General features: G+C 43.9%; 6 protein-coding genes, 1 long non-coding RNA gene and 2 other non-coding genes across 16 annotated transcripts; 6 read left to right on the plus strand and 3 right to left on the minus strand.

Annotated features, from left to right (window-relative positions):
* The first annotated feature begins 2,516 nt into the window (after positions 1 to 2,516).
* ELOVL2 (ELOVL fatty acid elongase 2) lies at positions 2,517 to 49,085 on the plus strand. The gene is made up of 8 exons (NM_001083517.1): positions 2,517 to 2,561; positions 31,260 to 31,323; positions 37,113 to 37,300; positions 41,289 to 41,366; positions 43,803 to 43,974; positions 46,370 to 46,494; positions 46,911 to 47,045; positions 48,832 to 49,085. The coding sequence occupies exons 1-8, from the start codon at positions 2,559 to 2,561 to the stop codon at positions 48,949 to 48,951; spliced, it is 885 nt and encodes a 294-aa protein (NP_001076986.1). The 5' UTR covers positions 2,517 to 2,558; the 3' UTR covers positions 48,952 to 49,085.
* Positions 49,086 to 54,937: 5,852 nt separating this feature from the next.
* Positions 54,938 to 120,605, minus strand: SYCP2L (synaptonemal complex protein 2 like). Its single transcript, XM_059880483.1, has 33 exons — positions 120,536 to 120,605; positions 117,978 to 118,126; positions 117,848 to 117,916; positions 117,345 to 117,424; positions 114,238 to 114,400; positions 114,034 to 114,153; positions 109,214 to 109,318; positions 108,791 to 108,815; positions 107,107 to 107,192; positions 106,918 to 107,006; positions 104,803 to 104,837; positions 103,284 to 103,426; positions 101,591 to 101,643; positions 100,618 to 100,663; positions 97,657 to 97,749; positions 97,497 to 97,557; positions 90,401 to 90,543; positions 88,519 to 88,609; positions 87,932 to 88,029; positions 86,797 to 86,854; positions 86,616 to 86,697; positions 81,162 to 81,210; positions 79,995 to 80,145; positions 79,160 to 79,209; positions 76,363 to 76,492; positions 75,218 to 75,291; positions 74,995 to 75,064; positions 67,088 to 67,189; positions 64,738 to 64,844; positions 63,610 to 63,701; positions 63,307 to 63,406; positions 63,143 to 63,201; positions 54,938 to 57,144 (listed from the first exon to the last, which is right to left on the minus strand). The coding sequence occupies exons 1-33, from the start codon at positions 120,603 to 120,605 to the stop codon at positions 57,090 to 57,092; spliced, it is 2,898 nt and encodes a 965-aa protein (XP_059736466.1). The 3' UTR covers positions 54,938 to 57,089.
* TRNAR-GCG (transfer RNA arginine (anticodon GCG)) lies at positions 86,390 to 86,462 on the plus strand. The gene has a single exon. It is a non-coding gene; the product is annotated as a tRNA-Arg (tRNA).
* On the plus strand, positions 120,083 to 129,816 carry GCM2 (glial cells missing transcription factor 2). Its single transcript, XM_024984032.2, has 5 exons — positions 120,083 to 122,788; positions 125,627 to 125,879; positions 126,071 to 126,183; positions 126,812 to 126,937; positions 127,850 to 129,816. The coding sequence occupies exons 1-5, from the start codon at positions 122,699 to 122,701 to the stop codon at positions 128,789 to 128,791; spliced, it is 1,524 nt and encodes a 507-aa protein (XP_024839800.1). The 5' UTR covers positions 120,083 to 122,698; the 3' UTR covers positions 128,792 to 129,816.
* A 15,458-nt stretch (positions 129,817 to 145,274) lies between these two features.
* MAK (male germ cell associated kinase) lies at positions 145,275 to 199,582 on the plus strand. 5 transcript variants are annotated; one of them, XR_009492477.1, is made up of 15 exons: positions 145,335 to 145,483; positions 152,668 to 153,000; positions 157,526 to 157,580; positions 158,849 to 158,970; positions 161,066 to 161,145; positions 165,390 to 165,522; positions 171,013 to 171,184; positions 172,163 to 172,330; positions 176,264 to 176,575; positions 179,936 to 180,108; positions 181,559 to 181,707; positions 187,327 to 187,458; positions 190,528 to 190,647; positions 191,983 to 192,145; positions 194,463 to 194,548. XR_009492477.1 is itself a non-coding variant. In XM_059880397.1 (15 exons), exons 2-15 carry the CDS (start codon positions 152,900 to 152,902, stop codon positions 194,615 to 194,617), a joined length of 1,947 nt encoding a protein of 648 aa, XP_059736380.1. In that variant the 5' UTR covers positions 145,335 to 145,483; positions 152,668 to 152,899; the 3' UTR covers positions 194,618 to 199,582. The 5 variants fall into 5 exon arrangements, 4 of the variants coding, with proteins under 4 accessions (XP_024839429.1, NP_001039880.2, XP_059736380.1 ...); XM_059880397.1 differs by lacking the exon at positions 191,983 to 192,145 and adding an exon at positions 189,662 to 189,736 and having other exon boundaries at positions 194,463 to 199,582; XM_024983661.2 differs by lacking the exons at positions 145,335 to 145,483; positions 191,983 to 192,145 and adding an exon at positions 145,275 to 145,328 and having other exon boundaries at positions 194,463 to 199,582.
* Positions 149,738 to 149,810, plus strand: TRNAE-UUC (transfer RNA glutamic acid (anticodon UUC)). Its single transcript has one exon. It is a non-coding gene; the product is annotated as a tRNA-Glu (tRNA).
* A 2,534-nt stretch (positions 199,583 to 202,116) lies between the features above and the next one.
* Positions 202,117 to 208,815, minus strand: TMEM14C (transmembrane protein 14C). The gene is given in 6 exon segments (NM_001035437.1): positions 202,117 to 202,647; positions 203,565 to 203,652; positions 206,378 to 206,479; positions 207,317 to 207,393; positions 207,703 to 207,758; positions 208,771 to 208,815. Coding segments are annotated over 5 exon segments (345 nt in total). The 5' UTR covers positions 207,726 to 207,758; positions 208,771 to 208,815; the 3' UTR covers positions 202,117 to 202,592.
* Positions 208,816 to 212,635: 3,820 nt separating this feature from the next.
* On the minus strand, positions 212,636 to 223,862 carry PAK1IP1 (PAK1 interacting protein 1). Of its 2 annotated transcripts, none has more exons than XM_005223850.5 (10): positions 223,724 to 223,862; positions 220,855 to 221,020; positions 218,191 to 218,311; positions 218,044 to 218,118; positions 217,391 to 217,443; positions 216,557 to 216,702; positions 216,353 to 216,450; positions 214,324 to 214,423; positions 213,471 to 213,594; positions 212,636 to 213,332 (listed from the first exon to the last, which is right to left on the minus strand). In XM_005223850.5, the coding sequence occupies exons 1-10, from the start codon at positions 223,805 to 223,807 to the stop codon at positions 213,118 to 213,120; spliced, it is 1,182 nt and encodes a 393-aa protein (XP_005223907.1). In that variant the 5' UTR covers positions 223,808 to 223,862; the 3' UTR covers positions 212,636 to 213,117.
* Positions 223,863 to 224,217: 355 nt separating this feature from the next.
* On the plus strand, positions 224,218 to 238,856 carry C23H6orf52 (chromosome 23 open reading frame, human C6orf52). 3 transcript variants are annotated; one of them, NR_026724.1, is given in 6 exon segments: positions 224,218 to 224,589; positions 225,844 to 225,972; positions 229,747 to 229,851; positions 236,770 to 236,947; positions 237,906 to 237,951; positions 238,565 to 238,856. It is a non-coding gene; the product is annotated as a chromosome 23 open reading frame, human C6orf52 (long non-coding RNA).
* Positions 238,857 to 243,690: the final 4,834 nt, after the last annotated feature.

A 243,690-nucleotide genomic window follows, 5' to 3' on the forward strand; every position in this document is an offset into this window, starting at 1 on the left:
ATCCTGAGTAAAAGATGCACTAAATTGTTGGAGGTAATCAAGCAGCACCAGTGTGGCTTCATCTGGTTTTACTCTTATTTTTCAGACTGATAGTCTTGGGCTACACCCAGCACGCTCCAAAGAAGGAACCCAGAAACAGCAAAAGAGACATCCAAGTCTTAAAGGACGGGGGACCTCACAAGTCTAAAACAAAAGGTCCTGGAGCAATACCCCCACCATGGACAGCAAAGGGCAGGCAGAAAGCAACAACAACCTTCACGCCTCAGGCAAGAAAGAAGCTACCATTTCTTGGCGAAACTGATGGCAGGGTGGCTCATCAGTTACCAGGGAAACAGGCAGCTGGGACGGGGGCAAACACAGAGGCACTTAATGATTAAGCCCTATAATTAAGAGGGTTGGTTAACCAGATGAGTGAAGTGGTACTGGTCAAGAAGGGGATGCTGCTGCTGCTGCTAAGTCGCTTCAGTCGTGTCCGACTCTGTGCGACCCCATAGATGGCAGCACACCAGGCTCCCCCGTCCCTGAGATTCTCCAGGCAAGAACACTGGAGTGGGTTGCCATTTCCTTCTCCACAAGAAGGGGATACAGAGTGAGCAAAGAAACAGCCACCTTGAATGGCCTGACCATATACACCAGGACAGAGCTTTCTTTACACAAAGGCAGAGCATATGGCCATGGAAAGAATGTGATTTCTAGGGTCGGTTTCTATCGTTCGCCAAAAAACACAAACACTCTGAAGAAAAGCAGACTGATTTAAAGTCACAATAAATTATAAGTTGAGTGATCCATACAAGAGAACAAGTAATAAAATAAAAATCTTATAAAAGCATATTTATTGCATATTAATTATGGACAAATGAATGGGAATTCATGTTATCTCTGGTCAGAACGTGAAGATATGATCCCAGTTCCGTGTTAACAGGGGTAGAACCATTTCCTTTTTCTATTTAATGAAATAATTAGTGGGAAAAAGAATACCTTCTGGCATTTGCCATCTCCTATGTTCCTTTATTGTAGCGACAAGAAAAGCCGTAATTTATTTTAAGTGATGGATAATAATATATCCGTGACATTTTAGACCTCCTTCTGGACCTGTGGGCTGATAAATATTTTAAAGTAATAAACAAGAATTATCAGACCAAATGGGAAGTATAATTCAAAATTTAAGGGTTTACACATGTGAACCTGGTGTTCTTTGCAAGGTATAGATGACATCAATGGTATAATTTCTACAAGCAAAGAGCAGAACGCTTAGCGGCTAGCTGTCACACTCTCCCCCTCTTCCCCCACCTCCGCCGTCTTGTTAGAAAAATAAGACTAAATCCTTCCAGAGATGACGGACTTGTGTTCTCAAAATGTGGTCCATGGCCTACGTGCCTGCATCAGCCTCACTTGTTATGCTTGTTAAAAATTTGCATTCCTGATCTGCAGCTGAGAGCAGCTTGATGCATCCAGGTCTCTGTAGTTGATTAAATCCTCAGGTGCAATTTATACACAATAATGTCTGAGAATACGTTGAGAATTCACACTGCGTTACAGTAGATTAATTATACAGTGACACTGAGCCAGTCTTTTCCTAGTTGAAGGTCCAAAGAATGTGAGAACCATTTTTGTGGATTTAAAATTATAAAATAATACGTGTTTAAAAAAACCCTGAAAAATGAAAAATTAAGACAAATCATTTCATAATATGGCTATTGGGGGGAAAAACAATTTGGGGTGAGTACTGGGGTGAATTTCCTTCCCACACACATTTTTAATTCAAGGAACAAGACCATCCTCTTGAGCCAGAGCCTCACGCGAGACAAGGGATCTCCTGCGGAGACTGACCAGCTCCCGACCTCATCCCCGAAAGGAACCGGACTGACCCCTCCATCTGACCGCTGCATCCTGCAAAATTCAGGGTCATCCTGCATCCCATGTGGGAGCCTTCATCTGCCTTTAACGTGTGCTTGAAAGCCCTGGAGCCGAGTCAGCGAAGGACGAACGACGACGTCCTGGCCCCCTGCAGCCCCCTCTTCCCCCAGATCGGCTGCGCTGGCAGCCTCCGGGGCTGGGGGTGGGTGAGACCGGGGTACAGCCGGCGGGGTACAGCCGGCGGGCGATGCCTCGGGTCCTGGCTGAGCCTCCGCGAACGCTGAGCTTCCGAGCGCAGCGGGCGCCCGCGGGGCCTGCACCTCGCCGCCCGGTCGGTAGGGGGCGCCGGTGTGTATGTGTGTGTTTGTGGCGGGAGCCGGGCCTGCACATCGCCGCCCGGCCGGCAGGGGGCGCCGGTGGCGGGGGGTAGCCGCCGCCGCCTGGCCCGCGCGCCCCTCCCCCGCCGGCCCGCACGCGCGGCGTTCCGCGAAGCCCGGGCGAGGGGCTGGGCGGGGCGCGGCGGGCGCCCGAAACGGCCCTGCGGCGGGGGGCGCGCGCGCGAGCCCGAGGGGGCGGGGCGGCGGGGGCGCGCGGCGCGCGGGGGCGGGGCGGCGGGCGCGCGCGGCGGGAGCGCGGGCAGAGGGACGCCGGCTACCCTGGACAGCGCACCGCCGGCCGCCGGGGTCGCCGCGCCTCCGGCCATGGTGAGTGGGCGCCGCGCGCCTCTCGCCGCCGCCGCCGCCCCTTCCTCCTTTCCGCCACCGACGCGCGGGGCGGGAAGGGGGCCGAGCGGCCGGCGGCGGCGGCGGCGGCGGCGCGGGGGGCTGCGGGTTCGGCCGCTGGAACCCGTCGCTGTCGGCGGGCCGCGCCGCGCGGGCCTGGGGAGGGGGCGGCGGACGTTTGGGGGCGGGGGGCGCGCGGGCCGCGCCCGGGCTCGCCGTGTCGCCGGCTCCGCGGTCCCGCCCGGCCCCTCCGGCGCCCGCCGCCGCGTCCAGTCCCCTGTTGCATGCACGTGCCCTCCGCGCCGCCCCCCTCGTCCCGCGGCGGCCGCTCCACGCTCCGGGTCCGGGGGACGGCGCCCCGCTTCGCGCGGGACCGGCCCCGCCGCGGGACTCACGCCGGCTCCGGGGCGCTAACGGTTGAATTCCCGCCTGCACGGAGCCTGCAAGCGCCGGGGGTGTGTCTGCGCGCGGCCCCCCCAGGTTTGCACGGCGGGGTTGGGGCGGGGTGTCCCCGTGTGAACCGGGGTGAGCGGGCCTCTCTGCTCCGTTCTTCTCCCCCCGCAACCGCTGTCTCCGCAGGCTCCGGCTCATTTCCCAGTTTACGAGGCTTTCTGCTGGATCTTAGGCTTAGTTCCCGGAGAGAAAGGGGCCGTGTGTGTGTGTCCCCGCGTGTCCCTGACCCAGGCATCGCTCGAGACTGTTGGTGGCAGAGCCCTATTCTGTGACTCCAAAAAAAAAAAAGGAAAGTGTGCGCGGAACTCAGATGTGAAGTCTCGTACGTCCTCGGTGGCCCCTGTTTATCTTTGCTTCTCTCCTCCCTCCCAGATGGCCCCCTCTCCCCCACTTCAGGGCTCGTTAAAAGAACGCGCATCTCCTTTCACCCCGCTCCAGCTGACACCAGTCAGTCCTAGATTTTTGTCCACCCTCTCCCCTTTCGGGCACACGCAATCTCCCTGTGGACGGAGGAGCATTCTTTTTTGGCCACTCACCGCAGTTCGTAGGACCCTAGTCGGCTTCATTTTCTCCCCGCCTGAAGCATCTCTATTGTTTAACACACTCTCTATTTAGTTTATGGACTTTCTTGAATGCGTTCCCCACCGGACTGTCAGTTTCGGTAGGGCAGAGTTGGGGTTTTTATTTTTATTTTTTGTCATTTTGTTGACTGCTCCATTCCTGGTGCCTGCACAGATGCCTGGCCAATCGCCAGTGCTCCGTAATCTGAAAAAAGTAGCCCAGTAAAGGAGCATACTGATGCTAATGTACAAATAAGAAACAGCAGCACGACTATAGGTTTATCTATTCAATTAACAGTTGTAATGATGAGAATCACGGGTGATGTTGAGAGGAGACATGCTTTTGGATGAGAGGGACTCAGTGTGGTGGCCCTTGATGGTAAGAGTAGAGTTGGCCGAGCTTTTGGTAGCTTGGCACCTGGGTGGACAAAGGGTTTTTAGGGCTAACTGGCTGTGTCCTTCCGGTCCTGAACCTTTGCTCCAAATTATTATGAATTACAACGAGTAAGGGAAATGTCCAAGAAAGTCTCCTTAACTGAATGGAAGAATCATGGGAACCTAAAAAAGCCAGAATAAAGGGCAAGCTGATACTGCCTGAAGACAAGCATTTTTCAGAAACTTTGGGTCTTCAGAGAATTATTTCACTTGTAAATGTCCAAATCCGAGTCTTCCCACTTGGGGAAAAAAAAACCGATGCTGAGTGTGTGAAACTTCAGGGTTTATAAGGTAGTGGTTTGGTTCAGAGACACCCCTCTGGATCCAAGTCCAACATGAACAGTCTCTCAAGGTGTGTCTGCTAATTCATCTTACTCCAAAACCCGTTTTTCTTTCAAGTTCCGTTTTTTTCCACTTCCAGAGTATAAATTTATGGTAATCCTTTGTTTAAAGCCTGGGAAAGTGTGCTTTTATAGTCTGAGCCAAACTGCTTAATCTACCTGGTTAATGCTTAATCATTTCTGTAAATGATGTGATTTTAACCATCATTGTGCAAGTCTGTGGTTCTGACTACTGTCTTGCCCAGATAGGTAGTAAAAAATTAAAGATAAACAGGAAAGAAAATTTTCTTTCTAATTAAAAACTAGCAACCGACTAAACCAAATATAAGATATCTCATTTTTATGCAAGTTTATATTTTTAGGAGATTTTGCTATGTATGACTCCAGTCAAAATATCAAGCCATTTTTTTCTTTTCTTCAAAAGCATATCAAATCCATTTTAAACGCATCCAGTTGGGTAAGCTTACTTTTTGGTTCTCCAACAAAAGGCTGAAATTTTAGCTCCCTCCAAGACATGTTTTTTTTTTTTTTTTAGTTAAGATATAATCGATCCCTTCAAAACATGTTAATCACAGTTTTGGAGTCTTGTCTATCTAGTCATCTTCAGGAGGCAGGGCCCTTCTGGTTAGAGTTAGTTGCATCCAGGATCACCTGCCTTGGACATGCGCTGTGTACAACCTAATTCAGCAGGTTTGGGTGTTAGGTGTAGACGTTGACTGAAGGCACGGAGCCGCACTGGAAGCTCTTCTTTAGGCTCAACATAGACAAAGGAGGTCAAATTGCTGCTGCTAAGTCGCTTCAGTCGTGTCCGACTCTGTGCGACCCCATGAACTGCAGCCTACCAGGTTCCTCCGTGCGTGGGATTTTCCAGGCAAGAGTACTGGAGTGGGTTGCCATTAGTTCCCATAATTCTGAAGTTACAAATTTGCTCACTTGTGTTTTTTCTTAACCTTGGAATTAGGACATTGCTGGTATTTCACCAGCTCTTAACAATGAACTATTATAATAAATTGCTAGTTTAAATACAGCCATTTAAAATTTAACAATTTAATAGCAGAATATCAATTGTTCTGGGATTGATGTAGCAATTTGGAACCTGAGGCGTGGACTCAACTTTGGGTTTGAATTCCAGCACAGCATTTAACTGTGACCTTGGGCAGATTAACTTCTCTTGGCCCCAGCTTTTTATTCTGTGAAAAAAAGATGCTAATGTTATTCCATAAGGTTGTTTTCGGAGAAGGCAATGGCACCCCACTCCAGTACTCTTGCCTGGAAAGTCCCATGGATGGAGGAGCCTAGTGGGCTGTAGTCCATGGGGTCGCTAAGAGTCAGACACGACTGAGCAACTTCCCTTTCACTTTTCACTTTCCTGCATTGAAGAAGGAAATGGCAACCCACTCCAGTGTTCTTGCCTGGAGAATTCCAGGGACGGGGGAGCCTGATGGGCTGCCATTTATGGGGTCGCACAGAGTCGGACACGACTGAGGCAACTTAGCAGCAGCAGCAAGGTTGTTTGAGGAACAAATAGGATAATGCACTTGATGTGGCTCATTTAGTGCTGCGCATGTTCAGTAAATGTTAACTGTTATAATGACGTGTTTTTTTTTCTTTCTCGCATATGTGTTTGCAGTTCAGACCCTCCTAAATGATGTATGTGATTCTTCTCAGAATTCTCTTCCCCTTATGTGGTCCTAAAACATTCCTAGTATTGTTCTGTATGCATGCCTTCCAGGAGAAATAAAATGCAGGCCATATGTGTGATTTAAAATTTCTACTAGTCACTTTAAAAAGTAAAAAGAGACAGGTGAAATTAATTTTTAACATATTTTTAACCTAATTCACAAAAATGGTATTTCAACATGTAGTAAGTGTAGAAAACAGCGGGTGCTTTTTTTTTTCCATGTGTAATCTTTAAAATCTGGTATGTGTTTTATGCTTGGAACTTGTTCCATTCAGCCTCACCACGATTTCTCAATAGCCACACATGACATGGTTCGAGGTCGAGGTTACTGTGTTAGACAGAACAGCTCTGGGGTGATCCACACCTTCCAGATGTACCTCCTGTCTGCTGGGCCCTTTGCGCTCGCGAGAACCTCCCTGCCACCTTAAACCCAGCATTACTGAAAGAGAGCTCCTCGCCTTTCAGACTTGCCTCTGGCCCCTCTTACTGTTAGTAATTCCACCAGCTCCGGCATCTACGGTGTCAGAAATCTGATTCTTACTCTTTCTCTCTTCTTTGTGTTGTTTATCGTCTAATCTCATATTTTAACTTGAAAATGTCTTTCACTGTCTCCAGCCCCTTTTCCACTATTGCTTTTTCTCCAGGTTTCCTCTTCTGTTGTCTGATTGTTTCTTTACTTGAAGCTTGTTCTTTCATCATCGTTTTCACGTAGCTCAATGCTGGGGGCTCTCTCCTAATATTTTCACTCCCTCCCACCTCCCCAGCCCCCTGCTTCCCTTCCCCAAGCCTGCCTCTCTCTCCAAACCACCAGCCTCCACACCCTGTCCATTCCTTCACTGGCTGTTTTTCGTGAGTCACAAATGGTTTCCATTTGATCGCTTCTTTCCGTGTTGAACATCTTTTCCTTTATCAAATATCCAAAGAAATAGACTTACTTTAACTGATGATGGACTTTAACTGATGATGTGATATTAAAATGAACCATCCAAGAAAAGCAGCACAGGTAGAGGGAGGAGAAATATCAACCACAGGCCGCGAAAAGGATGTTATTGTTGAGCTTCATCTACTTTCTAAGAACTGTCAATGGACCCGGTTAATAGCAGCAACCAGCACATCAGTGATGACACCCTGCCTTTCTCAGTGCCCTAGCGGGACAGGGCACCACCCTCTGTGCCTGGAGAGCAAGGGCACAGAGCAGAAGAAAGGCCTGAATGGGGAGCCAGGAGCCCTAGCCTCTCGTCCTGGGTCTGTCGTGGACCAGCTCTGTGCCCTTGACCAGGTTACTCTGGGGCACTGGTTATTCATCAGCAAAATGGGCTCCTCTCGTTTTCACAAGATGATTTTGTCAGAAGCAAATGGGGCCTTTACACTGGCTGTTCTCTCTGGCTGGGTGTTTCCCTATGCGAGCTGTGTGGTTGTCTTCCTAATACCTTCTTAGTTGGGCTTACCCTAACATCACTATTTAAAACTGGAGCCTGCTCTCGGCCGAGTTACATGCATCTCCTTACGGCTCTCTGCTTTTTCCATAACACTCCAACTTTATAATTTACTCATTTACATAGCCGTGGGAATCTTCTGATCATTTATTACGTTGTGTGCTTTCTTGTCCTTCCTACATGAAGGCAGGCTTCGCAAGGCCAGGTGTCTGTCTGCGTTGCTCAGTGACGTAGCTCAGGCACCGAGCCTAACCCCTGACGGTCGGTGAACGCTGAGCCACTGTTGACCAAGTGCTGGCAGGTTCTGCTGGCTCCCCGAGCAGTGCTCCTGTCTCCTTACGTCCCATTTCCCACCTGCCGAGGACGAATTGGGAAACGAACTTTTGCTTTGCAGACATATCCACAGTAACTTACTTCAAAGGACAGTCTCTTAATGCGTTTAAAATCACCACCATTCAGTTTAGGCCTGTTTGAGCAATATAGATACTTCACCAAGGCACAGACGCCCGAGTGACCTGCTAGTAAATGATCATGTGTGTGTTCCCACATCTGTATTATACTTCATAACCGTTATATTTATGGAAGGTTAGGTTGTTATTTCTAAATAGGGAAACCTGTAATTTCATAAGTTCTTATTGAAATCGAAATGTGTGTGCATTTCTGTAATTCTGCTTGCATTTCGTAATTTGTAGACCAGGCCAGATTATATTGTTTTTACATAATGAAATCTATAATTATAGATTTAAGTTCTATAATTATACAATTAAGTTCTTTAAAAACGAATAGTTTAATAATATAAACAAAGTTATCATGCATAAATTTACTGAATAATTACATATGTTGCCTTTTTTTGGCTTTGAGTTATCACTTCAATGCACTACAAGTATAGTAATATTCTATAGTTATTAATCAGTAAGATTTTTTTAATGCATTTTTACACACATTATCTGGTTTGAAGCCTCACAAAAGACTTTTGAGAGAGACAAGTCCTGTAGACTCTACCAATTTACAGGTGAGAAAATTGAGTTTCAAACAAGATAAATGATTTACTCAGGATCACATACTACAGGTAACAAAACCAGGCACAAGCCTTCTGACTCCAAAAATGTCATCTCTTTTGCTAATCCTTATATTCTTATCCTAGAACCAACGCAAATGTACTCTTCTCATACAAATATGATGAAAGAAGAGCTGTTTCTTGTTACTGTAGATGAGAAGGGAAAAATCAGAATGACTTCCCCATGTAATTTTTTTCTCATAAATTAAAAGAATAGGTAGGTAGATGGATAGAGATATACATACACACATACATTCAAAAGTAATGAGTATACATAAAACCTAAAAGTCTGTTTCATTTGTATGGAAATGGAGCACATAAGAGAAAGCCATTTTAAATGGAGGTGATCATGAACAATATATGTGTGTATCAAACCTAATCTACTTACCAGTATAATAAATATGGAAACACCTGAATAGTAGATAATTAATTTACAAAGGAAGTAAAGTCTGTTTTTGAGTAGAATGACTGCAGTGTTGAGACATCACTCAGACCAACAGCAACTCTGCACAAGAATTTTTGGTTCATAATGAGAGTTCACCATTTGGGTTTATTTCCAATACTTGAACAATGTACTGATTTTTCTATAAGGCTCAGTAGAATTTGGTTACTAGAATTTTTGAGTTTAATAACAGATGCTATGGCAACTTGGGAGACCGTAATTTTTTTTTTTTTTTGACCAGGTTCAAAAAGTTTATTGACCATTATGCTGAAGAGTTAGGTTAAAAATTAACTCGCGCCTTCCAAGAAGAAATCAGAAGGTGTGTATAAGGCAAAAATCAGTGAGGCCACTTGAGTTTTCCGGAGGGCTCAGCCTGAGAGCGACTCTCCTCTCTGCCTCTGGGGGGTCCATGCGGGGCTCACCAGGCACCGTGGGAAGGAGGGCCGCTGCGCTTCGACTTTCTCAAAGGCTTTCGTCCCAGGAAGACACCCTCTCTTGGAGCCAGCAGCTTCCTTGATTTTTGGAAAGTACAGATTTCATGGCTGTTTAATGTCGGTGAAGTTATGCCCGAGAGAGGGTGTCTTGGGTTGTCGGCAAAATACTCTGCTGTCAGAATTGTACCTGGAAGCTGTTTCACATCCCTTCTCTCCACGGGCTGAAGAGTTGTTAGTTCTTTGTATATTCAAGGAAAGCATTGCTGTCCTTTGGCCTCTTATCTATTCCGATTCCTAAAAAGGAATGGCATGTGTCACAAGTCATCTTGGGATTTACTGGCTAAAATCTGTTTCAGACTCAAAGCACACTGCCTTCCCTACTGTGTTTCTTCAGCAACGGTGTCATGCTTACCTTGACCCCTTCAAGATCCTGCCTCTCCTACTAAAATGTTTCTGTGGTTTTTTGGTTTCTTTGTAAATTAGATTTCAGTTCAGTTCAGTCGCTCAGTTGTGTCCGACTCTTTGCGACCCCATGAATCGCAGCACGCCAGGCCTCCCTGTCCATCACCAACTCCCGGAGTTCACTCAGACTCACGTCCATCGAGTCAGTGATGCCATCCAGCCATCTCATCCTCTGTCGTCCCCTTCTCCTCCTGCCCCCAATCCCTCCCAGCATCAGAGTCTTTTCCAATGAGTCAGCTCTTCCCATGAGGTGGCCAAAGTACTGGAGTTTCAGCTTTAGCATCATTCCCTCCAAAGAAATCCCAGGGCCAATCTCCTTCAGAATGGACTGGTTGGATCTCCTTGCAGTCCAAGGGACTCTCAAGAGTCTTCTCCAACACCACAGTTCAAAAGCATCAATTCTTCGGAGCACAGCCTTCTTCACAGTCCAACTCTCACATCCATACGTGACCACTGGAAAAACCATAGCCTTGACTAGACGGACCTTTGTTGGCAAAGTAATGTCTCTGCTTTTGAATATGCTGTCTAGGTTGGTCATAACTTTCCTTCCAAGGAGTAAGCGTCTTTTAATTTCATGGCTGCAGTCACCATCTGCAGTGATTTTGGAGCCCAGAAAAATAAAGTCTGACACTGTTTCCACTGTTTCCCCATCTATTTCCCATGAAGTGGTGGGACCGGATGCCATGATCTTCGTTTTCTGAATGTTGAGCTTTAAGCCAACTTTTTTACTCTCTTTCACTTTCATCAAGAGGCTTTTTAGTTCCTCTTCACTTTCTGCCATAAGGGTGGTGTCATCTGCATATCTGATGTTATTGATATTTCTCCTGGCAATCTTGATTCCAGCTTGTGCTTCATCCAGCCCAGCATTTCTCATGATGTACTCTGCATGTAAGTTAAATAAGCAGGGTGACAATATACAGCCTTGACATACTCCTTTTCCTATTTGAAACCTGTTCCATAAATCTTTTTCTCTTTACAATTTAAAAGTAAGTGGATTTGTCCCTGTTGTAACAGATTTCTGAAAAGAACACTGATCTTAGTGGTGCTTGCTTTGTGTAAGATAGAACAGGTGTCTGTCATAGTCGTAAGTCTTTGGTGCACACTTTGCGAATTGATAGAATTGCATTGATTTTTGGAATTGCATTAAGTTTTCTTTTGATGAAAAGAGAACTGTTCTCTACATCGAGTGCCATGTTCTTTAAAATTGACATCAAGGAGACATGGCCGTACATGCCTCAGTGAGCCTTTGAGCAGGTGTGCCCACTGGTCATTCATCTGGCACGTGGTCGTAACAGGCAGTGTGCTCGGCACTGTCAGTCAGCCGCACAGCGGGAGACTCCTGAGTCCTCCAGCAGGAGCGTATGCCCAGGTCAGCAGCCGAGACAACCAGTCACTCAGGCCAGTAAATGTGCTTTATGTAACATTTTATCCAGTAAGAAGACTTACATGATAAGGTGAATAGTTGTGTTAGTAAAAAAAAAAAAATCTAAATCCTGCAATACAAGGCACGTTTGCTTCAATATCAGGCCAAGAATGTGATCAGGACCAGGAGGTGGCTGGTAACTGAAGAGCTGGAAATCATCAGGGTTGATAAAACTGAGGTCAGGATTTGAGTCTGTGACACCAGTGTACTCAGAAGAGGAGGCAATTCAGTGAGAGGGAAAAACATCAAACCTATCATCGGAGAGCTAGCGTGGGTCGAAGGAGCAGGAATTTTAAATGTACATCTCCAGACTTGGTGAAGCCACACGTGCGGACTCAATCTGAATGCTGGCTGTGGAATCTGTTCGCTTGGAATCTCGTGTACATGAATGTGGAAGCTAGTGTTCTAGATGGAGTTCTCAAGGAACGAGGGACACTTCGTAGCAAAGGTTAGTGTATGATCATAAAGGTGTTGGGGGTCAACACTGGATCTTGAGTAGGTTGGATTTTAGTAGGTAGGAAGAAGGAAGGTAGAATTGAACATTCCATCTAGGGATATAACTTGGTAGGGAAGCAGAAAGCAATAACAAGTGCATTTGAGTAAAAGCTGTGTGCTATGAGCAGCTTGTGGACAAGGACACATCTTTGCCGAGCCTAGCACAGAACGGGTGCTCAAAAAGAGTTGAGTTGGAAGGTTAGAGACCAAGGGGATTACGGGATGAATCGAGCCAGATTTTGAAGAGTCTTGAATCTGAGGCTGGGAAGTGTCTTCTAGATTTTGTAAACTGGATTTTGGAATGGAGAGCCAAATGATGAAAGCATTGTTTAGGAAGATTAAGCTGGTTTCCATAACAGCTGGGGCTGGAAGAGCCTAGATAAGGAGGTTATAAGGGGGCTAGTTCAGTGCGTTAGTTCTCTTATTTTCATGTTGTCAACTTTTGAAAACAACTCTTTCACCACACACTCCTAGGTTCAATTCTCTACTCCATTTATCTCATCTATAAAATATATGTAGTAACATAAGGTGAATATTAGATCAAATAAGATAATATATAAGGCCCCTCTTAACATATAAGCTAGCCAAGAGTAAATACTCAAAACTGGTGGCTGTTGCCCACAGAAACTTCATCATATTCATATTTACAAACCTAACTTTTCTCTGTGCTTGGGATAGAGATCTTTTAAAATCTAACTTGATTGATATATTTACATTAAAAAGTTTTTCATATTCCTGAGATTTTAGTTTTGACATTCAGGACTTTTTCTGGAGAGAATTAAAAAGTGATAAAGACTTTATTCTTTGTCCTTTTCTTTAGGCTGCATGAATTCTGTTAAATAGTGAAAAATGAAAGGTAAACTGTGTTCTCATCTTAGAGCAGTTTTTCTCAATGATTCTCACCCACAGCTGCAGTCACATAACTGAATGTATTTTGAAAACTGTTTAATGGATTTGAAGTACCATTTTGGAACCTGCTAAGAGTGCCATGTAATCAGATTAAACTTCAGCTATTTTCCCAACTGCCCACATCAAATTGCCTGTGTCTTGAGCCTCTTAATTGTGCTTAATCTAATGCCTTAACCCTTACAAATGTACAAGAAAACAGATCTTCCGTGCTCTGCCTTTGCCACCAGATTGCCATTACTTCACATACTAAAACCCTAAATATAGCTGATTCTTGGATTGGTATGTTGTATTGCAAATCATGAGGAAAGAATATATCATATATATATGATATACATGATTTTATATATTTACTGCTGCTTTTCCTAATTTTCCCCTATCAGTTTAGTAGTGGAAATTGATTAGAAATTTTAGTGTATTTGTAAAACCAAACAAAATAGGTGGACGATATGGGGCTTATTACTTTTCATGATCTAGGAGAGGACAGTGTTAGAAGAGGCTAAGATTAGGTGAGAAAAGTCGAAGACTCGTGGGGTGTGTTGCGGGCAGGGAACAGACCCATCTGCCTGGCATGAAGTTGTTGCTTAGAGGACTGGTTCAGGCGAGGCTGGAGGAGGACTTTGAACCAAGGGAGGGAAGTCTCCAGGTTGCTGGTCCATGATGCCCTCGCACATGAAACCCTTTCCTACCTAACAGTTACTTTGCCTTGTATGGTTCATTCTTTTTTAAAAAGAAAAAATAGGATAATTCTACCTTCAGTGTGTGAGCAACCTTAGAAGAACTTTCCACAATGTCCCTCACAGTGATAATCATAACACGACATATTTGTATGCTTTTCAATTTACAGAACACGTTCACAGCATCTCAGTTGTAGGTTAATTGCTTAGTTCATGATCTGCCTTCCCCTCTGCAGTATAAGGTCTGTAAGGGCAAGAACTTTGTACATCCTGCTTACCGCTGCAGTTGCCACACTAGGATGGTGCCAGTATGCAACAGATACCCAAAGAATACTCGCTGGATAAACGGTCAGATGTGTCCAGCAAGAGGAAACAGACTTGGGTTGTTTTATTCAGAGTCCTATGACTAGTACATGGTGGTTTGAGGACTGAAGCCCACTCTATACCTGCGTCTCATCCACCATCGCTTGTTTCATTATAGTAATTGACTTTCCTGCTACCCATGGTAATTTCAGCAAGACTGAAAAATCACAAATCATAGAAAGTGACAGGTTTGATCACATCAAAATGTTAAATTTTGACATGACAGAAGACACTATTAGGCAGAGATTTAAAAAACAAGCAACAGACCAGGAGAAGGTATTTGCCATCTGTGTAAGAGTATAGATTGTTATATAGATGACTTACATAAACTCAGTAGATGAAGGCTTCCCAGGTGGCTCAGTGGTAGAGAATCCGCCTACCAGTGCAAAAGACACAGGAGGTACGGGTTCAATCCCTGAGGCGGGAAGAACCCCTGGAGGAGGAAATGGCAACCCATTCCAGTATTCTTGCCTGGAAAATCTTATGGACAGAGGAGTGTGGTGGGTCCATGCGATTGCGAATAATCGGACATGACTGGCCATGTACACATAAATGCAAACAACAGATAAGCAACCTGTTAGAAGCATAGATGGGCAGCCGTTATTAATGGCAGCTCACTGCAGAGGAAACCACAAGTCAATAAACATTGAAAGGCATGCACAACCGCAGTAGTAATAAGGAAATGCAAATTAAAGCCACGCAACACACATGAACTTGACAGAAACTTAAAAATGCTGACAGCAAATCCTGTAGCCTTTCGCAGAGCACTATGGTAGTTTTTACCAAAATCAGAAATTTTAATAAACAACATGGCAATTCCCAGAGAAATTCTCGCTTATAAACACAAGGAGACTTGTATAAAGCATCATCATTTGTAATAGCACCCAAACTGGAAATAACCTATAAAGCCTAAAAAACCTATAATGCATAACATTATAGAATATTCATATGATGAGATACATACAGCAGTTACAGTGAGTGAACTGGAATAGATGAAGCTGCAGAAATCAAGTATAATTTATATGCACCCTTAAAATGTACAAAAGCAATGTGATTTTTGTTTGAATATCTATAAATATATAAAAAATGGACAAGAAGGCCTTATATCAAAACAATTGCAGTGGTTATATCTGAGGAGGGAACAAGGGACTCAGGGTCAGGGAGGCATACAAAGGGAAGGGCGACTTTATCAATTATGTTTTATTTCTCTATTCCCAGCACCTGCTAGGTGTATTCGGTAAATACTGAATTAGTTTTAAAAGATTTGAAACAAATGTGATAGTTTTAACACGTGATACTTATTTTACTCTTCTTTACCTTTTTATGCCTTTCCGTTTTTTTCTTAAGTTGAAAATGGATGTGGGATCTGCATTAGAGATCGGATATGAATAGCACATGTAGGACAGATGAGCTGCAAGACAGGATGGTCTTCTGTTTTCTGAGACCCTAGTCCATCCTTTTTGGCTGGCGGAACCAACTCTGAAAGAAAGACCTTACAGGGTCAGACTCAGTCGCCATGTGGTTTTAGAGGACTAAAGGATAAGCTGCACATGGGCCTGTTTGTTGTTCTCAACATTCATCAGAGGAAGAAGGGTGTTTTCCCAGGAGCCATAAATAGCCAAACACCAACAATAGCACCTGATCACACTTAGTAAGCCAGAGCTCCAGGAACTCTCAGGGGAACCTTTCCTGTATTTACTCATCCTCAGGGCAGGCCTGTGAGGTGGTACCAACACCTCCTTTTAGCAGACAGGGAAATCGAGGCAGGCTGGGGAGAGACGCTCGTGTGTCCTCTCAGGAGGCCGTGGCAAGGGACTCTGAACGCCTGCACGCAGCAGCTGCTCGCTCTCTCTAACTGCTAACTTAGGCAGTGCTGTCTCTGCGAATATTCACGTTGAATATCCCTTGGGTCCTTTTCCTGTGTTATAACTCAAACTAGAATTTCGTTCCTCTCCTTTTACACTACTGCACTTCCTCTTCTAATTTTTTGAAAAAGGACCATTAAAAAAATTTTTTTTAAAAGACATCACTGTTGAGATAAGCCTAAATTCAAGAAGGGCCATTTCTCCTATGACATCACTCCCTCTAGATGATCCAAGGGTGATGGTGGAGAAGAGACACAGACGTGACAGTGTGCTGCTCGGTGGGGGCCTGAAAATGCAGGGAATGAATGAACACCTGTTAAGCGTCTGCTTCAGGCGCAGGCCCATCACAGATGCTTTCACAGATATGACATCCACTAAGCTTCACATAAGTTAGGATACTTATTTTATAGATAGCAAAGATGTTACTCTCAGATGATTATCTTGCCCAAGGTTATACAACTACTTAGTGTCAGAACCAAGACTAGAACCCTTGTAAAACTCCCATTCTTTCCAAGGAACCACCCTGAATGCCATGCTGTCTCCTTTAACATAACCCCCACACACACAAGACCCAGGATTGGCTAAAAATAATCACCAGCTGAGTGGGTGGCAAGAAGGCACAACATTCCTCTAAGCAGAGGGTAGTGGTTCATCATTTATTAGCTCATGGAAGTTAGACAAGTCGCTTTACTTCTCAAAGCTTCACTTTCCTGCTCTGTTGAAGGAGGTGAAAATACCTATTTTATAGAGTAGCTGAAAGAATTAAGTGAGATAATAGTATCTAATATCCCCAATAAATACAACAGCTTATTCCTGATAAACACATTCCATTTTCATTTATTACTGCAATTATTATTATCTGTGTGTGTGCTGTGTGCTCAGTCGTGTCCGACTCTCTGCAACCCCATGGACTGTAGCCTACCAGGCTCCTCTGTTCATGGGATTTCCCAGGCAAGAATACCGGAGTGGGTTGCCATTTCCTCCTCCAGAGATCAAACCGATCCTAGGAGATCAAGCCCATGTCTTACCGACCCAGGGATCAAACCCACGCCTTAAGTCGGCAGGCAGATTCTTTACCACTAGCACCACCTGGGAAGACTATTATCATCTAGTTTCTATAATGAAGAAATCAGTGATATTGGAGGTAATTCTGAAATTAGGAATTCCTCATTATTTTAAAATTCAAAAAACTTTTTTTTTTTTTTTTTAAATCTTGCTTCCTGACAGCTGTAGGTAACTAATGAAGGAGAATGTAGTGCTTTCTTTATGAACCAGTCAGTAAGTAAAAAGAAGGAAAGGAGAACCTACACCCATTTTTACAACTCGTAGGCAGTTCTCTGCTGATGGAAGTAGTTACTCTGGGCTGAAGCCATTCAATCACAGATCAGCCTGTTCGTTGCCACCAGCTTCTTGCCAAGAGTAAAATCTATAAAAAGTGGCCAAACTGAAGAGTCAGATAAATGTAAAGTTAAATGAAGCTGGAGCTTATCAGAGCAGCCACCGCAAGGGAGGTGTATAGCCTTCTAGGGCAAGAAGCTATTCTATTCCAGAGTTAAAGCGCTACATCCAAATCTAAGGCAAAACCAAATCCCCAAAGAGATTAAGCAACTCATACACTACATTAAGAAGCTCCAGAGTCATCATTTAGTTGATGGAAGAGAAGAGAAATCTGTGTCGGTAGATTCTCCCCAACAAAAGTCCAAATTCAGCCCATTTGGAGGTATGGTATTGGAGGAAGTTTTTAGGCACAGGCAAAAGGAATTGGTTATATCAATGGAAATTGGTTACTCCTATTCACAGTAAGGTAATAGTTCTACCACATTCTGAAAATGTTCACTTCTGAAGGCTCTGTATTCTACAAAGATATTGACAGACTAACTGGAATAAATCCAGAAGAGAAAGCTGAAGAAAGCGAGGGTCGAGAGTGCCTGTCACGTTTGTGGATGGGTGTCTGATAGTTTATGAATTAATGGGAGGAGGAAGAAGGGAGCAGGAAAGGCCAGACAACAAAGTTGGGAGTGAGAGCAGGGAAGGGGAGTTTACTGAGGCTTTTGGAAGAAGTGATGGCTTGGTGTGAAATGTCAGGTATGTTCAGGGCTCTCAGGTGAAAGGAAAACGGTCCTGGTCGTGTGTGATTTTAGAGAGAACTAGGACTGGTGGGTAACCGTTGGATGGAGAAAGATTTTTAACCCAAAATAAGGAATGGTTTCCTAAAAATGAGAAACACTCTAAAAATAGACTGTGCTACCTTGCCAAGCAGTGAGAAGTGTTTCTCTAGAGGTTTTCCAGTTGGGTGGGTGGGTTTCTATCAGAATTATTGTGGAAATCAAGCATTTCCGACTTCGGCTGCAAAGTTGAATTAGATGCCTTGATTTTTCCCCCCATATTTTGTAAATGAGGTTCACGGCCACAATACTTGTTGGTGCCGGTTTCCAGGCAAGAACTGGGTCCCTTAACTCGTGTTCCAGTGCTTTCTGCCACATGAAGATGGTTGCTGACTTTATAGGGAAGCAGTCATCTTTACTAAGTGGGTAAATAAATGTGTGGGCATCTCCTTTAAGAGATCTCACGGAACTGGGAAAGCCCCTTCTGGGAGCTTTAATTAATACATGTGTAACATTGAGTCAGTCCTACATTCTGACACTCTGCCAAGTGCATGCAAGTTACCCTTATGAGACTGACATGAATATATTTTATTCTAAAAGATTTTATCCTAAGCTAAAATAACTATTGGAAGGACTGATGTTGAAGCTGAAATTCCAATACTTTGGCCACTTGATGTAAAGCACTGACTCATTTGAAAAGACCCTGATGCTGGGAAAGATTGAGGGCAGGAGGGGAAGGGGACAACAGAGGATGAGATGGTTGGATGGCTTCACCGACTCAACAGACATGGGTTTGGGTGGACTCTGGCAATCGGTGATGGACAGGGAGGCCTGATGTGTTGCGGTTCATGGGGTCGCAGAGAGTCGGACACGACTGAACTGAACTGAAAATAACCATTGCTGTCATGGAGTTACATAGCTTTGTCTGTGAACATATTTAAGTGACTCTATTAGGAAATTCTTGAGATTGAAGGAATAGCAAGCTAGAATAAGTCCCTGGTAGCTCAGTCTGTGAAGAATGTGCCTGCAGCACAGGAGACCCAGATTCAATCCCTGGGTCGGGAAGATCCCCTGAAGAAGGAAATGAAAATCCACTCCAGTATCCTTGCCTGGAAAATCCCATAGACAGAAGAACCTGGTGGGCTGCAGTCCACTGGGTCACAGAGAGTCGGGCACGACTGAGTGACTAACATTTAGGCTTATAAACAGTTAGGTGAAAATCGGGCTCCTCCTCACTCAGAAGGAAGAGAGAACCCGGGGAAAGCGTGTGTGTGTTGTAAGGTTTTCCCTTTGATGTTAGCAGCTGCTGCCTCATGCTGCGTGTCCTGGTGGGCTTAAGAGCTCTATTTTAGTGAGACAATGGACACGAAAAAAATAAAATGCTTCCATTTCCCCACAATTTCTAGCTTGTCTGGTGAAGAAACCAAGGAGACTTGCTATTTAAGAATCAGCTGCTTGGTGGCTGTCCCAGAGATCTGTAATATAACACCTAACCCGAGTCCAGGATTAACGTGGAAGAGTTGGCTGGTCCTTGGTGTTACAGCCGAGAAGGATTGCTAAGGATTTCCCACCACGTGCTGCGCAGCTGAAGCTCGCAGCCCAGCCGGCGTCTTCTGACCTTTTCGCCCAGCCTGCTGCTGGCTGCGGTGGTCTTTCCATTTTCAGCCTCCGGGCTGTTTAAAAGCCATGCAAATTAGTTGGTCAGACTTTCTTTAAAACAACAACAACAAAGAAAACCAAACAAAAAAAACCCTGTCTAACATCTCCTCCTTTGACTTTCCACGTTTATCTAAGTCCAACACCCATTTTCACACACTCAGACTGGGGAGCTTTTTCTGTCTCTTAAGTCTCTAGAGTCCAAGTTGGGCTACAACTTGAGAAATAACTAGAAACAACTAGAATCAAGAGAGGTCACCAGTGAAGTTCACATGCTCAGCATCCTGTGCCTTCCTAAATAGAACTCTGGAATGTTGCTCACCCCAGTTCTACTGCCCAGAGGTGGTACCCGTTAGCATTACTGAATTTATCTTTTCTCTTTTAAAGACTGGGAGGGAAAACACTGTGAGCCTTTTATAGCTGCTTTAGCTGGGTTGGGAAGATCCCCTGGAGAAGGGAATGGCTACTCACTCCAGTATTCCGGCCTGGAGAATTCCATGGGGTCACAAAGAGTCAGACACGACTGAGAGACTTTCACTTCTTCAGGCATGTATTCACTTTAAAATATTTCTTCTACTCTATTAGAAGTTACATGGCAGATAAGCATTCAAAAGGCCTTGCTTGCATAAAGTTAAACTAAAAAATTACTGAATGAAAATGAGTGAAGTAACCCAGCTTGCCAAAGAAACGAGTCAGTGTTCCTCTGAAAGGCTGTGGATTCAGTTTCACCGACTTCAGTCCTGTATGCCCAGTTCATTTCCAAATTACCTGTTGGGCCAACATACTTCAGACACTGGCACCATACATGAAGTTAAACATATTTTTATTTAGTTATAAAGTAAATCACTGTGTTTTATGTTGATCTCCAGTAGTAGCTTCAAAATTCTTATATAGGCAAAGAAGGGGACGGCTGTCTTAATTGGAAGAATAGATAGAGGGTGGGGACCACAGAGGAGGGCTTGAAGCATCTGTTGCTTAGCACTTTAAAGAAAATTGAGAAAACACACTACAAAATACTTTCTATTCTCCACTGAATAGAAATGACTTGTCAATAAGATTAAGGATAATGAGCCTTCTCTGGTGGTCCAGTGGTTAAGGCCTTTCCACTGCAGGGGACTGAGGTGGTCTGGGAACTAAGATGCCACATGCCATGAGGCTAAAAAAAAAAAAAAAAAGATTAAGAATGGTAATACTTCATAAAAGTGCTCATCTAACAGGATTCAAAACAATAGCTTGGGAAGAACTAGGAGAGATTTGTGATGCAATGCTGTTTTAAATGGAGAAGGAAATGGCAGCCCACTCCAGTGGTCTTGCCTGGAAAATCCCAGGGACGGGGGAGCCTGGTGGGCTGCTGTCTATGGGGTCACACAGAGTCGGACACGACTGAAATGACTTAGCAGCAGCAGCTGTTTTAAAAAATATGGGTGTCAGAGACTTATATTTATGTAATTTTCTTTATTTTGACGTGGTATCTTGGCAGAAATAATCGGCTTAGCCATGCATGATGTATAGTTATAATCATTGTATCATCTGCCTTATCTCATCTGTCAAATAGATAATACTTCTCACTGCTCTCTTCTCTCCACACCCCCCATAGAGTTGTCTTATTTTTATCCTCAGTGCAGTGTTTTGGGAGACAGTGTTGGCCTGATGGTTGAATGTTGATTGATGACATTAATTAAGGTGACATCCAGAAGGTGCTCAGAATAACATGAGGTACCTAAAATCAGTGTGTAAAATTCTGACGTCATCATAAATGTCAGTTCAGTTCAGTTCAGTTCAGTCGCTCAGTTGTGTCCGACTCTTTGCAACCCCATGAATCACAGCATGCCAGGTCTCCCTGTCCATCACCAACTCCCGGAGTTCACTCACAGTCATGTCCATCGAGTCGGTAATGCCACCCAGCCATCTCATCCTCTGTCGTCCCCTACTCCTCCTTCCCCCAATCCCTCCCAGCATCAGGGTCTTTTCCAATGAGTCAGCTCTTCGCATGAGGTGGCCAAAGTATTGGAATTTCAACTTCAGCATCAGTCCTTCCAATGAACACCCAGGACTGATCTCCTTTAGGATGGACTGGTTGGATCTCCTTGCAGTCCAAGGGACTCTCCAGAGTCTTCTCCAACACCACAGTTCAAAAGCATCAATTCTTCGGCACTCAGCTTTCTTCACAGTCCAACTCTCACATCCATACATGACCACTGGAAAAACCATAGCCTTGACTAGACGGACCTTTGTTGGCAAAGTAATGTCTCTGCTTTTCAATATGCTATCTAGGTTGGTCATAACTTTCCTTCCAAGGAGTAAGCGTCTTTTAATTTCATGGCTGCAGTCACCATCTGCACTGATTTTGGAGCCCAAAAAATTAAGTCTGACACTGTTTCCACTATTTCCCCATCTATTTCCCATGAAGTGATGGGACCAGATGCCATGATCTTCGTTTTCTGAATGTTGAGCTTTAAGCCAACTTTTTTACTCTCCTCTTTCACTTTCATCAAGAGACTTTTTAGCTCCTCTTCACTTTCTGCCATAAGGGTGGTGTTAATCTGCATATCTGAGGTTATTGAGATTTCTCCCGGCAATCTTGATTCCAGCTTGTGCTTCTTCCAGCCCAGCGTTTCTCATGATGTACTCTGCATAGAAGTTAAATAAGCAGGGTGACAATATACAGCCTTGACGTGCTCCTTTTCCTATTTGGAACCAGTCTGTTGTTTCATGTCCAGTTCTAATGGTTGCTTCCTGACCTGCAAATAGGTTTCTCAAGAGGCAGGTCAGGTGGTCTGGTGTTCCCATCTTTTTCAGAATTTTCCACAGTTTATTGTGATCCACACAGTCAAAGGCTTTGGCATAGTCAATAAAGCAGAAATAGATGTTTTTCTGGAACTCTCTTGCTTTTTCGATGATCCAGCAGATGTTGGCAATTTGATCTCTGGTTCCTCTGCCTTTTCTAAAACCAGCTTGAACATCTGGAACTTCATGGTTCACATACTGCTGAAGCCTTGCTTGGAGAATTTTGAGCATTACTTTCCTAGCCTGTGAGATGAATACAATTGTGCAGTAGTTTGAACATTCTTTGGTATTGCCTTTCTTTGGGATTGGAATGAAAACTGACCTTTTCCAGTCCTGTGGCCACTGCTGAGTTTTCCAAATTTGCTGGCATATTGAGTGCAACACTTTCACAGCATCATCTTTCAGGATTTGAAATAGCTCAAGTGGAATTCCATCACCTCCACAAGCTTTGTTCCTAGTGATGCTTTCTAAGGCCCACTTGACTTCACATTCCAGGATGTCTGGCTGTAGGTGAGTGATTACACCATCATGATTATCTTGGTCATCAAGATCTTATTTGTACAGTTCTTCTGTGTATTCTTGCCACCTCTTCCTAATAGCTTCTGCTTCTGTTAGGTCCATATCATTTCTGTCCTGTATCAAGCCCATCTTTGCATGAAGTGTTCCCTTGGTATCTCTAATTTTCTTGAAGAGATCCCTAGTCTTTCCCATTCTGTTGTTTTCCTCTATATCTTTGCATTGATCACTGAGGAAGGCTTTCTTATCTCTCCTTGCTATTCTTTGGAACTCTGCATTCAGATGCTTATATCTTTCCTTTTCTCCTTTGCTTTTCACTTCTCTTCTTTTCACAGCTATTTGTAAGGCCTTCTCAGACAGGCATTTTGCTTTTTTGCATTTCTTTTCCATGGGGATGGTCTTGATCCCTGTCTCCTGTACAATGTCACGAACCTCATTCCATAGTTCATCAGGCACTCTATCTATCAGATCTAGTCCCTTAAATCTATTTCTCACTTCCACTGTATAATCATAAGGGATTTGATTTAGCTCATACCTGAATGGTCTAGTGGTTTTCCCCACTTTCTTCAATTTAAGTCTGAATTTGGCAATAAGGAGTTCATGATCTGAGCCAGAGTCAGCTTCCGGTCTTGTTTTTGCTGACTGTATAGAGCTTCTCCATCTTTGGCTGCAAAGAATATAATCAGTCTGATTTCGGTGTTGACCATCTGGTGATGTCCATGTGTAGAGTCTTCTCTTGTGTTGTTGGAAGAGGGTGTTTGCTATGACCAATGGTGTGACCATCAAAAAAAGCCTCTTTTTTTTCTTCTTCACATACAGCTCAGACTGCATTTTGCCTTTCTATGACTTCTTTTCGTCTTAGAGCCTGCTAACGGTGCTCAGTTTGATTTGACATCTGGATTAAAATGTTAAGGAAAAGGTAGATTTTCCCTTATCTTTTAGAAAAGGCCGTACATGGTGAAGTGCGACGCAACTGTCACTATCACTAATACTTGAAACAGAGCGGATGTGATGAGGCTCTCCCTCAGCAGGGAGAGATGCTGGGATTGCTCAGTAACCCCCACTTATCGGTTGATTTTTATAGCTTGAAAGGAGGAGAATATAATATAATGTATCCATGTGACTCATAGATGTCTCTTAGGATTAGCAGTACACATCTTTTGATGTTACCATGAATTTACTGAAATGCTGTGGGTATTGTTTTTGAGGTTGTTTTTTTTTTTTTTAATGTGGACCATTTTTAAAGTCTTTATTAAACTTGCTACAATATTGTTTCTGTTTTAAGTTTTGATTTTGGGGGCCTGAGGCATGTGGGATCCTAGCCCCCCGACCAGGGATCAAACCCACACCCCCTGCATTGAAAGGCAAAGTCCTAACCACTGGGCTGCCAGGGAAGTCCCTGTAGATATTTTTAGACCATATAGAAATAGAATATAGATGTATAAATAGGTAGAAGACAAAGGTGTGATTATCGCTAAAAATTAGAAATAAAGTCTGGCCCATGTCTTTCACAAGAAACCATTAAAAACATTGCTTTGTTTTCATTTTTGGAAGGATAGCACTTGTACATGCAGAACAGCCAACCTGCCTCCCCTCTGGTCAGCACTTGATAACCAGAGCACATACAAACAGAATCTCCTTTCATCACTGCTGTTAATTGTGAAAGAGCTTCATTCTTCCCCATGTGCCCAAACACAGAAGCTGGTACTGTTCCAAGGTGTCCTGAATACAACTATCTGGCCTTGGGTTAAATCTCCAAGGAGTTTGGTATTCACTCACAACTTCCTGGGGAAATAGAAGTTGTGGTAATCATTGCAAATATCTTGCATCGCAGCCTTAGCAGCTTTCCTGGCTCCTCACATACCCCGTATAGAATCCCTGAATGGCTGTATTTTCTAACTGTGAGATTGACTCTTTTTCTGTATAGCAGATTTCACTTTATACACTTGAAATTAAGGCAAGTTATTTAATAATATCTTTTAATGAAACCAGAATATTATAAAAGAAATAATGTTGGTTCAGTTTTCTTTCCTTATTCTTGAAGAGAAGGTAATAACTTGCAAAACGACTGGCAGGGGAATCTAATATAATTAGGGCACTAATCCCATCATGAAGACCCACCCTCATCAGGTCATCAAAATCTAATTATCTCCCAAAGGCCCTGTCATTGGGGGAGAGGCTTCAACATACCAATATGAGAGAAACAAACATTCAGTTTGTAACACGCAGACTATGCCACTTGTTTTAATTAGTAATTTGAATAAAGGTGCCGAGACTTTAAAAGTGACTAAGCCCAAAGGGAAAATAAATATTTGGAGTTTGCATAATCTTCAGAGTACAAGGTGGGGCTAGAAATGAAGATAAATTCAAAAGGGATAAAGGTCTAAATTCCATTCAAGTAAAAAAAAATCAGTTGTGTAAGTATAGAATGGGTAAAGCTTGAATTTAATAGCAATTAACATGAAACATAATGGCAACCTCGGAGATGGCAATGGCACCCCACTCCAGTACTCTTGCCTGGAAAATCCCATGGACGGAGGAGCCTGGTGGGCTGCAGTCCATGGGGTGGCTAAGAGTCAGACACGACTGAAGGAACTTAGCAGCAGCAGCAGCAGCATAATGGCAATCTGCTCTAGTACTCTTGCCTTTAAAATCCCATGGACAGAGGAGCCTGGCTGACCACAGTCCATGGAGTCGCAAAGAATCGGACACGACTGAGCATGCACACACGCAACATGAGACGTACCTGGAAATGCTTGTTGACAGTGACTAACTGGTGTGAGTGTGAATGCAGGCTTCTGATACTTTAATAGAAATACAGCATCCTGATCAAAAGGGGCCACCAGTTTCTCTGCACTCTTCCTCAGTAGGCCACTTTCAGCATATTGTATTCAGATACAACACATAAAAGGAAAAGTGATTTTATTTCTGTTTCCACAGTGCAGACGCTGTCCAATGGGTTTGTAGAGACAGGTAATTACTAAACTGCCTGTGAAATGTGTGGCCACATAACCAGTGTACAGTTGCAGACTCACAGTGTACAGTGAGTGTGAGTTTCACAGAGTAGAATATGCAGTGAAGTGCTCGGTGCTGTGCTCAGTCACCTCAGTCATGTCTGACTCTGTGACCCCATGCCTGCCCAGTTCCCGGTCCATGGAGATTCTCCAGGCAAGAGCACTGGAGTGGGTTGCCATGCCCTCCTGCAGGGGATTTTCCCAACCCAGGGATCGAACGTGCGTCTCTTACATCTCCTGCATTGACAGGCAGGTCCTTTACCACTTGGGCCACCTGGGAAGCCTTGATTATAATCAAAGCACATTTCAAGAGCATGAAATTAGAGCATGGAAAACTTTTAGTTGTGTTCAGTGAAAGCTTTAAAAAAGAAATCTATGGTGATGTCCCCAAACTTTCTTGTATGAGTGACGCAGTACTTCAGGTAGAGTGAAAGTGAAGGATGATGTGATATCGATGGGTGGTCTCTGAAGGCGGGCTCAGGCGTCACCTGGGTGACCCCCAGCACTGCTCCGGGGGTGGGATGCTGGGGGTGTGGGAGGGAATGCTGGCGTGGCAGTGAATGTGGTCAGGTGGGCGGAGGTTAGCTGGCTCTGGGTTGAGGCTCTGTGATCAGGTAGAGACATTTCGGATGCTCTTTATTCTTCTCTGTAAATGCTACTTTCCATATGGAATCATTTCCCACTAGATTTTTTTCCCTAAAGAACAACACCCTTCGCACACCTTGGGGTGTCGTTCTGCTGCTAGAAATTCTCTCACACGTGTGTATGAAAATGTTCCCTGTTTCCCTCTCATTTTTGAAGGCTATTCTGCTCCTCTCTCCTGCTGCCCTGGGCAACCACTGATTTTGTGTCACACAGATAATTTTTTATTTTCTGGAATTTCATGTAAATGGAAGCTGTGTATTTTTTTGGGGGGGGTCTAGCTTCTTTAATGCAACATCATAATTTTGAGATTCATCAACACGTGTTTGCATCAATAGTTCATTCCTTTATGTTGCAGACTAGTATTTCATTGTAGGCTATATCACAGTCTGTTTATCTATTGATCCGCCTGTGTTTCCACACGCCGGACCCAGAGTGCAGCTGCGAACTCGGTACCCAGGCTCCGCTCTCACCCTTTGCTCAGAGTTCGTCCTGGGTGACTAACGCTGCCCCAACTCTGTACTTCAGCTTACCTTTTCCTGACCCGGTGGGAACTCTGATTTGTTCTTCCGAAGCCATCTCATCCTTGTCTTTTTAAACTGCATCCTCAATAACTGTTTTAAAGAACTCAGAACCAAAGAGGTAATTGTCCTCAGGTTTCTGACCTTCCCCGGTTCGCTTTGCTTCTGTCTGTCAGAAAGGTCACCAGGGGCCCTGGCCACGAGCGTCTCCCAGCTGAGCCTCGTCTCCGTGTGTTTGCTGCTGCTTCCTCTTCGTCTAGACGATGTCCTGGAATCCTTCAAAACTCAACAAAGCGGCAGCTCCTCCTTGGAAGGCTAAATTTATAAGAGATTTAAATGAAATCTAGTATTTTTCCTTTTGTTTCGGGTGTACAGTATAGTGATCTGGTATTTATAGATATTGCAAAATGAACACCACAGTAAGTCTAGTTAACATGAACAGTTACCATTTTTTTCTTGTGATGAGAACTTTTAAGATCTACTCTCTTAGCAACTTTCAAATACTCAATACAGTATTGCTATTATTTTGTAAATTGGAGTATAATCGCTTTACAGTGTTGCGTTAGCTTCTGTTGAACGACAGCGGGAATCAGCCACAGTGGCCTGCTGTTAGTTGCTCAGTCATGTCTGACTCTGCGACCCAATGGACTGTAGCCTGTCAGGTTCCTCTGTCCACGGGATTCTCCAGCAAGAATACTGGAGTGGGTTTTGCCATTTCCTTCTCCAAGGATCTTCCCAACCCAGGGCTCAAACCCATGTCTCCTGCATTGCAGGGGATTCTTTATCATCTGAGCCACCAGGGAAGCCCAGCCAGCAGCCATAAGTATACACATCTCCCCTGCCCCACTCCCCCCAGCCACTCATCTAGGTCGTCACCGAGCACTGAGCGGAGCCTCCTGTGCTGTGTAGCGGCTTCCCACGAGCTGTCTATTTTACGCACGGTGGTGCCAACACAGTGTTGCTGACTGTGGTCACCATGCTGCACGTTGCATCGCTGGGGCTCAATCTCGTTTAATAACTGAAAGTTTGTACCTTTTGACCCCTTCAGCGCTTCTCCCACCTCCCAGCCCCCACCTCTGGCAACCAGCGATCTGTTCTCTGTATCTCGGTTTGGTTTTGTTTCTTTCAGATTCCGTACGTAAGTGAGATCATATGGTATTTGTTTCTCTCTCTGACTTATCTGTTCACCTAGCATCACGCCCTCAAGGTCCACCCACGTTGTCACAGATGGCAGGATTTTTCTTTTTTTTTTTAAAGTATGTTTATTTTTTTTAAACTATTTATTTATTTGGCTGTGCTGGGTTTTCGTTGCTGTGCAGGCTTTTCTCTAGTCGGGGCAAGCAGGGCCGACTCTAGTTTCGGTGCTTGGGCTTCTCATCGCAGCAGCTTCTCTCGTCGCAGAGAGTAGGCTTCAGTAGTTGTGGCTCCCTGGGCTCTCGAGCACAGGCTCAGTGGTTGTGGCCCATGGGTTTATTAGTTGCTCTGCAGCATGTGGGATCTTCCTGGACCAAAGATCAAACCCGTGTCTCCTGTCTTGGCAGGTGGATTCTTTACCACCTTCTTTGCCACCAGGAAAACCCAGGACTCCCCCCGCCCCCCACCTTGGGAACAACCTTCTTTCCCTTTTTATTCATGTAATTATGAACAATATACTCAAGGACGCTTTTTTATGGCTGGAGTGACTTCGCTTTCACTTTTCACTTTCATGCATTGGAGAAGGAAATGGCAACCCACTCCAGTGTTCTTGCCTGGAGAATCCCAGGGATGGAGGTGCCTGGTGGGCTGCCGTCTATGGGGTCGCACAGAGTCGGACACGACTGAAGCGACTTAGCAGCAGCAGCAGCGGCAACATTTCCTTTCTCGTGGTTCTTACAGCACACCGCTGTTAACCCTTCCTATCATACTTAAGAAACTGACCCCCAATTACTGATGACTTGTCTGTTAGCCTATGTGACGATAAGGGCCATGCCTCATTTGACTTCATATGTCAGCATCTAACATGGTGCTGATACATGGTAATGTCCAGAAAATTGGTTAATAAATCATGAAGTTAATGACAAAGAATTCATTCATAGTTATCTTTCATTCTGTTTACTCTTCCTGTCTTCTCTTCTTAGCTTTTCTTTTGTTTCTGTTTTCCTCCATTGTGACTGAATTTCTGAAAGATAATAGAAGTAATACAAGCCTTGTGACTTTCAGCATTGTATTAGATCTGCTGACACTGGAAGATGGATTTTGAATGCTAGCAAACAAACTGGGAAAGTTTAAGCATTGTGGGTAGATGTGGCAATGGAAAAGATTTCGTTGGTGTTTGTTGTGAGGGTGGGTACATCAGTGAGGTTAACCTTCTTTGCTTGGGAATGAGAGGCCTCTAGACAGGTCTGCCCTATTTGGACAGCAGTGCAAATAAAACCGTTTCACCTTGAGATGTTAGGTAACTGACCTTTCCCCAATCTGGAGGTCTCCCAGGATGTCCCTCATGGAAACCAAAGATAAAAACCCTATTTAAAATCTTCCAAAGTGGGTTTAGTTCAGATAGTTGGTTTTTTTTTTTTTTTTTCTAATTTATCTATTTATATATTTTTGGCTGTGCTGGGTCTTCATTGCTGTGTGGGCTTGTCTCTAGCTGGGGCAAGAGGGACTCCTCTGTAGCTGTGGTGCGCGGGCTTCTCATTGAGGCCTCTTTTTGTTGCAGAGCACGGGCTCCAGGCACACAGCCCAGGCTCAGTAGCTGAGGCGTGCGGGCTTAGTTGCTCCGCCGCATGTGGGGTCTTCCCAGACCAGGGATCAAACCCGTGTCTCCGGCACTGGCAGGTGGACTCTTTCCCACTGAGCCACCAAGGAAACCCAGTTGAGTCTATATACTTTCCATAGAGATACAGTGAAGTAATAAAGGTCCTAATTCACTGGTCAGCAAGTCGTGGGTGCTCATAAATGCTCGTCTTTCATCCTCATCCTCCTCCCCAAGCTGCCTGAGGTTCCCAGAGACCTATGTTTCCTTGAAATTCCCTCCAGATCAATTTCATGAATGTGGGACAGGTGCAGACAGTAAGTGCTGATCACCAACACACACATCTTCTTCTCTGAGTCTCCTCTGTGGCACTTAGATTTTCTTTGAGAATAAACTGCGTTTGACTGCACACCAGCTGTTGATTAGGGAGAATGTTCTGCGTGAACTTCCTGACAACCATCCAGGAAACTCACTTGCTGTCAGAGACCAGTCCACTCACCTGAAATCCTTGTCAGAGTTCCCTTTCCTAGGAACACTGTGCATTGTTCATCTCTTCCTGCCTTTCCTGGAGGAGGTGCTCCAGACCTTAGCAGCAGGGGAAGGGAACACCTGAGCAGGTATTCTGAGTGGTATGATGGCACTCCAGCGTGAAGAGGGGCCAGCAGCCAGTTTATCAGCTACCTGATGCTTAGCAGAAACTCTCCAGTCCCACCCTGAACCCACTAAAGTGGCAGTAATTAATTTGGGGTACCCTAGTGACACTATCTATTGTAATAGTAAATGGATGCTAATGTACTGAAAATGTTTTGAAAAACAAAACATAAAGACAATGGGAAAAATAGCCATAGTACCTAATTTCCTTCCTTGAAAAACGAGTTGTCTTTGTGGTTTTATGTTTAGCTTTGTGAAATACAGTTCAGCTGAATTTTTCTTTAATATTAGGTTGTGTCCTGTGGGTGTAGACTCTACCTGTGGCTTGCACACAGATATTTCACACATCCTGCGAGTGTAGACTCTCTGTGGCTTGCCCACAGACGTTACGTGCATCCTATGGGTGTAGACTCTCCCTGCGGCTTGCCCACAGACGTTAGATGCGTCCTGCAGGTGTAGACTCTCCCTGCAGCTTTCCCACAGACGTTAGATGCGTCCTGCAGGTGTAGACTCTCCCTGCGGCTTGCACACAGATGTTATGTGCATCCTGCGGGTGTAGACTCTCCCTCTGGCTTGCACACAGATGTTATGTGCATCCTGCAGGTGTAGACTCTCCCTGTGGCTTGCACACAGATGTTGTGTGTGTCCTGCGGGTGTAGACTTCCATGTGGTTTGCGCATAGCCCAGGAACTGCAACGGTAGGAGTTGTTTGTGGAGAAGCTTCTACCTCTCTAAGCATCCTCAAAGGACATGGGACAGTCAGTCACCCTTCAGCGTTTGAAGGTTCCAAACTGTCCTCCAGGACTCCTTTTACCTAAGAAATGGAAAGAGAAACTGTTTCCTTCCCAGTCCTTACAGGCTGGTGATGGTGAGGCCGCATCCCTGGTCCACCTCCCGTAAATCTCCGCAGTCAAAAGTCCCCGAGGCCAGGACCCTTGGATTCTGTCAACCGTGTGTTGTTGGCAGTGGTTCATTTTGAGAGATTCCAGAAGCATCTGCTTAAATCATTTTTTCTTTGTCTTTTCAGGAGCATCTAAAGGCCTTTGATGATGAAGTCAATGCTTTTTTGGACAATATGTTTGGACCTCGGGGTGAGTGAGAACTTGAGAACTCAATGTGGAAGGAGCACCGTCTAGTTAGAGAAGAGGATGGTGCCCTTGCAGGTGTCTGGGGAACAGTCTGGCGCCTCCCCTGAGAGACCTGCCGCCCCTCCCCCCGGGGCCCCTCCTCCCCTGAGAGACCTGCTGCCCCTCCCCCCGGGACCCCTCCTCCCCTGAGAGACCTGCCGCCCCTCCCTCGTCCCTGCAGGGCCCCCGCCTCCTGCCCTCCAGCCTCTCCTGGGGGCAGGAACACAGCGCAGTGCCATCCGCGTCTCTGGTCCCTCCGCAGCTGCCATGGTGGCAGTCCTTTCCTTCCAAGCCTGCTTCTTCCTCTCTTCCCCTCCTCCACCCGCCTCCCACATCCTCACACAGGTCTCTCTGCCCCTCCCTGTCCGATAGACTCCCTCTAGACACTCTGGGCTTTCCCTGCCCAGAGCCACGGTTCAGACTCCTCAGCTCCCAGCCATCCGGAGGGTCCTGGTGGTTCATCCATCACCACCCACTCAGACCACAGGGGGCCTCCTGACGCGGCTGCCCTTCCTCATCGTCTGCTCAGTGGCAGCTGCAGTAAGACTTCAAAAGCCTAAGTCATATTGTGCAGCACTCTAGCTTAAAACCCATCAGGTCTTCCCTGCGTCCTCAGGATAAAACCCAGCTCCTCGTGGGCTACGCAGCCCTGTACTGTCCGGCCCCAGCTGTCCACTCTCCCCATGCTCTAGACATCTTTTCCTTCCTCTGAGTGTAAAATTCATTCCTATGCTGCTGCTCCCCAGCACGGTCAGCTCCTTCTTACACTGTCAGATGTCCGCTTAACCGTCCCCTCCTCAGATAGCCTTTCCCTCACCAGGACGGCGGAGATCTGCCCTCAAAAGCAGCGACTCTTAAACCTCTCATTATGCTCTGTTTCAGCTTCTGTTTATTTCCTTCATGCACTTGATTAATAGCTCTTTCTTCCATGAGGACAGGACCCATGACTGGTATCTCCACGGTGTCTTAACGGTCCTAGGAACCTATTAGACACTATATATTTTGCAAATAAATGAGGAAAGTCTCAAGAGCATGCTTTTGTTTCCCTTGAGCCTTGCTGGTTCACAAAGCTGGAGAATTTACAAGTTGTCTGCTCAGCATTAGGGGGCGGGAGGAGAGGGAAATGAGGTTTTCCAGTTTCTCAGAATCTTTAAATAGAATCATGCTGGGACACAGGCTGCGTAAACTGTCCTGAGCGTGACCACTTGCATAGTGTTAGTGAGATGCTACTCTGATTGTAGAGAGCTTTCAAATATACTCATCTGTGTATTCACATTGTCTTTGGTCTTCGTTTTGTTTTCCATTTCCTCCTTGTGATGACGCCGTGGGGCGGGCAGAGTGGGATGTCGGTCGCTCGTAGCCCGCTTTGTGTGACGTGCCCTCTGCGGCACTGCTGTAGCAGGCAGTGTCGAGGGCATGGCACTCCAGCAGGCACACGGGGCTTCCGGGTGACGGGCCAGCACGTGACGTCTCCACCAGAGACTTAACAGGCAGTGTCTGAGCCAAGGTCACACTGAGCTTTGGCATCAGTGAGGCCACTGTCACCTGGAATTACGTGGACAGGAGCAGTTAAGGACGGGATTGCAGTTGTTTGCTCAGTTTGGGTCATTTTTATGGAAATTTCCTTTGCTGCGAGGAGACTGTGAGGTTGACAGTTGACCGCTGATCAGGTGACGTCCGTGGTGACAGGAGGCTGAGCCTCCCGGCCGGCAGGCACCCTCCTCTCCCTTGAGAAGTGGGTGGGCTGAAATCGTGTGGCAAATCCCCTGGGGAACCGACAGGCGTCCCCAAGCCTTTTCCGGCTGTACCCGTGCCATGTTGGCACCATCCAGAGAGATTGTTCTGGGCAAATACCTGACCCCGCTGCAGAGTTAACGTCTCAGGTCCCAAAGACGATGATTTATAAGTGCTCGGTCCTGAGTTTTGGTTAGGGCAATTGTGAGCCTCCCTAACAACCATGGCCATTGTTTACAGGACTGTGACACAAGACAGTCACAGCCTTGAGCACTGCATCACGTACTTGACCTGTCGGCGGGCATGCGTTTGATGACTGTCCCCTTCACCGCCACACTAAGCAGCTGTAAGTTATGAGTGAGACTGAGTAGAAATACAAGGTAGTCTCACCTCTCAGAGTACACTGGCTGGGGCCTGAAACCACAACCTCTGAGACAGAAAGCGCGGAAGTCAACCGCATGTGTTCGTTTCCGGGGCTGTCGTAGCAAAACTCCCACAGACTGTGCGGCTTAAGACAACAGCAGTTCATTCTCTCCCTGTTCTGGAAACACGGTGTCAGCAGAGCCTTGCCCGCCCTGCGCTTCCGGGAGCGCTCTGTCCACACCTCCCGCTCAGGGCTTTCCGGCCGCTGCCCTGGAGCTCCATCGCTCCATCACCCCTGTCTCTGCCTCCGTCTCCACGTGGCCTTCTCCTCCTGCACCTCCCCTTCTTATCAGGACACAGTTCCCTGAGCAGGGCCCACCTCACCTGGTACAGCCTCACGTTAGCCGGTTTGTGTCTGCAGAGGCCCTATTTCTCAGTAGGACCGCATCTACAGAGACCAGGAGTTTGGACCTGAACACACCTTTCTGGGGGACACTGTTTAACTCAATACCATAAGCAGAGCAGGGTAGGGTTTAGTGCAAGTTACTTAACTGTTTTACTCAGTTTTTCTCTATTGTAAACCAGAGATAATTCCACCTATAGGATGGAGTTATCCATCACCTTGACTGTGGTGTTGGCAGCACAGGGGTTTGCATATGAATGGCACCCCACTCCAGTACTCTTGCCTGGAAAATCCCATGGACGGAGGAGCCTGGTAGGCTGTAGTCCATGGGGTCGATAAGAGTCGGACACAACTGAGCGACTTCACTTTCACTTTCCACTTTCCTGCATTGGAGAAGGAAATGGCAACCCACTCCAGTGTTCTTGCCTGGAGAATCCCAGGGACGGGGGAGCCTGGTGGGCTTCTGTCTATGGGGTCGCACAGAGTCGGACACGACTGAAGTGACTTAGCAGTAGCAAACTCATCAGATTGTACACAGGAAAAGTGTGCAGGGTTTTTTGTATATGGCAATGACACCTCTATATAGCTGTTCAAAATAAGATCACCTATATAATTAGATTGTTTTGAGAATTTTAAGTTAACACATATAAAAGGCTTTAGGTCTGTGTGTGGCACAGAATCAGTGCTCAGCAAATGTTCATTATAAAAACAATGCTATAACCACACGGGCTTCCCTGGTGGCTCAGATGGTTAAGAATCTGCCTGCAATGCAGGAGACCTGGGTTCAATCCCTGGGTCAAGAAGATCCCCTGGAGAAGGAACCCACTCGAGTATTCTTGCCTGGGAAATCCCATGAACAAAGGACCCTGGCAAGCTACAGCCCATGGGGTCGTGAAGAGTTGGACACGACTGAGCGACCAGCACACACACTATCGCCATGATAACATGCAAACTGTAAATTGATCACTGTTTTGTTACACTGAAGAGTTGTAGTTATGGAAGAGCAGTGGGAAGTGGCTTCCTTCAGAGGCCAGGCCCTTGACGTGGGCCTTGAAGGACACGCAGGCTTTAGATGTGGAGGTGGACATTAGGAAGTGGCACGGTGTGCAGACCTCAGGACAGATGGTTATGAGCCCCTTGTGCAAAAGATAACTTGTTACCTGCAGGAACGCTCCCCTTACCTTTCAGCTCCGTCACAGATGCGGGAAGTTAACAGCATCAGTGATGCCACAGAGCTCGAGAAGGCACTTGGCTCATAGAAACTGTGCTCTGCAGGACGGGATGTGGAGGGCCTGGGGCTGGGTGGGGTGGCAGGGAGCAGAAGGGGAACTGGGGCTCTGGGGACCAGAGGGATCCCAGAAAGGGAGAACCCAGCTCCAACAGCTCTGTTTACAGAGATCGGAGTCAGTGTGAAGTTCTCATAATTCTGGGCCAAACCATTTTCTCTCTCTAGACTACAACAAAAAGGAGCAGAACAGAGAACAAAAATCACTTTGTGCCTCCAGTTATTTTCTAATTACTGACTGTATTATAGTTCTATTGTGTATGTTTTCTTTAGGTTGTTTTTTTTAATAGTGAAAACTTTTATATTTGGAATTATCTAGCTGGACTCCGTTTCAGTTCAGTTCAGTCGCTCAACTGTGTCTTGATTCTTTGTGACCCCATGGACTGCAGCACGCCAGGCTTCCCTGTCCCTGACCAACTCCCAGAGCTTGCTCTAATTCATGTCCATTGAATCAGTGATACCGTCCAACCATCTCATCCTCTGCCGCCCCCTCCTCCTGCCTTCAGTCTTTCCCAGCATCAGGTCTTTTCAAATGAGTCAGTTGTTTGCATCAGGTGGCCAAAGTATTCGAGTTTCAGCTTCAGCGTCAGTCCTTCCAATGAATATTCAGGACTGATTTCCTTTAGGATGGATTGGTTGGATCTCCTTGCAGTCCAAGGGACTCTCAAGAGTGTTCTGCCACACCACAGTTCAAAAGCATCAATTCTTTGGTGCTCAGCTTTCTTTAGAGCCCAACTCTCAGTTTACATGATCCCAATTTTGTTGGCAACATCCAAGCATCATAGTCCGGAGCCAGTCAAACATATGCCTTCTCCTCTCCATCAGGCCTGATCAGGGTGTTGACCTCGGCCACGTCAGCATTAGAGGGCTTCTCCACAGCCTGTTGGATTGGGCGCTTGTTGGCCTTGACACCCACAGTGGACACCCGTGTGGTGTGGTCTTCTGTCTTCTTCACGGCTGACTTGGTGGTGAGGGGGAACTTGACGATGGCACAGTGGTCCAGTTTGTTTCTCTTGGGGGCGCTCTTCGAGAATGTTTGAGCTGCCTCCTGAGCCACAGTGTTCTGGGCCACTGGAAGGTGGGTGACGTCCGGTCTTTGTTTGTGGCTGTGGATGCCTTTCAGCACAGCTTTCTTGGCCTCAAAGCCTTTGCTTTGGCTTTGGCTTTAGGAGGGGTAGGGGCTTCCTTCTTCGCCTTTGGTGCCATCTTCATGAAAAGCTTCTTTAGGTTTGTACGTGTTCACTCTCCAGAGTGAGGGACACTTGCCTCCTGGCTGTGCGTACTCTTGGTCCACGATCAGATTTGGATCCTTGGTTTGTTTCCTGTTCTCCATTCCAAACCCTCAGCTCCAAGGCTCGTTCCAGCCTCTCGCCCTCGCCCTCCTGTAATCCCGCTGCCCTGTTTGGACCAGCTGGACTCTAACCACTCCTGGTTTCTATAGTGATGCTAAGCTGATTCCAGGGGGTGCGGGTGCTAGGAGCTAGGGCGCAGTATGGACGTGTGCTCTGTCCCGCCTCCCAGAGCTGCTCCGTGGAGGCAGCAGCAAGGTGCAGTGACCCAGGAGCTGGGTGTGGATTCACGTCCTGACAGCTGCTGACTGCCCGATGGCCTCCTGCAGGTGCTGACGCTTGCTTAGCCGTTTGTGTGGGACAGCGTAATACACATGCCTGCTGCTTACTGAGCGTAAACACAGGACTCTGCCACTTAGACATCGAGAACCGTCACTTCCCACCTCTCTGATTTGTCACTGCGTGTTCGGCCTAAGCCCTGTTGGCGCCGTGGAACCTTCCTTAACTATTTCAGCCCCACTGGTTTCTTCTTCCGAATGGAACCCGAATCCAGCTTGCTCACGCTGCGGCCCACGGTTCCCTGCTGGGCCTGGTGCGACACACGCAGCGCACGAGACGGCATCTCCTTACTAAGCACGCAGGGTGCTCTGTGGGATTCTCACTGTGTGTTTCTTTTCAGATTCTCGAGTCAGAGGGTGGTTCATGCTGGACTCCTACCTCCCTACCTTTTCTCTCACTGTTTTATACCTGCTGTTGATATGGCTGGGCAACAGATGCATGAGGAACAGACCTGCTCTTTCCCTCAGGGGCATCCTCACCTTGTACAATCTTGGAATCACACTTCTCTCCGCATACATGCTGGCAGAGGTAAGTGTCCACAAAACAGTTACGTCTGGCATTCCAGAACTTTCCACGGTTTCTATCAATACTGATCTTTAATATCTCAAGAAGCTGTTCCAGCATCTGATATTATTCCTTCCACATGGGTGGAAGTCTTTGTTTCTAACTTGAATTTTTCTTATTGTAATTTAGACCTATTTCTTTAGTCCTTAGTCTTTAGTTGTAATTTAAAGTCACAATTTAGATCTGAATGGGCTTAAAGATCATGTATTATTGTTTTCTCCTTTTATAGATTACCATACTGAGGCTTAGAAAAGTTAAACTGGTTTGCCTGAGCTATTGAGTAACAGTATTTTTTTCAATTAAACATTAAATACAGTTAGTCTGACTGAAATGCAAACATATCCCTTAAAGGATGCTCCTTGAATCTCCGGGCCACTGTGTGTCCTGAGGACCACCTCCCGGAGGCCTGGGGTGACATCCCAGCTTGGCTATAGTAGCCTGCATTGCATCATGTCTTCCCTATTCCTTTATAATCTGCCAAACCTGAGTGATTTCACAAGAAAAAGAACAAGTAATGATGGCCCTGCCTACACAGCCAAAGGGTATTTACTGTAATACAAGAGGAAATCTTAAAGTGTTAAATAAACCTCGAGAGAGAGAAAACTAAAACAGAATCTTTTTGGAGAAAAATTAGGATAAAATCATTCATATATATTATAAATGGCTAACAGTGGCACACACATAGCTGCCTTCCTGGGCTCCTTGGATTCTGAATGGAAATAAATTCTTGTCTAAAACAGGCCCTCTCACCCCTTGTTTTTAATCTGTGTTTAATTAGCCTAATAGGCACCATCCTAATGATGGTTAATAACCATCATCTAAAATGTTTTGAAACGCTAATTATGGGACTGGAGGCATCAGAGTGCAGGTGGCAGAGCTTGAGGTCAGGAAGGCCACCCTGACAGCTCTAAAATCACACCACCTGAGTCTAAACGGGGAACTTGCATTTTAGTTTCCCTCCTGGCTCAATTTTAGTTTTCTCTTGCGAGAGAGTAATTTACGGGCTTATTCCTCCCTGTGCAGCAGGGAGAGGCACTCTTCCCAGGGCGGGTCTCAGCGGCCACGCGTCTGCAGGGCCCGCCTGGCGGGCTCACTCGGTCAGAGGTGCGAGCCCCGCGGGAGGCGTCGGCGCAGCGGAGGCAGGAGGCCCGAGCGCAGTGGCGGCTCTCCACGTCCTCTGCGGCCCTGGGGGACTCACTCAGCCAGCTTAGCTGTAAGATGGAGACGCTACGTCTGTCCTGCCTCACTCCCTCCTGGGCGTCAGGACGTCAGTTCTGTTCAGCCGGCACTCAGCGAGCCCACACTCGTTGCGGCCCAGGGGCCACAGCGAGGTCAGAGGTGGTTCCTGTTCTCGAAGAGCTCACAGACTCGTGCAAGTGCAGGAGACAGTCAGTCCTATGAGGCAGGACGAAGTCCGCAACAGGCACTGACGGCAGGAACGAGAACGACAGTTCAGTGCCTGAGCCGCCACATACATGTACGGGGTTTGTCTCTTTTAGGGAGAAACCCCCGCACAGAGCGCATTCTCCACTGTGAGCTTTAGCTCCCACTGGTCTGCTGTTTCTCTTCTCAGACTTTTCCATCTCTCAGTTCAAAATCACTGCTGGTGGTTGAGTGCCTCCTAGTCTCCTGACCTAACCTCTTTCGGGGTTTAAGGTCTTCCCCCTTACACTACAGGCTGTGTTCGTAGACTAGTCAAGGGGTAGCTTACCTTAACCTTGCTAACCTGTTACACTCAGGCCAGACGTGTGCTTAGGCCAGGAAGCTGCCCTGAAACCACTAACACTGTTCCAGCAAGCGCACCCTGCAGGCCCTGCACGGTGTCGGGTCGAGTCCCAGGCTCTGGAGCACAGCCTCGGCCCAAGTGCAAGAGGGAGCACTGGCCCAGGCGGGGTTGGGGAGGCCTCTCTGAGGAGGCGATGGCTGAGCTGCGCACAGTGATGAGAGCAGGCCAGGCAGGTCAAGATCTGGGGAGGCCTCGAGGCCACAGCAAGCTCAGGGTGGTGGTCGAGGACCACGAGAAGCAGCGGTGTGCCAAGGAGAGTGGACAGAGACGGGTGATGCGAGACGAGCTGGACGGGAGCAGGTTACCCAGGGCCTCGCCAGGAATTTGGCTGTTCTTAGGAGGAGCCATCGAAGGATGTTAATGGATGAGCGATGGGATCTTCTACATGGAGAATGGACTCAGCGAGTTGGGGCAAGCATGGAAGCAGAGGCTCTGCTGGGGGGACTTGATGGTGCTACAGTCACAGACACCAGTGGTGTGGACTGGGAGTGGATTCTAGTCATATTCTGGAGCGAGTTGGCCCACACCTCCTTAAGGCTGACAGCCCTGTTTGAAAGCCTGGTTTCCTCCTCTTCAACACTCAGGTTGGGTGCTTCCTGCAAACCAGCACGCCCAGGGCAGCAGGAGGGGTCTGGGGTGAGGCCCTCTGAGCCTTCCCCAGCCTGGCTGCTTGCTCTGCCACTCAGTCTGTCAGATGGTTCTGCAGGGGTGCGGTGGGGAGGGGACAGCTGGGGGACAGCTGACTAAGCAGAGCATGGCCTGTTCTTTCCTACTGTGGTGTTGCTATTACATAAACACGGTAGATGGTAGAGCCCCGAGCTGCAGAACTACAGCCTGACCATGGAGGTTTTTAATTAATCTTTCTAAACAAAGTTAAGTAACTTTATTTTGAAAAAGGCAGAAAAAATTTACATACACTTCTAGATATTCCTGGATCCACTGGGGCCTCCCACCAGCTCCCATTTGAGAACCAACATGGACAGCTCTGGGACCTGGGGGTGACTTGATCTGTAATAGACCCACCAGGAAGGTTCAGTCTCTCTCACTTTCCCTGGATTCATTTATCCTGATAACCTATACTTATCACAATGTTAACTGGGGTGATTTTGTTAGAAGAGAAGCAGTGGAGGATATGGAAGACTCATGAAGGTTCTGAAACATTCTGTGTTCTTTGAGTTTATCTCTTTTTCTTGGTGTTCAGTTCATTAACATCCCTCCCTCCCTGCTCTGTCTAACAGTCGGTCCCTTTACACCTTTTTGATAAGCTACAGAAAATTATAGGCTTTCACATATATCATATGTAAATCAAAGCCAAAGACCTTATAGTCTAGAATTTTAAGTTTCTTAGTAACAGTGAGCAAGAAGGCAGAAAACTTTTATAGAATTTCCCACAAAGAAAGTTCATTTCCTTAAGTTGTAGAAGCAAAACTAGACAAGGAATTAGAAGACCTGAATCCAGTTGTCATTCTACTACTTACAGTCGTGTGATCACAAGCAAATAGTCATTGAGGACTTTCTCTGTGCCAGGCATTGGACAAGGAATTGTAGTTGCAAAAAATGAGCAAAGAAGGAGGCATGGACTTTATGGAGCTTTGTTTTTTGAGCATAATGGGGAAAACAGATGTGTATCAGTTATAATCGCAAAAATGACTGATTACAACATAGCATAAACACAATGAAGAAAATGACTTCAGAATGTCTGTGAGCCCTGGTTTTCTCATGGAAAATGGTAATAAGTACATAATTCATAACTTTGGGATGATCAAATAACAAATACTTACATGTAAGCCAATAAAGTACTTAAATTTTAGTGTAGTTTCTTCACATCTGTTTACATTTAATTCTATATTGTATTTGTAGAGCATATGATTAGATAATTGCTTACGGAAAATATTTTGTTACTCAAATGATAGCTAAATTCTGTTTCTGGTCCGTGAAGGTTAGAAGTAAATCCTATATTAACCAAGGATTTTAACCACTGATACCAGTTCAGCAGCAAGAAATTAGGTCCTTTGATACTGTGTATTTGGGAACAGGATTGAGTAAAGCTCATACTGGGAAGAACTCAAACCTTGAATAGATGCCAATCAGAAACATGAATAGGAAGTTGAGTTTTCGTCCAAATTTTTGCACTGATTTTTTTCCTCTCCTTTGTTTCTTTGGCAGCTTATTCTCTCCAGTTGGGAAGGAGGGTACAACTTACAGTGTCAGGATCTGACCAGTGCAGGGGAGGCCGACATCCGGGTGAGTCAGCTGTTTGTAACCATTTCTCACTGAAAAGGAGAGAAAGCTTTCTCCTCCCAGAGATGAGGATGGAGGCTGGGCTTAGATAAGCAGGGGTCTCCGTCGTAGTAGAAGTGCTCATTTGGGGGACAGATGGAACAAACCTTGAATAGATCCCTTTGCAAAGTGGAATGGGGATGACCTCTGTCCTGATACAGAATCATCTCCAGGATGGAGCTCAGTGAAAACAGCAACCCACAGACCATGCCTATAGTACAGGGCCTCATGTGCAGAAAATGATAGGAATATGCATGTCTTAGCTTTTAGTTTATTCTGCCATTGTTTCTTTTTAAAACCATAAGCAAACATGCTTGTTTCCTTTTAGGGGAGGGACCAGGGCAGAGTAGATAGAGGTGGAAATTGGACTTCTCTGAATGTCCCTTGTCTAATTTTCAGAAACAGTAGGTGTTTTCACATAATTATAAAGCAAATTTTAAAAGAATGCAAGGCAGCCTCTTATTCCACATCTTGGAAATAAAATAATTACCCATATATTAAGTTGCTGACATAACCACCCAAGGAATTCTTTCATGTGCCTTTAAACAGTGTTTGAGTGCACACCCTGAGCGAGATGACCTCAACGGCATTCAGTAATTTGGAAGGGGGGGCTGCTCTTATTAATAAAAATATTGGTATTGCTTTTTGTGGGACTATTACAGGTATGCTTAAGATAAAGTACATAATAATGTTAATATCATTACAACTAATATTTGAAACATAGAAAAGAGAAACCAAGACTCAGTAATCATAGATTTAAATCAGAAATATCAAAATGAACATTCTTTCTAAAACGTGCTTTTCAGCTCTGTTCACAGGAGAGGTCTAGTTAGTCTCTGAGAAACCAGCAGTGATACCCACATCATGCTCTCTAAATATAATCCACCAGGAGGGTTTAGTGCTCTTAGAGAGTTGACCGATTCCTGTTTGGTTGGGGGGAAGTACATATATGAGAAGAATCCAGGACATCATGTGACAGAGCCAGGAAGCTGGGGTCACGACAAGAAGATGTAAGGGCCAGCTTAAAGGGACTCCCACAGCTAAAGTGGGACAGTTTGAGTATCAAAAGGAATACTGACAAATTTATGAAAACTAAACGAGTTTAAAATGACACTAAAAAAAAATCGTTGTTACTTTTTGAAGGTTACTAGGACACCAAGTAATTCTAGAAAAAAAAAAATTGAATCAAACATCTATCCTGCCATTCATATGTAAGTTTCCAAATAGCTAAAGAGGAAGAGCTTCCCTGGTGGCTCAAACAATAAAGAAACTCCCTGTAATGGGGGAGACCCAGGTTCGATCCCCTGGGTCAGGAAGATCCCCTGGAGGGCATGGCAACCCACTCCAGTATTCTTGCCTGGGAAATCCCTCAGACAGAGGAGCCTGGAGGGCTGTGGTCCACGGGGTCACAGAGTTGGACACGACTGAGTGACTAACATCATCTCACCTGCTATGTAAAGTTTCCAAATAGCTAAAGAGGAAGAACTATTTCTATAAAGACAAAAACATGCACGTAAGTATGAAGAGAATTTGAAAAGCACCATTTTGCAGCTTCTAGTGAAGGGTAATGGGCCCAGACGGCAGTCATCTGTAAACGATGAAGCTACCGGGTGAAAGCTGAGTGGAAGCTTCGCGATGATTAGGTGAGGCTGTTAACACCTGGACTCTGCTGCTGTTAGTGTCAGCGGGCCACCCAGAAGCTGGGTGCCTCTTGACGTGATTCCACAGGAAGTACACAGACCCACGCCTGAAGTACAGATGACCCTAAACCACGTGGGTTTGAATTACACGGGTCCACTTAATACACAGACTCTTTTCAGTACTAAATACTAAGTGCTGTACAACCCGACACGGAGGAACCATGCTATGGAGGGCTGGCTGTAAGTTATACACAAACTCTGGCCTGTGCAGGGGGTCAGTGCCATGACCATCCCTGCCCCGTTGTTCAAGGGTCAACTGTAATCTTACCCCCAACCTTAAACCTGAATCCAGCTAAGCCTCTGTCATTGCTCTTTACAGAAAACGTGGAGGATAGAGAAATAAGTTTAAACAACACTAGGAAAAATAAGTCACCTAAATCCATACTATTAGGAATTCTATACAACTGATCAAGTTTAAGAAATAAAAGATCAGAAAGAAAACAGTGGAGCACAGAAAGGGAACAGACTTTTTGGTCCCCCCCAATATTTTGGAAAGGTACAATAATTCCTTTCACTAGATGGGGGCTGGATTGCTGGGAATAAGGAATAGATGGCAGCAGAGGCCGGGTGAGATGGTTCTCGCTGGTCTGGGAGCAGGGCGGGTGAGCCGGTGGAGCATGGCCCGGTGCCCGCAGGGGCAGGTGGCCCCGGGCGGCATCACAGCTCACCCTGTCTTCCTCCCGCTTGACTTCTCGTACAGGTAGCCAGGGTGTTGTGGTGGTACTACTTCTCCAAATTAATAGAGTTCCTGGACACAATTTTCTTTGTGTTGCGGAAAAAAACCAGCCAGGTCACCTTTCTCCACGTCTACCACCACGCCTCCATGTTTAACATCTGGTGGTGCGTCTTGAACTGGATTCCTTGTGGGCAAAGTAAGTATACATCTGTCGGTTTTGTGTAATGGGCCTCCTGCCCGTCACACGGGGAAGCACACGTTTGCTGGTGGCCGTTTCGTTTCTCATCTTTGATCCTGGCAAAACCTTTGAGTATTAGGATAAATTTTAAAAGTGTCTTCTCTTCCATGCACCATACATCTGATGGCAGGAGCGCGTGCCCCAGCTGGAGCAGGTTACCCCACACCCTGGGCTGGTAGAAACAGCGCCTTCCAGTCACGACCCCTCGGCTGTGGTACAGATGCAGTCATTTCAACTTCAGGGGCTTGTTTATCCATTCTGAAAAAATAAAATCACATCCCTCTGACCCACCAGAGCAGTGGCTTTCAATTTTTTTTTTTTTTACTAAGACATCAATAAATATTACATTATATCACAACCCAGGGCACTCATACTGAATGAAACAAATTCCATGAAACAGTATTTAGCCTGGCTCTGTGTGATTCACTTAAAAAAAAAATTGACCTCACTTTTTCAAAAAGCTAATAACTTTCACTGCACTGACTTTTACAGTTGACATGTCAGTTCTGACCTGACATATCAACACAGCGCTCAAGAGAGAACAGTACTTTTTATTGGATATTTATTGGTTTATACCCAAGAATTCAAAAGTATTCTATGAAAAATCAGGTACAACTCAGGTCAGAATGATTTTCTCCTAGGATATAGGAACTTGTAGAGATGATACTTAAAAAAAAAAAAAAACTGGGGTATCTGCAGCACATTGACTATGAAGATGTAAATTTAAACTCCAGTAAGCTTGCTGGAGGCGCAGTGGACAGAAGAGACCCTTTTCCACCTCTCCTAGACTGACATACTCTGGTTTCAGTTTAGTTATTAAGAATATAGTAGACTGATGATATAATCAGTATGTAGACTAAAATCAATACCCAAGGACAGTTGTCAAGGCTAAGTATTTTTTTGATTATCAAGTTTCATTTCTAAATCACTAAAGCATCTAAAAGTCGATCTTAACCATTGTGTAAAGACATTGTATTTCATTCACAGGAATTCTATGTGTGTGATGGTTTCTTTTCAGTCTAGAATACTATGAAAATTATAAGCAGCAACTACTTTTTTAAAATTAATTGATGGAAATGAAAACTCAGGTTGGTAAAAAAAAAAAAAATCACTAATATTGTGCTGCCTGGTACTCTGAAACTATATTTGTGCTTTCATATAAATCCAGTGTCCTGACAAGTCATTCCAGCCAGTGTATAAGGACTTGCTAGATTCCTGGTGCTGTTCCTCTTGTCATATTCACTGATTTGCATTGATCTATCCAGATTGTTAATCCAGGACTGGGAAACCAGGCAGGAGAATTTAAATTAATTAACCCCCATATGTGCAGTGCCTTTTAGTTTATATAATTAACCCCATCACAACCTTAAGTGGTACTTACTTATATCAGTTTTCCAGATGAGAAACAAAATTTACAAAGTAATATATGCAAGGGGACAGAGCTATTTAGGTGGTCCTCCAGCTGCACAGCCCGTCTCTTGGGCAGCTCACAGACCAGCGGCCTGGATCCTGGACCCGCCCATTGCGCTCACCTTCTGCGCGCCCCGTCCGGAGCCCTTCACGTAGGCTGGCGTTGTTCTCACACCCTGCTTCCCGCTCCTTGGCTTGTGCACTTCCTCACCTCTTGCAGCTCAATCCTTTGACCCTTAGTTGAGCCAACACAGGGCTTAGCCCTTGCTCCTTAGTTTCCTGAAACACGACTCACCCACGTGGATGATAGCACCTGTCATGAAGGTGACGGCAGGGGACCGGGGGCAGGGGGGTTCCCCGCCACAGCTCAGCACAGCAGATACCCAAAAGTGTTAGACACCCCTTGTCCCAGAAGTTCAGGAGGCTTCCTGGCCACTGGGAAAGTCCCCAGCCCAGCTCAGCCTCTTCTCATCCTGCGGGACCTTCCCCGATTCACATTCTGCAGCATCTCCTGGTTCTAGGTCCCTTCCAGGGAGATTCCATTTACCAAACTATGAAGGGCAGTACATTTTCCCTGACTCTCAAGTGCCCTGTTCAGCCATGTATGAAGGCTATAATCATATAGTCTGTCTACAACCCAAATGGCTGGAAGGTTTAGTGAAAGCAAACACATGTTCTTTCTGAAATTCTGCCTCCTGGTTAGATGGTAGTCATGACAGAGACTGCATAGCCCTGGCAAAACGGTTTTCAGAGTCCCAGCCAGTCCCGGGTGAGCCCCCTTTCTAGGTGTCTGGTGGAATCCTGCGATGATGGCACAGGAATCGGGTGAGTCACGTGAGCGCTGGGTTGTTTGTGCTCAGTTATGTCAGGGGGAACAGTGCTTGACGAAGAACGGCCGGTCCTGCCTTCCAAAGGAACGATAATGCCTCCTGTGCTCTCCTAGGTTTCTTTGGCCCCACCCTGAACAGCTTCATCCACATCCTCATGTACTCCTACTACGGGCTGTCCGTGTTCCCGTCCATGCACAAGTACCTCTGGTGGAAGAAGTACCTGACGCAGGCCCAGCTGGTACGTCCACCCCCGCCAGCTCCGCCCCGCGGGCTGCGGCGCATGCTCGGTCCCAGCCCTGGAGGCTGGAGGGACGAGGCTGCCAGGCTCTCTCTAAAAATGGGCTTTTAAGAGTAAAACCTTGTTAAAGTGTCCTTCGTGTACGGAATGCGTCCTGTGCGTATGGAATATGCAGCTAGCTCACTCCTTGCTGTGAAATGTAGACGAATACTTTTGAAGTTACTCTGCTGAAGTGTTTCTAGCTAAATGGCCTGAGATGTTCCCCAGAGAAAATTAACGATGGCCAATTTTACACACTTCTAACTTCTGACAAAACTCCCAGAGAGGAGAGTGGGCCCCTCGGGCGCTTTGGGGCTGTCTCGCCCCGGGAGCAGGCTTGCAGCAGAGCCAGAGCGATCCGCCCCTGCCGCCCACAGGTGCAGTTCCTGCTCACCATCACCCACACCATGAGCGCCGTGGTCAGGCCCTGCGGCTTCCCCTTGGGCTGCCTCATCTTCCAGTCTTCTTACATGATGACGCTGGTCATCCTCTTCTTAAACTTCTACATTCAGGTACGTTTAAACTCAGTCAACAGCGAAACATGAGACTGAGCACCTCTGCGTTACGTTTTTAATTTTACCAGTTAAACGTTATGGGAGTGCAGGCTTGTTGATCAGCTCAGATAACAGAGGTGCACAGAGTCCACCCTGCAACCTGCATTCCTAACTCATCTCCCTGCACCTCCTCCACAGGAGAACTAACCCCTGTTACTGCTCTGGTGGGCATTCTGCCAAACGTTTTTCAATGCATGCCTATGAAGTTTAATCAAAAATACTATGTATTTGAATCCTGTATTTGCACCAGGCTGCCAAAGTCTCACCTCTGAAAGTTAAACACTGTGTATAGTAACACAGATCCAGGAAATCTCTATGAATGGAGGAAAACATCGACTAAATGAACCTAATGGTGAAAACCTGTTGCCATTAGCTACTGCAAGGTTGTAGACTTACTGTTTATTTGAAAATGTTCTTTTGAAGTGAACCAGGATGAGAAGGTCACATTGACTTTTCCTTAGGTGCCATTTTCTTTTTAACAATTTACGTGGAAGGGATTTCCAAAACGCAATTTCAGAGCAACTCTGTTCTAAAGAACCGGTGGCAGCAGTGACAGCACAGGCCTCGGGCGGTCGGTTTTGAATTGCTCCTCTGTGGGCTGCGGAAATAGAAAGCTTCGTAAGAAAAATGAGAATATACAGTTCATTCAGAACAGTACTTCTGAAATTGTATTGGCTGTATTTTCTCCTGCAAACAAACAAGTGCCCACTGACTTTAGTTTGGGTTGACTTTGAGCAAATGTATGGTGGTTTTATACAGAATACGGCTGGGGGAGCAGAACTTCTGATAGCTTTTCAGCTCTTGTGTTTTGGAAATTGGATTGGCGAGGCTTTGTCTCCTGTGAGATAAAAGTTTCCTTTGAGAATTTCTAAAGAAGCAACCATTGATAGAACCAAACAAAGCCACCCCTCTCCTAAAAAAAAAAAATGATGAATGTTGCTGGCAGACTAAGGGAATCATCTTGGTGTTGAAACTTGAAGGAATCCATAGACCAGCGGTGGGGAACAGTGGTGCTCAAAGCCGTAGTCAAGGTCAGCCCTGATCCTGAGTTGATACTATTCGCTTTTTTTAAAAAAGTGAGATCATATATTTTGTCTGAATAGGAAGGCTGTACCAAGACATACATCAAGCCAAAATCTCAGGTACCAGTACTTTTGAAATAACAGCACTTTTTCACTTGAATTGTATTTTTTTTAAATTTCTATCCTTAAGTAAGTCATAGTGCATACTTGAAAGTTGCTGAGACTAGATCTTAAAAGTTCTCATCACAAGAAAAAATTCTAGTGGGATGGGAAATGTGGTAAATCCTGTATGTGGGATGGTAAGCTACACGGTGTGACCACTTACCAAGCAGTAAATCATTTACAAGCATTAAATCATGTTATACACCTGAACTGATGCACTGAATTTCACTTATACCTTGACTTTTTTAAAAAGACTTCAAAAAAATCATTCCCTCCATGTAAGCAACTAATGCAGAATTTGAATGCTAATCCCATAAAATAGTATATCAATACTAACCTGATGTGGGTAAGGTGAGACAGCTTTTCCTTGGAATTCATGCATTTGTCTTGTTTTTAATCAGAAGCTTAACAACCATCGTTTAACAAATAAGCATTCATACTAGAAAGTTCAGTACCCAATGAAATCATGCATTGTTTTAGACCCTAAGTCACATTACAGACAAGGTTCTATTAAAGAATCCCTTTCTCTTTTTCTCTTCAACATGTACACATCCCAACAGACATACCGGAAAAAGCCAATGAAGAAAGCCATGGAAGAGGCAGGGAAAGAAGTCAAGAATGGTTTTTCCAAAGCCTACTTCAGCACAGCGAACGGAGTAATAAGCAAAAAGGCACAATAAGTGTCGCGTCTCAAAGACAAAGCATATATAATAGCCTAACAGATCCGCTTGTTTTAAAGCAAAGACTGAATTGAAAGTTATATATGTTTTAGCATAAACTAATTTCTTTTGAGTTTATAAATCATTTGTATCCGGAACGTATTAATATATTGCTGTTGGGTTGATCTCTTAACTGAATGTTTTCATCAGCAGTGAGGCGAGAACTCCGCAGAACTCAGAACCAGTGCGCCTTCTCTCCTCTCCCCACCAACCTAGCTCCCCACCCCCCGCCCCACCCCGCCCGGACACGGTCCCCACCACGCCTTACACACCTGCAGAGCCAGGGCACAGGGAGCGCTGTTTCTCACAGCAAGTCTGCAAATAAGTTAGTTTTGTTCAGATTAAAATGTTTAAAACAAAATGTTATTATTTCTAAATACAGGGTATGCTCTAATCTATATTTAGCAATAATTGTCAGTACACAATCGGTCCATTTGTTCCTTTAGGAATCAACCCCAGAAAATATTAAAATGGTCACATAGATGGACAACCCAGCAACCCCTTTTCTCTCTCAAGTCTGTTTTGTCTCCAGAATCTCAGATTCCCACAATTACTCCTAATTCTCAACTTAGTGACATGGTAATAGTTTTTTATTCCTTTTTTTTTATTTTGAAGAAAAATCTCCCAAACCCTCATAGCACAAGGGCTCTGGATAGGCCTAGTTCTTCTGTTTTAACTGGGTTTCCTTAGTTATTCATGCATTCACATCTACATCCTATGTTAAGGTACCCTGGGTTAGGATAACAGTGTTCATTTTAAAAGTAGGATCCGAATTTGGCTGCCTATCTCCTCTCTGAACAAGGACTCGAGCCCACTAATCTGCATCACTGGGCCCTTAGAATGATCTGTCACTGGAGTATCTGTAAGTTAGAATTAATAGAGCATCGAGGGAAAAATAGATACTGACCTTGTCAACGATTTCTTAAGAGCCTACTTGAGAATATTATCCCCAAATAGCTGCTGTTTGTCTTTACAGGTTAGGTTTTTGAAAATAGGAAGAAAGAGAGGGCTATGGAAAGGTTCCAGCACTGCCTGCAGTAAAAAGCGCCGGTTTGGCAAGCCCAGCACACCCTTGCCCTGCTCGGGTAACCCGAGCCCCGCAGAGAAGCACACAGAGGAAGGCGAGAGGGACCACTCCTTTCTCCCCAAGGGCAGGGCGGTCATCTACCATTAAATTGTCCCAAGAATGGAAACAGGGTATTATCCGAAGATCTGATACAGATTTACACCCTATAAAATAATTCATACCCTGTAAAAACGAGATTTGCGCACTTTGACACTCTCTCTGCTTTCCTGCCTTACTTTAAGAAGTTTTTAGGTCGTAACATTGACATCAGAGGCTTAAATGCCCCAACACATTACAGCACAAAAGGACTTTGTCCTTTGGGGACCATTTCTGTTTTCTGAGCTTCCGTTTGAAAAAAAATTTTTTTAATGGGAAAACAAAAACACGGACTGTGGTACTGACGTGTACACTGACACTGGGCATACTGACACTTCCAACGTCTGTTTCTTGTAAACGCCCCTCGGGGTTCCGCTGCCCTGAAAGGCAACTGACCTTACCAGCCTTCACGGCGAGGGCATCATGCCCTCCAGCCCCTCCTCTGCCAGCGGACCCATTTCTCCGGAACAGACATCTTCCGTCTGATGTCCGCTTTCTCTTGGGTCTTTCTAGTCTCCTAAAGCTGTCTTGTTCTAGGGTGCTCAACCCCCTCCTTCCATCACATCATGCCTGCACAGCTCTAAGTACTGTGTCCTCCCAGAAACTCACTTTAAAACAAGGGCTCGCTTTGAGTATGACTCTCCCTGCTCCCGTAACAAAGTCCTCGACGGACTGGGGAGGAAGCCCCTCGGAGGAGCTAGACTTTGGTGCCGTTTTAGGTCTCAGAGGGGAGCTACAATGTTATCAAAATGCACTCACCGCAGGTAAAAATGAGGCTCAGAAGGCAGAGGTCACGGGTCAGCTGCTGTCTCCAGCTTCCCCTCAGTCATCAGGCCCCGGCTCTGCACTCAGCCTCGCAGCTGCAGTTCCGGAGGCTCCCGTGGGCTCCATCCCCACACGGCAAGGACAGAGGTGTCCTTCAGCCGAGGCAGACCCAGACAGCTGGAAACCGCTGATCAAAGGGGAAGCTCGGTTAGTTTACACTCTCCAGCTCGATTTGGATAGAGGCTTCAGGATGCTTACTTCTGACTTGATCTGTAATCCTAGGGAAGCTTCATGAAACACTTTATAGCCTTAAACCATTTAAGGGCTGGTTAAAAAAAAAATACAGGGTTATGAAGTCTTAGTCACAAAAACTGAATCAGGTAACTATCTTCACCTGTTATTAAGTGTTACAATTTTAAACAAAATGTTTACTTTTAATGTGATTTTCCTAAAGCAAAGCTGTTTTAAAAAAAAGTTCTGTATAATTTGTTAGAAAAAAAAAGGGAAGTTTTCCCCCCAAATAAATTTCTCCTCACTCATAAGAATGAAAACAGTTATATGAATATGGTAAGCATATGTTTATTCCAATTTTTCAAACAAAAGAATGTTCACTTACTGGAATTAAATACAGAAATCTCAACCCATCAAAATTACATACTAAACTATTTAGACATATTGAGGGGAAAGTCCCCCCCACATTGGAGAGGTATTTTTAAGGCAAAAGGTTACTATGATGGACAGAACTTCATTTCTTGTGTAAGAAACCAGTCTAGTTCTTTCCAGTATTTCCATTTCATTTTATGTTTCTGGGGACTTCCTTATTTAGAAAATAAGGATAGCACTTTTTGGATTTTCCTTGGAAAACACTTATATCTTAAGAACATAGTATCATGACTGAGGTGGCCAGGGAGGCAGGAGAAGCCATTTTTTCCTTGTAGATAAAAAGCATCTGTATGATTGTTGTATAATAAATTGATTTTTACACTAAAGTATGTCATGATTCCTTTTATTCGGTTCAAAGAAGTTAAAATGTGTTCTGCATGCTATTCCAAATGACCTATTACTCAGGAATTTTTTTTTTAACAAAGTTATATTTTAGCAATTAATTTTGGAGGTGTAATTCATTTCAGTAAGCAGTGGGCTTTTATATAACAGTGTCACCTTTATGCAGTGTTCATATACCAAGTTAAACTCTTTCAGAAAACGGTCATTCGTAAGGAAAAGTTAAGAGTAGACTAGCAGAGAGGATATGGTGGTGGTAATGGTAGAGTCTACCTGCCGATGCAGAAGATGTAAGAGATGCAGGTTCAATCCCTGGGTCAGGAAGATCCCCCGGAGAAGAGCATGGCAACCCACTCCAGTATTCTTGCCTGGAAAATTTCATGGACAGAGGAACCTGGCGGGCTCGTCATGGGTCACAAAGAGTCGGACACAACTGAAGCGACTTAGCGTTCTGCACAGCAAGCAGAGGATAGAAAGGTTATAACAAAAACAGCTACACAGCACGACCCAGGGGAAAGTGCAGGACTGGCTGAAGAGGCTAGGCTGGGCACAAGCAACGTGCAGCCACGCTCCAGCCCTGGGCACTCTCTTCGCAGGGTCAGGCAGACAGGAGGCCGCTGCAGCAGCTCAGGAGTGGGTCTGAAGCCTGAGGCAGACTTAAGGTCGTGGGGCAGATCACAGACTGGCCTAGTGTCAGTGTAGAGAGAAGAGGTTTAATGTGACGTTGACAGCAATGCGCAGAATGGTACAGAGAGAGCTCCAAGTCTGCTTAGGAAGTGGCTTAAATTCCTGGACAGTAACAAGGATGGGGCAGAATATCCTGAAGAGCAGGAGTGGAGGAGAGTGGGAGGTGGCCCTGGAGAGCGGAAACTTCACCTCACCTCCCCAAACGGGGGCCACAGACCTCCCCATCACCTCCTGGGGTTTCCTTACCTTAAACAGTGGGTACAACCCGTTCATTAAAAGCCTAATAACTTGTTGCAAATTAAAAGCTGCTTGTACATGACAAACGTTCACCTAAATAAGTTTCAGTTTCTCAGTATAAAGAGAAATTCAATGTGTTTTTATTATTCAGTTTATTATTACCACTTAAATTTATTATTTAGGATTTCTTCAAAATCAAATTATATTCACATTAAAGAAGAATTCTAAAAATAAAAAATAAAGGGTTCTACTCCAGGGCAAGTTAAAATAATAATCACTCTTACAACACCTAAACGACACTCACCTAAAATATCCCTTGACCTTCAGTAACACATGACTTTCAGTCATGGGTAGGTGGGGGAGCAAAAGCTATCGATTTGTAGGTCATTTTTCTGTCTTGAGAGGCAGCACTCAGGAAACACTGGGATGACACCAGGAGGACAAGCAGATGTGAAAGTCAAACCCTCACTGAGCACTTCGTGAATCAGTCAGTTTGGCTCTTGGAAGCAACCCACTGGGAGCCCATTATAACCCTGTGTGTGTGTCCCCAGCTGCTAAGTCATGTCCAACCCTTTGCAACCCCACGGACTGCAGCCCGCCAGGCTCCTCTGTCCATGGGACTCTCCAGGCAGGAGCACCACAGTGGGTTGCCACTTCCTCCTGCAGGGGAACGAACCCACGTCTCCTGCATTGGCAGGCAGCTTCTTTACTCCTGAGCCACGTGGGAAGCCCCGTTATGACCCCATCTGAAGCCAGATCCCATCTGACAGTGCAGCCGGGCTGCAGCAGGCACAGCCACCCTCCAGCCCTGGCAGGTACCTTGGCATCTGCACGCACCAGTCTGACCCTGAGATGGGAGCTGTGCTCTTGTGTGACCAGTTACCACCACTCATCCTCTTACATTCGGCCTGTTCACCCAGGTGACCCCCGAAGGCATCTGCATTTGTGACACCTGAGCACTGAAGAACAAAAGGAAAAATTCTGCACGGTTTTGCCTAGACCGAGTTCACACATTTCAAGGGAAATGAACTTCACTTTCCTGTTGACTGTGACCCTAATGATAAATATCACAAGTTGCAAATTTCTCTCAAAGTTTAGGCACTGTCCCAAAGATGGTCTGTGTACAGAGCTAGCCTTTATTTTTTAAGTCCAGTTTAATCCTATGAGCCTTGATAAACTCTGGAAATAGTCATGTTCAATTGCAAAATTCATTAAATCTACCTTCCCAGTGCTGTATGTTATTATGGTGATACAGAAGTGACCCAGATGAAATATTTGCCCTTCCGAGTTCATAGTCTTGTAAAGCAAATGGAGAAACATGTAAAATAATAGAAATATGGAAAACTGCTTACCAAGACAACTTTTCCAAAGGAGACAGTGTCTGGGCTTAGCTTTAATGGGTGAGGAATTTTCCAATGAGACAGGGAGGGAACTTTGTCCCAGCAAATCCCAGAGGTTAAACACCTAGGATTTTACCAGGACTCACCATCCTTCCACAATGAGGAGGCACTTCTCCAGTGCCCCCCCATGTGGCTGGCATTGTACCAGGGCTTTGGAATAAAGTAGTGAAGAGATCAAATAGGGTCTCTGCTCAAAGAGCTCAGGTTCTGGGTGGAAGATGGGAGGTTGAAGAGGGAGGGGACATATGTATGTATCTATGGCTGATTCATGTGGATGTATGGCAGAAACCAATACAATATTATAAAGCAATTATCCTTCAATTAAAAAAAGAAAGAAAGAAGGGCTCACAACCAGTGAGTACCTGCTAGAGGAAAACAGGGTTACCGCAAAACTGCAAGAACATGCTGTTGGTGCTCTTCCAGGTGTCAGGATTCGGTCTCCCCGTGTCCCGTGGGGAACCAAAGCCAAATGCTGAGACCACTGTTTGCACCTGATTCAGCTCCCAACACCACTCTGCTACTCCTGGCTCGAGCAGAACGACCCAGACAGCTGAAACGCCATCACCACGGGTGAACAAGCGCACTTTGGGAGTCTATTTGAAGTTTTCCCTTCTTTTGGTAACAACTGCACTGTGTATTCGGGTGCAAGCTGAGCAGCAGAACCGCTAGGTGACAGCCACGTAAATCCCCCAGAACCTGACCTCACACAGCTGCGGGAATGAAGGAGGAGCCTTGGGAAGGTGGCTGTCTTCAGGTGTGATGTGGGCGTTCAGAATGCACACCGCAGACATTCGGGAAGAGAATATGGACCTGGGGTGGGGAAGACCGAGAACGAGCCTGAGCTGCAGCCCACGCAGACAGACAGGTGCCTCTGATCTCGGTGGTGAAGGTGACCTGCGGAAGCCAAGGCCTGTGTCCCAGAGCCCTGCACACACCTGGCCCAGGAGGAGGAGCTGATAGACTGCTGGGGAAGCGGAGCAGCTGCAGGGCCAGCACGTGCCTCAGGGGGAGCCTGCGGACAGGCCATGAAGCAGGCATGCAAACCAAGCCCAGTCCTCTGCCCGCAAGCCTCCCCCTGGACCCCCCCGTGGCCACTCTCACCAGAAAGGTACAGGGGCACGAGTCGCCCTGCCCAAGTCAACAGGTCGCAAAGCCACCATGTCCTGTGGCGACAATCGAAAGTTCCGTGCACGTAGAGAAAGATCCAGCAACCCCAGCTTAGCTTACCTGAATTCCCAGCAAGAGAGGTCTCAGTCAACAGTGGCCAGTCCTCCGGATCCGAGACGGTGTCTGCTTCTGCTTCTCTATTATCTGGTCAGTAGTAACAACCGTATCATAAACGGGAGAATCAAACCATTCAAGGACCAGAAACGTAAGCGCTCAGCCAAGGACAGCTGGGCCTCCGCCTCAACAGATCCCAGTTCATGTGGAAACAAGTTTCTCCAGCTTTCCTTGACCCAAGGCAAAGCCGAGGTTTTTTGTTTTGTTTTGTTTGTATCTTAATTAGCATACTCATTTTCTAAAAGCATCAGAATGCTGAACTGACACCTATTGTCCATATGTTCTAACCACTCTGACCTCCTTACACTTTCCTGTCACACACAGACACATTCACAGACACACACACACACACACACACACAACACACACCTTGCATTCCGTAGGCTCCTGGGAGAGGTCTCAACTACACTGGATTGGAGACCTGTATTAGTCAGGATTCTCCAGAGAAAGACAACCAATAGCACATAGATATAAATATCCTGATGTACAATTTATATGTGTATATAACATATAAACATATATATAACATGTACACATATAAATTGTATATAAAGAGAGAGAGGGAGATATCATTCAGCAATTGGCTCCCAAAATTGTGAGAGCTGGCCAGTGTGAAATCTGCAGGGCTGGCCATCAGACTGGAAACTCAGGCAGGGTTTCTAGGCTGTAATCTTGAAACAGAATCGCTTCTTTCAGCAACCTCAGTCTTGACTCTTAAAATCTTCAACTGATTAGGCGAGGCCCACCCACTTTATGGCAGGTAATCTGCTTTACTCAAAGTCTACTGATTTAAATGTTAATCATATCTTAAAAAAAGAAGCTATTAAATAAGTGCTCTGATACTCTTATAGCTTACAATATACTAAAACATAGCTCATTAAAAAATTCAAGGAAAATGACAAATTGGGATTATAAAGACTGTTTTAGGCATATTAAACTATAACTAAGCTGTATTATATAACAATTATATACTGTATAATCTGGCCTTCAGTGTACAGTCTTTAACTGCAGTTATCCAATCATGTTCTTTATAGATGGGCTTAGCTTATGTAGGTTTCATTTTTCTAAAATAAATCCAGTCAGCTGTATATACAACTCCACGCACCAGACTTTATTAGAGCATTTAGTAATTATCAAAAGATGAATATTTCTCCTCTGCTAAAGCTGGAAGTTTTGTTAAAGTTCCAGAGAAACCAGAATATCTGCCAAACAGAAGAATAACTATTTCAAAATACAACACTGTTTTCATCTGAGCTCTTTTCATCCCAAAGTAAGCTCTCCCTTAAAGAGACACGCTAAGTGGTATATACACACAGATGCTGAGGTTTCCCTTCTCCAAATACTTGAAGCTGCTTCTCAAAAATCAATTTTACTTTCAAAAATTAAAAAAAAAAAGGGCACCATCACTCCAAGTTGCTAAACATCCTGAACTTCTTATTTTCTGACCAAATTTAAATACAAAAGGTAAACCTTTGTGACCAAATGGACAAACGACCAACATATTTCAGTCTATCCCGACTTGGCAGGTCTCAGGAACTCCACTTGCTGTGAACGTGCACAGAGCACTAAGGCACAGCCTGTGTGGCCGGAGGCTGCTTTGTCTCCTCCCCGTGGCTCAGGCTGGTGGAAAGGGAACAGGAGAACAGCTGTTAGTGAAGCCTGAACCATCCCCCTCCTAGGCCCTAGAACTCAGGGAGCCAACGTGAATGTCACTCCCTGTCATCGGCTACCTCCCTAACTCAGATAATAACTTAGCTCCACTGGGAGCTAAGGTCACTGCACTGGGGGGAACTGCCCAGGGTCAAAATCACTCTCAAAAATCTCTTAAACGTGCTGCTTTCAAGACTCACATATCATCTCTCCACAGTCTAATGCATGATTTTTTTTTTCCTTTGGTGTTGGAGAAAAGACAGCTATTTCTTGGAGGGAGGGCCAGTTAAAGTGGCTGGTCTGACCTTTGGGAAAATGCCCATTGTTAATAAGCAGACTGAGTCCAGTTGGAGGTTCACAAAACAAGAGGTGGGTAGGGCCCATATTCTCCCATCCTAAAGTGAACACTAGGGCATGTGTTCATTGAGAAGAACAGACAGAATCACCTCTGAGATTTATTTCTCAATCTTCTCCTGCATTCAGCACATACAATTTAATTTGGGCATGACAGACATTGCTGGTTACCTACCCAACATCTATACTCCCCTTTCTCCTTATTAACAGAATCCCACTTTGCGGGAAGACAGTAACAAGCTCAGTTTAAATCTGTAGCCCCAGATTCCCTTGTAACTAACAAGCTTCATGTGATTCGGTTCCGGCCAATAATATGGAGACAAAAGTCTACTGATTCAGCTTCCATGAAAACTATTTCCCTAATTTTTTAAAAAGAAAAGAGAGTCTACTGGCACACATCTTTTACCAAATCCTTCACCATCTGCCTGCCCCTCCCTGCCTGGAGAGCAGATGTGCTTGAAGGTAGAGCTGCTGTTCTGTGACCATGAAACCCAAAGCCAAAGGAAAGATAACAGAGCTGGAAGTGAAAACAACCTGCGTCCCTAACTAGCACTCAAAGCTGCCGTACCAGCCTTGGATGGGTTTCCCCGATGACTCAGCCAGAGAAGAATCTGCCTGCAAGGCAGGAGACACAGGAGATACAGGTTTGATCCTTGGGTTGGAAAGATCCCCTGGAGAAGGAAACGGCAACCCACTCCAGTATTCTTGCCCTGGAGAATCCCATGGACAGAGGAGCTTAGCGGGCCATGGGGGTCTCAAAGAGTCAGACGTGACTGAGCTCAGCACCAGCCTTGGACAAAATCCCTCTGGGCTACTGCTCACAGGATTCAAACAAAACCTCTATTTGGTTCAGCTTCTGGAGTCTGATTTCTCTTATACATGACTGATCATAACACATACATTTAATTCGCATTAGATCCAATTCCCCACTAGGGCTGGAATTCTAATATACTTAGCCCAGATTAGGCTTTTATCCATATCCTCTTTTAGTACTATTTTGACTTGGAGATTTTGTTATTTTTGTTTTCCCCAAATAAAACTGTAATGTTTCCCTGATACTGAAAGTCATTCAAGATACAGTTACAAGGGTATTCACTAAGATTTGTTTGTGATAATTTAAAATAATCTGAATGCTCATCAACAGTAAATCAAATGTGAAAGTATAATAGACCCATAAACTAGAACAGCTACAGTTATTTTAAAAATTAGCAGATCCTTATTATTGACTTGGAAAGAAATCCTACTTCTGTTACTGAGAGAACAAAGGAAGAACAATGCACATAAAATTTAGTATGTCATTTATGTTACTTAAAATACACATACTGAAACTTATCAAGATGTTTGTATATATTCTTATGTAAACATAGAAACATAGCTGAGCACCGAGAAATTGATGCTTTTAAACTGTGGTGTTGGAGAAGACTCTTGAGAGTCCCTTGGACTGCAAGGAGATCCAACCAGTCCATCCTAAAGGAAATCAGTGCTGAATATTCATTGGAAGGACTGATGCTGAAGCTGAAACTCCAATACTTTGGCCACCTGATTTGAAGAACTGACTCACTGGAAAAGACCCTGATGCTGGGAAAGACTGAAGGCGGGAGGAGAAGGGGATGATAGAGGATGAGATGGTTGGATGGCATCACCAACTCGATGGATGTGAGTTTGAGCAAGCTCCAGGAGTTGGTGATGGACAGGAAGCCTGGTATGCTGCAGTCCATGGGGTCACAAAGAGTTGGACACGACTGAGCAACTGAACTGAAACAGAAAAAAAATCAAGAAGAATATATACTAAAGAGATAGTTCTTTCTGGATCATAAAAAAGAGGGAAGGTTAGGGAGAGAGGAAAATTCACTTACTTGATAAATGTTATGTTGTTTGAGTTTATTACACAAGAGTCATTTATGAAAGTGAAAGTGTTAGTAGCTCAGTTGTGTCCAACTCTTTGCGACCCTATGGACTGTAGCCCGTCAGACTGCTGCATGAATTCTTCAGGCAAAAGTACTGGAGTGGATTGCTGTTCCCTGCTCCAGGGGATCTTCCTGACCCAGGGATCAAACCCAGGTCTCCTGCAGTGCAGGGTGGACTCCTTACCATCTTAGCCACCAGGGAAGCCCAAAGTCATTTATATCTTGCACTACATCTAAAAAAATACAGAACAGCCTAAGTTAGAAAAGTCAAGTCACCTAAAATGTCACCACACAGAAATAACCATGGTTGACATTTTGATGAAAATCTCCTAGAATCCAGACCTCTCACTACATATGCATGCGCACACATCTTCTCACCCTCTGCAACACCACCCCCTCCTCGCACCATCCTCTCGCCCTCTTCTGCTGGCTTCCTCTCCCTTACCAAACTTCAGCTCCTTGGAGCATCCCGAGGATTCTGTCCTGGAACAACTTCTCTCTGTAACTGGTCCCTAAGTCAACTCATCCGGTCTCATTGTCAGACCCTCCACCATGAGTTTCAGTCTTGACTATCCGGTTACCCACTTGAGAGCTCCATTCAGATGCTGAAACCACAAATCTAATGTACACTCACACCCAGCCTTTAAGATCCAGCCACACCCCCTTCCTTCTCTCTCCATCAATAAAAGCAGAACTTTCCCAGTCTACACACACACACACCCCACTACCAGCAGTTCCCAAAGTGTGAGCCTTTGGGATGTCTAAGTTTTCAAAGATTCTGTGAGGTCAAAACTATTCTGGTAATACTGTGATGAAAACTAGCACAAAATTTGCTTCCTTCATTCCTACTCTCTCTACAAACATACAGTGGAGTTTTTCAGAGCCTACCTGATGTGTAGTGTCACGATGGATGGAATTCAGAAGCAGATATAGAGGCCCTTATTAAGGCAGACTGTGTGGATCACAACAAATTGTGGAAAATTCTTAAAGAGATGAGAAAACCAGACCACCTGACTTGCCTCCTGAGAAACTTGTACAGAGATCAAGAAGCAACAGTTAGAACTGGACATGGAACAACAGACTGGTTCCAAATAGGAAAAGGAGTACGTCAAGGCTGTATATCGTCACCCTGCTTATTTAACTTCTATGCAGAGTACATCATGAGAAATGCTGAGCTGAGGAAGCACAAGCTGGAATCAAGACTGCCGGGAGAAATATCAATAACCTCAGATAGGCAGATGACACCACCCTTATGGCAGAAAGTGAAGAAGAACTAAAGAGGCTCTTGATGAAAGCAAAAGAGGAGAGTGAAAAAGCTGGCTTAAAACTCAACATTCAGAAAACTAAGATCATGGCATCTGGTCCCATCACTCCATGGCAAATAGATGGGGAAACAATGGAAATAGTGAAATTATTTTCTTGGGCTCCAAAATCACTGCAGATGGTGACTGCAGTTATGAAATTAAAAGATGCTTGCTCCTTGGAAGAAAAGCTATGACCAACCTAGACAGCATATTAAAAAGCAGAGACATTACTTTGCCAACAAAGGTCCATCTAGTCAAAGCTATGGTTTTTCCAGTAGTCATGTATGGATGTGAAAGTTGGACTATAAAGAAAGCTGAGCGCCAAAGAATTGATGCTTTTGAACTGTGGTGTTGGAGAAGACTCTTGAGAGTCCCTTGGACTGCAAGGAGATCCAACCAGTCCATCCTAAAGGAGATCAGTCCTGGGTGTTCATTGGAAGGACTGATACTGAAGCCCAAGCTCCAATACTTTGGCCACCTGATGCGAAGAACTGACTCACTGGAAAAGGCCCTGATGCTGGGAAAGACTGAACAGAGGATGAGATGGTTGGATGGCATCACCGAGTTGATGGACATGAGTTTGAGTAAACTCTGAGGGTTGGTGACGCACAGGGAAGCCTGGTGTGCTGCAGTCTATGGGGTCGCAAAGAGTCGGATATGACTGAGCGATTGAACTGATTAAGCCAGACATTAGAGATCTGCAAAAGCACAAAACACTAATCTTCTCATAGTTCTTGTTTTGAAAAGTCTGGTTATTTTTCATAAAAATCTGTTATTTATATCAATAGGTAAACATTTATTACTGTTCTTTTAATTTTTTAAATCTACTTATTTTTAATTGAAGGAAAATTGCTTTACCATATTGTGCTGGTTTCTGCCATACATCAACAATTACTGTTCTTTTTAAAGGAACACATTTCAAAAACTGTCTCAGAATATTTCCTACATGACAATAAATATACTATTTTAAAATTAAAAAAAAACTCAGTCTCAATTTTTAACGTGGAACATATTCACAGACAGCTGACAAAGCCAAAGCTTTCTGGGGATCCTCAATAAATTTTAAAAGTGTTAAGAGATCTTAATTCCAACCAGCTTGAGAACCATTCTTAACAACCATGGGCATTTAGTGAAGAGATCTGAAATGGCTATCCACTATCATCATGCGTAATGAACAGTGCACGGAGTGGGATGTGTGTTTGGAAGAACTTTGGAAATCTAGAGGCTACACTGTCAATGTTATTTCTTGTATTAACTGAGAAAACAGTAGGATGGCTAATTCAAACGCTGACAGTTTTTGTTCTGGTTTGAAATACCTGATATGATCAGAATAATATCCTTTTTGAAACCACATGACAGATTTGTGTGACAAAAGCTGATTCTTATGTGATAGAGAAGGCTTTAGCTAGTGTAAATTTATATAGGGATTCCTTTTGATTCAAGAAAGAAAAAAAACACTAGAATTCCTCCCAGGGCACAAGCACCAGAGTAAAGGACTTCACTATCCATTTGCCCACTTCCTCCCCTCTAGAAAGAGGAAACGATTCCAAATGGACAGAAGCAGCAGCCTCAGAATGGACATGGGCTAACCACAGTGAGAGGAACACCCAACAAGATAAACCCACATGTTGTTTTAAAATGTATATATACATGTTTAAAACTGGACTCTCCTGGTGGTCCAGTGGTTAAGAATCCGCCTGCCAATGCAGGGGACGCAGGTTCGATCCCTGGTCCAGGAAGATTCCCACATACCTCGGGGGCACCTGAGTCCGTGCACCGCAACTCCTGAGCCTACACTCGACAACTACGGAAGCCCGCACGCCTAGAGCCCTGCTCTGCAATGAGAAAGCCGCTGCAATGAGAAGCCTGTGCCCTGCAACAAAGAGCAGCCTTCCCTCACCGCAACTAGAGAGACTTTGGTGCAGCAACAAAGACCCAGCGCAGCCAAAAATAAACCACGTAAATAAAATTGAAAAAAAAAAAAAGTCTACATATACTACGTATATAAGGTGTGTAGAATGTACTCTATCAAGTACACAGTTCAGTTTAACTGAAAATGAACTGTTCACTCAGGAACCTCGATATTTTTCTCAAAATCTGTTTTAATTTTTTAAAATCTTGCTTAAAAAAAAAACAATGTGTATCCAAAAAAAAAAAAAATGAAGTTTTCATGATCCTTTTTATGCTTTTCAAAATGTATATGTCTTGATGGGTATTGTAAGCCATACTCTATGCCCAGGGAGTCCCACAGAAGCAGCTGGTTAGAAAAGATGCAGCTAATTAGCTACCTAAGTAAGGTTTTACGGTTTTACTAACATCAACCACTCATGCTTTAGCTAAATACCTCCTACTTCAATGAAGATACTTCTAGGAAAGATACTTGTTAAAAAACAAACAAAATACCTCTGCAGCTGCAGTTCACAGAATGATTTCAGGTCAGCTGACTGCTTCCCCCAAAATTCCTAAAATTGAACAAGAGGTGGGTTGGTTGAAGTGGTTGACAGTTTTTCTACAGCAGAACACATCCTCTTAAGTCACAGAGAATGTTCCAAACAAAAAGAACTTACCAGAACATCGTCCTCAAGGCGTTGAAGAACCTCAAAATCCTTGTCAAGATTGCTCAGCTCTTGAAGAACAAAACTGTGAAACTGTTCCAGTTTATTCAGTCTGAGAAAAAATAAGAGCAACAAATTTCACCAGACAGCTGGATGTGACAAAGACATCTCTAATCTTATTGCAAAGATACTCCATATTTTTCTCTAGATGTTTCTTGTCTTAAGAATATACATCTCCTTTCTCTTCTTTCCCCTTGGAAATGTTCTTTTGAGGAATCACAATTCCATAAACTTGCGTTGAAACCCAACACTTACCTGCGATGATGTATCTGGTTTAAAAGTTCTATCAGGCAATCTGGTACTTCCTTTGCATTTTTTGAATAAAGTGGGCTCCTTCTGTACCTAATCTAAACCATAACAACAACAAAATGAGCACATCCGGGTTAAACAGAACTACATAAATTGGATGTAGTCTTCATATTAAAAAGATGTTGCCCGCACATAATATTCACAGCAAACATCACTAAAGCACTGTGCATTTCATATATTACCTCAGGTTTGATATCAATAAAGGACAATAAGCTAAAATAGGAAAACGTGTATTCATGCCACGGATACACATATTGAGTATCACAAACAAATTTCCATTATAAACCAGCTTACATTAGTATTGCAGAAAATAAGACTGGAGATCTTTCAAGTTAGTTCAATGAATATACGTTAGGGTGAGATCGTAAGTACTTTTCTCAAATGTGCTAACAAATAATTCCTTAGGGATTTATAAACAGTAGGGAAATGGACAGGACACAAATGGTTTCAAAGTCCTCTTGCAGACAAGGTTCTGTGACAGCCTGCATGTGTGGCGTCTCGAAGATTTGCCCTAGTCAGCTGACCACCCACACCCAGTCCACCTGCGTCTCCGTCCCAGACGCCTCTCTTATCCCCACAGTCCCCTGGTCCTCCCTTCCTTGTCTATCGCTGTGACCAAATCAATGCTTCCCGCTTGTCCAGTTTTCTGAGACTGCAATCAACAAAAACCAAAGCCTTTCCATACAGGTCCATCTGGTCCCATGAGAGCAAATGGACATGGAATAGCTGCCCTGGTTTAAGCTGGGGTTTTGTTTTTGGGTTTTTGGCGGAGAGCCACACTGTGCAGCATGTGGGATATTAGTTCCCCAACCAGGGATCGAACCCACACCCACTGCAGCGGAAGCTCTGATTCTTACCCACTGACCACCAGGGAAGTCCCCAGAATAGCTGTCTTATAAATACAAACCACAGTTCACAAAGACATTAAATTCAGCAACCACAGCTAGAACAATGTACCTCCCCAGAGACTCAGGCACACCTTCACACAGGAAGGACCACAGTGGTGTTAATGAATGTGAACCTGTTACTTCAAATGCATAACGAGCTAGCTTTTCATTTTTACTGGACCATTACCTCATAGTTTCTTTTCAGTTCTCTAGTGAAGTTTTCAAAAGCAGTGATCATCACAGAACCTTTTAAGTTCTCTGGCAGAACGTTTAAGGATGAAGTTGAAATGCCTTCTGCACAAGAAGAATAGAACATTAAGTAAAACTAACAAAGGGCTCAAAGTAGGTATGCTCAGCCTGCCTGCTGCCCAGAGCATGGGAAGTCCTTTAGAAACTCAGGCATGACCCAAAGAAGACCCGATGGCTTCTGTGGGTCACGGACTTCGTGACCCACAGAAGTCCATGGCTGCAGCAAGACTGACTCCAACCGTGACTGACCAGACCAGCTTGAGCCAAGAGTCCTCAGCTGATGCTTCATGCAGCTTCCCACCAAAACTCACTGTCTGGCAAGGGCTCATTTCAACAAACTTTCCCAGCACCTTGAATCAGAGCAACTGATCAGATCAGATCAGATAAGTCACTCAGTCGTGTCCGACTCTTTGCGACCCCATGAATCACAGCACGCCAGGCCTCCCTGTCCATCACCAACTCCCGGAGTTCACTCAGACTCACGTCCATCGAGTCAGTGATGCCATCCAGCCATCTCATCCTCTGTCATCCCCTTCTCCTCTTGCCCCCAATCCCTCCCAGCATCAGAGTCTTTTCCAATGAGTCAGCTCTTCCCATGAGGTGGCCAAAGTACTGGAGTTTCAGCTTTAGCATCATTCCTTCCAAAGAAATCCCAGGGCTGATCTCCTTCAGAATGGACTGGTTGGATCTCCTTGCAGTTCAAGGGACTCTCAAGAGTCTTCTCCAACACCGCAGTTCAAAAGCATCAATTCTTTGGCACTCAGCCTTCTTCACAGTCCAACTCTCACATCCATACATGACCACTGGAAAAACCATAGTCTTGACTAGACAAACCTTTATTGGCAAAGTAATGTCTCTGCTTTTGAATTTGCTATCTAGGTTGGTCATAACTTTCCTTCCAAGGAGTGTCTTTTAATTTCATGGCTGCAGTCACCATTTGCAGTGATTTTGGAACCCAGAAAAATAAAGTCTGACACTGTTTCCACTGTTTCCCCATCTATTTCCCATGAAGTGATGGGACCGGATGCCATGATCTTCATTTTCTGAATGTTGAGCCTTAAGCCAACTTTTTCACTCTCCACTTTCACTTTCATCAAGAGGCTTTTTAGTTCCTCTTCACTTTCTGCCATAAGGGTGGTGTCATCTGCATATCTGAGGTTATTGATATTTCTCCCGGCAGTCTTGATTCCAGCTTGTGTTTCTTCCAGTCCAGCATTTCTCATGATGTATTCTGCATATAAGTTAAATAAGCAGGATGACAATATACAGCCTTGACGTACTCCTTTTCCTATTTGGAACCAGTCTGTTGTTCCATGTCCAGTTCTAACTCTTGCTTCCTGACCTGCATATAGGTTTCTCAAGAGGCAAGTCAGGTGGTCTGGTATTCCCATCTCTTTCAGAATTTTCCACAGTTTATTGTGATCCACACAGTCAAAGGCTTTGGCATAGTCAATAAAGCAGAAATAGATGTTTTGCTGGAACTCTCTTGCTTTTTCCATGATCCAGCAGATGCTGGCAATTTAATCTCTGGTTCCTCTGCCTTTTCTAAAACCAGAGCAACTGACTGCACCTTAAATCAGAGTATGTCTAAGAAGCAGGCTGAGGTGTTGTTAGAGATCTCTAGGATAACGTAATGGGTAAGACATTCTAGGGACTGGCGTTTAACAGCTTCTGGGTACCAAGAGGCTTTACAAGGGCTCACGAAGGGTCTGGCACTGTGTGGACCAACTCATTTAATTCTCAGAAAATCCAAGTGAAGCCGGTACTGTTCATGTCACTTTTCACACAGATCACACAACTGGTGCGAGCTCACACTGACAGCTCCAGGATCAGAATGCAGGGCTGCCCGGCTCTCACCACCCACTTCGAGTACCTGGGGGCCTCCAAATTTGCCTTCTTAGAGCCTTTGGTCTCAAAGGATAGGCGTGTTGCTCATCCAGAAGGCCAACCCCATGTACGCAGACACTTCAGATCATTCTCCTTCATCTGTGGAGTGGATATTTCTAACACAAACATTTGGCTATACTAAAGCAGATACCTGTAAGTTTAAGAACACTTGGGGCCTGGAAATTGCCACAAAGACTTAAGAGGCAGAAATCAAAATGCCAGGAGGAGACAGTGCTTGCTCTTATCTACAGTTTGTGCAACGATTTACTTATGTCTGAAGACAAAGCACTTCGTTTTTTGGCTCCTGCAGCCACTATGATCTTAAAACTCTAGCTGCCTTGTAGTTCACATTGGGACTGTAAGTGCTCACACATCTGAAACATCTGGGTGCCCGGCGTTACCTGCCAACTCAGCTTCTTCTGCCACCGAGGAAAGGGCCCCTGGTTCACCACCGTCTTCCAGCCATGGCTGTTTCCACTTAGCACCGTGACGGTCAGCTCTGTCTGAAGGCAAGCGGAACACACTGATAATCACACACACACGTCTCCTTGTTCCCAGATTTATCTTGCTCTCTTTTCGCCAGTGAATATCTAGCCATGATGAGCGGCAAGTGAAACGTGTTCCTGCCTTGTTACAAATTGCTTATCATTTGGCACGTTGACTAAGGGCATGTCTCAAAGCACGAGGTGTGCTGTTGCCTGAAAGAGGACCCGAGCATCCTTCGATGAGCTCAGTGACATGCAGGAGCACTCTCCTTTCCAGGATACGGGCTGGCTCAAATGGAAAGCAGTAATGGTTGGCATCAACCAGGGCTCCTGGCTAAAGAGGCAAGGTAGCAAGGTTTCCAGGCCGCCTGGCCCTTGGAAGCTGATCGGATCAGCTCAAGGAGGGCGCCACCTGCTGGTGATGTGGAGCCTCAGCACCGGACTGAGGGCTGTCTCACAAAGGAGGGCCTCACCAGTGTGAGTGATCACATTCTCACTCGGAACCTGAAAGAGCTCACAACCAGCTTCTCTTTTTTTAAAAAAGTGAAAAGCATAAGCAATACTCTCAACCTGGAGAGGTGCAACTATCTCTTTTCACTGCTCTAAGATTCAGGTGTGTTCCTTTATTTGAAAAGTATCAGTTCAGTTCAGTCGCTCAGTCGGGTCTGACTCTTTGCGACCCCATGAATTACAGCACACCAGGCCTCCCTGTCCATCATCAGCTCCCGGAGCTTGCTCAAACGCATGTCCATCGAGTCAGATGGGTATTTGCTAGGGAGTCTGGAAAAGACTCTCATGCTGGGAGGGATTGGGGGCAGGAGGAGAAGGGGACGACAGAGGATGAGATGGTTGGATGGCATCACTGACTCGATGGACATGAGTTTGAGTGAACTCCAGGAGATGGTGATGGACAGGGAGGCCTGGTATGCTGTGATTCATGGGGTCGCAAAGAGTCGGACAGAACTGAGCGACTGAACTAAACTGCACTGCACTGTTTCAAGGCTAAATGATTTTTTAAATCCAGGGAAGAATCCAGACACAGCCCAGTCCTCTTCCAGCCTCTAAACAAATGGCACTCAGGCTTAAATCTCACATGGTGCCTACACCCCGGTCAAGACCCAAAGAAACCACTTAGAAAGAATTCTAGCTAGCCCCAGTTAGGCACCCATGAACAACTACTATGTTTCTTTACATTTCTCTCCTTTCTGCCTCTTTTGCCTCTTCTGGTTTCCCCCCCCTCCCCGCCCCCCCGACATTTGTAGCAATAGCTCAAAGCATGGCCTTGAATGTTCATGCCCCACCTGTGGAAAAACAAAGCATCTACTGGCATCGACAATATAATAGCTACCTCCAATGGAGAGAGGAATCCAGGAACCCTGTATAAACAATGTGATGGTTCCCTGAACAAGCTGCTTGGAATTTGTGAACCTACTATATGGGGATCATCCCAGAGGGCCCACTTCAGCGACATGGAAATAATCTGGCACAGAAAACCCTTTGGAAGGGGCAATCCTGTAAATTACTTTACCTGAAATAGAGGAGCGGCTCTCCAGAGAGAACAAGTTCCTCTAGGGAAACCAGCGCACTCCTTAAAGCATGCAGGTCCTAAGTGATGCAGCTGACTCAGCTTTGTTTCCATGGCAACTGCATGCCTCTTTGAACCAGGACCTTTGGACATTCTCATAAAGGGGCTAAAACTATGTACATGCAGCACTTAAAAAACGAACACAGTCAGTAAACACACCGTGGCCGAAACTAAGGTGATCTCGAATGAATGCTGGTTCTCTTGGTGGCTGCTAAAGGAGTGTCCACTTGCTTTCGGACACAGGTGTCTTCATCGCTGTGAAAGCTGAGGGCTTTTGCAATCTGAGGAGCTTCTGAACTTATTTTAGGCACAGGTTGTATGTAGTGAATAATCTGGTGTCCATATTGCATTTACTCTCTCATATTTCCGATGAAAACAGTTTTTAGTGCATGGATACCCAAGTTCTCCCAAGTTGAGGCATTAAAAGAAAATCTTACTCTGAAGTGACACCGTGTGGCTATAAATGATAAAGGTCAAGAGCCTTCACTACAAGAAAAGTCTTTTTTTATCGAAATACCCTTCCTATGGAGGTACTTTCCTAATGCCAGTTCCTCTGTTTATTCTACCAATGTGTACTATGCTAAGAATCTGAAAGTTAAAGACAATCTTTACTGTTGAATTTATCAGCCTGATGGAGACCACTGAAAATATTTTGTCTGGACTAATGCATTTCGATTGCCAATGCAGGAGACTCAAGAGCTGCGGGTTTGATTTCTGGGTTGGGAAGATCCCCTGGAGGAGGGCATGACAACCCACTGCAGTGTTCTTGCCTGGAGAATCCCATGGACAGAGGAACCTGGTGGGCTACAGTTCATGGGGTCGCAGAGTCAGACACGACTGAGAGCATGCACACAAACCAACTAATAATAAATACTGATTTCTGAGTATGTATGGATAATTATTCAAACACAGAATTCTGCAGAGGTTCGTCACTACACGACAGCATGTTCTAAGTTTCTTATTCACTTTCTAAGTTTCTTATTCTTCTTTCTAAGTTTCTTATTCTTCTTTCTAAGTTTCATATTCTTCTTTCTAAGTTTCTTATTCTTCTTTCTAACTTTCTTATTCTTCTAAGTGGTGTTGTTGCTGTTTAGTCATTAAGTCACGTGTGACTCTTTGCGACCTCAAGGACTGTAGCCTGTCAGGCTCCTCCATCCATGGGATTTTCCAGGTAAGAATACTGGAGTGGGTTGCTATTTGCTTCTCCAGGGGATCTTCCTGACTCAGAGATCAAACTCGGGTCTCCTGCATTACAGGCAGTTTCTTCACTACTGAGCCACCTGGGAAGCCCCTTTCAAAGAAGGTACACGATGAGGGCAAAATGCAAAATCATGAGTAATCAGTCATCCTGTCTGCTCACAGCTCTGGGAGCCCAGCACATCCAAAATTCCAGAGAAAACATTAAAACAACAGCCCATGAGCAAAAGAGCCAAACAGGAGATACCAAGGGAACATTTCATGCAAAGATGGGCTCGATAAAGGACAGAAATGGTATGGACCTAACAGAAGCAGAAGAAATTAAGAAGAGGTGGCAGGAATACACAGAAGAACTGTACAAAAAAGAGCTTCACGACCCAGATAATCATGATGGTGATCACTCACCTAGAGCCAGACATCCTGGAATGTGAAGTCAAGTGGGCCTTAGAAAGCATCACTACGAACAAAGCTAGTGGAGGTGATGGGATTCCAGTTGAGCTATTTCAAATCCTGAAAGATGATGCTGTGAAAGTGCTGCACTCAAAATGCCAGCAAATTTGGAAAACAGCAGTGGCCACAGGACTGGAAAAGATCAGTTTTCATTCCAATCCCAAAGAAAGGCAATGCCAAAGAATGTTCAAATTACCTCACAATTGCACTCATCTCACATGCTAGTAACGTAATGCTCAAAATTCTCCAAGCAAGGCTTCAGCAATATGTGAACCGTGAACTTCCAGATGTTCAAGCTGGATTTAGAAAAGGCAGAGGAACCAGAGATCAAATTGCCAACATCCGCTGGATCATGGAAAAAGCAAGGAGTTCCAGAAAAACATCTATGTCTGCTTTATTAACTATGCCAAAGCCTTTGACTGTGTGGATCACAATAAACTGTGGAAAATTCTGAAAGAGATGGGAATACCAGACCACCTGACCTGCCTCTTGAGAAACCTATATGCAGGTCAGGAAGCAAGAGTTAGAACTGGACATGGAACAACAGACTGGTTCCAAATAGGAAAAGGAGTACGTCAAGGCTGTATATTGTCACCCTGCTTATTTAACTTATATGCAGAATACATCATGAGAAACGCTGGGCTGGAGGAAGCACAAGCTGGAATCAAGACTGCCGGGAGAAATATCAATAACCTCAGATATGCAGATTAACACCACCCTTATGGCAGAAAGTGAAGAGGAACTAAAAAGCCTCTTGATGAAAGTGAAAGAGGAGAGTGAAAAAGTTGGCTTAAGGCTCAAAATTCAGAAAATGAAGATCATGGCACCTGGTCCCATCACTTCATGGCAATAGATGGGGAAACAGTGGAAACAGTGTCAGACTTTATTTTTTGGGCTCCAAAATCACTGCAGATGGTGACTGCAGCCGTGAAATTAAAAGATGCTTACTCCCTGGAAGGAAAGTTATGACCAACCTAGATAGCAAATTCAAAAGCAGAGACATTACTTTGCCAACAAAGGTCCATCTAGTCAAGGCTATGGTTTATCCAGTGGTCATGTATGGATGTGAGAGTTGGACTGTGAAGAAAGCTGAGTGCCGAAGAATTGATGCTTTTGAACTGTGGTGTTGGAGAAGACTCTTGAGAGTCCCTTGGACTGCAAGGAGATCCAACCAGTCCATTCTGAAGGAGATCAGCCCTGGGATTTCTTTGGAAGGAATGATGCTAAAGCTGAAACTCCAGTACTTTGGCCACCTCATGGGAAGAGTTGACTCATTGGAAAAGACTCTGATGCTGGGAGGGATTGGGGGCAGGAGGAGAAGGGGATGACAGAGGGTGAGATGGCTGGATGGCATCACCGACTTGATGGACGTGAGTTTGAGTGAACTCCAGGAGTTGGTGATGGACAGGGAGGCCTGGCGTGCTGCGATTCACGGGGTCGCAAGGAGTCGGACACGACTGAGCGACTGAACTGAACTTCCCCAAAGGACACCGTTTTTTGAAAATCACCTGACAAAGGGGCTTTGTGGAAGTCTGAGCATCCAGTGTGAAGACCTGACACATTGTTGGACAAGGAAAAATATCCAACTGGACGCATCCAAGAGGATAACAAGGACCATCACTTGAGCCACATCAGCGCGTGCTCAGGGCAGCCCAGCTCAGCACCGAGAGAAACCCTCTGAGTTCAAGCTTTCTCCCTCGGGGGAAGGCGAGAGCATCTGGGTGAGTGCTCAGTTACCCCAGGCGAAGAAGACAATTTCTTTCTTGCTCCAGCCAGAATCCTGAGGTACACTACATGGCCTGGGGTGAGGAAGGGCTTGGAGAACAGCATCCAGGGTTCTCAGGGAGCATCGAAGGGACGCAGATCCTGCTACCTGCCTCAGGTGCCCCATAAGGAGGCCTTCAGGGACCCCATAAGGAGGCTTTCTCAAGAGCTGCTGGGCACGCATGACCTACGGGATAACCCTGCAGCTGGTCCACAGACACCACACACAATCTGGACGGCTCGCCCATGCACAAGCCCACCCTGGGGCTGGCTCATTTTGCACACTCCCAAGAGCACGCCAGGATTCCTGCCTGGGAAATCCCACAGGACAGAGGAGCCTGGTGAGCTACAGTCCACGGGGTCGCAAAGAGTCAGACACAACTGAGCGATTAAGCAACAACAAAGCTCACTGACTGTGAGCATTCATAAGACGCCAGGCCTATTCAGCAGGAAGCACTGAGCATGAGCACCCCCCAGCCCCAGGGGAAGCGACCGGAGGCTGCCAGCACCCGGCCTGGCTGTGCAGGTTGCAGAGAAAACGCAGTCTGCAGAGGTTCCCTGGAGAAAGAAAAGCGTGGAGCAGGAACATCCCTAGAAAAGGCCTGGGAAGGCTTCAGGATCCCTAGGAGACAAAACGCATTTCTCTCTTGAAGCCAATCAGTATAGACTAAATATGAAGACAGCAACACAAAACTTCAAGGAACATGAAACTCAAGGAAACGCGACCCGTCCAAAAAACACAACAATTATACAGTATGCTGGCCTGGAGAATTCCATGGCGTGTATAGTCCATGGGGTCACAAAGAGTCAGATGTGACTGTGCAACTTTAAAAAAAAAAAAAAATACAGCAACTGACCTCCACAAAAAAAAAAAAAATGGAGCTCTGCAATTTGCCTAAAAAAGAATGCAAAACAGCTGCTCTAAGGAAGCTCGGTTAGCTATAGGAGCACTCAAAGGTACAAACTTCCGGTGACAAAACAAGTTAAGTCCTGGGAATGAAATATACAGGCAGCGCAGTGATTACAGTTAAGACTTTATTGGAAAGTTTCTGAGAAAGTAGACCTTAAAGGTTCTCATCACAAGAAAAAGACTCACTATCTGTGGGGACAGATGTTAACAACATTCATTGTGATCATTTTACAACATGCATGAATAGCAAATGATTATGTCGTGCACTTGAAATTAACATGCTACCTGTCAATGATAACCCAATTTTTTAAAAAAGGAAACAATCGATACTTTTCTGGAGCCCCAGAAGGAGAAAAAAGGGAAAAGGAGCAGAAAGCTACTTAAGAAAATAATGGCAGGCTTCTCGGGTGGCTCAGTTGGTAAAGAGTCTGTCTGCCAATGCAGGAGACGTGGGTTCGATCCCTGGTCTGGGAAGATTCTACATGCCGCACAGCAACCAAGCCCATGCGCTACAACTACTGAGCCTGTGCTCTAGAGCCTGGGGACCACAAGTATTAGCCCACGTGCAGCAACCATGAAAGCCTGTGCATCACAGCAAGAGAAGCCACCACAGTAAGAAGCCAATGTGCTGCAACAGAGAGTAACCCCTGCTCACCGCAAGTACGGAAAAGCCCAGGCAGCAGCGAAGACCCAGGTACAGCCAAAAACAATAAATAAAATTTAAGAAAATAACAATGGCTGAGAACTTCCAAAATCTGGGGAGAAATTTGGACATCCCAGTTCAGGAAGCTCATAAACTCCCAAAAGATTCCCTCACAAAGATCTTCTATAAGACACACTATAATAAAACTGTCTAAAATCACACACATCCACAGAATTTCAAAAGCAGTGGAAAACAATTCCTCATGGTTCAGTTCCTAAGTTGTGTGTAACTCTTTGTGACCCCCTGTAGCCCACCAGGCTCCTCTGTCCATGGGATTCTCCAGGCAAGTATACTGGAGTGAGTTGCCATTTCCTTCTTCAGGGGATCTTCCCCGCCCAGGGATCGAACCTGGCTCTCCTGCATTGCAGGTGGATTCTTTACCAACTGAGCTACCAGGGGAGCCCTGTCCACTTGCATAGAATACCCTTTTCCATTCTTTTACTTAGAGCCTTTGTGCATCCTTAAAGCTGAGCTGAGTCTCTGTAGACAGCATATAGCTGGGTCTTGTTATTTTTATCCATGAAGCCACTCTCCATCGTTTGATTGGACAGTTTAATCTACTTACACTTAGAGTAGTCATTGATTTTTAAGGACTTACTAACGCCTTTGTATTACTCGCTTTCTGGCTCTTTTGTAGTCCCTTTCTTGCTGTTTGCTTTTGCGGTCCATTTTCTATAGCGGTATGTTTTGATTTCCTTTTCTTTATCTTTTATGTATCTACTATAGATTATCAGAAAAATGGACTTTAGGTTTAAAAATGTAACGAGAAAAGAGGGCCATTACACAATGACAAATGGATCAATTCATAAAAAGAAGGTAACACACTGTAAATATATGTGCACCCAGTATCGCGGCACCCATGTTATGCAAACGTGAACAGATTGGAAGGGAGAAAGCAGCAATGCTACAATAGAGCAGGATTTCAGTACCACCCCGGGGCGCAGAGAGGAGGTGGGCTGGGTGACGGGACCCGGATCCCAGGCCACGCGCTTCCTGACACAGACCTTCCTGTTTCGCGAGAGAAACCCCTGCTCCTCCCGTGCCGGCTTACCACTCGGGGCAGGGCAGCAGACGGCACTGCCCTCTCCAAGGTCTGGCAACTGTCGCTCTGTATAGTGATTATATCTGCCTCAGTTTGAATAACAGCCCTGTCAGCCAAAATCAGATTAATTTTGCTTAATTCTGCAAAATAAAAAAGTTTAGAATTCTCTCACCTCTGTCCTCCACGTTCTGCAGTTTATGTTTGAAAGTAGTACTTTTCATCAATGACTCTGGGGCCACAGTCTTAAAAAAAAAAGAGGTGGTCAGAAATACATGCATTTATGTCAAAATAAGCAATACGCAGTATTACATCATCCCTCAAGAAGGAATAAGCCAGTACATTAAGTATAATATCAATTCTGGAAAACAGATAAATAACCAACAATTAAATAGTACCTTCGATTCATTTTCTTCAACATCTGAGTGCTCCAGCGAAGAGAGATCGCTCAGCGGGCTGGGGCTGTGAAGTTCTGAGTATTGGAAGAATAAATAGTTATAAGAGAATAAACATGCTAAGAAGCAAATGAGGAAATGACATTTCACTATCAATCTATAAATTAAATTTCAACATACCCTGCCCCCTGTAAGGGATACAGTTATTAAAAAAAAAAAAAGAAAAAAACTCAAACCAAAAAACATTTTGTATCTTTCAAAGTATACATGGGTATAAGGTTTACAAGTTTGCGGATAAAATGAATAGCCAGTTACCTCCACTAGGTCAGCATCTTTCGTGGCTGCCCATGTGGCCCCAAATACATGGCGAGAGCTCTATCATCTCACCGCGGTAGTTCTCTTGCCTCTCTCAGATCTGTTCCTTTGTTCCCCTCACTCTCTAATGCTGTGTTTCCCTCTCTGTTATTTTTCTTTCCCCACTTCTTTTCTTCCAGTGGCAGCCAAATTAAGAGGCTGGCACTCGTGCCTGCTAAGTGCCTGCCAATGTGCTAAGTTGTAGAATGATAAAGGTGAAGAAACAATATCCTGACTCTCACCAATTTAAAAGATGTGAATTGTTTCAATAAAATACAGTGGGGGCTGAGATAAACCTTATAAGTCAAGGGTTAGCACACCCTGACCCCTCAGGTCAAATCCCATCTGTCACTTGGTTTTATAAATAAAGTTTTATGGAAACACAGATACAGCCATTAGTTTACATCTTGTCTGCGACTGATTTGGGACTATGAACACAGAGTTGAATAGTTGCAACAGAAACTCTAGGGGCCAAAAAAGCAAAAAATAAATACTACCTGTTCCTCTACAGAAAAAGTTTACCAAACCCTGCAATCAACCACCATTTGCATTTGTTGCTATTTTAAAAGCAGATGAACACCAGCAATTCTTACACACAAGGTGATCTCAAATGTTAAACGGAATTAAAACACAAAGTCCTCTGTCTTTTGTTAATCAGGACAAGAAAGAGAAGATTAATCAATCATACCTTCACACTTTCTTCAACAGATATCAAGAGAAACATATTTTGCTTTTTTAAACTACCATTTTCAAAATATATTTTTTTCTATGTAAATCAACAGAAAATCATATACCTGTTTTCTGGGCAGAATCTTCAGGAGTTAAAAAGGCAGAACTACTTTGAAATTCGGTTCCAGAAATTTTGGGAGGTGTGACATTATTTTGCCTGGAGGAATCTTTCCGTAAGGGTGTTAGAATTTTAACCTAAAACATAGTACTTTTTACAAAGTGCTAACAGTCACAATCACTCAAAGCAAGTTATCAAAACATTCCAAGACACTTCCAATATCCTTTTTAAAAATGTTTAAGAATTGGACATGATCCATTTGAAAAAAGAAACAGTAAGACCATAAGATCCCAGGGCTAGAAGCACATTAGGTCATGAATCAATAAACTAACTCAAAGCTGACTCTAAGTTCTCAAAGTGTGGTCCCAGACCACAGCCTCAGCAGCACCTGAGAACCTGATGGAAATGCATATTCTTAAGCCCCACTGACAACACACTCAATCAAAACTCTGGGGACAGGACGCAGCGATCTGCATTTCTGGTGACCATTCTGGTCATTCTGATGATCACCAAAGTCTGAGAACCACTGCTCTAAGCCAGGAGTCAACAAACTACAGCTCTCCAGCTCAATGGGAATGAAGTTTTTGTAAATAAAGTTTAATTGGAACACAACACATCCGTGCACTTGGGTATTGCACGTGTGGGTGCCTGCATGCTACAATGGCAGAGTTGAACAGTTGCATAGAAACCACCCGCCCCATACTGCTTGACCCTCCACAGAAAAGGTTTGCCAACCCCTGCTTTAAGTTCTTTTCTTAAACTCCAGCACAGAGACGTCAGTGTCAGCTACCAATGTCTCTATAAAGACAGCAATGCCCTCGCTGAGAATCACCACAGACTTCCTGGCAGCTGCATATCTTAAATCTGTGGATTCTTAAAGCTTTGAGGTTTTTTGGTACCTAATTTTTTTAAAGCTGTATATTGTTAAAAACTGTTCTTTGTGCCTATTTCTTTTTTTTTTTTTTTAAGATTTTTTGATGTGGACTATTTTTTTAAGTCCTTATTGAATTTGTTACATATTGCTTCTGTTTTATGTTTTGGTTTTTTGGCTCAGAAACATATGGGATCCTAGCTCCTCAACCAGGGATCCGACCTGCACGCGTTGCCCTGGAGCCAAGTCTTAAGCACTGCATCACCAGGGAAGCCCTTCTGTGGTCTATTTCTAACCGATAACTCCTTATCTCAGGTTGAACTCCTCAACAAATATGTAGGTACTTGCTCTGGCTTATAGTTTGAGCTATAAACACTCCCTGTCATTGCAGAACATAAGAGACCCCTGGGCAGATGGAAGAAGGCTGGTAGGGGGAGGGCAGTAACAAGCTATGATTAGAGCGCTGTGCTGTGCCAAGTCGCTACGGTCGTGTCCGACTCTATGTGACCCCAGGGACTGCAGCCCTCCAGGCTCCTCTGTCCATGGGATTTCCCAGGCAAGAATACTGGAGTGGGTCACCATTTCCTTCTCCAGGGGATCTTCCCAATCCAGGGGTCAAACTCACGGCTCCTGCATTGGCGGGCGGGTTCTTTACCACTAGCGCCACGGCCAGATCCCATTAGGGCACTAAACACATTATATTTTCGTACAGGTGAGCAGGGTGCTGTTGATGTCCTCAGAATCCCAGCACTGCTGTAGAAAATCCTTAAACACTTCACACTATATTCTTTAGTGTGTCTGTGTTTTCATGTGTATATGCACATTTATACAGAAGTGTATGTATTCTATATATATGTACAAATTATATATAATATACATATTATATACACGTGATTATATATCACATTATATATCATATATAAAATATATTTCATATATACATGATTATATGTTATATGGCAACCCACTCCAGTGTTCTTGCCTGGAGAATCCCAGGGATGGGGGAGCCTGGTGGGCTGCCGTCTATGGGGTTGCGCAGAGTCGGACACGACTGAAGCGACTTAGCAGCAGCAGCAGTGAAAGTGAAAAGTGAAACTAGAAAATTCTTGAACACTTTGCACTAATTCTACAGTGTGTGTGTTTTTGTGTCTGCAATATACACACACACACATAAAATGTTACATATATACAAGATTATATATTATGTGTATATATGTATATGTTTTATATATGTATATAATGTGATATATAATCATATAGTATATGATATACATTTATATACATGATATATTATATAAAATATAATCATATACACACATACAAGGACAAAAGCCAACTACTAAGAGAGGTAATTCCGCTAAAAACATGGTAAATTAATCTTGGAATTGGTCTGGAGGACACTCATGTCCATGTTCTTAACTGCTTTCCTATAAAACAAGTATAACTGAAGGGATTTAAGAAACCTTCAGGGTTTATTCAATATTTATGTAAGCCTGAAGGTATTTCAACCTCTGGCAACATAAAGATTTAAATAATTAAAATCTATGTGAATAACATGTCCACAAACTGAAAACTAAGAGAAAAATTAAATCAAGAAGTTTATTTTAAAATACAAATTCAAAAGAGCACATATTTGTAGGAAATCAGAATAGCCCAGATTTCAAGCATTCTTTGTAATAAACATCTTTCAATAAATTTTCAACCAAAAAAAAAAAAAAGATACTAAATCTTTGCCCAAGATTCATACTAAATGTGTGGAACTCCTTGAAGTTTCTACTGAAAGTGGTTTACATACTAGTAAACCACTGGTTTGTTATTTTTCTCTTCCAGAAAGGAGTTTTTTTTAAATAAAGGTAGTTCAAACCTAAACAGATCAACTTGTTTCAAACTTACCCCATAAAGGGCACATGCAGCACAGAAAAAATTTACTCACTTGATCTTTCTCAAGGTCACTGCCACTACTGGGAGGAAAAAGAGGCAAGACTAGAAGGAAAGGAAAGGAGAGCCCAGTGGATACGTTTACTTACGAGAAACACAAAATACTCTCTAGAAGCAATCCCCACTTCCCACAGCTTGCTGAAATGTCTAACTCTCTAATTATTGAGCTTTGTTCTTCTCTGGCCAGCGGGAATTCTTGGCTCCAGATACTGTTTCTGAACGCTCTTCCCATGTTCTTGCTGCTGTTGTTCAGTCGCCAAGTCGTGTCTGACTCTTTGCGACCCCACCGACCCCACGGACTGTAGCACGCTAGGCTTCCTTGTCCTTCACTATCTCTCGGAGTTTCCTCAAAGTCGTGTCCATTGAGTCGGTGATGCCACCCTACCATCTCGTCCTCTCCCACCCTCTTCTCCTTTGAGCTGCCATCTTGCCCAGGGACCGGCCCATGTTCTTCTAGCTTTACCTAACCAGAATACTTCCTCTTCTCCATACTTCTTCAAATCCTATTCTTTTCCCAAGGATTAGCTGAGGTCCCACCTAGCCTTCCTTGAAGCTTTTTCTGAAGATTTCAGCTTAGGTCAGCTTACATCAAACTCCTCTTATCTGAACTCTTTACTCCATTTATCTGTAGTTCATATTTCACAATTATTGGTCAATTCCATATTCTTTAGTACTGTTTCACATACGAACATTTTCCCTTTCCCGTGTAACGGTAGCAGGATCACGTGATCATACATCTTGTTGATACCCTTTCCCATCACATCCCACAAAAGTAACACCTACTGATTCACTTGAAAAGTGACTGGAAAGAAAACACATACCAGACTTACTTCTTAGGCTGCTTCTTCCGGTTCTTGTCTTTTTCCTACTAGTATACGACTTCAAGGATTTCCTTTTTCGGTTACCGGCCCAAGACAGCTCACTGCCGCTACTACTTGAATCTTGATTACTCTCCGAGAAAAGGTGTTTCCTATAATCAAACTTTTACAAACACAGGTGATACATGAGAGCTGCTGAAAGGATGCCAGTAGCATTTATGTACAATTAAACACATGACTATGAAGTTAGGCAAAAGAGAAGTAACTCCTTGAGAAGACTGGGCTGTCTTACACAATAAAAGAGCACAGAAGTACAGAGAAGGGAGAAAAAGAAGATGATTATATCCTTAGACAGCTGCTGTTGCAAAAGATAACAAAATCCCCTCTAATCATAATTGTAGAGATGGTAGGTAACTTTCCAAAAGCTGATGCACCTGATTACGTGCTATCACCAACTTCAAAATGCTAGCCCATAGGACTGAGAACCACAGCTAAAAGAAAGCCAGAAGGAACTTTGCGTGTTTGGAATCCATGATCTCAATTTTAGGAACAAAAATCTCATTGTTCACATACAGATTTCTTTTTTAGTGCACTGATGATAGACTTAAAGCACTCTGCTTCCCAAAAGAAGAGCAGCAGAGAGATGGAAGCGGACATGTAGGAACAGAGCAACATCATTGACTTAGAACAAAACATTTCTTTTCAATTCATTAACACTTCTGATTCTATTCAGAGGAAATCTCAGCTGCTAGAAAGTCTTTAACACTTCTCTTTTACTTCATAATCTTCTGTTAAATTTACTTTTAATTTGGAGGATAATTGCTTTACAATATGGTGTTGGTTTCTGCCACACAACAACATCAATCAGCCTTAAGTACACATGTGTCTTTTTTGACAAAGCAAGGACAGACGTTTGGCTCAAAGCCGAATACAAGGAAAAGTATCACAATTCGATAAAACTTTGCTCTTCTCCTTGTACTTACTTGGGGGCTTTACCAACTAGTTGTTAGAATTAATGCTGATTTTCCACTTGAAAGTGAAATACTTCCTTTTAAAAAGACCTTAAGATAAATTTAACTGAGAAACATAAAGACGCAGAGCCAAGGCAAAGTTTGAAGATGGTATGCAAATAACTAAAATGAGAAGGACTGCCCAAAACAATCAAAGTGATTCCATTACCGACATCCGTGTTTCTTGCTTTCTATTATCCTCGAAAGCAGAATCTTTCCTGAAAGCAAAATATATTGAATTAACGGAAGTGTGGCAGCAACACCTTCGCCCTTCTTTTTTCTGCCATGTGCCCTTTGCATACTGTGAGCCCAGCGCACCAAAAGTGCCCTATTCTGTGACAAACTTCTTGTCTTGCCATCCATTTCCATACATCTTCTGCCTGCCAACAATTCGCTGTTTAAAACAAAACCTATGTTGAGCCCATCTCCGTGAGGCACATAAAGACGAGGATGCAGGACAAAAAGGGCAAGGCAGCAGCGTTTCCTACCCGGTTGTGTCTTAGACCCAGCTGGGCGCTACGAAAGCCTTTCTGGATGATCAGTGACTGTGTCTTAGACCCGGCTGGGCGCTACGAAAGCCTTTCTGGTGATCAGTGACGTCAAGCATCTTCTCACACACGTCTTGACCATTTGTATATCTCCTTTGCAGAAATGTCTGTTGAAAGCCTTTCCCCTCCTTTTTTAATCAGATGATTTTTTTTTTTTTTTTGGCTATTGAATGTAGGCATTCCTTATATTTTTTGGATATTAACCCCTTCTCAGATAACATGGTTTGCTATTATCTATTTGCTAGCATACAGAAAGAAATTTGATTTTTGTATACTAATCTTTCTTTAAGGTTTTAAAATAACATTTATGTCTTAAAAGTTAACACATGCATAATAGGAAACCAAAAAAAACAAGGAGCGAAAAAACAAAGTGATTCATAATCACAAGTACTTTACCACTTGGTGTGTCCTTCTAGGTCTCTTGTATCTTTCAATTTTGTTAAATTGGGGAGTTGTTTAGTGGGGACAGCATTTCAGACGGGGAAGATGGAAAATGCTCGGGAGATGGGCGGAGGTGATGACTGTACATACAACAATGTGAGTGCACTTACTGCCACGGAACATACACTCACAATGTGAAGATGGCAAACTTTACATGATGTCTATTTTATCACCATTTTTTAAAAAGTCAGCCCTATACTAAATGTTATTGTGCATGTGTGTGTAGTCTGAAAAGGGATAGAATAGGATAATCAAAGAGCTAGTTTAAAATCCCACTTGTTGCCAGTCCAGGTTCGATGCACGATACTGGATGCTTGGGGCTAGCGCACTGGGACGACCCAGAGGAATGGTATGGGGAGGGAGGAGGGAGGAGGGTTCAGGATGGGGAACACATGTATACCCGTGGCAGATTCATTTTGATATTTGGCAAAACTAATACAATTATGTAAAGTTTAAAAATAAAATAAAATTAAAAAATAAATAAATAAATAAAATCTCACTTGGAGACTATAGGTAGACGGGGAACTTGAAGGAACTTTGGGAGACCAATGTAAGTTAATGATCACCCCAGAAAGCAAATGGAAAATCATGAAGCAAAGCAGGCTTGCTTAACAATGAAACTAACAACAGAAATACACATCAAGTCAATGATGTTTGCATCCTGCTGGTTGAGGTCACTAGGTTAATGATTCCTAGGACATGCTCCTCTGCATACATTAAAAACAAAAATAGAGGGGAAAGGTGACATTCCAAAGTGGAAACCCCTCATCATACCGATTGCTGTTGTTTAGTCACTAAGTTGTGTCCAACTCTTGGCGACCCCGTGGACTGTAGCTGCCAGGCTCCTCCGTCCATGGAATTCTCCAGGTGAGAATACTGGAATGGGTTGCCATCTCCTTTTCCATGGGGATCTTCCTGACGCAGGGATCGAACCCACGTCTCCTGCATTGATTCTTTACTGAGTCACCTGGGAAGCCCCATTATACTGATACCTGACATGCTTTACCATAGTCTAGCATACATAACCATTCTTCTGCTGATTTGAATAGTGCCATGATGGTCCCAGTTTGACCATGTAGAGACAAGAAAACTTCCCAGCCTGACATGGAGGAAGAGCCGATGATGGAAGCTTAACTCAAAAATAAGGAAAATGGTGGTCTTCTCCCTGCTGTTCCTTTAATTATAAAAATGTAACCTGTGAAGCCCTCAAAGCCCTCTCACCTGCCTGCAAACGCACCTTTTTAGCAAGAGCGTGCTCGGCCGTTTCTGACTCTTTGGGACCCCACAGACTGTAGCCCTCTATCCAGGGAATTTTCCAGGCAAGAACTAATAAACTCTTTCCTTACCTGACACTCTGCTTCTCATTGAGTTCTTTATGCATTGAGACAGAAAAACCTGTGCTCTTCTGAGCCCTGAATTGCGTTCTGTGGTTTCAGTCTGAATGTAAAAGCAGTTGTACGTGCTGTTTTACTTATTTCAACACAAAAGAGCTAAAAAGCTCTGAGCAGTACCCAAGATTTCTTTGCCATAAAGGCATCTGAATGTCCCTTTTAATTGAGGTACTCGTTTACAGACAGAGAAACAGAGACCCAGCGATGAACAGATTACTCCAGTCTAGAAACCTTAGCTCAGAGTCTGTGGTAGTTTTGCTAGACGTTCTTGGGGAATTAGTACCCTCCGGAAGACGAAGACCTACCCTCTGCTCTACGTGGACATATTCTGCAGGATGACAAGTGAGCAGCCCCTTCCCAAAGACAAATCTAGACTTCTCGGAGCAGCAGCAACAATGTTCCACGCTTCCCAGAAGGAGACAAAGGATTCTCGGATTCAAGCAGGGCTGGGGAGTTCTCACATGCTGAATGGAGGATCAGACAGGCACAGAGAAGGGCAGCAAGTTTCTGGGAGGAACAGAGCCCCAGAAGAAGGCTGCTGGGTCGCCTGAGCCCAGCACACTTCCAAACCAGGCTGCACAGGCCCTCCAGCTCCCACTCCTGCTGCAGTGGGTGTGAGAGGAAGAAGTAAAGCCGGAAGAAACCTGGATTCCTCTACGGATCTGAAATGACGAAACACTGGATGCCTGGACAAGAAAGTATGACGAGAAGGAAGCAGAGTGGTGGTGTAGGTCTCTGCTCTCTTCTAATTGAAAGAGACCTCTGCCCAGGAAATGGCTAGCTTCAGCGATGATACAAAAACACTCCTTTTTAGTTCCTGGACAGCCTGACAGGCTGTAGGCTTCGAACTTTCATTTTTTAAGGTCAGACAGGAACAGATTTCACAGCGTGACAAAGAGTACTTTATTAATGTTAGTGAAAACATTAGTAAAAATGTTAGTAAAAACTAACATTATTAAAGGAGAAATAGAGCTGTTCATTGGTAAAGCATCCGCCTGCAATGTAGGAGACACCGGTCCGATCCCTGGATCGGGAAGATCTCCTGGAGCAGGAAACAGCAACCCACACCAGTATTCGTGCCTGGAGAATCCCATGGACAGAGGAGCCTGGCGGGCTACAGTCCATGGGGTTGCAAAGAATCGGACATGACTGAGCACAAATGCAGGTCCTAGAGCTGCATACGTAATTTACAACTTGGGGATTTACATATGTAAATTACATGTGTAATTTACAACTTGGAATTTACATATGTAAATGACACATGTAATTTACAATTATATATAAATGGTAAACCCTTAAAGCCCCCAAATAATAAATGCTGACACAGATACACAACACAGAAAGATATCTAATAATTCAAAGAAGAAGAATGGTGTTTGGGAGGTAGAGCCATAACAACATATAAAAACTAATGAAGTAAATAAAGGAAATTATCACTCACTGAGGATCCTTTGTGGGACTGTGTCTGGTAGAAAGAAGCAGCAGCCCACATCAGTACTGGATCTGTTCATTCATTCATTAGTTCATCCATTAGTGAAATTATATTACTGAACCTACTAATGAGAAAGTCTAGCAACCAGAACCCTCAAAGACTGTTGGTGCTAACATAGAATGCTCTAAAGACACTGGAAAACATCTTGGCAGGTTTTAAGAAGTGAAAGATACACCAACTATGATCCAGCTATCCCACTCCTATATATTCACCCCAGAGAAAAGAAAACATAATCTCTATACAGAGGAGTTTCCCAGGTGGCACAGTGGTAAAGAATCTGCCTGCAATGCAGGAGACTGGGGACCAGGAATGCAAGATTCCTGGGTCAGGAAGATCTCCTGGACAGGAAATGAAAAACCACTCCAGTATTCTTGCCTGGAGAATCCCATGGACAGAGGAGGCTGGTGGGCTACAGTCCATGCAGCTGCAAAGAGTCGGATGTGACTTAGCAGCTAAACCACCTCCACCTCCACACAGAGACTTATACATGAAGCCTAAAGGGCTTTACTTGTAACAACGAAAATACTGGAAATTCAAATGTCCATCAACAGGAGAATGGATAGACAAGTTGTGGTATATCCGTACAATAGATCCACTATTCTCCATACCACTCATAACATAAAGGAATGAACTGCTGATACAACGTGAAGAATCTCAAAATACTAGGTTGGCCAAAAAGTTTGTTCAGATTTTTCTATAAGTGATGAGAAAACCAAACTTCTTGGCCAATCCCAATAATCACAATGAATGAAAGATGCTAGGAAAGAAAAAAACAAAAGAGTGCCTCCAGTTTGATTCCACTTAAGTAAGATTTTTAAAACTACAAACTCATCTATAGTGACAAAGCAGATCACTGATTGCCAAGGGTGGGGGTGGGCATGGAGAAAGAGGGAGGGATTTCCAAGGGGCAGGAAGAAATTCTTGGAAATGATGGACATGGTCCTTATCTTGATTGTGGTGATGGCTCCCGGGTGCAGACAAATGTCAAAACTCAAATTGTATACTTTACATAGGTACATGTTATTTCAATTGTATCTCAACAAAGCTGTAAAAAAAAAAAAAAATCACATGCATGGCCCATTCTTCAGAGGCCTACAGAGAAAAGTGGCAAATAAATTATTGCCAAGTGATACTCATTTTCTGTCTCGGAGTATCCAGTGTTCTGCTAGGGAAAACTACGTCACCAAAGATAACACTGGGGCTACAGTTTCCTCCCCCAGTGGACCATGCTTTGTCAGAACTCTCCACCACGACCCATCCGTCTTGGGGGGCCCTGTACAGCATGGCTCATAGCTTCATTGAGTTATGCAGGCCCTGTGGCCACGGTAAGGCTGTGATCCTTGAAAGGGGTAGAGACCCACAGGACAAGAGAATACTCCAGCCCTGCTGAAATTATTCACAGAAAACTGCACACAACGCTCTCTCCTTGTGTGGGGCAAGGCCAGGTGCAGGAAAGGGGAAAACCCAAATGGTCAAATTGCGATTAACGAGTCACATTAACAACAATCTACGTGGTTTATGGGCTTCCCTGGTGGCTCAGATGGTAAAGCATCTGCCTGCGATGCAGGAGGCCCAGAGTTCGATCCCTGGGTTGGGAAGATACCCTGAAGAAGGAAATGGCAACCCACTCCAATATATCTGCCTGGAAAATTCCATGGACAGAGGACCCTGCTGGCTGCAGTTAATGGAGTTGCAGAGTCAGACACGACTGAGAGACTTCACGTGGTTTATGACTTCTGAAAATCACTTACCTGGACGCATCGTTTAAAGTAGGAAACTGAATTGTTGCTGATGATTCTTGTAAATCTACAGAATACTCATGTTCTGAAGTAACTTCCAAGCATAAAAATGGAAAAAAAAATTGTTAAGCATCTGAAGTATACATTGAAATATACCATTCAAGTCCTACGATAGAAAAAAAAAAAATCTGACCTTTTTGTGTATCATCCAGTTTTGACTTTTTGGGTGAATTATCAGCTGTATTTGTTTGCTGCAGGAAAATGCATAAACATCTGCTTAATTGGGGTGCCTTTGAGACTTTTTGGAATCATTCTATACCTCCAAAGAAAAGCATTTGAATACTAAGATATCAGGCTCTTTCTTCATTAAATTTGGTTCCAAGTGACTATTGGCTATTAAAAAAAAAAAGATACCCACCCACAGGAGAAGGTTTACCACATCCAAGATAATCGAGAGTGTCTCATAGTCACTAAGGGAGACATCAAAGGAAGACTTACAAAAATGTCAACAGCATCATAACTGTTCAAGTTCCCCAAAAGACAGTCTATCTGTAGAAATAATCTTTGGTGTATATTTGTTTAAAAAATATGACACTATCATCACACTTCTCTACAGTCTGTCCATGTGATCAAACATAAGAAAATGGACTGAACATCAATACATGCCAAGCCTTGTGTTAGGTGCTTTACATATATTCTGTTTTTAGTCCCAAGAGGGCCACACTATAAAGCAGGTATTGCTTGTTTTCTCTAGTCACTTAAGTCATATCCAACTCTTTACGACCCCATGGACTGCAGCCTGCCAGGCTCCTCTGTCCATGGGATTCTCCAGGCGAGAATACCAGAGTGGGTTGCCATTTCCTTCTCCAGGGGATCTTCCAGGTCCAATAATTGAACCTGCATCTCCTGCATTGGCAGGTGGATTCTTTATCACTGAGCCACCAGGAAGCCCAAACCAGCTTTGTTCTATAGATGAGAAGCCTCAGTCCCAGGGATGTTATGTCATTTCCTCAAGTTCCCACAGTCAGTAACTAAATGCCAGGTCTGATTCCAGAAATGATACTGCTTCTCACAAGCTCAGTCTCCAAATCCCAAATGAGGGAATGAGGCAAAGCCAGCCAAGTCACACATTCCACTGGAAACCCAAGTTGAGGGAAAGGCAAGGAAAAATAAGTACAACTGATGAACCTAATTTAGAGGAGGGGATCGTCAAAAAAAGCCATGCCTGGGCAGGAGAAACTGGAGAACCAGCCGGGAGAGTCAGCTTCCACCTGCCAGCACCCCAGTGGACACGGTTCAGAATCCTGCCCTCAGGTCCTTGTACTTACAGCAGGCTCAGACTGGTTATTTAAGGGGAGAGTTATCAGGTGGTGGTCATCTTCAGCCCTGGTTAACTCTGCTGGCTTGGTAGAGTCCTTTTCTTGGTCTGTACGCATGAAGAAAAGAGCAATAAAAAATGGTAATAGCCATACAAAATGCTGCATACATCCTGCAAATGCTCCTCATGGGATCCACACTGCTGGTACAGCGCCATCTTCTGGTAAGAGCTGGTAATTGGGACCTGCCTCAAACACCAAAAATCTAGAGGCACCTTGGGCTTTGGGTCTAACTCATAAGAAATATTTCACCTGTGCAGGGCCAGCTTTGTGGGCAGACAGGCCCCTACATACCCCTAGCATTTGCCTCCAGCCACCCCATCATTATTTCTCCTTTGTCATTTCCAACTGACTCCCAAAGAGACTGTATCAGGTGGACAAAATAATTCAAGGTTTAATTTGCAACTTTTTTCTTCAAAGGTGTAACACATTAATTACTCTTATATGACCACAGGTTTTCAGTAACTGCTTTCAAGTAACAGTTTGTCACTGCTTCTACAGGGAATCCAGGTAAGAAATTTTGCTGTTTCCCAATATACCTGTCTCTATTTTGTGGCTGCTAGGAATCTCAGTGTCTTCTTTCTCTAATTCACCAAAAACAGCAGAGATTTTTGTCTGGTCAGGCATCACCTGAAATGCACACCAAAACCACACAGTTTTTAAAAGCAGTAATTCTTTTATAAATTTAACATTAACAGGTATAGAGAGAAATAGACAGCAATATGATAATAGTGAAAGTGAAGTTGCTCAGTCGTGTCTGACTCTTTGCGACCCCATGGACTGTAGCCAACCAGGCTCCTCCATCCGTGGGATTCTCCAGGCAAGAGTACTAGAGTGGGTTGCTGTTTCCTTCTCCAGGAGATCTTCCCAACCCAGGGATCGAACCCGGGTCTCCCACATTGCAGGCAGATGCTTTACCATCTGAGCCACCAAGGAAGCTATGATAATAGTAAGGGACTTTAAATGGGGGCTTCCCAGGTAGAGCTAGGGGTAAAGAATACACCTGCCAAGGCAGGAGATACAAGAGACGTGGGTTCCATCCCTGGGTCGGGAAGATCCCCTGGAGAAGGGAATGGCTACCCACTCCAGTATTCTTGCCTGGCAAATTCCATGGGCAGAGGAGCCTGGAGAGCTACATGGGGCTGCAAAGAGTCGGACATGACTGAGTGACTGAGCACACACAAGGGACTTTAATATCCCACTTACATCAATGGATACATCATTTAGATGGAAAATTAACGTGAAGACATCAGCCTTAAATTAATGTTAGATCAGATGGACTTGACATACACATAACATTCTACCCAAAAGCAACAGAATACACATTCTTTCAACACACATAGAATCCAGGAAACACTTATATATTAGGCCACAAAACAAGTCTTAATAAATTTAAGACTGAAATCATATTAAGCATCCTTACTGACCACACTGATGTGAAACCAGAAATCAATTACAAGAGAAAAACAGGGAAATTCATGAATATGTGGCGACTAAATGACACATTTCTGAAAAACCAATGGGTCAATGAAGAAAGCAAAAGAGCACTTAAAAATACCTTTTGGCAAATGGAAATAAAACATACCAAACTTCTGCAGCAAAAGCAGTTCTAAGAGGGAAATTATAGTGATAAATGCCCACATCAAAAAATAAAGAAGAAAGATCTCAAATAAACAACATATCTTTACACTTGAAGGAACTAGAAAACGAAAATAAATGAACCCAGTTAGTAGAACGAAGAAAAAAAAATGGAGATAAATGAAGTAGAGGCAAAAAAAAAAAAAAAAAAACAGAAAAGATCAACAAAACTAAGAGCTATTTCTTTGAAAATATAAACAAACCTGACAAATATTTCTCTGGAGTCACATACGTACTTTGACATAGAATATTACACAGCCATTAAAAAGAAGCAAATCTGCCATTTGCAACAATACGGACGGACTCTGAGGGCCTTATGCAAACTGAGGTAAGTCAGACAGAGAAAGACAGATTCCATGTGGTCTCACTTGTATGTGCAATCTTGAAAATGACAACAACAAAAATAAGCTCACAGATACAAACAGCAGGTTGGTGATTCCAGAGGAGGGGGTTGAGGGTAAAAGAAACGAGTGAAGGGCGTCGAAAGGTACAAACTTCCTTTATAAAATGAGTATGTCAAGGGGATTTAACGTACAGCATCGTGACTATAGTTAATACTATACTGCATATTTGAAGTTGCTAAGAGAGTAAAAGTTTTCACAAGAAGAAAAAATTTCTAATAATGGTGATGACTATCAACTAGTCTCATAATGGCAATTATTTCACAATATATACAAAATGGAATCGTTATGATTTATACCTGAAACAAATGTTTTATGTCAATTATATTTCAATTTATAAAACCCCAATATGGAAATGAAACAGAAGAATTAAACACATCACCTGTTTGTCTTCTCCTAAAGCTTTAATGGAAGCTTGTGATATGTTGAATTGCAATTCAAAATGGATTTCTATTTTCGTCACTTCTTTGTTTCTGATATTAATAGGCTTTTTCAGGTAAATTTTGAGCATCTTCATCTCAGTTTCTAGCAAAAAATAAAGTCAATATAGATCAACAAACTGAAAGGGGTTGTGTTTTTAAATTTCATAATTTTAAATGACTGGGATATTTGCTCACTGTCCAGATTTTTCTGCAATGAGAAGTTGAAAAGACATTATTTAAATAAAGTTACTCTGAAATTATTTTTATCAAATGCACATGTGTTTTTATATACACACATTATGTTTAAGTAGTTAATCTTGCAGAAACAGAAGTAATTTAGCAGCATAGCAATTGAGACGGGTCTTCTAAAATTCAATCCAGTTTTTAAAAGAACGTTTGTGAATACAAAGCTATCATCTCTGACAGATATTTTACTTCTCAATATATTAAGCACAACCTTCATTCTCATTCTTTCTCTTAGATCCCACCCATTTCTATAATTCAAAATAAAATCCACCATTTCCAATATACAAACTGAAATAATCCACGCTCATCTCAACAGACTCCACTTGAAGAGAAATGGAAACATCCTCGGAGAGGCCTGCTTCTCAGACAATAGTCTCCTTGAGGGTCTCCGACCAGGACACCAGCTCTTTACTGACAAATAGTAGCTGGTTTTAATAGAGGAACCAGTTCAGACCACAATTCAACAGCAAATCCAAGCGTAAGCCGCAGCGAGTACAAGCTGCATTGGAAGCAGTAGGAACAAAAACTCATGAGAGCTGGCAAAGCTTGTTCACAAACTGATGAGAATGGAAAAAGGAAAAACAGACACACACCTGGATCCAGATCTGTGGCCCCTGATACTCGAAATACGGCTAGTACAACATGAGATGTGTTATAAGCACAAAACCACAGCTTATAAAGACTAGTACCAAAAAGAGAAGGTAAAGTATTTCATTGATTGTTCATACTGATTACATGTTAAACTGTGAATATTTTGGACATATTGAGTGAAATACACATTAAAATTAGTCCACTTGAAAAAAAACTTTAATGAGGTTACTAGAAAAATTTTAATTAAATATATGGTTCAGATCATATTTACATAGGATAGTGCTGGCCTCTAGTGAAATTCAACAGTCCCCCAAAGGCTGATCTTACTGGACATTCAGTCTCTGCAGGGTAAGTCTCAAACTCTGCAGCAAAAACAATTTAAAACAATATCTGAAAAAGTAAATAGCTAACTGTGGTGTTGGAGAAGACTCTTGAGAGTCCCTTGGACTACCTGGAGATCAAAAATCCATCCTAAAGGAGATCAGTCCTGAATATTCATTAGAAGAACTGATGTTGAAGCTGAAACTCCAATCCTCTGGCCACCTGATATGGAGAGTTGACTCATTGGAAAAGACCCTGTTACTGGGAAAGACTGAAGGCAGAAGGGGACAGCAGATGATGAGATGGTTGGACAGCATCACTGAATCAATGGATATGAGTTTTAGCAAGCTCTGGGAGCTGATGATAGACAGGGAAGCCTAGTGTGCTGCAGTCCACGAGGTCACAAAAAGTCAGACACAACTGAGCGACTGAACTGAACTGAGCTGTGGGGCTAAATGCAAAGATACAAGGGTGAGAAAAAATAGCCCAAGAACTATACCAAACCCTCAACAGGCTCCTAAAGCACTGCCAACCCCTTAGCAGGAAGGGCTGTGCACACAAAAGGCAAGTCTTGCTCACCGAGTTTGCTATACAAGCCTCAGTTTCCTCAACTATAAAACTACCCCAAGTCACAGCTACCTCCACCAGCTCCTACGAAGCACTTTATGAATCTCAGAGTCTCCCCAAAAGGTGATATATTTATGAAGTATAGGATATTGACTTGGCAAGTGGGTTACTGAAAACCACCTCAGCAGCAAAATTCAGGGTTCAGAAACTTACAATATGCAAAGTAATATTAGGATGTGACCACAGTCAGATCCATGGGAAGTCTCTATAAAATACTGACTTCAGAGTAAACATCAATGATAAGTTATATATCTTAAATAGTAACAGGTGGTGACTATACAGTATCCCTGGTGACTCAGACAGTAAAGAATCTGCCTGCAGTGCTGGAGACCTGGGTTGGATCCCTGGGTTGGGGAGATCCCCTGGAGAAGGGCATGGCAACCCACTCCAGTATTCTTGCCTGGAGAATCTCATGGACAGAGGAGCCTGGCAGGCTACAGTCCATGGGTTTGCAAAGAGTTACTCTTAATTTATACTTATATTTAATTTAAATTTTTAGTGAGATGTTTATAAACCCCTTTCCTAGAGAGAGGGGGCACTTCCAGCTCAGCATATACTGTGACTACAGAACCGCTGGCTTCTGCTCCTTCCCATCTGTGTCACCATAAAAAATATACATTTGATCTTGGCCTCGGTTCCTGACACAGAACTCCTAAAATCCATTTTAAGCAACGGGGTGCTAGAAGCATCTTTTGCTCTCATATTTGGTCTTTGACCTTGGTTCCTGACACCGGAGCTTCTAACACCCTTGGCATCTCCTGAGTGATGAGTGTGTTTTGTAAGTTCATGAGGTGACTGGGGGCTGGAGGAGCCTAGACAACTTCAGGATGCACACTGGTCCCCAGAAAGACCAAGGAATGGTTAGAGGGTTGGAACTTCCATCTTCCCAACCTTCAGGGAGGGGAGAAAAGGCCAGAGATGGAGTTAATATTGGATCATGTCTACATGATAAAGCTTCCATAAAAATCCCTAAACTATGGGGTTCAGGGTTCACAGAGCCGTCGGGCTGGTGAACACCAACATTCCAGGAGGGTGATGCAGCCGACCTCCTCAGAAAGGCAGGCCCCTGCACTGTGGACCCTCTGGATCCTTTATTATGTATGTCCCCTATAATAAACTGATAAATGTAAACAAACATGTTTCCCTGAGTTCTGTGAACCATTATAGCAAATTATGAAACCTGAGGAGGAGCTTGTGGGAACCTCTGAGTGGTACCCGGTTGGTCAGGCATACAGGTGTCAACCTGTAATTGACTTGCAATCAGCATCTGAATGATGGGCGGTCTTTACCACCTTTTCCTTCTCCCAGCTGCACAATGAAAGGCTCTCCTTCTGCCTCTTCCTCTACTGCCTCCTCATGCCACAACTTCCCTCTTTTTCTAATAATATTTAACAGAAGAAATTAAATAACGCAAGTGATTCTTGTTTATAGAAACTCAAATTGTATTTATCAAACGCATCTATTTACAAATCTATTTGTGTAGTTCTTTGCATCTTCCTGGTTACTACATCTTACCAATTATCTCATTAATGGGGCCTTTAATCCACGTTTTATTAATGTATTTTTATGAGGGTCACCATGTCACCTTTTCAAAAATTATCCTTTAACAAAACACTGAAGTTAACTTATGTACCTAGGAAAGTCCAGCAAGGAACACTGGGGGCTGAGTGAGGTCCACCTTACCCTCAGGAGCCCCTTGGGAGAACCTCCAGTGAGAGTTTCCAGCTGGGAAGGATGGGTCCGCTCTCTCCAGGGCTGGTGGGGTGAGAATCATGTTACACGTGGTCCCACTTTTCACCCTAATCTGAACCTCCACGGTGGCCAAGTTCAATTCAGCCTGCATGAGAGACACTGTCCTTCTTGTCTGTGGTTTCAATTTTCCATTTCTATTATTTCGGTATAAATAGGCAAGCTGCCCTAGATTCTTTGTGAAGTAAGCATAGCATCCATATAATTGCATAGTATTTTAACTCTTTAGTAAACCCAATTACTTCAATGATTATGTGTATGGAGTTATTTTCAAAACATCCTTGTAATTTTTTAAAGACCCAATTCAGGGATCCTGGTTAAGTGTGATCACATCTGAAACACTCAACTAGACCAGCACCTTACTCTTATCCACCCATAAAAGAATCACTCCCCAGTTCCATGCCCCTCAACTCTACCTACCAAGCAGAGAAGAAAGGTGAGTGGTGGAGATTTAAGAAGAGGGGGGCAGAGGGCAGATATTTACATACATGTTGAAATTATCCCTGTAACTCATACATTGCTAGTGCAAATATGTGGGAAACAGAAGGGAGATACCATCAGTTCAGTTCAGTTCAGTCGCTCAGTCGTGTCCGACTCTTTGAAACCCCATGAACCGCAGCACGCCAGGCCTCCCTGTCCATCACCAACTCCCGGAGTTCACTCAAACTCACGTCCATCAAGTTGGCGATGCCATCCAGCCATCTCATCCTCTGTCATTCCCTTCTCCTCCTGCCCCCAATCCCTCCCAGCATCAGAGTCTTTTCCAATGAGTCAACTCTTCACATGAGGTGACCAAAGTACTGGAGTTTCAGCTTTAGCATCATTCCTTCCAAAGAACACCCAGACTGATTTCCTTTAGATGGGACTGATTGGACCTCCTTGCAGTCCAAGGGACTCCCAAGAGTCTTCTCCAACACCACAGTTCAGAATCATCAATTCTTTGGGGCTCAGCTTTCTTCACAGTTCAACTCTCACATCCATACATGACCACTGGAAAAACCATAGCCTTGACTAGACGAACCTTTGTTGGCAAAGTAATGTCTCTGCTTTTGAATATGCTGTCTAGGTTGGTCATAACTTTCCTTCCAAGGAATAAGCGTCTTTTAATTTTATGGCTGCAATCACCATCTGCAGTGATTTTGGAGCCCCGAAAAATAAAGTCTGACACTGTTTCCACTGTTTCCCCATCTAGTTCCCATGAAGTGATGGGACCAGATGCCATGATCTTCGTCTTCTGAATGTTGAGCTTTAAGCCAACTTTTTCACTCTCCACTTTCACTTTCATCAAGAGGCTCTTTAGTTCCTCTTTACTTTCTGCCATAAGGGTGGTGTCATCTGCATATCTAAGGTTAGTAATATTTCTCCTGGCAATCTTGATTCCAGCTTGTGCTTCTTCCAGCCCAGCGTTTCTCATGATGTACTCTGCATATAAGTTAAATAAGCAGGGTGACGATATACAGCCTTGACGTACTCCTTTTCCTTTTGGAACCAGTCTGTTGCTCCATATCCAGTTCTAACTGTTGCTTCCTGACCTGCATACAGGTTTCTCAAGAGGCAGGTCAGGTGGTCTGGTATTCCCATCTCTTTCAGAATTTTCCACAATTTATTGTGACCCACACAGTCAAAGGCTTTGGCATAGTCAAGAAAGCAGAAATAAGATGTTTTTCTGGAACTCTCTTGCTTTTTCCATGATCCAGTGGATGTTGGCAATTTGATCTCTGGTTCCTCTGCCTTTTCTAAAACCAGCTTGAACATCTGAAGTTCACAGTTCACGTATTGCTGAAGCCTGGCTTGGAGAATTTTGAGCATTACTTTACTAACATGTGAGATGAGTGCAATTGTGTGGTAGTTTGAGCATTCTTTGGCATTGCCCTTCTTTGGGATTGGAATGAAAATTGACCTTTTCCAGTCCTGTGGCCACTGCTGAGTTTTCCAAATTTGCTGGCATATTGAGTGCAGCACCTTCACAGCATCATCTTTCAGGATTTGAAATAGCTCAACTAGAATTCCATCACCTCCACTAGCTTTGTTCATAGTGATGCTTTCTAAGGCCCACTTGACTTCACATTCCAGGATGTCTGGCTCTAGGTGAGTGATCACCATCGTGATTATCTGGGTCGTGAAGCTCTTTTTTGTACAGTTCTTCTGTGTATTCTTGCCACCTCTTCTTAATATCTTCTGCTTCTGTTAGGTCCATACCATTTCTGTCCTTTATTGAGCCCATCTTTGCATGAAATGTTCCCTTGGTATCTCTGATTTTCTTGAAGGGATCTCTAGTCTTTCCCATTCTGTTGTTTTCCTCTATTTCTTTGCATTGATCACTGAGGAAGGCTTTCTTATCTCTCCTTGCTATTCTTTGGAACTGTGCATTCAGATGCTTATATCTTTCCTTTTCTCCTTTGCTTTTTGCTTCTCTTCTTTTCACAGCTATTTGTAAGGCCTCCCCAGATGGCCATTTTACTATAACCACTTCTTAAAACTGTGCTACAAAATGTAACACTTCCCTTGTTAATCTTTTTAAGTGTAGAGTTCAGTGGCATTAAGTATATTCATGTGGTTGTGGAAAAGATCTCATCTTACAAATCTGAAACCCTGCACCCACTGAACAACTCTCCATTTCCCCCTCCCCACGGCCCCTGGTAACCACCATTCTGCTCTCTGTCTCCATCAACTTGACTTCACTTCAGACACTTCATTTTAGTGGAATCATACAGTATTCGTCTTTTTTGTGACTGCTACTGCTAAGTCACTTCAGTCGTGTCTGACTCTGTGCGACCCCATAGACGGCAGCCCACCAGGCTCCCCCGTCCCTGGGATTCTCCAGGCAAGAACATTGGAGTGGGTTGCCATTTCCTTCTCCAATGTAGGAAAGTGAAAAGTGAAAGTGAAGTCGCTCAGTCGGGTCCAACTCTTCGCGACCCCATGGACTGTAGCCTACCAGGCTCCTCCGCCCATGGGATTTTCCAGGCAAGAGTACTGGAGTGGGGGACTAGCATTTACTAATTAGCATGACATCCTTAGGGTTCATCTATGTTGTAGCATGTGCCAGAATTTCCTTTTTTATAAGGTAAATAACAGTCCACTGTATGTACAGATTACATCTACTTTATCCATTCATCGGTCGATGAACACTTGGGTGTCTTCCATCTCTTGGCTATTGTGAATAAGGCTGCCATGAACATTGGCATGCAAATCTATTCAAGTCCAACTTTCAATTCTTCCAGATATAAATCCAGAAGTGGAACTGCTGGATCCCATGGTGACTCTATTTTCAATTTGTTCAGGAACTATAGCCATTTTTTACAGTGAGAAAATCAGGCAAGCCACTGAACCCCAACGTTACAGACTGGAGGAGTCACCAGTCCTTCCCTGAGCACAGCCCGGCTTCCACCACACTCACCAGCTCCCTCTACCTCAAGTGCAAGCAAAGTTCACCCTGAATTAACTAAGCACACACAGCAACTGTAAACAGAAATAACACTCAGCAGTAAAATGTGGAGTGGTTTAGAATGCACATCTTACCTAGTATGCTGAAATTCATCACTGCTTCCTTCAAAAGTCTTACTGAGTCCCACAGATCACTCTTGAAAAAAAAAAAAGTGAAATTCATGAGCACTTAACACACACTGGATATCAACATTCTCTAAGCACTGAGGTTTAAACAGGAATCAAACATGATTACCTCAGGATTGTTTATACAAAAAGTTACGCTCTGACTCCCTAGGTTGAAATCGATCCAAAATTTCTCTAATTTTTCATCTGCAGGTTTTCTCATCTGTAAGATATAATTTCAGCATTAATATGTGAAAGAGTCAAATGAAAATTCCACTGAAAACAGAACTTCTTTCCCTAGAACAATCCTACTTTAAGATTACAGGGTCTCCTATTGTCTCTCACTTCTGCAAAACAGGAAGAGGGTTTCAACTGTAATAGCTCACCTACTTCTGAAAAAACTCTATATACTTATAAAAACTCTATACTTAGCAACAGATGTTTAAATGTGTCAGATAACTATTCACACCATTTTTTTTTCTAGTGCAAGTCACAGAGGAAATAGTTCTCTGTGAAAGCAGTAACAGTCCACATGGCATATGGATAGGAACTTCTAGCAAGGAGGTGCGGTGATCAAATAAAAATGGTGGTTGGCTGTCTAACTTGCCACGTGTTGGAAGAAGGCTAAGACCTGAAGATTTCACGTTATCCTCATTTTCACTGATTACAGACACTCCTCCGTATCCATGGGTTCATTCAAACAAATGTGGATTGATTCAGAAAGTTCCAAAAAGCAAACCTTGATTTTTGCCACATGCTGGCAATTACTTACATAACATATTAACTTCTATGCAGAGTACATCATGAGAAACGCTGGACTGGAAGAAACACAAGCTGGAATCAAGATTGCTGGGAGAAATATCAATAACCTCAGATATGCAGATGACACTACCCTTATGGCAGAAAGTGAAGAGGAACTCAAAAACCTCTTGATGAAAGTGAAAGTGGAGAGTGAAAAAGTTGGCTTAAAGCTCAACATTCAGAAAACGAAGATCATGGCATCCGGTCCCACCACTTCATGGGAAATAGATGGGGAAACAATGGAAACAGTGTCAGACTTTATTTTTCGGGGCTCCAAAATCACTGCAGATGGTGACTGCAGCCATGAAATTAAAAGATGCTTACTCCTTGGAAGGAAAGTTATGACCAACCTAGATAGCATATTCAAAAGCAGAGACATTACTTTGCCAACAAAGGTCTGTCCAGTCAAGGCTATGGTTTTTCCAGTGGTCATGTATGGATGTGAGAGTTGGACTGTGAAGAAGGCTGAGCACCGAAGAATTGATGCTTTTGAACTGTGGTGTTGGAGAAGACTCTTGAGAGTCCCTTGGACTGCAAGGAGATCCAACCAGTCCATTCTGAAGGAGATCGACCCTGGGATTTCTTTGGAAGGAATGATGCTAAAGCTGAAACTCCAGTACTTTGGCCACCTCATGCGAAGAGTTGACTCATTGGAAAAGACTCTGATGCTGGGAGGGATTGGGGGCAGGAGGAGAAGGGGACGACAGAGGATGAGATGGCTGGATGGCATCACTGACTCGATGGACGTGAGTCTCAGTGAACTCCGGGAGTTGGTGATGGACAGGGAGGCCTGGCGTGCTGCGATTCATGGGGTCACAAAGACTCGGACATGACTGAGCGACTGATCTGATCTGATCTGATCTGATTGTATTAATATTTACAACTATTTGCACAGCATTTGCACTGTGTTAGGCACTGTAAGTAATCTAGAGGTGATTTAAAGTATGTGGGAGAGTGTGTGTTCATTGTATGCAAATACTAAGCTGTTTTAGATAAGGGACTTGGGTATCCACAGATTTTGGCATCCACAAGGGGTCCTGGGCCTGGCCCCCCATAGGTACCAAGAAATGATTGTATTACAAAATAAATACATGCTCTTAAAGAAAGGAGAAATAAGGAAAGAAAGCTAGATTAAAACAGTACAGTACTTACGTGTGTGAATGTGTGTGTATGGTGCTTATAGAAAGAGTAAATATCTCCTTCTTTGTCCCCCAACTTCACAGAGGTCCTTTTTCATAGGAACCATTAACAATGCCTTTGTTTCTTCCCAGATATGTTAGACACGCTCAGCAAGCATATATAAAGTTTCTATTCCTCAGCAAGTGGGACAAACACTAGACTTACTATTCTCCCACTTGCTTCTCCAATAAACAGTATTTCTTGGCCACCATTGCATCAGGCATGTCTACTTTTTATTAATGACAGCTACAGAGTTGAGCAAAGGTGTTAACACATGTCTGTGGCGTGGAAAGCCAATGTACGGACCCCCTACTGAAGCTGATGGAAATTTAGAAGTCCTAGAAAGAAGCAAGCGAGCAGGGACTGGAGTCCTCAGACAACCAGAAGGAAAAACAGACAGACCTGAGATGCAGGAACCAAGCTACCAAAATCAGTTCGAGAGAGAAAGAGTTTATCATGTAGTCATGATCTAACAGTTCAGCTCACAGAGGCCAAGAAGGGCGCGCTAGACCCAAAACAAAGAAAGGGTTAACTAAGACATTTAAGAGACATGATCCAGGAAACCTCAGTGAAGTCCAGGTCCAGAGACCTTTGAAAATTTTACCCAAAAAAAAAAACCTGAGATGGTGCAGGTTGGAGCACTTTTACATGAAGGATCTTGTTCCTCTAGGAGCCAAAGAGGGTGAAAAGAGACTACACAATTTTGGACTATGAAGTACAAGGTAGAATGACCTAGAGAAAGGAGAGTGACCCCAGTTGCTGGGAGTGGGAGGCACTTACTGGAAGGAAAGAAGCAAGGCCCTGCCCTGTTCCCTCCAATCCAGGTGTGAACAATGAATGATGCCCATCACCAGGATAAAGTATGACAAGGTTCCTGTAACTGACCTCGTGAACAAAGTATATAAACTCAAAAATTCATTTATCAAGTAGTAACAGCAGAGCTCTTAAATAATAAGCTTCAGAGTTGAGGCCTCTAGGAAGAAAAGCAAGATTTCTTAAAAAAAAAAAAAACACACCCTTCTGTGTAGCGAGAGCAGTTTGGCCTGATGTACATCTACCTATGGATCTCACCATATAGCACCCGACTTCACAGCCCCAAAGACAGACATACCTCATGCTCACCAGCAAAAGCAGCAGTGCATGGAAATGAATAGACCCTGCAAAACATCTCAGAATTAAAAAGTAAAATAAAATATGGATGGACCCCACACACAAGCTACAGACATTCTACAAACAAGCATGGATAACTAGGTGTGCTGTTAAGTCCCTTGGTACAAAGTATGGAAGAGGCTCTCAAAGCTGCAAATGGAGATCTATTACCGTGGGCAAAATTCACATCCCACCTGGCAGGTTACAGGCCAGGTTTTCCAGTACAATATACACCTCAACCCAGCTGCCTGGCAAGAGTCCTAAGGAAAGGAGTGAATTTAGCCAATATTTTCTCAAAGACTTAACTGTCCATAATATGTCTTTCTCCAGTTATCCTCAGACCTACAGGAAATCATTCTTCATAAAATCTCTCTGGAGGATATAATGTTACAACTGCTCTAAATCACAAATAAATATGTTAGACTGAATGAAACCATTTTACACACACACTAATGAATCGCTAGGCACAATGAGTCTTCTCTTCTGAGCGTTCTACTCAATGGATAACCCAGTGATGCCCAGTAAATTCTGTATTCTGTATTCTCCCCTAAAATAAAACAGATTCTAGATTTCTTAAAAAACATTAGACATTCAGTGATTTCTCTGGTAGGACGGGATAAGAATCTGCCTGCCAATGCAGGAGACACAGGTTCGATCCCTAGCCTGGGGAAGATCCTGCACGCCTTGGAACAGCTATGCCCATGAGCCACAACTACAGAAACCCATGCACCCCACGGCCTGCGTTCTGCAGCAAGAGAAACCACCCCAAGAGAAACCCGTGCACCGCAATGAGGAGGAGCCCCCGCTTGTTGCAATTATAGAGAAAGCCCGCGTGCAGAAACAAAGACCCAGAGCAACCAAAAATCAAATAAAATTTTAAAAAGACATTCAGAAAAGAACTAGTTAATAAAGTAAAGCTCAGAGAAACGTCTTACCTTCTTTGGTCACCAAGTCTGTCATTTAGGTGATTGATAAACCGTCTACAATCCTTCAAAGTAAATAATGCAAACTTTTTGTTAAACAAACCAAGATATTCAATATATCTTTACCCTTTGCAGCATAACAGAGACCAGTGTTTGCTTCTACATTTTCAGGATCCAGTGACATCAAGACTCCATAAGGACTCATTATTAACCATGATAACTGTAACAGAACTTTGTATCAGAAAAAGGAGGCTCCAGGCTCAAGTTCTGAACCCCCAGCTGAGGAATACTTTATGTGCAATTATGTTTCCCTGGGTTAAAAGAGTGAACGAGAGGAATACCTCTTACTGATGATCTAGACTGTAATATTTGACTAACCCTTGGGCATCCATCTCCCCAGCACAAGCCAACCACAAACCCATAAAACTTATCAACTGGGGGTTTATCCTGGTGTATTTATCCACTGCCAATTTTCCTTATCAGCAGTTCTCTCTCCTGCTCCTTCCTGAAATCTCCCTCCTGCTATAGGTTCTAAGAATAAAGAATACGTCTAGAGTTCTCCTAATCAAAACCCATTAGGGAGGCAAACTTGCCAACCTCCAAATTCTAAAACTAGAGAAATACTGATCCAGGCGTTTTTCCCTCTTGTTGGCGGGGGATGTCTGTTGTGGTAAACAGTCCTCACGCTCCACGTCTACATTCAGCACTAAAGGGACACGGATGTGAGCCTTCCTCTAAAAGCAATTCCACTAAGAAATTGCTTTTCTGACGGAAAATGATTTGAGAAACAAGATAATTACTTTTGTTTTGCAAAACTGAAAGTGAAAAGTGAAAGTGAAGTCACTCAGTCGTGTCCAACTCTTTGTGACCCCATGGATTATACAGTGCATGGAATTCTCCAGGCCAGAAGACTGGAGTGGGTAGCCTATTCATTCTCCCGTGGATCTTCCTGACCCAGGAATCAAACTGGGGTCTTCTGCACTGCAAGCAGATTTTTTACCAACTGAGCTACCAGGGAAGCAGGTTACATGAAAGACACCAAAAATTATTGGCTTTTCTAGTGGCTCAGCTGGTAAAGAATCCGCCTGCAATGTGGCAGACTTGGGTTCGAACTCTGGGTTGGGAAGATCCCCTGGCAAAGAGAAAGGCTACCCACTCCAATATTCTGGCCTGGAAAATTCCATGGACTATATAGACCATGGGGTTGCAAAGAGCTGGACACGACTGAGCGGCTTTCACTTACTTCAAATTGCGGAGGTTGGAGGGCCCAGGTCATAACCACCCCACAATACTCCTCTGCCAGTAGAGCCCCCAGGCCAGCTTCAGCCTCCACCACCACCCCAGGTGCTCTCTGCAAGGCACATTCTTTTCTTCTCTGACTCTCCCTACCTGTCAAGGTTTGTTGAAAGTCACTTCCGGCTCCATGACATGGTCTCTGACTGGATCCATCAAATTCACACAGTTCTGTCTCCAGGCTGTCTCCTATAAAGATGTCCTAACTCTAAGCTGGTATTTGTTCCACACATACTCTATTTCTATTGTCCTCAACTTATTTTCACATAAGTGGGAAACAGGAAGCTTCAAAATGCCAACACAATCACACTTGAAGGAAAAAACCCTCCCCTAAGCCCAACATACACGAAGGCTCTGAGAAGTTGCTTCATGAATATTGATTAAATGGAATTTTCATGACCATAGATCTCACCGTCTCAAATTCTCGGTCGTTAATTTCTTTGAAAGCCTTAGCAATGGTGTCATCTTCAAACCACTGAGGGACAAAGTCCTCCCTGGATTTTCTGGTCGTCAATCTACACAATGCTTCACAAAGAGCCACCTGCTGGTCATAATCTAGAGATTAAAGACAAGGCAGACAGGGATGATTCTGGGCACCAAGCAAACACAGCAACAAGGTCCACAGACCAGCATTTGCTCTAAGAAGCTCCAGCTTAGACGACTAGCACGTGGCTTCTAGTTTTAAGCAGCAAGCTGTATCCTGGAGCAATTATAATCATTTAAAGTGTGAACGTGTTAGTTGCTCAGTCGTGCCTGACCCTTTAGAACCCCATGGACTGCAGCCCGCCAGGCTCCTCTGTCTATGCAATTCTCCACGCAAGAATACAAGAGTGGGTTGCCATTCCCTTCTCTGGAGGATCTTCCCGACCTAGGGTTCAAACTCAGGTCTCCTGCATTACAGGCAGATTCTTTACAATCTGAGCCACCAGGGAAGCCCCGATAATCATTTAAATTCATCTGTAAGAAATTTCAGGAGAAAAATCCAAACAATAGGTCAATAAGGAAACAATTTCTAAAAAAATTAAATGTTACTTCTGTATTCTGTATTTCAGATATATTAAAACATTCAAAACCAACTATGGTTAAGACTCATAGACATAGAGAACAAATTCGTGGTTACCAGTGGGAAGAGGGAAGGGGAGAGGGGCAAGATAGGAGTGAGGAAGTAGGAGGTACAAAGTATTGGGTATAAAATTAGCTATAAGGACATACTGCACAGCATGGGGAATACAGAAAGAATTTTACAGTAACTATAAACTGAGTATAACCTTTATAAATTCTGAATTACTATATTGTATACCTGTAACTTATATAATATTATACATCAACTAGACCTCAATTAAAGAAAAAAAAGGAGATTTCCCCCCCCAGCCTTAAGAAATATTTCTACTATAACAAAATCTCAAGATAAACTATGGTTTTTCAGAGCAGATAAACAAAACTACATATCCCAACATATTTAAATATTAAACAATTTTAAAGGTAAAAACCAAATAGCAACTGGATATGCAAACTTAAATTTGCAAAATAACAGTGTATGCTGCTTGTGAATATATGTATTAAAGTATAAACACATTCTTGAAAATGGAAAACAAGTCCAAGTCAAGGATTATCTCTACAGATAAAGAGGGGAATGGGATGGGGATTTGGACATGGGCCTTTACCTGTAACTCTGATTTACTTAAAAAAGAATTTGAAGCAAATGTGGAAAAATGATCAAATTTGACTCACTTCATTGGAGAGTAAAGGAATATTCATTAACTATTCTTTATGGTTTCAGCATGCTTAATGCTTCAATCATAAATTAAAAATAAAATTCTACTTCCTATTTTCAATTTGACCATACTTTATTCCCCATAGTTCCAAGATGCTCATTAAACCCATGTCCAGTATTTAATATTCTCATATTTAAAATTCTAAATGCTTCTTACCACCCACAGTCAAGATTGTCCTTGCAAGGTCTTTCCTGAAATATTTAGATAAATTTCATTTTACTGGGATGAACATAAATAAGTAAAACTTTACTACATTGGCATTAAAATTTTAAACCGAGATGTATATATTTTTTTAAGTATTTCAAACTCATTATCAGAATGTCCTCAATGTCAAGAACATATTTTTATGGGAAAAGTCTCAAATTTATATATTGACTTAAATATACTTTTTTAAAGAGAAACTAGAACTGCTACACATTATGAGATTCTAGTTCTTCTATAAATGAGTTTGATCCTCTCCAGACAATTCATCAAATGCTAAGATTCTGGAATTCTATAATCACCTCACCACCCTGTGAAGATATATATTCTTTATTATTATTATTACATAGCTTGACCCTGGAAGAAACGATACAGCAGGTGCTGTGGGTCTTTCCTATTGCTGTTTGGAATCAATTTTTAAAACTGATAAAGTTACAGATGTAATGGGGTTATCGCATTACTGTAACCACCAGAGATTCCCAAACTTCATGTTCATTTAAGAATTTCAATTAAATGCTGACAAGGGTGATGCAGATCTTTTTTAATGTCATAACTCCAAAGCTAAAGAATGGATTTTAGAAATCTTGTAATAGTTCAGTTTCTCATAATAAATGGATGGATTTGTCACAATTTAATAGAAGTCTTAGAATGGTCTTATCAAGAGTTCTACTTAATTTTATGTTTGCAGGTTTTACATTTGACTAGAAATGCAGAACATTCCAGATGAGAACACGCAAACGTTAAGACAGGACCATTGCATTAGTCTGAAAACTGAGCAGAGACCATCAGGTCGACTTCTCTCCAGATCTAAACACATGACTAAGGGTAATAATTAAACTAACGTATTCAAAGAAACTGAGCAGGAAAAATTCAGAGGAAACACTATCCTGCAAAGAGTTAAACAGACAAACACGGTGAGCTCCACAGTCACCAATCACCTTTTTCAGGTCTGTGCTGTGCAGAGTTGCTCAGTCGTGTCTGACTCTTTGTGACCCCATGGACTGTGGCCCACCAGGCTCCTCTGTCCATGGGCATTCTCCAGGCAAGAATACTGGAGTAGGTTGCCATGCCCTCCTCCAGGGGATCTTCCCAACTCAGGGATCGAATCCATGTCTCCTGCATTGCAGGTGGATCCTTTACCATCTGAGCCACCAGGGAAGCCCACACTGTGATAAACTGGATCCCCTCCTCTTGCAGGCATGGCTGCGTGTCACTTGAACAATGGAGGGCCATAATGATGTCTCCGATGCTGACTGGTGCTCAGCACACAGTCACAGGTTCAGGCTGATATCTCTAAACAAGGTACTAGTGTTGCTTCCCATGGTCAACACGACCACCTTACCTCCAAATTTCAATGTCCCAGGAACCATGTAACTGTGAGTGTGTCACCAAAACCCCCAAAATCCATCCCGTGGAAAGTGCATTGCTGTACTGGGACAGCTAACAGCTGGTAACCTGTGAGTATCTGCTGTCTACCAGGTGATATGCTAATCGCTTTCAATGGATTGCCTGATTCGGCCTGCACTCTATCAATCAGGTATTAATCTTGGTTCCACTTTACAGGTGAGCAGACTGAGGTGTAGTGAGTTAAGACTGTGGTCTTAACCAGTGAACAACCAGTGTAAGTGGAGAAACCAGGATTGTATCTCCCATGAGTTGCTAATTCAGTTCACATTCACAGTGAAAAATAATCTAAAGCCTGAGAAAGTATTTCACCTCACAAATGTGATAGAACCAAAAAAAAAAAAAAAAAACCACCACCGCAAACACCTAAACAGAACAAAGACTGCCTGTGTGTTAGTTGCCTAGTTGTGTCTGGCTCTTTGTGACCCCATGGACTGTAGCCCATCAGACTCCTCTGTCCATGGGATTCTCCAGACAAGAATCCTGGAGTGGGTTGCCATGCCCTTCTCCAGGGGATCTTCCTGACCCAGGGATCCATCCCAGGTCTCCTGCATTGCAGGCAGATTCTTTACCATCTGAGCTACCAGGGAAGCACAACAGATTGGGGTAGTACAGTTCAGAGATTTTGCCCCTACATCACCACCAGATCAGGTCAAGGTCACGTACATAAGACGACAGGGGCCTTCCAACAACAGGAGCCGTTTTCTCTCTTCCCGAGGTACAGCTTGCAGAATGCCGTTCAAGGTCCTCAGTGCCTGTTGGGAGTTGGGAAAGGTTTTCAGAGGAAGAAACAAAAGACAGGACTAGGCACAAACTTCTCCACGGGGCCCAGGGCAACTGCTGTCAGCAACTCACCTCCCGTTGGATCAAAGGATTTACAGCTTCTTCTGTCACTAGAAATCCCAAGGTAAATATGAAGGAATTCAACATCTGAATTTTCCCTGAAAGCAGAATTTTCAAAGAATCACACTGATGCTAAAAAAAAAAAAGAATAAGGAAATGATTGTACACAGCAGGAGTGGCAAAGGGTGAAAAGCCATGGGCAGCAAATGTTTCCGAAACTATCTAGGCTGGATAAGGGACACATGCTAGCCTACTGCAAGTTCTAGAAAGCCCCAGGCCACAGTAGATCTGCAGGGCTTTTGTTGTTGTTCAGTCGCTAAGTCGCGTCAGACTCTCTGCGACCCCATGAACTGCAGCACGCCAGGCTTCCTTGTCCTGTGTGACCTGGACGCCCATGGAGAGAAACAGCAGCAGGGCCTGCAGAGTCTGACTGTGATCATTGCATCTCAGGCAAAGCTGCTTTGGTATCCAGAGTGAGCAACGTGCAAGGGCGGCTCCTGAACACAGTTTCCCACTGTTTCCATGCATTTCTCACATTTGTGTATTTTATGAAAGTCTTAGGCGGCTTCCCTGGTGGCTCAGACAGTAAAGAATCTGCCTGCAATAGGGAAGACCCAGGTTCGATACCTGGATCAGGAAGATACCCTGGAGATGGGAATGGCAACCCACTCCAGGATTCTTGCCTGGAGAATCCCATGGACAGAGGAGCCTGGCAGACTATGATCCATGGGGTCGAAAAGAGTCGGACAGAACTGAGCGACTAAGCACAGCACAGCACATTCACTGCAGAATGTAGTGTGAATTTAGTAGTAGCTTTTCAAAAGGATGAAAAAGATGGAAAATAGGGAGAGGACATAAAATGTCCCCAATATCTATCCATCTTTGTTTTCTTTATTTTGAAGTGGAGGATAATTGCTTTACAGTGTTGTGTTGGTTTCTGGCATACAACATCGTGAATTAGCCGTAAGTATACATGGCACAAACTAGCACAAATTAGCCCCTCCCTCTTTACCTCCCCCACCCAAACCCACCATCTTTGAATGCATGGTTTCATAATTCAAAATGTGGAATTACCTTTAACGTGAGCTAAGCTGAACAATATCACCCTAACATCCAAATAATCTACCTTTTGTGCTCTTGAAAGACAGAGAGAGGCACAGAATTGATTTTAAGTTAAATCATTAGGTAATTTTGCTGGTTTGGATGATAAAAGTGGCTCTCCATCCCCGACCAGAACTGAATGATCAAATGGTGGTAAAAATGAAGTCGCTCAGTCGTGTCTGACTCTTTGCGACCCCATGGACTGTAGCCTACCAGGCTCCTCTGTCCATGGGATTTTCCAAGCAATAGTACTGGAGTGGATTGCCATTTCCTTCTCCAGCAGATCTTCCCAACCCAGGGATCGAATCTGGGTCTGCCACATTGTAGACAGACACTTTACCGTCTGAGCCACCAGGGAAGTAAATGGTGGTAGAAGCAGCGAAATAAAGATGCACCAGAGGTGAACGAGGCACACTTTATGGCAAAATTCGCTGCAGCACCACCATCTGACTGCCATAAAACGGTCAGTTAATCCAAATATAATAGTTAAACCCACAGCACTTTTACATATCATTTAGATAAATATTCTTCTCTATTCAAGAATATTCTAGTAATGAGAGGTCAAAGGCCAATTAGTAGTAAATAATACACTTACCTTGACTACTACTTCTGGAAATAATCTAATGAAAAGAAAAACTTCTATTATTTTTTAAAAGCATTATCAACTGTAACATTAATGTATTAAGGCTGATAATTCTCTAACAGGCAGAAGTTGACTTTAATTACCATAGAAAAAAATTATAGAGAAATCCTATTTGACCTTCAATCCACTTTATTAAAATCAGCCTATTACCTCCAATCAGGTGAACAACATATTTGAAAATAAATCACCTTATTTTTCTATAACATTGGTTACACGTACTGTTTGTTACTATTTCATATAACATTTCTAATAATAAAATACGAGTCTTTTAGTAAAATCCACTTCTTGGAAAAACACAAGCTTTATAAACAACCTGAAGATTCCTGCAAATTACCAATGGTATCTGCTCAGTAAAGCACCCGTCCTTATCCTTACCAAGGCTGTGTCAAAAAAGTCTTCCGTCAAGTTCTTCAGAGATGTGTCTGAGGCTAGGTCTGCCATGGTCAGAAATCCCACTGTTCTTTCAAACCAGGAAACCATGTACACAATAAAAGAAATACTTATACAACCTCTAGGACTAAATCACTACTCCCCATTCATTAAAATTTCACAACTCTATCATTTTAAAGACCTCTTTCCATTCCCTGTCATTTCGATTAGGTCTAGTCCTGAAGTCTTCATCTAGACCACTCCAGAATGGACTCAGACCACTACAGAGCTGCAGTAAGTTCTCAGATACCAGCAAGAACTGGAGACTTTGCCAGGATTATCCACACCAGAAAGCCTTATAAAGGGGCTAGTGAGTGGCCAAGAGAACGCAGGAGAAATTCCTCATTCCTGTAACCTCGGAGATTACAGAAAACAAGCCATCCAATATCAAAGGACAGCAGATTCCAGAGAGCTCTCCAGAAGTGGGCCAGTGCAGGACACAGGCCCGACCACCTTCCTTCCTTTTTTCTGCCAGAAGCTTCCAGCTAATTGGAGATCCCCACCCCTCACCACTGCCTCCCACCCCATAGGAACATCTATCTAAGTTCATATTACATCGCTAGAATTGGTGTGCTTTAATTAACTCATATAAACCTCCCTGCTCTGTGTGTGTGCTCAGATGCTCAGTTGTCTCCAACTCTTTGCAACCCCACAGACTGAGCACACCAGGCTCCTCTGTCCATGGAATTCTCCAGGCAAGAATACTAGAGTGGGTTGCCATTTCCTTCCCCAGGAGATCTTCCCAACCCAGGGATCAAACCCATGTCTCCTGCATGGGCAGGCAGATTCTTTACCTCTGAGCCACCTGGGAAGCCCATAAACCTCTCTAGAATATATTTATTCAATAAAGCGAAGGCCATCTTTGGATGTTTTTTGCAGAGACTAGACACTCTTATAAAAAAAAAAAAAAGAAAGAAAGAAAATCCTGGCATGCACAATCAGAAATCAGTTGAACAAGAAGTTGGTGACATGAGTTTGTGATGAGAAACTCTTATAGGAGTGGGGCCTTGGAAACTCTCCACTTTACAGTCAAGAACCCGAGGTACCATCCGAAGGCCACAGATGAACCCATCAGCTCCCAATCTTGGCTGCACATTAGGAAATCCTGAGGAGCTTTAAAATGCCCTCATGAGTGAGACCACTGCAGACCCAGTAAATCAGAATCTCTGGCAATGGGACCCTCACATGATGTCTCAAAGCTCTCTAGGCAATTCTAAGGTACAGTGAGGTTTGGAAGCTCTATTAAGTTCCAGGTGATTTTCTTTTATCTCAAATCAGACAAATATTTGCATTTGATTGAATCATCCACCTCCTAAAGCAAACTTTTCTCCAACAGTCCATGGAAGAAATGTCCCAGAGGTCAGTGGGGTAGGGGATAAATTGAGACTGATCTATACATGGCACTATTAATATATATATAACAGATAAATAATAACTTGTTGTATAGTACAGGGAACTCTACTCAACACTCTAGTGGCCTACATGGGGAAAGAAATCCTAACAAGTGGATATACGTATAACTGATCCACTTGGCTATATACCTGAAACTAACACGACACTGTAAATCAGCTACTCTCTAATAAAAAATTTTTTTAAGTGTTCCTCTACAAGCAGAACTCACTGCTAAGGCACTTTTCTCTCCCTCCCTATACTCATGCTCAAAATTCTATGCTTTTAAATACATTTCTGTCACTATCCCCCCAAATCCTGTCCCCCTCCCCAGCTCATCAAAATCCACTGAGTATAGATTTAGAAAGCTGGGCAAAATGCCACGTTATTTGATCAAAACCTGGACTAGGAATTCACTATGAAGGCATCTCCGTGCCAAGATTAAGCATAATAACTGTTACACCAGCTGCCCCTACAGCTGTGTCATTACCAGAAATCAGACAGATAATTATTGACGGGTGCAATAGCTCTTACTCATGACACATATAGCAAAGGAGAAGTCACTCAGTCCTCCTGAATCTTCAAGTACAGGGCCAAACTTGCTTCTCTCTGTAGGAAATTCTTCTATGGTGAACCACCTTCCAGCACACTTTATGTTGAGCCTGTGAGCCCAGTGGGCTTTAGAAGTATAAAATCTGGTACCCCCCTCCACTCTGATAATATCAACCTACACAAATTAACACTACATGCTTTACAGGGTGTTAACTTATGGCTGTGGCATTTACATCACCAGCTAGAAGTCTAACAGAATGTGGAAATTCCTATTTGGTTTCAAAACTCCAGTGGAGACTTGATCTGACACTTTTCAACCCTTGGGAAGGCATTCTGAAGTCTAAATACAGATTTCAGTTCAGAGCAGATCCCAATTCATCCCCCCAAATAAGCTTCAGCTTCCAAGGTACCTTGGGACACCCTGCTCCATTCCTTTGGAGTTTGGCTCTTTGTCCCTGCTTCATATTACCTGCATAAGTAAGTATATCAGGGAGCTGTTGCTTAGTCGCTCAGTCATGTCCAACTCTTTTAGACCCCATGGACTATAGGCCTCCAGGCTCCTCTGTCCATGGGATTGCCCAGGCAAGAATACTGGAGTAGGTTGCCAGTTCCTTCTCCAGGGGATCAGAGAGTTGGGTGGGGCTAAAATCAATATGAAATACACGTGTTAATATTTTTCTCTTTATGATATATATACACACACACACACACAAACACACTACCATGTGTAAATAGATGGCTAGTGGGAAGCTGCTGTATGGCACAGGGAGCTCAGCTCAGTGCTCTGTGATGACCTAGACAAGTGGGATGAGGGGTGAGGTGGGAGGGAGGTCTGGGAGGGAGGGGATATATGTACATATATAGCTGATCAGTCCTGAATGTTCACTGGAAGGACTGATGTTGAAGCTGAAACTCTAATACTTTGGCCACCTGATGGGAAGAACTGACTCACTGGAAAAGACCCTGATGCTGGAAAGGATTGAAGGCAGGAGGAGAAGGGGACGACAGAGGATGAGATGGTTGGATGGCATCACCGACTCAATGGACATGAGTTTGAGTAAACTCCAGGAGTTGGTGATGGACAGGGAGGCCTGGCGTGCTGTAGTCCATGGGGTTGCAAAGTCGGACACGACTGAGCAACTGAACTGATAGCTGATTTACTTTGCTATACAGCAGAAACTAACAACACTATAAACAATTATACCCCATTAAAAAAATGAAATACACGACTTGCATTAAGTACAGCCCTTAGATTTCCACTCCCTCCTGCAGGCCTCCCTCTACACACCAGCCGCTAACACTTTTATAGTCCCCGAGAGAAGTTAGGAAAACCTGGAGTTAACTCTCTCCCCGCCATGGAGGGGCAGCCCCATGATTATATGCATTTTAAAGTGAAAAAGGACAGACACATCTCCTTGGCCTAACCCGATCTTGATAAACTTGAGATGCAAGTACCTGCAGAGGGTAAGTAGAGATTTTATTGCCAGCTCTGTCACCCTTCTGTCCCCTACCTACCCTCATGTCCTCATCAACAATCAAGCTCAGGGCTGCAAATCTTATCATGAAAAAAAAACAAAACAAAACCAAAAAACGTGCAACAAGAGACTGGGAAAACTCTGCTTTGCTTCCAGATGCCATTATCAAAGGCACACACGATGTTACCTTCTGATTAAAAAATAGAACTGTGTAATTTGGGTGACCTAGAATAAGCAACAGAGAAAGCAATGGCACCCCACTCCAGTACTTTTGCCTGGAAAATCCCATGGATGGAGAAGCCTGGTAGGCTGCAGTCTGTGAGGTTGCTAAGAGTCAGACACGACTGAGCAACTTCACTTTCACTTTTCACTTTCATGCATTGGAGAAGGAAATGGCAACCCACTCCAGTGTTCTTGCCTGGAGAATCCCAGGGACGGGGGACCCTGGTGGGAAGCCATCTATGGGGTTGATAGAGTCGGACACGACTGAGCAACTTCACTTTCACTTTTCACTTTCATGCATTGGAAAAGGAAATGGCAACCCACTCCAGTATTCTTGCCTGGAGAATCCCAGGGATGGGGGAGCCTGGTGGGAGGCCATCTATGGGGTCGCACAGAGTTGGACACAACTGAAGCAACTTAGCAGCAGCAGTAGCCGCAGAATAAGCAAAAGATACTTTTGCCATGTGTTTTTTCAGATTTAACTAGGCTTTTAGGAAGTTGAAAAAGTGGCCTGTGGCAAAGGATAAACTGATCATTTATCTAGGTCCAATCTTGTTACTGGAAAAGACCCTGATGCTGGAAAGACTGAAGATAGGAGAAGGGGATTGACAGAAGATGATGGTTGGGTGGCATCACTGACTTGATGGATATGAATCTGAGCAAACTCTGGGAGATGGTGAAGGACAGGGAAGCGTGGAGTGCTGCAGTCCATGGGGTTGCAAAGAGTTGGATGTGACTGAGTAAATGAACAACAACAACAATCTTGTTAATAAAGTATATTGAAATAGTTATAAAGCTTTTGGGGGAGGGGTGTAATAGTCCACTCTCTTCATTCTATATTTAAGCTAAATTCACTGAAATAATAAAATCATACTATTACTGCATTGACTTGTCAAGGGGAGGAGAGGTTGTGTCTTATTCCTGTGCACTCCCCAAGTGTCCTGTCCATCCCACATATCAGGAAACACGTGGAACTTCAGTTTTGATTGGGTATAGGCAACAAGCCCTGGCAGCAATTCCTTTTCAAATCTGACTTCAAAGGAATATAAAATACCAAACTGGGTAACTGAATCCTCTCTTGTTCTTTAAATTATCCAAATCCACACAAAATTAAAAGATGACACTTATCTTTGGGATCAGACCCTGCTTAATCAGTAAAGGCTCATCTTCTTTGAGGCCATCAATGAAGAATCGCTGGATACATTTCAGCAACAGAGAAACACGCTGGAATTCATTTTTATCCAGTTCCTTGGGATGAGACCAGGCCAAGTTAAAAACCTTACACAGTTACACATTGGTACTCTGATTACAAAACAAACAAAACTCACTTGCCTTATTTATTGATCTGTCGAGAAGGCGTAATAAAAGATTGTTATATCTTTGAGGAACATGGCGCTGTTCCTGAAAATATTCTTTGATTTTCTGAAATCCTTCATCATGGAATGCATTAGTAATAAGCGATTGAAGCTGGAAAGTTGACAGTTTGAAAATTACTCTTTTTCCCGAAGAATAATTATTTCATAGTGATATTTCTAACAAGTGTTATCAATAACAATTCAGTGCAGAAAAATTCAGTGCCGGAAAAGAGGGTAAGAATAGAGAGTTATATCTTGAACAGTAACCATGCAGGCAATGATTTTGGGGGCTTAAGACAGTAGTTTGCAAAACCACCACCAGCACAGCACGGATGTCACTGGGGCACGTGTTAGGAGTCAGAAACTCTGGGAGCAGGGCCCTTCAGGTGATTCTCAGTATGCAAAAGTCTGAGAACCACTGACTTACGGAAAACCACACCTGAATTACAGATATCTGTGGGCAGAGACTTTATCCCCAGTGATGTTAGAAACTCTAAAACACTACAAAATGCATGCCTATTATCACTCATTAAGTTATATACATGATATTAACAGGAGAAAACGAATTCAACAAATAGTTACAGTTAAGGGAACTAATACACACAAATTGCTATGATGAATGAAATTGAACTTTTCTGCCTGAAAGTTAGTCAGTCAAGACCTATCTCTATATGTGTGTCTCTGTATGTGTGCTTGAATAAGATATATTCTTAAATATCTGTACTATAAAAGATATGATTTCTTCTTTAATCAAGAAAAACCCAGTCCAATCCTATAGGCTAACTTACAGTATTTTAATGAATCATTTTACTATATCTAGCCTGAAATTCCATCTATTCCTAGTATTGATTTAAATGAGGAGAGAGCATTTGAAATTAAACATTTAAACAGAATTTAAGTTATCATATATTAATAGTAAGTTTTTTTGAACCAAGGGGGTTTAGGCGTTCTGCAGATATTCTAATTTACTCCTCGCCACTGATCTAGGTGTTAGACTCTCTATCTGGGGATAATAATACAAGGCTGGGAAAGGTTAAGAACGTGTATGAGATCACCCAGCTGGGACTCACATTCAGATTCTCTGACTCAACAGTCAGGCTTCTTCCTACTTGCAGCTTCTCTATACTCAGAACAAATCCAAACCCTTTGCCTTGGTCTGTAGGGCTCTGCATGATTTGATCTGTCAGCATATCCTGTCTCACTTCCCTTCTGAGTCCCAGAATAAGTCAAGCTCTTCCTGGCCTCAGGGCCTTTGCACTGGCTATGCCATGCCTGGACTGCTTCTCCCCACCACGTACCATTCTGGCTCCTTGTCACCCCTCAGTTCTCAGCTTTAGTATCACCTTTTCAGGGAGGTCTTCTGGACCTTATCTAAAGTTGCATGCATGTGCGTGCGTGCGTGCGTGCGTGCTCAGTGGTGTCCAACTCTTTTCGACCCCATGGACTATAGCCCACCAGGCTCCTCTGTCCATAGAATTCTCCAGACAAGAATACTGGAGTGGGTTGCCATTTTCTACTCCAGAGGATCTTCCTGACCCAGAGATTGAACCCAAGTCTCTTGCGTCTCCTGCATTGGCAGGTGGATTCTTTACCACTGCACCACCTAGGAAGCCCCTATAAAGTCAGTCAAGTGCAATTATTCTCCATCACAACATCTGTTTCATTTTCTTCCTACTGTCTTACTTTTGTCCTTATTCTGTCTCTTTGGCTCTCTGCCAGGCTGAAAGTTCTAGGAGAGCCAGTATTGTGACTATTTTGTTCAATACTGTCTACCTCCACCTAGAATAGTACAACGGAATGGCCTAGATTAGGATATTAGTAGGGTAATCAAAGAGATGGTGATAAGTTGATGCAGATTAGAAAAGTAGAAAAGGACTTCTCAGGCTTGAAGAACTGGAGGAAGGAAACAGAACAAGACAGCACACACGCAGAACACAAACTCGATCTTTACAGAGAAAGCATCCCGGGGCAGTCCACTCTCGTCCTTTTCCTGAACGGGCTGCAAAGGACCTTCATTCTCCTGTGTACAAAACACATTAAAAAAATTTTTTTATTTCAAAGAAATGCACTAAGTTTTAAAAAGAAATAAGGTTTATATTATTTTCCTGAACAAGCTTTCTTCATTCACACCACTGACTATAGGTCTAAGAAAACTATGACTTAGAAGAAAGCCCAAAAGCTTTATCCAACGCTCTTTAACACTTATGACAAATACAAACTACCGCAAGAAACAAAGTAAATATCATTGTAATAAATGACCACATAAAATAAATTTAAACTCTATAGCAGCAACTATAATAAAAAGAAAGGAAGGAAGAAAGAAAAGGCTTTGAATTAATGAACCATTTTCAGAATGACAGCTTGTAAAATAAGGTTTTCTAAAGCGAGTTTCAAGCCCAGTCATGAGCTTAAGCTTTATATTTCTGACTTGCATGAATTTTAAATGTGACTCTAGGACTTACTCTTGCCTGGAAAATCCCATGGATGGAGGAGCCTGGTGGGCTGCAGTCCATGGGGTCCCTAGGAGTCGGACAAGACTCAGCGACTTCACTTTCACTTTTCAGTTTCATGCATTGGAGAAGGAAATGGCAACCCACTCCAGTGTTCTTGCCTGGAGAATCCCAAGGGACGGGGGAGCCTGGTAGGCTGCCGTCTATGGGGTCGCACACTGAAGCGACTTAGCAGTAGCTAGGACTTAAAACTGAAACTTCAAGGATCAAAACAGCAACAAGAAAACTTACTAAACATTGGGTTGTTGCACATTTTCTTCAAGAAGTGATTCCTGGATTACCAACCTAGTTTTCACAAACACGCTAAACAACGGCATCTCACCTGCTCCCGACAATTAAAGAATAACTTAAAAAAATTTTTTAATCTCTCTCCCAAAGAGGTTGTTTAAAAAAAAAAATCTAGCTTGGGTTAACAGTCCTTTGTGTACTGGACAAACTCCTTAAATGTCAACATATTTTACAATAATATTATTTATAAATGGGGGGGGGGGTGAATTCAAAGACTCAAATCCAGGCTTGTTTTTTCCACCAACAGTGTATTCAAGAAGAGGAATGAGGGAAAGTACCAACCCACCTTGCCCTCTCCAAACCCTGGGCGGCGGGGCTAACAGAAGCCCCAGAATCTTGGGGCCTGGGTAGGTTTGCGTCCTTGCACTTTCCACGAAACAGGAAAAACGGGCTGGGAAAACATCCCGAGCATCTCAAAAAGAACAACATCGTTGCCTTCGGACATTAATTCTCCAATTCCCCCTTCCCCAAACGCTTTACTGGCGAGGGACCAGAAGTTTCTATTCTACCTTACGGTCTCCCTGAAAGCGACCGATAAGCTCCCAGCAACCCTAAGAACGGTGAAGCGCCACAGCGGCCCTGCGAAGGGCCGGGGGCACGCCAGGCTTCCCAGGGCGCAGTGGTAAAGAATCCGCCTGCCAATGCGGGAGACACCGGTTCGATCCTTGTGTCAGGAAGATCCCCCAGAGAAGGAACTGGCAACCCACTCCAGTATTCTTGCCTGGAGAATCCCATAGACAGAGGAGCCTGGCGGGGCTACAGAAGCAGAGTCGGTCACGACTGAGCAACCGGAGCATTCTGGGCGAGCACGCCAGGCTCGGAGCCCAGAGCCCGACGGACGTGAGCCCTCGCGTCCCCCTGGAACGGTGGAGAGAGGGCCGGGGTTCTACGGTGCTCGGGTCCCCCCGAGGCCACTCACCTCCCCCATCCCGAGGCTCAGGCAGGACGCCACGTACCCGAGCCAGGGCGCACGCCGGGAGCCGGACGCGCCGCGCTCGGCCTCCTGGGTTCCGCCGGCGAGGGCTGGGGTAAGCCACGGCTCCCGGACGCCAAGCTCCGCCCCAAACTCTAATTAATCATCCCGCCCCTGAAAACCGAGCAGAGTCCCGTGATTGAGAAGCGTGTTGAGAAACGCTGGCATGTTAACTAGGAATCAAGGTAAGGCCACCTGGGCGCACGCAAGCGCACCTTAAGAAAAAGCGATTTCTCCAGGGATGAAAACATGTCAATTAACAGACTTTAAAAGGGAAGTTCTAAGCTGATAGGCGCACCCTGTGCTGAAGCCGCAGTTTTCTCTCCACCTTTAAACAGATAGCAGAGCTGGTTTCGATCCACTGATATTAACAGACTGAAGCCGAACTTTCCCCATAGGAACCAGATTAGTACCCGAAACTGTGACTTTAAAAAGAAAGCGTTTTAAAATATACACACCTCGCTGTGCTCAGTCAAAATAAAATAAACATTTTCATCCAGTCTGCTTGTTTTCTGCCCACTTACTTTAGCCCCACAGGAATGTGTACCAGGTTTAGGCTGATCGTTTGTCTGATATGGGAACACGGTGACAAAAATAAGTTGAACTGGAATTTTCTTTAAAAAAAAAAAAAAGAAAAAAAAAAGCAGACAAAAGGACCTCTCAGATCCAAACATTCCTTGTAAAAAATTAACTTGTATGATAATTGGGTGCGGTGGGTACTTGGTGTCATGACCTTTACAGAAGATATTTGTTTGCATCAAAGGTAAACTTAATATAACCAGAATCTCTGCAAGTCAGCCCTGAACTCTACCTTGTATCTCCAGTCCATTCAATAAAGTACTTGCTTCAAAGCTCATCATATCCATTCCTGGTAAATATGATGTAATTTACTTATTTAAATATAAACCAAACTTTTAGATTCCTTTGCTTTTAAATTAATAAACTACGATTTCAAAATCAGCTGTGAATATAGTGTTCTGAATCAATGTAAGTATTAATGCAGAAAAATTTTAAGGTTGATAACAAATAATCAAATACAGTTAAAATGCACTTTATTTTAGAGAATAAAATAGGTAATACAGTAAGAATATAATGTATGACATTTAAGTCTTCTTGATATTAGTTTAAAAGTTTTAATCAATTATTTTCAGACTGTAGGGAAAATATAACAGCCTTTCAAACTACATGGTTGTTAATGGATTCAAAAATTCAGGAGAAATTAAAGACAACAACACAGACAACACCATTTATTTATTTTTTTATGTTTTCACTTTGATTAACTTCTTTTACTAACATGTTTTACCCAGACATGATTTTAGGACAACTTGGAATATATATTCTAATTCTGCTCAAACAAAATACAGTAGAGACAACGACTTTTCTTTGGATACCAGAATCTATTTAGAAAAAAAAAGTACTTGATTAATTGACTTGGCTTTCTTTTTCTTTAATTGTGCTTTTTTATATTTTTGAAGGGTAAGGACTCTCTAGGAATATTCCAAAATTACAGAGAAAAGCAATAGTTTAACAATGGTTACAGTAAGACCAGAAATTAGTTTCTACATATTTTCACAAGTGATTTTAAGTTCGTTTTTGAAGTTATATTAAAAACATTTTGTTGTTAAGCTGTGTCTGACTCTTTACGACTCTATGGACTGCATTATGCCAGGCTTCCCTGTCCTTCACCAACTCCCAGAGCTTGCTCAAATTCATATCCCCTGAGTTGGTGATGCCATCCAAACATCTCATCCTCTGTCGATTCCTTCTCTTCCTGCCTTCGATCTTCCCCAGCATCAGGGTCTTTTCCAATGAGTTGGCTCTCTTCACATCAGATGATCCAAGAATTGGAGCTTCAGCTTCAGCATCAGTCCTTCCAGTGAATATTCAGGACTGATTTCCGTTAGGATTGACTGGCTTGACCTCCTTTAAAATGTTTTTAAAACATTTTAAAACGTAATATTATCTTAAACTTGACAAAGAAATGTCGATTTGTAATAATAAATGAAAAGAGAAGGGTCAGTAATTTTAACCGTGGAAAAAGAAGACAACCCAAAAAGGAACTGAATTATAGAAGTTGCCAGGAGGTTCAGTGCGCGGTTGATACACTGAAAGTCTGTGGATCAAACTAGTGGGTGAACAGTGAACACATTTCTCTGTTTCCTCCCAGACTTTCGCTTCCTCCCAGACTTTCGCGGCAACTCTGTGAATGATTTTAATCAGAAACGCTGACCCACAAGAACATAGAAACTTTAGGGGCAGGGTGATCGCGGTAGGGAGGCTGGGGAATGAACTTGTCACTTTCTCTTACAAGAACTTTGCGCCTCTGCTTGGCGCGGGGAGGGGGGTTTGGGGGAGGGTGGGAGCAGAGAATCCCAGCTTGAAACTAGAGAGAAGAAAATTCGTGTCATTACCCAAATCTGGCTTTTACCCTCTTGGGAATTCTCTGCCCCTGCGCCGTCAACGGCAGCGGCTCTGAGTCGAACTTCACTGTTGGTTTGACTTGCCCTCCACCAGGAAAGTTAAGAAGACTGGGAGCATGGACGAGATTCGCTTCCTGTGGTTGTAAGTGCGCATCTCTTTCCTCACCTTTCGCCAAAGAAGAGGCTGCAATCCTGCAAGAGGCGCTGGACTGGGCGTCCTTCCCTTAGGGTGCCACGCTGCATTTGCATGCGCGCTCCGCGATGCCAAATTCTAGGTGCGCGGGGGTGAGGATTTGGCGGGATGCAGGTTCCAAGCGTCCTCCTCTAACAGTGAACATCTTTAGAAGCCGGCCTCCATCTGGCTGCCTAAAGAATCTGCCTGCAGTGTAGGAGACCCGGGTTCTATCCCTGGGTCGGGAAGATCAGTGGAGAAGGAAATGGCAAGCCACTAGAGTATCCTTGTCTGGAAAATCGCATGGACAGTGGAGGCTGGTGGGCTGCAGACCATGGGGTCGGAAAGAGTTGGGCAGGACTGAGCAACTAACCGGAGAAGGCGATGGCACCCCACTCCAGTACTCTTGCCTGGAAAATTCCATGGACGGAGAAGCCTGGTAGGCTGCAGTCTATGGGGTCGCGAAGAGTCGGACACGACTGAGCGACTTCACTTTCACTTTTCACTTTCATGCATTGGAGAAGGAAATGGCAACCCACTCCAGTGTTCTTGCCTGGAGAATCCCAGGGACACGGGAACCTAGTGGGCTGCCGTCTGTGGGGTCGTACAGAGTCGGACACGACTGGAGCGACTTAGCAGCTGCAGCAGCAGCGCAACTAACAGGTCACTTCTGTCTGGCTATGCTGGTAGCAGGAGCGTGCCATCCCCAAGAACAAAGGCGCAGGGAATGAATTCTGGAAACCCACTCTCCCTCGCTAACCGAAGCGGCCAAAGAGCAACTTAAACCCCTTCCATTGGTTTCTTGTATTGGGCCCTTCCAATCACCCTAAGGAAGTGGGTGCACAGCTAAAGAAAGCTTGGTCTCAGCCCTGGGAAGCCCACAGCGCCCTACGCACTCACCTGGTTCTTCTAGTCTCCAGAGCCTCCGCAGACGGAATGGGTGTAAATACGATTTTGTTGTGATATTTCCACGACGATTTCTACGCGGTTAGGGAGGGGAAAAAATACTATTTTTTAAAAGGGTCGTTTCATGTGGATGGCGACTGAGAAATCCCCGAGCCTCAGATCCTTTTCCTAGCAGAAAGAAAACAGGCTCAGAAGTAGCCAGGGCGGCAGAGAAAATAGAGGTTAGGGGGCGCTTGGGGGCCGCAGAGTTCCCCCCTCCTTCCCCTTCCCACTTCCTACCTGATGCGAAGAACTGACTCAGAAAAGACTGAGAGGCCGGAGAAGAAGGGGACGACAGAGGACGTGATGGCTGGATGGCATCACGACTCAGTGGACATGTTTGAGCAAGCTCTGGGAGATGGTGAAGGATAGGGAAGCCTGGCGTGCTGCAGTTCATGGGTTCTCAGGGAGTCGGAGACGACTGAGCGACTGAACAACAACATCAGCCGGAACAAAATCCCCGAAAAGAACGCGCCCCAAAGCTAGTAGGCGTGCGCGCATCTTCTCGGACAAGGGCGCTCGGCCTCCCAGGCGTTTAGAGGTGGTTCCCGAACTGCCTGGGGACTGAGAATTGCCTCTTGGGGACTTTGCTGGAAAGGTTCTGTCTCAAAAGCCTCTCTCTAAATCCAGTCGGAAACCCCAGAGATGGGGCGCAGTTAGGAAAATGAACATGATTTTCAACTTAAACTAGACATTCCAACCTCCCCCGACTCTGGCCCGTCTAGGCTTCACTTTCCCGTCACCTCGAGGGCTCAGGTCCACCTCCCCTCCGTCCCTCGCCTTGCCTGGAAGTGGGGGACCGGCCCTGGCGGGCGGGGAGCGAGGAAAGGCGGAGCACAGCGCGCGGGGCCGCTGGGCGGGGGACCTTTATAAACGTGCGGGCAGCTGCCTGGCGCCGCGGTATGCTCCAGGTGGAGACTTTTCAGCACTGCGACCAAGAACAGGGCTCCACCCGAGCCTCCCTGAACCCTTGTCCGCCGCTTCTGCATTTCTAAATCGGCTTCTCTGTCTGTCTCTCTCTCCACTTGCTTTTAAAACAGGGGGAAAACAATCTTGGGCAGCTCTAGGTTGGTTTGTTTTTCTTGTGTCTTTCAGGACCCTTGGCCGGGAGTGCCCGCGAGGAGGACCGGATGCCGGCGCCGGAGGCGCAGCTGGCGGACTGCGCGTGGTCCTACGGGATGAAGCTCAGCTGGGACATCAACGACCCGCAGATGCCGCAGGTGCGTGAAACCCGCTGCGCGCGCCGCTCTCCATCCAAAGAGGAGGGATGTCTTGGCAGGGACTGTGAACAGGCCGCCCTACCACCACCCTCCCTCCAAAAAAAAAAAAAAAATACACATCCCTGAGAGCCCGCCAGTGTTCAGGAACTCCATAAATGGCAGAGCTGGGGTTAGAGATGTGTCTTCTCCCACCTGTTTCCTCGAACCCTTTTGAAAACACCGAAAGGAGCGGGAACTGTCCAATTAGGCTCCACGTTTCAGGTCGTCTGGCCGGCGGGAGCCTGACACCTCGTCCCTCACTTTCTTTTAACGGAGGTAGAAATCCGCTGACTCTTCCTTGTCCATTCTTCGACATCCACTAGAAAGGTGGAGGGGCATCTTGGTGAATATAGATGCCACCTCTTCTCACGCAGCAGAACTGTGAGATAGGTCCATAAATTGCAGTGACTGAATCTTAAACAGCAGGACTTGGGCCATTTATCCTGGCTGCCAGGATGAAGCGTGGCTTTTGGGGGGCTTTGTAGTCATGCTAACCAGGTCACAGGTGCCCAGACAGCCTCTGGAATCCAGGTTTTGGACACAACTTCTGAGTTTACTTCTCTAGTGAGGAGAAAATCAAAGTCATCTGTTTAGGATGAATTTGTTTTCATTTTTAACAGAAGGAAGGGGTCTCAAGCCAAGTCCCAGGAATGGGCTGGGCAGTTATGCTTGGTCACGGTGGTTGGGAGCAAAAACTGGGGAGTGACTTTAAAGTCCTGGGTGTAGTGGAAGGAGAATTAGGAGTGACCCGGAAGCATTTGCAGAGGTGGACTTCTGGCAATGCCCTGGTAAGAGTGAGAGAGACTTGACCTTTATTCAGCATCTATACCTGCCATGCAGGTGTTCAGGTGGACAGCAATTCATTAGCAATGTTGTGTAGCCTCTCAAAGAGATAAGTACTTTTGGGGTACACATTCATGGAAATCTATTTGTTTGTTTTCAAGCCTGCCTACTTTAGGGTCACACTGCCATTCTGTGAAAGTGGACCTCAGTACAGCAAGGGCATCTCCTTCTTACTGACCTCTGTCCATGTAAATCCCCACGGGGCAGGGGGGAATCTGTTCTTGTATTTTAGAAAAGAGCCATATCCAAGTAAGGGAAGGATGGGTTCTCTCACAAGGATTTTCTAGACTTCCCATGTAAGTGTGAAGAACTTATCCTCTGGGAGATTAGTTCTTAAACAGAGAGTGAGTGTGCCGTCTCTAAAGAGGCAGGTGCTCTGGGCTGGAGAAAGAGGATCCTGCTCTGGCTAGCCCAAGGAGGAAGGGCTACCCTCGAGGTGTGACCTTGAGACGGTTCCTGAATTTGCCTTCGTCCCGGGTCATTCACTTGTCATCAAGCAGTGGAATTAGATAACGATCTTAAACTCTCATCCCATGTGTGTTTAGTGCACTCTAGAGTGAAAACAGACCAAATGCAGACAAATGTACATGGCCGTGTTCTAATACAACTTCATTATGGATGGCAAAATTTGAATTTCATGTGACTTTTCATGTGTCACAACATATAACTCTTTTGATTTGTCCCCTCAACCATTAAAAAATGTCAAAATCATTCTTAGCTTGTGAGCTGTACTAAAACAAATGGGAAGCTGAATTAGGCACATGGTCCCTAGTTTGCAGACCCCTGCCATAAAGAGTACCTGGTAAATAGTAAGTGTGCACAAAAGGGTAATTTTATATTAAACTTACAACAAGAAAGACATTGCAGTATAAATAATGCATAATATGGACAAGGACCACCAAACACGAATAGGAAAGCGGTGCTCAGTCTATTAGATATCACATTATTTTAGCCAGGCAGCTGTTTTTGTAGGAGAATGACAATCCATATTGCTCTGGAGAGAGGCCCAGGACTTAGCAGGCTCTACCAAGTGCTCGGGTTTATCTTATAGCCAGGCTGTCATCGTAACGCCCTTGTAAACCTGGAAGGCTGGGCTTCCCAGGTGGCAGTAGTGGTAAAGAACGTACCTGCCAGTGCAGGAGACATTAGAGAGAGACATGGGTTCAATCCCTGGGTAGGGAAGACCCCCTTGAGGAGGGCATGGCCATCCACTCTAGTATTCCTACCTGGAGAATCCCATGGACAGAGGAGCCTGGGGGCTACAGTCCATGGGGTGGCAAAGAGGTGGACACAACTGAAGTGACTTAGCACGTATGCATGCAAACCTGGAAGGCTACTTTGGGAAGCTGTTCTTGTCTCTCTCATGTTGTACTGGGTATCAAGCCAAGAGCTTTGGAAGAAAAACCTCTGGATGGAAGAAAAGATACAGGCTCAAGTGTATATCAGTGAAGAACTTTCTAACCACTTTCTGCCCTGGCACTTTAATACTTACCTTAAAAATATTTGTAATATGTAAATATACCAAGAAGTGGTATAACCTGGTGGTAAGGAGGACAGGCTCTGGAGTCAAACTGTGTGGGCTCAAATCCTACAGCCAGATCTTACCAGCTGTGTGACTTTGGGCAAATCGATGAAGCTCTCTGGCCTCCATTCACTATTCAGTTAAATAGGGATAACACTAGTGCCTATTGTCTGTGGGCAGTATGAAAGCCAGAGCTAATACCTGTACCATTTTTGTAGGAAGCACTAGAGAAGCATCAGTTTATAGCCAGTTGTCAGAAGCGTACACACACACGATGAGTGACATTTCGTAAGAGCACGACTTCTGGGTTTTACAGTATTTCTGGAATTAAAAAGACTCAGTTTTCATCCTGATATGCTTGGAGAAGATTAAAAGCTTGCTGCGTGGCATTTGGGGTGAATAAACTTGATTGCTGTCTTTGGATACCTTTGCAGAAGCCAGCTCACTTTGACCGCTTCTGCGAGTGGCCGGACGGCTACGTGCGTTTCATCTACAGCAGCGACGAGAAGAAGGCGCAGCGCCACCTGAGCGGCTGGGCCATGCGCAACACCAACAACCACAATGGCCACATCCTCAAGAAGTCGTGCCTGGGTGTGGTGGTGTGTGCGCAGGACTGCGCCCTGCCCGACGGCTCGCGGTTGCAGCTGCGGCCAGCCATCTGCGACAAGGCGCGGCTGAAGCAGCAGAGTAAGCCGTGGGGCCGGGTGGGGGTGGCCCTGCAGGCCTGAGTTCCCCTTCCCAGTGAGTGCGTTCCCCTTCCTTCCTTCCTTCCGGGGGGCTGGGAATTATTAATATTAATTAATTAATTTTGTTAACATTAATATAGTTAATATTTATTAATATTAATCATTAATATTTCACCACCTCTGGCGTTGCAGAGAAGCCTTGTCCCAACTGTCACTCTGCTTTGGAGTTGATCCCCTGTCGAGGGCACAGCGGTTACCCTGTAACCAACTTCTGGCGACTGGATGGCAACGCGATCTTTTTTCAGGTAGATGAGGGAACCCCACAGTTTGAGATGGACAGTCTCATCGTATCACAGCGACCAGGCCACCTGCCAGGTGTCTCAGAAACTCTTGTTTCTGGTTTAGTCCCTAAGCTGTGTCCGACTCTTTGTGACCCCATGGACTGTAGCTTGCCAGGCTCCTCTGTCCATGGAATTCTCCAGGCAAGAATACTGGAGTGGGTTGTCATTCCCTTCTCTAGGGGATCTTCCCTACCCAGGGACTGAACCCCTGTCTTCTGTGTTGGCAGGCAGATTCTTTACTGCCTAAGCCACCAGGGAAGCCCCTTAGAAACTCTGGACCAAGCCAAATACAGCTCAACTGGTCAGAAATAGGTGTTGTGGCTTCTAGCCTAGCCTTACTAGGCTCCTAGAAATTAGTTCACCTACTGTGTGCTCTCTAAGAGTGAACTTAGTTATAGTTCTTTTCATATTTAAAAGGACTATTAGGTCATCTTTTAAGATGTCTATTATTAGTGCAGTTTTATTTGTTTAAGAATTTTTCCCCCCGTTTCTTTGAAAAAACAACAACATGGGATGTTGGGAAAGGCATATTTAATTTTTGCCCAGCTTCGCTGCAGAGGAACACATGTGATTCATCCCTTTATTAATACAGGCCAAGGGAGTTCATGATCACCCAAGACCAGAGAGCAAATCAGAGACGGAAGCTAGAAGAAGTGCAATCAAGAGACAGATGGCTTCTTTTTACCAACCACAGAAAAGGAGAATTCGAGAACCTGAGGTAATGGGGAGCTGATGTTACACTTGTGGTCTGTATTTGTCGTCATCAGAAAATACACTGAGAATTACGCTAAATAGGAATGCCATAACTTAATTTAAAAGGTTTGATTTTATGTGAAAGTTCTATGTCTCTAACAAAATGTCAATGAATCAAATTTTTGAATAGGGTTTCTAATCCCTTCTTCTCCTTGGGGGAAAAAAAAAAGAGCTGAATATCTCTACAGTTAATGATAGACTGGGGATATGAGCTGACATTCTACTACAAGGGCAATTATCCAACGGTCATACAGAAAAACATAGGTGCATCCCAGTGAGTTAACAGTACAGCTTTGAGAGGGCCCTTTGCATTATTAACGTAGAACAGATAAAAGTTCTTTGTGCAACTTGAGCCAGTTTGGCTTCTCTACCAAAGTATGCCAAGCAGGCAGAATATTTGCCTGAAGATAAGAGGCACTGGTCTTGTCTGAGCACTTTCTATGTGCCATGACATACAGGCAAAGAGATTTACACTTCTTAAGATCACAAAAGCCTTAAGAAGAAACTACGGTTATTGAGCCCCATTTTTAAGTGAGGAACCTGAGGCTCAGAGAGAGTAGGTAACTTGTCTAACTCATGAGGGACAGGCAGGATTTGAACCCACGTCTGCGGCAGGCTCCTAAGCCTCTGCTCTCCTGCACATAGTGTGCGGAAGACAGGATCGTCCACCACTGAGACCCACCCTCCCAGGCTATCCTGGACCCTCTGAGGTCAGCAGCGTGGAATTCAAGACTGAGCTCAAGCCGTGAAATTCCTGGACTGGGTGCCCGGAAAGTGTTTGCTTGTTATTTGGTTGGTTGGTGACTGTTGACAGGTGAAGCTGTCCATGTAATTTACATCTCTATTTACAAATAAAAACTTTGGGTCATTTCTTTAGGCAGGAGAGAATCAGGATCACAGCAGACATTTCAACAACATCCCTTCCCTGGAGAACCCAGAGGGCTTGGATGTGATTCCTGACGCTGGCTTCCCTGTTTCGGGCCAGCACTGCCTTTCCTTTCCAAACTCGGATGCTTGCAAAGCTACCTGCGACCTCACCACCTTCCAGGGAGACATAGTACCACCCTTTCAGAAGTATTCGAACCCAAGAATCTATTTGCCCCGGCCCCCTTGCAGCTATGAATTGGCAGGTCCTGGGTATGCAAATTCAAGCCCGTATCCCACCTTTTATAAAGATGCCGGCAGTATCCCTAAGGACTCGGACTGGGTTCAGCTGAATGCGCTGCCGTACAACGTCAACACCTACAGCAGCTTTGAGAGGAGCTGTGATTTCACCAGTAACCAGCACAGCTGGAAACCAGCCCTTGGAAAAGCTGGCCCAGGGGAGAGGATGGACCAAGGACAGTTCCCGGTCGAGGCCACTCACCCTCAGCACACCCCACAGCCCCCCTGCAGGTACCTTGCGACCGCCCCGCCAGCCGCTCCAGCCCTTCAGACGGTGATCACCACCACCACCAGAGTCTCCTACCAGGCCTGCCAGCCCCCCACCCTGAAATGCTGTGACAACGTGCGGGATGCAAAGAGCCTCTCCAGCTGTGACTATGCTTCTGAAAACACCCAGATGTCCATCTACCCAGGAGCCTTGGACTTTCCAGCTCCAGTCGTCACGACAAGCTCTCCAACAGCATCGCTTCCTCTGAAGATTCCCAGAGATTGCTGGACCGTCAGACAACATTCTCTGCCTTATCCTCTAGGAGCAGCACCCTCCCGGACAGACGGAGCAGAGGCCTGGGAAGTGTGTTCCTCCAGACTGGGGTCTGCAGCCAACTATTCAGATCGAATCAGTCCATTCTTTAGCTGTGACAATGAGGACTTTTGAACAGCAGTCCTGGGCACAGCATAATACTGGTCTTCATGTACGCAGTGGAAGACGACATGGAAGCTCTCTCTTAAATTGGGAGATTCATTTAGCATGCAAAGAAATATATATTATATCAATGATATTTATGTACATATATATGATAGGAAAACCAATGATCAGAGTAAATTATAGACTGAAAATGTTTAGTTACTGCAGTACATTTTGCACAGGAAAGCCTACTATAGTACATAGAATCAGGTCTGGAATGTGACTTCCAAATGAACAGATAAGCATGAAAGTTGGGTCTTCCAGGTGGCACAGTGGTAAAGAATCTGTCTGCCAGTGCAGGAGACACAAGAGGTGAGGGTTTGATCCCTGGGTCAGGAAGATCTCCTGGAGGAGAATATAGCAATCCCATGGTCAAAGGAACCTGGTGCGCTGCAGTCCATGGGATCACAAAGAGTTGGACACAACTGAGCACAGCACACACACACGGGCATGCACGCGTGCGCACACACACACACACACACACACACGGGCGTGAGAGCAAACGTTAATGAGCTACGTCCATTTAGTTTGTTAGTTGGAGTAGAAATCAAGAATCTTGGTTCTCACTCAAAGCCTCCTCCATTGGATCCTATTAGAGAATTTCACAAATCTTTATTTGGCTCTTAGGGATTGTCAAAATGGCTTTGGAAAGATATCTGTACAATCTTAACCCCTGAGTCATTTCCTAAGACTTTCATTAAGCATTTACAACCTGTGAAAATACTTCAGGAAGTAATTTGCATAATTTTATCTCCAAAGTATGTATCTATAGCTTTTAAGGAAATCTACCATGTACAGTGATAAAGTGCAGTTGTTTCTAAGTGAATTTTGGTTTCCAGTATCAGTTGAATATCTTCTCTCAACGCTGATGAATGTTTGCCTAACAGAGACAGCCTAACACTGATGATGTGTATTTAATGGATTTTTACTGTACTAAAGCATATTTTTTGACTAGGTTTCAAAATTAGAATTGAGATGTTTTATTCAAATTTAGCTTTACTATTTGTAAAGCTCATAAATGTATACCTCATAAATGTAAATGATAATGTTATTGATTAAACATAATAAATAACATTTTAAAATAATGTAGCTGAATCTTCAGTTACTTCATAACAAAAATAGAAAAAAATTGTTCATAGTATGACCTGTAAAACACTTGTTTTAATAGATTAAACATACTAGTTTAAGTTTTGTTTATTTAAGAAAAAACTATTTGCTATCTAATAATAGAAATTCTCTTCCAAATACTGTGCATGGGACTTCCCTGGTGGCCCAGTGGCTAAGACTCTGAGCTCCCAATGCAGAGGGCCCAGGTTTAACCCCTGGTCAGGGAACTAGGTCTTACATGCCACAGCTGAAGATTCCACAGGCCGCAACTAAGACCCCGTGCAGTCAAATAAATGAATATTACCAAAAACACAGGACCTCCCCAGTGGCTCAGTGGGGGGAGAACCCATCTGCCAATGCAGAAAACAGAAGAGGTGCAGTTTTGATCCCTGGGTCTGCAAGATCCCCTGGAGAAGGAAATGGCCACCCACTCCAGTATTCTTACTTGGGAAATCCCATGGACAGAAGATCCTGGCCGGCTGCAGTCCATGGGGTCACAAAGAGTGAGACACAACTTAGAGACTGAACAACAACAACAACAAACTCAAAGAAAAAACAAAGCAGTGTGCATACATGCACACACACACACACTTCTGCGCAGCTCCAGCACACACACACACACTTCTGCGCAGCTCCAAGTGCTTAATGAAAATGTTCAATTTTCAAATAAGAACAAACTGTAGAGATAAATTTTTGAGAATTGATGGGGAGGAGGATTATTCACAAATTTGATTACTGTGCTCAATCTGCATAACTAAATTGCAGTCAATCATATGCCATTTAAATCACTGAGCACTGTATATTTATTGCTACTGCTCACCTGATTCATAAAGCCCTCATACACTGCTGTAATGAATGCATGCATTACTGGCCACGAGATTAAAAAAAGTATAAGCACACTCCTGTTCCATGGCCAACTTTTTCTCAAAGGAAAGGATGCCTAATACATTCATGGACTACTTTTTTTCTTTAGGTTTCCATTGCCAGAACTTGCAGCTTCTAATCATATCTAGCAATCACATAGCAATTATGTGGGCCAGATACTGTTCTAAACCCTGAACAAGTATTAATTTATTTGATCTTCATAGTAGTCCTCTGAGCTACCTGAGAGAGGCCAAGTGATTTTCACAGTGAGTGGCAGGGCTGGAATTTGAATTCATCTCCAGAGTCCCCACTTTTAGCCACATCACATTAGCTTTGATTATAGCTATTTATCAACAAAATCCCACTTGTACTTAGCAAGTGTTGTGCTTGGCATGGAGTAGCGAGTTTTATTACTGCCAAGTGCTTATCCCCTAACATTGGACACAAGGGTTCTGTACAGGATGGTAGATAGGGGAGGGGTGGGAGTGGACAGACAGACCCTGGGCAAAGCCCTGAGGTGACCATTCCCCAAAGTGTGGCACAAGGGTGTTCTGGGTGACAGGATGATTCTAGATGGTCCACAAATATTGTATGTTAATAGTTAGGACTTATTTTAATGTGTAATAGGGAAAGAACAACACATCCCAACTATGATTTCAGGGTATTTTTGCTGAGACAGAGCAAAGCCACAAGGCAATTTAAGGAAAAATATTAAGCAAGTAATAGTACAGATGTTACAAGAAATGCCAAAAAATCATCGAAATTGTTGAAAGCCACTGAGTAAGAAGGCACGCGGTAACAGAGAAGAATAAACCTGACTCCACATCACATCCACTCCTTTAGCAGTAAGCCCTGTGCTCTGTCAGGCTGACTCTCCACCTTCATAAAAGAACGTTGCCTGGAGCCTGAAATATACAAGATAGCCCACCATCACGGCTCTGCCTCCAAGTCTTTAAAGTAGGAAATGGCAACCCACTCCAGTATTCTTTCCTGGGAAATCCCACGGATAGAGGAACCCTGAAGGCTACAGTCCATGGGGTCGTAAAAGAGGTGGACACAACTTAGAGACTAAACAGCAGCATTCAACAATTAGGCCGGAAAATCAATAAGGATAAAGAAGATTTGAGCAATATAGTAAACTAAGGAAACTTGACAGGCATCAAAGAACACTCAACAACAACAGATATACAGTATTCCAAAGTGTGCATGGAACATTCTCCAGAACAGAACAAACGTTACAACACAAAACAAGCCTCTGTAGATTAAAAAGATAAAAGTCCTACAAAGCAAGTGTTCCTACCACAATGGAATAGAAATCAATAATAGAAGTAATCTAGGAAATTCACAAATATGTATAACTTAAACAACATACTTCTAAATAATCAGAAAATCAAAGAAGAAATTGCAAGGAAGAATAGAAAATATTTTGAGAGTAATGAAAGCAAAAGACAACACACTGAAACTTATGGGATTCATTTTATTGGATCTGGCAATGTGGAAAGCATTGGTGACCATGATAATAATAATTGTTTCCATGATGTGATGGGCTCTGTGTGCTGAGAAGCAGACAAAGCAGCTGGTGACAAAACGATTAAGCTCAGTTGGTAAAGAATCCGCCTGCAATGCAGGAGACCCCGGTTCGATTCCTGGGTTGGGAGGATCCCCTGAAGAAGGGAAAGGCTACCCACTCCAGTATCCTGGCCTGGAGGATTCCATGGACTGTATAGTCTGTGGGGGGTCCCAAAGAGTTGGACACAACTGAGTGAATTTCTCTTTCACATTCAATGTAGATTTGGACTGTAGAGAAAAGTCTATATTTTCAATTAAAAACTATATTGAGAGCTTCAAATTCCTTCCAGTGAAGTTTGTCTTAGTGATGGGGTTGCCAGAGTTAGCAAAAAATTTAGAGGGTTCCCTATTAGGTTTGAATTAAGATAAACAATAAGTACTTTCTGAGTGTAAGTATATCCCAAATAGGGCTTCCCTGGTGGCTCAGACCTTAAAGGGTCTTCCTGTGATACAGGAGACCCAGGTTTAATCCCTGGGTCAGGAAGATTATTGCATGGACATACAAAAGTATTGCTTATCTGAAATTCAGGCTTAACTGGGTGTTCTGTATTTTATTTGGCCTTCTTTCTTGGGGAGAATGTTAAAATGTAATTTCATTCCTGGTCAAAATGTGGTAAAGGACATTTGATAAACTGAGAGGCTGAAAATGTCATTACCTAGAACAATTTGGCTGCTGAACTTTTGTGTGGGAAAAACATATTTTTACGAGTTGTTTACTTAATGGGAGAGAATATAGTTGTATCATTCTTTAGAATGTAAAAATCATGGTATGTGAATCTCCAATTATAGATATTTTTGTGTTTTGTTTTTTAAAAACATAGTTTGACATTATTTCTAGCACCTATACGTTTTTATGCTTATATCACTTTATTAATGATATTGCTGTTTCCTCTCCTTTCCAAATCTAAAACTACTGCTTCATGAAAGAAAAATATACTCGCATATTTTCTTAAAAAAAAAGCTAAAAAAAATAAAAATCAGAGATAACTTAATAAAGATTTTAAAAATCCAAGCACATTTATATTTACCGACCTTGCGGGTCGGACAAGCAGAGTCCCGGGACCTACCCCTTCAGCTGATGCTCACCCTGTTTATTTCTATTTTTATACCGCCTGGTTAAAGCAAAGAGTGTTCTGCACCAGTAATGGATTTTCCATTAATCAGCCCTTGAGAACTGGGTCTTCTGATTCTCTCTCGGGCAGCTGCGCTACCCACATTGTGTCTTACAGCTCGTCTGATGAATCTTCTTTGAACTCGAGGCAGTCCGAGCCTCGGTGTCGGGGGAAGAGGGTGTCTAAGCCTTTCCATGCTCTCAGCCACCTGTGCTGCCCCGCTGATGAATCAGAAGGGCACTGCTGAGTAAAAATGCCACCTGGCTACCTATGGGGGCCTCCGCCTGTGGAAAATAAGCATTCTCTTGTTTAATGTTTCTTAAGGGCGAGATTAAAAAAAAGCCAATGGAAAAGCCTTCTGCCTGGAAACGTTCTCTCCAAACAGACTACACTGCTGACCCAGGTTTTCATAAACCACCTGAACTCCTTCTCTTAACCACCCTAACCACTGTGCTTTTAAAGACCTTTTCTAACTGTTGCCAAGATGTAGCGAAAAAACCCACCTTAATTCAACTGCACAGGGAATTTCAGAGAGGGGATGTACAGATGCCATCTATTCCAGTCTCTATGTTCGGGCATCAGTGCCCTTGGTTATAGGTTATAGAGATGAGTATAGTTTAATGCCCTAATTTCCCCCGTCTCTGCTAGTCGGTGCTCCCTGTCTTTCCCCTCCAAAAGGCCTATTTTAATAAATTGAATCTGTTTAAATAAATACCCCACCTTCTGCATCCCACCTTTGACAGCGGACTCCTTACACCCAAAGGAACGGTAGAGCAGAGCCTTTCAAAAGAAGGACAAAAACGTCCTTCTCTGTGTATCCAAAACCTCATGGCCTGCTTGTGTTCTATCGAAAGGCTTTTTCTAGTATAGGATTTTGATCCAACTGGTGCTTGGACCAAATTTTTGTTGTTGTTCAGTCGCTAAGTTGTGTTGACCAAATTTAGTAAGAACCAATATAATATACCTCTAGATGAGATTATGTCTATATCCTTATTCATATCTAGGGCTTCCCAGGTAGCTCAGTGGGTAGAAGAATCCGCCTGCAATGCAGGAGGTGAAGGTAGATGATAGTTCAGTCCTTGGACTGGGAAGATCCCCTGGAGAGGGGCATGGCAACCCATTCCAGTATTCTTGCCTGGAGAATCCCATGGACAGAGGAGCCTGCTGGGCTGCAGTCCACAGGGTCACAGAGAGTCAGACACGACTGAAGCGACTGAACATACACATCCATATCTATCTATCTACCTATCTATCTGTATACGAAATTGGCTCACAACTGTCAGATCTGACCTTCAGAAATCAGTAAGGCAAGTCCACAGGCTAGAAATTCTGGCAAGAGTTGGTGTTACAGTCCTGAGTCTAAATCCCACAGGGCAGCAGGCTGGAAATTCAGGCAGGGTTTCTGGCTCCTGTCTTGAGGAAAGATTGCTTCTTTTTCAGGAAACCTCTTTCTTTCCTCTTAAGACTTTCAACTGGTCCTGTGAGGCTCAGGCACACAGTGGAGGGCTATGTGCTTTTATGGGAAGTCTACCAATCTAAATGTGAATCACGCCAGTACACACCTTCACAGAAACATCTAGAATAAGGTTTGGCCGAACGATTTAGCCCAGTAACCTTGTATAACTACCCAACTTACTTGATAAAGGTGGATTAAAGGGACCAGGAATATACAGCTAGAAAAAGAGACTCAGATGGAATGTGATAAAATCTAGAAGTATTTGCAGTCATCTCCAGTACATATGGGCTACCCTGTGGCTCAGCAGTAAAGAATCTGCCTGCAATTCAGGAGCCTCAGGAGACATGCGTTCCATCCCTGGGTTGGGAAGAGCCCCTGGAGGAGCACATGGCAACCCATTCTGTATTCTTGGCTAGAGAATCCCATGGACAGAGGAGCCTGGTGGGCTACAGTCCATGGGGTCACAAGTCATACATAACTGAGGAGACTTAGCAGGTATACACAGATGGCGTTGTAGTACTGGGTGGCGTTTAGGGACATGAGCTTCAGACAAAACTGAAAATAGCAGAGGAAAGGTTCTGCTGGGACTCTCACAGCTGTGTAGTGGGAGCTGAGATTTGACCCCGCCCTTCCTGCCACTGTGAACACTGGGAAGGCTGTTCCTTTTGTGGGACGACTTGAGGGCTGTAGTTCCTTCCTCTCAGTTCAGTTCAGTCACTCAGTCACGTCCGACTCTTTGTGCCCCCATAAATTGCAGCATGCCAGGCAGCACGCCTGACCATCACCAACTCCTGGAGCTTGTTCAAACTCATATTCATTGAGTCCATGATGCCATCCAACCACCTCATCATCTGTCATCCCCTTCTCCTCCTGCCCTCAATCTTTCCCAGCATCAGGGTCTTTTCCAATGAGTCAGTTCTTCGAATCAGGTGGCCAAAGTATTGGAGCTTCAGCTTCAACATGAGTGCTTCCAATGAACACCCAGTACTGATTTCCTTTAGGATGGACTGGTTTGATCTCCTTGCAGTCCAAGGGACTCTCAAGAGTCTTCTCCAACACTACAGTTCAAAAGCATCAATTCTTCGGCACTCAGCTTTCTTTACAGTCCAACTCTCACATCCATACGTGACTACTGGAAAAACCATAGCTTTGACTAGATGGACACTTGTTGGCAAAGTAATGTCTCTGCTTTTTAATATGCTGTCTAGGTTGGTCATAACTTTTCTTCCCAGGAGCAAGCGTCTTTTAATGTCATGGCTGCAATCACCATCTGCAGTGATTTTGGAGCCCCCCAAAAATAGTCTCTCACTGTTTCCATTGCTTCCCCATCTATTTCCCATGAAGTGATGGGACCACAGGCCGTGATCTTAGTTTTCTGAATGTTGAGTTTTAAGCCAGCTTTTTAACCCTCCTCTTTCACTTTCATTAATAGGCTCTTTAGGTCTTCTTCACTTTCTGCCATAAGGGTGGTGTCATCTGCATGCTGCTGCTGCTAAGTCACTTCAGTCGTGTCCGACTCTGTGCGACCCCATAGACAGTAGCCCACCAGGCTCCTGTCCCTGGGATTCTCCAGGCAAGAACACTGGAGTGGGTTGCCATTTCCTTCTCCAATGCATGAAAGTGAAAAGTGAAAGTGAAGTCGCTCAGTTGTATCTGACTCTTAGTGACCCCATGGACTGCAGCCTACCAGGCTCCTCTGTCCATGGGATTTTCCAGGCAAGAGTACTGGAGTGGGGTGCCATTGCCTTCTCCGGTCATCTGCATATCTGAGGTTATTGATATTTCTCCTGGCAATCTTGATTCCAGCTTGTGCTTCATCCAGCCCAGCGTTTCTTATGATGTACTCTGCATATAAGTTAAATAAGTAGAGTGACAATACACAGCCTTGATGTACTCTTTTTCCTATTTAGAACCAGTCTGTTGTTCCATGTCCAGTTCTAACTGTTGCTTCTTGACCTGGATACAGATTTCTCAGGAGTCAGGTCAGGTGGTCTGGTATTCCCATCTCTTGAAGAATGTTCCACAGTTTGTTGTGATCCACATAGTCAAAGGCTTTGGCATAGTCAATAAAGCAAAAGTAGATGTTTTTCTGGAACTCTCTTGCTTTTCCGATGATCCAACAGATGTTGGCAATTTGATCTCTGGTTCCTTCCTCTCAGAGGAACTGAAATTTCTCCTTTTTATTCAGGAGCAGAGGTTTTACATTTTTTAAATTATTTATTTACTTATTTGACCTTGCTGGGTCTTAGTTGCAACATGCAGGATCTAATTTAGTTGTGGCAGAACTCTAAGTTGTGGCTTCTGGGATCTAGTTCCCCGTCTGGGGATTGAACTTGGGCTTCCACCGGGAACGTCCCTGAGATTCTATATTATTTAGAGGATTTGTACAGAAACCTGGGAAACTTGCGCTTTACAATCTGAAATAACTGAGTGAAAATGAGCCAGAAAACAGGATGTGGTCTAGAAGTCTGCTTATAAGCAACCTCCCTAAGATACAGAGGAAAAGACTGAAGGATAATGCATCAGACGAAGCAAAAGCAGTTTGTTATCCTAGAGTCTTTTCCATGGACCTTGGAATCCTTGGATCAAGCTCACCCCTCTGAGAATGGGACTCAGTACATCCTTAGAAGGAAGACATATGGTGAGACTCCAACATTTCAAATACAGATTCCATCACACATCTCCTGTTTTGTCTTCTTTCGTGATTCATTCCCAACCAGAGTTCAGGTCACACTGATAAACTGCCTACATGTAAAACACAGCTTAGAATACTCAGACTTTATTATATATACAAAATAAATGTATTTGGCTGTGCCAGGTCTTCACACGTGATCTTCATTGCAGATTGTGGGATCTAGTTCTTCGACCAGGGATTGAACCCCGGCCCCCTGCATTGAGGGCAGGCAGTCTTAGCCACTGGACCATCAGGGAAGTCCCTGGAATACTTAGACGTTGAAGGCTTGGTTTGACATATAACTGATTCACTTTGCTGTATAGCAGACACTAACAACAAAGTAAAGCAACTAATATTCCAATAAAAAATTTTTTAATAAAATGGAATAAAAGCTTAGCTTGTTTTGACAAAATTTAGTATAATTAGAGGCTAGACAAGATTATGCATTAAAAAACTGAAATGGATTTTATGTGGAGAAGAAAAGAGAACTAATTATATGCAAAGTTCATAAATGTAAGACTGTCTACTCCTCAGCTGGTAAATATACCATATTCTCTGGAATTCTTGTTTGCTACTCTTCGGTATTAATAGCTAATGAGGTTGCTCTACACTGCACTGCTGGTGGAAACACTGAAGAGAGACTCAGGATTTTCATGAGACCCTGGAGATTCATTTCTTTAACGAGGACAAGATGCCTTGAATCTGTGAAACGTTATACTAAGCATTTGCTGAACCTGAAGGTGTAGCAAGTGGTGACAGAATAATGTTATCAGTGACCTGTATCCGTTGTGCAAATGCCAGGAAAATAATTTCAAGGGGATTTCTCAGGTATTTGTAATAGATCGTAAATCAAAAATGGCTGCTGACTAGTAACATCAGACATTCCAAAAGAGTTTCTAGAGTATTCTTTGAACTGCAAATGTAAAAGTTGTTCTCAAAAGTATAAATATATCTACTTTAGGTAATCCAGAAAAGAATGGATAAATATAATTTGAGTCTCCACAATTATCTCTTAAAGTGCTCTCCAAGGGAAATTCTAAAGTAAGTAAGAAGTCAATTCTAAAATGTAGAAAATGGCATCTTTCCTGGTAGTTTAGCAGTTAGAACTCTGAGGTTCTACTGCAGGGAGCTTGGGTTTGGTCCCTGATCAGGGAACTAAGATCCCACAAGCTGCATGGTGCGACCCCCAAAAAAAAAAAAATGTAGAAAAGGAGTAAGGAATGATGAATTATCCTTTTTTTTACTGGACGTTTGCAGTGGTGATATATATCAACTGAGACAGGTGTTGAGTCTGCCTCAAGGCCACAGGTGCAAAGCCCTGTACCAAGGCCACAGAAGCAGAAAGCAGAACCAAGGTCACCCCCAGAACTGACTGAGCCCCTTTGTAACCATTGCCAAAGGCCCTCCCCCAATCATCTCTAGCAGGCTTCCTGACCCCAAATTAGGCAAAAATGCCCACCCATGGTAGTCACCCTATAGCGCCCAAACTAATCACGTAATACGAACCTGCCAGCAGGAATTTTCTTTGTCTTGGGGCTATAATTGGCCACTAACCTATGAAAAGCGTTAGGTCTCACTGGTCTGACAGGAGGTCGGCCTACTGGATCTGCAGCGCCTTCATTAACTCTGTACTTTGTCCTTAATAAACTCACTGCTTTCTGCAGGACTCTGTGTCTGAAAATTCTTTTCCAACTCGCCTTCAGACTGCCTCAATAATGGGGATGGCTGAAGGGAGAGCACTTTGGGGAAGTGGGGCAAGGAGACTATTAGGAGCTGAGTTTTAACACATTAAGTTCAAACTACTAGATTTCTCAGTAAAGTGTTGAGCAGGTTATTGGATATATGGGTCTAGAGTCCAAGATGGAGGCATAGAATTGGAGATACAAATTTGGGAATCATCAACATACAATCAAACTTGCCATTGGTAGGTTGTAAAATGCTATTCAAATATAAAGTATCATTACTAGTAGTTACTCATGAACAACACAGCAACAGTCATTGACCCACTAATCCCTTTGTTTGGAACACACACAGTTACTCTTTAAAGAACGAAATAATGTCATTTGCAGCAATTGATGGACCTAAAGGTTATCATACTAAGTGAAGTAAGTCAGACAGAAAAAGATAAATATCATATGTTATTGCTTATAGTGGAATCTAAAAAATGATACAAAAGAACTTATTCACAAAACAGAAATAGACTCACAGACTTAGAAAACAAACTTATGATTACCAAAGGGGAAAGGGTGGCAGGGGGTGTGGGGGGGTATAAATTAGGAATTGTGGATTAACAAGGGCTTCCTAGGTGGTGAATTGGTAAAGAATCCGCCTGCCAAAGTAGGAGACACAAGAGACGCAGGTTCGATCCCTGGGTTAGGAAGACCCCCTGAAGGAGGAAGTGGAAATCCACTCCAATATTTTTGCCTGGAAAATTTCATGGACCGAGGAGCCTGGTGGGCTACAGCCCAAGAGATCACCAGAGTCAGATGTGACTGCACTGGGGGTTAACAGACACAAAATGTAAAACAGATAAACATCAAGGTACAGCCCAGGGAACCATATTCACTATCTTGCAATAATCTATAATGGAAAAGAATCTGAAAGAGAATCTAGCTGTCTATCTCTGAACCACTTCAGTGTATACCAGAAACTACTAGAACATTATAAATCAACCATACTTCAATTTTGAAAAAAGATACTTCATGAAAAATATATATTTTTAAACAGAATACAATTTTTGGAAAATAGGACATATATACATGTGCTAAATTTTTCTTGCTCTATTTCTCAATTATTTTATTGTCAATTTTAATTACTAAGACGTTCAGAGGGTCTCAACTGATTTTAGGCTTACAAAGTATTATCAATTGGAAGCTCTGAGAAGGCCATGTAATGACATCTTCTTCAAGAGTGCTTATTTTCCTAAGGAATGAAGAGCTCAAAATGTGAAATATAGTCTCAAAAGAACCTCGAGGCTGCTAGGTCAGCCACGGTCTTGATAAGAATCATGTAACGAAGGATATGCTGCTAATCTTTGATAAGGAACATGCAGGTAGTTTAAAAATATACATACTTTTCAACACTCCATCCTGTAAGGAGAATTGAAAGAAACATCAATTAAGGTTTAAGCCCTGAAAAATTGATTATTGAGGATGACACAGTTTATGGAAAGTAGAAGGATGAGGGTTTATAGAAGGGAACTCCCTGGATGATACCATTAAACCACTGCCAATCCTGATGCTATGCTGGGCTCAGAACACATATTTTGCCATTTTGCTGTTACATATCTACATGTCAGTCCATCAGATTACAAATAGGAATATTTAAGAATACAACATTGCTCTGCAATATTTGAAGTATCAACACTTGAAAGTAAATTGTTGAATTTCTAGCTCTGGAAAGGGTGGAGTGGCTTGTATTGAACTAACTCTCCTTCAGGTGGCGGTTATAAACTCTGGACAAATATAAAGCTTAACTATTTGAAGGCCCTGGGAAAACCACCAAAGTCAAATAGAAGTTGGGAGGGGGCGGGGATACGGGGATTGGAGCCCCGAGGGAAGAGAACCAGGATGACTGGCGTCCAGGGCTACAGAGAGCGTGTCAGGTGTCTCCTCAGGGTGCATCCCAGTCTACATCGGCAGGGCAGCTAGAACCAGAGCAGAAGACCGCAGGGCTTCTGGCTTGTCAGAGAAGGGAGGCTAGAGATGCGGGCGCAGCTGGAAACTGAGCCGGGGAACCACAGAACAGCCACGGAGAGGAAGTCCCCCAAACCTGGGTACAAATTCACTTTAAAACTCTTGGCTAACCCCTGACCTGTGCTTGTTTAGACAAGACTCCAAGGAAACTGTGAAAGTCACAGCTGGAAAAAACTGCAGAAATAGAGCAACTGTGTTGTCTGCTGGCTGCTAGGGAGACCTAATGTAGTGCTTAGTCTCACCAAGTTGGAGGGGACCGCAAACACCGTAGGCCTTCCATCAGAACTCTAGAAGGGCCTTAGGGCGTAAAGGTTACATCCTAGATCCAAAGAATATACCCCAAAACTGATGGCAAAACTAAAACAAATTCATCTTTATTATTATTATTTTTTGGCCATACTGTGTGGCATGTGGGATCTTGCTTCCCCGATCAGGGATAAAACCCTTGCCCCCTAGAATGGGAGCCCAGAGACTTAACCATTGGATCACTAGGGCAGTCCTTTATTTTGTTTTATTTATTTATCTGTTTATTTGCAAACCCATCTTTAAAAGTGAATTAAAAAAATTAAGGGAATTCCCTGGTTAGGACTCAGGGCTTTCATTGCCAGGGCTTGTGCTCAATCCCTGATTGGGCAGCTAAGATCCTGCAAGCCATGGGAAATACGCCCAAAACGATGAACTAAATAAGTAAATAAAAACATCTAAATAAATACCTCTTAAGTTTTCATCTGTATGGAGCCAATTAAAAGTTATACTTACCAATCAAAGACTTGTGTCGTGTTTTTATTTTTTTATTGATGATGTCGGTCTTTACTTTTATTTTTTTAATTTCTTTATTTTTAATTGGAGGATAATTGCTTTATAACATTGTACTGGTTTCTGCCATACATCAACATGAATCAGCCATACGTATACATATGCCCACTCCCTCTTGAAACTCCTCCCCACCTCCCACCTCACCCTACCCCTCTAGGTTGTCACAAAGCACTGGGTTTGAGTTTCCTGTGTCATTCAGCAAGTTCCCACTGGCTATCTGCTTTACATATGGTAATGCGTGTGCTTCAATGCCACTTTCTCAATTCATCCCACCCTCTCCTTCCCTCTTTGTGTACACAAGTCTTTTCTCTGTGTCTGTATCTCCATTGCTGCCCTGCAAATAGGGTCATCAGTACCATCTTTCTAGATTGAATATATATATATATATACACATTAATATACAATATTTGTTTTGCTCTTTCTGATTTACTTCACTCTATATAATAGGCTCTAGGTTCATCCACCTCATTAGAACTGACTCAGATGTGTTCCTTTTTATGGCTGAGTAATATTCCATTGTATATATGTGTGATGTTTTTAAAACATGAAGTTTACAGTTACTTCTCATGCTTTAAAAAGCTGCATTGATTTTCTGAGTTTTTAAACTTTTAACCTCCTCCCAAGTATCCCACAGCAATCCAAATCAAAAAGTTTGCATTTTAATAAATGAAAAAAGGTGGGAATGAAAATTTGGATTTCAATAGTCACTTGTCTTTACGATGTCCCTCTAGTATTAAAAAATTTTTTTTCAGAGATTTTGAACTTCCTTTTGGGCAGGAATTTGATGATATATCGTATTACAGTAGAATCATCTAAGTCAGTGAATAAAACATAAACAAAGTTGCTGAACCTAGAAACCTATTGATAAAGATCAGCTCCAAAAATTCCTTTGACAGAAGCAAACACACTTGAGGTGATATAATTTATGACTTCCTGTGAAGCAAGACAGATTCTAGACTTATTTGTGAAAGTTATGAAGTGAACTGAATAGTCTGTGTAAACACAGAGCAGTGAAGTAGCTGCTCCTTGACAGACAGGCCAGGTCTCAGGTTCCCAACCCGGCCCATGGCCCTTCAAGACGATCCAAGTCATCCATAGGGATTCTTCCTGGCTAAAGTTCCCATTGAGTGTTTCGGCTTCAATGTCTTTTGATCTCTTCCATGTGAGCCCTCCCTGGCTTCTGCCTGAAACTTCTGGGACCACCCTGGGGCAGGTGCAGAGGGTCCCAGTGCTAGGATGGCACCATCTGTCTAAGTCACATGGTCCTGTCAATTTGAACTCTTAAATATCCCTTGATCTATCTCTGTCATTACTGCTGCAGTTGGATCCACCACTTCTTCCTGATCAATTGCCATAGCCTCCTTTTTATTCTTTTACCTCTAGACTCACTGCTGAAATCTACCTTACCCACTGCTGCTTTTGTGATCTTTCTGAAATGCAAACGTGAACATGTCACTCCTCTGTAGAAAGTTCTTCATAGTTCTCTCGTTACTGCCTGGTAAGGATCATAGCTGGGCTATGACCTCGATGATCTAACTTGACACTTCTTATTAATACTTTCCCCATCTTTTTCACTTTAAGCTGTAAGAGAACCATGACTGTCTGTCCTGCTACCCTGTCATTATTCCAGAGCATTGACACATAATGGATAATTGCTAGCAGGTATATCACTACCCCATGTCTCATGCTTCTAATTTATGGGCCTTTTTGCTAGCTAATTGAGCTTCTTCTAGTAGAAACACAAGGGTGCCCTTCTCTCACAACCTGAGGCTAGTTACCATCACTTGTTGTTTATTCACCATTAACCCATTTATCTTGTGATTTACCACAGTATTTTTTGGGCTCCAAAATCACTGTTGACGGTGATTGAAGCCATGAAATTAAAAGACGCTTACTCCTTGGAAGGAAAGTTATGACCAACCTAAATAGCATATTGAAAAGCAGAGACATTACTTTGCCAACAAAGGTCCGTCTAGTCAAGGCTATGATTTTTCCAGTGATAATGTATGGATATGAGAGTTGGACTGTGAAGAAAGCTGAGCGCTGCTTATTTACTTATATGCAGAGTACATCAGGAGAAATGCTGGGCTGGAAGAAGCACAAGCTGTAATCAAGATTGCCAGGAGAAATATCAATAACCTCAGCTATTCAGATGACACCACCCTTATGGCAGAAAGTGAAGAGGAACTAAAAAGCCTCTTGATGAAAGTGAAAGAGGAGAGTGAAAAAGTTGGCTTAAAGCTCAACATTCAGAAAACTAAGATCATGGCCTCTAGTCCCATCACTTCATGGGAAATAGATGGGGAAACAGTGGAAACAGTGGCAGATTTGAACTGTGGTGTTGTAGAAGACTCTTGAGAGTTCCTTGGACTGCAAGGAGATCCAACCAGTCCATTCTAATGGAGATCAGTCCTGGGTGTTCTTTGGAAGGACTGATGCCAAAGATGAAACTCCCATACTTTGGCCACTTGATGCGAAGAGCTGACTCATTGGAAAAGACTGATGCTGGCAGGGATTGGGGGCAGGAGGAGAAGGGGACGACAGAGGATGAGATGGCTGGATGGCATCACCGACTCGATGGACGTGAGTTCGAGTGAACTCCGGGAGTTGGTGATGGACAGGGAGGCCTGGCCTGCTGCAGTTCATGGGGTCGCAAAGAGTCAGACAACACTGAGCGACTGAACTAAACTGAACACCGTGACTAAATTCTTTGAGCGAATGAGTGAAAATGAATTCAGAAGTGTGGCCCAGGAGTTAACATATATCTGAGAAGTTGACCAATATAAAGAATTGCAATCCAGTGCAGTTTTCCCCAGGCAGTACAAAATACAAGGGTTACGAGGCGAACAGTTGGCTTCCTCTTGCTCTTCACAAGCCTGGGAACCAGATTCAGCGAATCAGGACTTTATAGAACGAGTGGGAACAAACAAAGGGCAAACAACCCAACTTCTTATAAATAAATGCAAAAGTAATCAGGACTGCCCCAAGCTCCAAATGAAATAGCAGAAGAGCAGAACTCCAGCAGCTTCCAGGCGGTCCCGGAGGCCCCGCCCCTCGGAGGCGGGCTGAGCGCCCATGGGCGGGGCCTTCCCGCTCATCCCCGCCCCATGGGCGGGGTGTAAGCGGGCGGGCGGCGCGGGGGCAGACGCACGCCCGCCGTTTCCTAGGAGATGGAACACACAGGACGCCTGAGCTTCACAAGGGAGCGAACGAGGTAAGCGGCCGGCGCAGGCAGGTAATCCCGAGCGGGCAGAGAGGCGGCCACCGTCCGTCCGACCTGAGCCTGTCCTGCGAGGCGGCCCGGCATGTCCCCTGGGCGCCCTGTCCTACCGGGGCGGACCTCTGCTGAGAGAAGGGGCCTGGACACCGGTAGGGGTGGGTGACTGGAGGGAGGAGGACTCGGAGAGGGGCGGGGCTGGCCGGCGGGGACGATCTACCTGCTCCCAGCGCGGTGGGTTTGCTCCGAAGCGCCCCTGGCCACTTTCCTGCGCCCCTAGACGGCGGGGTTCAGTCCTGGGTTGGAGGATGACAGTGGGCATCCTTCAGCCTCGGAGACCCTCACCCCCGAACCTCGGATCTAGAGTCTCCCATCGTACCCCCTCACCCCGGACCTCCGCTTCTCCCTTTAGTGCCTGGGCTGGAGGGGACACTACTTTGAGGAGTGAGGGGGCGGGACCGGGTCTCGAGAAGGCAGCGGAATTGAGTTCAGAACTGTTACAAAAATGGAAAAGGAGGAAAGAGAAACTGGGTCCAAATTCCGTGCATCCCAAACCGCTCCCAGGTAAAAGCGGAATCCCGGCGCAGGGTGGACCAGCGGGCCCCCGGGGCCCCCCACGCCGAGTCCGCAGGTGCGGTCGGCGGGACACACGGGCCCCCCGGGACCACCCGTTCCCGCAGGCCGGCGGGACTGTGCACCCTGAGTCTTAAGGGCTCTGGTTTGCTGGGGGCGGGGGGCGGGGCGGGCTGGAATATCAGAAATCAGAGCGTCAGGGAACGAAAACTGCTTCCTGACTTGCAATAAGACGGGCACTTAGTTTAAGGACAGAGTTGGAGTCGGGGGAGGGGAGGCAATGAAACTGGCTTTTTATAAGGTGTTTGTAATCTCAACTCTAAACGGAAAGAAATGTATGTAATTGTGTTTAATTTTTAAATGATCAGGCAATTGTTCTAATTGTAACGGAATTCTCATAGAGTCAAAGGTACCGGAGTTATTTTAATCAGAAAAACAATCCCTAGAGTCGAAATAGTAATGGAGGCAAAAGTTACTATCCAGCCTTTTGGCCTGTCTTTACCGTCCCGATCCTCCCAACCTCCATCTCTGCCGAGTGACCGAGTGACCTGAAAAGGAGAGACCCTTCTCTCCGCCCAAGGAGGCTACCTTCTGCCTGGGCAAGGCAGAAGCTGGCTTTGGGCAAAGGTGTTTGATCCATCTGTTGGGGAAGGGTTTTATTTATTTATTTGGGGGGGGGGTTGGTTTTGCTTCGTTTTAAAAACAGTTTGTGAATATTAGCACAGAGCACCATGCTTTTATTTTTAAAACACAAAATCTTTGTTTTCCCATTGCAAAAGCTCCCCTTTTAATTTCTGTAAACGTATGACTTGGTTGGCTTGAAAACTTTTTCTGTTTTGCTTTTTAAACAACGTAATGATTTTTATGGCATTACTTTAAAAACAAACAAACGTTAATTCCAGCCTTAGAGTAATAACATTACGGCAGATTGTACCACAACAAGTTGAAGAGGAGCAGAGGTTATCTGCTCAGTGATTGGGCAGACACAGATTTTACCCTCCATTTGCCCTCTCTCTTAATCGTCTTTAATCCTTTCTAAATCCCTTATTAGCTGGTAGAAGCTGTTGAGAATAAAGCTCCAGTTTACAGGAGTTGTGCACTTAGCTAAAAATAAGACAACTAGAATGGGAGAGAAATGGTAAGAGTATTTATATAATGTAAGCCTGTGATTGAGCCTCTCAATAAATGTTTTTTTTTCCTTAAACCAGAATATAAGGTGTGTATAACTCATAAGAAAGTACTGTAGCTTGATTGTAGAAAATTCCAAGTTCCTAACAATTCTGTTAAATTAATTGAGGATCATAGTTAAATTACATTTACTTGTGTTATGCCTTGTTGCATCCATGTTGAAATATATACATGGAAATATTCATGTGCAAAAGAAATCATATTAATACACCCCTATTTTGCAGAATTAGCTTCCAGGGGTCCACAGAGAAGACCTGTTGTTGGGAAAGGTTGAGGGCAGGAGCAGAAGCGGGCAACAGAGGATGAGATGGTTGGATAGCATCACCACCTCAAAGGACATGAATTTGAGCAAACTCCGGGAGATAGTGAAGGCAGGGAAGCCTGGTGTGCTCCATGGGGTTGCGAAGAGTTGGACACGACTTAGCAACTGAACAACACAAAAACAAAGAAGAATATACGTAGTTTGCAGAGAAATATCATTGAATGTGAACTGGGGGCCTATAGGCAGTCTGTCTTTTAAATAACATATACTGCTTTTTGACTAGTAAATCAGTTTAGGATCTTCCTATGCTACACTGATAAGAACACTAATAAACAGTTGTTTATGTGCTATCAATGAGTAGGTGCTGTGCTGTGCTACGCTAAGTCGCTTCAGTCATGTCTGACTCTGCGACCCTATGGACTGTAGCCCGCCAGGCTCTCTGGCCATGGGATTCTCCAGGCAAGAATACTGGAGTGGGTTGCTGTGCCCTTCTCCAGGGGATCTTCCCGACCCAGGGATCGAACCTGCATCTCTTGAGTCTCCTACATTGGCAGTTCTCTACCACTAGCGCCACCTGGAAAGCCCCTCAGTGAGTAGGTACATGGGAATAATTTTAAAAACCCTTTATACATCTATGCCTGTCTACATTGGGCCATTATCCTTGTTTTCAGGGGGATAAGGAGATAGCTGGAATGGTCAGCTTCTCACCCTGGACAACTGCTTACTTTGTAATTAAAATGACTCAAAAGAGACCTTTCTGATGCTTTGTTTGGGAGCATAGTATGTAAACTTGTGTAAACTCCAATTGTCTTGGAACCACACATCAGACTTTTTAAAATCCACATGATTCCCATAATCTTCACCCCCTCAAACAAAAGAAGCCGAGAAACGGCCGTGTACCTCTTTTATTTTTCCCTGAGTATGAGTATCCTATGCTATAGCACTTGAAGCAAACTGTGTTTCCAGTGTTTTTTCTTTTGGAAGACTTGGAGTGAGGTTTCTATTACAGCCACTCCAAAACAAAAACAAGAACAAACAGCTGGGCTTCCAAGCTGGAGCAGGAAGGCATCAGTGGTCTGTTGTGCTGTAATAGTATTGGTGGTGTTATGGTTGATGCTCTTTACAGTGTAAGAGAAAGAGGCAGTTTATTCCACTTTTGCAGGTGGTTGAGCCATTGCAAGGTGAAATTTCCACGTTTCTGGCAGCCCTTACCTCTGAAATTCTCTCCCAACCTGGGCAGCTCCCTCTTCACTCCTTTATCTTTTGTCCCTTTCTAGAGGTGCCTATCGGAGAAGGCGATGGCACCCCACTCCAGTACTCTTGCCTGGAAAATTCCATGGACGGAGGAGCCTGGTAGGCTGCAGTCCTGATGCAGGACTGCATCAGGTCCTGCATCTCTAAGAGTCTCTAAGGTCTCTAAGAGTCGGACTCGACTGAGTGACTTCACTTTCACTTTTCAGTTTCATGCATTGGAGAAGGAAATGGCAACCCACTCCAGTGTTCTTCCCTGGAGAATCCCAGGGACGGGGGAGCCTGGTGGGAGGCTATCTATGGGATCGTGCAGAGTCGGACACAACTGAAGCGACTTAGCAGCAGCAGCAGGAGTGCCTATAATCACCGCCTACCTCTTAGACCCTCAATGTTTGTCCTCGCTTAGGTGTTACCATGAAAATAATCTGTTGCATATACAGCAGATTTGCAAAGAAAAGATGCTGCTATTTATCCCATTAAAATTTAATTCAGTAACTTGGGGGTGGGGTAAAAATAATAACTTTCTTAACAAACTCCAAGTAGACTCCCTTCTCCCCCACTCACTCACTCCGCCTTCACTGTTTCTGGCCTAATTTTTCAGTGTCCTTCCAGGAGATCGGCATGAGCCAGATCTAGCCCCACGGCGTAGTCGGGGTGGGGAGACCTCTGTGTACTTTTCAGGTTGTTTATAGCATCTTGCCGTGTTGGGGTGAGGAGTTAGGCATCTTTAGTGGGTGGTGGGGGTGGGCAGCCTTCATCGTGGGTTAGATTCTACATGGTTTGGGAGTGAAGAGTGGTGGTTCTTTTACTGCATCAGTGATTGTAGTAGCTAGCAAGGATGGGTTGTTTAGAAGGTGGGGACCGCACTGAAAAACCAAACAGCTTCAAGCTAATGCAACTATTAGACTAACTCCATCACTGATTCTCTTGATCGATCCTAGGTCATTTAATCCCTCTGCCTTTTTATTGTACATTGTTACTGTTATGATGAACACTGTGGCCTTTTGGACAAATTTATTCTCTGTATTGTTACTTAACCAGAAAGAATTGGTAAACCTCTGAAGAGCACATTTCCTTAAAAGACCTTAAATAGTGAAGCTAGAAAAGAATGTCAAGCAAACAGTAGGTGAACTCCCTGGTGGTTCAGTGGTTAGGACTTGGCACTTTCACTGCCAAGGCCCTGGGTTCCATCCCTGGTCAGGGAACTAATATCCTGCAAGCCATGTGGTGCAGCCAAAAAAAAAAGAGTGTTAAGCAGTTTAACATCTGACAATAAACTGAAAAATGCTGATTTAATAAAATTCTAAATGATCAGAAGAAATACATTTTATAGCCTATGTTTTGTTTAATCATAGCACCAAACAAACCCCTTCTGCATCTAAGAATACAGCCTTGTAGCAGGATGATAAATTTTTTAAAGCAACATAAGAATGATAAACAGGTATTACCAAACAAACCCCCAAAGAGCTTTCAAAATTATCTTTCCTTACCTAGATAATGGAAAAATTAAGGAAACCAAATACACAGTCAGGAACTGTGCAGGGGGATGTTGCCTTTCTCTATATTAATGCCCTCGTGTTTAGAACCTGTGTCTATGTATAATGTAAAGACCACTTGCAAAAGAACTTCATTTTCAGGCAAATGGGGAAGCATTTGCTGGCATTTGTTGAAACCATTTGCTAAGACATAACTGAGCCAGATGATCAGATCAGATCAGATCAGTCGCTCAGTCGTGTCCAACTCTTTGTGACCCCATGAATTGCAGCACGCCAGGCTTCCCTGTCCATCACCAACTCCTGGAGTTCACTGAGACTCACGTCCATCGAGTCAGTGATGCCATCCAGCCATCTCATCCTCTGTCGTCCCTTTCTCCTCCTGCCCCCAATCCCTCCCAGCATCAGAGTCTTTTCCAGTGAGTCAACACTTCTCATGAGGTGGCCAAAGTACTGGAGTTTCAGCTTTAGCATCAATCCCTCCAAAGAAATCCCAGGGCTGATCTCCTTCAGACTGGACTGGTTGGATCTCCTTGCAGTCCAAGGGACTCTCAAGAGTCTTCTCCAACACCACAGTTCAAAGGCATCAATTCTTCCAGATGAAGGAACCACTAAATAGAAATGGAATTTACTATGGAGATCTCTTTGTCAAGATCCTGGCCACAGAGTTAGTGTGGCCTAAACTACTCATGCGCCTTTGAAGGGGTTGCTATCTGTCATGAAGTAAAATAAATGACAAATGAAAGCACACTCCTGTTATTTACAAGCCCCACAGGTCCTTCCAGAGCTTCCTGTGGACAAATGTGTCCCGTATAAAGGGAACCGCGTCGTTCAGTGCACTTGTCTGCTGTGCTTCCGCAGAAAAGCCTATTTTTGGAAGCCTTGGGTACTTTGACAATTACAATATATTCTTGTTGCTCCTACAGTTCTGCGTCTAATAGAGAAGGAATTTCTGTCATTTTATTTTGTGGAAGTAGTGCTACAGTGAAAGAAAAATAATCACTGATTGAAGCATCAGATTATAAAAGGCATTTTAATTTTATTTTTTTGGCTGAACCACACCACTTTTTGGATCTTAGTTCCCCAACCATGGATAGAACTCAGACTCTTGACAGCAAAATCACAGTGTCTAACCACTGGACCTCCAGGGAATTCCCTATAAAAGGCATTTTAAAACAGACTATGTCCTTCCATAGTGCCAAACGTTGTTACCTTCTGCAGCTAAGAATACAGCCTTGTAGCAGGAGGATAGATTTTTGAAAGCAACATAAGTATGATAAACAGGTATGAAATGAGAAATTGTTCCTTGAAAGCTGAACTGAGACAGAAGAGTGGGAGGAGATTATTGAACACAGTTATAATGAAGGAGGTACTATGGCTTTATGTGCTTCGGTTTTGTTTTGTTTTGTTTTTAATTGTGATAATAAAATCAGAACCTATCGAAACCTGTACCCTTCTAATATATACACATCCACAACCCCTTTTCTGTAGTTTTGAAATCCACAAAGCTCTGAAAGATGAATTTTCAGAAATTAATTTGTGGAAATTCATTTGCAATAAAATACGACCCGAATGATGTGAGGCCACTTACGGTCTTCATTCCTTTGCTTAGTGTTCTTCTCGTATATTTTTGCGCAGGCACATTAAGCTGCTCTTTGGGAGATGTTATGTACCCTCCTGCTTTTCTGTGGTTGGTGGTTTAGTCGCTAAGCCAAGTCTGACTCTTTTGACACCATGGACTGTAGCCTACCAGACTCCTCTGTCCATGGAATTTTCCAAGCAAGAATACTGGAGTGGGTTGCCATTTCCGTCTCCAGGGGATCTTCCTGACCCAGGGATCGAACCTGCGTCTCGTGTTTCAGGTGGATTCTCTACCCCTGAGCCAGCAGGGAAACTCTCTATTTCTTTTCTAAAATACGCAAGTACCTGGATCCCAAACACATCTGGCCCAGGAATTTCACATAAGGGATTGTGGTCCAAATTAAACACGATGCAAAAATTGATTCTAAGAATGGATAGAGTGGAGAATCTGATTTTCCACAGTCTGATGTGGACTCATATAGATTCTGTTGCTGCTGTGTCGTTCAGTTGTGTCCGACTCTTTGCGACCCCATGAACTGTAGCCCACCAGGCTCCTCTGTCCATGGGGATTCTCCAGGCAAGAATACTAGAGCGGGTTGCCATGCCTTCCTCCAGGGGATCTTCCCAACCCAGGGATTGAACCCAGGTCTCCCGCATTGCAGGCGGATTCTTTACCAGCTGAGCTACCCGGGAAGCCCATAGATTCTATTATAGTCAGTTAAAAAAAAAAAAAAGGAATCACAAACATCATTAAGTCAGTGTTTATTGGGTTCAGTTTCATTACATGGTACCATGTATTAATAAATGCATTCTGCAGTGATTTTCATCAGTCTATCATATGTGAACGTCATTCCACATGGCACAAGTGATTTATTGGCACGTGCTTAACAATTAGTCTTTGTCTTACAGTTTTCCTAGGTTACCAGTACATTTTTGGAAGTGATTCTTTAATTAACACTCCTTTTATTCTTGTTGTTTTTTTCTACAGGGTGTTCATAAGAATGGAAGCACCGTTTCCTTGCCAGATTCCTTACTGCTGTATCTTATGAACCTACAGAATCTTGGGGAAGAACTTGTATTTAATGATGACAAAGCCTGTCACCAGTGTAGCAACAACGGTCTAAGGGCAGAAACGAGTAAAAATAAAAGACGCATTTATATTTATATACAACAAAGACGTTATTTCCCGTGGACAGCCTGCACTGCATCATTCTTCCGAGATGAACCGGTACACGACCATGAGACAGCTGGGGGACGGCACGTACGGGAGCGTGCTCATGGGCAAGAGCAACGAGTCCGGGGAGCTGGTGGCCATCAAAAGGTACCACGGGCGGCCCTGCCACGTTCACCCGTCTTTCTGTTCCTCTCCTTTGCTTGCTTGAGAACGTATACAAGCGCAGAGAGAAGTCTGGTCCAGACCCCACACTTGTTAGGCCATCGTGGAATGCCATTCTGGAGACAGCACTGCAAAAAAGGAGTTCTGCTGGTCCCCACGTATATGAATTTAATTTTCTGGTTTGTCCAGCAAGAAATATAAGGGCTCTGCTTTTTGAAAAAAATGTATTTATTTTTAATTGGAGGGTAATTGCTTTACAAGGTTGTGTTGGTTTCCGCCATACATCAGTATGACTCAGCCATAAGTGTGCATATGGTCCCTCTGTCTTGCACCTCCCTCCCACTCCCGATGCCATCCCACCCTCTAGGTTGCCCCAGGGCACCAGGTTGAGCCCCCTGCGTTACACAGCAGCTTCCTATTAGTTACCTATTTAGGGCTCTGCTTCTTCTGCATGATAAATCTGAACTGAGACTGAAGGTAATGCTTAGAGCACTTAAAGTGGAGTATAGAGTAGAGCCTATTATTTCTTTAAAACAACAGGCCTCAAAATCAGATGGTATTCATAATATCCAACAGTTCTGAATGGCATATGGTATTTCCCCAAGCTTACCAATGAAACAGAGGACTTATTAATTATTTCTTTAATCTACTGTATTTGATATGTCATATGTAAGAAAAAAAAATTACCCCAAAGCTTAGTGATTTAAGACAAGAAGAAACATTTAGTAACTCATGGTTTCTGTGGGTCAGGAATTTAGGAGCAGTTCAGCTGTGGTTCCGGCTCCAGGTCTCTCTGCGGTGCTGGTAGAGGTCGGCCAAGGTCACAGTCGTCTGTCTGCAGGCTGGACCAGGGCCTGAGTACGCACTTGCAAGCTGGTTCGCTGTGTCAGTTTGCTGGGGGCTGCTCTCACCAAGTACCCCAGACTGGGTGGTTTAAGCTACGTATTTATTTCCCCACAGTCTGGAGGCTGGAAGTGTGAGAGCAAGCTGTTGGCAGGCTTGGTTTCCCCTGAGACCTCTCTCCTCAGCTTGCAGACAGCTCTCTTCTCCCCTGTGTGTTCACCTGGTCTTCCGTCTGTGTATGTCTGGGTCCTAATCTCCTCCTCCTATAAGGACACCAGTAATATCGGATTAGGACCCACCCCAAAGGCCTCAGTTAACCTTAATTACCTCTGTAAGGTCTATCGCCAAATGCAGTCATTCTCCGAGGTACCGGGAGGTTAGGACTTCAAGATTCGGATTTGGGGGGACACAGTGTGGCTCAGACTGGACTTCTGTATGTGCCAGTTTAAGCACAGGCTGGTTGGCTTAAACTGTAAGGATTTATTGAGACAGTTGGGAGGTTACAAGTCTAAAGTCAAGGTGTCAGCCGGGTTGGTTCCTGCTGAGGGCTGGGAGGAAGGGATCTCTCCTAGGCCTTTTTCCTTGGCTTATCGATGGCATTTTCTCTCCATGTGCCTCCCACATCAGCTTCCCTTGATGCATATTTCTTTGTCCAAATTTCTTTTTATATAAAGATAAATTTATATAAAGATAATTTCTCTCTATATGGGGTTCTACAGATCATCACTCGAGTGTTCTCATGACACGGTAGCTGGCTTCCACTGCAACAAGTCTTGGAAACTGATTACCACTTCAACCAAAGGATGATCATCCAAAATTTAAATGCTTTAACAAATGTTTATCAAATGTTAAAAACTTTACAATATCATGATCTAAAATATTACATACATAAGGAAACCCTTTTATAAAGTATTGTCAAATAGCCATTAGTATCAAGTAAGTAAATGTATAATGAATTGGCTTCCCGGGCAGCACTAGTGGTAAAGAAACCTCTTGCCAGTGCAGGAGACTTAAGAGACGTGGCTTTGATCCTGGGTTGAGAAGATTCCCCTGGATGAGGGCACTGCAACCCACTCCAGTATTCTTGCCTGGAGAACCCCATGGACAGAGGAGCCTCATGGGCAAAGGGTTGGATACGACTTAAGTGACTTAGCATGCTTACATAACTGAAATGAAAAACGGGAATAAAAATAAATTTCCCTGACCTGAAAGGTGAAATATTACAGGTACTTCCCGTAAAGTTGGTTTTAAGACCAGTATACCTGTTGTATCCACTACTGATCAAGATTGTACTGGAGACCCTAACTGGTGCAATAAGAGAAAAAAGTAATAAACGGGGTGTAACTATCAGGCAAAATGAGATGAAATCATTCTTAGTTATAGGTTAAGTGATTATGTAAATTCACAAAAATACTTCATTACATACAAATAAATTTATGTGCAAAAATATCTTTAAAAGGACTGGAAAGATTTACAATAAAATCCATGAATAAAATCCATGAATGCTTCTAGGGAGAGAGGGATAAGAAAATGAGAATGAGGGTTGGGTCTCATGGTATGATCTTGTAAGACTTCCCACAGAAAATGAGATCTTGAGAATGAGAAAAAGCTATCAAGAGGAGAGGGAAGCATAGCCAGGCTTTAAGGATACGTATGAAGGATATGCATGTATGAAGGCCTAGAAGCAGGAGAGATTTTCCTTCGGGAAATTTTACTGTAGGTCACTGGTAAGAAACCTTGTAGTATCTGCTGCCATTTCAGGAAAAAAAAAGCAAAAAAAAAAAAAAAAAGCTATACCATGGTCCTTCTAGGGGCTGGTGATAAGACCCTCTCACCTCATTAAATTAACAAATATTTATTAAGTCCTGTGTCCTTTAAAGACCTGAGAGGCAGTTCCATTCCAGAGGGTCTCCTGTTTGTGGGACAGTTCCTCAGGAGCCCCACCTGTGGGTTTCAAAACCCATCAAGCCACCATTTAGTGAATATCTATTGAGACTTAAACTGTGTCTCAAAAACTGATCAGGCAGGTGGCGGTGTCCTCAGAGAGCTTGCTGCTGTGCTTGAGGAGAGGGGACAAGGTCTAAACGTAATAATTTAACTATATGGTACATAAGAAAGTGGTCAGTGCTATGGGAGAAAAAGCAGAACAGGAAAGGTGACCTCAGAGCCCTGAAAGCCAGCTTCTGGCGTTCAAGGAATAAGAATCAGCCTAAGGTGAAAGTTCTCTCCATTCTTCTAACCAGCCAAGCTCTTTCTAGCTGTCTTTCTCTGGCTGGTGCGTTCTGTCTTGCAGGCCTCATCTGAAACACTGCCTCATCACAAAGGCCTGAGGCCTGGCCAGTTTATCTCATGATCCTCAAAGCTGATCTGTATGTCTATTTTGTGTTAACTAAAGTCGATTTCCTGTGAGATGCGAAGCACCGGTAACCATCCCCGATTTCATCATCCGGGCACGTAGTAGGTGTTGGATGAATAAATAAATGGAAGAGAAGCTGGCAGGGAGTCTAAAAGGAATTCTAACAAATTGGTTTAACTTCTTACAATTAAATTAATTTCTTTAAATTGGTCTAAGAAATTGCGATAATTGTTTTGTGAAGAAACTTCTATATTTGTTGCATATAGATACCTGTATCACTTTAAGGTAGTATTGATAAGAAGTAGTAACTGTTGAGGAGAAAGTAGCATGTTAGTAAATGTGGATTGCAGCTAGTACAGATTTTTCAGAATAAACATTTCAGTTTGTACTAAATTTTGAAAAAGAACTTGAATATGTTAACTAGCCTCTAAAGGTTGGATTAAAAATTCTATAATTATTTTTTAAGAATTATAGAGATTATATGTACAGTTTTGGATGGATCTGACCACTTGATGAAAATACTTTTATACTATATTTGAATTGATTTGTATTTTATTTCAAATTGAGCACTGGACTTTCTTCATTTCAGCAAGACATTTATGGCTATAGTACTGAAAAGTATCTTTTGGTAAGTCAGTAAGCCCTTAATTTTTAGCACCTGAATACATATAAGTGAAATTCGGATTCACTAAGAGTATTTTAGGAATAATAGCAGTGATGCCCTTCTTTTCTCATTGTAGCCAACCACAGATACTGGTGAGGCTTCCCTGCTGGCTCAGATGGTAAAGCGTCTGCCTGCAATGTGAGAGACCCAGGTTCAATCCCTGGGTTGGGAAGATCCCCTGGAGAAGGGAATGGCAACCCACTCCAATACCCTTGCCTGGAAAACCCCATGGACAGGGGAGCCTGGTAGGCTACAGTTCATGGGGTCGCAATGAGTCGGACACGACTCAGCAGCTTCACTTTCACTTTCACAGATACTGGTAAAAATAGGAACATCTAATATTTACTAAGTCCTTACCTAAGCCTTTTACAATAAGCTTCTCTTATGCAGCGGTTTCTACGCTATAGCTAAGGAATTTGCGGCATGGAGGGTCATTAGGTAATTTGTCCAAGAAGTGACATAGTCATGAGCGTGCAGGAAGTGGCCTTGAGATGCACAGAATGGAGATGATCTGCTTTTAAGGAGGAGGGAAGACAGATACACAGCTTGCCTGAAGCAAACTAATAATAGAGTGGAAAGCCAGCAGTGTAATTTGTGTCTTCACACCCTCCGTCCCCAGGCACTAAACTTTTCTTTTTTAATTTCAGAATGAAGAGAAAGTTCTATTCTTGGGATGAATGTATGAACTTGAGAGAAGTTAAGGTAAAACCCCAGAGATGAAAAGAACCTGAGAAGACCTCAGTTCTACCTCACACGTCTCTCATTTCCGAGGATGGTAGCTAAGGAGACTGTTTCGTTCTCTGTGGGAAGCAGACCAAAGATAATTCTATTTCTTATGTTTTTCTTTATCTTCCTAATTTCTCATCAGAATGTCAGTGGAGAGCAGAAAATAACTGTACCCTCACATTTGAAAGTACACTCACTTTTTTAATGTCAGTGATCTCCATTTATTATTTTTCTAAACTTTTAATTTTGTATGGATTAACAAACAATGTTGTGATAGTTTCAGGTGGACAGCAAAGGGTCTCAGCCACAGAAATACATGTATATGTATGTGTATCCTCCCCCAAACCTCCCCTCCCATCCAGGCTGCCAAATAACATTGAGCAGAGTTCCCTGTGCTCTACAGGAGGTCCTTGCTGGCTATCCATTTTAAATATAGCCGTGAAAGTACACTCTCACTTTTAAAAGAGCGTTTTAATTCATACTATCAAAGGAAAGATAATTTTTTAAATTACCACATACCATTTCTTTATATTTTATGTGTACAATGTGGATGCATTTTCGGAGACTTTTGCATGGAATTGCACACAGTTAAGTCAGAAGAGAGGTTAAACCTATTTAATGACCAAGAAAAAAAAAAAAAGTTGACAGACTGAAATGCTTGATAGCTACTGTTGACCTAGTTTATTTCTGCATTTATATTCATTCCTTAAACAATCACTGCTTACTTTAAGATTTTACTTCTTTATTTTTGGCTGTGCTGGGTCTTTGTTGCTGTTCGGGCTTGCTCTGGCTGCGGCGAGTGAGGACTCCTCACAAGTTGTGGGTGCATGGACTTCTCCTTGCGGTGGCTTCTCTCGTTGCAGAGCACAGGCTCCAGGGTGCTCGGGCTTCGGTAGTTGCAGCTCCCGGGCTCCAGAGCACCGGCTCCGTAGTCATGCTGCACAGGCTTAGCTGCTCCTTGGCACGTGAGCTCTTTCCAGACCAGGGATCGAACCTCCGTCTCCTGGTTCCCATACAGATTCTTTACCCCTGAGCCATCAGGGAAGCCCTTTCTGCTTACTCTTAATAGGTGTTCTAAGATGTTTTTAAGATGTGTAAAGTATTATAGGTATTAAAACATAATTCATTAATGAATTTAGAAGAAATGAAAAATTATGTAATTATCCTATCTAGCATTGATGAGATTTTGCTAGATTCGGTACCTTTGCCTTAAGAATTTTTCATATTTACTTGCTCTGTTGCAGTCTCTGAAGAAACTTAATCATGCCAATGTGATCAAACTGAAAGAAGTTATCAGAGAAAATGACCATCTTTATTTTATATTTGAATATATGAAAGAAAACCTCTATCAATTAATGAAAGACAGGTATGTCTTTATGAAAATTAAGTTTTGCCTTACTGTCTCCTCCCTCAGTCCCTTAGGAGCCCTTCAATATATCCCACTTTGCAATATACAGGTCCAAGGGGTAGCTCTAAATTAGCTGTTATCTTTATGAAAGGATAATGTCTAATTGGAGAAGAACCATCATTTTTCTGTTGTAATCTCTTAGAAGTCAAGATAAATATTTCATATAAACACACTATCTATAGTTTTTGAAACAAAATCTATAGTTTAATACTCAGTAATAAAGCTGGCCTTGGGCAAAACTGAGAAGAGCATCTACCTTGCTCTCCCATGCATCTTGTGAAGGTTAATTAAGGAATGGAGGAAAGAATGAAGTTGCTTTTAAGAAAGGACCTAATAAACTGGTTCATTAGAATGCTTAAGTGAATGACAACAACGTGTTACAACACCAGGAAAATTCTCCTTTTAAACATACGGACAGAATCTCTAAACAAGGGCAGTTTTCAGTCATGTGCCATGAGCATGGAAACAACTCATGGTAGCTACTGATCACATCTGGAGTTTAATGTCCATTTTGCCTGTCTTTAAAGCCAGAGGCGTTCAGCAAAAGATCCTAAAATATGAGATGAATTTCCCAGTGGATTGATGCTGATTTCTCTCTCTGTGTTTCTTCCACCCACACACACACACATACACACTTTCTCAAGTTCTAAGGATGAACTTGAGAAATCCTATTTAATCCTATTTTTCCTTCTTTGAATAATACTGAATATATGTTATCTTCCAGGCTGATAGCATTATGACATTAATAGCAGTTAAAAGTAAAGAAAACCTCTACCTCTCAAATCAGTGTTTATTTTTCTCAAGTTCTTCCTAGCTCCTGTATGCAGGCATGCGTGCTTTATATGTAGTTGTAATTTTAGTGGTGATACATTTCTTATTTGATTTATCCACTTACAGGTTTTCTTTTTAATGCTGATACATAATACCCATAGTGACCACAGTTAGAATATTCTGTTAAATGACTATACAAAGCTTCACCTATCTCTGAACTATTTAAAATAAGTAACTATCAATGGGAGAAAAGGTTGGTAATTATAATGGATAATACTGATGTAGTTATTTTGTAGCCATTAGAAGTGATAACTATGAAGATTATGAAAGTGCTTGCTGCTGCTAAGTCTCGTCAGTCATGTCTGACTCTGTGCGACCCCATAGACGGCAGCCCATCAGGTTCCCCCGTCCCTGGGGTTCTCCAGGCAAGAACACTGGAGTGGGTTGCCATTTCCTTCTCCAATGCATAAAAGTGAAAAGTGAAAGTGAAGTCGCTCAGTCGTGTCTGACCCTCAGCGACCCCATAAAAACAGAAACCAAAGTTATATTTATGTAACACTGACATCTTATATAAGAATTATACATGTGAATTATGACTGGATTAGAATACTGAAAAATCAATATAGTTTCTTCATCAGGTGGTATGATTATGGGTAATCTTGGCTTTGAATAATAATTTATGCTCTTTTAAATATATAAGATGATAAACAAGATACGTTGAGATATAATTTTGAAGAAAAAATTAAGTACATATAAATATAACAAATATATTCATCTGATTTTAAAAAAATATATAAACCTTTTGGTGGAAGTAATTAATACAATTGCAAATGAGCACTGAAAAAGAGGCAGCTTTGGAATTTCATGATTCTATTCTGGATTTCTAAATTAAATGGAAATAAAAGTGATATTGTTTAGAATATTATTTCCAAGTATAAAAGTACAACTTATTTCCAAGTCTCCTATAAATGTGTTATCATACTTTCATAATTTAAAAAAAAAGAAAGAAAAAAGTATAAACGAAAGTACTAATGACTGTGCATGGTAAAAGGGCTATTTGAGGGTAAGTGCCATTTTGACACTGTTTTTGGTAGCTTAACTTCCTGAAATATTGTTTATGAGGATTAATTTACAAGCCTTTCCTATTCAAGTAACCTTTTCCATTTCAGCTGAAGACCCGTGTACAAAACATTGTGTCTGATTCTATGACTGTACCTTCAGTATATACCATTCTTTTTACAAACTGAATTACATTACTGTTTATTTGTTCATTTCTTCACAGAAACAAGTTGTTCCCTGAGTCTGTCATCAGAAATATTATGTATCAGATATTGCAGGGGCTGGCATTTATCCATAAACATGGTAGGTTTCATATCCCTACATCTTTAGATTATCATCAGTTATGGATAGGAATTATATGGAAGCTATTATTAAATAAATAATATTATGTTAGATAACTACAACTTTGGAGTATGTGCCTACTAAATGACATATTTAAAAACTTCAGAATTTCTACAATTCTAAATAAAATAGAATTTCTATAACCTATAATTATCTTCCTCTATCAAAGAAGGCAAGGGCAACCCACTCCAGTACTCTTGCCTGGAAAATCCCACGGAGGGAGGAGCCTGGTGGGCTGCAGTCCACCGGGTCACTAAGAGTCCGACACGACTGAGTGACTTCACTTTAACTTTTCACTTCATGCATTGGGGAAGGAATTGGCGACCCACTCCTGTGTTCTTGCCTGGAGAATCTCAGGGACGGGGGAGCCTGGTGGGCTTCGGTCTATGGGGTCGCACAGAGTCGGACATGACTGAAGCAACTTAGCAGCAGCAGCAGCATCGTCCTCTATATATCAGAATTTTTTAGCAGTTTGATCACCAGCATTTAGTCTCAGTCATCATAAACCCACCCTGCTACCTTATTCCACCTAATTTTACCATGGAAATAAAAAAATTATAAGGTTCTTCTTTTGGAAAAGGTTGAAATGCTTTGATCTATCATGACCAATTACTAACATTTAACTAGGTTAAAGCCACCCAAGCTATAGTATTTTCTAGTTTTTCTTAGTACTCATAAATAGTTATTTCTGTTCTTGAAGAAATTAAATCAAGTGCTTGTTCTTATTTTTATGAATTTCTTATTTATGTTAATCTTAACTGATATTGTTTTTTGCATCTTTATCAAACCAAAATAATTTCACCTGAAAAGTTAATATGATTATTATGAAAACTTTTAATGAATGTTTAGAATCACTAGCTGTTTCGATATTAAATTAGAAAAGTTTATGCTACCATTGCTGCATTTTGAGCACAAGCATTCAAAACTCACCATTATTAGTCTCCTTTCATGTTTCATCTGATATTTTCTTTACTCTTTTAACTGCTACAGGAAATAAATAGAATTTTCTAAAAATGCCATGCAGAATTCCATATAAACCTTGTAAGAACATTCTTGAATTCCCAGTTTTATATAAGCTATTAAGGTCTTTCAAAATCTAAAACCCATGATAATTTACTACAATTGATTGGTAAAAGTCAGTCATTTGTTAATTAAAATTAAGGATATATACTATTTTAATTGTTTGTAATGGATTCCTTATCTTCAATCCATTTTAAAACTCTGGTCAGCATGATAACTCTTGATTTTTGCATGCGTTAATTTATGCTAATGGAAGCAAGTGTGGTGTGAAAAATCAAAAGCCTCATGAATTCTTTTGATTTTTTTTGTAAAGAGCTTTGTATTTTACTGTTATTTTTTAGGCTAGTAATAAAATTGGTTTAGATTTCTTGGATAGATGGGCATACCAGACCACCTGACCTGCCTCTTGAGAAACCTGTATGCAGGTCAGGAAGCAACAGTTAGAACTGGACATGGAACAACAGACTGGTTCCAAATAGGAAAAAGAGTACCTCAAGACTGTATATTGTCACCCGGCTTATTTAACTTATATGCAGAGTACATCATGAGAAATGCTGGGCTGGAGGAAGCACAAGCTGGAGTCAAGATTGCTGGGAGAAATATCAATAACCTCAGACATGCAGATGACACCACCCTTATAGCAGAAAGTGAAGAAGAACTAAAAAGCCTCCTGATGAAAGTAAAAGAGAAGAGTGAAAAAGTTGGCTTAAGGCTCAACATTCAGAAAACGAAGATCATGGCATCCGGTCCCATCATTTCATGGGAAATAGATGGGGAAACAGTGGAAACAGCAGCTGACTTTATTTTTTTGGGCTCCAAAATCACTGCAGATGGTGAATGCAGCCATGAAATTAAAAGACGCTCACTCCTTGGCAGGAAAGTGATGACCAACCTAGACAGCATATTAAAAAGCAGAGACATTACATTGTCAACAAAGGTCCATCTAGTCAAGGCTATGGTTTTTCCAGTGGTCATGTATGGATATGAGAGTTGGACTATAAAGAAAGCTGAGTGCAGAAGAATTGATGCTTTTGAACTGTGGTGTTGGAGAAGACTCTTGAGAGTCCTTTGGACTGCAAGGAGATCCAACCTGTCCATCCTAAAGGAGATCAGTCCTGGGCGTTCATTGGAAGGACTGATGTTGAAGCTGAAACTCCAATACTTTGGACTTTGGCCACCTGATGTGAAGAGCTGACTCATTTGAAAAGACCCTGATGCTGGGAAAGATTGAGGGCAGGAGGAGAAGGGGACTACAGAGGATGAGATGGTTGGATGGCATCACCGACTCGATGGACATGGGTTTAGGTGGACTCCAGGAGTTGGTGATGGACAGGGAGGCCTGCATCCTGCGGTTCATGGGGTCGCAAAGAGTCGGACATGACTGAGCGACTGAAATGAACTGAACTGAACCAGCACCTTCAGAGCATAAGGGATTGAAAAAGGAAACTAATTTAGGATTTAAAAATTGCTGCTAAAAGTAAAGGGTAACCTAGAGATGGCTTTTTAAGTGTCTACATTGTGATTTGGGAAAGCAGACTCAAGAACAATAGACATTTTTACAAAAGCTAATTTATTCTTGTCGTATTTAAACGTCTCAGATGTAATCCTTTGAGAAAACAGACACTTTTAAAATGGTAGCTGTCAAAAAATTGAACTAATACTTTAGTTAAAATAGGACCAAGTTACCAATATATTTATACTATATAAGGTGGGGAAAACTTCAACTCTGGTTTAATTCTCTGCTGCTGCTGCTAAGTCGCTTCAGTTGTGTCTGACTCTGCACGACCGCATAGACGGCAGCCCACCAGGCTCCCCTGTCCCTGGGATTCTCCACGCAAGAACACTGGAGTGGGTTGCCATTTCCTTCTCCAATGCATGAAAGTGAAAAGTGAAAGGGAAGTCGCTCAGTCGTGTCCGAGTCTTAGCGACCTCATGGACTGCAGCCCACCAGGCTCCTCCATCCATGGGATTTTCCAGGCAAGGGTACTGGAGTGGGGTGCCATTGCCTTCTCCCGGTTTAATTCTCTAAGATTTTATAGATTAATGTCACGTGCTCCCTCTCCTGTCTTCATTGTGAAAATACAACATGTTTCTCTTGAAAGTGAATGAAATGGATCTCAATAGCTATTTGGAGTAAGGGGTACCAGGGGTGCCGAGTCCATCTGTCAATGTCACACACAGCCCACAACGGCTCTGAAGGGATTAGAACAGTTCAGGCTTAGAAAAGTCTTCTGAGCTCAAACCCTATTGGAATGATGACGATCACCTACAACCGATTATCAGGCCGTTCTTAATTCTCCACCCGGAAGGGTCATTAGGACACAGGCCGTCTGTGTACAGCCAGTGTGCTCTGCATACTCCTTAGACGTTTGCAAGGAGGGCTTTTTGCTTCATTTTCACAGGGCTGCCGTGTAGCTTCAGGAACCGTCTATTTTATACATTAGTTCGGTAAATAAGCACATTCCCATTGCACTTAATGCACTTCTCAAATAAGTGATTATACTCAAGGAATTGCGGTTAAACTGCCAGCAGCAGGAAGACCAGCTGCATTGGCGTGAACTGATGCACAACCCTCCTTGAGCTTCACATGGCCGCCTCTCTCCAGGCTGAACCTTCTCGTGTGTTACACACTCGTGATCACAGGGCCTCCACAGGGCTGCTTTGCAGATTCACGGAGATAATTGTAATGTGGTAGTACCTAACCCAGTGCCTGAACGCATCAGATCCACAAACAGAAATACTAATGGAGGACTTCCCGGTGGTCCAGTGGCGAAGACTGTGCTCCCAGTTCAGGGGGCCTGGGTTAAATCCCTGGTCAGGGAACTAGATCCCACATGCCGCAACTAGAGTCCACGTGCCACAGTGACGATCAGAGATCCTGTATGTTACAGCTAAGACCCAGTGTAGCCAAATAAATAAATAAACATTAAAAAAAAAGAAAGAAAAGGAAAGGAAATACATGTGCATATTTATTTTTACCCATCATATATACTGTATAATTTCCTTGCCAAATTATTCTGAAAGCACGGTCCCCACCTCCCATCATTTAATAGACAATAAATAAGGTTTAATTTCCCCCCTAAATTCACATTCGTAATTAGAACAGAGGTTCAGCTTCATCTTGTTAATAAATCAAATATGTCCAGATACGATGATTTATTGTTTTTCCTCTCTATATTACCAAGGTTTTTTCCATAGGGACATGAAACCGGAAAACTTGCTTTGTATGGGCCCAGAACTTGTGAAAATTGCTGACTTTGGACTTGCGAGAGAACTAAGGTCACAGCCCCCGTATACGGACTATGTATCCACCAGATGGTGAGTAGTTTATGCAACTGTCCGGAGACGTTTGTCCCTGGTGAAGTTTTCCTACAGTAGATTGTTCTGTGTCTTTCTGGAGGTTCTATATCAAGTACTTAAAATATAGAACTGAATTTTTTTTTTTAATATTCTTTGGAGAGAGTGGAAGATTGGCTCATGACTCTTCTGATTAATAAAAAGAGAAGGAAAAAGGATTTCACACATCCATTCACTCATTCAACAAATATTTGCTGAACACCTCCTGTTGGATACTATTTTAGGCACTGGGAGCACAAAAGTGAGGGCTTCTCAGATGGCTCAGTGGTAAAGAATCCACCTGCCAATGCAGGAGGCACAGGCTCAATCCCTGAGTCGGGAAGATCCCCTGGAGGAGGGCATGGCAATCCACTCCAGTATCCTTGCCTGGAGAATCCCATGGACAGAGGAGCCTGGCGGGCTACAGTCCATGGGGTTGCAGAGTCAGACAGGACTTAGTGACTAAACACCAACAACAACACAGAAGAGAACTAAACAGAAAAGAATTTCTGCCTCATGCTACTTACATGACAGCCAGTCCATGAACAAATTAAACACGGCATGAGTTACCCACAGAGAGACATACACAGGCCCATCGGAAGACATCAGAGCTCATCACGTCTGGGTAGTCTGAGACGTGATGCCTAGACTGCTTTATAGCAACGAGATTCAGAGGCCTAGAAACTGCATAAGCAGTTCGATGAATCTCACGGATACAGTGCGGAGAGCAAGAGCCAAACGGAAAAAGAGCACGTTACGGGATTCCATTTAATGAACAAAAATAGATCTAATCTATGCTGTTAAAGGTCAGGATAGCGGCTCCACAGCGGGGTGAGGAGGGTCAGAAGTGACCGGAAGAGTGCGGGAGAGGGACCGTCTGGGTGCTGACAACATGCAGTCCCTTGATCTGGGCGCTGGGTCCATTCTAACTGTGAAAATTCAGCAAGCTGTATTCCTGGGACACATGCTTTTTTCTGTTTGTATCAGTTCAGTTCAGTTGCTCAGTCGTGTCCGACCCCATGGACTGCAGCCCGCCAGGCTTCCCTGTCCATCACCAACTCCCAGAGCTTGCTCAAACTCATGTCCATCACGTCGGTGATGCCATCCAACCATCTCATCCTCTGTCGTCCCCTTCTCCTCCTGCCCTCAGTCTTTCCCAGCATCAGGGTCTTTTTCAGTGAGTCAGTTCTTCGCATCAGCTGGCCAAAGTATTTATATTATACTCCAATGAAAGCAATTAAGAATATTTGAGTATCAGATAGTGATACTGAGAAAAATTATTACAGAGAAAAAATTATTACAGAGAAAAATTAAGTCTGGAACGGGACACGGGGTTGGAGGCGGCACGGGAGGGGAAGGGCATGTTGCTGGGTTTTTTTTCTTCTGTTTTGGGTTTTTCTGCCTCTTAGCTCCCTGATCGAGCCTGCGTTGGAAGGCCTTGTCCTGCACTGTCTTGCATCCCCTCATTGGAAGGCAAAGTCTTAGCCACTGGATCACCGGGAAAGTCCCCGTGTTGCTGTTTGAAACAGAAGGTCTCAGTGATGCTGGGGTGCGGGGGTGGGGAGATGCCGGTGAGAGCTTTTCAGGCGGTGAAAATGCTGAGTGTAAATGCTGAGACCAGGCCTGGAGGCAGGAACACTCTGCACAGAGTAGAATGAACACGCATGGCAAGAGCAGGAAACGAGGTTAGAGTGTTTGAGGGGTGGCCAGCTCTCAGAGGTCCCTGTGGATCATGGTAAGGACAAGGGTGGCCTGCTGATCTGCGAGAACTGGCGAGACCCTTGGGAGGCTCTGAGCTACTGGATTGGAAACAGAATTTAGAGGAGCACAGGCAGAACTGGGAGAGCAGGGAGGAGACTGGGGCAGAAGATGGCAGAAAATGACTTGGCTCTCGTGGCCGTGAAGGTGGTGAGAGGGACAGGATGCGGGTGTGTTTCTAAGGCAGAGCAGACACGGGGGATCAGACAAGGGAGTAAGGAAAGGAGTCAGGCACTTCAGGGGCTTTTCGGTGAGCAGCCAGGAGGCTGGAGTGGGCCCTGATGGGGATGGTGCTGCTGTGGAGCTCCGGGTTTGGGGAAGGCTGTTTTCAGGTGAGGGGTGCCCCTGAGATGTCACAGTAGGCGGCGGGCCCTATGACCTGGCTTCAGGGGGCAGGGCTGGGCTGGAAACTTGGGAGATCTCAGTGTTTAAAATTACAGGGTTGGATGAGGTCACTGAGGGAGCGAGTGTGGTTAAAGAATGAATCAATCTGAGGACAGAGCCGGGAAAGGGTGGCAGTATGTCACGGTTTGCTCAGGACAGTCTTGGCCGAGGCCTGTGATCAGTAGTTTCATTAAAGTGAGCTGACTCACGCCTGATCCCCCGACACTCTGTGCTTCCTGCTTCTCCCCCAGTCTTAGCTGCTAACATGAGAGACAGTGAACCAAGGTCACACTTTAACACACAGCTAATTAACAACGCCAGCTCTCTTTTTTTCTTTTTAATTTTTTTAAAAATTTTAAACAGTTTTTAAAAAATGAGTGTCTTCAAACTGGCTAGTTACCTTATTTCTAATAATGGTTTGATTTTTTCCATCACAATCCACGGAATCAATATGAAGCTTTAGGAAGGTCATTCTTTGAAAAGTGAAATGGCTGACATGACTGGGAATGCTACTTAATTTTGGTTAAAAAACTTGTGCATTGAAAATAGCATTCTTTTTGAAGTGACAAACCAAATACAAGTTTTAATGATGCTGAACATCATTAAAACAGTGTTCTTACTAAATTTAGAAACCTAGAAAGCTGAAGGGCATTGATGATGCACATCTGTTTTGTAACTGCTTCCAAATAGGCTTCTAAATTACATTCTAACAAAATAACAAGTTGCAGTTGTCAAAATATACACATTACACACACACACAGACAGAGCCTAACCAAAGCACAAATTTTCTTTGATGACATTGAGGTTGACTTCAAAGACTGCTGCAGCATGGCTGTGTATTTTTCTCTCTTTGCTGTCATTCGAATTTTAGAATTGTTTGAACCTTTGAAAAACTACTTTGTAAGTCAATTTCAATAATTTACAGTAGTACCTAGCTTTTTTGTACATAATCCCTTTATATTTTGGTTGCATTTTGTTTCAAATCCCTTGGAAATCTTCCTTCAGAATTTTTGATAAACAGTGCCAAAAACTCACAGTTCTGAAGTTTATAGCAAACTGGAATTATTGAAAATGAGGCTTGCAAACAGGAAGATGATTTTTATCCCTATAAAAGCAAAAGAGGAACTGAACAGATTAAATGCTAAGAGCTCAAAGTATACTAGTTTTTATCTGTTTAAATGTATAGTTAGAATTGGAAAGTCTCCTCTTGCGGGGAAGAATCTTTTTAAGGAGCTTCTATTTTCAGCTGGGTAAATTTAGATCCTGTACTGAAATGGAGTGAAACTGAAACTATTTGTTTTCAGTATCTAAACCTGGCAAAACGTTTCAAATAATTTTGCCTCATAAAACTATCAAAACATAGTAACAGGTGTTGGCAAGGATGCGGAGGAATTGGAACCCTCATAGGTTGTTGGTAGGAGTGCAGAATGGCACAGAACAGTCTGGCAGTTCCTCAGTGGATAAACATATAGGTGTACACCCAAGAGAAATGAAAACATATGTCCACACAAGAACTTGTAACTGCTCATAACAACATTATTTGTAATAGCCCAAAAGTAGAAACACCCAATGAACAGATAAACAAAATGTGGTCCAGCCCTACAGTGCAATATTGTTGTTGTTCAGTCACTCACGTCTAACCCTGTGACCCCATGGACTGCAGAACGCCAGGCTTCCCTGTCCTTCACCATCTCCCTTGCTCAAACTCATGTCCAAAGAGTCGGTGATGCCATTCAACCGTCTCATCCTCTGTCATCCCCTTCTCCTCCTGCCTTCAATCTTTCCCAGCATCAGGGTCTTTTTCAAAGAGTAGGCTGTTCATATCAGGTGGCCAAAGTACTGGAGCTCCAGCTTCAGCATCAGTCCTTCCAATGAATATTCAGGGTTGATTTCCTTTAGGATGGACTGGTTGGATCTCCTTGCAGTCCAAGGGACTATCGAGAATTTTCTCCAGCACCACAATTTGAAAGCATCGATTATTTGGCACTCAGCCTTCTTTATTATTCAAATCCGACATCCACACATGATTACTGGAAAAATCATAGCTTTGACTATACAGATATTTGTTGGCAAAGTAATGTCTCTGCTTTTTAGTACACTGTCTAGGTTTGTCATAGCTTTTCTTCCAAGGAGGAAGTGTCTTTTAATTTGGGGGCTGCAGTCACTGTCTGCAGTGATTTTGGAGCACAAGAAAATAAAATTTGTCAGTGCTTCTACTTTTTCCCCATCTATTTGCCATGAAGTGATGGGACTGGATGCCATGATCTTAGTTTTTTGAATGCTGAGTTTTAAGCCAGCTTTTTCACTCTCCTCTTTCACTTTCATCAAGAGACTCTTCAGCTCCTCTTCTGCATATCTAGGGTTGTTGATATTTCTCCCAGCAATCTTGATTCCAGCTTGTGGAGAAGAAGTTCTGATACATGCTACAACATGGATAAACCTTGAAAACATGTTAAGTGAAAGAAGCTGGTCACAAAAGACCAGACAGTGTATGCTCCCATTGATGTGAAGTGATCGAACAGGCAAATCAATAGATAGGTGGCAGACTAGAGACGCTGGACCCAGGGCTGTTGGAGTGATATGGGGTTTCTTTGGGGGATAATGAAAATGTTCTCGAGTTGATTGTGATGATGGATACACAACTCTGTGAATATACTATATTATCAGTTAAGGGAATTGAGTCAGTTGAGGAACTGCTGCTTTCAAACTGATAAGCAAAAAAAAAAAAAGGATAAATAAGCACAGGATATACTCAATATCCCGTGACAAACCATAATGACTATGAAAAAGAATGTATACACGTATAACTGAATCACTTTGCTATACAGCAGACATTAACACAACATTGTAAATCACTATACTTGAATAAAATAAACTTAAAAAAAAGGGGGGGAAAAGCTCACTACTCAGGGATAATCTTTGTTAATCTTTTGTTTTCTGTCCTTCATATGAATGTATCAGGATGTAATGCATTGTAAAATTATACAGCTGTTCCCATTTAGGATATATCTGCTTCCATTCAGAGCTTCCCCCCCTTTCCTTAGTATTTTATATAGCATTTTCACATCTGTTTGTTGGAGTTCCTATCTTAGGTCACTTGGACATTTCATTGATATTTGTCTCGAGCTCCGCTACATGTATGTGGTCAGGAAAAATCTGCTCCATCCAATAGAAACCCAACCCACTGTGCAGACGCCTGATACACAGAAGGCATTTAACACCCTGTCCTTGACTGGAATACACAACCAAACAAAATGAGAGCCTGCTGTCCCTCCGTCTCATGAACGACACCCAGAATGCCCTGTTCGGTTTTGTGTTCTCTTTTCATAGGTATCGCGCTCCTGAGGTTTTATTAAGATCTTCAGCTTACAGCTCTCCCATCGACGTGTGGGCTGTCGGCAGTATAATGGCTGAACTGTATACATTAAGACCACTTTTCCCAGGGACAAGTGAGGTCGATGAAATCTTTAAGATTTGCCAGGTTTTAGGGACTCCTAAAAAAGTAAGTACTCTTGTCCCTAAGTTGTAACTTTTCATTATTTATAACTTTTGGCAAGCTAGCTGGTATTTGAATTTTTCAAATAGGCTTATGCTTTAACGGTTAATTTTCTTATAATCTTTTTTTTTTAAATTGGGATGGAATGAGGATTGCAGAAGCTAGAATTCTATCAGGTTGTGGAAAAATGGTGCTTGCCTCCCTTGAAGAACATAAGGGAGGATTTTCTATATTTAGAGTTCTATATGTTTAACTTCGAGCAGATGACCAGCTGATGGATACGGAGACATCCTTGCTCAGAATCTTTCCTCCTTGTTCTTGAATGTCCATTGGAATCACTTTATTAATGCCAAGTGTCCTAGATTTTATATTCTCTTAACCTTTTCTTGTTTACTTTTATATACCTCTGCCACAGATATTTAATTTCTTGAAATTAGGACTTTTCAATTAACTATTGCACTCAGCTAGACTTCACTTTCTGAGTTGTACTTATTTAATACATTTAAATATATATAATTACACCTTACTTGGGTGTGTGCCTTGTACTTAATATTAGACAAGTTAACGCAGCTATTAAAAGCTTAACAAAACTGTCATTTCCCAGCTGTGTGCAGTTTTTGACATTGGAGGCAATGCATTAACATATAATGCGGATCTTTGTAATAGTTATTCTCTTTGTAAATCACTTGTCCTTAGTTGTTCAAACTCACCTGGGTGCCATCATCACCATCATCATTAACGTTTTGAAATTTATAAAAGTGCCTTCTCATTTTTCCCCTAACTCTTAATTCAGTGTTCTGTCTATACTGTTTGTAGCACTGAGCTAGGTATGCCATTGGCTATTTCATTTTCACATTTATTTATGAGTCAACACTTCTTCATACATGAGGGATTCTTATATTATTACTATGTTTGTATTAAACTGATCACTAAAAACAATTTTCTTATTGCTGTCTCTCCCCCACTTATATATTCCTTCAACAGAGTGACTGGCCAGAAGGGTACCAGCTTGCATCCTCTATGAATTTCCGCTTTCCCCAGTGTGTTCCTATAAACCTAAAAACTCTTATTCCCAATGCCAGTAACGAAGCCATTCAGCTTATGACTGAAATGTTGAACTGGGACCCAAAGAAACGACCAACAGCAAGCCAGGTAAGACAAATCTCCTTGGTATAGCTTTTTTTTCTTCTTTTAATTTGAGGTTTTACTATATCTGGGGTATCTTCCTTTGCAGAAACAAGTCTATTTTTGACCAGAGTTTTACCAAGAGAATTAAGCCCTAAAACTTAAGGCACACACTGTACCTAATGAATTAACTTCCAGGCGTGTAAGATTCTTGGAAGGATTGCAAAAAATAGCCACTCCGGTGATTTTCTGTGTTTTGTGGTTCAAATGAGGAACCTACGGAGGTTGAGGCTGAAAGGAATCAATCTCTAATGATAAAAATTCAGGCATGGGACAGGCTAATTAGGAAGCAACTTGTCATGGGTGGTAAAAGAGCATCTCTTCAGTTAGACAGTCTCGTAGAATTTCCACTGCTCTCCTGCTGTTTAGAGGAGTCCTGTTCCCTCCACACAGCACGGTCGTCCCTCCGCGGGAATGGAGCCTCCTCTCTCTGGCTCCCACAGGAGGGCAGCATGTGACACCCACGCTTGGCTTCTTTGTGACTTATACCTTCAGCACCTACAGAGGAACCTTGTCTTGTGGTCTTAAAAACAGTACAGTTTTATCTGCAAATGGCGTAAATTAAAAAGTTGTTATGGGCTTTATGGTGGTCTTATTTAACTATTCATTAAGTGTTGAAATAAACCAAATAATGGTTTGGCTTTTTAAAAATTTAATTTGGGAAAATATTTTCTAAAGATCAACTGGAAGAACAGATAGGAAAGAATAACCAAGACAGGCTTGAATGAGAATAAGTAACTTGGGGGATGGTGGTAAGGGTAGACAGTTTGCCCTTTCAAATATTAAAGTAATCTGTAATGGGACTTCCTGGCAGTCCAGTGGTTCAGATTCCACGTTTCCACCACAGGAAGGGGTATGGGTTCCATCCCTGGTTGGGGAACTAAGAGTCCCACATGCCTCACAGCATGGCCAAAAAAATAAATTGTGTGTATTACAAGAAAGTCATAATCTGTTAAGTGATAGTAATTATAACAGTGAAGGTGCTGGCATAAGTGTGCTTAGTCGCTCAGTCGTGTCCGAGTCTTTGCAACCCCATGGACTGTAGCCCACCAGGCTCCTCTGCCCATGGGGTTCTCCAGGCAAGAACACTGGAGTGGGTTGCCATTCCCTTCTCCAGGGGATCTTCCCGACCCAGGGATCCATCCTGGGTCTCTGGCATTGCAGGAAGATTCTTTACCATCTGAGCCACGCTAGTACTCGTGTGGAGAAGGAAAAGGCAACCCACTCCAGTGTTCTTGCCTGGAGAATCCCAGGGACGGGGGAGCCTCGTGGGCTGCCGTCTGTGGGGTCGCACAGAGTCGGACACGACTGAAGCGACTTAGCAAGCAAGCAAGCACTCGTGTATTATTATTATAACAGTAATGCTGTTATTAATTAATGACAATAACTAATATTTATTGAGCAGGGACTTTATGTAAAATTTCTGACTGTCCTCACAAAAACTCTTATTAGGTACACATTATCACTGCTTAAAAATAAATAAACTGAGGAACTCAGACATTGCATAATTTGTGCAATATTGTATAGTCAATAATTGGTGGAAGTGAGATATTGTTAATTAAGGTAAATGGCAAAAGGCACAGTCACAAAATATTTTAATAGGGTCATTTTCTATTAGGAATTCTCATAGTTTAATACATTTTGAGTGGTAATAGGCTTTTCTGTTTTCATTTTTTATAAATACATGTGTATTTACAGACTTAACAGCTTCTGCCACTGTAAGTATCTATGCCAGTAACTTCACTGTTGTAATTACTATCACTTAACAATTATTTTTTATGGTAAATACAATTTACTTTTTTTTTGCCACACCATATGTATGTATATGAAAGGTAATGTAAATGAAAGACTAAAAAGAAATACTAAAAAGAAAAGCATCAAAATGTGAGCAGTAGTTTTCTCTTTGGTGTTGGCTTTAGAGATAATTTTAATTTCTTCTTGAGAACTTTCTATACATTGCTTATTGTATGCAATCAGTATTCCCTCAACAAACAGGAAAAAAATGTTATTATTTTTAAAGATTTCCTGTTTCTTTAAGGATGGTAGCTGGTATCTTAAAGGGGAAAAGTTACAGATGAAGCTTTGAAATTGCAAAACACACTCTTATAAATGTGTACATTCTTGCCTGAGTAATACTGACATGCTAATTAATGAGACTACTTGATTCAGAATTTGCCTCCTGGCTGCCAGGCACTGATGTATTTAAATCATCTACAGTGGTTGAGTTCCACCAAGCAGTGTCTGTGTAATTAACACATGCATGGGGTGTGGTAGGGGACAGAACGAAGTGTCTAAGGGGAAAACTCAGAATAAAACTCCCCCCCACTTCTGCCAAAACATACCTCCCTGCCCTTAACCTCTGTCTTGTTCACTATTTCAGTGCCGGGCTTTTCAGTGGAAGCAGGGAGACATAGTTAGGGAGAGGTTAAGTTCTGGATGCTGCCTCTATTCCTTCAAAATCTGCCCTTGCGCACCTAAGAAGTTCACTGTGGGTCATGGTTCTGCCTCTACATGGCGGGTGGGGACTGGCTTAGGGCAGGAGGTGCAGGAGAACTGGACTTGGTTATCTTAAGGAGCCACCCTCCACCAACACACACACACACACACACACACACACACACACAACAATAGAACTGGGAACTTCCCTCCCCATCCAGACATGTAATACTGACAAAGATCTATACGCACAGCTGAGCTGCAGATAAACCTTCAGACAGCCTCCAGACTAATTGTCATCAACCCCGGTGTCGTTAAGTCATTTAGTCGTGTCCCGCTCTTTGTGACCCCAGGCTCCCCTGCCCTTCACCAACTCCCAGAGCTTGCTCAAACTCATGTCCATCGAGTCGGTGATGCCATTCAACCTTCTCATCCTCTGTCGTCCCCTTCTCCTCCCGCCTTCAATCTTTCCCAGCATCAGGGTCTTTTCCGATGTTGGCTCTTTGCATCAGGTGGCCAGAGTACTCCGTGGTATTCCTGACATTTTTGACCCAATGATTCTTTGCTGAGGGGACGGGTTGGGGGCGGGCTGTCCTGTTCGTTGTAGGATACTTAGCGGCATTCCTGCAGCATGCCTAGACACCAGGAGCACTCCCCATCCCCTGAATTTGTGACAATAAAAAATATCTCCTAAGGGGCAAAGTCTCCCCAGTCCAGAACCCCTGCTCAAGACTGTGTCACCCAATCATCAGGTCCCCCCACCCAACTTCCACGTAATAGCAGCAGTTTGATGACTGATCCAATTAAATAGTGACCATTTTTACTAGTATTTTCTTTCTTGTTTTAACTAGTATTTTTATATTCTATCCCCTAAGTAATCTTCTCTTTGCTGGCATATTGTTAAATTAGGCTTTATAAGTATGTGTTTGTTATTGTCTTTCTTAGAATTTTTTTATTGCTAGTCAATATGGAGTTATAGTTAGAATAACCCTGAATTTTATATGATGGTAGAGTTTTTCATTAAAAACAAACTACGTAGAAGGCTTTCTTAACTCATTTCTCTTAATGCCTTTATGGGGTCTAAACCATTATCAGTATCTACCATTTTGGTTTGAATTTTTTTCAAATTCAGCCAATGTTACAAGCTAGAGTTTGTTTTCATATGAAGTCTTTAAAAGAACATTTGCTTTTGCATTGACTGGATGTGAAAATTACTGAATGTGAGTCTTATATTCTTCCTACTAACATGTACTTTTTCAATTTTTAAATGAAATTTAGTTCTCAAATTATTTTTTCCTGGGTATCTTTTTAAAGTCATCACATAAGGGAAAAGGTGGATGCTCTGTAAATCTTTGAAACTTACCCAGACGAGTGATACACGCCTAGCCCAACGCCGGATGGTAGTGTATACGCAATAAATTTAGGAGAAACCATTTTTCATTTGTTATTTCCATGCTGCTACAGGCCTTGAAACACCCATATTTTCAAGTTGGTCAAGTATTAGGCCCTTCCTCACATCATTTGGAATCGAAACAGCCTTTAAATAAGCTTGTGCAACCACTCGAACCAAAGCCATCTGCAGCAGATCCAGAACCTCAGCCTCTGCCGGACATAAACGACCAGGCTGCCGGACCGCCCCAGCTGAAGAACAGCCACCAGCCACTGCGGTCTATCCAGCCGCCGCAGAACGTGGGTGTCCAGCCAGCACCCAAACAGCACAGTCAGCAGAAAAGGCCGCCAACCCTCTTTCCAAGTATCGTCAAAAGCATGCCCACCGTAAGTAGCCCAATATGACACTTTGGATGGTTTGGTTCCACTAGGATTTCCTTTCTAGGCATTCTCTCAGCGTCGGGGAAGATATAAAAGATGTTTGTCTGTTTCGTTTATCCGTACAGACCCAGAACCCAGAACAGTGTCTAAAAGTGAAAGTGTGAGTTGCTCAGTCCTGTCCAACTCTTTGTGACCCCATAGACTGTAGCCCACCAGGCTCTCTGTCCATGGGATTCTCCAGGCAAGAATACTGCAGTAGGAAGCCATCCCCTTCTCCAGGGGATCTTCCCAATCCAGGGATCAAACCCCAGGTCTCCTGCATTTGCAGGTAGACCCTTTACGATCTGATCCACCAGAGAAGCTGTCTGGCACATGGTAAATTCTCAACAAATATCTGTTGAATGAATAAATAAGTAAATGTCCACACTGATTTTGAACCACCCTGAGGGTCTTAAGGAGTCCACGTTACCTTTCAGACAATTCTGACTACTAGAAAGTTCTTCCTCACAGTGAACGAAAATCTGGTTTCAAAAAAAAAATTTTTTTTTTATGTGGGCCATTTTTTAAAGTTTTTATTGAATTTGTTACAGTATTGTTTCCATTTTCTGTTTTGGTTTTGTTTTGGCCGGGAGGCACGTGGAATCTTGGCTCTCAGACCAACGATCAAACCCATAGCCCCTGCATTTGAAGGCAGATTTTTAACCACCAGGCTACCAGAGAAGTCCTTGGTTTCTGTAGCTTTTAATAAAAGTGAATCAGTCTTTCAGAAAGGCAGCCTTCAGATACTGGAAAGGCAGCCTTACCTTACCTGCCGTTTTCTCCAGGAGAAACACACCCCCAGTTCCCTCTCAGGCTCCGCTGGAACTCACTGATGGCTGACTCCCCGAGTCCCCTCCCTGTCCTTCGTTCCCCTTCTCCAGAATTAGCGGCAGAGAGCAGGTAGGAAATACCTGTGGTGGGTGAATCACCACCACAGTTCCGGAACGGTGTTCACTCACGCATCAAGGGTTATCTTTTTTTTTTCCCCTTGAAAGGCACATAAAATGGTGACTCGTACCGGGAGGGAAAGATAAGGAAATTCAGTCGTAGCTACTCAGCGCCTTGCACTATGCAGCCCCCGTGTGCATTCCCAAAGTGACCTGAACAATTTACCGCCTTTCCTTCCTAGCACGCTGTCTCTTTTAGTAACTGCCGTTAGTCTTTGCCCTCAGCTGGTACCAAACTTACTACTGTAGAGTTCGTAAAAATCCACCTGCTACTTTATAAAAGTTATTAATGCTTTCCCTTTTCCAATCTTCTCAGACATAAGACGACTAGATGTTACTGGCGTTGTTCAGCAGCTCCTAACATAGAGTTCAACTGAAATACGAGTCTCGGGCTCAGACAAGGATAACTTTGATTAACTCTGCCCATCTGAGGCTTTGGATCTCCTTGTTCTCCTTAGTCTGGAGCTCATTCTCTCTCAAACACCACTTTTTGTTCATCACCCATCACTATGGCACCATGAGCTTCAAGCAATGGCATATCCACTCTTTAAGCATCTTCTTGCTTCACATGCAGCTGAATTTGCTGACCTTGCTTCCAAATTCCCAATTCTCAGTCACCTTTTACATGAGTTTACGTGAGCCCCAGAACACCCACGTTAATCTGAATAAAACCGCCTTGTTGTCTGCCCCAGCCTAGGTCTTCCTCATTCCTTATTAATGGAGCCACCCCTCTGAGAAGCCAGGCTCGCGCTGTGAAGTCACGCCTGCCTCTCCTTCTCTGTGTCCTGTAGGACCACACTCGGTGACTTAAGACAGAACCTGACCCCTTGTGGCTTAAACCAGGAGGGGTGTTTTTCTCTGATAGCAAGAAGGCGGGTGGTGGACCAGCCAGGGCTGGTGCCGCTTGTAAAGAGCACCGGACTGCCCTGTCTCCCTGTCCCCACCACCACGCTCAGCAGGGGGCTCCCGGTCCCATGGATGGCTGCTGCTCCCTGGGGTGGTGTCTGCCATCCCCAAGGGGGCAAGCGTGAAACACACAGGCACACGCCACCAGCAGAGCCTAACGCTGGCCCTCCTGGAAGCCCCTCCCAACAGATGCGCACTTCATCTCACTGGCTAGATCGTGTCCCCTGGGTACACAGAGCTGCGAGGGAGGCTGGCATTTTGTTTTAGCTATTTTACATGGGCAGACTGCCGCCCAGAAGAGAATCCTAGGAAGGAGACAGAGGAGGGTGGCTACTGAGGGGGCAAGCAGCAGTGTCTGCCACACTCACCTTGACCTCTGTTCAGAGAGACACTGAGTCCACACCTTTTATTCCTTGTTAACAGAAGCGTGTGCTTTCTCGAGCATTCCAGCCACGATGAATCTGCTGTCCTTGTCACTGCATGCCACTCTAACTGCAAAGGCCTCCTCTCTGAGGAGCCTGACCTTTCCCAAAAAGGGCCTTTATCACATGACTTTTTTTAGCTCAAAAACATCCAGCGTTCTCCGTGGTCCAGAGGACAGCTGCCATGTCTTAGGGATTCATGCACAGTCCTGCATCACAGAGCACCCGTCTGTCTTTACAGCCTCGTCCTCCAACAGCACAACACATCCAGTCCACTCAACTCCGTCTACATTTTCTCCCCAGAACACCCACTGACACTTCTCTATTAAAAAGATATACTTCATCCATTTCCTTTTCCAAACTGTAGAATAACAACAACAATACCTAACATACCTAATACAGTCACACTTACGTGCAAGGAAGTGAAAGTCGCTCAGTCGTGTCCAACTCTTTGTGACCCCATGGACTATACAGTCCATGGAATTCTCCAGGCCAGAATGCTGGAGTGGGTAGCCTTTCTCTTCTCCAGGGAATCTTCCCCACCCCAGGGCTCAAACCCAGGTCTCTCACATTGCAGGTGGATTCTTAACCAGCTGAGCCACCAGGGAAGCCCATACAGGCAAGGGCCCCTGCTAAAAACTTTTGATATATTTTACTATCAAATCCAAAACCACTAAGATATGAACACTGTATCCCCCCCCACACACACCACCATTTAAGGGGAAGGAAACTAAGGCTTTGAAAAGTTAGGTCATTTGCCCAAATAGCCACCCACGGGAGTTTTCTAGATTACACGTCAACGAAGACTCAGCTCTGATCCTGAGTACTCAAGCCTCCCGCAACCCAGGTTCACGGAGATCTTTCTCAACAGCCTATCACACTTTTAACCTGCGCTGCCTTTGTCAGCGTCTTAAAACACTGCGTGCCCGTGTGTCTCCTTAACTGTGGAAAGCCCCTTGAGGACGGGGACAGGCAGCGCCGAATGTGGCCGCCTGCACACAGTAGGCCCTCGGCCCCCGATTAAAGACGGCGACGCTGCTTTCCCACCACAGAAGCCGGGCGGCGCCCTGGGCCACAAAGGCGCCCGGAGGCGCTGGGGCCAGGCCGTGTGCAAGGCTGGAGACGGCTGGGCAGACCTGGAGGACAGCGACTTTGGAGCCTCCCACTCCAAGAAGCCAAGCATGGGCTCGTCCAAGGAGACGAGGAGCAAGGAGTCTCCGTTTCGGTAAGGGAGGGCTCACGTTTTCTCAGGAACATATATTTTCAGCCCGCGTCAACTTGACTCTACTCATTAAGCGCAAATGAGTGTAGATGGCAAAAGGTAAGAAGTAGCTTGGTGGTGTTTTCTTCTCTCAAACCCAGATCTCTGCGCTTACCTCTGGGGAAGTTTAGACCCCTGACTCCGCACAGGAACGAGTCTCGGGATCACTGGCTGAGGGTGTGGGGTGAGGGGTTATCACGTGCAGTGTTGAGTGTGCCCCCGCTGAATTACGATCCACTGTTACTGCCCTTTGAAGCCCACACGCCTCTTTGCAAAAAGCCAAGCACAATCTACAAAGGTCATGGTTTCCTCTGCCGGTAGCGTTCAGAGTGGATCATTTGCTTGCTGCTCTGAACATTTTTGCTCGTTTCCTGAACTTTTCTTGAAAGCTTGATATCTCTAGCAGTCTCTTTTTAAATTTTTAATTAGAAGATAATTACTGTACAATATTGTGATGGTTTCTGCCCGACATCAACATGAATACGTGTGTCCCCTCCCTCTTGAACCTCCAGTAGGGCTGTTTCTCATGAAGGGTCTCCCGGTGTCCAGGGCCACCCCAAAGCTGTGGCCAGTGGTTCAGAGACGACCAGTCACCTGAGTGTCCATCTCCCAGGGGGTCGAGTGGGTGGGGATCTCCCGGGGGTGAGCACGGAGGCCGGGGATCAGACAGGTGACAAGAGCAGCCAGTGTGGCCAGGCCTCCACATAGGAGCCGGGAGAAGGTTGTGGTGAAGGGCCACATGCAGAGCAACAGGCAGCAAAAAAAACACAAAATCACAGCCGTCTCCTCTGGCAGTGATGGCCGCTGCTCAGAGAAATGGCCTCTGCGCTAGACAGAGGCAGGCCGGCACGCCGAAGGCCTGCGTTGGGGCACCAAACCGGGGCTGGGGGAGGCCGGCGTGGTGGGCAGCTGGGTCCCTTCTCCCGGCATGTCTCACCAACGTGTTATTTCCCTGCAGGGCATTAGGCTCACCGGAAGTTTTGTCTGGGATCTCTCCTAGCCCTTCTTCCCACTGCAGCCCTCCTTAGCCCAGCCCAAAGTGTTTCCCAACACCCTCGTGGAGCCGCACCCCCGGAGTAGACGGGTGGACACGGCTGAGAGTCTCTCCCCTTTCAACACAACATCTTGCCACATCCTGAAGCCACAGCTGCCGCAGGTGTAGACAAAAAAAAACGGAAACACACTGTACTCAGGGCGATTGCTGCTTAGTTCTAAAATCTTTGTGCTGTACGCTGTCCAGTATCGGGAACGATTTCTGTGCACTGCAGTGTCTCTGCTCAGCCGGAGTTGACACTCGGGGCGTCTTATCGGAAACCAGTGGCGGGTCTGAAAAGGTGTGCAGAGGGTGGGGAGCGCCGAGCGGCTCACCTTGCTCTCCCCCACCCGGTGACACCCCTTCGTGTTGACTTTCGAGGCTTCCAGAGTCGGTGCCCGCGGGCTCCAGCTACTCAACGAGGGAAAACAAGAGCTTACCTGCTGCTGTTACCCTGAAATCAGATTCGGAACTGTCAGCTGCTTCCACGGCCAAACAGTACTATTTGAAACAGTCAAGATACCTTCCGGGTAAGTAGAGACCACAAAGTGTTTCCTGGTGGCGAAAGCATGCTAGCAGGTCATGCTCCAGGGCCTCTGAGTCTTTGATGAAAGGGCGCCCGTGACCCGCCGCTGCAGCCCTCCGCTGGCCTGCCTGTCACCAGGTACTGTTCTGGACCTTCTGCCTCTGTGAAATGGGCTCAAGGAACGCCTGGGAGCCGCAAGTCAAGATGATGAGTATGCTAGAGAAATACCACCCTCCCCACCAAAGCTGCGCCTTCATAAACGCAAAACTTTATTCAGACAGTTCTGCAGTCCCATTACAAGTTTTTTTTTTTTAAACAGATAGAATTTATATATGTTCCCTAAATAATCTGATGTGTGCTTTTAAAAGATCATCTAGCTGCTAGGTAGACCACGCTTAGGGGCTCAAAAGGGGTCGGGGGACTGGTCGCGGGCCTGCTGCCCATATCTGGGTAGAGAGGGCGAAGACTTGTTCTGGGACTGAAGTCCTTAGGACCGCGGTGAGAGGAGTGGGAATTATTAAGACCATAAGAGAGGGTGCACTTTGGAAAGGTGCAAGGCCCCAGTCAGTGTCAGTTCTGGTGTTGAAACCATGAGGAGGTTCTGTTCTGACTGCGAGAGCAGGGGTGTAACAGGGTTTTCCGAACACAGATTCCTGGGGGACATTTTTCCTTTTTTTTTTTTAAACTGAATCCACCTCACTGAAATAAAATCAGTGATTGTTATCTATAGAAGTTCGCCCTCTGGTGGTGGGAAAGGTGATTGTAAAATTTTCAGCAGAGGATAGTATTAGTGGCTCAGTCATCTCCTGACTCTTTGCCACCCTGTGGACTGTAGCCCATAAAGCTCCTCTGTCCATGGGATCCCCCAGGCAAGAATACTGGAGTGGGTTGCCATTTCGTTCTCCAGGGGATCTTCCCGAACTGGGGATCAAACCCGGGTCTCCTGCATCGCAGGCAGATTCTTTTAGCATCTGAGCTGCCGGGGCAGAGGATAAATGGATCCCAAACACCCTTTTCCCAGTTCTGCTTGTTTCCTAATGTAGTTTTCAAGTTATTTCAGGGTATCTGAGACCTGTCTGATTGTTTCCTTTTTAACCAGAAAGCTCTAACCAATTCTGCTTACTCTGGGTCAGAAGCATGGCTGTAAATTGAAGCCTAAGAAACACAGATAATCACGATGGTGTGATCACTCACCTAGAGCCAGACATCCTGGAATGTGAAGTCAAGTGGGCCTTAGAAAGCATTACTACGAACAAAGCTAGTGGAGGTGATGGAATTCCAGTTGAGCTATTTCAAATCCTGAAAGATGATGCTGTGAAAGTGCTGCACTCAATATGCCAGCAAATTTGAAAAACTCAGCAGTGGCCACAGGACTGGAAAAGGTCAGTTTTCATTCTAATCCCAAAGAAAGGCAATGCCAAAGAATGCTCAAACTACCACACAATTGTACTCATCTCACACACTAGTAAAGTAATACTCAAAATTCTCCAAGCCAGGCTTCAACAGTATGTGAACCGTGAACTTCCAGATGTTCAAGCTGGTTTTAGAAAAGGCAGAGGAACCAGAGATCAAATTGCCAACATCCACTGGATCATCGAAAAAGCAAGAGAGTTCCAGAAAAACATCTATTTCTGCTTTATTGACTGCCAAAGCCTTTGACTGTGTGGATCACAATAAACTGTGGAAAATTCTGAAAGAGATGGGAATACCAGACCACCTGACCTGCCTCTTGAGAAACCTGTATGCAGGTCAGGAAGCAACAGTTGGAACTCGACATGGAACAACAGACTGGTTCCAAGTAGGAAAAGGAGTTCGTCAAGGCTGTATATTGTCACCCTGCTTATTTAACTTCTATGCAGAGTACATCATGAGAAACGCTGGGCTGGAAGAAGCACAATCTGGAATCAAGACTGCCAGGAGAAATATCAATAACCTCAGATATACAGATGACACGACCCTTATGGCAGAAAATGTAGAAGAACTAAAGAGCCTCATGGATGAAAGTGAAAGAGGAGAGTGAAAAAGTTGGCTTAAAGCTCAACATTCAGAAAACTAAGATCATGGCATCTGGTCCCATCACTTCATGGGAAATAGATGGGGAAACAGTGGAAACAGTGTCAGACTTTATTTTTGGGGGCTCCGAAATCACTACAGATGGTGATTGCAGCCATGAAATTAAAAGACACTTACTCCTTGGAAGGAAAGTTATGATCAACCGATATAGCATATTAAAAAGCAGAGACATTACTTTGCCAACAAAGATCCATCTAGTCAAGGCTATGGTTTTTCCAGTGGTCATGTATGGATGTGAGAGTTGGACTGTGAAAAGAGCTGAGTGCCGAAGAATTTATGCTTTTGAACTGTGGTGTTGGAGAAGACTCTTGAGAGTCCCTTGGACTGCAAGGAGATCCAACCAGTCCATCCTAAAGGAGACCAGTCCTGGGTATTCATTGGAAGGACTGATGCTGAGGCTGAAACTCCAATACTTTGGCCACCTCATGTGAAGAGTTGACTCATTGGAAAAGACCCTGATGCTGGGAGGGATTGGGGGCAGGAGGAGAAGGGGACGACAGAGCATGAGATGGCTGGATGGCACCACTGACTCAATGCACATGAGTTTGGGTAAACTCCGGGAGTTGGTGATGGACAGGGAGGCCTGGAGTGCTGCGATTCATGGGGTCACAAAGAGTCAGACACGACTGAGCGACTGAACTGAAGAAACACTCAAAATTAGAATGAATTGTTTGCAATCTAAACCTGAGCCTTACTGTACCCTGTTCTGACATGTTTTGTCTCAAAGATGGCCCCTCTGGAGCTGGGTGAGAATTGAAACTAGAATTGAGCTCAGCTCAGTCACTTGGACAAACATTTATTGAGCACCTACTGTGAGCCAGCAGAGAACAGATACACAAAAGTGACCTTTGACATTTATTTATGGTCCATAGTTACTCATTGAATATCTTCAGGAATAACAGAGAATATTACTTTTGGGCCCCACCTTTTTTTTTTTTCAACTGTAAAGCCAAGTATTAAGGTCTTATTAAGCATCAACCTTCAGGATCATGGGAGCTCCCGAAATGTGCCATGTAATTTCAGGGCAGCATGACATTATACTACAAGGACTGGCAGATCTGTGACACTGGCCTTCAGGGAGAGAGACACAAGAGTCACAGTTACTGACCTGCTGCTGACCGGCTGTGAACTGGAGCGCGACTCTGCGGTTCTGTTTTGTTTCTTACGGTGGGACTGTGGTCATCAGCTCGCCCTGTAAGCCTTAGGTACTTAATGATCTCAAGGTAGTTGCTGCAAATAGAGTGTACGGAGGACATGCTAACCAGCTCTAGGACGCCCTCTGGTCTCACTCCCGGTTCCGGCACTTTTGAAACCTGGCTCTGGTGGACCCTTCTCGAGTCTCATCGTCACATACAGTCCTTCCTTCTACCTGGTGAATCCAGCATCCTGTGTCATTTCTGTGTGTGCCCCTCCCACCTGTATTTTCAATTTCTTAGCAAGACATGAATTCTGGGATCTGCCACCCGCTCGCCCCCCACTCCAGCCCCATTCAGGCCAGGTCCCATTCCCCCCACCCTCCTCCATCCTTGGGATTGGCTCCAGGTTTTTTCCCTTCCAGAAACACACTTCCCTACCAACTACCAAGTCCCCAGCATGATTCACATTTCAGCTTTAAAGTACCTTTTTAAAATAAAGACTGGCTTAGTTGCTTCTGTTTTTTGTCCCCTCGGCATGAGATTCTTCTAAATAATCCCCACACTGCTAATTGCTTCTCTACAGCTGTTGATGTCTCCCTTTTTATCAGAGTAGATTGTAAGCAGAGACGGCAATGGCACCCCACTCCAGTACTCTTGCCTGAAAAAACCCATGGACGGAGGAGCCTGGTGGGCTGCAGTCCATGGAGTCGCTAAGAGTCAGACACGACTGAGCGACTTCACTTTCACCTTTCACTTTTATGCATTGGAGAAGGAAATGGCAACCCACTCCAGTGTTCTTGCCTGGAGAATCCCAGGGACGGGGGAGCCTGGTGGGCTGCCATCTATGGGGTCGCACAGAGTCGGACACGACTGAAGTGACTTAGCAGCAGCAGCAGCAGATGGTAAGAGCCACAAGGGCAGAGACGGGTCTGTTCTGTTCACCACTTTTTCCCCAGTGCCACACACACTGCCTGGCATGCGGGAAGTGCTCGGTAAATATTTGCTAACTGAGTTTTTAACTTCCTTTGAGAGGAGGGATGATAGTAGAGTGATTTCTGCGTCTCTTTAAGACTGTTTAGTTTAAGAAGGTGGTCTAGAAAAGCCTGTAAACTAATACATGTTTTAAAATTCTACATTTTGTCTATTTCCAAGAAAACGGAAATCTTTAAAAAGACAAAGAATTGAAGCAGTTACCTTCAAAAGTGTAGTATGTATGTCCTTTTAAGAACTCGGAGTATTGCAAGGCTAATTGTCTTAAAATAACTATTCAGGGCTCATTCTTTGTTGAACTATAAAAAATGTTCACCTAGATAGATTTGTAGTTTTCCCCCCTGACCTGATACCTTCATTGTGGGTAAATATTTAAAGATGTTTTTAACCTGAGTAATTGCTACTTGGTGCATCTTCTTTATTGTTGGGTAATTGCTTATTGTAGTTCTATTTGTAGGTATTTTATTAGAAACCAAAATCCATAAGGAGCTACATCCTATAATAAAGGGAAATGATTTACCTGATGGAGTGTTTCCTTAGAGAACTGATGATAAGTAACCTTGAGGCTCAAGTCAGAACCACCAGGAGTGTTTCTGGCTTTAAAACCGGGGATATTATATGTCTCAGAAACGTGAAACCTTGCCAAGAAGCTCTGTGAAAAGCCAGAGCCTGTATCACCTGGGGCCAGCTTCTGACTCACTACATTAGTGGTAGAGAACCCTACACATACAACCCAGAGGCTTAGACAGTGTAATGTCTCTGGTGTCTCCTAAACTGAACCAAATTTAATTATCAGTAAAAAGACAGTAAGTTCAGGAAGCGTTCAAATCTCTTTAAAACATATTAAGCCAACACCTTCTGACCACTGGGTAACAAAGGCTGATTCCACCTTTCCCAGATTTTGGAAAATCATAAATAAATTGTTGAGATTTTACTGTATCTGACATGCAAATAAGCTTGCCAGATGAATCTTTATGTGTACTTTCCAACTTCTCAGTTCCCCTGGGTTCTTGGCCACATGTCTGTTTTTCCAGCTGAATCCAGAATGTTTTCCCAGCTTGAAACCAACCAAGAAGGGTCTGGCGTAGATCGCACACTCAAAATGAGTGAGTGACATGGAAGTGTCTTTTGGAAGATTTTTGTGCCATCTCAGTTTTTACGAAACATTTAGCAGGAAATGTCCAATGTTTATTTGCATTAAAAAAAAAAAAAAAAACACCTTACATTTCTAAAAGACACTGTGAGGATTCCAGGTTATTGTATTGAGGGTTAGGAAGGTGTCACATAGCAAATATTTGCTATCCTACAGCCAAAATTTATTTCCATTCCCCCAAGTTATTTCTAGTCTTAGTTTTAATGTATATTTCTCCTTCAAGTTTACAATCGCACTCTAACCTCTGAAATGACTGTTTTGTCCTTCTAAGGTGTCAACCCCAAGAACGTGTCCATGGTTGCCAGTGGAAAGGATATGAACCCGTATGTCTGGAACAACCGGTTGTTTCCTAAGTCACTGGGACCCTTGGGGGCAGAACTTGCTTTCAGAAGGAATAACACAGGTAAAGCAAGATTGCATCCAAAGTATGAATTTGCATTGTTCTCCTTCTGCAGATTTTTACTTTTAAATGTACTGGCTGCCTTCTTCCAACCAAGGTGGCTTTGGGGGCAAAGGAGGGTTTCCAGCTGGTCCTCAGCATGGAGAGTTTTCAGGAAATCACTAGCTAGATCTTAACTTCTCTGTGGGTTCTTTCCTAAAAGATCTGCCTGAGCAGGGGTCTCTTTTCTCCTGTTTTACAAAAGAAAAGACTTGTCAGCACTCACACCCACCACTCAGGTGTGAAAATATCTGGGGTGCCAGTCAAAGGGCAATTTGATGTCTTGGTGTCAGTGTTGAGACAGTGAGTCCCTCTGATGACTGGGGGACAGATTCTTTTTAAGTCTGTTTCCATTTCTTGTAAAAAAAAAAAAACAGAAGGTGAACCTGAGTTACAGATGAATGATAATTAAAAATCATTCTTAGAACTAATACAATACTGTATTAGTTCCACTGTACTCCAACATAAAATTTAAAAACAATTTTAGATCATTTTTTATGAGATCACTGTGTGATATTTGGTAACTCTGAACAGAGTTCAAAGACTACAATCATAAAGCTGTAACTAAACACCTTTCATTTCCTACTATGCATTTATGAGATTTCTTGTTACTTACCATCTTAAAAAAAATTAAAGCTGAATTCTGTCTGATTTTAGCAATAAATAATATTTATTTGGGCTTCCCTGGTGGCTCAGCAGTAAAGAATCCATCTGCAATGCAGGAGATGGGAGTTCAATCTCTGGGTCGGGAAGATCCCCTGGAGGAGAGCATGACAACCCACTCCAGTATTCTTGCCTGGGAAGTCCCATGGCCAGAGGAGCCTGGCAGGCTATAGTTCATGGGGTCTCAAAGAGTCAGACACGACTGAGCATGCTGTATTTATTTATGGATACATGAACCACTTGTATAAGGTTCTATCTTTCTCATTAAGAGATGAATTTCAAAAAAACATCCAGCCTTTCATTTTTAATAATAAAGTTTTATAATATTCACCTTTTTGATTAATTATATACAATGAATCATTCTAACTAATACAGAAAAAAAATTTTTAATATACTTATGGTTGGTTACGAGACCCTTTTTTAAAGGTTTTAATCTATACATATTTTTGACTGGTTAAAGACTTTTAAATCTATGTTTGGATAAAATGAGTTGACATATGAATAAAAATAAAATTTTAGAGAGAAAAGAGATTCATGTGAAATTCTCTGTCACAAAGGACTGTGGTCACGTATTTCTTAAGTCAGAATTGCTGCTGCTGCTGCTGCTGCTGCTGCTGCTAAGTCACTTCAGTCGTGTCCGACTCTGTGTGACCCCATGGACGGCAGCCCACCAGGCTCCCCCGTCCCTGGGATTCTCCAGGCAAGAACACTGGAGTGGGTTGCCATTTCCTTCTCCAGTGCATGAAAGTGAAAAGTGAAAGTGAAGTCGCTCAGTCGTGTCCGACCCTCAGCTACCCCATGGACTGCAGCCCACCAGGATCCTCCGTCCATGGGGTTTACCAGGCAAGAGCACTGGAGTGGGGTGCCACTGCCTTCTCCATAAGTCAGTACTGGTGAGGGTAAAATCACTATGGTTTAGGTTCCATTGGTTGTATTTAAGAGAGAGATGTAATAGTTTATTTTTAAATATCTATAATCACACTAGGCCAGAAGGTATATCCTTTGGCATTGCTAAGACTTATGGTGAAACATTTTAGATAGCAGCTGAAAGTGAGCTCTTTTTTAGAAAGGAAATGTAGGTGGTATTGGATCAAGAGGGAGAGGGCCACTGTTGTAGCAGCTGAGGAGTTCTGAGTGCCATCACATACTCTGACAGCTCACAGGCTTTCTCCCTGCTGTGGAGACTCAACTTATCCATCTAACAGTGCTGAGATGTCCGACACTGCAGCTCTGCAATTTCCTTCTTTTTTTCTCAGTTACTTAAAAATAGTATTTGCTGGACCGACTGGTTGAATACAGTCAAATGACAGCCCCACAGCTTTGAGCCTCAGGGGAATAGATGATCAACAGCAAATGAAAGCGGTGACTGCACAGAAAACATATTCTCCTTTCACGGTTTCTCTCTGGATCTTTTCACTAATCATGAAATTCATTTTTTCCTCTGCTTTTCCTGTTAACAGTCTCCTTCTTGTTCATTCTTTCTTTCTGTCTGCCTTCTCTTTAGAAGAAAGCATAATCAAACCCATTGAAAAGCTATCATGCAATGAAAGTTTCCCTGAAAAATTAGAGGACCCACAAGGTAATTTCTGGGCATGGTAGATGAGTACGGTGTGTCCTCTGAATCTCCTGTCCAATGTGCCTCTCAACATCTACCCCAAACCTTGTCGTAAGAGGACCCTGTGATGGCCAAGGGCCCCTGCTTCCAGGGGTCAGACCAGGACTAGGAGAGATGGGAGCGTCCACACCGCGAGTGGCCTCCTTCAGTTGTTGGGATTCTAAGCATAACTTGCTCTCAAAAAAGCTCTATGCTTGTCTTCTTAAATTATGACAATTTATAGAAATCAAGCAAATCTGCTGAAAATAACTGAAAGAGTATTTTCACTGATAGCGATGGAGGGTGATGACAGCTGACACGTGATGGACAGCAGATCCTGTGCTAAGTGCTCCGGATCCACCTCGCTCAGTCCGTACAACAACCCCTGTGAGGACAGGTGCACTCGTCAGGGTGATTCTACAAGGTGATGAAGTGCCAGAGGGACAGGGGCTTCCTGGAAGGAAACCCACTCTCAGGTCACGAACTGGAGCCATACAAACCCAGGGGCGCTCAGGGTGACCTTCTGGGTTCACGTTTGATCTTGGTCACTTACTTTGAGAACTTAGCCAGGTCCAGCGTGGGTAACATGCCTCTAAGGGGGTTGTTATGCGGACTGAATGGGAGTGAGTGCCTGTACGCTCGTAGTACCTCGCATGAAATATAGAGGATGCCCTCCAAGTAGAATTTAGCATTAGTAGTGGTTGTAATCAAAGTTACTCTCCGGTGCTTTAAAAGTATTAACCTTTTGACTCTGAAACTTTATGATACATCACTAGGAAATCTTGGAAGTTATGCTCCTTACAATCAGTCAGGATATATTCCTTCCTTTTTCAAAAAAGAAGTGGGGTCAGCTGGCCAGAGGATACACTTAGCACCGATTGGTGCAACAGCTTCAGGTAAGAACAACTTCAGATAACAGTTTTTGAGAATTCTGATGAGAACAGAGCGTCCAAAGACTGGAGTCACTTTTCCTGAGTGAAAACTTTTCAATTAGTCTCATCTATTAACTACAGTTCTAATTGCTTTTGGCAAAATGTCCCATTTTCCTTCCAAAGATGTGGTTTGATGAGTCTAATGATAGGAGTCACTTACACAAGGATGTTGCCACTGAATTGTCCCAACGACCTCATCAGGTCGACCTTTTTCAGATGAGGAAGCTGGTGTTGTAAGAGGCTCACTGAGGGTCACTCAGCTCGTAAACGGTGGAGCTGGGACTGACCCTGTTCGTCTTAAGTCCAGAGAGAGTGCTGCGCTGCACGATGAGATGTGAGAGGATCAATCTCTCAGAGCTCCCTGCCTGGTACCCAGCACTGAGCAAAACTCTGAGAGATGCTGAGGCTCTGCTGCATGTTAGTTCACGGGCGGCTCTTCTGCAGGTTCGTCTTAGGCTTTAGAACTAAACCACAGAACTCTCACCGGCACTTGCCTTGCAATATAGTAGGTGGTGAAGTCTCCTTCCCCACCCTCCAACGTAAGGACTAGTTAGGTCACTGCTCTGCAGTTGTATGGCGTACGACAGCCACATTCAGGGGGATGCTCTTGAAACGGAGGTGAGGATTCTGAACTTGCATTGACAAGATTTGACCATGAATGTTGTCTAAATTATTTCAATCTAAAATAGATATCCTGCCTGATTAAAGCACCTAAAATTAACACTGAGGCAGATAACTTCAAGTTTGATAAGGTACCAAGGTACAGTTTAATTTTTATGAGTTGACTTCAAAAGTCTTCTCCCAGCCAGGATTTATATTAGAACTCCTGGTTAGAGTCACCAGTCACACTCTTGGAGTTAAAATTGTAAAAACCACTGGACTTTCATATTTTACATCTTAACCACAGTAGAAGTGCTTACGCAGTACTAAGTTACCTTATCTGTGAAAAGAATTGCTTCAGGATTTCTCTGCTGAAACAAAATATACAAGTAATTTTATACAGCAATACTTTTTATAAAGCCTCAAATATTTTAAGCCAGCCTTATCACGAGTCATTAGCCACAGCTTGCTAGCACTTTTTAATATGAAGACAGAAAATTATAATGTCTCAAAATTATTCTGAGTACCTGAGAAAGTAAGAGTGAGTATTTTTGAACATATTTTTTATAAGAGATTGGAGGCCTTTATATATTAATTATTCTGTCAGATTAGCATGCATATGCCTGGTTTCATTTTTTTTTTCCTAAGTAAAATGCTCTCTCATAACTTTTCATCTCTTCCATTTACTCTGCTTATCAGATTTTCCTACAGATCGTGATAGGAGGAAAGGTAAAAAAAAGAAGTAAATATTAACCATTCTCAAGTGGTCAATGCAAATCCTTAGGAAAACACTGTTCTGGAAGAGATGTGTCTTCCAGCCCTCCCACTGGTGTGACAGTTTCCCACAAGAGAATAAAACCAGGTCATTACCGTATTTACTCGACTATTTCCCCGTCTCTCGGCCTCCCTCTCTGCTCTAGTCCTCATCCTCGAGTTTGGAGAAGAAACGTCAGATTAGCCACAGCCTCCCTCGCCAGGTCGTCTCTCATCCCGAGCCCCCTTGTACCTCCCTGTCCCCTGAGCTGACAGCCACAGGGACTTGGAGCAGGGACCCGCTTCAGACACCGCCTGTCCTGAGGCACGGTAACTCACTGAATTCTCCCAGCGCCTCTGCGGCAGAAGGTGCCATCGTGAGCTCCACTGCACAGAGGTTTCTGTCTTGCTAAAAGTTACAGATCACGTTCTTAACTAAAGGCAAACACCTTTTCCTTTGGCCAAGAAGGAACTCCTTGGTTTCGGGCAAGGGGTTAAACGCCTCTGAGGATACATGCAGGTTTTAAAACAAACACACAGCCAGCATCCACGGGCTCTCAGCTCCGCTCTGGGGGTGGTGCAGGGTGGGCTACCAGGTTCTTCACCCCCAGGGGGCTGGAGTCCTAAAAGAGTTACTTCTCAGCAAAGACTCCTGCCTCAGTGGCAAAATGATTCCCTTTTGGGGGAAGGTTTCATGAATACTGGCCTGAACACAGTCTCCTTCAAATGCATTTAGGACTTGACTTAGTCACTAAGTCACGATGTGGAGAAAAAGCCGCTCTGGGTGTTACTCCCCGGGGCCCTCACTTCTCACCCACTGGTAACTTAGGAATGGGTTCCCTTTCCCTTCTCTGAGCTACCGGGGCCTCCTCCTGAGTGCCCTCTCCTCCACCCTCCCGTGGTACCATTCTGCTCGGTTGGAGTCTTCAGATGTGAGGGCGCTAATTTATCATACTGATGGTGGTCTGTATCCCAGTGGGTTATAACTAAAGGGCAGTTTCTAGAAAACAGGCACACTTAACTGGCCCTTCTAGACGCTGTCCCTGTCTTTGTTAGGGAGCTTTGTATTGCCTCTGAGAACTTTAAACCAAGTAAGTGTGGGATGAAATGACCTGTTAAAACCAAGAAAGAGCTCCTGGCCTCCCTGTCCCGACCAAACCACCAACCTCCCAGGTGACCGTCACCAGGATGGCGCCTCACTTAAGGCTATGTTCTCTGTCAGCCAAGGTTAGCAGCATGTCAGGACCCACCTGCCCCCATGAGTTCCTCCTACACTCCCGATTCTACGGTAAAAATGTAAGAAAGAAACGGGAAAACCACGCAGATAAATAGAGCAGAGCTATTATTAAGTGTACAGAATGGTTAGTTATTTCAAAATTGACTCCTATAGAGGATAATCCAAGAAAGACACCGACCACACAGTGTCAAAAGGTATTTAAATCCCAAACAGAAAGATGGACCATCAAGTGAGAACAGCTTGACACCTGGCTGCCAGTTTGAAGCAAGGAAGGGGCAAAGCAGGGACTGAGGATGTTAAAAAGTTCTCTACAAAATGATTTTGTCATTTGAGATGTTCAAGCAATCAGAGCTCATAAACTGTTCAGGTAACAAATGTCTAACACAGTAAAATGTTTCACAAAGTTCTCATCAGCCAAATCCAAGTATGAATAAAACGAGCCTTGTGATGAAAGGTTTGGGGTCATGTTGTCATCCATGAGTTGCCCAATAAAACATTTAGGTTTCTTGACTTAAAACCACATTTTCAAGTTTAAAGAGGAACCTACTATGGGGCCCCATGAAGTCAGACTTTACAGGACAATTCTGAATGCATTTTCTGTAGAGACCCTGTGTTCAAGTGTCATTTAGATGTAACCACAGTGTGATATAAATACTAACACGTGGGAAAGACTGCGGGCAAGAGAAGGGGGCACAGAGGATGAGATGGTTGGATGGCGTCAACGACACAGTGGACATCTGAGCAAACTCAGGGAGATAGTGAAGGACAGGGGACCTGCTCCCTGGGGATGCCGTTCATGGGGTCGCAGAGTCAGACATGACTTAGCGACTGATCAACAACTCTGTGGGTATTGTCCATTGAACTGAAACCAAGGAGCTGCTCTTGGTCACCCAAGATGGTATTGCCTACCTAAATATGATGGGCGCTTCAGTGAGCAAAACTTGGAAGAGCAGCAGTGTCAGAACTGCAAACCAGAAATTATGGCTCGGAAGCTGCTGAAAATGCGAACTGGCATCAGCACAATTCTACCTTAGAATTTTTGGTTTATATTTGTATATGCATATATATAAAAACTTTAGAAAACACTGAATTAATCTTTTAAATTCAGACATCCCCCCATAAAATGAACTGCTTTATTTTGCATGGTCATCTGAATAAAATTCTAATTTCTGATTGTGCTTTCTTTCAGAATATCCCTGGAACACCAAAACTGGTCGGGGGCAGTTTTCAGGACCTACTTATAATCCTACAGCCAAGAATCTAAATATTGTGAACCGTGCACAGCCAGTGTCCTCCGTGCACGGGAGGACAGACTGGGTGGCCAAGTATGGAGGCCACCGGTAGGAATCTAGCGTGAACCCCACGGCGTCACGCCACGGAGTCCACCAAGTCCCCCTGACCCTGGGACATGTCTACAGCTGTCTATTTCTACTGTGTTCTGGAAGAAATATATAATAGTGGGTACTCTGAAGAGCAAAAATCATCTCCTGTTTTTTTCCTAGAAATGAAATGCATTTTCTTAGCATCATTGCCCACAATGCTGATACGGGTAGGACTTTAAAAGTATTGAATAAACTTTATTTGCCAAAGTATCAAGTATTTGATCTACAAATTAATAGATACTACTCTAAGAAGCTTTTTTTTTTTAAAAAGAAAAATGCCTCCAGAAATTAAGTGTTTAGAGTGTTTTATATTTGCCCCGACTAATACTTTGTTTGGCCTCAAAGGTTTGTTTTGGTTTTGTACAGCAATTACATAGATGCCTGTGGGCTGTCAATTACGGTTCTTTGCGACCAAGGTTCTCCTCTACCATTTGGCAGTGGTAATTTATAAAAGATGGTAATTCATCATTTTCCTCTTTTGGAATGAGATAATTTTGGGAGCAATGATAATTCCAACCTACAGCAGGGTGTCTTTCTTAGAAATACTTCAACAAAGATTTCAAAATTACGTCACCTGATTATAGCAGAGAAAGTCTCCTGTTTGATTTTGACCGATACAACCGCTTTGCATTAATGGTGATCATCAAACCCACTGCTTGATGACTTCCAACTTAACCAAGTCAAGGTTCTGTCATCTTCACATCAAGTGTGTTCATTACTTTCAAAATGCATTCTTTCCGTGTTCCCACCACAGTATGCCAGCTTGTTCTCCAAAGCAAATTCTTGCTGCTGCTGCTGCAGACAGATCACTGACTCAGCTCTGAATGTCACACTTGCTCTGAAGAGCAAATGCACTTGGTTGCTATAGCAGTGATCTCACTTATGACATATTTTCTTAGTTTTATTTTTAAATTGGTATTTAAAATTGACATTTTGAACTTATAACTGGTCTAGTTAAGCCTGTCATTTTATGGACTGGATATTCTTTTTAAAGAATAATGTTATCAAACTGCTGATATCTTATGCATTTTACGACTTTATAACAAATGCAATTGGTATCATTTTGTGGATATTATATAAAGGCACATTATAAGATAATAAGAATATGGTATTTTTGTACAAAAGACTCACCTTGTTGGAAAATGTTAAAATCTAAAGAGTAATTTATATTAGTATTAGTGATAATGGCCATATATATATTTGTAGTTTTAATGTCTCAAAGCTAAAATACTCTTTTGTGTTGCTGGGAAACTTTTAAACTGTGAATAGATATTAAAATTGATATGGTTAACTAGTCTGTTTTCTTTACATTTTTAAACTTTATACTCTTACTGAGGCCTGTTTTTGTTGTTAATGTCAACTTTTTTTTAAAACCAGTTTCAGGTTTATGAAGCGTCTACTCAGAAAGGAGAGTTTCCATACACTCCCTCATCTCCCCCTCCTCATCCTCCCTACTGTGACTATCTTGCCTAAGTGTGGCACATTGGCTACACCTGATGCACCAATATTGATTCACTGCTATTAAAGCCCACAGTGTACATTAGGGTTCAGGGTTCTGCACTGTATATTCTGTGGGTCTGGACAGCATGTATAATGACATGTGACAACCGAAGTTGTAGAGTATCATACAAAACAGTTTTCACTTCCGCAGAAATCCCTTCCTCCCTGCAAACCTCTGGCAACCACTAATCTTTTTATTATCTCCACAGTTTTTTTTTCCACAATGTCATGCAGTTGGAATTACATACCATATAGCCTTTTCAGATTGGCTTCTCTTGCTCCGTAATATCCATTTACAGTCCCTCGCTGTCTTTTCTTGGCTTGGCATCTCATTTCTGTTTATTACTGACTAGTATTCCATTGTCTGTATGTGCACTGTATCATCGTTAATCCATTCACCAGCTGAAGGACATTTGGTTGTTTCCAAAGTTTGGGCAATTATGAATAAAGCTGCTGTGAACATTCACGTGCATGTTTTTGTATGGATGTCAGTTTTCACTTCACTTGATTCACTGCTGGATCATATGGTAGGAGCATGTTTGATTTTGTAAGAATAAAACTATCTTCCAAAGTGGCTCTACCCTTTTGCATCCCCACCAGCAGTGAATGAGAATTTCTATTGCTCCACATCCTCACCATCTCTTGGTGGTGTCAGTGTTTTGGATTTTGGTGTTCTAATAAGTGTGTAGTAATATCTCATTTTTAATTTGCAACTCCCAGAAGCACAAGCTGGAATCAAGATTGCCGGGAGAAATATCAATAACCTCAGGTATGCAGATGACACCACCCTTATGGCAGAAAATGAAGAGGAACTAAAAAGCCTCTTGATGAAAGTGAAAGGAGAGAGTGAAAAAGTTGGCTTAAAGCTCAACATTCAGAAAACGAAGATCATGGCATCTGGTCCCATCACTTCATGGGAAATAGATGGGAAAACAGTGGAAACAGTTTCAGACTTTATTTTGGGGGGCTCCAAAATCACTGCTGATGGTGATTGCAGCCATGAAATTAAAAGACGCTTACTCCTTGGAAGGAAAGTTATGACCAACCTAGATAGCATATTGAAAAGCAAAGACATTACTTTGCCAACAAAGGTCTGTCTAGTCAAGGCTATGGTTTTTCCAGTGGTCATGTATGGATATGAAAGTCAGACTGTGAAGAAAGCTGAGCGCCGAAGAATTGATGCTTTTGAACTGTGGTGTTGAAGAAGACTCTTGAGAGTCCCTTAGACTGCAAGGAGATCCAACCAGTCCATTCTGAAGGAGATCAGTCCTGGGTGTTCTTTGGAAGGAATGATGCTAAAGCTGAAAACTCCAGTACTCTGGCCACCTCATGCGAAGAGTTGACTCATTGGAAAAGACCCTGACGCTAGGAGGGATTAGGGGCAGGAGAAGGGGACGACAGAGGATAAGATGGCTGGATGGCATCACCGACTCAGTGGACATGAGTTTGGGTAAACTTCGGGAATTGGTGATGGACAGGGAGGCCTGGTGTACTGCGATTCATGGGGTCGCAAAGAGTCGGACACGACTGAGCAACTGAAGTGCACTGCTCCATATAAACTTCTAGTATTAGTTTACCACTATCAACAACATAACTGGGTTTTTAAAATTAGGATTGCAGTGAGCAAGCAATATGGGTCAAGTCGGGAAGAACTGACATCTTGACACTCTTCAGCCTTCCTGCTGCTGCTAAGTCGCTTCAGTCATGTCCGACTCTGTGTGACCCCATAGACGGCAGTCCACCAGGCTCCTCCGTCCATGGGATTTTCCAGGCAAGAGTACTGGAGTGGGGTGCCATTGCCTTCTCAGTCAGCCTTCCTATTCATGTACAGTAACTGTCACTCTAGGTACATCTTCTTTGACTTCTTTCATTAGATTGTCATTTTCCTCATAGATCTTATATGTATTTGTTGGATTTATACCCATTTACTTGTTCGTTTACAAGGAAGCAAATGACTTTTTTATACTAAAATTGTACCCTAATACCTGTTTTAATCACTTATAACATTAAATAATTAAATCCAGGACCTTTCCCACCCCCCCAGGAAAATTTCTTTGAAATTTTCTACATAGACAATCATGTCACCTGCAAACAAAAATAGTTTTATTCTTCCTTCTCAATCTATAGCATACTATTAATTTCCTTTCCATGTCTCATTGAACTAGCCAGGACTTCCAGTACAATGCTGAATAAAAGTGGTAAGTGTGAACATCCTTGCCCTCATCCTGATCTTAGCAGGAAAACATTCAGTTTTGCCTTATTAAACAAGATGTTAACCGTAGGGTTTTTTGGTTTTTAATAGATTTTCTTGATTAAGTTGAAGATGTTCCTATATTTTCGAGAGTTTTTATTATGAAGAGTGTTAGATTCTGTCAAATGCTTCTGCATCTACTGAGAATGATCACTGATCGTAAGATTTTTGTTCTTTAGTCTCTTGATACGATAGATTACAGTAATTGATTTTCAAATGCCTGAGACAGTTTTGTATACCTAGAATAAATCCCACTTGATCATGTTATGTAATTCTCTGTATATATTCTTGGATGTGATTTGCTAATATTTTGTTGAGTATTTCTACACCTACGTTCATATATAGAGAGAGAGCTTTTCACTAGGTTTGAAAATATTTTAAATTAAATGTGAAACAACATAAATATGTGAAGCAAAGATTAATCATAAATACCAGAAAAAACAGAGTTGGAGGTTTTTCTTATAAAACAGATCAGAGGCCTTAAAAATAAGACATGAGTAACACAGCAAACAAAGTGTATCCAACATACATACTATGTAGATTTTTGACCAATAAGGCAAAACGCTAACATTTAACAGGCACAGAAAGTTTACATTAGGCTACAAAGAAAATGTCAAATATAGAAATATGTAAACTACTTCTTTATACAGTAGAGTAATAGTAGAATAAAGTATTACTTAAACATTATCCCTTAAAAATTCAAAAATATTTTTCTAAACACTTCAAAGTCAAAAGGGAAAATCAAATCTGAAATAAATACCCTTAGAAATGGAAAATGACAGACCTCTGTATTAAAACTTGTAAAAGTCAGTCAAAACAGACTGCAAAGAAAAAACTAGTTTTTGTTCCACTTACGAGAGAAACAAAACCACTGAAGACATGGTGAACCTGAATGTTTAAGAGACTAGAAAGAGGAATAATAACTTTCAAAAGTACAAAGGAATTAAGGTAAAAGGATAACATAATGTCCCAGGAGCAACAAGCATCATCCAGCACCAGGTCTTGGCTTCCAATACACTGTCCAATAAAAGAAACCAGGGCTCCTTGGAGAAATGGTGGATTCTGGCGCTGGGGTGTGAAACATACAAGATGTGCCTGGAGCCTCTTACAGTGCCAGGAAATAGTGAAGTCCTATAAAAACAAAAGCAAGAAAGCAAAAAAAAAAAAAGCCTACACTGACTGGCTGTATCAATGGGCCATGGGACAACTAAAAGAGCACCCCATGTTCACAACCGCAACGATCTGAACAAGAAAACCGATGGAGAAGTACTGGATTACAACCCAAACCAGAAAATCATCATACCTAAGCCCACACTGAACGAGTGGATGGCTGGATGGACCTACAGACCGAGACGAGGAGACATCTTCCATGCACCCAAATTCCATGTAATTTTTATGTAGACACTCTGACCTCCGGAGGCAGAGCACAACTCTCCATTTCTTAAGCATGGAGCACGCAGAGTGACTTCCTTTCAGAGTACCACATGGGAAAGTGGGGAAAAAAGGAGTAACTTCACCATGGAGAAGCCTGAGGAACACTACCTCAGCCAGATGACCAATGTCAGCATCGACAATAGTGTATACATGTTCATATATGTAACCTGAGGAACACTACCTCAGCCAGATGACCAATGTCAGCATCAACAATAGTGTATGTATGTTCATATATGTAACCTCCATCTGATGTGATGAAATCGACACTTCACCTCTGTGATCTTCCTCCTAAAAAAACCCAGATCCCAGTCTAACCACGAGAAAGACACGAGACAAATCTCAACGGAAACGCATTCTATACAACAACCTGATCAGTACTCCTCAAAACCCGGTCACCAAAAGCAAGGAAAGTCGAAGGGATGGTCACAGCCATGAGGACCCTACGTGGCAACTAAATGTAATATGCTACCCTAGATAAGATCATGGAACAGAAAATGGGTATTAGTTTAAAAATAAGAAAAACTGAATAAAGTATGAATTAGTGATAATGTAGCAGTATTGCTTCTTTAGTTGTTAACCAATGTATCATGCTAAAGTAAGATTTACTAATAGTAACAAAACTATAAAATATCCTACAATACTCTTAACAGAAATGCAAAGAACTATGCGAATAAAACTCTAAAATGTTTTAAGACTAAAAAAAAAAAAATTTGAATTATATGAAGGGACACACAATGTCCTAGATGGGAGAGTAAATATTTTATATACAGACAGCTCATACATTTCAATATATTAAAAAAAATTAAAACTGGAGATCTAAATAGACATTTTCCCAAAGACATACAGATGGCCAACAGGCACACAGAAAGATGTTCATCGTTGCTAATCATAGAAATGCACATTGAAACTACAAGGTGTCACTTCACACCACTCAGAGTGGCCACTCTCTCAAAAAGTCTATAAAGAACAAACGCTGGGAGGGTGTGCAGAAAAGGGAACATCCTGCAGTGTCGGTGGGAATGTAAAACGGTGCAGCCACCACAGAGGACAGCGTGGAGGTTCCTTTAAAAATAGAGCTCCCATACGATCCAGGGATCCTATTCCTGGAAAGGTATCCAGAGAAAACTGTAATTCAAAGACGCACGCAACCCAGTGTTCACAGAAGCAGTATTTACCACAGCCAAGACAGAGAAGCAACCTAAATGTCCAAAAACAGACAAATGGATAAAGCCAGGGTACATACACACAATGGAGTATTACTCAGCATAAAAAGGAGGAAATAATGCAGCGCGGATGGACCCAGAGGCTTCTATACTAAATGAAGTGAGGCGAGTATGACGTCACTTCTAAGCGGGATCTAAAACATGATGCAGACCAACTTACCTATGAAACTGAGACTCAGAGACACGGAACAGACTTGTGGTTTCCGAAGCGGAGGGCAGGTGGGAGGGATGGTGTGGGAGTCTGGGCTTAGTAGATGCAAGCTATTATATACAGGATGGATAAACAAGATCTTATTGTACAGCACAGGGAACCATATTCAATATTTGGTATAAACCATAATGGAAAAAATATGAAAAAGAATGTATGTGTGTATATATATATGTGCATATATAACAGAATCACTCTGGTATACGACAGAAATTAACACATTGTAAATGAACTATACCTCAATAAAATAAATCAAAAAAAAATTGGCTGTGGCAGACGTGTCAAACCACGTCATACACAAAGATGAGAAAAGTAAAGTTTCTTTCAAGGAACAAGCCAATCCATAAAACTGATTCATAAGTGCCTGAATAATATAGAAGAAATCCAATCAATACCAGTGAGAGTTGACGTAAGTAGCAAATGTATCCCCTCCCTTTTTTTTTAAAGGGGAAAAGCAAAGGAAGGGGTACCAGAATGAGTTAACTCAATGTTGAAAGAAAGTGAAAATGTGTAATTAGTAACATGTCCAATGTAGAGACCAAAGTAATACATTCCAGTTATAAACAGTTCTCTCAGGTTTCACATTTATAAATTAACTGGTTAACCACAATTTCATTTTTTCTTTTTTGATTATGCAGTCCCACTAATCTTAGAAATCCAAGCCTAAATGCAATGTATAATCAAATAACTTCCCTTCCTTAGTTTTTAAATTATTCAAAATGGCTAATTCCTAAATAAAATATCAATAAAAACATCTTCATGCTCTTTTATTTTCTTTGTTATTCATATCTCATTCTAGAGAGCTGTTCTAGAGAGCTCTGGCAATGAAGAAGACACTGCAGAAATATCATTTACAGTAAACTTTATTTTAATTGATTTTATTTAACATAATTTCAAAGTAGGTCTGTGCTCTAAGATAAGCAAAAGAATAGATATCGTAAATCTCATTAAGAGATCCTTTTCATACTGTTCCTTGAGCAGTGCAAGGGGCTTGGAGGGCCCCAGTGGTGACAGCCTAACATTCTATCCCTGGAGATGTTACCTAGAGATACAGAAAGAACAGGTAATACCACAATACAAGAATTAAACTGTATGAGAGTACCACAGGAAGAAACTCTTTTGTGTTACACCTTACCCATCTCTTTAGGGCTGTAATGATAATGACCGATTTTTTATCTCTGCAAAGTTCAGTGCTGTTTTTTGGTCTGTTTTTAAGAAAAATGTCAAGAATACATGAAAATGCTGTACTTGTTTATCTTAGTACATGAAAAAGAGTAGAAGTTTTAAAAATTCTTCAGGAGTCCAAGCTGGGCCATGACTATTACTGATGGGGTTTACTCAAGGCACTGATTCCAAGTTTGACGACCATCAGCAAACTGTGCAAAGCAAACACATAAAAAAAAAAAAATTACGTCAAGAATAGCACAGGCACTCGACTATTTTTAAGGGACTAGGACTCAGCAGGTTCCCTCCCCTCAGTACGTGCCGAGGTGGTGCCAAGGTAGAGCCAGCAGAGATGGACTCCAACTCTGCTGGAGTAGGACTCCTGGAGCCGCCAAAGGAAGAACACGCCAAGGGCAGTTCTGCGCTCAGGCTTTGAAATCATACACGGGAGTCAAAGTTCCTAATCGAGCTGCCAGTACTTCAAAGACGAGAAACAAGGCTGCAGAGCCCACGGCCTCCCCTGCCACAGAGGCCGGTAACGCAGACCTCCAGCCTGCCAGCTGACATGGCTCTTGACCTTGGTCTACACCGAGTGTAAGACTTTACTCCTGACAGCACCCTGACTACGATCCAAGTCGGTGAGGAAGCTTCTTTCAAAGCAGATTTTAAAAATTCTATCTTCAGGTTTTCTTTATTAGACTACATTTTAAGATCAACCTGGTTTGGATTTTACAATCAAAGTTAATTACAAAACAGGATTCGATCAGAATTTCTTTTTAGCAAAATTTTCAATAATAAAGGACACCAATACAGCTGAGATATGTACGGACCCCAAGCTGCAAATCACAGCAGTGGGTGCAGTCACAGCTTCGCAGCGAAGCCACCTCCTCTGCAGGGAGGAGCCAAACGGGACCAGAGCTCAGATGTGAGAGCAAAACCATTTCAGAAGTGAATGAGTATCCTCATCTCATGATGACATGAAATCAACTGTTTTTGCAGTCTTTGCTATTTGTGGATAAATCCAATCATTTCAGGTGATGCTCAGCATCAGGTACACTGAAACAAGGACCCTTCTGAATGTCTACAGCGTTGGGGACACTGAACTAAAGCTAGCAATAGAGCAGAGTACCTGGCACCTGCAATCAGGCCTGCTGGCATGAATTTTCTAGAGTTGTAGAATCTCATCCCCATGATGCCAGCCAAGGTTCCAGATGTGACTGGTGGAAAGATAAAGAGAGTCACAGATCACTACATCTTATAGGTGACAGGACGGAAAAGTGGCCAACTTCCCACCCATCTTTCAAAGGCTCAGACCCCATCTCATAATCCTCCTCCCCCAAGCTGGGGACCTCCACACTGTCCACATTTAATGGGACCAAGTATTAACACCAACACTGGAATCAAAGGCTCTCAGTGTCTGAGCCCAGCCTGCCTCAGCCTCACCTCCTACCACTCTTCAGCCATAATTCTCGTTTTCTCCTACACTGCTGTGGGGGTTTTTGTCCCCTACTCGTTGCCGATGCTGTTTGCCCTGTATGCGCTCAGGCACTTCCCACTCCATGTTTTATTAATTCCCACCACCTGTCCTGCAGCAGGTGCTGGGGACACAACCATTATCACAGAGATCTCTGCCCTTGAACAGCGCTTCAAGCTTGATGCGGCTGACTTGAAAGAATCACACAAAAATTTAAAAGTACAATCTGTACTGTCGTTTGAGTCATGAAGTCGTGTCTAACTCTTCTGTGACTCCGTGGACTGTAGCCCACCAGGCTCCCCTGTCTGTGGGACTTCCCAGGCAAGAACACTGGAGTGGGTTGCCTCCAGGGGATCTTCCCAACCCAGGGAACGAGCCTGTATCTCCTGCACTGGCAGGTGGATTCTTTGCCACTGAGCCACCAGGGAAGCCTGTAATCTGTGTCACAGGTGCAATGAATGCAATACAGATAACGTCATATCAGGGGTCCAGCCCATTCAGGGAGAAGGGCTTGCTGAGAGAGGGGAGACTGAGCCATAATGTGAAGAGAGGTGGCGGATGAGCTAAGGGCAGGAATGCGGGTCCAGGCAGGGGGCCCGGCGGTGGGGGATGTGCTGAGGCACAGAAACCCACCAGAGCCAGGGAGAGGGCCACCCCTGCAGAGCCCCGCGGGCCCAGGCAGGGACTGGGGTCTTCAGCCGGGTGGTGCGAAGCCATTAACAGACACGAGCAGAGGGATACGCAAGCAGAGCTGCCGTCTGAAAATACAGCTGCAGCCGCAGCACAGGGAACCGGCTGCAGGCTGCAGGGCACCCGTGAGCAAACTCCCTCGGGAACGCAGGCAACGGCAGAGCAGACAAGACGCGGGTGATGGCCGTGGAGGCTGAGAAGGGGATGACTTGGGATGTGGGCTGGGGGCGGGGCTGACAGGACCTGCTGATGAAATGGACAAGAGGGATGGGAAGAGAGGAAGGGAGACCCAAGTGGATGGAGCACAAGAGAAGACGTGAAGCCAGGTCGGAGCTGACGCCTGGACACGCCTGGAAACTTCCACGCAGGAAAGCGGATACACACGAGCAAGGCTTGGCGGAGAGAGAAATCTGGGTGGTCTGTGAACTGGTGGTGATCGGAGGCCTGGGCTTCAATGATCTTGCCAAGTCAGAGAGTTTGAAGAAGATAAAAAGAGCCAGGTTTTAAGAACCTTAGTATTTAATGGTCAAAAAAGATGGGTGGACAAAACAGAAAAGACAGACGAAAGAGAATGAGAAAATACAAAGGAAAAAAACGAGAGAATGGAAAACGGATTGGCGTACTGTGCTGAGAACAGCGGAAAGGTCAAAGTAAAGGACTGAAGGACTGAAAAACGTACACTGGATTTGGAAAAACACAGCGTCCTGGCAGCCTCGGGGGAGTTATTCTTTGAGACGAACAGAAGTGGAGGCCGAAGTGGGTTAAGAATGTGAGCTGAGGAAGTGAAGATGGCAGGGTGATGGATTTTTTTTAAGAGAAGTTTCTGAAGAGGAAGAAGGGCAGCAACTGAAGAAAGAAGTGGGGTCACGAAAGGTCCCTTTTCTGTTGTTGCTTTTAAATGGGTGAGAGCTGAGCACGTGGGTGTGTTCAGGGCTGGCATCACGGACAGGGTAGAGCTCAGAGAAGGGGGCGAGCAGAGACCCGCAGCCCGGGAGGAGGGACGCGCCTGGAGACTGGGCGTTCGCTGGCGTGGAGGGACGGCATCGGAAATGAGACTTGGGGATCTGAGGCGCTTGGGGGCAGAGCTGGGCGCCTCCTCGTCCCCCTCTGCTGACGGGGACAAAGGACTGGGGCTCCCTCGCTCCCGGCACAGCCGTGAGGACCAGAACTGTGGTTTCCTCGAGCGGTTTGGGGCAGGGGGTGGAGGCAGCAGGGGGCCCACAAGCCCCCATAGGGTGTCTGGCACAAGCCCTGTGGGTGGCGCTCAGGAGAAACACAGCCAAGCCACTCAGATAAGACAGAACCTTCACCCTCACTCTCTCACATCTGGGCTGCTCACAGGACATGGCAGAAGCCCGCGGCCACCTGCAGTCCCCAGGCTCCCTGAAGGCCGGGCCTCCGTCTCATACACTTCGCTTATATCTAAAGGACGAATAAACGACTTTCACACGGGAAAAACGCAATACCGATGCGGACCTCACCAGACACACAGTCCTTCAGCGATGCTCCAGCAGACAGTTCTCAGAGAGCAATCACAATGGTTAAGAGACACGTGCTTGCCCTCTACATGTTTAAGGCTGACCTCACGGGGTCAACTTCCATTCGGGAGGGAGGAAAACTTTATCCTCTATGTAAAAGATCAGCAGCAACGGGCTCAAACCCCCTCCTTTCAAACCTTCCCCAGGACTTGGCAGAAGCGGGAGAAGCATCTCAGTCTGAAGAACCCGCCGCGTCCCACCAACCCAGGGACGCATCAGGGAGACGGTGAAACGACGTACCTAAGAAAAGCCAAATGTTCTTCGGATCCTGAGACAGCTGATAGGACCCCAGGCCGGCGAGACCACCGAAGAGGAGCCCGGCAGCCAGGGATGGAACACTGCCTGGAGGGACGCACACACACACCTGCGTTGTCCTGGTAGACACTCATCTCTGCAACAGAATCCCCAAGGCGCACCACCTCCCCCCACCCCCAGCCCCGAGGAAGCAGCAAAGGGAACGTCTCCCAGTGCCGTTCAAGACCAAGGTGTCCTCATGCAGAAAAATGTTTGGGGGAGATTGCTTTTTCTACTGGAGAAGTCAGGGCCATAACCACACCACCCCCCTCTCCTCTGACAGGCAGGGCAGCTCCAAAGGAGAAGAGGAGGCTCCTGGCCAGGCTTGATTAGCCTTGAAAAGACTGGAACTGCCCATGGGCACAACCTCGGGCTCAGCCCCAAAGGAAGGGGAACAGGGTCAATGAGTTAAAAAAGGATTTGGAGAACGGGTTCCGGTGTGTGTGCTGGTGGTGGGGAGCAGGCACGGAAGGCTCCTGGAAAACAGCCAGATTCACAGACACACCTGTGCCTGGCTTCACGCAGAGACTTCAAAATTGTTCACGTGAAGACAAGAGGCTTTCTCCCACTTAAAGAGCAGGGATGGCCCTCCGGGGTCAAGGCTGATGTATGGCAGGTGATGATAATGACCATCTATTACCATCCCTAACTGGCATCTTTAGATAAAGAGGCAAAAACAAGTGACTGGACAAGAAGCCTGGTTTAGCTCAGCCAGATAACCTCGAGGCGAGTAAAGGAGCAGCTATGGGGCTGATGATAAGCAGGCTCTCCAAAGAGGAGGCTTAAACCAAACCTGACTCCAACAAGACTGTAGTCTGGGAGCACTGGGGACTTGTTCTTCAACGGGAACAAGATTTCACGAAGTTAAATAACTGCAAACCATACCTGCTTTTGCATAGCCAATAATCCCGCCGGAAGCAACCAGTGCTGCATAGCCAAAGCCAAGCCAGTGTAAAGGCACTCTGAAACAGAACAGTAAGACATTGGTGCCAAACGTGTTCTAAAAAACACCAAACCGTAGGATGGGATCAAAAAGGTCATCAACCCTATCACTGTACAAGTGCTTATAAATCCCGGAGAGGTTAGATGACCTGCCTAGGTCAGCAGCAGAGCTGGGACCTAAGCACAAGTTCCTGTGGGGGGTGTACAGTCCATCCTTCCATAACCCAAGCTGCCCTGCAGTCTTGGCTCAGTGCCCTTTGCAGATGAGGAAAGAAACTCTGCGTCTGAGAAGCTCCTGGCTATTCCACCCCCACCCACCGGGCACTTACAGCGGGCCGGAGTCCTTCGGCATTGTTCTTTCACCTTCTCCAAACCAGGCCTGTACCTGCAAAGGAGGGGCTGGATCAAAGATGGTCAACAGCACAGCTCCCTAGCAGACAGGAAGAGGTGGGTCAAGTTCCAGTTCCAGCCCTGGGGAGCTAAGAGGTAACGGCTCAGCTTCTCTAAGCCTCAGTTTCCTTCACTGTTTACCTACCCTGTGCAAACTTCCCATGGCTAGGACCGGCATCAAATGGGATAATACCTAAAAAGTGCTTTGCACTCAGTAACTGCTGAACAGACAGCAACCATTCTGATAATAATCTAAGTTCTAATAACATAGGCCTACGGGAAACTTTACTGACCACCTCTGTACAGTTAATAAGCTAATCTTTTCATTATCTAACCAAGTTATAATTAAATTGTAAAATAAACACTTCTGTGCCCTTAATTCAAGTATTTTAATTATCCTTTCTGGGAGGAGGGGTTACTGCTTTTCACCCCCGCCCAAAGAATTAGATTATTTCAAGTCAACATTTATAACACTTTCAGACAGTTGATTTTACATCTCTCATAGTTACCGTTAGATGGGGGGCGAGAGGAAGGATAAAAAATACAAAAACCCAAGCCGTAATTACGTAGAGTGCTACACCTCTGGCAAACTAGGATGTAACTAATTTCTTAAATGCATCTGGTATCCACTGGGGCTAAGCTTGAAAGCAACACACAGCTCTTCTGTTTAAACTATTGTCTATAAGGGTTAGGTGACTTGGAATCTTACACCGTCATTAACTCGACGTAGCACTGCGTCGAGCACTGCACCCAGATTTTTAAAGAGATGGACGGATAAAATCTCCAGGAAACTAATTAGCTAATTAAATCAGTAAGCACCTGCCAAGAGCTCAGGGTTCCCGCAGGATTCACTACCCACTAGAAGGAGAGCAGAGAAAAGCAACCATCGCGCAGCCTAAAGCCGCCACCTGGATCCTGGGGAAGAGCAGAGGGCAGCAAAGCCTCTCATGTAATTTCTAAAAGTCAAAACCTGAGTAAAATAATTAATAATTCCAAAGCACACGAACCTCCTTCCCGAATGTCTGCCCGCACAGGTCGACCAGGGCGTACTCGCCTCCGGGCGGGGAGTCGCGATCCCGCCGGAAGTGTTGCGGCGCGTTTTCTGCGTCCCGGGGGCGGGGCTAGAGAGATGGGGCGGGGTTGAAGCGTGGGGGCGGGGCTAGAGGCCTGAAGTCGTCGCACTCTTTGCGTCCTGGGGGCGTAGCGTGGGGCGGGGCTAGAGGTCGGGAGTCGTCGCGCTCTTTGCGTCCCGGGGGCGTAGCGTGGGGCGGAGCTAGAGGCCTGGCGTCGCAGCGCTCTCTGAGCCCTGGCTTGCTGCCGACGGCCCGGCGCGTGCTCTGTCCCCGAGGCCAGGAGAGTCGCCGAGCACATGTGTCCCGAAAGCTGGACGCGGGCAGGGCCGTCCAGCATCCAGCACTTGTCCCAGATCCAAGACGGCCTGGCCAAAAGCCGGAAACCCAGGACTGGAGTCTAGTTTTGACGGAGTCCTGGCGAGCTGGGCCAGGCCTGCGGTGGAGGTCACCGATGGGGGAAAGAGCGTGTCAGAGACTGGATTCTGAAGGATGCGTTAACAGAGGGCTCCAGTCCTCGCCAGGTGTCAACCATCGGAGATGGTCCCTCTAGCCTGATCACCTAGTTTGCTACCATGAGAAGGGACTATTTTCTACCTGCAGAAGATAAGGTGGTCACAGGCTAGATAATCTGGCTCACTTCCCTTTGTTTTAGGGAGTGAGGCTACTTGAAGAGTACTTGAAGAGGCTACTTGAAGAGTGAGGCTACTTTAAGACTGACTGTAGGTGAGTTAAATTTGCAAGTACCTCTGCAACGTCTCCCCACCCCGCCCCCCCCCCCCCCCCACAGATTAACTCCACACCTGCTCCTCTTCCCTGCCCCACCATACTCTCAGTTGATGTAACACCAAAACGTGGGTGTCATCCTTGATGTTGCTTTCATCCCCTGCAAGTACATAACAACAGATCATACATACACAAACCAGTGAAAAGACAAATTGCAGGTCACGGGTATCTTTAAAAAAAAAAAATGCACAAGGAGAGAGTTGTAAGCTTAAGTTTTATTGGAGGCAAAATGAGGACCATAGCCCAGGGCACAGCCTCTCAGTTCTGTGCAACTGCTCACTGAAGGGCAGGGGGTGTCAGTATATGTGATTTTAGTGAAGTGGGTTACTGTGCACTCAAGCACACATTTTGACAGAATGTTGGTGCTAGTCACCAGGAGCAGATGTCTCTGTTAATGATGTCTCTCTTAAGTGCTTTCATAGATAAGAGAAGACGCAAGAGATTGGGCTCATAAACCTCCTGAAAAGTCTCCATCTAAAGGCCTGTTCTGCCAGTTTTTCCCAGAGTGCCTTTTTCCTGATCTCTACCTAGAACTCCTTTCAGAGTGCGCTATAGGTCAGCAACTGCAGTGGCGCGGGACCTAATCCTTGTAGAGACGGATGGCAAGTAACATTTTGGCAGCATACATATTCTGAGAGAAAACTTTTCCACTCGCAACAACGCCTACCTTTCAGATATCAAAACTGAAGCCTGTGTTTACCATAGCTGACTTCAAACAGCCAAAGCTGAGAGTGACTAAGACCTGAACAATTCCACTTAGGCCAGACCCTCACCAACTTAATGGAAGACTCTGCTGAAAAAATCGATAGGACTTGCCTTAACCAGCTGGGATGACACTTATAGGAACTAAACCACCCACAACCCAGATAATCACTATGGTGTGATCACTCACCTAGAGCCAGACATCCTGGAATGTGAAGTCAAGTGGGCCTTAGAAAGCATCACTACGAACAGAGCTATGGAGGTGATGGAATTCCAGTTGAGCTATTTCAAATCCTGAAAGATGATGCTGTGAAAATGATGCACTCAATATGCCAGAAAATTTGGAAAACTCAGCAGTGGCCACAGGACTGGAAAAGGTCAGTTTTCATTCCAATCCCAAAGAAAGGCAATGCCAAAGAATGCTCAAACTACCACACAGGTTGCACTCATCTCATAGGCTAGGAAAAGTAATGCTCAAAATTCTCCAAGCCAGGCTTCAGCAATAGGTGAACCGTGAACTTCCAATGTTCAAGCTGGCAGAGGAACGAGAGATCAAGTTGCCAACATCTGCTGGATCATCGAAAAACCAAGAGTTCCAGAAAAACATCTATTTCTGCTTTATTGACTATGCCAAAGCCTTTGACTGTGTGGATCACAATAAACTGTGGAAAATTCTGAGATGGGAATACCAGACCACCTGACCTGCCTCTTGAGAAATTTGTATGCAGGTCAGGAAGCAAGAGTTAGAACTGGACATGGAACAACAGACTGGTTCCAAATAGGAAAGAGAGTACCTCAAGACTGTATATTGTCACCCTGCTTATTTAACTTATATGCAGAGTACATCATGAGAAATGCTGGGCTGGAAGAAGCACAAGCTGGAATCAAGACTGCCGGGAGAAATATCAATAACCTCAGATATGCAGATGACACGACCCTTATGGCAGAAAGTGGAGAACTAAAGAGCCTCTTGATGAAAGTGAAAGAGGAGAGTGAAAAAGTTGGCTTAAAGCTCAACATTCAGAAAACTAAGATCATGGCATCTCGTCCCATCACTTCATGGCAAATAGATGGGGAAACAATGCAAACAGTGGATGACTTTTATTTTTCTGGGCTCCAAAATCACTGCAGATGGTGACTGCAGCCATGAAATTAAAAGACGCTTACTCCTTGTAAGGAAAGTTATGACCAACCTAGATAGCATATTCAAAAGCAGAGACATTACTTTGCCAACGAAGATCCATCTAGTCAAGGCTATGGTTTTTCCAGTGGTCATGTATGGATGCGAGAGTTGGACTATAAAGAAAGCTGAGTGCCGAAGAATTGATGCTTTTGAACTGTGGTGTTGGAGAAGACTCTTGAAAGTCCCTTGTACTACAAGGAGATCCAACCAGTCCATCCTAAAGGAAATCAGTCCTGGGTGTTCACTGGTAGGCCTGATGTTGAAGCTGAAACTCCAATACTTTGACCACCTGACGCGAAGAGCTGACCCATTAGAAAAGACCCTGATGCTGGGAAAGATTGAGGGCAGGAGGAGAAGGGGACGACAGAGGATAAGATGGTTGGATGGCATCACCGACTCAATGGACATGGGTTTGGGTGGACTCCGGGAGTTGATGATGGACAGGGAGACCTGGCATGCTGTGGTTCATGGCGTCTCAAAGAGTCAGACACAACTGAGCAACTGAACTGAAACCACAGATTTAATTACATACAGTCCTAGGCCCTGGTAGAGCCGTTTTTTGAAATAAGATACAAATAATTAAGATATAGTTTTAAGACTACCTTTGTTAGAAGATTAACTAAAGCCTACAGCCATACCACCCTGAACGCGCCGCATCTCATCTGATGATGGAAGCTAAGCAGAGTCGGGCCTGGTTAGTACTTGGATGGGAGATTAGCCAAGTGTTTTTTTTAATGGGCTGAAGCAGATTTAAAATAAAGGAAATGTCATTTTCCTATCTTAACATTTCCTTGTCATCCACTGGAAATAGAACAGTTTAATCAAGTTTGGCAGCCTCTCTTTAACCTTCTGTTCGGAGCCCTGAACTTCAGCATATGCATTATACATATGTATTTTATTTATCTGTAGCTCTTAAGCTTGTCTTAACTTCCTGGTATGAATGTCTTTTTATACCATTTGTTATCAAAATGAACAAAATCCTCATTAAAATTATTAGAACCACTTGAAGAGGCCAAAGTAATGCAGGTTTTTCATTCTTCCCCCACTTAAATAGAAAATCTGAAAAATAACTCCTTTATCCACTTTTGGTAAAAATGTGTTCAGGATTTTATATTATTTTAAGCCACAATATTTAGAGAAAGATCTTTATTTACTTTACACAGCAGTAAAAATTATATATTATAGGTTGCATGTGTGTGGGCTCAGTCATTATGTCATGTCCAATTCTTTTGTGAGCCCTCTGGACTGTGGTCCACCAGGCTCCTCTGTCCATGGGATTTCCCAGGCCAGAATACTGGAGTGAATTGCCATTTCATTCGCCAGGGGATCTTCCCAACCCATGGATCAAACCTTTGTCTCCTGCATTGGCAGGTAGATTCTTTACCACTGAGCCACCTGGGAAGCCCATATTATACATTAAGATACTATAATATCACCATGATATATAATTAATATTGCCTTTCAAAAAGTTTTACCACAGTTTTTAAAAAAAACCTGAACGTGATTTTTAAGCTGTACGTTTTCTTCAAAAGAAGAAATTCCAAGCTTTTACTTAGGGGAAAAAAAAAAAAAGTATATTTGAAAAAAATTTCCTGCTAGGAAAAATCTGGGATTCACTGCATCATTCGTATTTTCTTCTTTTTTCTCTTTTTTTCCAACATTTCTACTGTTTTTCTCTTCTTGGCTGACACCAGGCTGTTTCCCCTTGTTGGCTTATTACTGTCACCAGTTAAACTACATTTCTCTGCGTCTGGTTTTGGCTGCTTTTCTTCCTCCTGGACTGCATGGCCAGATTCCTCTTTGTTGCGTCTGGACTGTTCTTTACTTACTAAAACACAAGAGACAGGGTGTTTAAAGGCTGTTTTTCCCTCTAAGGTAAAATAAGTTGACAATAAAGTCAAGTTATCTGGCACTCCTCCACCTCAAGAGATAGCTTAAATTTTTTTAAAAGATCGGTTTCACTTACCAGGAGCAGGCTCGGCGGCAGCAGGCGGGCTTTCTTTTGTGTCTGTCCTTCTGTCCAGCCACACCCCAAGACACGTCAGCCTGGCGTTCGTGTTTATTTCACACAATAGAGACGGGGAAACTTTCTATAATGTGAGAAAGAAAATGTGAGATAACATAAAGGAATTTTAAATAATTTTGTTTCCATAACCAAGTTACCTTAATTAAAAACTTACACAGCATTTTCTTGAGTATAAAAGGAATGCTGTTTAGAAAACACTTGTGACCTTGACTCGTGATTGGTTTGACTATGTCCACCAATTCCTAAGAAGCACTTCACTAAGGAAAGGCGCTATTTGATCTTGTTCAGTTCCAGGTTTTAACAAAGAACCTTGCACAAACTAGGTACTCAACAAACCACACTCAGAGACTGTTTTTAAGAGAATAAACCAACACTCTGTAAGAGGGAGACTACCAGAGAATTTAAATGTGTAATTATCTGGTTCAAAACTATTGTTAATTCTACAATTGATCGCAAGTTCCCCATTTTTTCCTAGCAATGGCAGGATTTTTATCTAACAGAAGGTTATAGAGAAGATCATCGATACACAGAAGAGAAAAACATGCTGTTTCTCTGACTGAATGAGCAGGAGTTCTGGGATCCAGCCAGTTCAGACTCACCAATACCAACCCCTGGGGCAGCACTACGGAATCCTAATCTTAAAACCATGAATATCAATCAGGCCTTGAAGAGATGGAACATGTAAAAGATCTGTGCCCAATGAACCTTTAAGAAAATCCACCTCACTTAACTCAAAGTCATACTGACAGTAAGACCTGCATTTGGTTTATTTATATTGTGTTGAGACACTGACCTTGTCCTGCTTAAGCTTCCACATTTTGATGAAACCATCACTCGATGCTGTAACAAGAACGTGATGCTCTGGAGTTTCAAAACTGAACATGTCTTTTACCCTAGGACAAAAACAGTGACACTGTAAAGGAGCCTTTCCTCCAGACAGTATGATGCTGCTAGAAAACTTCCAGGCACATAGTCTCTCGACTTTTCAAGGCTTCGGGTATTTCCAAACTGCTCAAACAACAGTGCCAAAAATTTAACATGCCTCACAATCCCATGAGTTGGTTGAGTCATTTTCAGGGTCTAAATTCCAAGATAGAATTGACTGTCAACCATACCTTAAGAAGGACTTGAAAAGATGATAGACAACTATAATCAGATTATCAGGAATAAAAGGAATTATCAGGAATTAAAGGAAATAAAGATATTCAAACCCCCTCCACCTCAGGAAACTATTGAAAGACCGAGGCCTCCTCCCCTTGTCCTCAGGGCCCACCACCCACCTTCTGAGCTACTATCATTTTCCTTCTGGATTATGGAGTAAACTAACTGGCCTCTCGGCTTCCATTTTTGCACCCTAACAACTTTTAAAAAAACCAAACCTTGTTATTCCCAGGCTTAAAATTCTACAGAGGTAGGTTCGGTTTCAAAACACCACAAGAGGGAGGAAGTGGCTGGGACATAGAAAACCCAGCACCTACAAAGGCATTTGATATATAACTCAAACTCCTTCCCACAACATGTCAGGCCTGGCACCATCTGGCTCCCTCTGACCCAGTGACAGTCTTCTATCTGTTCCTAAAATACACCAAGCTCTTTTCTCCCTCAGGGCCACTGTGCCTACAATTCTCTGTTTTAGAAATAGCTCCTTTATCCCAAAGGTCTCATTCCCCCTTCCCCGATCATCCCATCCAAATAAGTTACCTGTGTTATTCCCAAATTGTAATACCTATTTCCTTCCTGTTAGGATTACCTGAGTTCTTGTTTATCCTATTTGTTGTCCCTGATAAGATAAGAGCCAGGAGAGTGCAAGCTCCTGCTGCAGTCTTTCATTACTGACACTCAGCAAATACTTGTTAAACGAACAACCAAATATCCATGAAGAGCTACATGGCCTTGAAGAATAGGCTCCCTTCCCCAAAACTAGGCGGGCAGAAACCAGGGCCTGTCTAGTGAGTGCAGTATTCTATTTGTAAAGAGAGATTTCTTAAAGCTAAACTATGACACAGAAAACGAAAACTGAGAGTTGTCTGGGACTTCCTTGGTGGTCCCATGGCTAAGGCTCCACGCTCCCAGTGCAGGGGACCCGGATTCGACCTATATCCCACATGCCACAGCGTGCTGCAACTAAGACTCTGTGCAGCCAAATAAGCATTTTTAAAAATAACAAGAATTGTTTGAAACATAAAAGAACATGCAAATAAAACACATGATCACCATTTTACAAAATTAAAGCAGAAAAAGCAGGAGCAGTAAACTCCTGGGTGGTTAGAACTGGGTTGGTTCCCTTCTCCATCACCTAACAGGGTGGTAACCTTGGTCCGGTTATTAACCATTGACCCTGAGACTCACGTCTGCCTGCAGAGATACAGTGAGTGGTAAGAGGTGACGGAGATGGATGCAAGACAGAGGTCAACATGTCATTTATTTCTCCTGCAGGAAAAGCAGAGTGTAGGAAGGGGCCACTGGACAGGCAAACAGAGGGAAAATAGACAAGAGTGGTTGGGGCAGAGCTAATTTTTTTTTCCCACTCAAGTATGAATTGAGGGTTCCAGGCCGCAAGTGTAATGAAATTATTGAGAAAATAAGTCTGTTGTGCCAATGACTAGTCCTGGTGACGACTTCACCACTTTTGCATCACTATGGCCAAGACAACATTTCCACCATCCTCTTGGGAAAAATAAAAAAATCAGCTATGTAGATATGTCTATTTCTGTAGTCGTTCACAAAAAAGTCTGCCTTATGAAGCTACTGCATTTATAAGAGACCCTCCACATACAAGTACACAGAGATTAGTGTGTAAAAAAAAAAAAAAAAAAAGTTACCTGTTTTCATGAGCTTTAAACTCAGAGAGGCATGTTAGGGAATCACAGTCAAAAAACCTTACAACCTCTTCATCTCCAGCCACTGTGAGGACAGATTCCTAACAGAGGGGAAAATAAAACACACATTAACACCCAGAATGTCATCAACAACTCTGACCATCACCATATACACTCAGCTCCCACCATTGACTTCCGATCACTTACTGAAAGAAATGTAACAGAAGACACTCTCCTTTCATTTGTGATGGTGCCACTGACGGATGCAGTGTCGAGCTGATAGACGTCTATTCTGTTCAGTATGACAACTACGTATTTCTCTCCTTTTGGCGACCATTCCACTATGTGAGCACCTGTAAGTTACAAGAACAAAGCTGTTGTATTTCACAGATAAAAAAAGAAACTGATCAGGAATCATAAAAAAAAATACCAAATATTTACACTGTGCACTTTCACATCCATTATCCCATTAAACCTTCACAGCAAACTTATGATGCATATTTTTGTTAAATTTTAGACAAGGAATTGGTTTGAAGAATTATTAAGGTCATACAGTTCATAGGTGGCAGAGCCATGCCAAAAATCCCAATAGAAAGAGGAGGGGAAAAAAGTGACCTAAGGCCTATGCTCTCAGAGAGAACCACCACCACATAAGGAAATAACTGTAGGTGTGCGGACACGAGAACTTGTGTGTATACACATTCACAGCCTATCACATTTTCAAATGCATTCTAAACAAAAGCACTCACTTTCGGCTTCCCTGGTGGCTCAGTGGTAAAGAATCCACCTGCCAGTTCAGGAGACATGGGTTTGATCCCTGATCTGGGAAGATCCCGCATGTCTCAGAGCAGCCAAGTCTGTGTTATTGAGCCCTCATGCCTTAGAACCTACGCTCCACAACAAGAGAAGCCACTGCCGTGGGGACTGCACGCCACAGCAAAGAGCAGCCTCCAATCGCTGCGACTAGAGAAAAAGCCCTCGCGATGACCAAGATCCAGCACAGCCAAAGATGAAATTTAAAGAAAGTCAAAAAACACTCACTTTGTTTTATGTTTTTTATGAATGCCGATCTTCCTTCCACAAGATTCCATGTTCTGCAAAACAGGAAGCTCATTTACCGCATGATCACTGACTGACCATGTGTAAAGCTAAGTTTAATGAAGACACAAACGAACATTTACTACGTGGCCATTCAGAAGAACTACCTTCTTTCTTATGGCAATGCCCGAAATATTTCTTATCAAGCAAGATTAAAACTCGCTCTGTCCCCACAGTCCTTTCCTCTGCTGAGTTCACTGTATTTTCAACAGGCTTCACTCCCTAAACCCCCTTTATATAGACCCCTCTCTACCCCACAGCTGACGACTGCAATGTAGCATGTGTGTCTGCATTTAGAGCTTTTCATTCCCCCGCCTTTCCTTATGAAAAGGTTCATAAGCGTTCAGCTTTACCCTGGTGTCTGACAATGGCAGACAGTATAGAAACAGTACCAACACCAGCTTCCCTGGTGGCTCAGATGGTAAAGAATCTGTGTGCAATGCAGGAGACTTGAGTTGGGAAGACCCTCTGGAGAAGGGAAAGGCCACCCACTCCAGTATTCCTGCAGGACAGCTACTCACAGGGGCGTGGGCTCTTAAATTTGAAGACCAAAGTCCACAGCTTAGTAAAGGTGCTCCTGGGCCTTCATGACTCACCTCAGTGTCTTATCTGTACCCACAGACAGGGCCAACTTGCCAGATGGGTGAATGGAAAGGAAGGTCACATGTCCTCTAAAAGGAAACCGACAGTTAGCCCCCAGCTTGACTGGCACCTGGAGAACACTGAGAGCAGGCGGGACTCACTTGTGAGCTCTGATCGACTTCAGGCACTCCCATCTCCTTGCGTCCCAGACACAGATGAGGCCGTCCTCGGCCCCGCTGATCAAGTGCCTGTTGCCGTGGAATTTCAGGCAAGTGATCGTGCCTGTGGAAAAACCAATCAACGGTCTCTGTTACGTGTACTCACGTCTGCAGCTGCAGTGCCAAGCCAGCCACAGACCTTTCGTGACTGAATGAGCATGGCCATATTCCAGTAAACCTGCATTTATAGAATCAGGCCATCAGCCCAGATTTGGCCTGCAGACTGCTGACTCCTCTGGCTGCAAAGTCTAAATATTTATATTTTGTCCTTTTCAGAATAGAATATGAACCCCTGGGTCAGTGCTGTCTCTGCACAAATCCAGATCGATTCTTCACATGGCTCTTTATACTGAAAGTCAAAGATCTGTGAGGAATAACTGTGCACACACCCCCTCTAAAAACCAAGAAAAATATGTGGGCCTATGTACTCCTCACAGTGGGAGATTCTAGCCATGTCTACCCACGTCTTCCTCCTTCACTCTTGTCTTATTTCTTATTTTGGAAATGCTGTTTTCCCATATCTTCTACTACTTCTGCCCATGATTCTACCTGTTACCTGGAAAAGAGCTTATGTACTACCAGCTGTTTGAAAACAACACTTGTATAAGAAATGAAAGAAATCAAGAATCCTGTTTCATTCATCCCCTATCTAAACTCTTCCCAGGTCAAACTCTGTCTTGAGGTTGAACATCTGCGCAGACCAGGTACAGACCAGACTTGTTCAGCTTATGTCTCCAAGCCCAAGGGAGGGAGAAGCCTTCCTTGTATGAACTGGGACTAGGAGACAGAGGAAAAGGAATGCACACTTAAGTCACCCAAAGCTGAGCTGCTTCCGAAAAGCAAGACACTTGTCAAAGTAGCTAAGGACTATCTCACAGGGCACTTAAGGAGGACACTGATCACTCCAAATTTCTGCTACGAACAAACAGCAGACTCGCAGCTGGCAAGAACCTCTGAAATAGATGAAAGGTAGTGTAAAAAAAAGGGGTATTTGTCTTATCTGCCTTTTGTTGCAGAAAACTACCTTCCTCAGGCAAGTTTTTCCTAACTGAGCACCTGAGTAAGAGGCTCTACTGTCCTGAGTTCTTCCTTCCCCTTCTTCTCCTGGAGCACACGTGAACCCCCTCCCTGTCTGTCGCCTGGAAAGACGCAGTGACAACAGCATATGATGCTCAACACTAGGGGCTTCCCCCTCGGCTCAGCTGGTAAAGAGTCCGCCTGCAATGCAGGAGACCTGGGCTCGATCCCTGGGTTGGGAAGATCCCCTGGAGAAGGGAAAGTTACCCAGTCCTGTATTCTGGCCTGGAGAATTCCACGGACTATACAGTCCACGGGGTCGTAGAGAGTTGGACACAACTGGGCGACTTTCACTTTCACTTCACTGGGGAATAAATCACCTGTTGGGTCTGTCTGTCCCCCAATCCTGGTGCTATCCTGCTCAACTTCACCATCAATGTGAAACCCCAGCTGTGACTAGGGGATCACTCCTCCTGACCTCCTCCACTCCAATAACCTCCACCTCCTTGCACTCCAGTCCCTCACATGGCTATCCCCTGGAGCTTTTCCACAGTAAATCTCCAGCTCTAAGAATCTATCCCCTGACCGCAACCTCTCACTGTTCCAGCCCTTCCCGGCCTTCCTCCACTCACGCTCGCCTGCTTTATGTTCTGGAGATCTGCAGATTCTTGACACCCTACTCTCTCTAGGCCAACAACCTATTCTTTGTCCAAAACCCTCTGTTCCCATGTAAATCAATCCTTCTCTCACACACACCAAGTAACTTTCCTTTGACTACAGAAGTGTGTATAGCCTACTGCAAGCAGATGTCCATCGACAGCTTCTGACTCCAGCAGGCAGGCTCTCTGCTGGTTCTCAGCGTCTCTCCCACACTCACACTGCCAGCACCTTCCTCAGGCCTGCACTGCTCTCTGCCCCCATTCAATCCCAACCTCCTCCACTCGGGGTCCCCTGGGATCTGACCCCACTGCCTCTCCAGCCACCCCAACCTCCCTGTTAGCCTTCTCAGAACACCGAGCGCCTTACACGTCCCCAGGCACACCAACAGTCAAAAAAGCACAGGCTGCAGCTGCAGGCTCAGGTTCTGGTTTTAGCATTTTGCGACCGTGGGCAGTCCTGTGACACCTCTGAGGCTAGGCTTCCTCTTCTCTGAACTGAAGCCACAGCTGGCCTCTCCTGGCACAGCGCTGGGCACCTGGCCCTCTCCCAGAGTCAGCTTCTCCCATGGCGCGGCCACTTGTGCCCCTTGCACGGCCTGCCCTGCCCTGAGCATCCTTTTCTCCATCTTGCCAGTTTCACCTGCCCAACAACTGACCTCTTCTTATAAAACAGTTGATTTAATGTCATTTTAAGGAAGCTTTCAATGAAAACTTGCTTCCTCCTTCTGCCCCACTAGACTGAGTAAAGTGTTTCCATTCTGGCCCGATACAGACTGTGAATAATGTAAGGATAAAGAACCACATTTTGTCCACTTCTGTATTTCCTAGCACAGATTCTGCTCATGAGACACTTATGAATTGTTCAGCTGAAGTAGAACCATAAAGTAGTAATGCCTCAACACTGTTATCTGAAAGGCCACGATTTTCTTACCATTGTGATGCATGAGCGCCCCATGGTCGACTTTCTTTTTCATGTCGTAAATGTGAATGGTTTCATCTTTGCTCCCTGTGACTACAAAGCGGCTGTTGACAGCCACCGCTGATAAGGAGGCAGTGTGGGCGTGGTGGGTGAAGTCGGCCACAGGAGCCCATCTCTGCTGTAGGGAAAAGCACATGGTCAGTGAGCGCCACGGTCACATCACAGCTCCCTACAGAGAGGTAAGAGGCTTCATGATCCATGAAAACTGAATGGATTCTACGAACGGAGAAAAGACAGGACAGATTCACAGAATTGAATAAAGAAGGGACAGTAAGAGAAGGGGAAGGCAACAGTGAGCACCATGACTTTAAAAACAATTACGAAGACTGGACTGGGGCTTCCCAAGTGACTCAGCAGTAAAGAATCCACCTGCCAATGCAGGAGATGTGGGTTTAATCCCTGGGTTGGGAAGATCTCCTAGAGGAGTAAATGGCAATCCACTCCAGTGTTCTTGCCTGGAAAATCCATGGACAGAGGAGCCTGGCAGGCTACAGTCCACGGGGTCACAAAAAAAAAGACACGACTGAGCGACTGAGCACATTTACGGACGAAGATTGGGCTACAGGGACTTTAAAATCTCATCCAATCCCTTAACTCCTCAGCAGGTTTACTTATCCATGAGCCTCCATACCGTTCATTCACTCACATGTCCAAATTTTGATTTGAATTTATTCACTCAAACACTGAATGACTATTACGTGCTTGGCACCATTTGACACAGTGAACGAAACACACAGAGCAGTGAACAAGAGAAACAAAAGCACGTATTCCAACGGAGCGTCATTCTGTAGGAGTGACAAGACAGTATGATATCACACAGAGCACGTATCTATATAACAACAAGACCTATAAAGAAAAATAAATAGTATTTGCATTAATATCAATATAAGCTCTGGAGAATGACCAATAATGAAGTCTCAAGACCTCTACGCTTGCTGCGATGTAACTCTCAGATTGAACGAATGCGATTTGCTCAGTGCAAAGAATGACTGCTGAACACACACACATATCCTGCCTCCCATAAAAGGACATACATCATGAAGTATTAGCAAAATGAATAAACCAAGGAAGAAATAAATTCACCAAATTTGTTCAAATACACTTAGGAAGTGTTATAAATTAATTCCTAAAAAACGACAGCAAAATAGTCCTTCTGTCAATCAGGACAGAACAGCCCTCTTTTGAGTAAAGGTGCAACATTCCTGAGGGGCTGCTGTGGCCATAAATCAGAGAATAACCTTTGTCTGTACATCTTACAGAACATTCATCATCGGGGCTACTGCCTGAATAGCTTTAGAGGCAGTACTAGGTAATAGTTAAGAGCTTTGAGAGAGAGGGGAGGGAGGCTCAAGAAAGAAAGGATATTCATGTAACTATGGCTGACTTGCGGTCTTGTAGGGTAAGATCCAACACAATGTACAGCAATCTTCCTCCAATTAAAAAATAAATTAAAAAAAGAGCTTCAAGCATCGGAGACAGCTTGAAAGGTGAGTCCCAGGTCAGCCAATTATTAGCTCAGTGGCCTTGAACAAGCAGCTTAACCCATCTCAACTTCTGGATTCTCATCTGTAAAAGGGGGACAACTGCATCTGCCTCAGAGGGTTGCTGTGAGGATGACTACGTGTCTGCAACATGGAAAGCGCCGTTATTACAAACAATAACACCATCAGTAGCGTCATCTTCTGAGTGTTCAGACCACGTCACCTTTCAACCAGAGGCAGATGAATAACCAGAGTACACAACAAAATAAACAAAAGCAATTTAACTAAGCTACATACTTCCAATTTTCTGGTTAACTCAAAACTGACACCACAACATCTTCATAAAGAAGTACTCAATAATTTCTAGGAAATTATCTAAGGAAGTCCTTTAGAGGGAAAACACAGTACTGGGCTAAAAATTAGATCTTATTTCTAGTAGGAAATTTCTGGGTATTTCCTAACTACCTGTTTGAGCACTCCCAATTTACTTAACTTTTATATTACTACACGTAGTAAAATACTGAACATTTTTGGTGGTCTTGAGTCTCGTCAGACTGCAACCCCGTTTTCTGTAACAGGACAAGCTCCAGGGGGGTCTGTAGGCAAGAACACTGGAGCGGATGGCCATTTCCTTCTCCAGCGGATCTTCCTGCACAAGAGACTGAACTCTCGTCTCCTGCACTGGCAGGCGGATTCTCTATCACTGAGCCACCAGAGAAGCCCACAATACTTACCATACTTTGTTGTAACCTTTTCTCTACGTTACTTGCCTTCCTCATCATCTCCCTACGTGGTTAAGCTCTCCAATGCAGAATCCATACGTATGGCTTCTTCGCACCTTCACTGCAAGTAATGGTCCCCACTAGAAGGGCCCAATAATTAACTGGTGTCGTTTTACCAACGAAGCGTTTACCTGAATCCAGCGCGAATAATTTGCTAAAATTCCAGGACAAAAACTCAGGGAAAGAGCGAACTGTTCTTTCAACTTATAGAAACGACTCTTAAATTCATAACCGGCGGCCCACAGGCCCGATTGCAGAAACGCAAACTTGCTTTGTGCGCCGTAGTCACGACGTTCACTACAAAAGCCAGATGCCACGTCTTATTAAATGCCTTCTCCATGCTTCAAACGGCTAAGTATATTCTTAGTATATGTTCTAAGAATATTCTACGTGTATATTCTAAGTATACTCTAAGTCTCTTGAGTTTCATTCATCGATGAAACCCTAACACAGCAGACAATGTGCTCCTCTGAGGTGCTGTTTACCTAGGCCGCTGGGAACCAGGCCTGACGCCCCGCCTCCCCACCACCCACGGTCCCTGCGCGCGGGGGCTCTCACCTCGCGGTGGCCGTCGCCCACGGGCTCAGGGTGTACAGCGAATCCAAAAAGGACCTGCTCGTAGCATCCAGCAACCACCTCCATCCAGGGGCGAACGCGTCTCCTCCTCAGCGAACCTGACGCGGCGCAGGGCGGAAGTGACGAAAGCGGATGCGACGGGAAGGAGGGTCCTTCCCGGTCGGCGCTCAAGTTACGTCAGGCCCGTGGGGCTGCCTTTTAGATGCCTGCATCCATGATGGAGGTGGGGGGGGGGGGGCGGGTGGTTTCCGGCGGGTCAGACGGAATTTCTAGACGACCAGGCGGAATTTCCAAGGAGGGAATAAGGAAGGACGCCCCTTGACGAGGTTGCTCATTTCAAGGAGGGAAAAAAACCTGGGGGCCAGCAAGCATTTTCGAGGGAGCCTTGCGCTAGGCGCTTCCGAGGCGAGTGGGCTAGACAGCCTCTGCGGAGGCCCCCCGTTTCCGGGGCGTCTACGGAAGGGGCGGGCACTTCCGGTCAGGGCGGGAGTCGGAGAGCGCGTCCGGCGCAGCAGCGAGACGTGTGTCTGTGGATTTCGGGCTGCGATGGCGAGTAGGGAGCTATGTCTCCTACTTGTGCTGGAAGCCGTTTCTCGCGCTCATTCTCTGTAACTGGAGGAGGAGGGGTGGCCTTTAGGGTTCGCCTTGATCGGAGGGGTCCGGTTCCCGCGCTCCCGCCCGGGCCGCATAATCTCGCCCAGCACCTTTTCTTCCTTCTTGGTTATGGCTTGACGAACCCTTAAGGACTCGTCGGCCAACGTTGTGGCACATTCCTGAGAAGGACAAGGACCCTTTACCCGAGGGGAGTAAAGACAGTACTTGGAAGATGACGGGTCTAGTCATCCTTGGTGAGTTTCCGGAAGGCAATCTCATTTAATTTCTTTTCACCACCTTTCCCGAGTTAGCTGCAAAGTCAAACGGTAATAAAAGCCAGTATGAGTTGCTCAGTCGTGTCCGACTCTGTCCCGTCTCCTGTGTCCATGGGATTCTCCAGGCAAGAATACTGCAGTGGGTAACCTTTCCCTATTCCAGGGAATCTCCCGACCCAGGGATCTAACCCAGGTCTCCCGCAATGCAGGCGGATTCTTTACCAGCCGAGCCACAAAGGAAGCCCAAGAATACTGCAGTGGGTAGCCTTTCCCTACTCCAGGGGATCTTCCCAACCCAGGGCTCGAACCCGGGTCTCCCGCCTTGCAGGCAGATTCTTTACTGTCTTGAGCCGCAATGAAAGCAAAGATAGTCGTAGTTTAGATTTGAGATTTTCGTGAAATATAAAGATTCAGAGATGTGTCAGAAAGGACAGCTTCGTACAGACTTCCAACAGAGTAAATATCGGAGCGTAAATGATGCTTACTCCTTGGAAATAAAGTTATGACCAACCTAGATAGCATATTCAAAAGCAGAGACATTACTTTGCCAACAAAGGTTCGTCTAGTCAAGGCTATGGTTTTTCCTGTGGTCATGTATGGATGTGAGAGTTGGACTGTGAAGAAGGCTGAGCGCTGAAGAATTGATGCTTTTGAACTGTGATGTTGGAGAAGACTCTTGAGAGTCCCTTGGACTGCAAGGAGATCCAACCAGTCCATTCTGAAGGAGATCAGCCCTGGGATTTCTTTGAAAGGAAGGATGCTAAAGCTGAAACTCCAGTTCTTTGGCCACCTCATGCGAAGAGTTGACTCATTGGAAAAGACTGATGCTGGGAGGGATTGGGGGAAGGAGGAGAAGGGGACGACAGAGGATGAGATGGTTGGATGGCATCACTGACTTAATGGACGTGAGTTTGAGTGAACTCCGGGAGTTGGTGATGGACAGGGAGGCCTGGCGTGCTGTGATTCATGGGGTCGCAAAGAGTTGGACACGACTGAAGCTCCCTACCGGTGAATATGACTATGGGAGGTTGAAACATACGTTGCTGCGACTTCTGTCAACTCACCCCCATCCCCTTTAGACTGTAGTACAGGCCTGTAGCGCTTAGCCTCTTGTCTCTGAGGACGTTTGTTCACCGATGTTCTGAATCGTCAGTACGTGTTTAACTCGGATTTGTTTTAATCGATGCTGGTTTGGGTCTTGTACAAATGAGGTTATTTTGGTTGTCATTTCAGCACAAGGAAAGCCTTCTGCGCGCTTTGGCGTCTGTACATGTTGGGACTCCTCAGGCACTGAAATACTGAAGTCCAGCTCATTCTCAGTCTCTTGAAAACTGTGTTCACTGTTGGACAGTACTGGCACAGGTGAGAAAGATTGCAGGTTCATTTCCAGACCCTCCAAGTAACGTGTCACACAAAATCTTTTCTTTCCCAATGTTAGGTGTATATTATACTGCACTCTATTATAGTGTGCAATCCCATTAGTCTTGGGCTTCCCTGGTAGCTCAGTTGGTCAAGAATCCACCTGCAGTGCAGGAGACCCGGGTTCGATACCTGGGTTGGGAAAATGCTCTAGAGAAGGGAAAGGCCACCCACTCCAGTATTCTGACCTGGAGAATTACGTGGACAGTCCATGGGGTCTCAAAGAGTTGGACATGACTGAGCCACTTTTACTTTCACCATTATGTCTAAGAAAGGCATAGTCTTTAATTGAAAAATATTTTATTGCTAAAAAGTCCTATCACTTGAGGCTTAACAAGTCCTAGTAGTAACATCAGAGATCACTGATCACCATACAAAATAGACTAATAATGATCAAGTTTGAAATATTCTAAGAATTACCAAAATATGACAGAGGGACCCAAAGGAATCAAATGCTGTTGGGAAGTGGTGCTGATAGCCTTGCTCCGTGCAGGGTTGCCAGAAACTTTGATTTGTGTTTTTTAAAAAAGCTGGATCTATAAAGGACAATAAATTGAAGTACAAAAAAAAAAAGGAGATACAGCTGTAATTCCTTCACTTTGCTAGTTATGTTATTATGTTAGTCCCAAATTGTTTTACTTTTTAAATTCTTTTTTTGTATCTTGCTTGTTTTTCTGGTGGCTCTTCTATCAAAGAACCACTAAATCAGAGGCGTGTGAATTGCTGTAGGGGTGTCCCCTGGGCATGGGATGAAGTAAGGAGGACATTTCTTGAAGTCTAATTTTCTTTTTAAATACATGACTCTTCGCATATCTTTATTTTAGGGGGAAGTGGTAGTCTCTCATGCAAAAAGAAAAGGAACACTGAATAAAATTGTTTCAGAATCATGTGCTCTATGTATTTTGTTGCTTCAGGAATCCCCCTGGTGCCCCGCCTCATTACCCCAGTGAAATTTCAAATGCTGTTTGTAAAGAATTAGCATTCATTTGAAATTAATTTTAACATGTCATGATAACAGGGTAATTATCATAGTCAGCATCTATTACTATGCTTGTCAATTACAATCTGGTACATGGATTGTCACACTTTTACCTGCTTAAGTATCTGTCACATTTTATTTTTAATTAAGTTTTATTGGAGTGAAGTACGGTAAAGTCACATTTTAGAGAAGAGCCTTGTGGCTTAAGAAAGTCTTCTGCTCCAACCTGGAGACGTTTAGAATAGCGTGAAAACCACAGTGCACGCGACATAAGCGTAAAATGGTTTTTCCTCCTCTTATTTTTTTAATTGTAAAAAGTTAGTGGAGCTAGGCATAGAGCTTAGAAGACCTTGGAGCATCTGGTCCTGGGGCTCCTAATGTGGGAGAATTGATGGATAAGTTTTGGGACTTGTGAATGCCCTGAAATTATACGCAGAATTTTATGCGTTCGTTTATGGAAGAGAGCATTCGTAGGATTTCATCACATTTTCAAAAAGATTAATGCCTCTAAAGCTAAAATACTCTAATCTGGTCTGAGGATATAAATGGAGAAGTCGATCCAAAACTCTCCCACAACCACACAGCTCAGCAGCAGGAGACTGTGGTGTTGCTGCTCCTTTCACTTCTCCTTGGGCTCCAGTGTTGTCTCTTAACGAAGAAGAAAAGTGGTTTTTCTCTGTCTAAAGAAAAACACACAATGCAATATACACCTACTCAAGTGGATTCAAACAGCATACTTCCTGCCAAGCCGAGTGTTCTCTTTCCAAACACAGGGTGGCAAAAGCCATTCAGTCTCATTCTCAGAAAACTGCAATTGCCAAGAAACCACCAACCCCTGCACGATAGGGCTTATTAACTCTAAAGCACAATGGGGTTTTAGTTTTGCGTTTATATTATTGATAGAAAAGCTTTTTGCGCTTGAGCCAGGCATTGATTTATTCATTCATTCAACCAGTGTTTAGTAAGCACTTGGCTTTGTTTGGTTTGCTAAAGAAAAAAAGCCAGTCTTTGTTTTGCGGGGTGGGTGAGGGTGGTTAGAAGGTCGATATACTGAGCTAAAAGCAGGATACTGTGGAGAGAAATTGGCCTTGTTAAAAATCTCATGTGAGTCTAATGCTGCACTGTTACACTCCTTTCACAGTGTCATAGGTAGCAAGTCTGTTAAATTTGAGGACTACAGAGAGTGCGTGTGCTTGTATTCTCAGAGGACTTTGATCTCCTCTGCATGTAGAGCTCAGGGAGACAGAAAGTGGGCTACTTTCCCTAGACCCAGACCTGAAAGAAATTGTTTCACCTGCTTCATGAGAATAATCAGGTGAACTATGGGAGGTTTGCATTTGAGACTTTTGGAGATCAAAGCAATATTTGTGAACTCTTCCTTGTCACCATCATCTAAAATTCTGCCTGAATGTCCATCTTCGTCTCTGGAGTCTGGCTCATAGCATCTGGCCCCTGCCGTCTTCCTGGGTGGGTGCAACATGCCTTAAAGACTTCCTCGCAAATCCCAGCCTCCTACCACCGTATCACGAAGGGTCAGCTCCCACATTCCTTTCCCGCTACAGCTCCATCTCTCACTCATAGAAAACATTTTCATTGTCTAAAAAAGTCCAAAATAAGAGAAGGAAAAAAGATAATGCTTTTCTGAAAGAATCTTAACTGATAACATGAAGTTTGATTTCTAAGCTGCTACAATATTTAAGAATAGTTTTTTTCTAAAAAATTCAATAAACTGTGAATACAGCAAAAAAAAAAAAAAAGAAGCAGGCTCCCAGATAACAGAGAACAAACCAGTATTACAGTGTGTGTTGGGTGGGGTCGGGGGGGCAGGGGAGGCACAAACTGTTGGGTTAAGATTGGCTCAAGGGTGTATTGTACAACATGGAATATAGCTCTAATAGCTGTTAATGGAAAATAACCTTCAAAATGGTATTAAACATTTTAGGAAATTACTATTTTTTAATGTTTCTTTCAATTTTCCACTCCTCGCCGCCAATTCTCGTTAACTATGCCCATTGCTGCTGTGCTCTGCTCAGCTGTATCTGAATCTTTGCAGCCCCATGGACTGTCGTCCCCCAGACTCCTCCATCCATGGGATTCTCCAGGCAAGAATACTGGAGTGGGTAGCTGTCAGGAAGCATTTAACAGGAGGCTTCCTGTATGCTGTTTTGGATCTGTCAGGAATTCTCTGTTCCTTATTAATTCCTGAATATTCAGGAATTAGGAGAGGCAAGCCTCTCCCAGGGGGCTGCGGAATCCAGGCATTTCCTTCCTTAGTTTTTCTATACGTTAATAAGTACCCTCTTCCTTTTTATGAACCATATGGGAAAAGTGATTATTTACAACTCTCTCTCTCTTTAATATGGATCGCCTATGTTTTTTAAGTCTGGAATTTTAATCTTTATCTTTGCTGAGAATAACTACAGTATATATGCCCACACCATGTTGATTAAAACACCTTTGCTCCATCGGAGCTTTGGTCCCCGTGTCTTGCTTGCTTTCTCTCTCTCTCAGGCTGTTTCTTTGGAGTGCAGAGGCTCTCTAGTTCACTTTACTGCCCTGGCTTCTAAGACCCTCTGTAGAAGGCGCTCTGTGCCTTCACCCCATCGAGAGGGCGCCTGAGGCCTCCGTGAACAGAGCAAGCCCCGTGCAGGGGCTTTATTGGCTTTCTGCGTAAACCAAGGAATATCAGCCTCTTTCTCTATCCTTTACTTTCTTATCGGCTGACTCCGGACCACCAGGTTCTGGTCCATTAAAGGACCTCAACAAGTGGTGCCCAGAACAGGAGCTTGGTATACATATGCAGATTCGGATGGATGGAGTGACCCCAGGGCCCACTGAGGCCGGTAAGTACTAAGAGATAGGTAAAATGGCTGGAAAGCCCCATCACTTTGCTACTTTACTTCATCACTTAAAGTTCAGGGACTTAATGAAACGTATGCTGATTTTTTAGCTAGATTACAAACTGCTATTTCGTGTACTGTAATTGGAGAAGAAGCCAAAAGGCAACTAGAGAAATTACTTGCTTATGAAAATGCAAATCAGGAATGTCAAAAAGCTATAGCTCCATTTCGTGAGACAGGGACTATTACTATTTGAAGGCTTGTTGCAATCTAGGATTAGAAACTCAAAAGATGCAAATGATAGCTGAAACAGTGGTTGCTGCCTTAAGAAAGGGAAATGAAGGATGCTTTACATTTGGAAATAAGAACCATTTAAAAAGGGACTGCTCTAAGAAAGCTAAAAAAATATATATATAAAAATTAAAAAACCTCCAAAAATCTGTCCTCGCTGCTGTAGAGAACTACATTGGGCCCAAGATTGTAAATCTAAATTTGACATTAAAGGGAAACCTATTCTGAGAAACTCCAAACAGGGGACCCACCCAGGTCCCCTTCAACAAAAACCTGGGGCAAATTCCATCTTTTCCCTCAAACCCTCAACATCGGGAAGTGCTGCTGTTGATATACCAGCTTTGTTTTTAGATAATATGAAGTTAATGAGCTCTATTTAAATTAAAATTCACGTGAACTGAAAAATATTTAATGATATGTTTATTTAAATATAAATATAATTTGAATATAATTGCTAATCTAATTAAGATATGTCTTAAGTCATCAACATTATATAATACTTTTATTATGCCTAGGTTTAAGGTAAACTAAATTTGTCAACAAAAAGGTAACTATATATATATAAATGAGATAAAAACTTTCAGATAAACTCTATTAAAATAATTTTTAATAGAATAATCTATTATTATAATCTAAAATAATCTCTTAGGATTGGTATAACTTAAATTTCTAGAGCTGTACTGAACTAAATAATACAAGTTTATTAAATAGGTCATTTCCAAATAAAATAAGATTTTAAAACATTAATTACTAAACATTAACTTCCTCTTACAAAAAGTTTTTCTTCCATAAAAACTAGAGATTTCAAACTATTAATATATAATATATAATATATATAATGAATATATATATCATAATATGATACAATTAATATACTCACCAATCTATAAAATGCTAATATACAAGACATTTCATAGTTGCTAAAAAAGGTAAGAGATGCTTTTAATAAAAAGATATATGACAAACTCAGATATACATTCCACATTTTTCCTAGAGGCCACTGCTCATTTAACAAACAATACAATTATTAAAATAACTTGGAAGAATGACGAGCCTACTTGGACAGCAGTGTGGCCCCTCAGGAAAGAGAAATTACAGGCGGCTAAGGAATTTATAGATACACAACTAGAATTAAAGCATATTGAGGAATCTTGTTCTCCTTGGAACTCTCCTATTTTTGTTATAAAAAAGAAATCTAACAAATGGCGTCTCCTAACAGGCCTCTACCCATCACACAAGGTATTAAGCCTCGCGGTTTACAACCTACTGCTTTTATTTGGGCCACACCTCTTCGCGGTGAGGCTACACAAAACATTATAACTCACTTACTAGCTTGTTTTACAGTAATGGAAACTCCTAGTTCCATAAAAACAGACAATGGCCCTGCCCATATTTGTAGAGACTTTAAACAATTTTTACATTATTTTTCTATTAAACATATTACAGGTATTCCTTATAACCCACAGGCACAAGACAGAGTCAAACACATCACACACTAAAGTTACAAATACAAAAAATTTTAAAAGGGGGAATATACAAGGTGTGCTACTGTCTTATCTAAAGCAGACTTTACTAGATTCCAACATAAGATATTTTCTAAACCTATAACTATCGTTAATACAGCTTTATTTGTTTAAAATTTTTTTTAACCTCTTCAGAAGATTCAACCCAAGGGGGGCCCCAGCATTCAAAATGGAGATGAAACAACAAGACCCCCAGGAAGAAGAAACTCTGATACGAGCTATGTCCGCTCTAAAGATCTCCAGAAAGCACCGCCCTCAGCGGCATCACCCCTATTATCTCCCCACTTGGGGACAAATAAAAACCCTTACTAATCGAGCTGAAAATTTGGTCTCTCAATAGGGATTGCCTGGGAATCCTGAATACATTCTGGCAATGCTCAGTCTTTTGGCCTGTACCACCCACCCCCCCACTCCCCGCTCAAGCTCAACTAATCCCCAACCCACCTCTATTACAGGTGGTCGAATGAGCAGAGAGGACCAGTCGTTTCAGCTAATGACTACATATGCCCCCTCCCTAGTACGGGAAGGAGCCATCACACCCTGGGGAGGAAGGAAAACTAATTAACATTTCTTTAGGCTATGAAGTCTTTTCCCTCGTTCAAGGGCCCAGCAGTACTACGCATAAACAACAAACTTGGGTTTTTGTCCTGCCTCCAAAAGAAGCCCTTCCGAAGTAGCTTGGGTTATTTACTGTGAACCACGTTTACACTACTGAAACGTTAGCTGCTAAGTCGCTTCAGTCGTATCCAACTGTGCGACCCCATAGACGGCAGCCCACCAGGCTCTCTGTCCCTGGGATTCTCCAGGCAAGAACACTAGAGTGGGTTGCCATTTCCTTCTCCAATGCCTGAAAGTGAAAGTGAAGTCGCTCAGTCGTGTCCAACTCTTAGCGACCCCATGGACTGCAGCCTACCAGGCCCCTCCATCCATGGGATTTTCTAGGCAAGAGTACTGGAGTGGGTTGCCATTGCCTTCTCCACTGAAACGTTAGGGAAAGAACAAAAAACATTATGTAAAAGGTTACTTATGAAACATTACCATGACAAAGGATTTCTTGGCTGGCTTAATGGTGGAATGGCACTCCCCCCTCCCCCCCCCCCCCCCCCCCCGCCTCCCCCCGCCCTCCTTGAACTGCCCTGGATAAACACATTGAGCCTGAACAATGGGACATTTGGAAACTTGCTGCGAACACCGAAAAATTTGGAACTTGGACCGGACATTTCACAGAGACCTGTCGTGGTCATAGTAACTATCTCTTTTGCTGTAATCGGTCATACTTTATACAAGCCCATGTCCCACTCCCTTTTGTTATAGCTATAGGAAGTTTACAATTTAATAAGACTTTACGTTCCATAACTTGTATTAATTGCAAACTATATACTTGTCTTGCTATTGCTACTGCTAAGTCACTTCAGTTGTGTCCAACTCTGTGCGACCCCATAGACGGCAGCCCACCAGGCTTCCCCGTCCCTGGGATTATCCAGGCAAGAACACTGGAGTGCGTTGCCATTTCCTTCTCCAATACTTAACTCCTCTATTTATTTTAGCTACTCAATTTTGTGTTGTGCCTGTTCAATTCAATCATAGTGCCTACAACTGGGTACAAATCAAATTTCATTTACAAAATATACATGATAATGCCTCTCTGAATGTACATTTACTGCAAAAAGGAAATCTTTAAAACTTTTTCTAAAAATCTGCCCTCTTCCCCTAATTTGGAAACTTTAGCTGAACAAATTATCTGGCTAGACCCACGAATATTGTTTCAAAGTATTACCACTATCAGGTCTGGAACTGTAACTTTGGTGATTGTCTTGATAATTATATTTGTTGTTTACCGTTGCCTTTCTATAAGGTTGGTTAATGCTAACCAAACTCATTGGGTCCGGACGTTTGTTTTTTTTTAAGAGTATAATAAAATAGGGGGAATTTTCAGGAAACATTTAACAGGAGGCTTCCTGTGTGCTGTTTTGGATCTGTCAGGAATTCTCTGTGCCTTATTAATTCCTGAATATTCAGGAATTGAGAGGCAAGCCTCTGGCGGGGGGGGGGGGGGACGGGGGGGGGGCGGGGGGGGCGGGGGTGGTGCTGAGGAATCCGGGCATTTCCTTCGTTAGTTTTTCAATACGGTGATAAGTACCCTCTTCCTTTTTATGAACCATATGGTAAAAGTGATTATTTACAACTCTCTGTCTTTAATATGGATCGCCTATGTTTTGTAAGTCTGGAATTTTAATCTTTATCTTTGCTGAGAATAACTACAGTGTGTATGCCCACACCATGTTGATTAAAACACCTTTGCTCCATCAGAGCTTTGGTCCCCATGTCTTGCTTTCTCTCTCCCTCTCTCTCCCTCTGTCTCCCAGGCTATTTCTTTGGAGCACAGAGGCTCTCTGAGTTCACTTTCCTGCTTGGGTGTCTAAGACCTTGCGAAGGTGCTCTGTGCCGTCACCCCATGGAGAGGGCGCCTGAGGCCTCCGTGAACAGAGCAAGCCCCGTGTCAGGGACTTTATAGGCTTTCTGTGTAAACCAAGGAATATCAGCCTCTTTCTCTTTCCATTACTTTCTTATCGGTCAACTCTGGACCACCAGGTTCCGGTCCATTAAAAGACCTCAACAGGTAGCCATTTCCTTCTCCAGGGGATCTTCCCAACCCACGGATTGAACCCATATCTTCGGCATTACAGGCAGATTCTTTAGCCCTGAGCCATCATGGAAGCCCCGACAATTATTTTTAATTTCAGGCAATTTACAGCAGTAGCTTAAACGAGATTTCTTTCTTAAGACAAAGGCTTTTAGAGGCAGGTTGGTCCAGTGCTGGTACAGGGAGTCTCCAGTCATCAGGGACCCTGACCTGTTTGCTCTTTAAGATCCTGTGTTTGGTTGTGTGACTTCCCCTTTGATATCACTCATAGGCCAGGAGAGATGCAGAGGTCTTTTGGTTTCATCCATCACATCTGTAATCTCGGCTCTCGACCTGTGAGAAGGGCAGAAAACGACAGCAACAAACACCTTCCAGCTAAGCAGACTCCCTCTGCCCACAAAGCTTTCCTCAGCCCCCTTGTGATGGTGCTATTTACATCTTATTAGTTCGACTTTGGCCACCTGGCCACAAGGCACATTGCTACTTCGAAATAAAATCTAGGTTCTATTATTAAGGAAGAAAAGGAAACTGGATATTGGGTGGCCCCTAAGTGTGTGTGCACAGCTGCTAATCAACAACATCTCCCTTGAACACACAGGGAAATCACATTACTAGAGTATCAGCTCCACTGTGGCACCAATGCCAGGCACCTGCGTTGTGTATAGGAGGGGCTCAGTAAATGATGGTGAATGGTTGAACGATTAGAATTCATCATGATGATTATTTTTCACATTACAGGTAAATAGAAACTACATTAAACATTTGAATGGGGCTTCCAAGGTGGCCCTAGTGGTAAAGAATCCACCTGCCAGGAGACATAACAGACTTGGGTTCGAGTCCTAGGTCAGGAAGATCCCCTGGAGGAAGGCATGGCAATGCATTCCAGTTTTGCCTGAAGAATTCCATGGACAGAGGAGCCTGGTGGGCTACAGCCCAGAGGGTCACAAAGAGTCAGACACAACTAAAGCGATCTTAGCATGCACACAAGCATTTGAATAGTGGGCTCATTATTAACAAGTTAACTAGTTATTAACAAGCCATTTCCATTAACAAGGAAATGGCCAGGCCCTATGTGTCCCTGTTTAGACTCAAAAGTTATTTTCTTAAGTTTTGACATTTTGTGTAGACTTGTTGCTCAAAGTGCGTGGAAACTGGCAGAACCTCAGGCTCCCCTCCAGATAGAATTCAAACCCACATTGTAAACACACTCAGGTAATTTGAATGGGCCTTAAAGTTTAGGAAGCAGTTTGTTGTGCTTTAAAAAAACTACTAACTTACAGAGATATTTCTTTGAAAATTTTTCCATAGTTGCATTAAGCTATGGGTGTGTGTGTGAGATAGCACCACTTCTGTGGTTAGGGTGTGTGTGAGAGAGAGCACTTCTTCCCACCAGCTGGTTAGCGGCAGGCGGGGTGTGTGTGTGTGTGTGTGAGAGAGAGACAGCACTTCTGTGGTTGGTGGGGGTGTGTGTGTTGGTTAGGGGTGTGTGTGTGTTGGTTAGGGGTGTGTGTGTGTTGGTTAGGGGTGTGTGTGTGTTGATTAGGGGTGTGTGTGTGTTGGTTAGGGGGTGTGTGTGTGAGATAGCACTTCTGTGGTTGGCGGGAGTGTGTGTGAGAGAGAGAGAGCACTTCTTCCCGCCAGCTGGTTAGGATGCTGATTTCAGCCTGCAGTGGGCGTTTAAAGGAAAGTCCACTGGACGCTGGTTCCAGTGGTCATTCTTTGCAGATAACTGAGGAGAGAAACAGCAAGCTGTAGTCTTTGTCTTAAGCTTTTAATGATTAAAAGTGACTCCCTTACACATTATTGTGTGGGGGCTGGAGACTTCTGTGTGCTTCGTAGTTGCCCACCACACACTCCCTTTCTGCCCCAACCTCCCCTTTCTGACAGCTTCCCAGGATCTGACAGTTGGGGGAGGAGGCGGGCAGCTCAAAGCCCACCCCACAGTTTGCAGGGGCTCCTCCAGGTGACTCCAATACACTCCTGCCTGTCCGCACCCACTCCTTAACCCACCTGAAAGTCAAGGAATTAATTACCTGGCAGGAATGATCACTGCAGGTATTTCTGAGGCAGCTGGAAGTGCTATTAGTGGGCTTGAGAGGGTTTAGACCAGGGGCTGGGATCTTTGATGCGGGGGTTAGAACTGTGGATTCCCAGTCCTTTTATCAAGGGTCTGGATAAATGGCTGGACAGGAGAGTTTTGCAGGTCTGGGCTCAACTCAACAGGATACTTATTACTGGTATTGGCAAAGGTGCGCCGATTTTTCCTGTTCTGAATGAAAAGGCTGATAGTGTTCTGTTTTGTAACACAGTTTGGCAATTGACAAACTACCGCTTTGGAAATAGGTGTTCTTAGTGAAAGCGGACACCCTCCTTACTTGGAGAAAGAAGAATCGAGTCCTAGGGCTTTGAGCGATTCTGCCTTGGCTGTTGATGTCCTACCCCTCTTCTCCCCGCTGCTCTTAGAGTGAAGCCAGACTTCCCGTCCTGCCAGCCTCACCCCTTCAGCAGCCGGTACGAGCAACAGCAGGGCGGTTACCCTCCTGGCTACAGCTCTGGCCGAGGGGCGGGTGGAAATGGACCCAACCTTTATTCTGCATGTGAGACCTCTGGACACCCCTCTGAGACTTCGCTTCCACCCAAGGTATCTCTCCCTGGCATAGATACTGCGTTGGGCGCGTGTCCGGTATGGGGACATCTTTTTCCTTTCTCCATGCCCTGGAGAAATCCCCTTGAATTTCCCTCAGCCTGGATTCTGCTCCCTGATATGTGTGTGTGCTGTGTGCTTAGTCACTCAGTCGTGTCCGACTCCTTCTGACCCCATGGACTGTAGCCCGCCAGGCTCCTCTGTCCATGGGATTCTCCAGGCAAGAATACTGGAGTGGGTAGTCATTCCTGTCTCTAGGGGATCTTCCCGACCCAGGGATTGAGCCCAGGTGTCCTGCGTAGTGGGCAGATTCTGTACTGCTGAGCCACCGGTGCCTGTAGAGAGGAATGGTAATAACTTACACTGCCCCTAGAGAGCCCATGGAGTCTGGAGTAACTAACCAAGATCTGTTTGGGGGGTGCTTCCTCACCTGAGAAGATGATGGATTGGTTTACTTTCCTGTAGCCTCTGCGTTTCCTCAGCAGCTACCGTCTGGTCCTTAGCTGAGCCACGGGGTTGGGATGGGATTGGAAGGCCTCGAGGGATATGTGCCCATGGAGACTTTGCAGATTGTCACCCGGAAGGAAGGGCAGAGCTCCAGGTGCAGGTCTGGGTGCAGGGATTGTGGAGTCTGATGCCAGGGTCCTTGCGGTTTGGTTCCTGCCCCCCAGACCCCAGGGGGCCACTTAGATCCCTGAAACTTCAGAGAAGGCAGGTGCCTTTGACCAGTGCTCCTCCTGTGTGAGTTTTCTTCTATGGGCTCAGCTCACCTGTTGCATAATTGTAGTATTTTGTCATTTAAAGTCTCTTTTAATCAAAATTCAAAATAAAATTTGATCAAAAGGGATTTTAGTGTTGTAGATACTATTTTTGAGAGCTAAATTCTTCCAGGAAAGTGTCAATAGCAACCCTTTAAGTAAAAAAAAATTTTTAAACATACTGATTTTCATTGTAGGAAACCACGTCTCTAGCTGAAAACCAAGTTGAAGATTCACTAGAAGGTAACAGAAGCCTTATGTTTAGTTGAAAACAAAACTAGCCCTTTTCCCAGGTCCCTCATTCACTGAGCTGGCTATAAACGGAGAGATCCTACCAGAAAGTTCCAACGTAGGTCTCCCTCCCTCAGTTTCTGAATTAATTGTTATAAACCATTTCTTCGTTTCTATCATTCTGTTAACTGAACAGATGAAGCAGCACGTTTATTTTTTAGAACCCTGTCTTAGGGATCTGGTCCTGGCTCAGTCCTTGGGGTCATATCCACCCAGGTCCTCAAGCTAGAAACTCAAGACTCGCCCCCCACCCTTCCTCTCTCTTCTGCTCCAAGTTGAATGCATTTCCAAGTACTGTCCATTCGTTTCCAAATTATCTCTTAATTCTGTCCATTTTCTCCATTTCTCCCACCATCTACTCGTTGAATCCAGTAGCACTGCTCTTGTAGCTTCAATTTCTATTTTTAAAGTCTTATCGAAAGGAAACACACCATTTAAAAAACTAACATTAAATATCTGCACTATTTCCTGCTGATGTTTTTTAAAAGCTCTAGTTTTAAGCCATTTCTAATATGTGTCCTGTAAAACTCTATTTTTCTCCCCTATGTATTATTGGCTTGTGCAGATCCAAATCTCCACTTGAATATTGAGGAACTCAACAAAGAATTTATGGTGAAAAGTGAAGAGCTCTACCAATCTCTCATGAATAGCCACTGGCAGCCTCTCGATACGGTATACTCAGAAATCCCAGACAAGACCCCCCAAGAGCAAGATGCTGATTAAGCTACCAATTATCATATTCATTGTGTCTTATTTTGTTTTTGTTTAAAAAGTTCTCGCAGAAAGGCACTGGATTGTGTGTATAAATACAGATTCTTGAGGGAGTGTCATGTAAATAAACGTTGCCAGCACGTTCACTTCTGGGAGTGTGTTGCATTACATGGGTGCCAGCAGAGGTCACGTCCAGCTTCCTTGGTGGTTCTGGGAAAGAATCCACCTGCCAGTGCAGGAGACTCAAGTTCCATCCCTGGGTCCGGAAGATCCCCTGGAGAAGGAGATGGCAACCCACTCTTGCCTGGAGAATCCTGTGGACAGAGCAGCCTGGCGCGCTGTAGTCCATGGGGTCACAGAGAGTCGGACAAGAGTTAGCAACTGAACAGTAACGACAAAGAGAGGCCACAGAACTATCAAGTTAGACCAGGCTGCACTGCAAGGCGTTTGAAAATAGGTGTCCTAAAACAACATTGTAAATCAACTATATTTCAATTGTAAATCAGCTATAAAACAACATTGTAGATCAACTATATAAAACTATATTTTAAAAAAAGGTAATAGATTTAATATGACATGTGCCTGATCTAAACTGATGGTGGCATTAGCTACTCTGACACACTGAATGATTTGCTGCTTTCTTCTGTTCACAAATGGCCATGTCCCTGGTGGCTTAGATGGTAAAGTGTCTGCCTACAATGCGGGAGACCTGGGTTCAATCGGGAAGATCTCCTGGAGAAGGAAATGGCAACCTACTCCAGTACTCTTGCCTGGAAAATCCCATGGACAGAGGAGCGTGGTAGGCTATACTCCATGGGGTCGCAAAGAGTCGGACACGACTGAGCGACGTCACTCACTCACTCTGTTCACAAACGGCCATGTCCCTGGTGGCTCAGATGGTAAAGTGTCTGCCTACAATGCGGGAGACCTGGGTTCAATCCCTGGGTCATCGCAAAGAGTCCGGAGATGACTGAGCGACTTCACTTTCACTTTCACTTTCTGTTCACAAACAGTGCAAGCCTTCTTGCCTGCATCTGGTGTAGAAAAATGCAGATTAGAACGAGATGTTTGATCTCCATCGCCAGACCCTCAGGCTCTCTTACAAGAGCACTAGATGATAGAAGACAGTGGAGCTCACCTGTCACAGTTGAGTCCTCAGCATGGAAAGGGTGTGCTTGATGGAAACAGCCTGTCAGCCTTCTGAGACAGAGCATGTGGACCCCCAGTGACACCACTGTGCAGCTTCAGTGCATTGGTTGATAAGCACTTTCACTCTGGGGTTTTACTCTTGCAAAACACTTCCACCATCATGCCAAGAAACCCACTCAAACCTAAAGATTAGAGGTCATGTTGGGGAGGAACTGAGGTGCCCCAGTAAACAGCCAACCCACAGCCCCACTCACCTGACATCTTGGACTGTCCGCTGACTGTAACCCCAGATTGATTCCAGGAGAGACCAGCAGGGGAGCCCAGCCCCTAGAGTTGATCCTGTTTTACACGCCAGCCAGGAGAATCCCACGCACGGAGGAGTCTGGTGGGCTACAGTCCACGGGGTCACAAAGAGTCGAATGTGAGTAAGCACACAAAAAGATTACACTATGATTTGACAATGGAGTGAAAAAGACACAAACAAATCAGCATGGCAAAAAAAATTTGAATTTCAAGAGTAAATATTTGTTGTTAGAAGAGTGACCACAAATCCATGTTTTCTTGCGTATTTGTTGTCAAGAAATAGCCAGTTTGTTTCACTTACATCCAACTTGCTGCTGCTGCTAAGTCGCTTCAGTCGTGTCCGACTCTGTGTGACCCCATAGATGGCAGCCCACCAGGCTCCTCTGTACCTGGGATTCTCCAGGCAAGAATACTGGAGTGGGTTGCCATTTCCTTTTCCATCTTACATATAAATAAAAGGAAAATGTGATTTAAAAAAGGTGTCTAGGATTTCCCAGACAGTCCAGTAGTTAGGACTCCGTGCTTTCACTGCTAGGGCCTGGGTTCAGTTCCCGGTTGGGGAGCTAAGATCCTATAAGCCTCATGGTGCAGCCATGAAAAAAAAGTACAGGGGGCTTCCTTGGTAGCTCAGTGGTAAAGAACCCGCCTGCCAATGCAGAGACATGGGTTCAATCCCTGGTCTGGGAAGATCCCATATACTGCAGACCAGCTAAGTCTGTGTGCCCTGACTATTGAGCTTACACTCTAGAGCCTGGGAGCCGCCAACTACTGAAGCCTGCGTGCCCTGGAGCCTGTGTGCCACAAGAGAAGCCACCTCAATGAGAAGCCCATTCACTCCCCAAAACTAGAGAAAAGCCTGTGCAGCAAGGAAGACCCAGCACAGCCAAAAATAAATAACATTAAATATACATATATACATACAAATATATGAAGGAACGAGTGGAAGCTTCCAGCTCAAAAAAATCCTACATAAACACAGCAATTTTTCTTTCCCCCCATTTTATATTGGTGGAAGCTTTTCAAACGGCATTTGCCTAGATGACCCCCACCCCTTGGAAATATTTATTGATTTCATACCCAGATAGGAAAATTTCCATATGTGGTAATGACTACAGCATCAGTAAGTTTCCTACTCATTCAAATTATTTCCCTACCAGCCTGTCCTGTATTTTAAGTCACTCTGTTGCTTTTTGTAGCCATTATCCCCAAAGAATCTGTTAAGGACTGCTTTTTCTTTTTAAACCATCATTCTTCCACTGGGTCATCTGATACACAGCCAGCCATGCAGGTGGAAAGCCGAATTCAGACACTTCCTGCTGGGTCCTTTGTGAAAGCCTCCATGGAGTGCTAATCGTGGGGTTATCATGCCTCACCTGCTCAGAGATAACACGTCAAGAACCAGAGTTTCAATCTGTGGCCCTGGTAGTCATCGGTACTTTCCCTCCTCGCTCTTCAAGACCCATTACACCTATTTAGTCAGAGCCTAAGGAAATGAATCGAGAGTTTCCCAGGCAGCGATCTGTGATATGTAGGACACGGTTTACTGCTCTACCCTGCTGCTTTCCCCACTGGTTTCTTCGTGCTCTGGCTGTGGATTTGCTCTGTTCCCCATCCTTTTCTTTTATCCCATTCCCATACTCTAGATAAAGAATATACAGACTTGTCCTTTTCTTTTTTTTATTAAAACATTATTTATGGCTGCGCTAGGTCTTCGTTGCACTTGGGCTTTCTCTAGTGATGGCAAGTGGGGCTACTCTTGTCGCAGAGCACAGGCTCCAGGCACAAGGGCTTCAGTAGGGGCCCTTCAGAATGTGGGATCTTCCTGGACCAGGGATCGAACCCGTGTCCCCTGCACTGGCAGGTGGGATCTAACCACTAGGGCACCGAAGCCGAGATGTTCCTTCCATATACAACTTCACCATGTCCTGCACCTGCAGTGGATTCTTAACCACTGGGCCACCAAGGAAGCCCAGATGTTTCCTTTCCATAGTACAATCTTCACCATGTCCCCTGCACTGGCAGGTGGATTCTTAACCACTGGGCCACCAAGGAAGCCCAGATGTTTCCTTCCAAACTTCACTGGGCCCATGACTGGCAGGATGGAAGCCCAAGATGTTTCCTTCATAGTACAGTCTTCACAAGGAAATGGTATTTGAGACCAGTCCTGTCCGTTTCCGTCATTTGGTTTAACGTGAAGGCGCTCCATGTTACTGGGACTCGCCTTACCCATCTGGTCTGTCCGGCTCCAACTCTCAACACACAGCCAGCACAGAATTAAAAACCAAGCAAAGCTGATTTTGATCACTGAACTTTGATTTTGTAAGACGTTAACCTTAGACATTGACAAATTCTCCATACCATTTTGACAACTTTTCTTTGAAGTCTATAAAGTTTTTTAAAAATAAAACATTTTGGAAAGTCATCAGAAACCTTCCATTTTGCCTTCAATACAGTTGATGCCTTGAAGTTCACTGATAATTCACTTTAATGGAAATAAATAGCCTGAAACTCATAAATAATTCACTTTCACTTTGACTCACTTTTTCAGTGATTCACCTAATAGCCTCAACTCCTAATCACATGCTTGAGACTCACTTTTACGGTTTGACACATGATGCTGGCTGTTGGTTTCTGAATTTTGGTTCTTTTTGGAAGAACCCGGTGTGTGTCTGTGTCTGTGTGCTTGCTTTCAATTGTGTCCAACTTTCTGTGACCCCATGAACCGCAGCCCACCAGGCTCCTCTGTCCCTGGGATTCTCCAGGCAAGAATACTGGAGTGGGTTGTTATTTCCTTCTCCAGGGGATCTTCCCAATCCAGAGATCAAGCCCGTGTCTCTGCCATCTCCTGCATTGGCAAGCAGATTCTTTACCACCAGTGCCCCCTGGGAAACCCCTTTTAGACCATTCAGCCCCCCTGTCTACTATAGCCCCCAGGATCCTTCCCAAGTTGTAGGTCAGACTTCCTGGGCTCCCAGCAGGATTCACCCCAGTTAATCTTCCCGACAGCCACCATGGAAGCCCACCACGTTCAAACCTTGTAGGTATTGAGAAGTGAACACAGTCAGCTTCATCTCTTTACCTTCCTCCTCCCAGAGCCATCACTGGCAGACCTCTTGCCAAAGTCAGAACTTGGCCTTGGGAGCGTGACCTCCAGTGTCTTTCCCATTGGCTTGACCTTTTAATCCCTCAGCCGTCCTGACCAAAAGAGGGAGTAGTCACAATAGAAAATGTAGTTCTGGCATTACTGAACTGGAAGACTGGAGTCTTCCCAAACTCCAGTTATTCACTTAGTCTGTTCACATGGATCTCGGCTCCCATTTCCCACTTGGCATAGACTGCTATCCTAAAGTCTCACCATGTGGGACTTCCCTGGCGGTCCAGCAGTTTAAGATGCTACACTGCCACGGTAGCGGGGGTGGATTTGATCCCTCATCAAGGATCTAAGCTGCATGGTGTAACCAGAAAGTAAAAAAAAAAAAAAACAGGACAATTCTAAAAATAAAGTTTATTTTTGAAGGGCTCAAAAAA

Source organism: Bos taurus, chromosome 23 (assembly GCF_002263795.3).
Source record: "Bos taurus isolate L1 Dominette 01449 registration number 42190680 breed Hereford chromosome 23, ARS-UCD2.0, whole genome shotgun sequence".
Lineage (NCBI taxonomy): Eukaryota > Metazoa > Chordata > Mammalia > Artiodactyla > Bovidae > Bos > Bos taurus.

Coding starts and splice junctions, on each gene's coding strand:
- ELOVL2 (NM_001083517.1), top strand. Junction 37,301..41,288: donor CCGCATACATGCTGGCAGAG/GTAAGTGTCCAC, acceptor TTTCTTTGGCAG/CTTATTCTCTCCAGTTGGGA. Junction 41,367..43,802: donor CAGGGGAGGCCGACATCCGG/GTGAGTCAGCTG, acceptor CTTCTCGTACAG/GTAGCCAGGGTGTTGTGGTG.
- PAK1IP1 (XM_005223850.5), bottom strand. CDS start 223,807: ATGGAGGTGGTTGCTGGATGCTACGAGCAGGTCCTTTTTGGATTCGCT. Junction 216,703..217,390: donor CATAAAAAACATAAAACAAA/GTGAGTGTTTTT, acceptor TGTAACTTACAG/GTGCTCACATAGTGGAATGG. Junction 213,333..213,470: donor TGCCGCCGAGCCTGCTCCTG/GTAAGTGAAACC, acceptor CTTGTGTTTTAG/TAAGTAAAGAACAGTCCAGA.
- GCM2 (XM_024984032.2), top strand. CDS start 122,699: ATGCCGGCGCCGGAGGCGCAGCTGGCGGACTGCGCGTGGTCCTACGGG. Junction 125,880..126,070: donor GGCGCGGCTGAAGCAGCAGA/GTAAGCCGTGGG, acceptor CTGGCGTTGCAG/AGAAGCCTTGTCCCAACTGT. Junction 126,938..127,849: donor GGAGAATTCGAGAACCTGAG/GTAATGGGGAGC, acceptor TCATTTCTTTAG/GCAGGAGAGAATCAGGATCA.
- MAK (XM_059880397.1), top strand. CDS start 152,900: ATGAACCGGTACACGACCATGAGACAGCTGGGGGACGGCACGTACGGG. Junction 187,459..189,661: donor TTTCAGAAGGAATAACACAG/GTAAAGCAAGAT, acceptor CCTTCTCTTTAG/AAGAAAGCATAATCAAACCC. Junction 190,648..194,462: donor GATTGGTGCAACAGCTTCAG/GTAAGAACAACT, acceptor GCTTTCTTTCAG/AATATCCCTGGAACACCAAA.
- SYCP2L (XM_059880483.1), bottom strand. CDS start 120,605: ATGCGCACTTACAACCACAGGAAGCGAATCTCGTCCATGCTCCCAGTC. Junction 108,816..109,213: donor ACTTTTTTGACACAGCCTTG/GTAAGGATAAGG, acceptor TCTTTTCATTAG/ATTATTTCCAGAAGTAGTAG. Junction 63,702..64,737: donor AACTGAAAAGAAACTATGAG/GTAATGGTCCAG, acceptor GTTATGGTTTAG/ATTAGGTACAGAAGGAGCCC.